The following is a 288358-nucleotide window of genomic DNA, read 5'->3' on the forward strand; positions in this document are numbered from 1 at the left end:
CAGGCCAGGGTGCCCCGGTGCATCAGGTCTGGCCACTGACCCCAAAAACCAAATGGAAAAAGAATTAAGGAAAACCAGAAAAGGAATGTATTCAATATAGCTGTATTAGAAAGACAAGGGGCATCAAGAATCTCAGTCATGTTCTTTGAGAGATTGGCATGAACTTCAAGTTTAAATATGGAAGAAACAAAAGTGAGAGGCAAGAAGAGTGCCTGGTCAAGCAGTGGCAGTTAAACTGGGGTCTGGTTGATCATTGTCTCATAATTGGTCAAGCAGGGCCTTGTCCATGGTAGAAAAGATGCTTTCTGTTACCTAGGGGATATTTGTCACAAGATGTTTATCCCCCAGACCTATTGTTCCTGAAATCCAAATTGACTGCAGGAGAAAATGACTCTGACCAAAGAAAACAGATGCAAAATGAAGGCAGAGATGCCAGCGTTTTCCTGCTTTTAGTTACTCATTGGGTACCAGCAGGTCCAAGTGAAGAGTCAGTACTTCTAGCAAAAGCACCCTCTAAGTCCTTGTCATGCAACCTCAGAAAGACAAAGGGTCTCTGAAGCTGTGCATGGCCAGCTAGGTTTGACTTTTTCTTTTCTTTGGGAGTGCTACTTCATCTCATGGGCTTAAGGGTAGGGGAAACAGTGAATCTATGACTAAGGAAGACATCAAGTAGAATAAAAAACACATTTAAACTTAATGCTACTTAAATAAAACAAAGTTGATGAACAAAATGGGGGGAAGGGTAATGATTTTTTAACCTTATCATGTAGAGGGTAGAAGGATTAATAGCTTGCTTTTATAAAGTGTTTTAAAGATAAATTTTGCTGTTAACTTGCCAAAATGCATTCTTATTATGATTATTTGCTGTGTCCTGCATAAATATTTAATGGTTACCCTGGGAAAGTAGCTCTTTTTTAATCTGTCATCCTTTTCTTATTAGTAGATAATATGAAACAGCCTAATTTTTTCCCAGAACATATTATTAAAAAAAAAACACCTCCAAGACTGTTTCCTATCAACCAAGCAGTAATGTACAAATAAATCATGATAGTTGTGGTCTTTCTGATTAATGAGAACCCCATGATATAGTATAAACTGTGTTAGAGTTCCTTTAAGGTAAAAAGGAGTTAATTTTTCTCTGTGCCCCTATGGAGGCAACAAAACGTGTCATTTCCAAAGTAAGCTTTTTACTAAAGAAGAAACAATACAGTTCTGACTTATTCAGCTCTTTCTCAGCATTACTAACCACAAAACATGCCTTATTTATAGAAACACGGGTTTCGCAAATTAAGAGAAAGTACTCCTGGTGTCACCCAAAGTGGTGATTTTTAGCCAGCATGCTTCATATCCCACTAATTAATCTATTTGCAAAAAGGAAGAAAATGAATATCAATGCCTCTTTTATCTGGACTTTTAACCCTTAAGTGAAATCAACACAGGCCCTGGGAACTGGCCAGGGTGCCCAGCCCTGCTGCATAGAGGATCCCTGGCTGACTTTTTTCTTCTTAATCTGCACATCCTGGACCTTTGCCTGTAACCCTGGAAAATGAGCATCTTGGCCTCCCACGGCAGCAAGCATGGTCCCACATGCATACACAACACCTGGCATGGAGGGCAAAAGGGCAGAAAGCCAGTGGACAGTTCCTGGCAAGTAAGATTGTCACAAAAAATAATCAGGAAATGAGCAATAGGATAATCATGAGGAGAAATAGCATGTACATGGTTACCCTTCACAGACCATAGGATTACAGTGTGTTTGTCACACTCACAGGTGAATACAGGTTCAGAGAAGAAGCAAAGTCTGAATATGTTTTCAATTGTTGCCAGGAGAACCCTTTGTCCCCAGTACACTAATTCTAGGTCCAATTAGTTCTGAACCATTGACCCACAGAACATGCTATTAATTCTAAAACACTGGCTAATTTCTTTCCCAGCTGAAGCCTTAATGAATTGGCTAGCTCTGCCTCCATCAATGGGAAGCCCTTATCTGGAAGATCAGTCCCCAAGAGATGACTTTTTTTTCCCCTACCACGTTTGATATTGCTCTACCTTCCCGTGCTGTGCCTTTCTGCAAACCTGTGACCTTAGATTTGAGCTCATCCATAGACAAGCAGACTTCTTTGGGTAGAGGAAAGATCCAAGTATGAGTCATTGAGTCAAATTCCCTCAAAAGAATGAGGTTAAGCCCTGTACCTCACCGAACAAGGGGAATTTGAATCTTCGCCCTTCCACTTAAGAGCTGTGTGACCTTCAGCAGGTGAGCATTTCTGAGGCTCAGTTTGCTCATTTGCAAAATGAGGAAATGGCATTATAAGGATTAAATGCCAGCTATTACCATATTCTTCATCTAAAAATGCATTCAATCGTATTTCAATGTAGAAACAGTGAATTTAGTGTGAATGAAAAAAAATTGCTAACCTTTAAGAGTAATAATTATTCACAAATTTATACTTCACTCTATCCTTCAGTTGTATGACCAAAATGTAAATGAAATAGTTTTTAATTGAGAATCTAAAGAGTTTTTCACTCATTTGTGTCCATTGTCAGTTATGCATTTATCTTTTTCAAAACCAGCACTCATGATTCTGATTTTGTAGATGATTTTATGTTTGATATTCCTTAGTATTTGGGACTGCTACATATGGTTGTACAGGTTATGTACTCACAGCCTTAAAAAAAAAAAAGTCATTTTCATAGACCATAAGGACGTATCTAAAAATGCCAGATTTCTTTAAATGAATGAGTTATGCTAGAAACAAACCTCCTCTTCATGAAAGCTCCCAGAACCTAGTGTAAGGCAACATTCAACACCTGCAGGGTCAACATCTGTAATCACGTGCAATTTGGTTATATTAACTCTCTTTGCTTTAAAGTTTTGATTTATAATATGTGGCTTTTTAAAAACAAAGGATATAATGCTTTCTGATATTTTAATGAAACAATTATTTATAACCAAAAATAAAATAATTTTATACAAGAGACAAAAAAGAAGAATCATGAACTTGACTATGATTTTCAAGAAACATTTTGCTCTGTCAAACGTTCTATTGTTGACTAAACAACAAATAGTCAAAGCAACTTTTAATTCCTATCTTTGCTTTCTAAATTATACATATCATTTTCAAAGTTCATTCAGCCTGGAAGAATTATTTTCTACAAAGTCATATTAGATCACTGTACTTAGAAAACTATTTTTAAATGTACCCCTTTAAGCAATCATAAAATATTACATACCCAACACGAAGAATTTTGAAGTAAAAAGTAATGTTTTAGTTAGTTTTTTGTTGCTGTGACCAAAACACCTAAAAAGAACAACTTAGAGGAGAAAAGGTTTATTTAGGGTTCGCAGTCTCAGATGTCTCAGTCCGGAGAAAGTCAACTCCATTGCTCTGGGCAGCATGTCCTGGGGGGGAAGATTCAGCAGAGAAAGTTGTTCAGTTGATAGCAGGGATCAGAAAGCAGAGAGACAAAGTGGGTAGGGAGCTGCCAGGAAGATACACCCTTCTAGGGCATGTCCCCCAGTGACCCACCTCCCCCAGCCACCACTGCCAACAGTTACCACCCAGTCGGTCTGCTCAAAGTAGGATGGACTGATGAGATTACAGCTCTCACAATCCAATCATTTTAACTCTGAACACTCTTGCATTAACACAGGAATTCTGGCAGGGAGACCTCATATCCAAACCATAGCAAGTAAGCATAGAAAAAAAAAAAAGACTATGAAAATTGCCCATACTATTAACACCCCCAGAGATGACCTCTTTAAATATTTTGCTGTATGTATTCCCAGCTTTTCTTAAATTATATACATGTACATACGTAATTTTTTCTACAAATTCAAAATTATCCAATTATTTACACATAGTAGTCTTCAGTGTCCATGGAGGATTGGTTCCAGGACTAATGCAACTTAATCCTGTGTAAATAGTTGCATTATTTACAAAATAGTGACAAGAAATTCACACAAGTTCAGTTAGAGGCACAGTTTTGGCTTATATTTTTGATCTGCAGTTAGTTGAATCCACATATGTGAAATCCACGGATATGGAAAGCCAACTGTTTTTTTTTTTATTTTAACAATATCATCAACATTCTTTGAAATACCTTCAAAAATATTATTTTAATGACCCCATATTAGTACATTATTGAATATTTGATTGCTATTAATTTTTAACATTATACATTTTGTGAAAAATGTCTTTTGCTTGAGTTTTTGATCAAGTATCCAATGACTTTGTAGAGGAGATCCCTAGAACTTTCAAAGCGCATGTTAAGGACTTTCTCACATATTGTCAGTGTCCCTCCATAAAATACGTTTCACTAGAATAGTGAGAAAAAAAAAAAAGGAGAGGGGGTATTTTTCTCATATTCTTATCAAGGCTAGATTTTTTTTTAGACAGCCATAATTCTTCTGATATTTACCATATGCCTAAAATGATCAGGTCCTGGGGTATGGCAACAATAAATGCAGCCTAGCAGAAGACACAAAATTATAAATGAGTGAAAGGATTCATGAGTATGTTAGAGTCTGTGAACAAATCTGGATGGCGCCTGGCATGTTGCCAGAGGGAGTGGTTTGAGAAGTAACGCCAGCGAGCCATTCAGTGTGGAGATTCCTTATTGGTTGACTGCTGTATCTAGTTTATGTTAATTAGATAAGCTGTGTGGAATGTATAAATACCCCTCCTGTCCTATAATAAGCGGCTCCCACTCCTGCTGTATCAATGTACACAAGTTGCTCGTCACCCCCCAGTTATTTCACTGCAGCCGGACTGCCGCATAAGTAAAGGAATAAACGCAATTTATGCTGTCAAAGATGGAAAGAGCTCTGCTTAACAAAAGGTGAGACAACTTCCAGAGTAAGAAAAAATATGAGCAAGTAGTTCCATAGACTGGCTGGGAAGATCTTCTTCTTTAAAAATACCTTCTAGATTTTAAAATGCTTTTCTGCTAGACAGTATTTTAAATGTCATCTCACAGATGAAGAGCAGGCATACCACTTCCAAAAGTTGGCCAACCACTGAGAGGAAGCCAAAGAGAAGTTGAATCAACACTTTGGGGCCGCCAAGGAGATGCAAACCCTGTGATGAGTGTGGGATGGCAAGTTCAAATATGACCCCAGTGAAGCTCTTTTTTGCAGAGACAGCCTTTAAAAAAAATTTAGCAGTGCAGAGTGTTACTGTTTTTGTAGGCCTTCTAAAATCAGGGAACACTTATTTAATGTAGAAATAATGCAGACATATTAATTCTTAAAATTCTAATACAGCATAGAAATTTAACAACAAAATTTTGGTGCTAGTCAAGAAAAGGCATGAAGCTAAAATCAGCAAGCTTCTCAAGTCTAGAGCAGTGAATGTGGCCAAAAACATTCAAATAAAACACAGAGCAAAACTGAATTGAGTAGAAAGGAATATAAAACACTGCCAACATGCAAAATTAAGCTCTCTTGTTCTCTAATTTTGCAGTTAATTTGCCCCATTATAACCCTTTGATCTGTTACTTGCCATCAGTTTTACCACCAGGATTTTAGTTGTTCTTTTAATATACTCTTGGTATGCACGTATGCATCTGCATGCATGTATGTATGAACTTCAGAGCACAAATGACACCTTGAGGGGACAGAAAAGAGCAAGGAAAGAAAAGAAATATTAAACCCAAAGTAATACAGGCCTGGCATACTCTGCAATTTCTTCTAATACCCAGAAATATTTCTTTATGAATAATCCTGCCTTGGGCTATTATTCAAGTATCAAAAGGCAAAATCTAGATGTTAAGGCATATTTAATGAGACTCTAAGAATAATTCTGTTTTAAGTTACAACACAACTAGCTGTACTAAGAAAGCAATAGAATGTATTTAAGGGCATAGAGATCTGTATTCAAATTCTGACTTGATTAAAATTTGTGTGACAAATCTTTTGCAAATCACTTAATTTTATAAGCCTTTAAAATGTGTATTTTTTAAATAATACTTAACATCTAGAGTTGTGAAAATTAAATGAGACAATGCAAGTAAAATATCTTAGCATGTAGTACAATGTTATTAGGAGTAGTAGAAATTGTTTTTATAATTAAGGACTATACTTACAAAAAAATTTCTTTTCTTCTTGCATTTCACAATTTCCTGTTGAAATACAGGGAATCATAGTCACTCAGATCCTCCTTCGCCCAAATCCAAAATCTGAAAAATATAGTTATCTCTTCTGATACAGTTGATGTCTATTATTCATGATATCCAAATTCTACCTAATATTTCTCATTCCTATTCTTCAGTGTATTAACTTCAATAAGCTTCATGTAATGCGAGTGAGAATATAGATTCATAGCCTATCAAATTTATTACTCAGGGTAAATAATTTGCTCTAATGATTTAAAAGGAGGAGGAGGAAGAAATGCAGGAGGAGGAGGAGGAGGACGAGGACGAGAGAATGCTCCAAAAAAATGTAGAAAGTGGGACTGGAAGTGTAGCTCAGTGGTAGATTATTTGTCTAGCATGCAAGAGGCCCTGGGTTCAATCCAAACACTGAAAAAATATATTTAAAACACACACACACACACACACACACACACACACACACACACCAGACTATCTCTGAGAGGCTGTTTGCTCAGATTCATATTGGCACAGTCCTTTCTCCAAAACAGTTTAATCTGGAAGGATGAGGACCTTTGGCTACAGATCCTGTCTCAGGTGAAGGCTTTCAGAGGTACCCTGTATTGATAACTGGGGGAGTGACAGAATACTCTCATTTTAATTGTAAGGATAATGTGACACCCTGCCTGGCTCTTTTCTCGAGATTTCTACTGTGTGAAGGCAGCAAAACATCCAAGGTCCTGAATCACTAAAATAAATGAGAAAATGAGGGACCTTTGGATGTAGCACCAAATGGTTTGTTGAATCATAGTATATAGAGGACCTTGTCAGAACCTGACATGTAAGGAGACATGAGTTTCTCATCCACCATGACAAGAAGAATAATTCCAGAGGAAATCAGATAGCAAAATTTGTCTCCATTCTGTTTTGAGGAAGTCTCCCAAAATGTATATTAGGGGAATAAAATTTCTAGGCAGGCTGAGGCTCTTCGCATTTCATTCTTTAGTCTGTTTTGCCATCTAGATTCTCATCCCAGAGAGATGGGGAGACCAGAAAAGTTTCACTCTCTTTCACAGAGAGTGAAACTTGGTTTAATTGCAGGATCCGCGGCTCACAGGAAGTTTGAAAGCCTGAGTCCTTATTGGAAGTACAATCTGAATCTCCTTTACAACAGTTCCCACTTCAGACAGTTTTATTTCTACCTTGGCGAATGAAATTAATCCAGAAAAATGCATTTGCTTACTATTCTCTTGGACAGACAGATTGTCGGTGTGCCTTGGCATTTTGGAATAGTAACCCTCATTATTTTCTCTGTTGTTATCTGAAAACTTTGACTTCTTCCTGTCAGTAGCATTATCCATGTAATTCATCAAAACTTCAGCTCCAACATAAACTCCTCGAACACACCTCGCTTGTGAAGTCTCCTCACTGGCTTTCTTCTGTTATATCCCTTCGAGTTAACTTCCAGCTGACAGACCAAGTTTTTTTTTTTTTTTTTCCTTTTCTGGAATCATTAATCTTCACTGAAAAGCTATTCAAGTGCCTTCCAACAGCTTCAGGGGCAGAACATCCTGCTGGCACTCGTAACTCTCATAAATATTATTGGAATTGTGCATGTACATCAGGGAGAGATTTTTAACCTCAGAGAACATGAAAGGAACCCCAGCAGTCTCATTCTGAATGAGTATAAGTTGTGCAACTTAACGCAGGAGAGAGTGCATGCGGGTAATTAGGTAGCGATTGAAAGAGCAAACAGGTGTTCCATGCAATGTCTGCTTCTAAGGAGAAATAAGAATGTCATATGTCATTGTGTATTATTGTTACTTCTCATTACTTTTTATTTCCTCTAGTAAATTACAAACTCCCTGTGAGCAGAATCTTTGTATTATTCACAATGTATTTGGTGACAGGCCTTCAAAAGATGTTTGTTCAACAAGTGAGCAAATGCCGAAATAAATGAATAGATGGGTGGAAAGTGAAAATCTTGTGAAATAAAGCTTATCTTATTAATAAGTCAAAAACAGTCGCTAGTAAGAACATACTCTCCAATATTAACATGAGCAAGATTTTCCAGGTCTTTTTTTTTAAATGACAACAAATAGATTTTCTATTTTTTTTAAATATTTATTCTTTAGTTTTCTGCAAACACAACATCTTTGTTTGTATGTGGGTGCTGAGGATCGAACCCGGGCCGCACGCATGCCAGGCAAGCACGATACCGCTTAAGCCACCTCCCCAGCCCAGATTTTCTATTTTTTAATACTGTTTTTTTTAGTTGTAGATGAACACAATACCTTTATTTTATTTATTTGTTTATTTATTTTTACATGGTGCTAAGGATCGAACCCTGTGCCTCACATGTGCTAGGCAAGTGCTCTACCACTGAGCCACAACCCCAGCCCCCACAGGTCTTTTTGAAAAGAACTATCATCAGTTAAATTGCAGTAGTACATGCCTGTAATCCCAGCTACTCAAGAGACTGAATTAGGAGGATCACTTGAGCCCAGGAGTTCAAAGACAGCCTGGGCAAAATAGCAATGGGCAACCATAGCAAAACCCTCCCAAAGGAAGAAGGAAAGGAAAAAGGCGGCAAAACAACTGTCAACGTGTGAATGTGCATGCTCACAAATACTTATCCTGAAAAGCCACCCACATAATTTTTAAGGCTTGACTACTTCAGAGATTTAAAACATCAGTGTATTTTTTTTAAATACATCTTAATGCTAATTGTCTGGGCATGCATTGGAGCCTTAGATGTATTTTCTAAATAAATACTGCCTACAGAAATGAGCAAGGTAAAGTTATGACAGGGAAAAAGAAACATTTTAATAAATGGAGTCAGAAAAAAAAGCTATGGTACACTTTTGTAAAAGTATACTTACATTAAGGCTCAGTATATTTATATAAAAGCTGGACGAGAGATAAAGCTCTTGTGATAGATTATGAATTTAGAGATGAAATTAGGCTTATCACATTTGAATATTATAATGAGAATCATTTTCTAACAGAGAGACTGTCAAAGTAATTCTTCCATTTAATTATTTCAGTTTTACTCCTGGAAAGCTGGCCAAGTCAGCTTGCTGGTCTGTGATGGTTCTCAATAAGCCTCCACAGTGATAAGCTGCACAGAGCACTTAAAACCCTATGAAAATCCCGGATTTTTCCCAACATTGAAATTATTTGACAGAGAATTTAAAACAACTTTGATTAATACGTTTAATGTTTTAATTAAAAGATAGAACACATCCAAGATCAGAGATATAATTTCATTAGAGAGATTATATAAATAACAGTAATCAAGATAAAGAACGCCTTCTATCTGGGAGGCTAAAGCAGAAGGATTGCAAGTTCAAGGCCAGCTTTGGCAACTTAGACTCTCTCAAAAAATAGAAGGGACAGAGATGTTGCTCAGTGATAGAATGCCCCTGGATTCCATCCCAGTACCAATCATCATCATCATAATCATCATCATCATCAAGGATGCCATCAACAGCTCATCAGTAGTATAGACACAGCTCAAGAAAGAATAAATAGACTTGAAAAAAAGTCAACAGCTATGACTCAAACTGAAATCCAACAAGACAAAAAGAATAAAAAGTTTTTTAAAGAACAGAACATCCAAAGGCTGGGATACAGTATTCTAGAGGATAAGGAAGGGGGACAGAGGCAGAAAAATATGTTTAAATAAATAATGACCAAAAGTTTTCCAAAATAAATGACAGCATGCATCATCACATCCATGCTAAGAAAACACCAAAGATAATAAATAAATTTTTAAAAACAAGAAATACTCAGCCAAAAACTTGCCCCCAAGTGTCCATTCTGAGAAGGGGGCAACTCTCAATCATGCATTTCTGAGAGGCATAGCTTCTGGTCCTCCCTATCCCAAGCAACACCTTCACCTCACCTTGGAGTCCAACCTGAAGACTTGCCTAGCAACATATCACGATGAGCAGAACTTTCTATCCAGGGAATATACCTTGTGACCAGTCTGACCTGAAACCACCATACTATCCAAGTAGCAACTCTCCCTAATAGCATAGACCAACCACTGTCTCCTAAGACAGCAGAATACAGATGGTAGCCCAACCCAATATCAGAGCAAAGGCAGTGACTCAATTAGAGAACTCACAACAAGCTCTGACTGCCTGGATTACTCACCAACTGACTCTTCCAGAATCACCTACTAGACTAAATACTAAAAGTCTAACCTAGAACTCCCCCCCCCACCAAAAAAAGTTATTAAAGCCAAAAGAGGGGGCTATCTTCTCAGATAATAACTCAAGACACAAGAATTATAAAAAATCATGAAATCTTTAAAAGAAACTAATAACATTTCAATAATAGACTCTAAAAAATGAAGATCTATAAATTGACTGATAATGAATTCAGAATAGTCCTCTTGAAGAAGATCAGTGAACTACAAGAATATACAGATAGAAAATTAAGTAAAATTTGGAAAACAATACACAAACGGAGCTAGCAGTTTGACAAAAAAGTAGAAACAATGAAAAACAAACTAACAGATATCCTTAAGATAAAGAATATATATAAAGCCTGAACTGAAAAATAATTTGGTAGAAAGCTTGAATAGAAGACTTGATCTAGTAGAAGAAACAGTATGAAAGCTATAAGGTAGAACATTTGAAATTATCCAAAGGAGAAAACAAAAGAAGAAGAAAGAAAGACTATGGAACTCCACTCAGAGACCAAACTTGTGCATAATAGGAATTTCAGGAGAAAAATAAAGACAAAAGGACCAGAAAGCATATTTAAAGAAATAGTGTCTGAAAACTTCTGTAATCTGGAGATCAATGCCAATATTTAGAAAGTACAGAGGTCCACAATAAAATTCATCCCAAAGAAGAGTTCACCAAGACATATAATAATCAAATTATCAAATATCAAAGACAAAAGACAAACGATTCTGAGAGCAACAAGAGATAAGAAACACATCACATACAAAGGAGTGTTAATACAACTATCAACATATTTCTCCGCAGAAACCCTGCAGATGGATAAAGAGGAGAATGGTATAATCAAAATACTGAAAGAAAAATACTTTCAAGAACACTTTACACAACAGAGCTCTGTAATGACTTACCTTTGCCATTTTATTAATTGTTTTTGGGGGGTGTTTTATACATTTTTTGTTCCTTTCTTCTTCTCTTGCTGTCTTCCGTCATAGTTTGATGGGTCTATAGTGTTGTTCTTTGAACCCTTTCTATTTTTTGCTTTGAGCTTCTAATAAATACTTTTTTTGCTTTGTGGTTATCAAGAGGCTTGCATAAGCTAGGCGTGGTGTCACATGCCTGTAAGCCCAACGACAGGGGAGGCTGAGGCAGGAGGATCACAAGTTCAAAGGCAGCCTCAGCAAAAGTGAGATGCTAAGCAACTCAGTAAGACCCTGTCTCTAAATAAAATACAAAATAGGGCTGGGGATATGTCTCAGTGGTCGAGTGAGTACCCCTGAGTTCAATCCCCAGTACTCAAAAAAAAGAGGCTTGCATAGAACTTTGTATGCTTTGAACAGTCAATTTCAAGATGGTAAAAACTTTGTGTATAATGCTATGCTTTTATTACCACCACGTTTTACATTTTTGATGTGAGAATTCATATAATTTTATAATGTGTATTTCATTACAACTTATTTTAGTTGCAATTGCTATGAATAGTTTTGTCTTTTAACCTGCACACCAAGACTAAATTTCTTTGTACACATCATTACAAATCCTAAGCTATTATGAATATGACTGTTGTATTGTTACCATTGTTTTTTGTGCTTTCATGTGTTTCGTTTTATTAATTAATGACCTTTTGCCTCAGCTTAAAAAACTCCCTTTAGCAATTCCTGTAGGGTAGGATTAGTGATGGAAAATTCTCTTAGCTTTTGTTTGCCTTGGAAATTTTTATCTCTTTCTCATTTCTGAGAGGCAGCTTTGCAGTGAATTGTGATAGAGAATAACAAATGGATTTTTAAAAAAGAAACTCAACTATAGGCTATATACAAGAGACTTCACTTTCAAGGACACACATAGGCTGAAAATGAAGGGATGGGAAAAGATATTACATGCAAATTAAAACCAAAAGAAAGTAGGTGTAGCTATATTTATATCAAAGAAAATAGATTTTAGTGCAGAAACTATAAAAAAGAGATTTAAAAAGAGACTCTGTCATTATATAATGATAAAGGGATTAATTCATTAGGAGAATGTAACAATTGTAAATATATATGCATTAGACATTGGAACAACTAAAATACATAAAACAAATATTCAATGATATGAAGCAAGACATAGTTTGTATAATAGTATAATAGTAGAGGGCTTTAATATCCCACTTACAACTTAAGGCTCTTTATCACAACCATTTCTCAGGTTTGTGTTTGCAGCAAGCATCCTTGATGGATAAGGTAATGTCTACACCCAGACAAAAAGTGGATTCTCTTACTGCTTAGTATGAAACATTAAATTCTTCTCCTGTAACACAGCTCACTGCAGGTGCAGATTCTATGGAGGCCCATCTGTGTCACCCCACAGGACTGGAGGGCATGGAGGAATGGAAGCAACAGGATGCTCATGCTGTTGCTATGCTGCTGTGTCTCTGATCTAGAAATTTCATGTCACCTGCCAAGATCTAGAAAGCAGTAACAAGCTAGTTTGTTACCTCATGAGTAGAGTAAAATCTCAGAACCTTCTTAATTCATGATAAAATCTTAATTTTCTCATTTACCATAGAAAAGTAGAACCTGTCCTATTTTCCTCATAGAATTACTGGAATAACTGAGTAAAATAATAATTGTGCAGATACCACTGTCAATTTGTATTTAAGAAGAGATGTTATTTTAACCCAAATGACTATAGACCATAAGTAGAGCCCTGTGTCATAGCAATGAGACTTTCAAAATAGAATAACACTCTATTGTTGATTACAAGTCAGCAAGTCTACATTTTTAGGCTCTATCTTAAAAACCTTTCATGTGGTTTTGGCATCAAGACACAGAGAATAATGGTATGTGAGTGATACACTCCTGTGTATGCATGCAAATGAACCTTCTGGCAACTCAGGAAGTGAAGCAAAGACAAAAATCTCCAAAACATTAAATTTTTTTCTGCTGTGATTACATCATCCCTTTTTATTGTAGCCTGGATGTAATCACTTACATATTCATTTTCCACTTACTTAAAGCAGCTTTATACTGAGGAAATTCTACACTGTCTTCCAAAAAGACTTGTCTTTTCATTTGGACTAAAGACCAGAAAGATTCACATGGAAAGACAGATTTCTGCTCCTCCTAACTCAAATGCATCAAGGCTAAAGGAAGCGGGGGAGGGATCTGCTCTGAGACTTAAGGCCAACTACATAGAATCAATGAAAAACCAGGGCCTTTGAGTGATGTGAATGCTAGTTGCACTTTGAAGCTATCAAGTAATTACTAGATATGCAATAGCCCATATGCTGAAATCTTCAAATAGCCAGATGGGTTCTGCCCAGAATCAGAAAACCACTGAGGGTCATTCAAAATCACTACAACTAGTACTCTTGACATTTATCAAACCTGACCTACATGAAAAGTGATTAAGTGAAAAGTCATTAAAATAGTTTTAATATTTCCATAAAAAGCCTTTGATTTAAGGGTGGTCCTTTTTTTCCCAGTGGGTAAACCAAAATCATCAGGAATCCATATCACATGAGCATGATGAATGTTTTATTAATAACAAATGGACTCTAAACATGGATCCAAACATGTCTATCTGCAAATATCTGGTGAAAGAGCAGGAGGCCAAAAGGAAGCAATTTGCATGAATCAATTTTCAAATGAAGTTTTTTTGGTTTTGACTGATGAAGGAAGGAGCAGTTTTTGTATGGCACCTTTAAAAAGAACATAATGCATGCCCCTTCCCCTTGCCACTGGATTCAGGAGTACAGGCAGAAGCTGCCTATGAGGCTATGAGAAATATCAGAGCAGAACTACTTTAGTTTTGATTCTAAGTGACAGAATGAAGCTTCCAAACATAGTCTCCCTGGCAAGAAGAAATGCCATTCAAGAGCTTTCACTGCTGTTACACCAACACTTTAAGAATGTGCCTGAATGCCAATGGGTCTATTCATTTACACTCTAGTTCAGTGATTCTAGACAATAGATTTTAATGTGACACACAGGTAAACTGCTCAGCATTACTAACTGAACATTACTATCACTTCTCCATCGATGGAGAGGATCGTTTGTGATCTGTATGTTCTCATAATAAAGCCAATCAAGAAAATAAATTTAGAAAATATGAATTTACTAAAAGTTTCTAAGACACATATCACATTTCAATTTAAGGGGAAAGCAGGAAAAGAGAATAGAGAAAATGAAGGAAGAAAGGAGACAACAATGAAGAAGTTTAATTTTTAATGTACTATTTTTTAGGGAGTCTCTGTGAAAGCCTTATTTTTTTAAATTTCTGCTATTTAGCTTTAATTTTTAAAACACTGATTCTGTCCTACAAAATTTTCTCTTTACTAGGCCAATGTTTTCATAACTCTAACAGACATGGGGCACTTCTAGTATGACTTAGTATTTCTCAGATAAAACTGTCCCTTCCTTATCCTGAATTTTATAAGCCTCTGGCACTGGATCTGGGACCCTCTCCTGTTCACGAGATTCTTAGAATAGATAAACACAGGAACCAACAACTCTTCTTTTTGGGACAAAGAATCAGGTGACAAAGGCACCATAGGAAGCTGAATGTGGTGATCTTGCACTCCTTGCTTCCAAGTAGTTAGATAATTCCTGTCTAACACAGGAATCAAGAACTTCTGAAGGTAATTCCTGATTTACAGGAGGCAAGTTTGGAGTTTTAAAAAAGGTCAAAGACTTATAGCAACAAACTACAGAGAAGAGGGAGATGATTTGACATCATTAAGGCAGATACTGTTCCCCATCAGAGCTTTGAGTACAGTGCAAGTATATTACATTTATGTCTGTCACAAACCCTGCAGTATGGCTGCATTATTGAAGGAGCAGAATTCTGTAGTTACAAACTTGTTGCTTTAATTATATTTTGTCATTTTTTTAATCACTGGTATATTATGTGTCAACATATCTCCAAGTTGTGTTGTAAACCTTTATTCCCAGATCACATCAACCCAGACATTCAAATTAGAATATTCAATAAGATCTGATAATAAATACAGTCTGAGTTCCTACCAGTCAGTGCTCCATTTGGTTCCACTGTGTGACAACCAGTGACTTCATTTTTTGGAGCTCACCATTTCTGGGACCCATAATGCCTGTATTTATTGTCAGTGAAACCACTGTTTCTCCCTCATAGCAAAGGGCAGGAGGCTGTCAAGTGGTTTGAACTGATAAAGATTGTAATGTCTTAGTTCATCTCTCCACTGCTTTCTGTTATTATGTTTGGAATTTTATTGTTCCTTATTTGTACATTCATCCTCCACAAAGAAGATCCAATTCCTAATGGTTTGGGTGTTTTCCAGCTTTCTATACCTATACCGTTAGAATAAACCTCTTTTCCATCATTTATACTGGAATGGAACACCATTGCTGGACTTTGACAAACTTCCTCTGTGGGTTCTTATTCTCATCTCAGTGGGATGTATATTTTCTGTGCTTTCATCACTTTGTTCTTTGTCTTGGGATGAAGAGAAAAATCAAACAATAAATGCAGTCTAGTTCTTCTGAAAGCCCCTTAATGGGGAAAAAAAAGAATATCTTGAAAAAAGATCATGAAGAAACAAAGCTGTTTCTCACTATTCTGAATAGGAATCCTGCTTCTGAGGTAGAGTCTGCCACTGTGCCTCTCTGGGCTGTGGTGAAGGACAGAATAGTCTTACTCAAACTCAGAGACCTGTTGGAAACTCCAGAGGATGAAAGGCTCTCCCCTGCCTTGGACCAGAGGAGAGAGATCAACAGAGACAGCAACATGAAGAATGCAGCGCAACTACTATCTAATGGGTACCCTGTTCAGTTCAATCAAGCCATCAGCAACTAAGTAAACTCCCGTGGCCACCATAAGCATCACACCATGCATAAAGATCCTGGTTTGTACAAATACCTGCTCCATAAATTACACCTGCATAAGGTAGGAGACTGCATGAGAGATTCTGCTGGCAATCCCTTGAGGGGCAAAAATAACTATAATTTCTACATCATAGAAATTTGTGACTTGCACCTAGATTCATTCTGTGCCAAAGAAAATTAACATAAGGGTGAAGAAATGGAGGAGCTGGCATGGCCTGATGCAGACACCAAGGAGTAAAGTTGAATTCAATGTCATGTCTGACCATCACTTTGCATCTGAGATGAATATGAGTGTCAGGGCAGAGATGGGTATAGATGGCAGAAAAGGAAGTAGTAGCTCTCTGTAAGAATGGTAGGATCAGAAAAAAAATCTGAAGTTTGTCTCCTCTTTAGGTCCCTGCAGACCCTTACAGCCTGCTTCAGGTCATTCACCTACAGAGCCATTGATGTTAGAATGACATTTGTCCTCTAATTGTTTTGTATCTGGTTTATGATCAGGAGATATTTCTTTATAAGTGGTGACACTGATATAGCTTCTACTCTATGATCTTGATGGGATCTGTATTGGTCTGTGGGTTTAGGGAAAAAGAGTTACCCAGATCATGGAGAAGGATTTGACACTAATTGCATCCTCTAGTGGCTTCAGTATTGAACCGGCATCTATTCTCAGTGTGGAAATTGCATTAAATATTGGCCACTCCATCAATACAGCACATTGTAAAGTGGGTTCTTATGTACCCGCTCACTGGCTCCAATCAAGATGGCTATTGACTGGCCACTCTCTCTCAACATATTTATGGCCTGGTTCATCACAGTCCTCATTTCTGACATTACTAGTGTTGCTACCATGGCACTCTTCAAATGTGTCATCCTCAGAGTGTGAAGCTGGTTGAGATTAAAATTCATGTCAATGTTTGGGACCACCTTACACATTCCTGCTGTCTTGGAGAATGATTACAGTGTTACTGAAGACTGACAAGAGTCTTTTTAAAGTTTGGGAGCTGTGGGAGGGAAGTGTTACTTATGCTATAATTGCTTTTGTGCTAAATATGACTTGTCTCAAAATTAGCTATGTAAAATAACCAGGTTTCCACTGGTTCCTACTGAGGTCTCCTTTCCTTCTGGGCTGTGAATTCCTATGCATATTTTTCTACTTTTTGTGTCAGACTTCAATTCCACAGTGTGTTAATGTTGCCTCTGAAGGTGTGTGTGTGTGTGTGTGTGTTAACCATGCAGAGTCATTTGGCAGAGCACAATCTGCTTTGTTGGTTCCAACAGTTTCTGTCCTAACATCCACCAGGACTTAACAACAAAAAATGTAACTGTTGTCCCTTATAGTCATTGGGAATCTTCCCTCCCATCAGTTGTGGCAGATCCTATTGACAAATATGGAAATTTCTTAGGGGATGAAGTTCTTTAGACACAGTGAAAATTTCAGTAATAACTTCTTTGCAAGTAATCATCGCTATTATTGCTAAGCAGAAGTAGGAAGAAAGAGTGTTTTGGCAATCTTGGTTATTTCTTTAAGATTCTGGCAGTGTGGCAAGGATGAGAATGAAGTGGAATATGAACTTTAGACAAGTTGCAACAGACAGTCTTCCATGCTCATCTATCTCTTCACAAAATAAAACGGTCTACAATTTTCAGGGGGAAAAGAAGATAAAGAAGCAACATCTACAGAGTTTCAAAGAAAGAGTATTGTGATCCAGCATTAATTTGTGTGAAAGGAAAAAAATAAAGCATTAAAGAAATGCTGGTGAACCACATATCAAGAAGGAGGGGGCTGGGGATGTGGCTCAAGCGGTAGCGCGATCGCCTGGCATGCTTGCGGCCCGGGTTCGATCCTCAGCACCACATACAAACAATGATGTTGTGTCTGCCGAAAACTAAAAAATAAATATTAAAATTCTCTCTCTCTCTTTCTCTCTCTCTCTCTCTTAAAAAAAAAGGAGGAGGAAGAAGAGGAGGGCTGGGGTTGTGGCTCAGCTGTAGAGCGCTCGCCTAGCATGTGCAAGGCCCTGGGTTCGATTCAGAGCATCATGTGAAAATAAATAAAATAAAGGTATTGTGTCCAACTACAACTAAAAATAAATAAATAAATATTTTTTAAAAGAGAAGGAGGAAGAGGAGCATGGGGAAGGAAGAGAGAAAAAGGAAGTGGAGAAAAAGAAAAAAGAAGGGAAGAAGGAAAAGAAACATACTAGTTTGAATATATTCAATGAAACAAGGCATATATCAAAAATAATCCCTGAAAAAGGCAATCTGACACAAAATATTAAGTAGTAATAATCTGGAACTAAAATACTAAATCATGTTTTAATATCTTAAGATGAACTATTGAGGTGAGAGAAAATAAAAATACACTAAATTTCTCAGCTTTTGCCCTCTACCATAAATGATATGTTTTACATTTTCAAAAATCAAGGACTTTCATACTACTAAATACTATATAGTCATTTTAAAACATGTACTTCTTGAGCTGGGGATGTGACTCAAGTGGTAGTGTGCTCACCTGGCATGCACAGGGCGCTGGGTTCGATCCTCAGCACCACATAAAAATAAAATAAAGATGTTGTGTCCACTGAAAACTAAAAATAAATATTAACTCTCTCTCTCTCTCTCTCAAAAATAAATAAATAAAATATGTACTTCCAGTTATATATAAAAAAAACAATCTATTTCTCCTGAGGTCACATTGACCAGACTTGGTTCTCATGTCCACATTTAGAAAAACCAATCCCCAGTCATCCTGGGCTGGGAGTGAAGCCAACCGTCCTAAAGACCGACCAAGAGGGTGTAGCCACAGAATTATGGTTGTTTGCAGGAAAGACAGGTTGGGAGGACTGGCTGTTGAGAAACCAGTGAATAAAGTCAATATCCTCCTGCCAAAGACCACCAGGAAAAACCTACAGATGAGCCAGGTGTGTTCAGTGCTTACGGCAGTGAGGAGAATACATGCCATGGGAAACCATGGACATCTCAGTAAGAAAGAGTAAGAAAAGATCAATTATAGGGTTTGAACATGGGCTAGCGAAGGGTTAAAGGAAGTGGGACTTTTCTATGGATGGAGGCTTTCAGGAAATGGGGGCAATTCTAGACTGGTTATCTCTCTACCTCTTAACTGTAAGTCAAGAGGAATGGATGGAGGCCAAAGCTGTGATAGCCACTTATATTAGCCAAGCAGGGAGATGTTTGTTATCTTTATGGTTTATTTTTGTGTGTGCTTAGAGGAAATTATTAAGTCATCTCACTTGTTTTTTTCTCTCCCTTCACCACCATCACAGAGTGGCCTTGTCCTGTCAATGTTCTGTGAGATCATTCGTGTCCAACAGAACACCATGAACACGTTGCGAATGTCAGGCCAAATCCCTCATGTCAAGAGCTGCTTTTCTCTTTTTCAGTGGTTATATCCACCTAGTGAGATTGAGGTGAGAACTCATCCTAATAGTAATTACTTGTGCTGAAAATTTTTGAGGCTTGTTAGACCTAGTAAGAGGGACAGGCTTAGCAAGATTTCAGTAGCAACAATTTTAAAAAAAAAAATATGTTTATATCTAAACAATAAAACAGTTAATTTTCTCTAAGCAGGAAATGATGACCTCTTTCACTCTTCTTCCCCTAGAGAATCTCAAGGGCATTTCTGTTTGCAATAAATATGTAGGGCTTTGTTTATTTACTTGGTCTTTCCTAATACTCACAAACATTGATTTATACCAGTGGGTTATTTAAGTAGCAAACAAAAAAAAAGCTTCCCCAAATGAGCATTTCTAAGCCAACTTTCTCGCCTGAGGGAATTTGTTTCCCTTTCAGTTATAATTCTCTCCAAACAAGGTTCTATCAGGGGAAGGCTAAGAAACAGCATGTGTAGCTCAGATCAGTGTGGTTTTATTTCAAGTTTCAGCTCCAACCAGGACTGAACCACACAACGCAGAAACCAATAGAAACAGAAGATTTTAGTCCCACCAGAAATAGTAGCTTCCAGGTCTCTGTAGGCAACAAAAAGAAGATAGTACGTCTCAGAAACAGAAGATAAGACTTTTTGTAGCCCAGTTCGCCTTTAGAGTGCCGCCATCTGCACTTTCATAACATTTTAGCTCCCTGAGTGCAAGGAATCCACAATAAGAAGAAAAAGTCCAAAGTCGCCTGTTTGGTAACTAATCCTCTACAATATCATGACTGAATTACAGACAGAAGACAAGAGGGGACACAGACAGGATTCTGTGCCTCTGAGGAACTGAAGCAGAGCAGGGTGTTGGCTGTGTTGGCCAATGGGCAACACCTGCCTGTATGAGGACCTGTCCCTGGAGCATGAGTGTGGAATTAGCTGAGAACTCATTCTGCAGCTTTCCACTGTTTTCCCATCCCCTACTGCCTGGACCATCATAGGCATATTTTCCAATCCATGATCAGTTTTTCAGAACAGGCCTTCTTCTGGTTTCTAAACCATGATGCCATGACAGACTTCCAAGAGTAACACAAGCAGGAAGCTCCTGCCTGGTTTCCTTGATCTTCCCCAGATCCTCACAGCTGGAATAATTGATGACACGGTTACAGCCCCAGGCTCATTGTGGCAGAGGCAGAAAGCATAGCAGCAGCTTCAGATTCCAAGAGGCTGAACCTCAACCTGATCTCAAGGACTCTGGGTTTGCACTGGACCAACTGGTAAACCCACAGTTCCAGCTCTCCTTTCTACCCTCACCCATCCCCACCCTGAGTGTTGATCCAGACTCTGGGACACGACTTCTGCCTTGGTTTTCCTGCCTTACAACCCCCATTGGGAACTCCTTGAGCCTATGGATACCTAATTATGGTGCAGAGATTATGCCATCCTCTTCTGGGAATCTGAGTCCTCTTTCCTCTCCCAGCCCTTGGTTGGGGACCTCGTTTAAATTGAACTTTCTCTATCCTCTCCAAAGTCAGACTTTTCCCATTTCTTCTGATCTGAACTAGAGGTCTCCAACCCTCTATTCTTCTTCAGAATATTCCATACTGATTGGGAAACAAAGTCAAATCCACAGCCTCCACCTACAAACCATAAATGAATAATATGATGAAAGTATGTTGCCATTAAAGAAGGGTACAGAGGATATGAAATAAAGGGATTGGCTCTGACTGGCAATATAAGACCAATTTCCACTCAACACTGGTCCTATAGATGGCCCTCAATCAGCAGGCAGTGAAATCAAATGCCTGTCTGAAAAAAAAATCAATTATGTGATTAATCAACTCTCTACAAGGGTCAGATGATAAATATCATTACCTATATTAAAGGTCCCTTCTACTCTGGAGACTCTTCCATCCTCCACTTAGAGCTAAATCACCATTCCAAGGAGCTTGTACTTCTCCTTCCATTCTCTGTTCCTGGCATCATTTTGAGGGTTATGAATTTGCCCTTCAGCAATGATGAATGGAGTGTTGTGCTAATGCCGGGCTGCCCCGTTATTCATGTCCCCATCCTCTGTCCAGGACTTTAATTGCAGCATCCTGGAAGTAGAAGCAAAAACTGTATTCCAGAGGAAACTTTCATCTTCCTGATGATAATACCTGACAAAGGCAGGCTTTTCTATTAATCTCAGGTACCTTCCACTGGGAGGGCATCCATTCACTCCTCATATATGCACAGGGACCACATCCAGGCAGCATCACACAGAAACAGAATATGTGGCTCATGGGATCTATAACTTCAGCCTGAAGAAGCCGAGCTGATAATCATATCACTCCACTGCCACATCCTTAATCGGCCTATTACGGGCATAAATTAAGAGTTTTACTGAAGAAAATCCATGTCCCAGAATTCTTGACTGCCAGGACCTAGATGAGCTCTGCTGAATATAAAGTATCTCGCCATATCCTAGCACTCTCACCGCAGTCCATTATAATCCAATTCATGCTTATTCAGAAATGCCCTGGATTTGTCAGTCATCTCTTTCCTTCCTTTTTAGTTCTTAAAGTGATACTCAGAACAGTGTATTCAGTCATACAAATTATATCCAAAGGATATTGACCAAAGATTTATTGTTCAGAATGTATAATTATAGTGATTTTTGTCACAATTAACAAAGAGGCAGAACAAGTGACAAGCCCATTCACAGCACAATAAAAGCATCAATTTGGGTTACAAGACAGTCCATTACTGTAGTTGATCATGGCTTCTATTAAGTCTTGGAGCTACAAAGGTTGTAACTTTGCCATCTGCTACTTCATCAAATGGTTTATAGGAGAGCTTCTGGCCTGGAGAAAAACTGTACTGCAGCTGCAGGCTTTTTGCTTCTATCTTTTAAAATTAAAACTTTTCAAGAAAGTCTAGGGTCTAATCCAAACTACAGGAGAAAGGTAAATTATTTTTTGTAGTATAATGCCCATAAATCCTAGAATTTACAGCTGAAAAAGTTCAAACACAATTTACCTAGAATTTATTGCATACTGGGCATTGTTCTAGCCACCCAATAAAGGAAATACAATGGTACCTGGCCCATGAACCAATTGAGAAGTGTTTATGGTTGCCCCTTTTCAGATGGACAGAAAGCCTCCTTTTCGGTTGCCCACCATGGAGGCCGCTATCCAATCTTTTTATATCTATAGAGACCTTTTTGGAGAAATGTGAATGCAGGATCTTTTCTCCCCCATTTGCTCTGGCTTTCCTTGGACCCTCCTTTTCTGGGTCCATAACAGAGACCCCTTTAATCTAAGCCTGAGTCCTAAGCACAATCAGATAGAAGAAAGTCAGGATCTGTCCCTATTCTATGAGGACAATTTTCCCTCGACGGGCAACTTCAAGGCTTCTTGAAGTGGCTTAAGGTTTTTTTGAAGAGTCATTGTAGCTCTCAAACAGAAGAGAAAGGGCAATGAACCACAGCTTCAATTGATCCATTTATAAAAGAAACCCAGGGCCATAGATTAAAGGGGGAATTATGTAACAATAGCACCAAGAACTGACTGCTTTCTGACAATAGGTTCCCTTTTCTTTCGAGCTGAAGATGATTGTGTCCCTTTGACATCTAGGGCAAAATTGGCAACACCACTTTGTGGTGGGAGACAGATGTGGCAGCCAGAAAGAGAGCCTATTGGTGAAAGAGGCCCATATACTTTGAATGGTGGTTTTCTTTTCTATTCTGTGTGCTCCTTTATGAAAGAGATGTGTATGTGCATGTACGTAGAGACAGACGGGCAGGGGAGGAAATAAACAGCCTTTTAGAGAGTCTCCATCCCCCCAAGAATCTCATGGCCTTATCAGGAAGATAGACCAGTAAATTAAAATAATTTTTAAAAACAGCACATTACAGTTCACAACAGAAATAGCAAGTAAGAGTGGTTGACCTAGGAGTAGTAAACTGTCGACTGAAGACAGACACGTCTTTATGGGGAAGAGGTGATGATTGAATTGATGCTCTAAGGATAAGTAGGAAATTCCAGATGGATTAGAGGTTAAGGACATTCCAGACAGCATACACTGCACTTGCTTTGCTTAAGTGAGTGGCCCTCAAATTTTAGGTTGCCTCAGAGTCACCTAGAGATTTGTTAAAGCACAGATTACTGGACCACATCCCCAGAGTTTCTGACTGAATAGATCTGAAGTAGGCCACAAATTTGTATTTCTAACAAGTTCCCAGGAGGGGCTGATGCTGAGAACTGCTGCCTGAGATGCAGTGTGAGAAGCAGAAGTAGAGAAAGATGTGCTGGAAAATATGCAGGGCCTGAACCAAGGGGCTCTGGATCCATGTAGAGACCACTCACCATCTGGACAGTGAGACCCATTGACAGACGTCAAGCTGTGGAGTGCAGCAATCACATCTGTGTTTTAGGAAAGCAACTCTGATGGAAGGGGAGAGGGGAAGGGCAGTTACAACACAGTTCCAGTCAGCCACTGGGGAAATAACGAAGTCAGAACAAAGGCCCAGGGGAGCACAGGAATGTAGAGCATGAATCTGAGGTTACTTACTTGAAAACAAAAGCCTGGCCTCTTGAGCTATGCTCTCAAAGGGGGAAAATAAATCATCTGTTTCCTTTGCCTCTGGAAGCTGTTGTTTGTTCTCTTCCCTTATTAAAATATGCATGTTATATCTTCTGGGAAAGGGCACATAGATTTTAGTAACATTTACTTAACAGTAGTAATTTGTTAATTCTTTTTTCCAAGAAAAAGGGAAACATCCTTATCTGGTAAAGTCAGAGTATCCCCTGGGTTACCCACATGCCTGTCTGTTACCCACAAAGTCCTAGGTTAAGGTGCTAGATTAAGAGGGGGCTGGGGATGAGGTATCTGTGTCTGGGCAGAGGCAGAGCAGATGAGGCAGGAGTAGCAGAGCAGTGATAGGGCAAGAGGAGGGGTGGAAATAACAAAAGCTCAGACACCTGCAGAGAACAGAATGAGGACTTCCAGAAAGCCCCAGAAATATCTGGTAGGTAACTAAATTTTCTGCAAAAATATTCTAGATAGGAGAAATTTTAAATATTGCCAGTAATGTTAGTTAGTAAAAGCTAAAAATTATTGATGCTTCCTATTTTCACTTAAACTCCCTCAGAAACAGCATCTGAAACAGAGGCTCACAGCTGGTAGCTTATTTGGTAATGGGACCTAAGAGCAGGAAAAATGGTGGGTCAGGGAATGGCTCTAGGAAGCAGGGAAAGCCAATACTAGGCAGTCAGAAAGCACTGGCCACTGCTATGGGTCACTGCTCACTTGATACCTGAGACACTTTATGAAATGCTTCTCAGAACTATCCAGGGAAGAAAGCAGGCAGGATTCATCCACTGGCTGCCTTCCCCCACTGGTCAAGAACTGTCCCAAAGGGTATTAATCTCTCACACTCCTGAGTTACATATATGGAAGTGCCCATTGCAAGTATCAGAGAAGCCCTGAAGAAAGTGAGAATGGTAAGGAGCTGTCAGGTTGCTCCTGAAACAAGTGGGTCAGGCCTTTGTGGAACTGGTCACCCCATATTGGCATAAGAGGTGAGGCTGCCTCTCAGATGAGCACTTGCTGTGAGACAAGTTATGGGCTAAGGGCTGTCCATGCATTCTTCTCTTTAATCCATACCCTACTCCAGTAAGGCAGAAGTTATTATCCCCACCCTACAGATGAGGATTAAAGACCCAAGATAAGACAGGTAGGTAGTGGTAGGGTTAGAACTCAAATTCACTTCTTTCTGGTATCAAAGCCCATGCTTAACCACAATATTGAACTGTACCTAACACAGTAAACTGTATGGTCATTCAAGAAGTTCTGTTAAGGAGCCATATCAACAGGCTTTAAAATACTTAATAATTTTATTTCTGTCCTAGAAATCTAAGTTAAGGAAATGATCATAAATGTGAACAAACATTGATATTTATCCTAGTCTTATTTATGCTGGATTATATAGGTAAGTAGACAATTAGATAGATAGAGTCCGTCGTGTAATATACATGCAATTATTTTAAATGACAGTTTAAAACATAATAACAGAGAAATACTTTTCTTAACTTGATGTTAAGAAAAATATAACCTACATAATTTACAGTATGATTTTAACATAAAAATATAAATACATAGGGGAAGCGACTGAAAGAAAAAGTTGACAATGTCAAAGTAGATGGCAAGATAGTAGAAATGTCAAAGTAGATGGTAAGATAGTAGAAATTTTTTTCTCCATCCTTCCCAAAATGTTTAAATTTTTTTCACAAAATCATATATGACTCTTATGATCAGTGACATTTTTTATTTTGAGTTAGTTGACAGTGGGGTGAAGTGTTTGATATCAACCAGGGGATCCTCACTGATGCCCTGGGGCACCTTCCAGCACCAACTGGGTTGTGGGGGGAGTCTGTCCTACTCTGCACCTATCATGCTGACACGGAGGTAAGGTCCTCTAGGGCTAGGAGAAGGTCTTGTGGTCCTTCACAAAAACGAATCTTTTGAAGCATTTTGCTTGGAACCTGGAGCTTTGTTTCTACTTCTGGCCCCCAAAGACATCTCTGCCATTCCAACCAGGGATCACCCTACCCTGGTCACTACTCTCTGTTCCCACTAGAGGGTAATTGTTCTAGAATGCTTGTGCTTGAGAAGATCTTAAGTGGGAGACAGCCCTGCTGCAGATCTGGCTTATCCGGATGAGCTGTCTCTGGCAAGCAAAATTATTTCTTCTGCATTCCTTGAAGTCTCAGGAGTCTGCCAGGTTCCCAGAGAAGATGACAAGGTGGGAGAGAGCAAAGTGCATGGGACCTACAGCCTCTCGATGTTCTTTAATAGCTCTAGATGCAATTCTACTTTCACACCATTCCCTGCCCAATTTCCTTCATTCCCAGAGGAGAGATTCTCATATCAAAATGATTTTCCACCTCTGATTCTACTGACTTATTCCCTCCATCTTTTAATGTTTTTCTGTTTTATTGTTTTGTTTTTTCTCTCTCTCTTTTTAAAATCTTTTAAAAGAAAAAGCCATATCACTTGATACAATTCTCTTATAATTGTCTCTCATAATTGCTGTCTGACCATTTCCACCATCGGTTTCTCTTTGGAATCTATTCTCTCTACTTCCCTTCTGGGATTAATTCCTGGGAACCCAATACCAGAAGACTGCTATGCTCAGTCAGAATGGTCATGGACCAGTACCTCAGTGATGTTTCAAAAGGCTACATGGTTCCCTTTTGTCCTTTACTAAACAATCTGAGTTATTTCATTGAAAACTGAACTACTTGGAAGGATGCCCAATGGAGGGGAGACAGGGCTGTAATTCTGACAATAACCTGAAGCATATTTGCAATTTATCACTGTGCATTAGTGGACATTAAATGATGTTTTGACAAGGGACCAGGGTAGAAGAAATGTTGCAATAAATGACTTTCCTACATTAGTGATACACAGCATATTTTAAACATCATTCCTGTGCTTAGAGTATTTCCCACATTTTAAGGTCACCTTCCCCAAAGAGATGTGAGGCCAAACTATCCAGCATCCTTTGCAGTGACATCTGGTAAATGGTTCACAGTTGGTTTTCCAGGGAGGAAGATATTGGGGGGAATCCCTGATTTGGAAATTGCATTTACCTATTTCTATTGTGTAAATATTCCTCATGTGGCCTATTTCAAGTTAACAGTTTTAAAACTGGTTTTAAATAGCCTTGAAACTACAACTATTTCTCCTGAGCAGTTTGAGCCAACTTCCACATTCCACTGAAAGATTCCACAATCAGGGGGCTGGGGTTGTGATTCAGTGGTAGAGCACTCACCTAGCATGTACAAGGTGCTAGGTTCAATACTCAGCGCCACATAAAAATAAATAAATAAATGTATTGTGTCCAACTGGAATATAAAAAAAAAAATGGTTCCAGATACACCTACATTAAACTTAAGTTTTGTAGACAGAAGAAAGAATTACAAGGCAGCAGGCTCCCCCATGGACTCTACATTCTTGCAATGTGGCAGAGGAAGCATCCTGTTGGGGAGTTTGTTTAGTCTCAGGACCAAGAGTGTCCAGCTGCCATGTCTGTTCCACAGCAGTGCAGTGGCTCTCCCTGAAGCCTGGTGTGTCTGAGCATTGTACCTGACCTCTGAGTCCTCTGGCTTTCCTGGAGGTCCTGTAAACATCTTTATTTTCTCTAATAAATCTCTTTTGTGCTTTGACAGAATAGCGTGAATTCTCTCAATTGTGATTAAGAACCCAAGCTTATTGTAGTGAGGATCCTTGTTTCAGGCAGAAATAGATGCTCACAAGCAAAATTAAATATGCTCTTCATTAAATCTGCCTTTAGAGTTTAAGCTTTTCCCCGTGTGAATAAATTTGGGTTTCATTTAATACCATGTGCTTCTCACCTATAGTGGTAGTGGGCAGAAACAACCTCATACTCATATTATTCTGCAGCCTATGATGTAGGAATGCTACAGCTTTGTATGTGCATTGAAGCATATAAATAAGAGTCCCAAGAAGCCACAGGGAGATTGAGAAACAATTCCCTCCTCCTCAGCAGGGCCTGCTCTCACCTCCCCAAAGAGACTGCACAAAAGTTCTCTGAAGAGCAACACAAGAACAATGCAAGACATTCCTTGAGGACCTATTTTTTACTTCCCCCAAATAATCAGTTCCATGAACTTGACCTTGGATTTATTCTAGCATTTTCTGGACCACCTCCCTCCAAAATCCCTGAAATTCTTCTTAAAAATTATTTCTGCATGCTAGACCTCCTGAATCAGAATCTCTGGGGTAAGGATCAGGAATATAAATACTTTTCAACTTGTGCTTAAATTTTAAGAACCAAATTCTTTTTATCAATATCACACAAACGGACTGTCCACCTCTTCAATATATACATAACAATTTAACAGACACTCCTAGATAAATAACACAAATTACATGTATAGACATTGCAGACATAACATTGTCATGAGATATTTAATAAAAAAAAATAACCTACAGTTTTGAGTCAATAAAATCTTCAAAATGCCTATGAAATGTGAAGAAGAATTGAGAGAAATCTATTTCACACTGCTGGAACTCACCATACCCCCTCTTCTTTCCATCCATGGTCAGAAATCTGCTGTCCCTGTAGATATACCCAGGTAGAATAAGGCACATTCCACCCAAAAAGGTAGTTTCAAAATGCTGTTGCTTCTTTTCTTTCTTGGGAGATATAATGGAGTTAAACATAATGATAGATAATTTTTAAGGAATTCTATTGAGTGGGGGGAGTACTGGGGATTGAACTTAGGGGCACTCAACCACTGAGCCACATCCCCAGCCCTATTCAGGGTCTCTCTGAGTTGCTTAGCACCTCACCATTGCTGAGGCTGGCTTTAAATTCGTGATCCTCCTGCTTCAGCCTCTTGAGCCAGTGGGATTACAGGCGTGCACCACTGCACCCCGCTAAGAAATTCTATTTTTAAGACACCTGTTATAGTAATCTGGAATGTTCCACTAAGGCTCCTATGTTCAAGGTTTTTTCCCTAATGGTGATGCTATTGGGAGGTGGTAGAAGCTCTTGGAGTTGGGGTTAGTTGGAGGAACTAAATCACTAGGAGCATGTCCCTAAAGGGTATGTTTTGTCCCAGCCCCTTCTTCTCTCTCACTCTTTGCTTCCTGGCTGCCATGAGGTGAGCAGCCTCCTCTGCCACACACTCCTGCAGCCATCATAGTCTGCTTCCTCTCGGGCCCAAAGCAATGGAGCCCATCAACCTTGGACTGAAACTTCTGAAGCCATGAGCCAAAATAAACCTTTCTTCGAGTTGATTTTCTCAGGTATTTGATCACAATAATGGAAAGCTAATTAGCAACACCATACGAAGTATTTTGAATGGACTGTTTCATCTGGAAGCTTGAAGATTTAGAAACAAACATTTTTTTCTACAATTTTGAAAGTAGACTTAAGCAAATTATCCAAGTTCTTTGTGAGTTAGTGATAAACAAGATCCAGACAGTATAAGCCTGACTCCTGTCTATACTCTGAAGCTCTTCAGCACACTGATGGCGCCTGGCAGTGGTCAGATCAAAGACAACGGATGGAGATGAAGGGTGCTTCAAGGAAGCTGCCTGACTGATGCATAGAAACCCCGAGGCCTACAGAAAATCTAGGAGGGTCTTACAGAAGGCTAAGTTTTCTTACTAGCTGGTGGAAACTAGTCTATGACACAAGCGTGGTAGCAGTGGGAATGACACAGTCTGTGGCCTGAAGAGCCACAAACCATGAATTTATAGAGAAGTGGCTACAGTTCTTATTACAGAGGCTGGATTCTGTCATTGCTATTTGATCCCATTAATGATAACTTCCCCATTTCTTTTTTCTTTTTTTCTTTTTTAAAAATTATTTATTCTAATTTGTTATACATGACAGCAGAATGCACTTCAACTCACAATATGCAGAACACAATTTTTCATGTCTTCGGTTGTACACAAAGTAGAGTCACACCATTGTGTCTCTATACGTGTACCTAGGATAATGATGTCTTCCCCCATTTCTGTACGTTGTTAGGCACCCTGTTTTTCAGGACATGAGCACGGAACCCAAGGGCCTGACCTATAAATGACCTTGAGAACCAACCAGAACCAGAAGAAGAATGGGGCCTTGAAGATCTAGATTAGAAGCAAGGGGTGCTGTCAACAGTTGTAGGATGGGCCAGAATAACAGAGAGACTGGAAACTCCCCCATCAACCACCAGGCGGATGCAATCTCCCTTTACCCCAGGCTCCTTCACCACCAGTCAATTGGGGAGACAGACTTGAGTGTGCCTCCTGCCTCTGCGTGAGCTGACCCTAAAGGAAGGTCTTTGTTTTACAAAATCCAACGCCATGGTGTTTGTTTTACAAAAACCGACACTTCTACGTGAGTCAGGTACAGAGCCCTTGCTAGGTATCACTGTTGTCTTCATTAAAATCAGTAAAAGAACACCTAATAGGGCTTTTGCTGAACAAAGTGAACTCTGGATACTTATCAAAGCAGCCCCTGACTGAACTCCATCTCCTCCACTGTCTTGCTTTTTGTAGGTTTCACAGGACAAAAGCCTTTCCCTGGAAGCAGTGCCTCTTGGTCCTGGGTTCAAGTCCTAACTACCACACAAACTCCACAACCACAAGTTGGCCAACTCTGAAACTCAGTTTTTCATCAGTAAAAGGAGGGTGGACATTCCTAACTCACAGGAATCATGATATGTGAATTAAGTAAAAACCACATTTAGCAAAGTTTCTGGAAAAAAGCAAACGCTCAGGAACTCTTTGGATTGTTATGAAAGCTCTCATCTCTTCTTCAACCATTCTTTCCTTAATTCATGGATGCCTACATCCCTTTGACAAACGTTTCTGGGTGTTGTGTTTTTGTCCTGTGCACCCAAATCCTCACAGGGACTCTGTTGTTAGGGGTTTGGTGTGTGTTGTCAGGCCTGTGCTCTCCTCCCTTGCAAGAACAGTAACTGGAAGATGCAGCACGCTACCTGGGGGTAGTTGGCTGTACCCAGAGCCAGCCAAGGTGTAGTGAGCCTCCAGGTCTGAGGAGTCAAACTATCTCTTCCTCCATGCTCTTTACCTTCTCTCTTTAACCAGCAAGAGGTGATTTCTTTTCATGGGGGACTAAAGAGGAGCAGAAACTTTCTCCTTTATCTCTTGTCTCTCCAAATGTGTTATCTTGAGACTCTACCCATCCCAGAGAAAGGCAAATCAAGTCCACATCCCAAAGTCACATTGAAGCATGAAACAAACTCTTCTGATGCCTGTTCTGATGAATGAGGAATGTCAGCCCCATAAGCTTGGGGCAGATTGAGGGATACCTTTCTAGAGGGATGTCATATGGGTTTCATTTCCTAGCTTGCCCCTAGTGCCTATCAGCCTAGATTTTATCATGTATTTTTTACATTTATTCATTTGAATAAATGGATTGTTTTACTTTTCTCAGATTTCCCTCTTGGTGGCTACCCAAGAAAAGAAAAATTTAAATGTGTCATTTTAAGCCCTCAAACCACTGCTTCCAACTGCAAAAACTGATAAGAAACAGACTTTTTATTCTGCTCTTTAACTGATGTGTTTACCATTTATTGTACCTTAAGTATGTAGCTACAAGCTTCCTGCCCTCAAATCTCATGGACTAGAGCAGTTTCTCAATCTCAGAACTACCGACATCTTTGTTGTGGAGAGCCATCCCGCACATGGTGGGGAGTTTAGAACATATATAGCCTCTACGCCCAAGTGCCAGCATCACATCACACTAAGCACCCCAGCCAAAATTGCCAAATGTCCACGCGTATAAAACTGCCCCTGGCTGAGAGCCACTGGACAAGATAGACATGCAATGAATATTTAAAATGCAATAAGAAACCTATTGAGTGCAATGCAAGGACACACCTGTTCCACCAAGGAAGATGAGAAGACTGTCACCGAGGAGATGACAACTGAGCTAAATCTAGAGCTGTTGTGGTCGACAATAACTCCTTATTGGACTCAAACTAGCCTTACACAGCAACGGTCCATTGGTATAAACTTTCTCATTTGATCCTTTGAAGTTAATAAATGCAAAACCCAGTGCTCCATACAAGTATTTCCCAATTCATATGGTAACATTTGAATTCACTGCTGTGGACCCTGTTCTTGCAAGAGAGAATCAAGGGAAAGAATCCTGTCAATGAAGGGGAAATCCAAAAATGGAAGCATGAGTGTTATCTCCTATCTCTAAGCATAAGCCCCCAAGTTTGCATTAAAAACAAGAATCTAGAGAAGCATTTTAACAGTCTGATATATTTTTCTACTGTGAAATGAAACAAAAATGAGCCACAGCAACTGTTGTTTAAAAAAAAAATTCATGAGTTTAAGATAGTGCATTCACCATTACCCAGAAAACTCTATGCATATAACCGCTGCTGTTGACTAGTGGTATTTGCTTTGTTCTTTAGGCTTTTAACTGTTTGTTCCTCTCCAGGTTAAGAAAGTTTCCTGCTAGAACATCAAGCACCAGATACTTAGTGTGCAAACATTCATGTTGGGCAGCCAGAGTAGTGTTACTATCTAGTGCCTATGGAGAAGTGTGGGCATACAGGAGCCCATTTATTTTTCACTGACTTTTTTTTTTATTGCACACAGGAAAAATGAAGGGACTGGAGAGAAGTACCTCCAGAGTAGTAGACTAAAAATCTCCAAAACCCCATTCCTCCATAAGAGCAATGAGGACACTGGCAAAAGATGAAAGTTGAAATTAACTTTTCCAGAACTCCACAAAAAAACTAAAGGCTTGCTTAAATACAAGAAGTATTTATCCAAGAGAAACGGCTGAATCTCAGGTAACATGAGTGAGCTTTGTGGTGTTAAAAATTTGTCCTCTCCATCCCAGTCTCCCTGTTTCTTTGGTAGCCTTGAAAATGGACAGCCTCAATAACTATGAGGAATGTCAGCCCCATAAGCTTGGGGAAGACTGAGGGATACCTTTCTAGAGGGATGTCATATGAGTTTCATTTCCTAGCTTGCCCCTAGTGCCTATCAGCCTAGATTTTATCATGTATTTTTTACACTTATTCATTTGAATAAATGGATTGTTTTATCTTTCTCAGATTTCCTTCTCGGTGGCCACTGCAGCTTTGCAGCCAGTGGAGACAGCAGAAAGCCTTGGCTGGAGTTTCCTAAAAGGCCACAAAGAGTTGCCACTACGTGACCAGCCCAGAAGCTCTCTGGAAAAGCCCTCGTCCCTAGAGCTTCTCTTTATTTGACCTGAAGCAGAGCTCACCAGTGAGGAAAAACCCTATACCCATGGCATTTATCAAAACCAGTCAGTAGCAATTGTTTAACATCATAACTGCCAGAAGCTGTGAAACCAACTGAATCAAAGAAGAAAATGGCCGAAAACTTTAAAACAAAAGTCTAAAAATAAAATACCTATAAGAAGCTTTCAAAAGCTACAAGATAATCCTGGGTCAAGAAGGTCACATACATATGCAAGGCCGTGTGCATGCCCAGAAAATACCTAATACCTCAGTCTCCCACTTCTGGCTTACACTGTGAGGCTCTGAGCAAGCATTCAGTGAAAGCTAAGACAGAGCTATAGACAGCACCATTGGGAAAAGACCGGAAGGTGAGGTTTAGGCATCCAACAGGTCCCAACACATACACAGAACACCCTGGCAAAGGGCAGACGATCTATTGGTCAAGGAATTTAAGGAAATCACTGTCCAATCATACAACTGTCCACTAAGCTAACCAAGTACAAACTTCAGTATCAACTAAAATAAAGTATGTAGAATATATATAATTAATCCATGAACGTTTTCTTAAAATAATGTTTTCAATGAATATTACAGGGACAACTAAAAGGCCATGTGGAAAAGAGTGAAGTTGGGCCCTACTTCACTTTATGTTCAAAACTTTAATCTATGATCTAAGCATAAGAGCAAAAACTATGAAACTCTTAGAAGGTTGTGATGATTACTTTTATATCAATTTGGCTAGATTAAGGAATACCTAGATAGCTGATAGAATATCATTTTTTGATGTGTCTGTGAGGATGTTTCCAAAGGAGATTGGCCTCTGAGCAGGCAGACTGAGCAGAGACCTACCTTCAATTGACTGGGGCCCCGGAATAGAACAAACAAGCAGAGGGAAGGTAAAATCTCAATCTCTCTCTCTCTCTCTCTCTCTCTCTCTCTCTCTCTCTCTCTATCTATCTATCTATCTATCTCTATCTCTCTCTCTCTCCTCCCCCCCATCTTTCTCTCTCCCTCCCCCCATCCCTCTCTTCTGTCACCCTAGATCTGGGAGGCTCTGCTTCTCCTACCCTAGAACATTGGAACTCCAGGCTCTTCAGCCTTTAGACTCTGTAACTTGCACCAGCAGCTTTCTGAGTTTTCAGATCTGTGGCTTCAGACTGAGAGTTACACATTCTACATCCCTGATTCTGAGATCTTAGGAATTGGACTGGGCTAGGTACTGGCATCCCAAGTTCTCCAGCCTGCAGACAGGCCAAGTAAAAGGAACCAAAGAAGAGCAAATTCTGGATGACCCCAATCGTATAAACCTCTAGAACATGCAAACTAGTCTACAGGAAACAGTTTAGATGTTTCTTTAAAAGGTAAAACATGCCCCTACCTTATCACCTGTCACTCCTCTCCTAAAATATAAACATATACAAAGGCTTGTATGTAATTATTTGTAGAAGCTTTATCTATAATGGCCAAAAAAAAAAAAAAGCCCAAATGCCTTACCAATAGGTGAACAGATGAACCAGTGGGGTCTATCCATGCAATGCAAAATGACTAGGCAATAAAAAGGGGCGAACAATTGATACTCAGAGCAATATGGATAAATGTCACAATAATAATGCTAGTGAAATAATAATAATAGTGAAAGGAGCCAGACAAAAAGGAGTGCTTACTGTATGATTCCATTTTATATTAAATTCTAGGAAAAATACAAACTAATCTATAGTGACAGTAAATTAGTATTTACATCAGTTGCAATCATTCCTCATGAACTACTTAACCTGCAGATCCATGAACAAAATAACTGTTGTCACTGTTGAAGCCAATAAATGTGGGGATCATTTTTACTCAGCTATATAAACTGGAACCACTCCTTTCCTTTCTCTGCACCAAAGTGGGGCCTAGAAATGAACTGCTGTGGTAAAGTTAATCCTCCACAAAACTATGACAACTAAGACCTTAATCCCCTATATACCATCACAGGACTCCCACACTACCTAGGACCTCCCTTGGTGCTGCCCATCCAGGATGCCCGGGCCTCACATTCCAGTCTATTCTCAATCTGTTTCCCCACCACAATTACTGGATCGTGTCACGTTGCCTCTGCGTTCTTTCTAAGAAATTGGCCTTGGCCCATCCTTATCCAAAAATAGAGGCCCAGACTTTGGGTGGTTCATAGTTTGAAGTATTAGTTTACTTCCACTGAAGAATTTGGCTACCTTTCAATGAGGCCTTTTGGAGACACATATCTTGCTCCAGAATTGAATTAAAGCTGAGAAATTCCAGGTAAGAAGGAGACAGATTGGCCCTTTCCCCTTGTCTTTGATTGGACCACCCTGGCCTGTCTCCACAGCAATAACCAGACAGTGCACAACTAATTTCATACTGTATATCTCATTCCCCTAGCTGTTTTGAATCAGAAAGTTTGCACCAATATTTGTTGAATGATAAGATGCAGGTTGGTCTGGTTGAATAAGCACCCTCAGGTTTATAATACAACTGAACACAACCACCAATTTCACCAACCACACACTCAGCTCTAGAAGCTAACATTGTTTGGCAAATAAGTGAAGGGACACAGTGATTTTTCTCATGTTCTAATGGCATGCATGTAGATCCCAAAAGATGACTGTTACAGGGGGAGAATCTGGCTTAAGATACACAGCATACATGGAGTTCTTTGTAGACTTCTAATACACTATCATTATTACGACCTCCACTTTAAAATGCATCCCTGAAAACAAAAAAATAAAATGCATCCTTGGTCTTTCAACAGACCTTACCACTAACTTTAGGACTCTAAAATAAAGGTTTCAGTGAAAACAACAAATACTCCTCCACCAGCATGAAAAAGGAAAAGTTAAATTGCTTATAACTGTTGGTGAGTGTTTTAGGACTTTTTTTTTTACAATTCATTTTGCCAAGAGTTTAAGCCACTTTCTCATCTCTCCAACTGCATTGGTTACCATGGTTTTCCAGCTTGCGCTACTTCTGGAAATAAACAAGCCCTTTAGATTTATGTCATTGTTAATTCATCTCTTTGCACAACACAGATAGGTGATTTGTAACCTGAAAACTCAGCACTAGCTATCCTAAGCTTCCCACAATGAAAAGTTAGCACTAGAATGTTTTTGCAGTATATATAATAGGAATTCTATTAAGAGACCTCAACATGAAAAGGTAAGTATTATTTCTAATTATAATGCCAGTTTTATATGCTTCTAGATAATGAAAAATATAAATCATCTTAAACTGTTCCCCCCAAAAAACACAAATTCTAAAGTGATAGATTCAAAATTACTGAGTTCTTTTTTTTAATTCACTTAAAAATGGCACTCTAAAATTGTCTGGCTGCTCTTTTGGGAGGTGTTTGATTGGACCACCATGGCCTGATGTCCAAAAGCAACACCCAGACAGGAAGAGAGACAACGAAGTTCATTCTCTATAGTCAGTTCCTACAGCTCTTTTGAATCAAATAGTTTGCACCATTCTGTGTTGAACAAATGGATGCAGGCTGCTCTGGTTGGTGATATGAGAGGATAGGATTCTTTCAAAATCAAGAGAACTGGGCTTGGGCTGTAGCTCAGTGGCAAAGCGCTTGCCTAGCATGAGTGAGGCACTGGGTTCGATCCTCAGCACCACATAAAAATTAACAAATAAAATAAAGGCATTCTATCCATCTACAACTATAAAAAATTTATTAAAAAATAAAGAGAACTAGTCTAAAATCTGGGTGGTATAAATCTTCCTCACCCCTTCCCATTGAACTTTTATAACATTACCTCCATTCAGTATAAAATTCAAAGAGAACCCAGTCTGAAAGAATACAAATAGCTTCATAACCACCAGTAAGGAAAGAAGTACAGAAACAGTCCATAACCCTCCCCCCACCCCCCCACCCCCCGCACAAAGGGCCAGATCCTATTTTCTGACTAAATTAACTTAGAAGCTCCTGAATCAAGACCATACTCCCTCCCTATTGGTGTCATGGAGAACTGCTGCCCAAAATCTTCATGCTGGGACCTTCTCATCCACCCCCACCCCCACCACCATTTCTTACTTGAACCCCTCGCATATAATATTTGCCAGTAACTTGAGGGTAGATGTTCTGCTTAATTGTCTTCTGTACTATTATGTCACCACCTGCTATAAGGTAGGAAGATAAGTATTCTTTCTATATATTACACATCTGGGGCATATGAAGTTTTCAAATGTGTTGAAATAAATTGAACTAAAATGTTTGTTTAATAAATAATGATGATATCATCCTTATTTTACCTGTGTCTAGTAATCAGAAAGAGAAGTTCTAAAGGTCTGAAAAAGCAAGGCACAAGATATTTTAAATTTTTTTAGCTCGATTCAATTTTAAATGAGGAAGAATATGTGGAGGGATTTGTTAATAGCCATCTTCCAAATTATACTTATAAGATACTTAGATACATTCTCACATCTTTCCAAATATGAATACACAGTAAACAGAAATTATCAAGTGTTGTTCGGGCTGGTCCTCTGCTTAGAACACTAGTGTCTTCCACCCCTTTCTCCTTGTTACCTCCACTCATCTTCATCTTGATTTAGAAGTCAATTACCCTGTAATGTCTTCTTCATTCTTCTCAAGGACCCCAGCTACCCATTTCAAGGCACACAAGACTTCCTTTATCAGAGTGCTTACTACACTGTTTCTTTTTTATTGGGGGGGGGGTGCTACAGATTAAACTCAAAGACTTGCACTCTACTTACTGAACTATATCTCCAGCCCCATTCTTCACTGAATCTTAAATGTTTGCTTACTTTTCTGTCCATGTAATTATATTAAATACCATGAAGGCGGAGTTGCACTTGGCTGAGTTGCCTGAATCTCTGCTCCAGGTTTGGTGTACAGCAGGTACTCCATGAGTGTTTTATAGGGACTTCTCAATCTTTGCAGAGCACATTTAAAGAGCCTCAGCAAAAGTGAAGATGCAATAATATTTAGTAGCCAAACTACTCATCAGTCTAATTAGACATGAAAATGGATTAATGCAAATTTTTTGCACCAAATGTATAACTCAAGGCAGCAGGCCCTGTCCCTTATGTATGAAAGAGGTTCATTGTTATTTAGCAATCAATCATAGAGAAAACAAGAGTAGAAAAATAATTTCAAGCACAAAATTATCCAACATTTTTATTCCTATCATTAATTACCCATCCCCACAATGGCTTTTAATAGTCACTAATAAAGAAAAAAGGAAAACATGTCCCACAATTTTCTCTCCTCCCTCTTCTGCCTTTTGCCTTCTAGAACCCTCAAGAGGAACTGACAATAGTCAGAAGAAGAATGAGGAATAAACAGCATGAATAATCCCTGCCCTTCAGCTTTCAGTTCAGTTTCTGACAAAGGATCAGAGTGATGCCCAAGGCTTAAACAACTGGAGAGCCAACATTCAGGCTCGGGAATATTCATAGTTCTGTATCCACAGTCCTGGCCCCCCTGCTTGGAAGCTTCCTCTCAGAACCTACCTGAGACATTAGGTTCAACATCCATCAACATCGCTGGGTGTCTACACACCTGGACAGCTGCTGAGCATGACTCTGAGTCGCCACATTACCACTGGGATGGAGGACAACCAGCGCTACCCTTTTCGATGGAAATGCTCCCATATGATCTTTATCAGTAAAGATTGCTTTTCTACAAGCTTGTCACTGCATGTGATGCCTCTATTACATACAGGGCCTCTGGCAACACGGACAAGGCTGAATCCCTTCCCAAAATCAAAACGTGCCAAAACAGATCAAAGTAGGAAGCAGTGCTTCAGTTGATGTGGAGAGCAATTTGCAGACCAAATTTCTAACTCTAAACTCTTTCTTTCCTTCTATCACTAATTTCCAGATGGACTGTGGAAACCTAAGTGGATACCACATCACCTCTTTTTGAAATCTCACCCTGATCCTCAAAAACATTATAACCACCAAAACCACCCAGTTCCCACTGTGTCATACAATACTAATCATTGGATGCTGGCTGGCAGGCAATGGAAACTTGACATGATATCTTCCATTTCCAAATAGAACCCAGGCAAAGCATTGCTCCATTGACAAATGCTTGCTTTCGGCACTCTCAGCTACCCCCAGGTGGTTCATACGCATGCCCAGTTGGAGAGTGACACTTTCCAGTCTAGAGCAGCTGCTCCACTGATCCGCCCTCAGAAGGTTGCCTCAGCTAAAAGCCAGATTTTTATGGTGATACCCACAGATTAATAAAACATGTGCAAAGAGATAGCCCTCCAAATAATTAGGCTTCCAATTGCAGATCTTGGAAAACCATGAGGGTTCCTAGCCTGCCTACAATTCTGGCTCCTTTAAACAGTGTAGTTGTGAGAAAATAAAATCTTTGTTGTTATAAACTTCAGGTGCTTTTCTTAAAGCACAGGTGAAACACTTAGGATAGAGTAATTCTGACTTTCACCCAAAATGCAAGTGTGCTTCTCTCTCTGGGCAGAAAGGCACCAGTGGGGTAGTTATCCAAGCTCTCAACTGGAATAAATCTACATTGGGACAAGATGAGAACAAGAACTGATGTTGGATGATGTTCAATGTATACCTGGGGAGGTGTGAAAAAGACTGATAATGCATCAGTACTATGTAAAGAATAATGTGTTTCTTATTATGAAATAATTCATGTTTATTGTAGAAATATAGACAAAAATAAGAATAAAAAATAGAATAGCAATAATCCACTCTTCAAAAGTAATCATTGTTAAGGATTCCTCCTTTGTGTGTGTGTGTGTGTGTGTGTGTGTGTGTGTGTCCACTCATGTGTGGTAAGCTATAAATACTGTTTTGGTTTTAAATAATGTTTTTACTTAATAAAACTTCTTTGTTAATATCTTGTGCATTTTTTAAAAGACTACATGTATGGACCCTACAAATAGCATTTATTGAGCAGGAACCTTACTATATTATCTCCCTTGATGTTCACAAGGACTAAGTTAGATGCTATTAGATCTAACCATTTTATAAATGAAGGACCAGAGATGTACAGATGGGCCAAATGATGCCCTTCTTCTGCTTCTCGTTTCCTTCCCCCTTCTGCCCTATACCATGCTCCTACCAAACAGATAGAACACAGCTTTAGTAGCCCTCTCAGATCACCACAAATTAGCCTCGACGAGGCCCCATGAAAGCAATTCCCAGGCAGCAATCCCAGGACCATCTCTGCTAGGGCAGAGCAGATGTGCCTGTCCACAGCCTTCAGGTTCCAGTGACAGCCTCCTGATGTTTGCTGCCCTGCCTGCACCAGTGTTGGGACTGGGCCAGTTTTATTTGAATGTAGGAGAGACAGCATCATTCTCTGTGGAGTGTTTTCTGTGCTTTATTTTAAATAAGAAGTCAAGGCCTGTACCTCAGTTTTGCTAGACCAGAGTTCCATTAACTACATTTTCTCTTTACTTAGAGGTATTTAATCTTATTCTTTCCTGCCTTTTGTGTCTTGTTTTGAACTATTTTTCCCATTTCTTTCCCCCCCCCCCACTCCATTTTTCATTTCTGCTCATCTCTGTGGATACCACTTCTTCTTTCTTTCTTTCTTGGTTCCCTTTGTTCATTCCACTTCCTTTCACCTGAAAATGATTTCTCAGCTTCATTTTTGGAAAATATCATTTGGTCCTCTTCTTTTTCGCTTGGTTTAACATGCTCATTAAAAGTTGTTCCTATATCTAGCAGAGCCAATGACTCAAATGGAGAACTCCTCATTTCAATTAATGAAGGGATGTTACAAAATCATTCCATCCAGAAGAATCTGCTAGCTGCTGCCACACACAAGCACACATTCATCCAACCATTTAAAGCCACCTTCCTGACTTCCAATCTGCATTCTTCCTCCCTGACTCCCAGCTCCCATTTATTCCCAAAGCAACTGAAACCAATGTGTCGTTGTTGTGTTAAAAGGTCTTTCCTATGCTTCACCAAGTGGATTATACCTCACAAATGCAAATACAAGTAATGTGTGCAAGAAGATTTCAGGTGCCATCTGGAGTTCACTCTCCTTAACTTCCTGACAAGGTGAAGGTATTCCTGAGATACTTCACTGCAGTCCAACCTGCTATATAGAAACCAGGCTGCCTCATTTTACCTGTTACCAATAACTGAAGCTTAAGAGTCAGGATATTGAAAGTAGTTTAGAAAGAAAGTGAAATGCAGTTCTTTTTGTTTTATGGGCTGACTTCCCAGCAAGGCTTTAGGGAGGACTTGATTTTGCTTTTTTAGCTTGATAGTATCCCCCAATATCTCCATCTCTGTCTCATCTCTGTGTCCCCTGCTCTCCACCGACTTTTATGTACACACATATACACATAATATTCGTGTGTGTGTGTGTGTGTGTGTGTGTGTGTGTCTCCAAGATTCCGGGCATTGTATAACTCCATGATTCCAAGAATTTTCAAGATGTACTCACAAATTGTGAGACCTAATTTTAGGAGTCAACTTGACTAGGTTAAAGAATACCTAAAAACTCAGAAAAGCATTATTTTGGGAGGGTCTGTGAGGGATGTCCAGAGAACGGGAGCTTGTGAGTCTAAGACGATGAGGTGGAAAAGAACCCTTCTCAATGTAGGCAGGCAGCATCCAATATGTTGGGCCAGAGAAGACGAATACAGAAAATCAACTGGTATCTCCCCACTCCTGTGAGCTGGGACATGTCCATCCCCTGCCTTGGACATCAGAACTGGAGACTTGTTAGCCTTTGGACTCCAGGATTTATATTGGTGGCCCCGATATATTTATATGGGTGGCCCCGAGTATTCAGGCTTTCAGCCTTGAACTCAGTTACATCAACAGTTTCCCTGGTTCTAAAGCCTTTGGAGTTGGACTGAGCCATGCTACTGCTTCCCCGGGTCTCCAGCCTGGAGATGACCCACTGTAAGACTTCTCAGCTGCCATAATTATGTGAACCGTTTCCTGTAATAAATCACCTCGCCTATATCTATATGCATATATCCTAGCGGCTCTTTCTGGAGAAGCTAATATGCTAATAAAAACAAAGCACTGTTTATAGTGAGCCTTTTATTATTATTATTCTCTGAAAATAAGTGAGCCCAAGACTTCATGTGTGACTACCCACAGGGTTTGCTCTGTAGAAGTATATCAGATCCTGAACTGTCCTCTGAAGGCAACTCTGGGGAGCAATTTCACAGGCAAAAGTCTTACTGTGGAGAGCACAAGTCCCATTTGAATAATGTATGATCAAAATTGTGTTGTTGCTTTGCCTTCACACACAGTATCTCACTCAAGGCTAAATGATAGTGGCACAAAACTGGCTTTACACTCAGCTAGGAAAGAATTTTCCTTGATATTCTCAAGAATGACAGAAACATGTAAACTTTATCAGATATACAAATATCTCACTTAAGACCAAGTGCATAGGGTAAAGACAAAGTCTATGGAGAGGTCAGAAGAATAATTGATTAGGGAAGATCTCAAGCAGGTAAGAATGAGAGGCAAGGTTTTAAATAGCTACTTTCAGCTATAAAAATAGGTGAACTATAAATTCTTCTGAATGTAGGTTTCCTAAAAACAGCAGAGAAATATTCCTAAAATCTTCATACATGAGAAGTCACTCAAATAACCTGAGGGAATTGATGCATTGAGAGGAAGCATTTGCAGACTAAAAGCTACATAATACACAGGGGTTGCTTCCTGACAGGATACTCGTTGAAAGAAACCATTTGCAGCTCTAATATTCAGGGTCAGTAATTTCTCAGAAAAAGGTTAATGGAAACAAAACAGAATTCAGGACACATTCTCTCAACCAGTGTGCCAGAAATATAGGCAAAAATATACTCTTACTTACCCTCAGGCTATAGAATACAAAATCATTGCAATATTCTTTTTGATAGAGTTTGCAATCAATACTGTAGTAAAGACATGTAGGTAAATTGGAGTGTTGGGTCTTCATTGGTGTAATTGGGAAGTGAGTTTGATGGCCTCTGATCACTTCCTGGGTTGCAGTGACTCCAAGTTTGAAGGCAGAGAGTATGGAAATGAACAGATGAAGTGATGGCTAGATGAAGTTGAGAAAACTTTCTTAAATCAGCTTCCAGTCCCAGAAGCTGCTCTGAAAAATGTATGTGTCACAGAAATTGGGGAACATTGATCAAGAATGAAGCCAAAGGGCTGGAGTTGTAGCTCAGGGGTAGAGTGGTTGCCTTGCATGGGTGAGACACTGGGTTCGATTCTCAGTGCCACATATAAATAAATAAAATGAAGGTCCATTAAGCACTACAAAAAAAATTTAAAGAATGAAGCCATAAAACATGATATTTGTGGTCTGATCTTACTTTCTGGAGAGGAAGGGAAACCTGATTTGGTCCTCAGTATTCTAGAAAGGTCAGAACAGTGGGAACTTGGCTTAGGTTTCAGGGTCCAGAGCAGTCATGTTCTCTGTAACATCAGACATAAAGAAGGTCCCAACAAGCAAATAAAGGAGCAAGCAAGAAAAGATCTCAAGAGAAACTCTAAAAGCACCACAGGGACATAGAAACTTCGGAGGTTTGAAGCAGGATGAAGGCATGAACGTGAGGCTGAAGGGAATCCTTCCAGGAGGTGGCAGGGGATCTCCAAGTTCAAATGATTAGAAAAACACACCACGGCACCTAACAGGCCACACACAGCTGTCCACATGGGTCATCCACCCCAGGTATGACTGTCATTTAAGGTGGTGCCTAGTAAGAGATGACTCTTATTGAGGCCTCACTACCTGCCAGGCTCAGGGCTAATTGTTCGGCATGTAATGTGTTAATCTTCATAGCAACCTTCCTTATTTATTAATCACTCTGATAAAGAAATAATGCTCATGGAAAAATGATGGATTATAAATTTTTCTTTCAATTAAACTGGAGAATCAGAAATCTACACTCCAGGAAAGTGTTTGCGATGCATGACCTTCACCCTGCACCCTCCACCTTGATCTCCTTTGATGAAATAATACTCTAGTGTAACCACCCACTGACACTGTAAGAAGCAGCCATGTGAAAAGCACCATGGTACTTAATACAAAGATATTACTTATTACATTATACAGTCTCCTCAAAGGAAATAATTCCTGTTTCTTTGTATTATAAATCGCTGCATGCCTCCTAGCCCAACTTGTTTTTGTGTTGTGGACACTGGATCATGCAGCTGATCCTGTTTCCCAATTTCCATTGATTGCTAGGAAACTCCAGGCCAGCTTTGTAGCCCAACTTCATTTCATTCTTCCTTACTCTACTTTGTTTATGTCCTTATGCTTTATCACTCTTATCCTACAAAATTTTGTTCATTATTTAAAGCCCTTTTTGTACAAGGCCAAGTATAAGTACATACTTACATACGTATCTGAAAGTACTATGGCCAAATTTCAAAAACAGTACAAGCAATAAGGGTTTGATGTTCACTTAATTGAAATTAGTAAAATTCTTGTCTCCTATTAACATTATTTCTTTTTAAAATTCATAAGTAACCCAATTTTCCTGCTTCTCATTTTTATTAAGGAAATCCATCTTGAACTTACCAGAAACCTGAATTTCTTTATTCCTCATAAGAGGAACCAAGCCTTCTGATTTATATGGAACAACTTCTCCATCTATTGGCACAATTTAATATTGCAAATAATATCTTGAATCAAATATTCCCTGATTACTCTATGGAGATGTTTTCCCAATATATCTCTTTTAAAAATTCCACTCTTGGGCTGGGGTTGTAGTGCAGTGGTGGAGTGCTTGGAACTGGGTTCAATTCTCAGCACTACATAAATATAAATAAATAACAGGTCCATTGACAACTAAGAAAATATTTTTTTAAAAAAATCCTACTCTTAAGATTTACATATATCTCCCTTGCCTTAAGCTTTTTGCCTTCAGGAGTTTATAAACTTACAGATATTAAGTACATGATTATCATAAAACTGAGTCCTGGATCACCATCTCTCCTTCAAAAGAAGCCAAGCCAAATTTTCAAAAATAAGATAAAAACACATGAAGCGAGGAAAAGAAGAACTTAAATTATCACTATTTGCGATCGACATGATTTTATACCTACAAGACCCAAAAGGGTCTACAAAGAAACTACTAGAACTAATAAATGAATTCAGCAATGTGGCAGGATATAAAATCAACACGCATAAATCAAAGGCATTTCTGTATATCAGAGACAAAACTTCTGAAACGGAAATGAGGAAAAACACTCCATTCACAATATCCTTAAAAAAGAAATAAAATACTTGGGAATCAACCTAACAAAAGAGGTGAAAGATTTATACAATGAAAACTACAGAACCCTAAAGAGAGAAGTAGAAGAAGACCTTAGAAGATGGAAAAATATACCCTGTTCATGGATAGGCAGAACTAACATTATCAAAATGGCTATATTACCAAAAGTTCTCTATAGGTTTAATGCAATGCCAATCAAAATCCCAACGGCATTTCTTGTAGAAATAGAGAAAGCAATCATGAAATTCATATGGAAAAATAAAAGACCCAGAATAGCAAAAGCAATTCTAAGCAGGAAGTGTGAATCAGGCGGTATAGCAATACCAGATTTCAAACTGTATTACAGAGCAATAGTGACAAAAACAGCATGGTACTGGTACCAAAAGAGGCAGGTGGACCAATGGTATAGAATAGAGGACACAGACACTAATCCACAAAGTTACAACTATCTTATATTTGATAAAGGGGCTAAAAGCATGCAATGGAGGAAGGATAGCATCTTCAACAAATGGTGCTGGGAAAACTGGAAATCCATATGCAACAAAATGAAACTGAATCCCTTTCTCTCGCCATGCACAAAAGTTAACTCAAAATGGATCAAGGAGCTTGATATCAAATCAGAGACTCTGTGTCTGATAGAAGAAAAAGTTGGCTCCGATCTACATATTGTGGGGTCGGGCTCCAAATTCCTCAATAGGAAACCCATAGCACAAGAGTTAATAACTAGAATCAACAAATGGGACTTACTTAAACTGAAAAGTTTTTTCTCAGCAAGAGAAACAATAAGAGAGGTAAATAGGGAGCCTACATCCTGGGAACAAATTTTTACTCTCCTCACACTTCAGATAGAGCCCTAATATCCAGAGTATACAAATAACTCAAAAAATTAGACAATAAGATAACAAATAACCCAATCAACAAATGGGCCAAGGACCTGAACAGACACTTCTCAGAGGAGGATATACAATCAATCAACAAGTACATGAAAAAATGCTCACCAACGCTAGCAGTCAGAGAAATGCAAATCAGAACCACCCTAAGATACCATCTCACTCCAGTAAGATTGGCAGCCACTATGAAGTCAAACAACAACAAGTGCTGGCGAGGATGTGGAGAAAAGGGTACACTTGTACATTGCTGGTGGGACTGCAAATTGGTTCGGCCAATTTGGAAAGCAGTATGGAGATTCCTAGGAAAGCTGGGAATGGAACCACCATTTGATCCTGCTATTGCCCTTCTTGGACTATTCCCTGAAGACCTTAAAAGAGCATGCTACAGTGATACTGCCACATCGATGTTCATAGCAGCACAATTCACAATAGCTAGACTGTGGATCCAACCCAGATGCCCTTCAATAGATGAATGGATAAAAAAAATGTGGCATTTATACACCATGGAATATTACGCAGCACTAAAAAATGACAAAATCATGGAATTTGCAGGGAAATGGATGGCACTAGAGCAGATTATGCTTAGTGAAGCTAGCCAATCCCTAAAAAACAAATACCAAATGTCTTCTTTGATATAATGACAGCAACTATGAACAGAGCAGGGAGGAAGAGCTGGAGGAAAAGATTAACATTAAACAGAGACATGAGATGGGAGGGAAAGGGAGAGAAAAGGGAAATTGCATGGAAATGAAGGGAGACCCTCATTGCTATACAAAAATTACATATAAGAGGTTGTGAGGGGAATGGGAAAATAAACAAGGAGAGAAATGAATTACAGTAGATGGGGTAGAGAGAGAAGATGTGAGGGAAGGGGAGGGGGGATAGTAGGGGATAGGAAAGGTAGCAGAATACAACAGTTACTAATAGGGCATTATGTAAAAATGTGGATGTGTAACCGACGTGATTCTGCAATCTGCATTTGGGGTAAAATTGGGAGTTCATAACCCACGTCAATCTAATGTATGAAATATGATATGTCAAGAGCTTTGTAATGTTGTGAACAACCAATAAAAAAAATTTAAAAAAAGAAAAGTAAAAAAAAAACACATGAAGCGGTATTGTGAACAGATTTAATCAGAAACAACTTAAGATGTGGTTGTCATTTTAAACCATATTTAAGGGCTGAGTAAAATATTGGAAATGCAACATGTTAATCCTTAGTTGAAATAGCTTATGAATAAAAATATGAATATCTAAAAGGACCAATCCATTTCATAATATATCCTAGACAAACACCAAATATTGGACCTCTAGCAGTCTCACCAATTCTCACCCAACAACAAATCTCTACTTTTGAGGAATTCATTCCCTTCCTTTGACTAGGTAATCCTAAGTTCTCTTAAACAAAATACATCACCCTTAAAATTTTTTGAACAGTAAAATGTTCTCCAACTCCTTGTGATGTTCCAATCTCTGTGACTCTGTATGTCTATGTGTAAAATGTCCTGTATTTTTCCCTGAAGACCAAAGACAAAAATCCAACTCTTCACTTGTACAAAGTGTGACATGATGAGCAAGTCAATTTTCTCTTTATGAGTTTCTTTCTTCATGTGTAAATGAAAATAGTAGGAATTACTTTGCAGAGGTTTTTTTTTTGATTGGTGCATTATAATTATGCATAATAATGGGGTTCATTATGCCATATCTATGTGCCCATAGCATAATTTGATCAATCTCATTCCCTAGTATGGTCTCTTTCCTTTCCCTCCTCCCTTCCTCTGATTTGATTGCTACATTGTACTGATATCCCTTCTATTTATTATTATTATTAGTAGTAGTAGTAGTAGTAGTAGAAGTAAGAGTAGTATAGTAGTATTGTAACTCATGCATTATAATTATGTATAAATGGAATTCATTGTGGTATATTCATACACGCACATGGACATAAGATAATTTGGTAGATTTCATTCCCCAGTTCTTACTTCCAGGTTCCCTTCCTTTCTCCTTTCCTCTGAATCTCCTTCCTCTGCTCTATCAGAGTCCCTTCTATTTTTTGTGAATCCTTCCCCTTTTCAAAAAAAAATTCTCTGTCTTACTTTCTCTTTCTCTCTCCAGTTTTTACATATGAGAGAAAACATTTGACCCTTGACTTCTGAGTCTGGTTTATTTCACTTAACATCATGTTATCCAGTTTCATCCATTTACCAGCAAATGACATAATTTCACTCTTCTTTTCAGCTAGTAGAAATCAATTGTTTATATACACCATATTTTATTTACCCATTCAGCTGTTAACGAGCATGTAGGCTGGTTCCATAACTTGGCCATCATGAATTGCACTGCTATGAACATTGGTATACATGTACCACTACAGTAAGCTGATCTTAGTTCTTTTGGATGAATACCAAGGTGTGGCATAGGGTTTTATGAGGGTTTCATTCCTTTTTTTTTTTTTGGTACCAAAGATTGAACCCAGGACACTTAACCACTGAGCCACATCACCAGCCTATTTTATTTTTTAATTTTTCATCTTGTGACAGGACCTTACTAAGTTGCCGAGGCTGACTTTGAACTTGTGATCCTTCTGTCTCAGCCTCCTGAGCCACTGGGATTACAGGCATGTGCCACCATGCCCAGCCCCATTCCTAGTCTTTTTGAGAAAACTCCATACTGCTTTCTGAAGTGGTTGTTCTAATTTTTATTCCCACCAAAAATGTATAAATATACCATTTCCTCCACATCCTTGCCTGCATTTATCATTCTTTATATTCTTGATGATTGCCATTCTACCCAGAGTGAGATGAAATCTCCATGTAGTTTGAATCGTACTTCCCTAACTACTAAGGATGTTTAACATTTTTTCATATGTTTGTTGGTCATTTGTATATCTTCTTTTTTTGAGAAATATCTTTTTAGATCATTTGCCCATTTGTTGATTGGGTTATTTGGTTTTTTTGGTTTGTTGGTTGGTTGGTTGATGTTGTTTTTTCTTCTTTTTTTGAGTTCTTTATATATTCTAGATATTAATCCCCTACTGAAGAGTAGCTGAGATTTCTCCCATTCTGCAGGCTCTCTCTTCTTACTTCCAGGTAAGAATTGTTTCCTTTGCTGTGCAGAAGCTTTTTAATTCAATACTTTCCCATTTATTGATTCTTGGCTCTATTTCTGGAGTTGTAGGAGTCTTATACTTGGAAGGATTTTGTGAGTATTAAATAAGATAATATTTTCAAAAATACTTAGCACCTAGTAAACAGTCAATAAATGGTAGATTTTAGTAGTATTGTAGTTGTTATAAGAAGAAAAGGGGTTTTTCACATTTCCCTATAATTCCCTTGACCTCTATATCCTTCTTTTATTGAATCTCTGACCCAAAAATACAACCTGAAAGCAGGCTGATTTACAACCAGCAAAAATGCCAAGAATCTGTTAACAACAATGAAGTTTAGGGCAGCAATAAGAACAGATGGAATTTCCCAAATATGAAGAATAAATTGGAAAATCAAATACAAGAGGCTTACAGGACACCAAATGTAAAAATTTCAACTGATCTATACCCAGGCACATTATAATGAAAAGGCCTAGTATACAGAATAAGGATAGAACTTTAAAGGCCACAAGAGGGAAGAATCAGATCACATATAGAGGGAGATCAATTCATATCTCAGCATATTTTTCAACCCAGACCCTCAAAGTCAGGAGGTCCTGGAACAACTATACCAAGCTCTGAAAGAAAATGGATGCCAATCAAGAATTTTATATCCAGCAAAATTAAGTTTCAGATTTGATGATGAAATAAAAGCCTTTCCTGATAAACAAAAGTTAAAAGAATTTACAGTGAGAAAGCCCACACTATAGAGCATCCTCAGCAAAATATTCTAGGAGGAAGAAATGAAAAACAACAATGAAAATCAGCAAATGGAGGAACTTCACTAAAGGAAAGGTCAATCAAAAGAGAAACCAAGTTAAGTTAAAAATCAAAAATAAACCAAAATGTTCAGAAATATAAATCATATTTCAATAATAACCCTGAATGTGAATGGCCTATACTCATCAACTAAAAGATATAGACTGACAGATTGGATTTTAAAAAAAAGACCAAATAGTGTTGCTTTTAAGAGACTCATGTCACAGGAAAAGACATCCACAGACGGAAGGTGAAAGAGTGAGGAAAAACGTACCACTCACATGGACCACGTAAACAAGCAGGGGTTTCCATCCTTATATCAGATAAAGTGGACTTCAAACCAAAGCTAGTGAAAAGGGATAAATAAAAACATTACGTACTGCTTAAGGGATTTATACATTAACAAGACATAACAATCATAAATATCTATGCCCCAAACAATGGGGCATCTATGTATATCAAACAAACTCTTCTCAACTACAAGAACCAAATAGACCACAACACAATAATACTAGGTGAATTTAATATACCTCTCTCACCACTGAATAGATCTTCCAAACAAAAACTAAAAGAAACTATAGAACTCAATAATACAATCAATAATTTGGACTAACAGACATATATAGAATATGCCATCCATCACCTAATGAATACACTTTTTTCTCAGTAGCCCATGGATCCTTCTCCAAAATAGAGCATATGTTATGCCACAAATCAAGTCTTAGCAAATACAAAAAAATAGAGATACTACACTGCATTCTATCTGACCATAATGGAATGAAATTAGAAATCAATGATAAACTTAAAAAGAGAAGATACTCCAACACCTAGAAACTAAACAATACACTATTGAATGACATGTGGATAACAGAAGACTCCAGGGAGAAGATTAAAAAAATCTTAGAGGTAAATGAGAACTCTGATACAACTTATCAAAATCTCTGGGACACTATGAAAGCAGTGCTAAAATGAAAGTTCATTACATGGAGTTAATTCATTAAATGAAGAAAAAGGTCAACAAATAAATGACATTACAACTCAAAGTCCTAGAAAAAGAAGAACAAACCAACACCAAAAGTAGTAGAATACAGGAAATAATTAAAATTGGGCCAGAAGTCAATTAAATTGAAACTAAAGAAACGATACAAAACATTGACAAAACAAAAAGCTGGTTCTTTGAAAAAAAAAACAAATAAAATTGACAAATCCTTAGCCACTCTAACGAAAAGAAGGAGGGAGACAACCCAAATTACTAAAATTTGTGAAGAAAAAGGAAAAATCATGACAGACACTATTGAAATACAGATGACAATTTGAAACTATCTTGAAAATTTATACTTTAGTAAAATATAAAACCTTGAAGACACTGAAAAATTTCTAGAGGCATATGATCAACCCAAACTGAGTCAAGAGGACACATAACAGATCAATTTCAAGCAAGGAAATAGAAGATGCCATCAAAAGTCTAACAACCAAGAAAAGCACAGGACCAGATGGATTCACAGCTGAGTTCTACAAAACCCACAAAGAAGAATTAATACTAATACACCTCAAATTATTCCATGAAATAGAAAAGGAAGGAATCCTTTCAAACTCATTCTACAAAGTTAGTATCATCCTAATGCCAAAACCAGGCAGAGACACCATCAAGGAAAGAAAATTTCAGACCAATATCCCTGATCAACGTGGATGTAAAAATTCTCAATAAAATTCTGGCAAATGGCATACAAAAACAAATTTTAAAATAGTGCACCATGATCAAGTGAGGTTAATTCCAGGGATGCAAAGTCATTCAACATACAGAAATCAATAAATACATTTCATCACAGCAATAATTTAAAGAATCACATGATTGTATCAATTGATGGAGAGAAAGCATTTGACAAAATATAGCACCCTTTCATGTTCAAAACACTAGAAAAACTAGGGATAGCAGGAACATACTTCAACATTGTAAAAGTTATCTAGGCTAAACCCAAGGCCAACATCATTCTAAATGGAAAAAAATTGGAAGCATTCCCTCTAAAAATTGGAACAAGACACGGATGCCTTCTTTCACCACTTGTATTCAACACAGTCCTTGAAATTCTAGCCAGAGCAATTAGACAGAAAGAAATTAAAGGGATACAAATAGGAATAGAAGAACTCAAATTATTATTAATTGCTGATGACATGATTTTATACTTAGAGGATCCAAAAACTCCAACAGAAAACTTCTAGAATTAATTAATTAATTTAGCAATGTAGCAGGATATAAAAGCAATACCCATAAATCAAATAAATTTCTATACATCAGTAATGAATCCTCTGAAAGAGAAATTAGGAAAACTACCCCATTCATTATAGCCTCAAAAAAATAAATAAATAAATACTTGGGAATCAACAAAATAGGTGAAAGACTCTATAATGAAAACTACAGAACACTAAAAAAAGAAATTGAAGAAGACTTTAGAAGATAGAAAGATCTCCCATGCTCTTGGATAGGCAAAATTAATATTGTCAAAATGGCCACACTACCCAAAGCACTATGCAGATTCAATGTGATTCCAATTAAAATCCCAACATCATTCCTTATAGAAATAGAAAAATCAATCATGAAATTCATTTGTAAAAATAAGAGACCCAGAGTAGATAAAGTCATCCTTAGCAAGAAGAGTGAAACAGGAGGCATCATAATACCAGACCTTAAACTATACTACAAAGCTATAGTATCAAAATGGCATGACATTGGCACCAAAATAGACACATAGACCAATGATTCAGAATAGAAGAGACAGACACAAACCCACATAAATACAGTTATCTCTTACTAGACAAATGTGCCATAAATGTACAGTGGAGAAAAGATAGCCTCCTCAACAAATGGTGCTGGGAAAACTGGAAATCCATATGCAGCAAAATGAAAATAAACCCCTATCTCTCATCATGCACAGAACTCAACTCAAAGTGGATCAAGGACCTAAGAATTAGTCCAGAGATCCTGCACCTAATAGAGGAAAAAGTAGGCCCAAAGCTTCATCATGTCGATATAGGCCCTGACTTCCTTAACAAGACTTCTAGAGCACAATAAATAAAATCAAGAATTTAGAAATGGAATGGACTCAAACTAAAAAGCTTCTTATCAGCAAAAGAAATAATCAATGGGGTGAAGAGAGAGCCTACATTTTGGGACCAAATTTTTGCCACACACACATCAGATAGAACATTAATCTCCAGGACATATAGAAAACTCAAAAAAACTTAATACCAAAAAAACAACCCAATCAATAAATGGACTAAGGAGCTGAACAGACACTTCTCAGAAGATACACACTCAATCAACAAATATATGAAAAAATGTCAACATCAAAACTATTCTAAGATTTCATCACATGCCAGTCAGAATGGCAGTTATCAAGAATACCGACAACAATAAGTGTTGGCAAGGATGTGGGGAAAAAGACACACTCATACATTGCTGGTGGGACTGCAAATTGGTGCAACCAATCTGGAAAGCAGTGTGGAGATTCCTTAGAAAACTTGGAATGGAACCACCACTTGACCCAGCTATCCTACTCCTCAGTCTGTACCCAAAGGACTTAAAATCAGCATACCACAATGACACAGCCACATCAATGTTCATAGCAGCTCAATTCACAATAGCTAAACTGTGGAAACAACCTAGATAAACTTCAATAGATGAATAGATAAAGAAACTGTGGTGTATGTACACAATGGAATAATACTCAGCATTAAAAGAGAATCAAATTATGACATTTGCAGGTAAATGAATGGAGTTGGACAATATCATGCTAAGTGAAGTAAGCCAATCCCAAAAAATCAAAGGCTGAATGTTCTCTCTGATAAGTGCATGTTGATTCATAATGGGGAATGGGGAGACATGGGGAAAATGGAGGAACTTTGATTGGGCAAAGGAGAGAGAGGGTAGGGAGGGTGCATGGGGGCAGGAAAGATCGAGAAATGAGATGAACATCACTACCCTAGGTATATGTATGACTGTACAGATGGTGTGATGCTACATGATGTACATCAGAGAAATTCAAAGTTGTGCTGCAATTGTGTACAATGAATCAAAATTCCTTCTGCTGTCATATATACCTAATTAAAATTAATTAATTATTAATAATTTAAAAAGAAACAGATGGAATAGTGAATACTTTCAACTTCCTCAGTTTCCTCAGCCTTACAGTCTCCCTCTAGAGGGCTCCCCCATCAATGAAGCCTCACAAAGCAGCCAGCAAAGCAGAAATGGGGAGTGTGGGGTTCTGGCTACAGTAAAGCCAAGGTAGAAGGGCTGTCCCAGCGCTGAGAACAGCATTTCACTGAAAATAAGGACCAATAAAAGATAACTGAAGTTCTGGTTTCTGGTCATGCAAGTAAGGAGCTCAGAAGTCACCATTGTGCTAACAAGTGAAAAAGGTGAACATACCAAAAATGAAAATCCATAACTGTTCTTGGATCCATTGGAGAAATGAGATCTCAGGGCAAACCATTGTCCCTACACTTGTAGAGGCAGACAGGCAGATCCAGAAAATCACAACTGACTGCAGAAGAAACCAGTAAACTGAAACCTCTATAGGAAGCAGAGCCAGAGTAGGAAGTCTGAGCTGGAACGAACGAATTGGCAGAGGCTCAGTGTGGACAGTCTGAGAGTTAAAATCCACTGGGGAGCTAGCCACAGGGGATCCCACAGATCCTCGAAGAATGTGTCTTCATGGTAGGCGTGCCTTCCTGAAGCCCCAGGGATTGAGCTATGCTCACCTGTTCCTTTGTGACATTACCCCTTTGCCCTGTTTGGGATAGAATGTTCCATGGCAACACCCTTTGTCTGTCCCCTTCTCTTACTCTGCCTTTGGGAATGGCCTTTCTAGATATGGATAAGTCAACCTGCTGACAGAAGACATTAGGAAGCTAGACTCAACCCCCTGAAACCTGACCCCTTGCCTCATTTCAATGGCTTTACCTCAATAAAAGGGTTCAGCACCTGCTCTCTCTCTCTCTCTCTCTCTCTCTCTCTCTCTCTCTCTCTCTCTCTCTCTCTCTTTCTGCAGATCCTTAAAGTCAGAGGAGCCATCACAGGACCCCCAAAGAAAAAGGTATCTTTGTCTCTTGTGTGATTATTTCGTGCAGCCCGGGGAATGACCCCTAAGTGTTTTTGTTGCCAGGAATGCAACATGCCAGAATTCTGAAATATACCAGAATATTCTGTTTTTAACAAGGTCTGCCCTCAGAAATCATTTCTGCAGAGCTGTGAGTTTATTAGGGCCTTACCTTCCTAAGGGAAGAGCAATGACCAAGAACTGCTCCAGTCAGCCTTTTAGTCCCACCAAAACTGAGAAGCACTGATCAGGTCCACAGTCCAGGGCTCAGGCTCACCAAAGGACTGAAGAGTCATTGTGGGAATGCATATGGTTCCCTCACCCAACTTAACAGTCATGGTCTATTTACTGCAAGTTTTTTATCCAGGACATTACATCCACCACTCAACTAAAAATTGCAAAGCATGCTAAGTGGTGAAAAACAAACAAACAACAACAACAAACACAGTTTGAAGATACTGAACAAGCAACAGAAACAGGGTCATATATGACAGGAATGTCAGAATTAACTGACCAGGAATTTTTAAAAAACTATGATTAACATAATAAGGGTTCCACAGGAAAAGCAAATAATATGTAAAAAGAGATAGGTCATGTAATATACCTAACAGAAAATAGTTTGTTTAAACTAACAAAAGCAATAATGTATTTAATTACACTTATGTGGATATACACATGCATATATATATATATATATATATATATATATATATATATATATATAAAATTAATGACAGCAGCAATTCAAGGGAAGAAAGGGAGAAGTTAAGAATATGTTGCTCCTATAAAGTACTTGGACCACCCATGCTACTTGAAAAGTGAATCTGGATTAGTTGTAGAGGTATATTCCAAACTCTAGGGCAACAACTTTAAAAGTGGTAGGTGGCGATCTTAATTGATATGCTAAGAAAGCAAAGAAAATGGAATCACATAAAATGATCAATTAAAATCACAAGGAAACGAAGAACAAAAAAAATAAAAAAAAAACAATAACAAATATGGTAAATATTAATGCAGCTATATCAATAATCATCTTAAATGTCAATAGTTTAAATGTACCAATAAAAAATTGAAATTGGTAGAGTGGGTCAAAAAATAAAATGCAACAACTGCATTTAGTACAGACACTATGGAAATCAGTATGGAGATTCATCAAAAGACTGCAAATGGAGCCACCACATGACCCAGCTGTCCACTTCTTGGTATTTATCCAAAAGAACTGGAATCAGCATACTATAGCAATACATACATTCAATGTTTATAGCAGTACAATTTACAACAGCCAAATTATGGAAACAGCCTAGGTGCCCATCAATAGACAAGTGGATAAAGAAAATGTGAGATAGATACGTGCATACACTTTCTCTCTCTCTCTCTCTCTCTCTCTCTCTCTCTCTCTCTCTCTCTCACACACACACACACACACACACACACACACACACAAAATGGAGTTCTACTCAGCCATAAAAAAGAATGCATTTATGTCATTTGCTCAAAAATGGATGGAACTAAAGAATATCATGCTAGGTGAAGTAAGCCAGACTCAGAAAGTCCAGTGTCAAAGGTTTTCTCTCACATGCTATTTGCACATATGAATATATCACAATGAATTCCACATTTATGTATAATTATAATGCACCAGTGAAATATATATGGAAGATTAAAAGAGTAGAGCAAGTGGACCAGGAGGAAGGAAGAAGAGAGGGAAAAGGGAAATACTGGTAAATTAATTGAAGGAAATTATTTTATGTTTCATACATGATTATGTCACAATGAATCCCACTATTATATATATATAATTATAATGTACTAATTAAAACATTTGTAAAAGGAGAAAAGATCCAACAGCCAGTTCTGAGCAGCTACAATTGCCAAGGCTCTCAGCAGCAGGCAGGCAGCTGGCCCACCTACACTTGGCCACAGGAATCAGCCAGGCAGTCCACTCTAACCTCTTATTCAATGTTGATTGGGATATAAAATGGTACAGTCACTTTGGAAGACAATTTTGCAGTTTCTTAGCAAACTAAACATACTCTTAACATAAAATTCAGCAATCACATTCCTAGGTATTTACCCAAATGGATGAAAAAGTTTATGTTCATACAAAACCTGCACAAAGATGTTTACAACAGCTTTATCCATGATCTCCAAACCTGGGAAGCATCCAAAGTCAATCTTCTTCTAGTAAATAAATGGAAAAAATGACTGTGATTACCTATAGACAATGGAATATTATTCAGTGCTGAAAAGAAACTGGCAAGCCATGAGAAGACATGGAATAAACATAAACATGTATTGCTAAGTGAAAGAAGCCAATCTGAAAAGACTACATACTTTTTGCACTTGTCTTATATTCTAGAAAAAGCAAACCTAAGAATCAGAGATTGTCAGGAGTTGGTGTGGAGGAAAGAATAAATAGGCAGAGTACAGAGTATTTTTAAGGCAGTGAAACTACCAGCATGATACACAATACTAGACACATGTCAATATGCATTTGTCCAAATCCATAGAATGTCCAATACCAATACCCTAATGTAAACCGAAGAACTTAGGTAATAATGATGTGTCGATTATTTTACAACAAAATCTCCACTGTGTACAAGGATGTCAGTAGTGGAGGATAGAGTGGGAATGATGTATTAGAGTTCTCAAGATTTTCCAATTTTCTGTGAACCTAAAACTGCTCTAAAAATAGTTTATTTTTTTAAAGTCCCTCTTAGTTATTCCAAAAGGCAATAATCAATAAAATACAAAAGATATATCATACAGTACCTAGAATGTGCTGTTAAGGAGATTACAAAGAGGTTATATAACAGAATATATTATGGACGCTGTCAGTTGCAGTGTACCTTAGATGTGATATGAGGAAGAAGTGACATCTGATTTGAGATCAGAAAGATCAGAGGAGCCTATCATGTAAGAAAGAGCAGCAGCCTAGAGGTGGGCTTAAACCTGGAAAGTGTGAGGATAAGCAAGACCAGCAAAGTCAGAGCACAATGAGCCAGGAGAGGTCATGTCATGGGATGAAGCAGAGGCAAAACTCAAAGTATCCTAAGGGATTGTTGATGAAGGTGAGGCATTTGGATTTTGTTCAAAATGCTATTGGAAGCCATTTGAGAGATTTGACAATAGTCAAAAGCAATCTGATTTATAGTTTTTGCCTCATTTTTAGTGCTATTGTTAGTGAATTATCATTACACATAATAAGGAAATCTCAAAGTTTTGTGGATTATCGTGGGATGTGACTAGAAGCAGGTTGCTCAAGGGAATGCTACTGAGAGGGGTAGAAGGGAGATGTTGGTGGGCTGGGGTAAGGAGATGATCTTGAAGATGGAGAGGAATAAACAGATGGGGAGATATTTTAGAGGGGAAACTTGACTGTACTTAGATGGGAGGTGGGATGTGAGGAACAGAGATGAATTAAGATTGACTCTTATTAAGAAATAAGGTGAATTATTATGCTGTTTCCTGAGATTAAAACAAACAAACAAAAAAGTTTGGGAAAGGAAGAGGGGATTTCTGAAGGAAGTAGGAGTCAGGTTCTATTTTGGACAATTAAGTTTGGATGCAGTTAAAGTATGAGATGAAGATCTCAAGTAGGGAGTGTGTTACATGAGTTCAGAACTTAGGAGAGAATTACAATTGGAGATCTAATTTTGGAAGTGATTAACAAATATTGTAGATGAGATCATCAGAAAAAAAGTAAATGGAAAAGAGAAGGCCCACAGCAAAATCCTGATGCTCTCCAACATTTAAAATAATTAAAAGAGAAAGGTTCCCCAAAGACAATTACTTTATTTGGAAATGAGTGTTGTAATGGAAATGCATGTGGGCATGTCTAAGGAGGTAAAGGAACACAAGGGTTTGTAAAGGTAAAATGAAAAGGGATTTATATATGTTGTTTTGAAACAATTATCCTTGTATATAAAAATCAATAACAAAAGTAACATCAGTCCATGACTAAAAAGGAAGTTCTGAGCAGAAGTGTGTGTGTGTGTGTGTGTGTGTGTGTGTGTGTGTAATATTGTCCTGGATTTTGTGCCAGGTCATGGTCCTGACAGATTCATTTGTGATGTTTCTTTTTGTCAGGTATGAGATCCTCTCCTTCATAACCTCCCATCTTTTATTTATTTATTTATTTACTTTTTTGAGGGCTTGGAACAAGTGACTCCATTTTAATTGACAACTTTGACAGGAACTCATGCGTGAAACAATGCAAGAATGTTCAGAGGTGAAATGATTAGGTAATGAGAACTGTAACCTAATTTGTGCATTAATCCACTTGGATGAATTAACTGGGGGCTAACTGGGGCTGGTAGGATATGTCTTGAGGAAGTAAATCACTGGGGGTGTTCCTTTGGGGTTTATATCTTGACCCTGGTTGTTGAGAGCCAGAGCGGAAGGGGCCCAGCAAACTTCCAGCTGCCAGCTGATTGGCTCCTCTTTGGTGATGCTCATTGGGCTCCCCACCACCACCACCCTTTCAGACCACAGAGCTGCTCATTTGGGGACTCTTTTGGCTCCACCCACGAGACCCAGCCAATCAGCCTCAAGAGCAGGAGGAGTGGGGGGTTGAGAGGCTCGTGGGAAGCTGGTGGTGGCAGTTGGGCTCTGAGGGAATTCCTGAAGAGCTTGTGTGGTGCAGCATGTGTGTTCTAAAAGTAAAGTTCATTTCTGCTTGATAAGTGGCTTGTGAATTGTGCCCAGCCAGACTGCATGCGGCACCTGGTGAGTGGAGTGCACTCACAGGCTTTCTTCTCCTCCTCCTCCTCCCTTCCCCCCTCCTCCTCCTTCTTTTCTCCTTCTCCCTCTCTCTCCCTCCCTCTCTTCTCCCCTCCCCACTTCCTGACTGCCATGTCCTGAACTGCTTTCTTCTTTCCTCTGCCTCCCACTTCCATCGTGATGTTCTGCCTCAACATCAGACCAGAGCTATGGAGTTGGCCAACCATGGACTGATCCTCTGAAACTGTCAGCCAAATTAAACATTTCCTCCTCTAAGTTGTTCTTGTCAGGTGTTTTAGTCACAAAGTTGACTAAAACAAGACTGTAGAAGGATAGAGCAAAAGAAACTGACAAAGTGTAGCCAATGGAGTAAATGGCATGTCAGGAGGGTCTGAAGAAAGAAAGTGTAATTAGAAGGCAAATAAGACCACTGCCATCACGAGGCTAAGAAAGGCGACTGTTGGCTTGGCAATGTGGAAGTCATTCACAAGCCTGACAACAGTAATTTCCACCGAGTGGTAATGAGGGAAGCAAACTGGGATGATTTGTGTGATTAAAAAAGACCTTCTGCCTAGATGGCAAAGTAAGAAGTCTGAAGTTCTCCCACATAAATCTCTATGTACTGGAAAAAATATATATATTTTTAAACTTGAATCCATGGAAGAATTAGTAAAAGAGAAAGAGAAATCCCCAGGGAGGGAAAAGTGAAGAGGGAGTTGAGAGCCAGGATATGCTAGGCATCCAAACCAAATTAATAGCAACCTCATAAGAAAAGTGAAGCTCTTTGGGTGGTTTGTACTCCAGATGTAGTATGCTCCAGTATGCTGTTGGTATAGGAAATATCGATCTGAGAAATTATCACATAAAGTGTAATGATTCCAGTGATAATCCTGGGGCATCTATCAAATGCAAATACAAATCTGCCCTGCAGGAACATTTTAATAAATCAAGTCACTTGGAAGTCACATAGATGGTAGGTATGCTTAACGTACATAATAAATAAAAAAAAGAAAAGAAAAAGAAAACAATGAAGAAAAAATAATCTACCACCCAAGATAGAAATGTAACCTAATAAAAAATATAAATAAGTTTAAATTTATTAGAGATTATAATAAAGCAATAAACTCTATGTATTTGTTATTACTAATATTAATATCAACATTGTGAATTTTTTTGATACCTAGGATTGACCCTGGGGTATTTAACCACTGAACCATTTCCCCGGCCATTTTTTATTTTTTATTTTGAGACAAGGTGTCACTAAGTTGCTTAGGACCTTGCTAAATTGCTGAGGCTGGCTTTGACCTTGTGAACCTCCTGCCTCAGCCTACTGAGCTGCTGGTATAACAGGTGTGCACTTCATGCCTGGCACATTGTGACTATTAATAGTCTTTTGTCAGGTAATTTCTTTTTCTTCTTCTAAAGATGTCTAAACATTACTGAGTTGTTCTACATTGGTGCACCTAGGCAATACAAGCCTCCAGAAAAAGCCTCTCTAAGCACCTTGCTCAGTATTTATGAGTTAGTCTGGGAAGAAGCTGGAACACTTAATTTAACCAAGTAACAAGAAATATATTTCTGCATTTAACACTGCCATCATTAATCACCTTTGTTGGTATTAGCAGTGCAAGTCTTCAGTAATGTGAGTTCCTGCCCCTGGTCATCCTTACTCAGAAAGAAGCTGCATTTGAGTGTTTTCCATGTTGCAACAACCTAATTATCTACCTGTTCCCTTACTCTTTCAGTCTTGCAGAATTTTAAAAGTTTTAAGATATGTTAGGGTCTAAGTTTAAGATATGTCTAGGGTTGTGGCTCAGGGGATGGGGTTGTGGCTCAGTGGTAGAGTGCTTGCCTAGCTTGTGCAAAGCCCTGGGTTCAATCCTCAACACCACATAAATAAATAAATAAATAAATTGATTAAAAGTATTTTTTAAAAATATGTTAACATTAATAAGTAAATGGATACATTTAGAATGTATAACTTCTGACCCAAAAAAGGAGAAAAAGGAAACTACAGAAAAAAATCTTAAGAAAATAATAGGAAAGAGATGGCAAATGCAAATTTCAAAATCACCTTTAAAAACTCACTTTTTTGGCCAGGCATGGTGGCACACACCTCTAATCCAGTGACTCAGGAGGCTGACGCAAGAGAATTGCAAGTTCAAACCAGCCTTAGCAACTTAGCAAGGCCTTGAGCAACTCAAAAAGGTAGGAGGTGCTGGGGATGTGGCTTGGTGGTTAAGCACCCCTGGGTTCAATCCCTGGTATGTATGTATGTATGTATGTATGAATAAATAAATAAACAAATAGTTCCACTTTTCATAGACAAGGGAAAAAATTGACAAAATCCAGCTACCATAGTTCCCTCCATCTTATCCACAGCTACACTTTCCACAATTCTGTGACCCTTGATCAATTGCTTTCTTCACTCATAATAATTGTTTTGAAATTCTTCCTTGTTGTTTCATGTATCAATCATTTGTTCCTTGTCATAGTCAAGAAGTATTACATTATGTGGCCATACTGCCACAACACAAAAGTTGTGTTTTAAATTAACTTTCAAAAAGCTGAGAAAAGGTTTGGTGTTAGGTTTGAGGAAAATGCAATGTAAAACTACCTACTCTTTGTTCCTCACTTATTGAGATAGATGATAGAACTAAACTTATTAACTGATAGGTAATCCATAGATGGTAGTTTCAAAGAGGGGTGTGTGTGTGTTTTCAAGGTTTTTTGAAGTGAACATGTCTTACTTTTATAATGATAATGAAAATGATATATAGAATTGTTGTTCATTTCCCTTTTGTTTAAAACAACTTTTATATTTCACCACACAACAATATATTCTTCAAAAGTTACCCCAAAAAATAAGATAATGAGCAATTTATTTACAGAAATAAAGTATTGGCTATACTTAGGTAACTAGCTCACAGAGTTTTTCCCTGTGGCAAAACAGAAATGTCACACACAGAGGTATCATCATGTTTATGCTAAGGCTGGCATTTTACACAATTTTGCTCATTATTATTCTTATTAATTCTGTGATTGTTAATAGCACTGATATTTATATGATGACTTAGCCTTTACAGATTTCAAAGATTTCGAAACGCAGTGGAAAATGTGTTTGGAATGTAAGGAGATATATCTCCTAGTAATTTTCCCTAGCAGGAAGTATAGCTAGATATTCAGCATGGACTCAAATTAGCTTATGCTCCCCAGACTTTCTGGCAGGGAGCCATATAAATTGGGGCCATTCTGATAAGGGGGGTTCTGAACTGGAAATACGTGATGTGGTCCTATAGGCCTCTCCCTGCTCAGTTTGGGGATTGAAACAAGCCCTGAAGGGCCATAGGCCTCCTCCTAGATGGTGTTACTAGGAGGGGATAATGAGCTAATATTTAACTTAGGGCAAAGTTGGGAAGAATGTTTTGGTTTCTTCATCTAAAAATGAGAAAAGCAATGTAGTCTAAAAAGAATATCATATTGAGGAGACTATAGATAAATCAAGAAAAACAATTATTTAATCAGTAAAGTATTAAAAAAATTGGCAGTACTGAAGATTGAACCCAGGGCTGCTCTACTACTGACTTACAACCAGGGACTTTTTAATTTTTTTTAATTTTGAGAGATGGTCTATCTAGGTTATGCATGCTGGCCTCAAACTTGCAATCCTCCTGCCTCAACCTCCCCAGTTGAGCTACTGGATGGAATTATAGGTGTGAATCACCATGGCTGTTTTAAAGGTAAAAAAAAATATTAAGTGAAAAATTTGCTTTCATAAAAATATGCATGAATGTCAAAAATACATATGAAATGAAAACAACCTATGGAGAATTTTCTAGATGTTCCCTTTTATATCTATTATCTCAAAATAAGCAAATAAGAACTTTTAACAGTGAAGTTTAATTTATAGAAAAAGCTGTTCTGGACTCAAATCTGAGCATAATAAACTGTAAAATTTGAAAAGATTAAAAAAAAAAAACAAGATTTCTCTAAGTGTTGAGAAAGCATATTGCTTTTGCCAACAAATAGTTTAGGGCATTTTGCACAGTTACTTTATCCTTGGACACAGAATTTTTTTATTTATCTGTGTCAGTCTTGTTTCTGTGCAGTTTCAAAGTATTGCATGAGCATTATTAATACCATTATACAAGTGTGAAAAAGGGAAAACTATCATAACTTCAATATTTTTCTATATTATGAAACAGTGTATAAAACATAATAATTATCTATTACTTAGTGAAGCCATCTAATGACAAAAATTCTAAATGTTTAACAAAGCATTCTGTTGGAAAGTCCTATACACTGGTGTGGGAATTTTAATTGTTTTGGTTTGGTTTAAAGTGTTAGGGATCAAATTCAGGGCCTCAAACATGCTAGGCAAGCTACATCCCCAGCCCCTGTTGATGGAAATGTAAATCATATAGTAATAATGGAAATAATATGGAGATTTTTCAAAAATTAAAAATAGAACTACCTTATAATCTCTGGGACACTCTGAAGGCAGTAGTAGGAGGGAAGTTCATTGCATGGAGTTCATCCCTAAAAGAATAAGAAATCAACAAATAAATGACCTAACTTTACCTCTCAAAGCCCTAAAAAAGAAGAAGAAGAAATCAGCACCAAAAGCAGTAGAAGACAGGGAATAATTAAAATCAGAACTGACATCAATGAAATTAAAACAAAAGAAACAATTGAAAAAAATTGACAAAACAAAAAGTTGGTTCTTTAAAAAATAAATATAGTTGATAAACTCTTAGCCACCCTAACAAGAGAAGGAGAGACAAAGCTCAAATTAAATAAAACTCATGATGAAAAAGTAAATATCACAGCAGACACTATTGAAATACAGAAGATAATTAGAAATTATTTTGGAAGTTTATACTCCAATAAAATAGAAAATCTTGAAGACATCAACAAATTTCTAGAGTCATATGATCTACCCAAACTAAATCAGGAGTATAAACACAATTTAAGTAGAGTAATTTCAAGCAATGAAAAAGAAGATACCATCAAAAGCCTACCACCAAGAAAAGTCTAGGATTCACAATAAGTTCTACAAGACCTTCAAAGAACTAATACCGACTTGGAAGATGGCGGCGAAGGGAGTGCATCACCCCAGTGTGCCGAGTCACTGTGCAGGAGAAAGACCAGGTGAAACAGCTGAAGGATGTCTTGTTGGGAATTTCCAGTGAAATTGAGGTGCTCCAGAATCTAGTGGACGGATTTCCATCGCGCGAGGTTTGGCTGCGGGGGCTCGGTCGCGGGCGATTTATCCGCATGGAGGGTCGCATTGCCTGATCGGCGGACCGCCCCGCACCTGGAGTCTGCGGCGCGCGCTGGGAAGAGGCGAGGTGCCGGAGCGGGGTTGCAGCGATGTGGATTCTGGGGGCTCCTGCCAGTGGTGCAATGGCCGTACTTAGGGCTGAGTTCCGGCTTTGAGACAGAGGAGAGAAGCGGTCCAGTTCGATTCTCGACACTGGTCTGACCACGGAGGAGGACAGCAGCCGCCATCTTGGAGACCTGATGTAATCATCCCTGTTTTCTACTAATCTCAGCTCATTCAGCTACGGAACAGGTGATTTCAGGCTGGTATTTGCCTGCGTCTCACAGACAGATTGCTCAGGCTCGGTGCTGGAGAACCTGTGGAGAATACTCCTGGGGGCTTGCTCCTGGCAAGGCGTACGCCGGGCTCTGAGCGGCCGGATTCTGGTTCCCGGGGCTGCTTTGGCCCAGGGCTGGGGAACCTGCAGAGACTGCGTGTTGAGGCCAGCTCCAAGTGGAGTGTGCGCTGAGCTCGGGGTGGCTGGGTTCTGGCTCCCAGAACAGTTTTGGCCTGGGGCTGGGGAGCCCGCGGGGTCTGTGTCTTTGAGCCCGCTCCCAGCAGAGCGTGCACCGAGCTCTGAGAGCTTGGAGCGGCCGGGCTCTGGCTCCCAGAGCTGCTTTGGCCTGGGGCTGGGGAACCCGCGGGGGTCGCTCCTTGGAGCCTGCACCTAGCGGAGCGTGCGCCGGGATGGGAGAGGCCGGGTTCTGGCTCCCGAAGCTGCTTTGGCCAAGGGCTGGGGAACCTGCGGTGACTGCTTCTCAGTCCGGGTCCTGCTGGGTGCTGTGGGGGCCAGGGGGGCAGAGTGGAGCTGCCACCTGCGCCCAGAGCAGGCCAAGTGACCCGCCGGCGTGGTATCACGACACCCCAACTGCAGCTGGGGCCGAAGAGAGTAGCCGCCCACGCTTGGAACAGGACCAGCAACCCGACGGCGCGGCAGCCAAGTCACTCCATTTGGAGTAGGGGCTGTGCAGAGCCACCGTCTGAGCCTGCAAGGTAGGCAGACCTGCGACCCACTGGCAGGACAGGCCCGGTAGCCTGCCAGCGTGGTGGACACGTAGCACCGAGGCAGTCACGTCACACTGGTTGGAGTGGGGGTGGAGCAGAGGCACCGCCTGTGTCCGGAAAAGGCTCAGCGACCCGTTGGAGAGGCAGTCAGGTACCCCCATTGGGAGTGGGGGCTGAGCAGAACTGCCGCCAGAGCCCGCAAGGTAGGCAGACCTGCGACCCACCAGCGGACCAGGCCTAGAGGCCTGCCAGCGTGGTAGACACGTCACACCAATTGGAGTAGGGGCCGAGCAGAGCCACCGCCCACATCTGGATCAGAACCAACGACCAGAGGACATGTTAGTTACGTCACCACAATTGGAGTGGGTGCAGAGCAGAGCCGCCACCCGCGCCCGCAGGATGGGCAGACCTGCGACCGACCAGCGTGGTAGACAGATCACCCTAATAAGAGGAGGAGCACAGCCACTACCCGCCCTGCAAGGGAGACTTCCCAACTATACAAGAGCAATATAAATAAATTGGGAGAAAATTTCAAAAAAAAAACAGTTTCACCAAGGAGAAAGAAACGCGAGCAGTATGAAAAGACAAGGAAAGAAAGGACCACAAGCAATGCAGGTCAACTCAACTTTAGAAGAGGTAATAGCTGCAACAGATGGAATGTCAGATAGAGAGGTCAGGATATACATGCTTCAGATGATCTGGAGTCTCAAGGAAGACATGAGACAGCAAAATCAGACAATGAAAGATCACTTTGACAAGGAATTACATAAACAAATCCAGGAAGTAAAAGATAAATTTCACAGGGAGTTAGAGGTAATAAAAAACAAACAAATAGAAATCCTAGAAATGCAGGAAGCAATAAACCAACTTAAAAACTCAATTGAGAATACTACCAGCAGAGTAGATCACTTAGAAGAGAGAACATCAGACAATGAAGACAAAGTATTTCAACTTGAAAAGATCATAGACAGCTCAGCAAGTCTGCTAAGAAACCATGAGCAGAACTTCCAAGAATTATGGAATAATATTAAAAGACCAAACTTAAGAGTCATTGGGATACAGGAAGGCACAGAGCTCCAAACCAAAGGAATAAACAATCTATTCAATGAAATCATACGAGAAAACTTCCCAGACTTGAAGAATGAGACAGAATCCCAAATCCTAGAAGCCTACAGGACACCGAACGTGCAAAACCATAAGAGATCCACACCTAGACACATTATAATGAAGATGCCCAACATACAGAATAAGGAGAGAATTTTAAAAGCTACAAGAGAAAGGAAGCAGATTACATTTAGGGGTAAACCAATCAGGATAACAGCTGATCTTTCAACACAGACTCTGAAAGCTAGAAGATCCTGGAATAACATATTTCAAACACTGAAAGAAAATGGGTTCCAACCAAGAATCGTGTATCCAGCGAAATTAAGCTTCAGGATGGAAGATGAAATTAAAACCTTCCACGATAAACAAAAGTTGAAGAATTTGCAGCTAGAAAACCATCTCTTCAAAAAATCCTTGGCAAAACATTACAGGAAGAGGAAATGGAAAATAACAATGAAAACCAACAGTGGGAGGTAGGACAGTAAAGGGGGGAAAATAATCAAAGAGGAAAACAAATCAGGTTTAGTAACATTAATAAACAAATATGGCTGGAAGAAGAAACCATATCTCAATAATAACCCTAAATGTTAATGGCTTAAACTCACCAATTAAGAGACACAGTTTAGTTGAATGGATCACAAAACAAGACCCAACAATATGCTGCCTACAGGAGACGCATTTGATAGGAAAAGATATACATAGACTGAAGGTGAAAGGTTGGGAAAAATCATATCATTCATATGGACTGCGGAAACAATCAGGAGTGTCCATACTCATATCAAATAAAATAGATTTCAAGCCAAAGTTAATCAAAAGGGATAAAGAGGGACACTACATACTGCTCAAGGGAACCATACACCAACAAGACATAACAATCATAAATATATATGCCCCAAACAATGGTGCAGCTATGTTCATCAAGCAAACTCTTCTCAAGTTCAAGAGTCTAATAGACCACCATACAATAATCATGGGAGACTTCAACACAGCTCTCTCACTACTGGACAAATCTTCCAAACAAAAGTTGAATGAGGAAACTATAGAACTCAATAACACAATTAACAACCTAGACTTAATTGACATATATAGAATATACCACCCAACATCAAGCAGTTACATTTTTTCTCAGCAGCACATGGATCCTTCTCAAAAATAGATCATATATTATGTCACAGGGCAACTCTTAGACAATATAAAGGAGTAGAGATAATACCATGCATCTTGTCTGATCATAATGGAATGAAACTGAAAATCAACGATAAAAGAAGGAAGGAAAAATCATGCATCACTTGGAGAATGAACAATAGGTTACTGAATGATCAATGAGTTTTAGAAGATATCAAGGAGGAAATTAAAAAATTCTTTGAGTTAAATGAAAACACAGACACAACATATCGGAATCTATGGGACACATTGAAAGCAGTTCTAAGAGGAAAATTCATTGCTAGGAGTTCATTCCTTAAAAAAAGAAAAAACCAACAAATAAATGATCTCATACTTCATCTCAAAATTCTAGAAAAAGAAGAGCAAAACAACAGCAAAAGAAGTAGAAGGCAAGAAATAATTAAAATCAGAGCTGAAATTAATGAAATCGAAACAAAAGAAACAATTGAAAAAATTGACAAAACTAAAAGTTGGTTCTTTGAAAAAATAAATAAAATCGACAGACCCTTAGCCATGCTAATGAAGAGAAGAGAGAGAACCCAAATTACTAGCATATGGGATGAAAAAGGCAATATCACAACAGACACTTCAGAAATACAGAAGATAATCAGAAATTATTTTGAATCCTTATACTCCAATAAAATAGAAGATAGTGAAGGCATAGATAAATTTCTTAAGTCATATGATCTGCCCAGATTGAGTCAGGAGGATATAGACAACCTCAACAGACCAATAACAATAGAGGAAATAGAAGAAACCATCAAAAGACTACCAACTAAGAAAAGCCCTGGACCGGATGGGTATACAGCAGAGTTTTACAAAACCTTTAAAGAGGAACTAACACCAATACTTTTCAAGCTATTTCAGGAAATAGAAAAAGAGGGAGAACTTCCAAATACATTCTACGAGGCCAACATCACCCTGATGCCTAAACCAGACAAAGACACTTCAAAGAAAGAAAACTACAGACCAATATCTCTAATGAACCTAGATGCAAAAATCCTCAATAAAATTCTGGCGAATCGGATTCAAAAACATCAAAAAAATTATACACCATGATCAAGTAGGATTCATCCCTGGGATGCAAGGCTGGTTCAATGTACGGAAATCAATAAATGTTATTCACCACATCAATAGACTTAAAAATAAGAACCATATGATCATCTCGATAGATGCAGAAAAAGCATTTGACAAAGTACAGCATCCTTTATGTTCAAAACTCTAGAAAAATTAGGGATAACAGGATCATACCTCAACATTGTAAAATCAATCTATGATAAGCCACAGGCCAGCATCACTCTGAATGGAGAAAAATTGGAGGCATTCCCTCTAAGATCTGGTACAAGACAGGGATGACCTCTCTCACCACTTCTGTTCAACATAGTCCTCGAAACACTGGCCAGAGCAATTAGACAGACGAAAGAAATTAAAGGCATAAAAATAGGAAAAGAAGAACTTAAATTATCACTATTTGCAGATGACATGATTCTATACCTAGAAGACCCAAAAGGGTCTACAAAGAAACTACTAGAACTAATAAATGAATTCAGCAAAGTGGCAGGATATAAAATCAACACGCATAAATCAAAGGCATCTCTGTATATCAGCGACAAAACTTCTGAAACGGAAATGAGGAAAAACAGTCCATTCACAATATCCTCAAAAAAAAATTAAATACTTGGGAATCAACCTAAAAAAGAGGTGAAAGACTAATACAATGAAAACTACAGAACCCTAAAGAGAGATATAGAAGAAGACCTTAGAAGATGGAAAAATATACCCTGTTCATGGATAGGCAGAACTAACATCATCAAAATTGCGATATTACCAAAAGTTCTCTATAAGTTCAATGCAATGCCAATCAAAATCCCAACAGCTTTTCTTGTAGAAATAGATAAAACAATCATGAAATTCATTATGGTATAATAAAAGACCCAGAATAGCAAAAACAATACTAAGCAGGAAGTGTGAATCATGTGGTATAGCGATACCAGACTTCAAACTATACTACAGAGCAATAGTAACAAAAACAGCATGGTACTGGTACCAAAACAGGCGGGTGGACCAATGGTACAGAATAGAGGACACAGTAACCAATCCACAAAACTACAACTATCTTATATTTGATAAAGGGGCTAAAAGCATGCAATGGAGGAAGGATAGCATCTTCAACAAATGGTGCTGGGAAAACTGGAAATCCATTTGCATCAAAATGAAACTGAATCCCTTTCTCTCACCATGCACAAAAGTTAACTCAAAATGGATCAAGGAGCTTGATATTAAATCAGAGACATGGCGTCTGATAGAAGAAAAAGTTGGCTATGATCTACATACTGTGGGGTAGGGCTCCAAATTCCTCAATAGGACACCCATAGTGCAAGAGTTAACAACTAGAATCAACAAAAGGGACTTACTCAAACTAAAAAGTTTTTTCTCAGCAAAAGAAACAATAAGAGAGATAAACAGGGAGCCTACATCCTGGGAACAAATCTTTACTCCATACACTTCAGATAGAGCCCTAATATCCAGAGTATACAAAGAACTCAAAAAATTAGACAATAAGATAACAAATAACCCAATCAACAAATGGGCCAAGGACCTGAACAGACACTTCTCAGAGGAGGACATACAATCAATCAATAAGTACATGAAAAAATGCTCACCATCGCTAGCAGTCAGAGAAATGCAAATCAAAACCACCCTAAGATACCATCTCACTCCAGTAAGATTGGCAGCCACTATGAAGTCAAACAACAACAAGTGCTGGAGAGGATGCAGGGAAAAGGGTACACTTGTTCATTGTTGGTGGGACTGCAAATTGGTGCAGCCAATTTGGAAAGCAGTATGGAGATTTCTTGGAAAGCTGGGAATGGAACCACCATTTGACCCAGCTATTCCCCTTCTCGGTCTATTCCCTAAAGACCTAATAAGAGCATGCTACAGGGACACTGCTACATCGATGTTCATAGCAGCACAATTCACAATAGCTAGACTGTGGAACCAACCCAGATGCCCTTCAATAGATGAATGGATTAAAAATGTGGCATTTATACACAATGGAGTATTACTCTGCATTAAAAAATGACAAAATCATAGAATTTGGAGGGAAATGGATGGCATTAGAGCAGATTATTCTAAGTGAAGCTAGCCAATCCTTAAAAAACAAATGCCAAATGACTCCTTTGATATAAGGGGAGTAACCAAGGACAGGGTAGGGACGAAGAGCTTGAGAAGAAGATTAACATTAAAGAGGGATGAGAGGTGGGAGGGAAAGGGAGTGAGAAGGGAAATTGCATGGAAATGGAAGGTGATCCTCAGGGTTATACAAAATTACATATAAAAGGAAAGGAGGGGTAAGAGAAGAATAATACAAGTGGAAGAAATGATTTACAGTAGAGGGGGTAGAGAGAGAAAAGGGGAGGGGAGGGGAGGGGAGGGGAGATAGTAGAGAATAGGATAGACAGCAGAATACATCAGACACTAGAATGGCAATATGTAAATCAATGGAAGTGTAACTGATGTGATACAGTAATCTGTATATGGGGTAAAATTGGGAGTTCATAACCCACTTGAATCAAACTGTGAAATATGATATATTAAGAACTATGTAATGTTTTGAACGACCAACAATAAAAAAAGAACTAATACCAATACTCTTCAAATTATTCCATGAAATGTAAAAGAGGGAACCCTTCCAAACTCATTCTGTGAGGCCAATATCACCCTGATACCAAAATCAGACAAAGATACATCAAAAAAAAAAAGTTCAGGCCAATATCTCTAATGAACATAGATGCAAAAATTCTCAATAAAATTCTGTCAAACTAAATACAAAAACATTAAAAAGATGCACCACAATCAAGTGGGGTTCATCCCAGGGATGCAAGGTTGGTTTAACATATGGAAATCAATAAATGTAATTCATCACATCAATAGACTTAAAGATAAGAATCACATGATCATCTCAATAGATGCAGAAAAAGCTTTTGACAAAATACAGCACCGCTTCATGTTCATAACACTAAAAAAAAAACTAGGGATAACAGGAACATATCTCAACATTGTAAAAGCTATCTATGCTGCCCAAGGCCAACATCATTTTAAATGGAGAAAAATTGAAAGGGTTCCTCCTAAAAACTGGAACAAGACAGGGATGCCCTCTTTCACCACTTCTATTCAACGTAGTCCTGGAAACTCTAGCCAGAGTAATTGGACAGATGAAAGAAATTAAAAGGATATAAATAGGAAAAGAAGAACTCAAACTATCATTATTTGCTGACCAGTAACTTTTTGGTAATTTGTTATACCTATAATGGGAAACTACTATACAAAAAGGGAGTTTTATAAAATTTGCAGAGACTCAGTGTGTCTCCTTCCTTGGCCTACAGGGGCCATGTAGGGAAACTCAGCAAACAGTGTACCCTACCAGTTGACCATTGTTTTCATATCACAAAGATTCAATAAGTCCAATGAATACCAAGCAGAAAAAAATAATAAAATTTGTTTATGAAAAATTCAAACTAGTGAAAACCAAAGACTACAGAAGATTATAAAGGTAGCCAGAGAAGAAGACCTCTTACCTTCAGAGAAGTAGGTTTTAGGTGGGCAGTGTACTTCTCCATGAAAACGTATGGAAGCCAGCAGATGTGAATATTTTTTTTAAAAAAACTAAAAGAAAATCACTGCCAGCCTAGAATTTAATATCCAGAAAAAAATACCCTTCAGGAACAATAGTAAAAGAAACCTGAAAAAAACTGCCCTCAACAAACTCACACTTCTGAAAAATATTAAGAGAATTAGTAATTAAATAGGAGAAAATAATTCCAGAAGGAAAGCCAGAGAGTAAGGAATGAAGAAAAACAAAAATGGCAAGTGTGTGCTTAAATCTTGATAAATAAATATTAACTACATAAAACAATAGTAATGTCTTGAAGAGTTAGTACCTATGTGTATGAAATAAAAGATTAAAATGGCATAAAAATTTAAAGAAGGGTCAAAATTGAATGTTATAAGAATCTGGCATTATTCAGGAAAAAATAAAGAACATTAGATTTTGATATGCCAAGGATGAATGCTTTACTGTGTGCACACCTGTAATCCCAGAGGCTTGGAAGGCTGATGCAGGAGAATTGTGAGTTCAAAATCAGCCTCAGCGACTCAGGTCCTAAGCAACTCAGTGAGACCCTGTCTCTAAATAATATACAAAAAAGTTTGGGGATGTGGCTTAGTGATTGAGTTCCCCTGAGTTCAATCCCAAGTACCCCGCACCAGAAAAGCTGTAATGTCTTGGATAAATATTAAAACAATATTGAAGGAGTTCCTGGAAAATAATAACAATAAATCCTCAGGGTCCTCAGAGAAGGAATTGATTTAATCATGTTTGATTTTGCACCCTTCACACCAAGCAAAGCCAGTTTGTTGACCGAATAAGTTTCTTCTCTTTAATTTCTAGGGTGTGCAGCAACTATGAAATTAAGACACAGGTAAATTTCTTAGTCCATTAGTGTTTTCTTAGCATTCACTCTCTTAACCCTAACCATCCTCTCTGCTCTTTGAAATTGGCAATGTGTTTACTGCAAATTCACACTGTATCAACAGAGGGCAGTAGCTGACCATCATCTTCTTTATTTAGTCTTTCAGATACTTTGAAGGCTTAACAGGGAATAGACATATGTACCTTGATGTTTTTTGTTGTTTCCTACCACCAAAAATGGAGGAAAATGGTGCAAAAGCTAGGATTTTCCATTTTAAAAATGATTTAAACTGATATATGAAAGAAAGCTCTTCAAAAACTGGCAAAAGAAATGAGCCAAATTATGGACGAATTAGCAAAATTTCCCCCCATTCTCATATGTCAAAGTTATCAATCATTTTATTGAAATAAAATAAGAAAATCAGTATCAGCAACCTCATAAAATTACATTTTCTGTACCTAAAAAAATTAATAGATCAATCCTGCAGATTCCCCCTCTCTACTCTGGAAAAAAAATAATATATATGCATGCACACACGCGCGCGCGCACACACACACACACACACACACACACACACACACACATATATATTATAAATAACACATTCAAAACTTATACAGCAAAATAACATGTGAAAGATGGTGCTAGATATCTAATTTTATGTGCAAATCCTGAAATTCATACTTTAGTTGTCTCCTGATTTCCAACACCTTCATCCCCAGATTTTTTTACCTGGGTGCTCCCAAATTATAAGGCTGCTACAGGGATGTCCTTACTATCACCAGGGAAAATAGGCCCTGAAAATAAGTGAGGAATTCTAGTCTAGACTATATGGTGATTGGTGTTCTCTCCTAGTACATTTAAGTCTTCTTTTCTACAAATTATATATATATATATATATATATATATATATATATATATATATTCTAACTTCCAGCTCTTTTGTTGCTTAAAAGTCAAAAGTATAGGGTGAGAGGAGTCTAAAAGTTAAAAAGTATAGGGTTAGGGTGAAATCAGCCTCCATTCAGACCCCAGGATTATCATTCAGGAATTTCGACCTGAAGCAAATGATGTAACTACTGTGAACCTCAATTTTATTATCTATGTATGAACAGTAATGTTCCCAACCTCAAATGGTTGGTGTGAAGATTTAGTGGGACATTTAATAAGGTTTGGGTTTTATTATTGGCTATTTGGAGAGAAATGGTGCTTAACTAGAAGCAGCTGGCCAGAAGACTCTGGAAAACCACCCAGGGATATTTTAATGCTTAAACATTAAGAAAGAGAAGGGAAATTAAGTATGTGGAAATGTGGCTGAGTTGGGGCCAAGAGGAGACTGAGACTTGCCTTTTTTTATATAAATATAGCTTTCTGGTTTTAGAGGAACAGAAAGTATTCATTTCAAACTTTCTCTGGTATGAAAAAGATATACAATAATAATACTAGCATTATTATTTTTCAGGTTTTATGGTAAACCTCTAGCATATGGTGAACATTTAAGGAAAATTTGTTCAATGAATATGAAAGGATGGGATTTGGGAAATGGGTGAAAGAAACTGTCTTCTCCTATTGGAAATACAGTAACACCACCCCCATCCTTTCAAAATTGAATATCACCAGGTAGGTGTGCCCTACAATGTAGCTTGTTTGGGGAGATGCTGCTGTGGAAGTCAGAGGACTGAATCCAGCTGTGCCACATTTCACAGCTCTGAAGTCTTCACTTCCTAGCTGGTTGGAAGCATGAAATGAGTTGAATAGACATTAGTGAAGATCCAGCCACAGGGCTTTGGGCCAAGTGGAGGCAGTAAATGATTGCTGATAGTGGTTGGCATTATTAATAGTATTAACTATTAGCTGTTCATTCAGATAGAAAACTACAATGATTTTCCCAAATAATTTGGGCAAGAAAACATCACCACCTTTCACCTACAAAGATTTAATCGCTTTTCTGACTCACAGTTACCTACAGGGCACAACTCCAACCAGTACCTAAAGCATGTCTGGAGAAGGCCCAAGCCATTTCCTACAGATCTGAGAACACCATGAATTACGGAGTGAAGTGTGGTCACAAGTTGAAAAGAATATATTCATACTAGAAATGTTGCATTCCTAAACCAGAGTCCCACTTGGCATACTTTGAGCAAAGAATCAAGGCGGGGGTAGGGATGGGAGGTGAAGGATGAGATGGGGGAAGGGCAAAGAGATAAGAAGAGCAAGATAATCCGATGCAGGAGCAGCCAGATAGTGAAGCCTCTACAGTTAAGGCAAAATATTTTATTATCATTTTTTTAAGCTGCATTTCTTTGCCAGGCGTGACGCCCAAAACCTGTAATCCCAGCGGCTCCGGAGGCTGAGGCAGGAGGAACGCAAACTCAAAGCAGCCTCAGCAATTTAGCGAGGCCCTAAGCAACCTAGCGAGACTCTATTTTAAAAATAAAAACATAAAAAGGGCAGAAGATGTGGCTCAGTGATTAAGCACCCCTGAGTTCAATCTCCAGTACACAAAAAAAAAAAACTGCATTTCTTTTCGGCCCTAGCGCGAGCTGAGCGGTCACACCCTAGGCCCCAACGAGAGCGACCGTCACCCTAGCCCCGGGACCAGGGCCGGCACGAGCGAGCCCTGTGGAAAGACGCGTCTCCCCACTTTCGGCGGCCAATCTCTAGCAACCAGAGTCCCGCCCGGGGCGAAGTTCCCGGGCCGCTGGGGGGCGGGGCGGGGCCCTGTGGAAGCCCCGCCCCGTCCGCGGCCGGGCTGGTTCCGGCCGGCGTCCGCCCCGCCCCTGCTCCTCCCGGCGGCCAGCGGCCGGGGGCGGCGGGGGAGGATCGCGGAGGCGGTGGCAGGGACCGCTTGCGAGTGCGCCCGCTGCTCTGTCCCGGCTCGCTAGTCGCCGGAGCCCCGCCGTGCTGTCCCTGGTGAGTACCAATTCGTCCCGATTGACGTCCCCCGGCGGGGACGCTGGCCACAGGGTCCTCCCGGGAGTTGGTGAGGGCCTTTTCCCGGCGCGCGAGGCAGAGCGGCCCGGGGGAGTCGGGCAGAGCTCGGGGGAGGCCGAGGGGACGTGTTCCTGGGGACCTGGTCTCTCCGCCATCCCTCAGTTTCTGTCGCGACGGAGACTGGAGTGCCTCTCCTTGCGGTCCTTAGCTTTGGCAGCGCGTGCTGCCCGGGAGCCCTCGGCGAGGCTGTGCGGGCCGCGCGGAGTCCTGACCCCAGGGTGTTTGGGCCTCACCCGGGAGTCCGTCCCGAGCCTGGACGGCGGGTCATTGTCCCTGAGCTTGTGTGGCAGGTCTGGGAATCCCCATCAAGAGGAAATGGGGTGAGGGAGGAAGACCTCTGGAAGGGGTGGGACACAAAGCCCACCCTAATGGACCCCAAATTCTAAGGAGACCGGCTGCCTTCCCTACTTGATCAGCATACCGGAATGGCACGTCTTCCTACGTGCAGAACACACAACTCTTCTTGCAGGGGACAATCTCTAGGACAGAAGTTTCCAAACTTTTTTTGGACTCGATATCCTTTACCCTCTTAAAAATTAGTATCATAAGGAACCTTTGTTTATGTGGGTTTTATAGGTTGATATTTGCCATATATAATTAAAACCGAGAACCTTTTACAGTATTTAATAACATTTTAAAATAATAGACCAGTTATATCTTAACATTTTTTTATGAAAAAAAAACCCTGTATTTTCCAGAACAGAAACTTATCAAGAATAATGGCATTGTTTTACGTTTCTGCAAATCTCTTTTAATGTCTGGCTCAATAAAAGAAAACTGGATTCTTGTATCTGCTTTCTTCAGTCTCTTGCACTATCACATGTCATGTAACTTCTGGAGACCTCCACAGTGGACTCCTGAGAATGTGAAAATGATAAAAGCAAATAACATCTTAGTGTTATTATGAAAGTGGTTTTGAACTTGCAGACCTTGCAACATTTTTAGAACCAGGGTGGAGGAAATGCTTTAAAGACTTAATTCATTGGGCCTGCTTCTTGTCTGGGGGTTCTTCTTAAATTTGAGCACAACCCACCACATGCCATGGATAGGGTTAACCTCTGATTTGTGGGATCAAGCTTGACTTCTCTTTGAAACCAAGTACTAGGTCCTCTCATTTTATGATGTATCTTGGAGGCCTCCTGAAAAACTCAGCAAGATTCACAGGTGCCTTTGGTTGCTTCTATGCCTGCAGACCTGACCTGTGTGTGCATCAGGATTACAGCTGTGTTGTGGCAAACAGGATCAGTGAGTTCAGAGAAGTGCCAATGAGGTGACCATGCCAAGTGTGTAGAGGTTACAGTGAGAATTACCAAGTAGTTGAGAAGTTATTTCCAAAGTAATAGAGACATGCTCTTGCCTCCTTTCCTTGTGTTCATTTCTATTTGCACTTGGGTAGTTATTAACCTTGAGTTTGTTGGAATATGCTTACCAATCTTGGTGTTCTTTCACTTTTCACTTTTAAAGGTGAGTCACTGTGTATGGTCCTTCCTTGGCCTCTACTGGAAAGCAATTGTCCAGCATTTTGGTGTGTGGTAGGTGGGATCCTTCACTGAATTCTTTCCTTGATTTCATCCTCTGACAACACATATTTAAAATAGAAAATATATACTATATATAGTATACAGATATACTATATACATATATACTATATACATATATGACTATATAGTGTATAATCAAAGGAAAAAATTCTCTAACTCAGGTATCTTTTACCCAAAGAGCTTGTACTGCTTCAATGGACACTGCAGTTTGGACACTGCAGCCAGTACTTTAGAAATGCACAGTCCTCAGGTGGGAGAAAAGAATGTGATCTAAACTTGGAGCACATGTTGGGTTCTTTGAATAAGACTCCACTTTGATTGTGGAGTATCTGTCCTTCATCCTTTCAGTAGATACTTGTTGACCACCTATTTACCACATTTCCAGTTCTGTGCCAGCTAGAAAAGTAATGAGTGCAAAAGATGCAGTCTCTATCTTTCTAATAGCTTAGGAAGCTGCTGGTTAATTGGGATTATCATTTGTCAGACTATTAATAAAACATGGCCCTATGTGAAGAGCAATATTCCTATCAGAAGTGTGCTTCAAAAACATGACCTAAAGCAACCAGAGTCCCACACTGTGAAGGTGATGATAAAAACCAACGTTTATGAACTTGTGCCTGGCAACAACTTCTTTGCCTTTTCCCCTTTTATTGAAGAGGTAACTCCCTTTGAGGTAGCCAGACTCTATATTATAGAGAAATTACTTCCAACTTAATGCTACTCACTGAGCCAGATTTGTGGAAGATACTTCTCTGGGCCTTAGTGCCTTTGACTTTAAAGTAAGGAATTGGACCATTGATAGCAGGTGTCCCAGATAACCAGTGGTTTACTGCAGCTAGTTATTTGTGCATATTCTTCATTTTATGATGTATCTTGCTGGCCTCCTGAAAAATTCAGTGAGACTCACAGGTTGGCTTTGGTTGCTTCTAATGTTTAGGGGGTTTTTTGTTTGTTTGTTTTGTTTTGTTTTGTTTTTAGTTTTTTTAGCTTAAAATAAGCCACAATAGTAACACTTACATCATGGAAATAGGCCAGTGCTGCAAATCTGGGCTCTTTTCCCCTGGAGAGCAGATTGTTCAAAGTTTACCTGCACACCACTACTACTGTCAAAGCCAAGTTGCTTTTGATTTGTTTTTAATAGAAAACAGACTCTTTAGCCTGGACCAACACACTGGTTATGGGGTGGGTGATTCAAGTCCTTAGCAATCTTTGATAGAGAAAACACAGTGTGTTTTGAACTTATCTTGGAATATGGATCAGCAAACTTTTTGTGCAAAGGGGCAGATAGTAAAACTTTTAGGCTTTGTGGGATATACAGTCTCTATTGCAATTACTCAGCTCTACTGCTGTTCTATGAAAGCAGCCATAGACAGTATGGAAACAAAGGAGCATGACTGTGTTCCAGTAAAACTTTGTTTGGGAAAATAGGCATTAGGCTGTAGTTTGTAGATTTTTTTCCTAGAATATGAGAACAGGAGTCATGTTTCAAGGAGGTATTTTCATAGAACAAGAATTTTTCAGGACTTTATGCATGAATACCAGGGACCTGAGTCTCCAAGATGGATTCAGCTGGCAGTCAGAACTGGAAAGTATTTGGAGTCAATCATAGAAGAATCCATAGTAGATTGTTTAAAGAAAGCCCAGGTATTTTCAAGTTTTGAGGACACAGCCATGGATAGTGAGGAAATCTTTACTCCTAACTCCTTTTCTGGAGCCATCTCCCATATATTATGCTCGAGTGGGTGGACCTATAGTCTGATCTAGTGTGTCACGCAAAAAACAGTAGCATCTCGTAACAGCTGTCTTTATTTCAGGGGCAGGGAAAAAGGAAATATTCAAAAAGAAAGAAAAATCTTCCTGATATTTGTGTATCTTGTACATTGTGTGTGGTGTGTGTATACTGTGTTTACATGTATATACATGCACAGTTGTATATCTTTATATGTACATAAATTGAATATACATGTGATTATACATTTTATGTATTTTAAAGTAGCCTCATAATTGTTTGATAAACAGATGTACAACTGCTAACAACAGCCAGTTCTGAGAAGTGGAATGGAATGGAAGGAAGGCAGGAAAATTTTAAGTGTTATTTTTTGTAATACTGGATGTCTGGAACAAAATTCATACATAGTTTTTACAACTTAAAGACAAAACAAAAAACTAAAATCTCAACACCTATATTTTTAAAAGGAAGATGGTATTATTTCTCTGGTAAGAATACTGCCACCACCCTTCTCCCCCAGTACGACAAACTACTTCCATTGTCACATCACATTTCCTAACTAGAGTATATAATAGTAGTATATATCGACTCAAATAGCATTGAGACTGAGCTGTCTCAAGTCAAAACAATATTAATGTTTGGCTTAAACTCCTGTGCAAAGTTGGAAGCACTAGATCAAAGCGTCTTTTAATGGGCCGTTATAACCCTTATACTGGTGTTATAAAATTGCTATTATACAGTTTTTAAACTAATAAGCAGATTACATGGGACTATTTCCCAGCAATCCTCTGTTTCTGAGGAGAGAAAGCATGTACATAAATATATGAGCGGGCATCTGTCTGGACATAGGCATTGGATTTGCCAAAATGTTGAGTGGTTTTCTCTTGGTGGTGGGATACAGTTGACTTTTAGATTTTCTTACAAGTTTTCCAACATGAACAAATACTAGATTTTATATGTCTAAAATCAACCCCTGTGGATATTTTTACACAAGATACATTGAGGTCACATTGTCTCCACTTTTCTTAGACTGACACCAACGTGCCTGGTAGTAGAATTCTGCTGCTTTCTCCCAAAAGGAAGTGGAAGAACAGGTGAAGAGAGTAAGGCATTGGGAACCCAGAACAGGCACACTTGTAACTGTAATCACATTGTGCTGTGTGGACTTCTCTGTGGAGTCTATTCCAATCCTTCCCCTACAGTTGACCAGGAGGTTAGAAAGCTCTTTAGCACCATCACTTCAGAAGCCATCAGCTGACCAGCTCCCTAGATTGACTGGTCTTCATTTTTTTTTTTAACTTTTTTGGGGTTAAGGGTGCTGGGGTTTGAACTGTGTGGAGCTTTACCGCTGAGCTACATTCACAGCCCTTTTTCTTTTTTTTTTTTATTATTGGTTGTTCAAAACATTACAAAGCTCTTGACATATCATATTTCATACATTAGATTCAAGTGGGTTATGAACTCCCATTTATACCCCAATTACAGATTGCAGAATCACGTCTCATTCAGTTGCTGAGGTTGGCCTTGAACTTGCCATCCTCCTGTCTCAGCCTGCTCAGGTCACTGGGATTGCAAGTGTGAGTCACTGCGCCTGGCATTTAAACAAATTTTTAATGGGGGATTTCAAATATACAAGTAGGTGGAGAAGAGAGCATAAGCCCTCAGCCTTACAAGGATGACCATTAATAATTGGCCCATCTTGTTTTCACCTGTACCTTTCCTTGACCTCACTTCTTTTCCTCCTGCCAGGAGTTGGCATCTTCATTTTCAACTATTTAACAAAAAAAACTATTCTTTGCTGCATCTCTTTGGTAGTGTAAATGTACCAGCACCGTAGAAGTCTTTCTAATGTCAGCCAAATTGAAATTCTGAATGGTCCTTGAGTACTTGCTGCATTTTCACCCCCTTGCATGGATTTTTAAACATGTTTAAAAATGATGAAAAACATCTTTAATGAATCTACTTTTGCATTTGCTTTTCCCTCTGCCTGTGAATCTAAACCCATCTTTTCTTTTTCCCAGTTCTCTGTAAAGTCTTTCATGAATCTCAGTTGTAGTTCTCTTTCCTTTGACCTTTCTTCTGACCCTTATCTTATTGTAATTAATTGTATGCTTATCTTAGTCTTCTTGTTAAATTGTAATCTTTGTATAAAAGGAGTGTTTTCCTTATCTTCCTTTCTCCTGTGGTATTTAGCAATGCTTAATTCAAAGAAGATACTCAAGAAATACATGCTAAATTAATTTGAATTGTTCAAGGTCAATGGAGTAAAATTTTGAAAATAAAATAAATTCATCACATTAAAAGAAAAATTCTCAGGCATTACCTAGGACCAAGAACATTTTCTCCTACTTTCATGGATTTTTAAACATTTTAAATAATGATGAAAAACATCTTTAATTTGAACCAGCATTTAAAAAAAAGGCTTCTTTTTTAAAAAAAATGTTTTCCCAAATATATATATATATATATCTGGAGCCTTTAGGTGTTTTCTGATCTTTATATGCTTTGCCCCTTAGGAATAATACCTCGGGAGAGGTGCTAAATAGTATTGGATCATTTTTATTGGATACGAGTGATTCTTGACTATATTTTAAATATTTATTGTTTTAAGTGATTTTAAATCTTCAGCAAAGAAATAGGCTACATTTAGAGCTCACTGAGTCCCATGAAGTAAGTCAATAGCAATCTCATAAATTACGATAGCTCACAGAGATGGAGTTCCTGGTGTACACCATGCTTCGTGTATTTGCCTCATTTAATTATCCCAGCAGCCCTTGTCATCTGTGCAGAGCAAGTGAAGATGGGCATTGTTATCTTAGAACTACAAAGAAGTAAACTGAGGTTTAACAGGCAAGAGGGAATTTTGTCCACAGCAGTTAAGTGACAGAGTCTGATATTAAGTGCAGATTCGAAACAAGATTTAAGAATTAGATGTTGCAATTATGCAAAGACATGAAACCATCTTGCTAAACAGTGTGACTTTGAGACTCAGAACAGATTCTTGTGTCCCTTAATTCCTTAGAACTACTAAAATGATATCACACTCTCTGTAGCCATTTCTTTCTCAGATTCCTGAGGTTCTGCTTTTTGTCTTTGTTGTCAAGAGTTAATCCACTTTCAATGAATTAGCCTCTCTGTACCTGAGTGTGGATGTGGTTCTATCCATTCTCTCTTGTCCTAAGGAGAACTCCAGGCCAGCCCATCTTTGGATAATGTGACTTGCCTTGGGCCATTGCTCCAACAGACAGATATGGACCACTTAATTATTCATTATTTTCATAATCCTTTCTGTGAATGTTATTGTAGAATTACAAAGAAGGTACAAGTTGTGGCATGGCTCATGAAGAAGGTGCATCACTGTAAGATAAAGTGTCCTCCTACATGATTCACCAGTTTTGAATTTTTATTGAGAAGGGGAATGGTGAATTGCCAAGAATTTGTTATGCATTGAGAACTATGCTAGGGCAGATGTATGAAAGGTGCAACTGTGTGATAAGGTGGGACCAAGTCTAGGCTGGGTAGAAGGATATCATGTTTCACTAGACCCTTATTTACTTAGGTAAGGAATCAGTCACTGTCTAAGAGCCCATGATGCCTTTATTATTTATATAAATCCATCCTTTCAAAATTATTTATCGTACAAATTTTGCCAAAATTAAGGACATTTTAGGGAGCTTGATGTTGACTATTTAGTCCTTACTAGGTACTTTAGAGTTTGAAGATTATTTTAAAGTAAGTTTTAATTGTTTAATTCACTTAATTTAGATCTTCCTATGTGCATTGACCTTAAAAAGATAATTTGTGCTGCTGGTTGGGAGGCTCTGGCATCAGGACACCTGATCATTTAACAGGCACAAGATCTTGACAAGTAACCTAATCCCTCTGATGCCATCTTCACCCCCATAAGACAGGGTGTGATGCCTTTGTCATAGAGTTGCTGTGTTAGACCTGGTGGGTGAGGGAGCTTGCACCCCAGAGGCTCTCAGTTTGTCTCCAGGCTACTGTGCTTCTGGAACCACATAGCACCTTCTGCATAATGCAGCATGTTGCTGCCATTCTTCCCTACCTCTGTTTTATCCTACCTCTTGAGCTCCAGCTGTCTGCTGGCCTCTTTGCCTCAAATTCTCTGTCTAAAACCAACATCCTGGTTCCCATTTGGGTCACTGGCTCTGACAGTTTGCTCAAATGAAACAGGAGCAATCCTAGACCTCTTTCTGCCTCACCTGCCCTCAGTCCATTCTGCTGTCATAACTGTCCCTGGGATCTTTGCCTTCTGCCTCTCCTCATTGCTGCTTCTTCCCCAGGCCCTTTCTGATTGGATGACTGCAATAGTACTGTAACCTGCTTTTCTGACACTAGTCTAGCCGCCTCATAGTAAGTCAGTCCATACCACTGCCAGAGTGACCTGAAAAATCAAATCAGGTCTTACCGATTATAACCTGGAATCCTTGTTTGGGGCCTCTTTATCTTCATTGTAAATCCAGATCTCTCAGTGAACATCTGATGATCTGGACCCTGCCCGCCCCTGTTCTCTTAGCCCTCCCCTGTGTGCACCCTGTACTTCATCCACATGGAACAACTTCATGATTCTCACAGTATCACTCAATGGTGCTTGACACATATCATTTTCTCTGCCAGACTATTCTTTCATCAGACTCCCACTTCATTGTTATTCTGGAAGATGTGTGGTGTTTCCTGAGCCTAGAGACCTTTCTGACTCCCTCCCTCTCTGGACTAGGTGCTCATTCTGGCTGCTTCCTTACTGCCCTTGGTCCACCACTGCTGCAGCATGGACTGTCCAATGCTGTGATTATCTCACCAGCTTCCCTTCTCAGGCTATGAGTGAAGGAGGAGGGCACTTTGGTCCCTTCATCTTAGTGGTCCACAGATACCAAATGCATTAATGAATTCCCATCAGTTCCTTTTCTTAGAGTCCAGAGAAGCCCAGGTATCAGATAACTTAGATTTTCAGTGCCTAACTATGTTGTTATCCTGCTGTGGATAAACAATGCTTGTCAAAAACAAACAGCCCAGGAGCATGAGGTCCTCCTGGTTGCTGTCCTTCTTAACAGAAAATCAGTAAGATTAGGATTTATATATTAAGCTTCTGGGAACTTCATTAGCATGAGTCATCATGCCTTAATCCAAACATGTACGAGACTGTGATGAGACCATAAAGACCTCAGAAACTTGATGAGTTCACAGAGATGAAGGTAGCTCTGGGAGACATTTGGCAGCTGGACATGTAGACTTTTGAATCCCTTTCTTTCTCATTCCTGAATTTTAAGTTAAAAGATTATCACAGTTTAGAAAATGAATTCAGGAAATTAAGGAAATCATGCAGTGTTCTTAAAGAATGAGTCTCATCTAGGCCTTCTCTGGAGTGCTTTTAAAATCTGCCTTCCTTTCCTCCAAAAGATAGATACAGTAGAACATCGTTGTGTTCTTTGCAGGTGTCATTTACTAAGCTCCACTGGTGATATGGGAGGTGCAAGGTAAAGACTTGCCTTCTAGGAAGGAGCTGAGGGTGACCTCTCCAAGGAGAAAATGAGATCAGGCTGGGTCTGGACCCATCTGAAGAGTGCTGCCCCCACTTCTTCCTCTGTTTTCAGGACAAATGTTTCATGACTACATGGCCTGGTTTTCTCAGCCTGTCTCTGGAATGTATAAAAGGCAAAAGTTCACCAAGATTTTTGTGATATTCTGCTTTTATTAGCCCACAGTGAAACTAAAAAAGTAAAAAGGAAGTCTCTTGAGTTGTTACAACTAATTTGAAGTGAGCTTAGAGGATATGTTGGATTAGATCTTTCTCTTTGGGAGCTATGTATGACATTGCTTCCACTTGGAAAGTGAGCTCAGATTTGGGGATATTTAAGAGACAGAGGAGCTCAATCAGGCATTGCTGTGGCAGGGCCCTAGTCCCCTGATTCCCAACCATTATTTTTGGTGGTGGCTAGGCGTATCTGTCAGTGACTCACGATCATTTCTGTGGCACATCCTGAGAATTTCCAGTGTTACTTAATAATGAAGTTCAGAGAAGCAAAAGGTTAGGTCAGATTTCAGGAAATAGTCACTTCTTATGGTTACTATGAGTTCATTTCTTATCAAACATTAACAAATTTTGATGTTGGGAATCTACTGTTAAATTAGGTGTGGAGCCTGGAGTGTGTAGTTTATCTTTATCAGATTCCTTATAGTGGACGACAAAGCCCTGTGAAGTCTGGCCTCTGCTGTCTCCCCAGTTTTTCTGTCTTTTGCACTCACTCTGGCCTCTATGCCTTTCCTTGGACCCCCTGCCCCAGCATGCCCCTGCCTCAAGGCCTTTGCATGAGATCTTATCTTCACCCAAACTGCACATAGTTTATCCCCTCACTTCCTTCAGGGCTCTGCTCAGGTGAAACTGACCCCGGACTTCACACTCCCTACGGCCTTCACCCTGCCTTACCCACAGAATGGGTCACCTTCTGACATTGTTTGTGTATTTATTTATTTGTTTGTTTAGTCTGTTTCCTTCCACAAAAATGGAAGTATGATAAGAGAAGAGAAATTGTCTCTTTGCTCACTCATATATCCCCAGGACCTAAAACAGACCCTGCACATATTGAACAATTAATATAAACATAGATTAAATGAGTGAATCATGAACTTTTTTCCTTAGAAAGGATTTTTTTAGATCATTAGCCAACTTTATTTTAGATCACTGACCAACTTGATTTTAGACATTGGGAAACTGAAGCACTGAAAAGTTACAGCTGACTAAAAATGAAAATTATTTAATCACCATTATAGCTTTTTAAAAAAATCTAGAAATATATGTGGAATATTCTGGTCAGTTATCCAGATGGGACAGAAAACAGAAAAAATAGGCTGATAATCTACAAAGTTAGCAAGAAAAGACAAATTACTGTGTGATGGCTGAGCTCTCTAACATAGAAGGCAGTGTGTTCATCTCTGTAGCACATTGTGTGCCTTGCATATAATTAGTGCTCAAGAAAGAAATATGCTTCTGGATTTGATTATTTTGTGATAGAACCATTCATTTCTGTAGGATGCTTCTTCTGCACCAGTGTTTTTTTGTATTCTCTTTCAAATGATCCTTCCAGCTTCTTCTCCTTGGAAGTTCTTTTAGTTACAAGTATAGAGATAGCTTGTGTTAGTTACAAATTAGGAGGTTTTTGTTTTATTGAAATAACTTTCATTGAATAGCTGAAAGGATCAGAGAGGTGACCTGTTGTCTGGTATAGTTCGGAGATATTTAGTGGATACAATTTCTCTCGTGCATCCCCATCAATTAAAGGAAAGAATAAACGTTTCTAGCTCTCTGCTTGGGAAAGAATCAAGTTGACAAGCCATGGTGATGTTGCTGGCTTGGGAAGTGCTGACCTCAGACCTCAGTATTGCTTTCGCTTATATAGACATCCTTGGAATCTTTCATTTGACAAAAAAAAAAAAAAATTGTTTATAAGTAGCACAAAGTTCAGATACACAATATTCAGTTTGGGAGCAGGACCAATTAATTTCTTTTAAAGAGAAAAAAAGAACATAGCTAATCTTTCTCGTGAACTGAAGTAAACCCTAAAAAATACAGTAACGTTACTTAAGAGTTGGAAGTTGTGAAAATACAGGATGAGTACATTTAGGAAAACAGAGGAAGAGCGAAAGGAGGTGGGCACATCACATGAAATATAAAAGAGATCTTACTGTTGTTTACATGCATTTTGAAAACCTCCTCTTGCATATCTTTAGATATCCTAAATAAACAATGCAGAGGATATGTGTTCTATATACACCATAGAAAACAGATGATCCCCAACTGATTACCTTAAGGGTTTTTAAACTACACAAGTCCCTTGGAAACTAACATTTATCCTCAAAACAAAAACCCCTCTGTCCTCCCCCTACTACTTATAGGAGCTCTGCTGCACAGGGTCACTCCTCACCTCTGCTCCTTCCTACTGTTATGTGTTTGGTTGTAGGGCCCATTAATATCCTTTCCTCTTTTTCATAAGGCAGCCTAAGAGGATTCACCTCTGACAGCAGAGGCAGTTAAATCATAGATTTATGTACTCCATAGACTGGATAGAGACCCCCAGAGGATCTAATTTTTTTTTCCTGATATTTGGTACTTACCTAATGTAAGTCACCTATTTCAAACAACTCTAAAAATCCAGCTGTGACAGATAAACATCATAGCATGACACGTCTTTTGAATGCTGATGCTAATGTTGAACTGTTCGCTGTTGGCTGATGTGGTCCAATGTGATTTTCTTTTCCAACATGATTTTCTTAATGAGTGATAGCATAGCATTCATCCATATGTTGTACTCAAAAAAACCCATTTGCTAGATTGCTTACCCGGCTTGGAAGTTTAGTCTGGGGTCACACATAGCAAAACTCACTGACCTAAATGGGGATTTTTGCCTGTTATTTTAACTAATCACCTTTGTATCTTGCTGTAACTAGTGAGTCTCGCATGTACACAAGCATAAAGTCAAGTTGTACAAATATTTTAGGGCTGCTGTTCATGTAAGGGGAAGTCTTGTAGATTGTAAGTCTCGAGTCTAGGTAGAGGCCAAGGATAGTGTCAAGCTCTCCAGGTTACAGAACTGAGTCTCATTCAGGTTAGTATGTCAGTAAAATCTCTTAGAGATGAGAACAATTGGTCACTAGAGGCCATGATAGTGCCTCTCAGTTTGATCAGTCTTGACAGACAGTTGATATATAAATGAAGAAATTCAGATGTCTAACATAGGTGGGAAATCATTTAATTTAACTAGCTATTAAAGAAATTAATTAGCCTTTTAATCACTTGTTTGGGCAGACGATAAAAATGAATTGTGTTGCCTGGTTTGGGCACCTGCATTCACTATTTCAGAAAAGGGTCATTAAATTAAGAGAGCCTTTCCTGGGTATTTTGGTGCTTTGTAACAAGATGAAGAAATGTAAATCCTTTAACCCTGCTGCCCTACTTCTAGAAACTAAAAGCTAGGAATTTATTTAACTTAATGGATTAAGGACATTCCAACGTTTGTATGCAAGAGTTGCAGCATTGTTTGAATGGTAATACTTGAAAATAACCTAAGTATTTTAATGAAAAGGATTGAAGCAAATTATTATCTTATTAAGATTTTTATGGTGTAGTTAAAAAAAGATGTGAAATATCATGACTGCCATATTAAGATATTTGTTGTCTACTAATAAGTGGAAAAAAAACCAATTTTCTAAACAATTGTAAGGTCTGAAATTTTTTTTAAGAAAACTCAAATACATTAAAAGGTCATTGTAAGGGAGTTTAAGGGGGTCATTTTAAGGTTATGAAGGGCGTTTCTCAGGGGATTACTAACCCATAGAGACCTCCAGATTTGCCACAAGGGTGATAGTATAGGTGGAACCTTAGAGCAGTTCTGAATTCCTGTGTCCTGCCAACTTCTGTGGAGGGGCTTTTCCCCAGCTTCCAAGCAAAGCCTTTTTTTTTTTTTTTTTTTTTTTTTTGCTGCCTTAATATAGCTGTTACTGTTTCCTATTGACCTATGGCTCAGTAAAAAGTGGGAGGGACAAGTGACAATTCCTGGTCTGACTAGGTGCCAGGGGACCAGTGGAGAGAAGTAAAGACAGCACCAGCTTTCAAACCTGAATCTCTAGAGGATTTCTTGTGGCTATCTTCAGCTCTAGGGGCCTGGTAGTGACCTTCAGAGCAGGAGCTGCTGCATCTATCGAGGTATAGTGGGGCAATAGAAAGAGCCAGGGTTCAAAATCTAGCTCTTCCTCTTACTAGATATATTCCCATGGGCAAGTTTTTCCATCCCTTTGAGCTGCAGTTTCCACAGTTATAAAATGGGAATAATGATATGTTCTCATTTATGAACCTGTTGCCAGGATTAGAGAAGACAGTTTAAAGAATTTGGCACATGCTCCTATTTAGCAAGTGGTAATTGCTTCCTCTTTCCCCTAACCTCTACAAGTCAAATTTTCTTCATGACTAATGAATGTAGACAGCTAGTTTTGAAAGGAAACAGGAGGCAGACAGTAGAGCTCTTCACACAAACCGCTTTCTGTAAGAGTCAAAATTGGTCTTGTATCCATCTGAAATATGGGCTTTGTAGGATGGTGGGAATATCAGGAATCATGTGAGTCTTCCAGTGTTAATAATGTCAAGGCTGTTTGTAAGCTACAGAGAAAGTAAATAGACACATCTGGTCCCCAGTGTATGGCGGCAAATATGGGTATAGCTTAGCAACTGGTTTAGCCGTAGAATCGTAGCAGACTTTGGGCCCTTGACCCTTTAGAATCTAACACAGAGATTGCACGTTTCAGAACCCTAAGTTCTGGACAGAGGAATGACCTATCTTGATCTGTTCTCCAAGGGTTTCCCACCACTTTGTCTAGCTTCAGAAACATTAAAAAGCCCCACAGCCTTTGTAGAGATGTTCTTCTATTGATCCTTTTCTCCAGTCAGGTAAAAACTAGTTTTACTATTGAAGTTACTGCTATTTGGAGTAAGAAAGTTAAGTTGGGGTTGTGGCATGGATAACAGAGAGAGTAGCAGTATGGTCTTTTTAAATGTATGCTTTCAGAATTCCAGTCATTGGAATGATTAGTCTCATTTCTGAGCCCACAGATTTGTAAACTTCTGCAGGCAGGTAAGTAGTATGTTTCTTATTAAACAGAGTATTGGGCTGGGGATGTGTCTCAATGGTAGAGTGCTTGCCTAGCATGTATGAGGCACTGGGTTTGATTCTCAGCACTGCATATAAATAAACAAATAAAATAAAGATTCATTAAAAACTAATAAAAAAATTAAAAAAAAAAAACCAGTATGACAGTTTTGGTTTTTTTTCTCCTGGCTAGCTTCTCACTTAGTGGCACTTACTAACAAATCTTTTGCATTTGTGTGGCACTTTATCTTATATGCACTGTTACCTCCAAAACTAAGGCCACCATGCCAGTGCGGCCTGCTTTACTTGTACAGATTCCTTGTCTGTGCCCTGAAGGCATTTTGGTTGTGACTCTAGGAATTCCCGCTCCCTGTGCTACCTACTGCTTCCTGAATTGGGTGTAAAATCTCACCTGGTATCCCACAGCTTCCAGTAGTGATTCTCAAACTGACCACTTGGGAAGCTAAAATGGTGATTCCTGCCCTTTCGTCTGTCTGTTCTGGTCAGTGTGGTACAAGGGGTGGGGAGGGAAGTACTCAGGCATTTTTATTTTTAACCGGAAAGATGCCCAGGTAATTATCATACAGATGGACTAGGATAAGTACTTCTATAAGCATTAGGGATGTTCCATCCTCCCTGGCTGGATTTTTTTTAAATTTAGTCTTCATTTCATAATTCCTGGAGAAGGAAGTTGGCCTAGATGAAGTCAAATACCTTCTCTCACTACTGCCAAGTGGCAGCTGCTGCCAAAATCATGTGAGATGAGGTAAAACAAGGAGTTCCAAGGAAAGGGGCTTTGCAAAGAACCTCCCTTTCTTGAACTCGGCATTGTCTGATACCTGTGCCATGTCCTGTTGCCTGCTGCACTGGTAACTCCAAGAAGACAGAATACATTTCTCAACCAATTGCTTCTTCCCAAAACCACCTAGTACAGGCTGCATACTGTTTATTGAAATGCTTAAGACCAGAAGAGTTTCAAATTTCAGATAATTTTGGATTTTGGAATATTTGCATGTGCATAATGAGATGTCACTGGAACAAGACCCAAGTCTCAAAATTAATTTCACTTAATGCTTCATATGTACCTTATACAGGTAGCCTAAAGGTAATTTTAGACAGTACTTTTAGCGTAACAGTGTTTTCATGTGAGGTCAGGTGTGGAATTTTCCACTTATGGCTCTATGTCAGCACTCAAAAAGTTTGCTTTTTTCTTCATTTTGGATTTCAGATTCTTGGAATAGAGATATTCAATGTGTACTAGGCCTTGTACAGAAGAGAAGTACAAATTTTATTTTAAAATTTTAACTAGGTTTTTACTTTTTGTTGTTATTTGTATTCATAGCTAAAAGAAAAAGGCAAAAACTAAAAACTATGTCTTCATCCCAGTCTTAACTTCCAGGTCTGTGTTCCTCTTAAGGGAATCAGTCCCTGTTATGTCCTTAATGAAGGTAAACTCCTGTCTATAGAGACAAGGCACACTTGTAACATTTTATCCTCACAAACAGTCCTTTATATTACATGGTGCTTTTTCATTTGGTAATAATATATTGATCCCTTCCGTATAGGTCATTCCATAAATATTTTGAATATGTGAGTAATATTTACTCATATAAACTTTGGGAAAGCAGGACAGTGTTAACTATTCTTACCTTAAATGAGACTCAGGCAGGAGGATTGTAAGTTCAAGGCCAGCCTTAAAAACTGATGAGGCCCTAGGCAACTGAGAGAGACCTTATCTCAAAAACAAAAAAAAAAATTGGGAAATGGATTGACTAACAGGTTTTTTGCTCAAGAGGTAAGACCAGAAAAGCAAGTCCTCTGACTCCCACCCCACTTCATTTTGCTCTGAGTTATGTAATTATTTAAACTTGTTCTTTATCTATGTAGTAAGGGTCAGGAACATTGTCTTCTACTGTTCACTGCTTGTAATTTGTAAAGAGATATCTGAGAAGTTCTGGGGTAGAGGGTCCTCTGTAAACATATCTGGGGAGTTTAGACCTTTATGCTATCACAGATACTTTAAAGATGGTCTGATGTTCACGAGGCCTTGAGTTCAATCCTCAGTGCTTAAAACAAAAAGATTGCCGATGTCAACATACTAATGCCACCATATGCCAAAGCAAATCAGGAAGATTTCTAATTATGGTGTTCAGGTTTAATAAAAATGCTGCAAAGACTGGTTGTGTGCCTGTAATCCCAGCAAATGTGGGAGGCTGAGGCATTCAAGGCCAGGCAGCCTCAGGAACTTGGCATGACCCTTTCTCAGAATAAAAAATAAAAAGGGCTATGGATGTAGCTCAGTAGTAAAGCACCCCGGGTTTAAGTCCCAATACCAAAAATAAATTAAGTAAAAATTAAAATGTTGCAAAAATAGTTATAATAGAAAATATAAAAGTACCAAAAATGACTTCTGTCAAGTCTCCATTTATGTTCAGATTTTATATAATTGCGTGTTTATTTTTTTTTAATATTTTAGAAGTTTTTTTTTTTTTTTTTAGAGAGCGGGGGAGAGAGAGAGAGAGAGAATTTTTAATATTTATTTTTTAGTTATCGGCGGACACAACAACTTTGTTTTGTACGTGGTGCTGAGGATCGAACCCAGGCCGCACGCATGCCAGGCGAGCGCGCTACCACTTGAGCCACATCCCCAGCCCTGTAATTGCATGCTTAATTATATAAAATTACAAGTCCATCTCAGAAGTCTGTTCACATTCTCATGGTCTTCTGTGAGACATATCCTTCATTTCCCTTTTGCCCAACTCTTAACAGAGGAAGAATATTGGGAAGTTGTAGAAATAGGACAAAAGAAGTTTATGGTTTTGTGCTATCTAGAGAGATAAATGCTTTCACAGTAGCTATACAGAAGCCCATTACATTTGCTAAGAGTGTCGTTCTTCATTTAATTCCCCTCATCCCTGAATTTTGAGAAAATAACAAGTATAGAATCTGTAAGTGACTGTGTGCTGTAATCGTTGAAAGAAGGCCCAACTTCGAAAGTAACAAGTTCTTTTTCTTAGGGACACGTGACTATCAGTAATCATGAAGAACCCATTTTCACACCTTGCTGAGCCTTTGGATCCTGCACAACCAGGAAAGAAATTCTTCAATTTGAATAAATTGGAGGATTCAAGATATGGTAGGTGCATGGCTCTATAATGTATTTTCTCAGATAGCAATTGGGATTCATTTGCATAATAATTAAGCTATATTATTAATTCACTTTGAGGAGCATTGAAAGAGGGAATAACAGAATGGCTGAATGTTCTTGGATTAAGCGCACACACACACACACACACCTTTCTTACATTGGTTATTTTTAGTTACATGTAACTTTATCACATCATAATGTATAGTGTTTGTAGATAAATAGCCTATGATTTTATGTGAGTAATAACCACATGGGGTCATGTTTATAAAATGCAAAAAGTCCTGAGTGAGCTGAGGCCCAGAGTGAGTCAATGATGTGTGCTCAGATAACAAGTGTGGGCAGCAGAAGAGGACAAGAACACAAGTTATTTTTATTCCAAATCCTGGAATAAAAAGCTTTATTTCAAAGCTTTTTCCTCTCTTTCACTGTCTTTTTCAGATAGTATTGGTAAATAATTTTCATATATCAAGATTTAACTTCTGTTTTGTAAATAAACAAAATATGTTTTCTTATGAATTACCATTGTTTTGTCCTAGAAACTCCAGTTACCAATGATAGTGCTATGTAATGTTTAGGGTTTTATTTCATATCAAAGATTCTATGGACTCAATTATAGTAATTGTAAAAGGATTATTTTTTCTCATTTTTTGAGCATTACTTTTCATAAGAAATGTTTTTCCGTGCAAGTATATGAACATATGTAATACTTGCCAACATAATACAGTGAAAATCTAGACTGATAGTGAGATGTGATGACTCTGTTATTGAATCCAAGGCAAGGCAACCTTTAATAGGAGGGAAAAAATAAACTGTAATATTTGGGTTTTGACTAATCTGAGCATTTTCTACTACTGAATGTCTCTTAAATCCACTCATTATCTTGAACTGTCAGCTAATTTACCCTCTTAACCTGTTGGAAGAATGATCTGATGCCTCATCTCAAGTTTGCATAATGATAGGTTTTAAAGAGCATTCTTATGGTATCTCATGTTTTTTTTGTTGTTGTTGTTGTTTTCTAATGCTTCCTCCTTTATTCCCAGTACGCTTACCATTTTCAATCAGAGTTCTCCTGGAGGCAGCTGTTCGGAACTGTGATGAGTTTTTGGTGAAGAAAAATGACATTGAAAATATCCTAAATTGGAATATCATGCAGCATAAGAACATAGAAGTACCATTTAAGCCTGCCCGTGTCATCCTACAGGACTTTACGTGAGCCTAATGTCACTTCTTTCTTTACTGCTCCTTTGTCAGCCTTTCAAGAAAATTTTTATTATTTTTATTTTTAATCCAACCAAAAAATCTCTGTAGTGATTGTTTAATTTATCACCTAATATCTAGACACTTTCAAAAGAAAAAGGGGGTTCTTGTTCCTGGCAGCAAGAATAAACTGGGATTGTCTCAGGCGATCCCAGATGTGCTGTCTACCCACTTTTCCAGTGGCAGTTGTCATCATCCTTGGTTTTGAAGATCTAGTCCTGAGTATCCCAGGGAAAGGTAAAAGAAAGTGTGTGGAGCAGAGCTGTCCTGGAAACTTTTGCCCAGGGAGCCAGGTTCCTGACAGCTATACTTGAACATTCTGGTTCTGTCTGTGAGGGACAATATGTACTTCACAGGCCTGACTATTAGTCCACATCCTGCTGTTCCTAGGAATCCTTGCTTCCTATCACATTCCCTTTTCTGAGACAGTCTGTCCATTTTTAAATGATACCATTTTTTTCCAAACAGCCTAATTTCATTTTTCTGGAGGAAAATCACCAAATTTTATACTTTTAAGATAATGGAAGGATTCACTTAACATAAATTTGATTCACAGCCTACTTTTCTAAATTACATCCATTCTTTTAAATTTGGCTGAAGTTGAAGGTATAGATGATCTGTCTGTCTTCTCCAGGTCTTTATATACCCACCATGAGAGTGGGAAATGGTCACAGCAGTAAAAGCTCCTGAGTGTATGTGCCAGCTTTCCCAGTTTCTTTGTTTAGACCTAATTGTCATTAAACTTAATATAGTGGTAAAATTGGATGAAGACCCTTAAGTCATAGCTATGTGACTATGTTAGCTATGTGACTTCTATTGGAGGAAATATACTTAGAAACTTTCACTTTTCTAAGTTACCTGTTGTTATCAACTCTGACAAGGTAGTCCCTCATCAGTCTTCAATGGTGGCAAAAATTGCAAAATCTGATTATACCTGTTTAAAGCTATTTTCTGCTTAATTCTCTCTTTCTTAGGGGTGTGCCAGCTGTGGTTGACTTTGCTGCAATGCGTGATGCTGTGAAAAAGTTGGGAGGAGATCCAGAGAAAATAAACCCTGTCTGTCCTGCTGATCTTGTAATTGACCATTCTATCCAGGTTGACTTCAACAGAAGGTAAGGAAGGATTAAGATGAACACCTGGGGCTGGGTGTGGTGGCACACACCTGTAATCCCAGTGGCTCAGGAGGCTGACAGGAGGATGGAAAGTTCAAAGCCAGCCTCAGCAAAAGCAAGGATTTTTTTCATCCATTGGAGTTTTATTCCTTTTTGAGCCCAAGTAAATTTCATACCTGGTTGTCTGTGCCTCTCCATGTGGGTTTTCATAGTGTCTACCCTTTTCCCCCCCGACTTGTTTTTCTTCTGTTTTTTGGGATATCCTCTCGTGTCCTGTCCAAACCCTACATGTCTTTCCTGGCCAGCTTAAATCCTCTTCTTGTTAATCTCATAGACTTAGTTATTTCTTCAGTGGGCCAGGATTAATAGTGCTACATGTTCTTTGCTTAAGTAGTATTTATTTACCTTTAAAGTTTAGTAAGAGGCCAGGCCTAAGTTGCTAGTTCACAAAAGTATACTTGCATATTAAATTTTCTTCTTTGAAAAAAGTGGTTTTTTTAATTTAATTTTTCCCTTTTTATTGTTGATTATTATATATAACAGTGGAATTTGTTGTTACACATGCACACAATATAATAGTATAATTTAGTCAATTTCATTCCCTAGTAAAGGGTTTTTTTACTAGGACCTTTTAATACCAATATCTTTTGATGCCAATGGTGAGAAGACAGATAAAAGAGAATCCCAATGTCTTGGGGAATTTAGTTTCTCCCTTTCTAAAGGAATTATAACTACTTTAACTTAGCCATCAAGATTCTCATTTAATCCAAGGATAACTTCAAGGTCACCTGGCTTAGTATGTTAAGTACCTATTACACTCTCAGCTCTCATATTTGGAGAGCAAACACTTACCAAGGCAACAATCAAGTAGTAATGGTCAATTTTCCTGATTCAATTTATTTTAATGAATTTGTATCCCTCAATCTCATTCTCCCAAAGACTTTTCTTTAAATGGCAGGTGTTCATAGTGAATCTTTGGCTTAAAATAGCATCAGGACATTAAACATCATGCATTCCTAGTTTCCTTTTGTATACACACCAAAAAAATCATTAAAAAATAAATGACACAAACAGCTGGGTGCAGTGGCTCATGCCTATAATCCCAGCAGCTCAGGAGGCTGAGGCAGGAGGATTGAAAGTTCAAAACCAGCCTCAGCATCTTAGTAAGACCCTGTCTCAAAATTAAAAAAAAAAAAAAATTAAAAAGGGATGGGGATGTGGCTCAGTGGTCAAGTGCTCCTGAGTTCAGTGCCCAGTACCAAAAAAAAAAAAGTACCATAGCAAAATCCAAGTGAAGCATTTAGTGATTTTGTAGAATCCAAAAGAGCACTTGATGACATTGATCTGAAGGAAAGAACAATCGCCTTTGCCCTTGGAGTCAAGATAGTATAGACAGGAGTGAGATGAGAGGAAATTCTGCCATTTGTCCTTTGCTCTAAAAGGCAGAGTTTCTACCACCAAACCATGAAATCTCAATATAAAGATATAAAATCAGCTATTGCTGTGTAACAAAGTAGCTCCAGAATCTCAGTGGCAGTCAATAACAAGAATTTATTTCTAACACATTCACAAGTTGGTTGGGAAGTAAGCTGATCAGGTTGAGGTCAACTGGGCAACCCTACTTTCCCACTGCAGTGGCTGGTTTTCCTGCTTATCCTGCTCCACCACTTGCAGGATAGCTGGGACAGCTCTGCTTCTTTGTTTCTTTTGGCACCCAGGCTAAAGGGGAAAACTGTTACCTGGTGATCCCAGAGGCTCAGAAGGGCAATCAGAAAAGCGCAATACCTCTTAAGGACTAGCACAGATCACATCTGTTCCTCATGCCACTGATCAGAGCAAGTTTCATGGGCAAGCCAAGAATTGCAGTATGGAAATATGGTCCATCTTTTGTAGGAATAACTACAGTATTACAGAACTAGGACTTGGATTTCAGGTGCTGTTAAGAGGCTGGTATCTTAATTATGACTATATAAAGTTGTTCAATAGAGAAAGAAAGAATTTCCACATATAATGCTGAGGAAATCAGGCATTTAGTGAAAGCTGTTAATAAGAATGAAAATGTTAATGTTTAAAAAAATAAGAAGGAAATATAATTATACATGTGCCAAATGTCTTTATGAGAAAGGCCTTTCTAAATTTAGAATCAATAAATAAAACAAGGAAAAAGAACTATAGATTTAATGACTTAAAAGTTAAGAGAAAGTAACTTGAAAATATTCACAACAAATATAAAAAAATGGTTAATATCCTTAATTTATTAAGAGTGTGTACAACTCATTTAGAAAAATAGTAAGACTCAGCAGATAAACAGGCAAAGGAAAGTGTATATTCATTCTAAAAGGTATTCCAAGTGGTAAACAGTATTGCAGCCTAAGTCTTATGGGTAATAAAGTATAATATTTGAGATAACATTTTCTTTTATCAATGTAGGTAAGATTAGAAAATAAACATTAATTATAAAAAGTGTCATGAAGGAGGCACTTTTACAATCTAATAGCACTGTAAATTAGAAATGATGAAAGCAGTATATAGTAAGATCTTACAAATTTCCATATCCTTTGTCTTAGAATTTCTGCTTCCAAGCATATCTTTAATAGGTAGCTAAAATTGAAAAAAAAAGCTTACTGGCCAATAAAGTTCATTAAAGAATTATTTATAAATGAAAGCCTAGAAACAATCTAAATATTCAACATAGTGAATGATTTATTAACTTATGGTACATGCCCAAAGTGAATTATTAGTTAACCTCTCAGTTATATTTATAAGGTGCTTAATCATTTGGAACATGTTCCTGTTGTAGTCCAGTGTGCCAGGTACTAAATTTCATATATAGAGTGATCTCAGCTATACTAAAAGTTATGTAGGAATTAAAAGATTGGAAAGAGGTACCAGATAGCAGTTATCTCTAGGATTGTAACTGATTTTTATAGTAAGAAGCTATTACTTTGATAATTTTAAAAAGTTATTTAAGAATATAAAATAAACCAGGCATGGTGGCACAGGCCTATAATCTCAGTGACTTGGGAGGCTAAGGCAGGAAGATCCCACAAGTTCAAGGCCAGCCTCAGCAACTTTGTGAGGCCCTAAGCAACTTAGTGAGGCCCCATCTAAAAATAAAAAATAAATAAGACTGGGGATGTGGCTCAGAGTTATAAAATGACCATTCCCCAGTTAATATTGCAAATATCCAAACAAGATAAATTCAGAAAAATGTGCTTTGTCCCAGAATTGACAGTTCTTGGGACAAAGAGATTGAAGTTGACAAATGTCAACTTTCTCTTTCAACCCTGAAACCATCCGTAAGCAACATCTCTCTTTCTGTCTTTTCTTGCCTTTTAAATTACATGAGCTCAATTCAATATTTTAGTTTCAAAAGGAAGAGTTAAAAATATAGGCATAAAATGTTATTCTATTTGAAAGTAAGGTTGTTTCCTAAAGTCCCGCTTCAAAAGTTATAAAAGTAGACTCACAAATAATAGCCATCTTTCTTAGAGACTCATTGATGTTCCTAGGTTTTCTTTCATTTCACTCGTCTGGAAGGTGAAAGTACCAGTGGAAACAGAATTGTAATTGATTTCATGTCTGAAGTCTGCTGACTCAAAATTTAAAGTATTCATGGTTATTAATGCACTGGGTCATTACCAAGCACCCTCTGATTTTTTTTTTCCTTTTAAATTGAAACTCTGGTTTCAATTTTTTAATAGACTTTTTCATTTATACTGTAGTACTGAAAACCTTATTGTGAAAGCATGGGTGAACTTTGATTCAGATATTCAAATCTAGTGAAAATATGTAATTAGAACATTTTTGTTAGAAACATTTTCATTGGTGGCGTTTTGTTGTTTCTTGAGTTTTGGTTTTGCAGTTCCACTTCCTGGTTTCTTTTCTCATTTTGTCATTTTTTAAAGGAATTAAATGTGATGTGTCTCAACTCTTTTGGAACTGTGTGCTTTGAGCTTATTTTCATCTCTGTTCCAGAAATGAGCTAGAAAAACTGGATAAGGGGTAGTAGGGTGAGACATTTTTTAGTTAAATATTTCTGAAAATAATTTTTGGTCTAGTTTGAATAATACTATTTGGCCTCGCATCATCTGGGAATTGAGGATCTAACTAACACATTATTATACTGTTTTATACAGTTACCTTGGAAATACCCTTTTTAAAAATTCCAGCAAAAATTTCACAATTTCTTACCAGATTTTATGAGTATGAAAACTGTCTTGTCTATAAAATATTACTTGGGAACTGCTAAAGCACCATTCAGTGTAATTCTCAGGAACTATGAACTATGTCCAAATGTGAATTCAAATTATATAACTAAGAAGAAATTTTCCCTTTAGTCTATGAGGTCATTCACATTCAGAGACCTTATTAAAAGATTACTACATTGGGCTAATTTAGGAAAGTTCTGAGTGATTAAAAAAAAACCTGAACTCTGTTTATTCATTCTAGTAACTAGAATTAGGCTAATTGAGCCAACTTTAACATAATAGTTGTTTTGTTTTCATGAGGTTTAGTACCTGGAAATACCATGTTATAGAACAGCCTAAGTGTTTCTGGCCTCTGCTCATCCTGTGAATATGTTGCATCGATCAGATAGATGCACCCAACATTTCCTCAGGTAGATGTTTCCCTTTCAGCCCTGTTTATGCTATGAGAAGCTCTCATATCTTCCTGGTGCTGCAGGGAAGAGGAAAAAGTGATGAGAATCCAGAAGTGCACAAAGTACAGGCACAGGGGAAGGACCATATTTTCTCACCTGTACTAGTAGAAATATGGTTGGAGGTGCTTTCTTAGGGTTTAGGGGGTGGGGGTTGTGGGGTTTTTAAATTAAATCAACTTAATGGACATACTATGAGCACTGTATTTATTCAGAAAACAGGTTAGTTTAAGAAGAAAGAGGATAAGTGAACACACACCTTTAATATAGTAGTCACCAGAGAGAAGGGGCAAATCATCCTGACTGAGGAGTCATTGTTGTCCAAAGGAGTGTCACTTGATCTGGATCCTGAAACATGTAATATCAGTAAACGTTTAATTATGTTAACTTATAAAGTCTGATTTTGGTCTTTGATTACTGTGTTTCTTCAATCTGTGATAATCAAATTATGAGCACTGTCTCTGTGCTAAAATTGGAGTTTTGAAATGACTCAAAACAATGCAGTTTGATTATAAAATTGCCATTTTGTTTATTCATCACTAATAAATTTCATCCATAATACATTAAGCATTGAAGTTTATACATTTAGTTTTTCTTTCTCACAGGGCTGACAGTTTACAGAAGAATCAGGACCTAGAATTTGAAAGAAATAAAGAACGATTTGAATTTTTAAAGGTATGGGCAGAGTTTGGTTTTGTTATTTGGTTTTCTGTTTGTGGGATACAAAAGAGAGGTGTTCAGACTGGGCAGAGTGGAATTATGTTGGTATTCATGATGTTCTTTCTGTTCAATCCCAGTGGGGTTCTCAGGCTTTTTGCAACTTGCGGATTATTCCCCCTGGTTCAGGAATCATCCACCAGGTGAATCTGGAGTACTTGGCAAGAGTGGTGTTTGATCAGGATGGATATTATTACCCAGATAGCCTCGTGGGCACAGATTCACACACTACCATGATTGATGGTTTGGGTGTTCTTGGTTGGGGTAAGTGTACTTCCACGTTCCTTTTCCATATATGCTCTTCTGGAGCATGTACCTTAATTCACTTTGCTGCAATTAAATCTCAGTAGCTGTATTTGCATAATCACATGAATAGGAGAATTGTTTTTGTCTGTTTATTTTTGTATTTCCAGTGCCCAGGAAAGTGCCTTGCATCTAATAGAAACTCAGATTTTGTTTGGAAAAATAAACTGCAATAATAGGTTAGGGACACTTTGCATAAATAAAAATCAACTGAGATGTTTGTTAAAAATGGAGATTCCTGGGGCTGAGGTTGTGGTTCATTGGTAGAGTGCTCATCTAGCACATGTGAGGCACTGGGTTCGATCCTCAGTACCACATAAAAATAAATAAATAAAATAAAATATACATACATGGAGTATAACTTATTTAAAAAAAAAATGGAGACTCCTGCCAGGCACAGTGACACAAACTTGTAATCACAGCATCTTTGGGAGGCTGAAGTAGGAGGATCCAAGCTTGAGACTAGCCTGAACAACATAGTAATACCTTGTCTCAAAATAAAAAATAGAAAAAGGGCTAGAGATGTAGCTCAGTGGTAGAGGGCTTGCCTGGCATTGAAGCCCTGGGTTCAGTCTCTTAGTAACTCCCTCACACACAAAAAAAACACAGACTCCTAAACCCTACCCACCCCACTGGGTGTAGCTTTGGGGGATGTTGATGACAAATACTGGTAGGGACATACTTTAAGAAACACTTGTAAAAGATTGTATAGAGGAAAATAGAATAACTGCTTCTTATAGAACTACAGCTCTACCAGTTAAACATTATAATTGTGTTTATTGAATTGATAGTTGAGGGATACAATGAGAAATAATGAAGCATTATTCTGGCCATCCTGTTTGTTGCAGGTGTGGGTGGTATCGAAGCAGAAGCTGTCATGCTTGGTCAACCGATCAGCATGGTGCTTCCCCAGGTGATTGGCTACAGGTTGATGGGAAAGCCCCAAGCTCTGGTAACATCCACTGACATTGTGCTCACCATTACCAAGGTAATTCAGTGACAAACAGGGAAGAGATAGATAGTTGGGTCTCTGGAAATGCTAGGAAACAATACATTGATAGTTTTAAAAAGAGATGAGATAATGGGAATATTCTGTGGTTTAGATGATTATGTGCATTTTACTCTTCTTTAGCTACCCAGATCTTTTTCTTAATTTTAAAAATTGTGACATAGTTTAAATATGCAGTAATTAAAATGATATTTATATGCCCACTTCTTAGATTTAACAGATGATAATATTTTGTCATATTTGCATCGTGACTGTTTTTAAAGAAGTAAATATATAGTGTTTATGGCTAAACCCTGCTTCCCATTCCTAGAAATAATCACTATCCTGTAGTTGTAAGAATCATTTCCATGCATATCTTAATACTTTGGCTACATTTTTCCACATGTTTTCTCTTTATTTGTAAATAACAAATTAGTTCCCTGTGATGTTTTGAGTTTTTAAATTTACTTATTTGTATTATAAATTACATCATTATAAGAGATGGTTTTCCAGATTGGGAAATATTTCTTAAAATTTTGTAAGAAACCATCTGTTTTTGGTGTGTCTGATTTGCTTCTTTTATATAGGCACCACACTGTAAAAGGCCAAAAAGAAATTTTAAAAGTTTCTCTTTGATTTAATTTTGTGTAATTTGGAATTGGATTTGTTTGAACACCATAGCTTATCACTTATCACAAATATTTATACACTGTTTTTCAAACACGGAATAATATAGAACTTTCCCACAAAATTTTTCAGAATCCACATAATCAAAAGAGCTTTTCTGTGTAATTGTCTGTGTTCTGTGAAACTGGCTTTTTACAAAGTGCCAGCAGTCCCAGAGCCTTGGCAGGCTGATGGCTTGTGTGGAAAGATGGGGTTAGAAAATATTTTTGTTATTGATGTTACATTTGACTTGTTGCATGAATTTTATGCATTATACTTTTGAAAATACATCATTTACTTATTCAACTAGTATGACTGCATAACAATTTAGATTTATTTAGATTGGAAAAATTCAATTTTTTAACACTTGGCACTTCTAGTGATCCAAAGAGTGCTTCTCATTTTGAAAAAAGTTCCTAAATGTTATTGTAATTTTGGCCTTAACTATTTTGATATAATCTTAGATTTACAGGAAAAAAAAATAGAGTCCCTGTTACCTTTATCCCAGCTTCTCCTATTTTTAACAGTTTACATAGCCATGATATATTTTTCAAAGCCAAGAAGTTAACATTGGTATGGCACTTTTAGCCACAGACTTCTCCGGGTTTTTCACTAATGTCCCTTTGCTGTTCTAGGGTCCAGTCCAGGATGTCATGTTGCATTCAGATGGCATTGCTTTTTAAGTTTTGTTTTTTAAAATAATCTAAAATGTGTTGGGCTAATTTATTACTTATGTTTACAAGTAATAAGGGAATGTAAAAAATTATAAGAATTACAAGATGACAGTTCATTTTAAATCTAGGCTGTCAAGTCTCAAATGTTTCTGTTGTTTCTGCTGGTTAGCACCTCCGCCAGGTTGGGGTTGTGGGCAAATTTGTCGAGTTCTTTGGGCCAGGAATAGCCCAATTGTCCATTGCTGATCGAGCTACAATTGCAAACATGTGTCCAGAATATGGAGCAACAGCTGCCTTTTTCCCAGTTGATGAAATTAGTATCAAGTACCTGGTGCAGACAGGTAAGTGAAGGACTGTGAAAGCAGAGAGTTCCTTGTTAAAGTTTCATGGAACACTGAGAATCTGAGCCCTGCCTTCTTTCTCTGTCCCTCACAATGCTCTTAGCATAGAGTTACATGGCTTTTTTTCACTCTGTGAAGTCAAGATGGATTGTTGGGATTTAAGGAGGTATAAGTCAGAGGTAGTACTGCCCATAGGAAGAGCTGTGGTGCTACAGAAGCCTGGATACTTGTACTGGGTTTTCTGCAACTAGTTTCTGACATGAACGAGTTAGGTTAGTAATGTAGCTGTAGTAGACCAGGCACTTGGCATGCATTTGCTGTCTTTCTCTTCACATGTCCACAGGGGAGATGGATTAGTTAGTTAAATAGTAGGAGAGAAAACTGATGATCAGAGAAATGTTACTACCTAAGGCTAATAAGTAACAGTTGGAATCCTAGCCTGCAGCTGTTTGGCTCCAAATAGGGCCCTCACTCTGCAATGCCCATCTCATGTTGTCCAATAACTGAAATGAGAGACTTCATAAGAAGGTATTTTATATCAATGGATCTTTAACTTGGTATAAATTTGCTTAGACATTTGACTTTTTCTTTGAGAAACCCTTTTTAAAAATAAATTCTCAGCAGGCACAATGGCTTACACCTGTAATCCCAGAGGCTTGGGACACTGAAATAGAAGATCACAAGTTCAGTCAAGCCTCAGCAATTTAGCAAGGCCCTAAGCAACTTAGCCAGACCCTGTCTCAAAATTTAAAAATTCAAAACATGACTGGGGATGTAGCTCAGGGGTAAAGTACCCCTGAATTCAATCTTCAGTACAAAAAAAAAAAAATGTTCAATGTTCATTCTGTTACTCATTTTCTACAGTCATTATCAAGCCTAGATCCCAGACAGGAAGCAGTAGACAAGGTAAATAAAGACCCTGCCCTCATACAGCTTATGTTCCTATGAGGGAGGAAGAAGGAATACCAGTGAACAGACACAAAAGTGTGACAATGAAGAAGAAAGCCAGGAAGTGGTCAGAGTGCTTAAGAGTACTTTTTCTATAGAAAAGTCAGCAAGGGGCTGATGGAACTTTAAATTGGACAGATGTCTGAGTGAAGGGAGGGGGCAAGCTATGGGAAGGGATTTGTAGAATCCTAATAAATCCAAGTCTTCTCCCTATGAGGAAATTCTTCTGGAAGCAGTAAAAATTATGATGAATAACATTTATTTTTTAAAAAGTGTTTTACCAAATATAACTGAATTGGAATTAATATGTCCCCACAAGTCCTTTGTTGCCTTCAAAGGATTTGAAGTGAAAAAGATAGTAATAAAGGAACAGAATAAATAATAGAGAGCATTAACCTGAAAAAAGAAAAGGAGAGGGACAATGACTGGGAAAGGGAGAAGAGCTGCAGAGTCTATTCAGAGGTTGGGCTCATTTCTGCAGTACTGGTGACCCAGTGCCAAATTTGTATACTGTTAAATTGAAGTAAGCATACTTCTTCAAAAGAATGAGATCCTTTCTCTTTATAAACGCTAAGAGAAATCTCTCTTGTTCATGTTCATGAAGAAGATGGCATGGGGTGTAATGAACAGTGGGTTTGCCACAGGCCATGATAGATTGTTAATAAAGCTCATGTAGCCATCTTTTATGAGGTCTGTGCTGAAAGCTGATGATCTTTACAATTCAGTTATTACAAACAGACAAATTCCGATCTATGGGTCAGAATTTCAGTCTCATTTAACTATCAGAGAGATGGGTCAATAGTGTGTCTATTGAGCATACTTCATGAATACTATTATCTCCTATACCAAGATCTTGAAAAGAGCAGAAGGTTCAGGGTTGTATTCCTGATGACAGCACTGTAAGTTAAGACTTTGGACTTTGAAAGCAAACTCAGATTCAAATTCTGGTTCTACCATTTATTAGCTGTGTTCTACAGGATGGTTACCTAATCTTGAGCTACTGTTTCCTCATCTTTAAATAAAAGTATTTGTCTCATAAGGTCAGGATAAAGGATTAGAGTATGGAATAATGTAGTTAGCCCATTTAACACACAGTGTTAAGCACACAGAAAGTGCTGAATATCAGAAGGCTTGGTGTTGGGATGGGTTGGGTAATGATTTTAACAAGAGTAATATAGTGTGCCAAGAGTCTTCTTGGCCAATTGAAGATAGATATATATAGGTGCACTTTGACAATTAGCTCAGACTTACAATTCTCTTAATTAAGGGCCAAAAAGAGGAGGAGTATCTATGGGTAGAACCAATACCTTTCCAGAAAGTAGTCACTTTGGTAGGAAACAGAACAGTTAATAATCCCTAATAAAACGCACCATCAGCCAGAGGGTCACAGTGTAAAGCCTGGAAGCTGAAAGATAACAAAGGTATGAGTACATAAAACATTTAATTATGTGACTGCTTCTGGGAATATTATTATTAACATGTTTCTTGGTACTCCTGATGCCATTTAGGTCGGGATGAAAACAAAGTCAAGTACATTAAAAAGTATCTTCAGGCTGTAGGAATGTTTCGAGATTTTAGTGACTGCTCTCAAGACCCAGACTTCACCCAGGTATAAGAGCACCTTCCACCAAACATGTTTCCTCTTTCCTTTATTTGGAATGTGGCAGATTTGCTTCCGTATTTGCTTATTTTTATTGTTGTAAGATTTTAAATTTTCTGTCATGGCTATGTTTCTTCTCTGTGGGTACAGTGTGAATTCTATAATTCCTTTTTGCTTGGGTGAACAGGTTGTGGAATTAGATTTGAAAACAGTTGTACCTTGCTGCAGTGGACCCAAGAGGCCTCAGGACAAAGTCGCTGTGTCTGACATGAAAAAGGACTTTGAGACCTGCCTTGGAGCAAAGGTAGGGGCCTCCCAATTCTGCCTTGTGCCCTGGCTTTCACTCCACTGGATGATGAATCTCCTTCAGCCCAGTGCTGAGGATGTTTCTTCTCTATCCTAAAATCCTTAATGAGTCCCCCATTAGCTGTGGGCCACACAGCTTCCAAAGAGCATGTGCCTATCTGTAAACACAGCACAACTCTCATTTTTAAGCATATTTATTCTTTAAATATATACTGGATTCACCACATTCTTCATTATTCAGCCATGCTTTAGGACTATCTACTTTTGTTCATGCCACTCCCTGCCTACCTGTCTTCATTTCATCACATCCTATTCTGTCAGCTTCATAAGGCTTGGTTCAGGTACCAGCTCCTCTACAGCGTGGCCTCAGCATCTCATGGCTGGGTTGGTCTGAATCATTTTGATGAGACTCTATATTCTTCAACTCACACTGTTGGTGTTTTGTTTGCATGTGTGATTTCTCTTACTAGACTGCCAGTTGTTTTGGTATCCCACAGAATACCAGCAACATCTTGGACACAGATTTTCAATGAACACTTCCAAATGAATAAGATTAGCTTTATATAAGATTTTCAGTTGTTTTATCTGTTATTGATCATAGTGAACTGAACCTGGTCAAAATGACAACTTTCTCTAAATTTCCTTAAGGTTAGAATTAATAGCTTCGGGCTGGGGATGTGGCTCAAGCGTTAGCGCGCTCGCCTGGCATGCGTGCGGCCCGGGTTCGATCCTCAGCACCACATACCAACAAAGATGTTGTGTCCGTCAAGAACTAAAAAATAAATATTAAAAAAAAAAAATTCTCTCTCTCTCTCTCTCTCTCTCTCTCTCTCTCTCTCTCTCTCCTCTCTCTCTCTCTCTTAAAAAAAAAAAAAAGTTAGTAGCTTTAGTCAGTCCATGTCCATTAAACCATACAGTAATGTCTTGGAGTTCTATGTAGATCAACTTTGAACTAAACTTGTAATTTTATCTATCTATCTATCTATCTATCTATCTATCTATCTATCTATCTGCAGTATGGGTATTGAACCCAGGGGTTCTCTACCACTGAGCTACCTCCCCAGCCCTTTTTATTGTTTCATTTGACAGGGGGTCTTTCCAAATTGCTCAGACTGGCCTCAAACTTGTGATCCTCCTGCCTCAGCCTCTCAAGTTGTTGAGATTGCAGGTGGGCCCCACTGCACCTGTCTAGCATTCTCATTTTTTAAGAGAGAAGAGAATAATCATTATTGATTTTAATGCAGAGTAAGATTCAGGAATTATGGCTGCCTTTTGTAAATATTTTAAAAGAATGTAGAGAAACTTTATGTGGTATTTCATAGATTACTGGCAGAGATTTTTTGTTGTTAATAACTGGCCTTTAAAATTGTGGTTACCAATTCCTTCTTCCAAAGTGAGAACTTTTTGACAATATATATATTTTCCTCCTATATTAAAAACCATATCTCTTACATTTTTTTCTTCCTAAATTGTGTTTTTTTCTTTCTATAGCAAGGATTTAAAGGATTCCAAATTGCTGCAGACCATCACAATGACCAGAAGACATTTATCTACAATAATAATGAATTCACCCTTGCTCATGGTTCTGTGGTAATTGCTGCCATTACTAGCTGCACAAATACCAGTAATCCATCTGTGATGTTAGGAGCAGGTAAGTGCATTAGAGTCCATCCCCACTACCATGTGGTCATGCTTGTGGAAATTCCCAAGATATGACCCAGGGTCATAACAGTTGCACACATAGTTCCCTGAACTTTGTCTTTGTAGATAAAGATATTTGTTGGCCCAGAAATATCTATACAACAATAGCATCCAAAGCAAAGTATTTAACAAAGATGCATAATAGTCTGTCTCTTTAGAGAAAATAAGTAGAGGAAACCAAAGAAATCTGAATTTTTTCAAAGCTAGAATCTTTTCAGACTTTAGAAGACAAAAAAAAAAGAACCTATTGTCTTGTCACAGATTTTGTTCTCTGTAAAACTCCTGACCAGTGAAATTTAGTATTGTTTAGGTGCATTGGCAAGTGCATCGGAACTAGGGCACGAGGCACTGGTTGAGAAAACTCAGTGCACCTGTCTTGTTACACAGTTCTGGTTAAATATTTAATTTTAAGTTTAAATGCAGTGTTTCACTAATATAATATTTCTTTAGTTTCCAAATGTTTAATCATCCCCACGAATTTCCTTTGTGTCCACAGACCAATGTCAATGTAGTTTGTTTATGGGTATAAGGAAAACCTTTGTCAGAAAGTTCATCTTTTGGGTTTAAGCTTTCCTTGTCTGGAGCAAACCAGTTTTTCTTAAGACACATCACCAACTTATCTGTAGCTCTTTGTCCCTTTACACCCTCACCCCTATTCCATTCTTTTCTACTTTTGTGATACTTAACTAAGTGAGAGCACCCAGTGTTCCAGTAACAGTTCCTGTATTTGCTCAAAGTCCAAAGGCCTGGGAGCTCTTGAGAAATATCTGTAGTCTAAATTTTTACTTCTAGGCTCACTATATTTCTCACCAACAAGTATACAATTCATAGAAAGAGGCCTTCCAATTATAATTTTCACACAGATCAAACTCAACTTAAAAAATTGCACTTCCTCCAAAAATTAAAAACTCACTTTGTAACATATTTTTAAGTTTTGCATTTATTCTTTAAAAAAGAAAAGTAAACACGTCTCTTTCTTTATTTTCATGACTAGTTCTGACTTTATTACAAATGTGTAAACAACTTTGAGCCAGTGAACTTTGATTTCTGATAGCAGAAATGGCACAGAATGCCAGCACCAAGGAAGCTTTGACAGTGGCAGGGAGTCACCACACACTGTTTGTGCTTACATTTTATAGGATTATTAGCAAAGAAGGCTGTGGATGCTGGCCTGAATGTGAAGCCATACATCAAAACCAGCTTGTCTCCTGGCAGTGGAGTGGTCACTTACTATCTGCGAGAAAGTGGAGTCATGCCTTACCTGTCTCAGCTTGGGTGAGGGAGTATTTTGTTTTACATCATTGCTTTTGTTGTAGCTTTTCCTCATATGTTTTGCTGTGTCACCATGTGGTATCTATGAGTTTATCTGATGCTGTTCAACAGTATAGTCTTTTATCAGTTGGTAGGTAGATTTAAACCCAGACATTTCAACTGAATATGGCCCACCTGTGCTGGTTGTTCATCATATAAGGATGATCCTAAAGACAAAGCAGGGGCTGAAACTGAGACCACCTAATGTGGGGCTGCACCCTCCTGGAGGAAGGGTGCATCTTTTTCTTACTTGCATTGAGGTATGCCATGGGCTAGCAGAGGCTCTGCAACTGAGAGTATGCCTTTGGGCATGAAAGTATTTACTATGGCTAAAAACATTGTAATTTCTTGAGACAAATCAGTTGCCAAATATAGTTTCTCCAGTGTCCATATTATTCCTGGTTTAGATGACATTTTTTCCTGTACACTTCATAAAATTCAAAAATTCTTGAGTTTATACAATAGCAGTAGTAAATGGAAATATTAAATACCATATCTGATTTGAATTTTTTAAAATGGTGAATCATTTATCTCCTTGTTATAAGTTAGAAGGAAAGCTTTAGAAAACAACACTGTCCTGAACTTAACCTCAGGCGCTCTTATTCCTTTGTGATCCATGGTCTCTCAGAAGTACTGCCTGCAAAGGGTTCACGGAAAGTCATTATTTTTCTTGTGCTTCCCTTTGACTCATAGGTTTGATGTGGTGGGCTATGGCTGCATGACCTGCATTGGCAACAGTGGACCCTTACCTGAACCTGTGGTAGAAGCCATCACTCAGGTAATTACAGAGGAACCTGTAGGTATTCAGAGCTTCCCCCCCCCCCCATATAAGATACGACAAAAATGCTGGTAATTTCAAATACACCGTAAAAACAGGGGATGTGGTTAAGAATATGGTCTTTAAAATATCTGGCTCAGTTACCCTGGTTAAGTTAATTAACCTGTTTGTTCCTCCGTTTCCACAACTGTAAATTAGAGATGATGATAGTTTCTATTTTATAGAGTTGTGAGAATTAAAATGACAGTCAACATAAAACATTTAGCCCAGTGCCTGGCACTTAAGTAAGTGCTCAGTACATGCTAGTTCTGGCTACAATTTTGTTGAAAATTGGTTCCAAGTCAAACTGGTCTCCACCTAAATAATCTAAATTGCATTGGCTTTTGTCCCCAGTACTGTTGAGTTTACATAGGTCACCATAGCTCCCTTTAGCTATCAGCTTATGTTCCCCACCTGTTCTTCAGCTCAGGCAGCAGTATCTGGGAGATTGTGCTTTGACCTGCTTGGAGTTTTCTCATGAGAAGAGATCATTGAGCACAACTCTGGTCCCAAAGACCCTTCTCTCTGTAGCCCGGGAGGACCAGGTGAAAATGAAAGGGCCACACCCACATTATGTGAACTGTTGTGAGTGATCTATGATAAGAAGTCTAGGCAGTCTCTTCCTCTTTATGACTTGATTTTTTTCCATCTTGTCCTTATACAGGGAGACCTAGTAGCTGTTGGAGTACTATCTGGGAACAGGAACTTTGAGGGTCGAGTCCACCCTAACACCCGGGCCAACTATTTAGCGTCTCCTCCCTTAGTAATAGCATACGCAATCGCTGGGACCATCAGGATTGACTTTGAGAAAGAACCACTGGGTAAGATTTTGTTTGTGTGTCTATAATTTTTTTCCAGTGAATTAAAAAACAGTATTGGAAGAAAATTGCTATTTTTCTTGATTAAAAATGAAGCACAGAACCTTTAGAGATAAGACAAAGAGGAGAATATTTTCAGCATTCTCCATACACAGGGAAGACACATACTGAACTAAACATGAATGTGGGCAAGAGTAGCAAAGGGAAATAAATGCCAAAAGTAGTAGAGATTTGCTTTCCTGGCTTCTACAGTTCCTCCCTTTCTCACTCTTGCTTTACTCTAATGATTAGGCATTGTTTAAACATGTTTTTTGTTAAACGTGTTAAGATATTTCAACTTCTCAAAATTTAGAACTGATGCTTTGACTCCTTTCCTGTGGGCCTCTTGCTTGCTGTACCCTCTCAGTCCATTCCAAAAAGTTTAGATGATACACAAACATTATCCCTTAGATTTACTTTTAGGAAATTATAACTTCAGAAGTACAGTTGATCCTCATTGTTTGTGGATTCCATATTTGCAATTTTGCCTACCCACTAAAATGTATTTTAACCTTCAGTCAGTATTTTTGATGCTTTAATGCCACTCACATACATGCACAGGAGTGAAAACTTCTCAAGTCACTCAACACACCTTCCATGCTAAGGTCCATGAAGGCTGCACTCTATCTTCTTGTATCAGCTCCCACACTCTGAACAAGTATACTTTCCACAGTCTATTTAGTGCCATTTTTCCTCATTTTTATGCTTTTTTGTGGTGGTTCCGCTTTTAAATTGGTCCTAGAGCATAGTGTGAAGTACTGTGATATTTTGTGCACAAGAAGACCATGGTGGTGTACCTTATGTTGAGGTAGGCTTTATTGAGGCATGAGTTATAGTGCTTTTCAATTATAAGTCCAAGGCTATATATATACCCACCACTCAGTATCCATGAGCATTGGTTTCAAGACCCCTGGGGATACCAAAATCAGGAGGCACTCAAGTGCCTCATATGAATGGATGTAGTATTTGCATATAACCTACACAAATCATATCTAGATTGCTTATTATGCCTAATGCAATGTTAATGCTATATAAAATAGATTTATAAATATTGTACTATTTAGAGAATAATGATAAAAATATCTATACATGCACAGTATGATGCAATTTTTTTTCCTGAGCATTTTCAATCCATTGTTGGTTCAGCAGATGCAGAACCCACAAATACAGAGGCCCAACTGTATAGTAAGTAAGATGTATTTAAACAGGAGGACACCTAAAACAAGTTTATGTATGGATGAAAGTGTAGTCAGAAGCACCTAGGGCCTTATCTTAACCTGTATCTCTCCTAGGAGCAATGGTTCACTGACTGACTCTTCACACATACTTTTCAGAACAAACATAACCATTGAGAGAAAAGAAACCTGACTGTATTAATAATGCAAAGAGGATATTAGAGGAGGCTTTTCTCATTGGTAAACATATTTTCCTCAGGGACAAATGCAAAGGGACAACAAGTATTTCTGAAAGATATCTGGCCCACTCGAGATGAGATCCAGGCGGTGGAGCGACAGTATGTCATCCCTGGGATGTTTAAGGAGGTCTATCAGAAAATAGAGGTGAGGCCCTTTGCAGCCCCTCAGTGATATATGAGAAAGCCTCTCCTCGTGTCATTTCTGCAGACGAAGTTAATGGGAGTATGTATTGAAATTAACCCTTATTGGGAAATTGCATGGAAATGAAGGGAGACCCTCATTGCTATACAAAATTACATATAAGAGGTTGAGAGGGGAATGGAAAAATAAACAAGGAGAGAAATGAATTACAGTAGATGGGGTAGAGAGAGAAGATGGGAGGGGAGGGGGGATAGTAGGGGATAGGAAAGGTAGCAGAATACAACAATTACTAATTGGGCATTATGTAAAATTGTGGATGTGTAACCGACATGATTCTGCAATCTGCATTTGGGGTAAAATTGGGAGTTCATAACCCACTTCAATCTAATGTATGAAATATGATATGTCAAGAGCTTTGTAATGTTGTGAACAACCAATAAAAATTAAAAAAAGAAAAAAAAAAAGAAATTAACCCTTATTTCTTCAGATAACTAAGGAGGTGATTCTCAGGCAGTTTTCTCCCATGATTTCATGTTTCTATGAATCTCACACTCCCCAGTTGTTCTCAGATATGGACAAGTGTGTGAGAGCCTCAAGAAGAAAGGCCTCAGGTTCAGCACCACCCTTTTCTCAGATACCCTGGGATGTGTGTCATCTGTGGTGAGGACCCTGATGGTCACTGTGTTGTGTCACTGAGGTGGAATCAGTGGGTTGAATGTACCCCTTAATGCATTATTTGGGTGTTTAAAAAAAGAAAGAAAACCTCAGTAGGAATTAGCCACAAACTGCTGAAATAAGAAAAGTAAAGTGCATTTTATAAATCTGTATCATTTTTGGAGATTCTTGGTTGTTTTTCCTTTCCTTGGAGGCTTGTGAAGGCTCAAACACCCTGTTATCATTGGATATTGTTCCTTTTGTTGCTTTTTGTGTTAAGCTGGCCAAGGCTTCTGACTGGTTTGAAATGAAAGCAGGACTGTCTGGGGACAGAGTGAAATGGTTAGTTGTATTGAGGCATCCCGTACCCTTCCACAAGCTGCTCACTGGATTTTAGGAGGCTTGGCAGCCATCTGGTTAAACACATTTCTCCAAAGGCCAAGTTAATGGATCTGTGAAGAGAATTCAGTTCATTTTTAAAACATTGCAATGGTTACTTGCTATCCAGTGTCCATGTGACCTGGAAATCTACTTCCTAAAAATATCCAGAGTAGTTTCCCCTTTGGTACAATCGGGATTGTTATTTTAAATATTATCTTTAATTATATGTATTCATTATCTATTGCTATATAACAAATTACCCCAAAACTGAGAAAATCAAAACAAAAAAATATTTATTATCTCAGTTCCTCTGAGTTAGGAATACAGATATAGCGTCACTGGGTGCCAGTACTTTCAGGACTCGAAGCAAAATATCATTGGGGCTGTGGTCTCTGGAGAAGTATCCACTTAGGCTCACTCATGTAATATGAGACTAAGATCCTCAGTTCTCCACTGGTTATCAGCTAGGGATCTCCTAAAGCATCTTATGCATGCGTCTCTTCACAGTTCACAATATGGGAGCTGGCTTCCATCAGAGCCAGTAAATAAGAGAAGCAGAAGGCAAAGTGTCTTTATAACCTAATCTTGGAAATAAGTCATAGGATCAGCCAATGCTGGACGGGAGGGGGGTTACCTAAGGGTATAAATCCTGGGGATAGGACCATTCCTGCCATTTTATAGCCCTCTTATATCAGAGCTTATTTATTTTTAAGTTAGCGTGACATTGTCTTAGTATAAAGGAACTCTTGTATGTGACTATTTACAATAAAAATGGTTGTTATTGTACCTCAGCTTGAATGTTTTGTGTTTGCATATTTAAATTTTCCCTGGAATAGATTATGATTAAATTTTTTTTTTTTTTAAAGACTGTGAATGAAAGCTGGAATGCTTTAGGAGCTCCATCAGATAAGCTGTACTTCTGGAATCCCAAATCTACATATATTAAATCACCACCATTCTTTGAAAATCTGGTATGACTTTTTATTTTTTAACAAAACAAATTCTTTAAGAGGTTTCTATCCTTATAAAATCCACTTTATTATCTCATAAAATCCACTTTATTATTCCATACCTTTGCTTTGACTATCCATTTCATTAAAACCTTTGTACATTCATGCTGTACACAGTGGCAAATGCCTGTAATCCCAGTGGCTTGGGAGGCTGAGACAGGAGGATTGTAAGTTCAAAGCCTCAGCAGTTAACAAAGCCCTAAGCAATTTAGTAAGACCCTGCCTCAAAATAAAAAATGAAAAGGGCCAGGAATATGGCTCAGTTGTTGAGTGACCCTGGGTTCAATCCTTGGCACCAAAAAAAGAAAAAAAAAAAAAAACACCTTTGTATAGTCAAGCAGATAATGCTGAGGAATGTTTTAGGAGTCAGCTACTTAGCTGTAGTGATAGTTTCTCTGTGTGGCTCTGCAGAGGCATCATGATGATAGCTGCCACTAGAATAAGGGCCTGCAAAGTCTGAGGGACTGTTCTGAAAGAACATCCCCAGGACCTACCACGTTTAAAATCTTACCCCCACCCACCCTGCTCCTCGATGGTCACTGTGGAAGGGGAAGGGAGAAATCGGGATTCTAGTTATCCTTGGTAATTGAGTTCTATGGAGAAGAATGAATGTCATTTGCAGCTGCATTCATGTCTCTTTTGGCCAGACATGCCAATACTTGGCCTTCTCTTGAGGTTGAGATATGAATTTTTTAGTAAGTTCACATTACTTTTTCTAAGCACCCTTGCTTAAACCCAGAAAACTAAGCTATTCTATCCATTTATATAGCACTGTCACCTGGTCCAGTTTCATGGACTCCTACTATTGAGTCTCACCTAGTGACTTTTTGAGAAAACCTGGGTAAATATGGACTTGTTCTATTCTTTACTAGACTTTGGATCTTCAGCCCCCTAAATCTATAGTGGATGCCTACGTTCTATTAAATTTGGGAGATTCAGTAACAACTGACCACATCTCTCCAGCTGGAAATATTGCAAGAAATAGCCCTGCTGCTCGTTACTTAACTAATAGAGGGTAAGTATGAGTGAGGTGGAAAAGACTAAAGGCCAAAGTAGAATAAATGAAATGGAGAGGGCCAGTGTTTCTCGTTACATGGTCTCTGTGGAACCAGAGTCTGGAATTCAAAAATCAGTCACTTTTTCTGTTTGTTCATAGCGCAGGAATCCCAGCAATGGGAGGGGAAAACAGTCTTCTTTTTGAGCAAGTGTGTAAGTTAGGCTCATCTGTTATCTAGTGGTGGATGTAGCTTATGCTTCAGGCCCACAGTGATATAACCCAAAATGCTTTTGCTATGTCTTTATAGCTGTGGTTCTTTGTAAACACAGAACTGCTTCAGGAATTTGCAGTTCATTCATCCATTCATCAGTTCTTTAGACATATACTGATATTCACGGGGAGTATATCAGTATTGCCTATTATCTAATATACTGATATTAACTGAAGTCAGTGGTTCCTAAATCTGACTATGAGAGTTATAAGGGGAAATAAGAATTACTGGTTCTTGTCCCTTCTTCCAGAATCAACTCTTTTAGGGATGGGGCCCAGAGCAAATTTGAGTAATAGAATCCACTCACTTTTTCTCTAGTGGTGATTCTTGACCTCGTTTGACATATGGAATCCTTGGTGAGCTGAAAGGAAGCAAGCATTTTGAATAGGATTTCAAGGATTCATAGGCATGTTTGCCTGCTCTTGACACCCAGTCATCAAATGAATCTGTAACCATAAATCAAGTTAATACTCACACCCATCCCCTTGGTTGGTTGGTTTTTGTTTTTGTGTTTTGTTTTGGTACTAGGGATTGAACCCAGGGACACTTAACCACTGAGCCACATCCTTAGCCCTTCTCATTTTTTACTTTGAGACAGGGTCTTGCTAAATTTTTTAGGGCCTTGCTACATTGCTAAGGCTGGCTTTGAACTTGTGACCCTCTTGCCTCAGTCTCCAGAACCACTGGGATTACAGGTTTGCTTCACCATGCCCAGCCACCCCCTTGTATTTTAAAGAACAAGCTGGTGACCTGTTCACTGTATTAATTGTAAGATAATGTTCTTGACATCACAGTTTCCTTTTTTTGGTTCCCACAAATAGGATATTTCTCTGGTTCTGGGACCAGAAATAGATGTTCTGCCTCTTTGGCACTGCTTTGATTTTTATATTATGAAAGTTGTAAATTACGTTGTCAATGTGTGGCTTCTTTTTGCATTGAGTTCCTCATAACGTGGGTATGCATTTGAATTTACTTCTGGTTGGTTTGTGGAATGTGTTTTGTTGTCTCCCATCTTTGACTCCATCAGACTGATCTACGCTGATTATTCTCTTATTTCTATTTTCTTAAATTTAAGTTAGCTGTTTTATGTTATGTGAAACTTCATAAGCTACCCAACTGAGTAATAAATACTCTTTTTAGAATTCCTCCTGATTTTTCTATCCAAATATAAAATGCACCAAGTTGACCCAAGGTGAATATTGATTCCTGCTCTTCTCCACCTGACTTGTCACTCTTTCCCTAGTTGAAGCTATAACAACAGCTCTTCTGCCTTGGAGTACACCTTAGTAGACTTAGAGAAATGGCAGGTTTATGGTATTTTCCTTTTCTGGTGTAAGCTAAGTTTAATCTTGGCTAACTTCACTAAACTAGCTCCTATTCTGCTTGCATTATTAGCCTAACTCCTCGAGACTTCAATTCCTATGGCTCCCGCCGAGGGAATGATGCCATCATGGCACGGGGAACCTTTGCCAACATTCGCTTGTTAAATAAATTTTTGAACAAGCAGGCACCACAGACTATACATCTTCCTTCTGGAGAAACTGTGAGTATCCTCTCTTCTGCTTCCTTCAGAAACCTGTGTTTTTTGGGCTCTTGGAGGCTGGTTATTTACAGTGACTTTTCTTTAGGTTTCATTTTTGTTTTCCAACTCTATTCTATCTCTGGCTTCCTACAGTTCCTCTTTCCATGTGCCCATATGTGTGGAGTTCATCACTGATAGAAATTTTTACCTAAGAGATTCTGCACTGTGGTTTAACCAAGTCTTACTTCCAGGGAGTTGAAAGTTTGAGTGAAATTTCATCCAATTATATATTGGGAAAATTTCAGGTTAGAGAATATTTTTCTCAAGAAGGGTTACAGTATGACTTATTAGCATTTAAGGCACTATTTCTACTAGAACAAGGAATACAGAGACCCTTATAGGCCTGAGTTATCAGGGAAGCCATTTGAAGTTGGTATATTCCAGCTAGGCTTGTGTTACAATGTGGGTTCTGTGAGCAGCTGGGAAACCTGTACCTTGAACCATGTGAAGCTGGGCTTAAGTCCTGCACTACCTCATATGAGATGTGGATCCTTTGGTGGGTGGTTTCCTTCTCTGAGTTTCTCTTTTCTTACCTGTAAAGTAGAAATCATACCTATTTCATACGACTTTGAGGCTTAAAATGAAATGGAATGATGTGTAAAACCTGGCATAGTGTCTGCCACACGATGTAGGTCCTCAGTGTCATTCCCCTTCCTAGGGAATGCTGAGAAACTGCTTGTAAACTGTTTAGCCTGCTTGAGAAATAACCTTGCCAACTTATTTAAAAATAATAGCAGCCAAGATTTCTACAGAACTTGCTATATTATGGGTATTCTTATAAGCCTTTCCATATATGGACTTATTTAGCTCTCACAACCCCTTAAGGCAGATGTAATAATTATCTGTACTTAAGTTGAGAACCTGAGCATAGAGAGGTCAAATAACTCTCTAAGGTTGCAGTGAAAAAAAAAATTAGAGATTAAAACCCAAGGATTGGCTCTAAAGTCAGTGCCCTTGACTTCCCCACATGCTTCTATACTCACAACTGACTATATTTTTGTCAGGCAGGTGCTTTATTTTGAGATAATTGGGTCCTCACCAGGACAAGCCAGCAGATGCTTGTTTAATGAGTGGCAGGGATCGTAAACTATCACATGGAAAAGGTAGATACAAATGATGGAATACCCAAGAGACTAAGGGGAAAGATGGGAGCAGGGACAATAAAATATGTCAGAGTAACTCAGTCATGATGTAGGACTGACTTCTAGTTAGATGCTTAGTGCCTCATTTCAAATAAGGACATATAATCAGGGAAGAGCAGGCATTTGAACCAAGATTTGAACTTGAAAAACCAACCTATACAAAGAAGGGTGCTGTAGGGGGACAGAGACCTTGCAAAAGATAGAAAACTTTTAAGAAAAAGAATCACCTCTTCAGAGAAATGAATTAAAAACAAAACAGTCACTCAAAAAAATCAGAGGAAAAGATAATTAATTTAGAAAGTCTCCTGGAATATAGAACAGAATGACAAAGAGAAAATTAGAAGATGGAAGAAAATTAAGAACTGAACTCTGGAGGCCCAAGATTTGACTAAGTATAGGTACTAAAAAGAAAACAAACAAGATAGAAGGAAATTATCAGAGTAATAACAATAAAGAACTTTCCCCAACTAAAGTATCTGAGGATCCAGATTGAAAAATTCACTGAATACCTAACCAGTGCTTTACAGAGACCCACTCTAATTCACATCATTGTGAAATCAAGAAAACAGAGATAAGGAAAAGTCTAGAAATTTCTGGAAAGGGAAAAACAGCTTACATGCAATGATTGGATCAGAAGTGCTCTAGGCTGCTAAATAGCAATACTGGAAGCTTAGATGGAGGAAAATGATTATTGCCAGCCAAGTGCATTGAAGGCAATAACATTCAGAGATCCAAAAGCTTAAAAGATATCCCTCAGTCCTTCTCTCTGGAAGCTGCCTGGTGAATCGGGGGGATGCAAGATCCAAGAAAAAGGGCTGAAGAGAATCCCCTGGATGGTGGGGAAAGAAGCTTATCTGTCACAGGAATGCACTGAGCATCCAGAGCAGTCAGTCCAGATTAGTACAGACCAAGGGCTCCAGGAGTGGTGCCACTGTGACATTTTAAAATGATAGATTGCCTGATATATTTCAATATATTAAAGATGGTTTGTGCTGTAGGCTGAGTGTTTAAGGATTAGTTAATGGGTAGGAGTATAGACACAGGTTGAGCACACCAAAAAAGGAAAATGACTAATTGCAGTAGAAATGTTGTCAAAATTGCCAAGAAGAAATCATAATACATTACATGGCTCAGCTGCAAACAGAATTTGTATAATCATAATAATGTACACAACAAATATTTGCTTATCAAAATTTATGGCATAACTATAATGAGAGGTTGTGTATTGGCAAGGGCAGTGGTAAAGAGAACTAAATCCTCTTGAGCAAAGTAGGGAACTGATGACAGATGGAGAAACAAGAACTAGCAGTTTAAACAGTAAGCAGAGACAGCACAGTAACAGAAGAAATGGCATATTACTTGTTTAGACGAGAAGGGAGAGTACATGGAAGATGGAGCATCAGGGTACCCAAATTCCAGACCTGCATAATCCCTCTGCTCTTGGGTAACACGAACTGCTTTGCCATGGAATCCTCAGTTTTGCTGTAGGTGTTTTCTGGGGATTTGTTTTTGTTTTTTAAATGTAGTGATAGGTTTGAACCCTAATCCTCATGCATGCTAGGCAAGTGCTATTGTACTGAGCTATCTCCCTGCCCATTTTCTCTAGTTTCAAAGCACTTTTTAAACAGACACTTCTTAAAACACATTCTTAATATGCAAAACTAATATCTCTGAAAATAGTAGGTTGTTTCTTCCTGGTCTCTGAAAGGATCCTGACCAAACAGAAGAAGGCATTTAGTGCTTTTGTAACAGGTTTTATGTTCATGAGTTCTCTTCAGCTGAAGATATATAGGATCTTCCCAGATTTAAAATTAACTCTTATCAGTCCACCAAGTTAATTTGTGGAAAGCATATTCAGAGTTTTAAATGCTTGTCTTGAGCTCCTTTGAAATGATATACATTCCATTTTAAGGGATTTTATTTTCTGACTTACATAGCTAGGAAAAATAATTGTTTCATTACTTGGTTACCAATAGTAATACCAAATGTCTTGGTGAAGTCTCATCTTAGCAGAATATTCAGATTGCTGTGAGAAACAAATCTGTTTAAGATATTTCTCATGTATGAATGTAGCTAATCCTTCCCTGATCTTTATTGATTCATGCTTTCATCCATATTTATGCTATCTCTACCAATGGCCTACAAGTAGAAAATAACAAAAATTGGCATTTTATGTGATTTATAGAGCCTGTTACCTACTGTTTTCTCCCTTTCATAACTAATTAGTTTTGGGTCTGATACTGAGTCAAAACTGAGGCATAGGTGGTATTCTCTGGTTTTTGAGTTTTTAGATAGTTTAGTCAATGGAAAAAGGGGAAGAAAAGCTGATCTAGTTTTCTTCCCCCATGCCCTAAGATTTGAATTTTTTTTTTTTTTAGAAAACTGGATAACATGTAGGCATTTAAGTCAAAAATATAAAATTCAGTTTGATAGAAATAAATAGGTTGAGTTCATTGGGGGCTATAGTCCACACAGCCAGTTGTTTGAGTTCTGCACTGGCTTTATGACCTGGCTCTCACAGACCCCTCTGACCCTGTGACTCCAGGGCTTACTAGGCCTGTAACCATGCTTTTTGCCTCTTTTGCATCTGTAAAACTTTCCTTTTCTCTCTTTCAGCTTGATGTATTTGATGCTGCCGAGCGGTATCAACAAGCAGGCCTTCCCCTAATTGTTCTGGCTGGCAAAGAGTATGGCTCAGGTAGCTCCCGAGACTGGGCTGCCAAGGGCCCTTTCCTGCTGGTGAGTATAAAGCAGAGACATTCAAGGAAGTAGCTGCCTCTCCAAACTGGAAGAGAAGCTGGGAAGGTGCCCAAGCATAAATTCTGTTGCTTTGCTTTCCAAGATGGCATGGAAGAGTAAGCTCTGAAAACATGTAATGATTATTTACCTTCTGCTTTTGGTGTATCTAGATTCATTTTGCTCAGTGAAAAGTAATATTACAAAGTTGAACTGGTTTCCTTAAGTCAGACATTCATTGTCTACAGATCAATGGGAGGAGGTTTGTTAAGTCTCCGACATTATATCCAGATTGTATTTTTTTAGGAAAAAGTTCTATGGTTTTCATAACATTCTCAGAGCTTGGGGACCTAAAATCTATTTAAGGCCACTGTCCCAGATGAATGTAAGGAATAAGCCACAGATATTGTAAGGTTCACAGAAGGGAAATGTTAAGGAACCTGGGCTTTTTCAGAAGTTGGTTTGACAAGAACAGGCTCCAGGTCTCTTGGAAAAACTAGGAGTGTGTACATTTTAGAGTTTTTTTTCACTGCCTATGAAAGTCTGCTTCTCATCTCAGTGAGAGAAGAGCTCTCTAGAGCCTTCTGCAAATTCAGGGTTCACCCTGTTTGAGGTGTCCCCATAGGGTGGGCCAAGCAGAGAGCTTTTCCCTCTTGAGTATTTTCTTGATCTGAAATCAGGGGAAAACCGTGTTGCTGGCTTTAATCCTAAGGATCAAGTAAAAATGTCTTAGCTCACCTTAATATAAATAATTTATAGCTCAAGAAAATCAATGCACTTGGGAAATACTAGTCAATATCCACAGTACAGTAAAAAGCTCTGGCTGCCTAGCAGCCCTCTAGCTAGCCTGGCCTCTGCAAATGTCTTCCAACATCACACCTATTATTTTATTGATCATTTTGCTCTAAGGGGAAAAAAATAATGTTTTCTGATTAGTTGGTAATAGGTCAGAGGCCTGACTTTGCTGGAAACTGCTAAAATGAACCAGATAAATTTTATAAAAAGAAAAAGACTTTAGGGAGGGAGTTGAGAGCTGATGGCAGAAATGAGAACTGGGCAGTGAAGACAAGTGGGGAAGAGGGATAAAAAGAGAATAAAGCATCAAAGGGACACCAAAGTCTCTACTTCTCTGAGTCCTCGCTGTCCGAACTGGGCCACTCAGATGGCTGCCAACTCTGTGCCTGCTGCACGGCCATTTACACAGAGCTAGGGACATGACTCCTTGTATTTAGAAGGCTTTCCTCTTCCCCAGAATAAATACAAATGTACAAAAATCTCTACAAAATCACTACTGCCCCAAAGAATCTTCCCTTCCTCTGTGGTAGTGATTCTCAAATTGGAGACATCTGTAACCTTTTTTTTAAAAAAAAAAAAAAAAAAAACAGGGACTGGGGTTGTGTGTGGCTCAGTAGTAGAGCTCTTGCCTAACGAATGTGTGGGGCCCTGAGTTTAATTCTCAGCACCACATGTAAATAAATAAATAAAATGAAGATCCTTCAACAACTAAAGAAAATATTAAAAAAAGAAAAAGAAAAAAAAAAAAAAACACCTGGTCTTATGTTTCATCCCCAGAAATTCTAGTTTAATTGGTAAGAACAAAGTCCTGGACACTAGATTTTAAAAGTCTTCCCTGGAGATTGATATACAACAGAGTTTGAGAACCACTGTTTTTGGGAAAAAAAAATTAAATGGAGATTTCTGAATCATGCTTCTGACTATATCAGATTATTAAGATCTCCCTGGATTTTTCACGAATGGGGAAGAAATCAAATGGAGAACTACTGTTCTATGGCCATGGTTCTCCAGCACATAAAAGTCACTGGTTCCTCCCACCATACACAAGACATTCTGATTCAGTAGACCTGGTTAAATATTCAAGAATATTTAATTTTTTATAATAAAAATTTTTAATAAACTCCCTAAGTATGATATATTTGATTGAAGCCCTAATCCCCCGTGGTAGTATGGAAATAGCAACTCTTAAGAAAATGTTTAAACTTAATTAATATTAAATTGAAGTCTTAAGGATGAGACTGTTATCCTATACAATTACAACAGAAAGACAATCCTCTCCCTCTCCTTCTTCTGGTGCATATCAAGGAAAATTCACCTGTAAGTCTTGACGTACAAGGTCAAGAAAGTGCTCACCACAAACTGAAGGAGCTAGAACCTTGACTTCCCAGGATTCAGAACTGTAAGAATATCAATTTCTGCTGATTGTCACTCGGTCTGTGGTGTCTCAAAGGTGTGGGCTAAATACCAAGGTACCTTTTAGAGTAGCTCAATATTATAATTAACATCAACTATTAATAATTAATGGAGAATTCTAGGTAGTCAGGTACCCTGTTTTATTGACTATTGCTATATACATACGACCAATTATACTTTATCAAAAAAGTGTCCTTTATAGGAAGCTTAATATCAAGACTGTATTCAATCAGTTTCATCCTTGAAACAGGAAGTATACAAGTAGTAATCATTTATTTCATAATATATTCAGAAAGTTTCTTTTTTGGTTAAACCTTCTGTATTTGCTGATAAACCTATAATAATAGAAAAATTCAGGAAATGAATTTTCTTTATGTTGATTCATGGTATGAGTTCTGGATATAATGGAAGTTTGCTAAGAGATCTTGGATCTCAGAGTGGCTAAGTGCGGAGTCCGACCACATAGGTTCAAATATCAGATCCCAACACTGAATACCTGGTAAAGGGGCAGAATGGTAGCATCTGCTGTGCCCCATTTGGTGGAGGGTGGAATGAGAGAATTCATGTCAGTGCTTACACTATAGGTAATCTGGTAAGACTTGCTACTATATTTCTAATTAATGTTAGGATATTTTAAGTGAAATATTATCAAGTATTTAGAGAGACTTTAGCTGTGAGAACAGTTTGACTTAAGCATTTTGAAAAGTTTCTGTATGCCTAAAAAAAAAAAAATTGGGACTGTGTTATTCTCTTTGTTCATCAGGGAATCAAAGCTGTTTTAGCTGAGAGTTATGAGCGCATTCACCGCAGTAACTTGGTTGGAATGGGAGTGATCCCCCTTGAATATCTCCCTGGTGAGAATGCAGACACCCTGGGACTCACAGGACGGGAACGATACACTATTGTCATTCCAGAGAACCTCAAACCACAAATGAAAGTCCAGGTTAAGGTAAGCCGGACCTTCTCTACACTAGGATGCATTTTGAAGGGCCCTTTTAGACAATTTTCTTTTGCAGGGTTGGGAGGTACCCAGTATTGAACTCAGGCACTCGACCACTAAGCTACATCCTCAGCCCTATTTTATATTTTATTTAGAGACAGGGTCTCACTGAGTTGTTTAGTGCCTTACTTTTGCTGAGGCTGGCTTTGAACTTGCCATCGTCCTGCCTCCACTTCCCAAGCTGATGGGATTACAGGCATGTGCCACCACACCCAGCAAAGGAAATGAATGGGATTTGAGAGGGAAAAATAAAAGTCACTCAGGACTACATTAGACTCAGAGTCCAGCTGACACCTTTCCCACCTGCCTTCACAGCATACCAAGGATAATACCTGTTGATATATTGTTTATTTCTGTTTATAGAATGATTCATCGGTTCCAATCCTACCTCTCTAGATAAGGGTGAATTGCCAGCACTAACATCCCAGGGTGACTTAGCACCCTGGTAGGAGAGAGATAGTAAAGGACAACCTCAGTGAAACCTCTGATGCTGAGACACTTCTGTCCACAAGAAGACCCCAAAGAAGGTTTAGAAAATACCATTCCATTGTCACTAGTGGCTACAGCCCTTAGAAGCTGTTCTAGTTCTCAGTTGCCTCTCACTTCCATCATTTATACTCTTCAGTGCACTAAACTTTGCTTCTCAAAGTTTAGTGGACAGAGCAATCTCTCAGGGTCTTGTCAAAATGCAGATTCTGATCACTGTCCAGGATGGGGGAAGAGACTATCTGTTCCTAAATGCACCGGAAAGTGAACCACACCTTAAGTGGGAGACTGGACAGAATCCCTAAGACAGGTGTCTCACCTTCTTCCTCAGCGATTCTTCTCTGCTTCTTTTTCATTATAGCTGGATACTGGAAAGACCTTCCAGGCTGTCATGAGGTTCGACACTGATGTGGAGCTTACTTATTTCCACAACGGAGGCATCCTCAACTACATGATACGCAAGATGGCCAGGCAGGCCCTTGTTTCTTAGAAGATCCGCACTAGGTGCTGCACCCCATGGGATCCCAGCCAGCTGGGACCCTAGTGGAGAAACTTCCTTGCAGACAGCAAGTAAACACTGCATTTTGGGTGCCATTCCTGGAGGCACAAAGCCAAAAGTTTCTACATTCTCTGTTATTGTTAATCTTTGAATCTTTTTCTAGAATTTGGAAGCTGTAATCATGGGAAGATCAGTAATGCAGAAAGAGAACCAGCCTGTCTTTAAATCAGTGACATTGATTTGTTTTCACTCTTCCCTATTAATTTTCAGCTAAGCACTAGCAAGTCTTCTTGGAAGATGTCTCCTACCCTGTTTTCCCCCCTACCCTTCCCTTGCTCTTCTGTTTTCCTCTGCTCAGTGAAACCCTTCTCTTAAGGGTTCTGTTCCTTTGCAATTTATACCAGTGTTAATTGGCATAGGTAGGTAAGAACTTTTTCACCCTTCAAATCATGGTAGTGATTGCGATCCCCCTTCAGAGTGAGTAATCCAGATGCCTCATGGTCAGGTCAAACGTTGAATTTTTTGATGATGTACCTTTTGATGGATCCACATAACAGTAAAAATTTTTCTTTATTATGTTCAGAAATTTTCCCCAGGAAACATTTTATCTGTCAAGGAGACCTTTGTTTGGAGATGGATTGGGAGACATAGAACATTTCTGATTTGAATAAGATTAAATATATTTTCATGGAAAATTTGTTGACTTTGAAATCCAGTTTTACAATATTTAAAGCACTTTCATCCTGAAGTCTGAATGACTTTCATGTTCTTCTATTTCTAAACATACCTCTGGACTGTGCAGATACAGAAGAAGTGTTGAGGAACTACTACATTGCCTGCCCTGTTTGGGAGCAGCAGATGAAGGAAGAGTAGCCTAGTACCTGGTAGCAGTAGCAAGGATGTTGAGAATAGTGAGCAGATTAGCTTTAGAGTTTATTTGCTCATTTGTATCACTAAATCCATTTCAGGGCATGTCTTAGTCTGCATGGGCAGCCATAACAAAATGCTACAGACTGAGTGACAATCAGCAGAAATTGATATTCTTGCAGTTCTGAAACCTGGGAAATCAAGGTTCTAGCTCCTTCAATTTGTGGTGAGCATTCTCTTGACCTTGTAGGTCAAGACTTATAGGTGACTTTTCCTTGATATGCACCAGAAGAAGGAAAGGGAGAGGATTGTCTTTCTGGTGTTTTAGAAGAACACTAATTATATAAGATAACAGTCCCATCCTTATGACCTCATTTAATATTAATTAAGTTTAAATTATTTTTCTTAAGAGTTGCTATTTCCACACTACCATTGGGGTTAGGGCTTCAACATATGAATTTTGGGAGGGCACAAACATTCAGTTCATGACAAGGTACCTTATAGTTAATCTTGTAATAAGTTCGCATTTTAATATAATGTTAGCAATATAGGAAAAGTATTAGTGGTTCCACTGTAGTTATCACGGAGGCTAAATAATAATTTACAAGTCTAATATATAGAAGTGCCAAGATTTCAAAGCTTATTTTATAAACGGCTGACAGTTAACATCTGGAATGTATGGGACTTCCAAATCTTAGCAATTTGTAGATCAGGTGTAAATTTCTTTAATTCCCTGTCTGTTCTCTTTCTCTCTCCCCCCTCTGGAAGCCAGCCTGCTGCCTCTTACCCTCTCATGTTGTGGGCCTGCTCACCTGTGCCTTTGGGGTTCCCTATCTCGTGAGAACCAGAGAGCTAAAGAGCCGAGCCTTGGCTCCAATACAGTCAGTGCTTCTGTTATTGATTAAAGTGGAATGTGTTTTGAATTTTTTCTTTGTATCTTAAAAAATTTTAATTGACAAGTGAAAATTATGTGTTTACTATATATAAGTTTTAAAAATGCATAAACATTATAGAATGGCTAAATAGAGCTTATTAACCTATGAATTGCCTTGCATATTTTTTGTAGTGAGAATACTTAGTGATTTCCAAGAATATATTAACTATGATCACCATGTTGTACAATGGAGCTTTTGAACTTATTCCTCCCAAATGAAATTTTGTATCCTTTGACATCTGACTACCCTTGTTAATTGCCTTTCTATTCTTTACTTCTTTGAATTTAACATTAGATTCCATACATAAGAAAGATCATGTGGTACTTATCTTGCTGTACTGACTTATTTAACTTAACATAGTGTCCTCCAGGTCCATCCATATTGTTGCAAGTTATAAGATTTTATTTTTTCAAGTTGAATAGCATTCATTATGTATGTATATGAATACATATCACATTTTCTTTCTCCATTCATCCATTGATGGGTACTTTGACTGATTCCATATTGTGGCTAATGTGAATAATGCTGCAGTAAACACAGGAGCATAGATATCTCTTGAACATACTGATTTAATTTTCTTTGGATATATTCCCAGAAATGGGATTGCTGGATCATATAGTGATCATTTTAGCTTTTTGAGGTCTCCATAAAGTTTCCCATAATGGCTATGCTAATTTACATTCCTATCAACAGTGTGCAGTGTTCCCTTTCCTCCACATCCTCACCAACACTTACCTTTCATGATGAAAGGTAAGTGTTGATGACCATTGTAACAGGTCTGGAATGGCTATCTTGTAGTTTTGATTTTAAGTTCCCTGATAATATTGTTAAGCATTTTTTCTTTTCCACAATGGCCATTTATGTGCTGCTTTTGAGAAATGCTTATTCAGGTCCTTTGCTCATTTTTTAATTACTTGGTTTTTTGTTATTGAGTTATAATTCTTTATATATTCTGGTTATTAACCACTTATCAAATGTATGGTTTGCACATATTTCCTCTTGTTCTGTAGGTTGTCTTTTTACTGTTTGCCTGGCTGCAGAAGCTTTTTAATTTTGATGCAGTCCTGTTTGTCTCTCTTAAATTTTGTTGCTTTTGCTTTGGGGTCATATAAAAAAAAATCATTGCCTAGACCAATGTCATGGAGTTTTTCCCTCTGTGTTTTCATCTATTATGATCTACAATGTCAGGTCTTATGTTGAAGTTTTTAATCCATCTCAAGTTGATTTTTATACGTGGTATGAAATAAGGGTTTAATGTCATTCTTTTTCATGTAGCTATCCTGTTTTCCCAACACCATTATTGAAGAAACTGTCTGTTTGCCATTATGTGTTCCTGTCTCCTTTGTCAGGAATCAATTGGCCATACATGAGTGGCTTCATTTCTTGGGTGTCTCTTCTTTTCCAGTGGTCTGTTTTTATGCCAGTACTATGCTATTTTGATTGCTGTAGTTTTGTAGTGTACTTTGAAGGCAGACAAGGTAATTCACTCTGTTCTCTTCTTTTTGTTCAAGGTGAATGACTATATGGAGTTTTTTTTTTTTTGATTCCCTATAAGTTTCAGACTTGTTTTCATTTCTGTGAAAAACATTGGAAATTTGATAGGAATTGCAGTGAATCTGTAGATTGCTTTGGATAGTGTGAAAGTTTTAACATTAATTGTTCCACTGAAAGAACATGGGATCTTTTCATTTTTTGATATCATCTTCAGTTCTTTCATTAGTGTTTGTTTTCAGTGTATAAGTATTTCTAAGCACTATTTTGTACCTGTTACATATAGAATGGTTTACTCCTTTTTATAGATAGTAGTATTTCTATAAATTAAAAATGAACTAATTTTTATGGTGATTTTTTTGTATCAGCTTTACTGAATTTGTTTATTATAAGTTTTTTTTAACATGGAGTTTTTAGCACTTTTCACATATAAAATCATGTTATCTGCAATTTTTTTTCTTTATAATTTAGATGCCTTTTATTTCTCTGACCTAATTGCTCTATGACTTTCAGTGCTGCATTGAATACAAATGATAAGAGTTGACATCTTTTGTCTTCTTCCTGAGAGGAAAAGCTTTCAACTTTTCCCCACTGAGTATGATGTCATCTGTGTGTTTGTCAGATATGGCCTGAATGAGGTAAATTACTTCAATCCTAATTTCTTCAGAATTTTTCTCATGAAAGAATATTGAATTTTGTCACGTTTTTTAAACCTCTAGTGAGGTGATTTTATGGCTTTTGTCCCTTTTGTTAATATAGTATATACACTAGAATATGCTGAACTATTCTGGCAACCAATGGATGTATCCTACCTACTTCAACATGAAGAGTTCTCTGAACATACTATTTGGTTTGTTAAAAATTTTTTGCATATATGCTTATGTGCCTATAATTTTCTTACAGTATCCTTGTCTGCCTTTGGTATTAGGATAATGCTAGCTAGGCTCATAAAATGAGTTTGGAAATACTTCCTTTTCAGTTTTTTGAAATTGTTGAGAAGAACTGATATTCTTTAAATGAACTTCCTTAATTTTTGTCTGAAGGAGAGTTTTGCCAGGTACAATATTCTTGGGGGTTTTTTGGTTTGGTTGATTTTGGTTTTATTTATTTTTTTCCCTTCTTTTTTCTCCCCAGCACTTTCAATTATATGTTGAAAAAAATCTGCTGCTAGCTTTAGCGGAACTCGCTTATATATGCTTTGCTTCCCTTTTACAGGCTCTTCTTTGTCTTTGACTTCTAACAGTTTAATTATAATGCCTTTGTGTTTTCTTGTTTGGACTGACTCTGATTGGAGACCTATATTTTTGTCTCTTTCCCCAGATTTGGAATTTTCTGCATTCTTTTTGAATTCTTATAACTTAAATGTTTCTTTTGATACTGTCACATAAATCCCATAAGTTTTCTTTTTGTTCATTTAATTTTTCTTTCTTCTATATATTTTCAAATAACCCATCTTCAGGTTCACAGGTGTTCCTTCTGCTGGATTGTCCTTGCTATGGACACTATTGTGCTTTTCATTCATCATGTTTTCATCTCTAGTATTTGATTTTCTAAAAAAAAAAAAATGCAACATCTTAAAATTCTCATTTTAGTCATTTATTACAGTCTTCCTGATCCCATTGAATTGTCTGTTTTCTTGAAGTTTGCCAAGCTTCCTTAAAACAGTCATTTTGAATTATTTATCAGACAGATCATAAATCTCCAATCTCGTGATGTCAGTGATTGGCTTTATTTTGTTCTTTGGTGGGGTTCTGTTTCCCTAATTGTTCTTAATCCTTATAGCCATGCCTTGGTATCTGCACATTTCAAAAAGGTCTTATTCTAGTTTTGTGGGCTGGCTTTGAGTGGGAAAGCCCTTCACTGGTTAACCCATTTAGAGATTCTGGGTAGGCTATCTGGAGTGGTCTGTGGGTGGGATTGCTACTGGAGTCCTTGGCTGATTAGCCTGGTATCTAGATCAGCAGATAGATGAGTCAGGTTGGATTCAAAGTGTGGGTCCACTGGAATAGTTCTATTCAGCAGGACTGCAAGAACTGGCCTCTGTCCACAGGAGGTAACCTGGACCTGGGGTGAGCCTTGAGCCTGAATCCTTGAGCCTGAATCACTGTAGTATGCTGACTGGCTGGAGCCCTACATCTACAGGGGTAATCCTAGAATCTGCACCACTTTTCTCAAGTAGGTCTAGATGCTGGCTCCACTGGAGCCTTGAGCCTTGGCTGGTGCCAGGACATGAGTGAGGCCTGGAATTGTGGGTACTGACCTGATGCCTAAAATCACTAGGCAGGGTTGGCATGGAAACTGGGTCCATGAGGACTGTTCTGGAACTGAGTTCACAGGGTCAGTCCTAGAGTGCAGCTTGTCCCCACTAGGGTCTGCTGGAGCCAGCCTCATGTGTAGCACTGCAGGTCAGCAGGGCTAAGACATGCAATTATGATGCTAGTCTGGTGCTAGGGCCAGCCTGACTCTGAGGTGGGCCTGGAACCAGAATGAATGGCATGGGAATTGGCCTAGAAACAGTCTACCAGACAAGCTTTGAGTCTGGGACACAGCCCTGCCCCGCACTGGGTTTTGCTTTGGCAAGCCTAGTGTTGGAGTCCAAGGCAAAGCCAGTGCTCACTTCCCTTCCCTAGCCCAAAGCTTAGGGTACCTCGCACTATGCTGCCTAAGATTGAGGGAGAAGTGGCACAGGTGAGGTAAAGCACTTCTTAACCTTTTTCAGTGCATCTGTACTTCTGTGCCACGTCTAGGTGATGTAAATATCCCACTTGGTAGCCTTAGCTCTTAGGACAGTGTTTTTGTGTGTGGACAGTTGTTCAAATGGATGTTTCTGTGGGAGGACGAGCATGGAAATTCACATTCCACTGTCCTGATCAAGTTTCATTATTTCTTGATATGTGACATTATGGTTTCAGAGTCAGTGTATTTGGGAGACACAGTGTTAGATAGGTCTTAATTATTAAAGAATTGACAGTGACAATGACAGTGTATGTTGTAGGTCACTGAGGGAAAGGGTGGCAACAAATGGTACAGAAACCTACCTGACCGTAGAATACATTCTTCAGAGAATCTCATGGCACTGTGTTCCACAGAATGCACCTGAGGAAATACTGGCTTCTGCTTTGTTATTTGAAATTCAGTTAATATAGAATCTGTTTTAAGTACAGGAATCAGTTTACTGACGTTGTTGCACAATCAGGGCTTTGAAAGATTCCATTTCAGGGTGAAAGCATCATAGTGTCAGCACCAGCTAGAACCATGGAGATAACAAGGTGGTAGAACAGGTTTATCTGAACCACCTGAAGAACTTACAGAAACACACATGGCTAGACACCCTGCTAGGACACTATATTGGGGACTGGGATTATGTCCATGAAAAAGACTCCCAGGTTGGCTCTCAAATGCAGCCTTTGATCAAGAAATCCAATGACAGCAATGACCTATTTCTTCATTCAGTACATATTAACCAAGTGCCTATTCTGTTCTCAGGTCTATGCCTGACAATGGCTTGATTCCATATAAAAGTCAAATGAGGAAATTCTAAGTTTTTGTTTCAGCTTTAGTCTGAAGAGAGGACTCTTTGCCTTCCATCTAAATTAAATGTTAAAAGCGTTTTTCTCTTCTGAATAACATTTCTAGTAGATGTTTAATATATCCTGTTGAAGTTCCTAAATAGTAATAGCGAAGAATAGTAATTACATATAAAGATCCTAATAGTGAAAAATGAAAAAATCAGCTCTCAACAAATTGTTTTAATTTTATTGTATCTAAGAATACTATTATAGTAACCATTGTTAAGCAATTAATTATTTTGTGTGTGTGTGTGTGTGTGTATATATGTGTGGTGTACTTTTCTTATATTTTAATTAAAAGCTGTCCACTAACCCTGACAGTTTGGGGTTATCCTTGCTTTACAAAGAGCCTATGTAACTGGCAAGTTTACTTGACTACTTGCCAGCACTACTGCTGAAATGGAAAGTAAAGCTGCTGTAATGTGTTATCCTATTAATCTCCAGGGTTCATCTGGGTAATTTCCAAATAGCCTTCAGATATAAATATGTCTTACTTGAAAAGGTCATGTCATCACATGTGCTGAACATATTACTAACCTTTTGTGCTCTCTGGAATTTTGTTTAGGTCATTTAATGGTCGTAATGAACAACAACCAACCAATCTGAATCTGTTTTGGGGTGATACTTAAATTACTATAGATCTTACCCAGAACTAAACACAAGACAAAAATAAAATAAACCCAGGCACTGTTACCATGTCTGGAAAACCCCAAACTAAGCTCTTTGAAGCATCAGCAAACCTTGCTAAAAGACACAGAAATGCTATTTGAGTACATATTCTAATTTTTTAAAGTAACAAGAACAGCAAAATTGAAGCATTTCCACAGTAGCAACCAAAGGGCTTAACTGAGGACAGATAAACCAAGTGTTAAGCATCAATCTCTATTAATGAAAAATGGCTTGAGAGATGACTATTCCAAGGGAAGAATGGCATGAGTTAAGAGAACAAATTAAATGAGCAAGTAAACAACTTCTTAGGAAGCATTGTATCCCTGATGTGCCCTCACCACTAAAAAATGGACTACTATAGAATTTTATGATTACCAACCAGGCCACACATTGCTATTAAGAAAACATGAGGATATGTAACTTGTACTTGTGTAGGTATATACTGAACCCTTGGAATCATCTACACTTAAGGTATCAGCAAAGAAGAAGCAATAAAAATGCTTTTATTTTTATAAAAAAAAATAGAAAGGCAGAAGCCAAGGGAAATTTTCAAGAAAAGAATACGATAGCCAAATGCAACAAAGAAGTCAAAAGGACTAAGAAATGGCCGTGTGATTTGGCAACCAGAGTCACTGGCAGCCTTGAAAAGAACAGCAGATTAAGGGGAAAAGCCAGTTTACAGTGGTTAAGGAAATGGGGATAAGGGTATGGAAAACCTTTCCAGCATCCCATTCATTTAGCTCAGTGTATATGGCGTTGGTACATTGTATGCATTGGCAGTGGTTCTGAAAAAGATAGAACTGAATTTGTTTTAGATTTCTTTGTTTTAATTAGTTATACATGACAGTATAATGCATTTATGCACTTTGATATACATAAATGGGATATAATTTCTCATTTTTCTGAGTGTACATATTGTAGAATCATATTGGTCATGCAGTCACATATATACATAAAATAATATCTATTTCGTTCTACTATCTTTGCTATCCCACATCCCCGTCTCTTCCCTCCCTTCCCTTCCCTCTACCTAATCTAAGGTAATGCTATTCTTCTCTAGTGCCCCCCACCTTATTGTGAATTAGCATCTGCATATTTGAGAAAACATTTGACCTTTGGTTTTTCAGGATTGGCTTATGTTGCTTAGCATGATATTCTCCAACTCCATCCATTTACTGTAAATGCCATAATTTCATACTTCTTTAAAGTTGAGTAATAGTCTATTGAATATATATATCACATTTTCTTTATCCATTCATCAATTGAAGGACACCTAGGTTGGTTCCATAGGTTAGCTATTGTGAATTGAGCTGCTATAAACACTGATGTGGCTGCATCACTGTAGTATGCTGATTTTCAGTCCTTTGGGTGTAGACTGAGGAGTGGGATAGCTGGGTCAAATGGTGGTTCTATTCCAAGTTTTCTGAGGAATCTCCATACTGCTTTCCATAGTGGTTGTGCCCATTTGCAGTCCCACCAGCAATGTATGAGAATTCACTCACATGTGTTTTGCATATATGATGTAGTACAAACTGTTCAAAACCAACAGAAGGTGAAGTTAACTGAGAGTGAGCAATACAGTATAAGCCTTGTGTAAAATACCTTCATAGAGGCACAAGCAATAGGTGATTACCCCACAGGGTTAATTTCTTCACTCACCATTACCTGTAGCTAAAGACTCAGGCCCTGAAGTCATTTGGATATTCTGCAGCATCAAACTGTATCTTCTCAAAATGAAAATCTTTCCACTTTGAGTACTGTGTTTGAACTCCAGTTGCAATATCTTCCACTACAAAACTTTCAATTTTTATGACTGGAATCTCAAATTCCTTATACTTCACGTGGATTCCCCAGTCATGTCTGCAGTTCTCTTTGGCACAGAATATCTTTGCTTTCTTCTCAAAACCCCCATAGCTCTTCGGTCTGGGGTGTGGTTCCCTCACAAAGCGTTCCTTAAAATCATCTCCAACCACAGTGTAATGGCATGTCTAAGATGAATAGTTGGAACAATATAGAAAATGTTAGAAACAATCCATAATTGTGATTTAAGATAAAATACTCCACAATAATCTGAGATGAAGAACAGATGGAATCCCACTTATTTCACAGTTTGGAAAAGGAATCACCTGAAGGCCACATTAGGCCTCAAATTAAGTGCTACTGGGTACCTCATGAAAAGGAAGATTAAGAAATTTCCAGGAAACTTACCCCCTAAAAGTTCATATTCTGAGTTCAGAAACAAAAGACATAGTTGTTGAAGATCTGTGGAGTGTTAAATTGGTCCATGAAAGGACAGACACAATCCGAAGGACACATGGAACAACAACAAAGGATCAGTGTGCCCCAGAGAACACCATGGACAGTATGTCCATCGGCCACTCATACAGTCAGCTTTACAATAAACTGCACAGAAACAAATGCAACTCCAACATCTAGCCTTCCAGGAATACAAACTCTAAAATGGCCATTGTCAAGAAAAAAAAAAAATCACACAAAAAAATTGAAGCTAAAAGGACCTTTTACAGCTAAAGAAAGGCAGGGGAACTTAGTATCACTCATAATATGCTTCTCGCCCAAATAGTTGGGCTGATGAGGTTTAGTTTTCTGAAGACCAAAAGGAACTCTCAAGTAATAACTCATCACCTGACTAGCCCAGCCACTCGACCTGCTCTCCATCAACGGCAAGTTACACTCAATGTTTGTCTTTGGAGATTTTTTAAAAAATTACTTTTATATATATTTTTAGTTGTTGATGTACCTTTATTTTATTCACTTATTTATATACTGTGCTGAGATTCGAACCCATGTGCCTCACACATGCTTGGCAAGTGCTCTACCACTGAGTCACAACCCCAGCCCTGTCTTTGGAGATTTTTCTAATCCCTTATTTATAAGGAAAAAAACAACAATAAAAAAACAGAAGGTCGACTTGCAAGTGTCACATTCGAAAAGGAACATTTTGTTTTCATTGGAAAAGTGTTCCATATCCCATAAAGTTTAGAAAATAAAATCGTAGGAATAGTCACGGAACCTCATCATCAGAATATAACATTTTGGCATATTTCTTTTAATATCGTTTACAAAGGTACCCGCCCCCCATGGTATTATTGTTTCATGCAACTATAAGAATAGCATATTGGGCTAGGGTTGTAGCTCAGTGGTACAGCATTTGCCTAGCGTGTGTGAAGTAAAGGGTTCAATTCTCAGCACCACATATAAATAAAGATCCACTGACAACTAAAAACAGATTTTTTTAAATAGCATATTTATAGTTTTGTATCCAGTTTATTTTTTCCACTTTTATTATACTACATTAAGCTTCATAATCATATTTTTAAATAAAATTCTACTTTGGGATAATTTTAGACTTAGAGAAAAGTTGCAAGAAAATTCTTTGTATACCTTTGACCCAGTTTCCCTAAATGCTAACATATTACAAACCATAAAACTAAGAAACTAATATCTGTATATTGCTATTAGCTAAACTACAGATTTTCTACTAAAATTCTTTATTCTAGGATCTACTTGAGACTACACTGCATTTAGCACAACCATTATTCTGAAGAGCTTCATAATATTTAAAAGATAGTAATTTTTACCTTGACACACAACAACTGTATTTATGGGGCACAGTGAGATAATTCAACACATGAGTACAATGTATAATTGTCAAATTAGGGTAATTTGCATTTTCATCTCCTTAAAACATGTATCATTGCTTTGTTGTAAAAAAGATTTATGAAATATTTAATAAATTGTTGTCCACTATAGCCACCCTACTATACTGCAGAACAACAGAATGTATGTATTCTTCCTGACTATACTTTGCACCTGTTATCTAGCCTCTTCTGCTCCTCCTCACTACCCTTCCTAGCCCACAATGACCACTAGTCTCTCTACTATATCAACGGTTATAGCTACCACATGAGCAAGATGTTGTATTTTTTAATACATGAACCATAGCAGAAAAAAATAGTAATCTTAACATAAATATTTCATCAAGTTTTAACTTATGCTAAAAATCAACCAGGTGCTCTTATAAAAGGCTGCTTACCTCTACCACGCGTACATCAGCCGTGTAACATGCCAAGGTTTTGCACTTTCCACAGAGCAGTTTTTTAGTTTTCTTATCAGGGACAGGTTTTGATTTGGGTTGACTATCTCTGATGAATTTATCATGTATCTGTATACTGTGAACCTATGTGCCAAAAAAAGAGCCTCATAAACATAGTCTAAGTATAATGAACATATGTGTAAATAAAAGCACACGTAAGTACATATATAATCATTCATATACACCCATTAATAGACAATATCTACTTATATTGCTTTGTTTATAAATATCACATGGATATGTTTATTGGCTCTCTTGACTGTTAGTCAATGTTTGTGGCCTTCAATTAGTCTTTCAATTTCTTCTTCAAAGTTGCCATAAAAGGACTAAATATATTCATGAAATAGTCATGTGAACCACGTTTCACACTTTAGTGACTGGCAAAATTTTAGAAATCCATTCAGATACATAAATTAAACTATACTAAAAAGCTATAGTAACAAAACAGCATCGTATTGGCACCAAAATAGACAGGTAGACCAATGGTACAGAATAGAAGACACGGAAACAAACTCACATAAATACAATTATACTAGCCAAAAACACACATTGGGGAAAAGATAGCCTCTTAAACAAATGGTGCTGGGAAAACTGGAAATCCATATGCACCAAAATGAAAATAAACCCCTATCTCTCACCATACAAAAAATTCAACTCAAAGTGGATCAAGACCCTAGAAATTAGACCAGAGACCCTGTGCCTAATAGAGGAGAAAGTAGGCCCAAATCTTCATCACATCGATATAGGCCCTGACTTCCTTAACAAGACTTCTAGAGCACAATAAATAAAATCAAGAATTTAGAAATGGGATGGACTCAAATTTAAAAGCTTCTTCTCAGCAAAAGAAACAATGATGTGAAGAGAGAGCCTACATTTTGGGAGCAAATTTTTGCCACTCACAAGTCAGAGCTCTAACCTCCAGGATATATAAAGAACTCAAAAAACTTAACACCAAAAAAACAAACAATCTATATTTCTGGAAAATATATTAATAAATGGGCTAAGGAGCTGGACAGACACTTCTCAGAATATGATATACATTCAATCAACAAATATGTGAAAAATTGTTCAACATCTCTAGTAATTAGAAAAATGCAAATCAAAACTAAGATTTCATCTCACTCTAGTCAGAATGGCAGTTATCAAAAATACAGACAACAATAAGTGTTGATGAGGATGAGAGGGAAAAGGCACACTCATTGCTGGTAGGACTGCAAACTGGTGTAACCAATATGGAAAGCAGAATGGAGGTTCCTTAGAAAACTTGGAATGGAACCACCGTTTAACCCAGCTATCCCACTCCAAAGGACTTAAAATTAGCATAGTATAGTAATGCACCACATCAATGTTTATAGCATCTCAATTCACATAGATACACTGTAGAAGCAACCTAGATGCCCTTCAATAGATGAATAGATAATGAAACTGTGGTATATATACACAATGGAATTAAAAGAGAATAAAAGTATGGCATTTGCAGGTAAATGTATGGAGTTGGAGAGTATCATGCTAAGTGAAGTAAGCCAATCTCAAAAAACCAAAGAATGTTCTCTCTGATTAGTTGATGCTGATCCATAACGGGTGAGGGGGATATGGAAAAAGAAGAGGCAAAGGAGAGGGAGGGTTGGAGAGGGATATAAATATAAACTCTCTTCTTAAGCATTCAATTGTTTTTTAAATTCACTTATAACTGATGACATTTAATCTAAAAACAGAACTTCAGGTATTTTAATCTCATTGACCCTAAAATATAACAGATTTAGCTGGGTATGTAGTTCTGTAGTGGAACACTTTCCCTAGCATGTACAAAACCCCAGGTTCAAATCCCAACACCACAAACAAAACAGAACAAAACAAAACCCAGTAAATTTAATGTTCACTGTGGAACAAAAACAAACTTACTATTCTAACACAAAATTCTGAACAATATGATAAAAGGTACAAACCCTGTTCATGTTTTCTGTTATTTATGGTCAGATGAAAATTTGACTTACTTTTTTTTCAAATTCCGTTTTATCCCATGTTTGAAGTTTTGAAATGGAGTCATTCATCATTTCTTCCTTATACATGTTTATATTTTCTTTTTCAATTACATCAGCATTACTAGTCAGAAGGTAGCATTTGCTACCTCTTGCTCTTCCTCTGCCTATTGGAAAATAAATATTTTATTTGGTGTTTTTGACTTAAAACTCATATATCATGAGAACACAAAAACAAAAGGACAGAGATATTCCTAAAATTTCAACTTTGGTTCACTGAATCCTGCTTTCACCTGCATGTTAAACACATGGATAAACCAGGAGCCTACCTCAGGCTAGCTCTCTTAGGGTCTCCAATGGTACAGTGTGATTGTATAGCCTTATTATCAGAAATGCCACTTTAAAGATAATTCAACATGAACCCTTCGTATGACTCTGAGCATGATTCTAAGATGATAATGAATAGGTCCTTCCTCAAGAGCCTTTTAGGCAATGACATGTTCACAATCACCAGAACGAAGATAGACATAGAGGGCTGTGGGCATTCAAAGATCTTATTCTAGCTGGGGGACTTAGGGACAGGTAAGATGGATGCAGAGGAAGAAGTAAAAATAGTAGCAGTACACTAACGATACTTTCAACAGCAAATGATGAAGTCTGATTGGCTGAAATGGAGAATGAAAGAAGGGGAAGAATGGGAAATAGATTGGAAAGGTGAGTGGGTCCTGGATTTTGAAAACTTGAAGTGAAATGGGGAAACATTAGAATTTCTGTACTGGCAGTGACGCGCTCAGAGCTGTTTTTCAGGAAAATTAATGTGGTAGTCATAGAAATTGGAAAAAAAGGGAAAAGGAACTAGGCTAGTTGGGAGATTCTCTAGTCCGGGTGGGACAGAACTCTGAAGAATCTCCTCTGGAGCACAGGGAGCCACCAGCCCAGTTAGAAAAATCTACACTGGCCAAGTCTCAAGCCAAGTTGGAATTATCCTTTCACAAATATGTCAGTGTTGGGCAAGTAAGCAGTATCATTATGAACAGAATCACTCTAGGGTACAAATTAATGGGTACAACTGTAAACACCCAATCCAGACCAAACAAAGTCACCATTTAGCCACATACCTGAATCCCCTGTACCATCAATTGTATACTCAACCTCATTCAGTAGAGGAAATAGGCCAAAATGACAGACAAACACCAAACAAAAATACAGTGGGAGCCATATAGGAACTGTATCACAGCTTCTCTCACCTCTGGTTTGGATCATTTTGATGACGTTGCCCACGTACTCATACAGGATGACCAGATTGCACTGAGCAATGTCGATGCCTTCATCAGCAACTGAGGTGACAATCAGAATATTATCTTTATCTTCTCTGAATGCATCCAGTGCACACTTCTGTGCTGGGAGGGTCATGCCTGTATCAAGCAAACAGACATTACACAATGCACCAAAGAGGAAACTTTCCACTTGAAAAACTAGCAACTACTTATGGAATACACATTATATTCAAGGTACTATAATAAGTGCTTTATATTCCTGATCTCCCAACAACCATAAGCATTAGGATCTATTCCTATGCCAGTTTTAGAGAGGAAATTTAGAGAGACCTTTAATAGCTGAGACTTTGCAACAACACTAACAGTTCAAATCCCAACTGTGGCATTTACTAGTTGTGTGGCTTCAACAATATCATTCCAAAACAAATACCTTTTTGCAAAAATATCAACAGCTAACAATAACACCTTTACATGCAAACAGGAATTTACAGCTGACAAAACATTTTCATACTTTTGCACTCACTGGAACTTCACAAGGCCCTTTTAGATGAACAAGGAATTGTGACATGATTCCCCTTTATAGATGAGGGCCTTACAGTTCCAGAGGTATGGTAAACTGACAGGTTAGCAAGCAGTAGGTTCATTTCTTTAACTTATGTTTAATGCCCAAATAGTTTGCCTCCTGGAGTGTTCTTCACTCCCTGCCTTCTGTTGTCTGAGAATTATTCCTCTCACGCTCTGAGGAGTGAAACTCTGGGTGGCTGCAGTTATATTATGTTTTTCAATCAAAGGGACAGCACTCGCTGTTCACCAATAGTTGTATTGTTTCTCCAGGAAAGAGAAAACACTATCTGTCTATCTGTTCTTCCTCTTGTTGGACACACAGCTAGACTTCCTAGCTTCCCTTGCATTTGGAGTGCCTATGACTAATTCTCATTAATGACATACAGACAAAAGCAGTGTATTCCTTTTTCCAAAACTGACCCTAAAAATCATCCATACTCTTGCCATTTCTCCTCAATGGACTAAATAAGGTTATGGTAGAGGAAGTAGAGACACCCTGGGATGATGAATAGCAGCTACTGGGTTGAAATAAGCACTTCAATTATGTTGGGCTACATTCTCCCTCTTGGATTCTGAGATTGGGTTTTAGAGACAGGTAGTAAATTGGGAAGGTATGGGGAGTCTTAAATGAAGAAATGGAGAGAGCAACGACTGAGGATCAAGATGATGGGATGATGAGAAGTTGCTTACTACAAACAACACTCAATAAGAAGAGCAGAGTGACAGCCCATCATTGTGGGTCATGAAATAGTCTCTAGAGGGCAGGCAGCACAGCTGTGAAGAGGTCAGAATGAGAGCTGGCCATCTAGGACCTTCTCAGATGGTAACAGAGAAGTCTTTTATCCTTTGACCACCCTAGCTAGACTTCAGGATTGTCAGCTTTGACTGTTTTTATACCATAATATATATAATATACATAAAAGCTATATGTCAACAGTTTAAATAATAATAATAATACAGAATATTTATATTTTTAGTTAATCTTAAATTTGTTGATTGAGAGTTTAAGGAAAGGGATACATTCAACCAGTATTTGGAAAACAACTTTGGCTCTGTTGGTTGGACATATGAGAGGAAGCAACTGTCTACCAGCAAAGAGACTAGTGTTTGTGGTGTTTGAGCAGTGTGATGGCCTTCTAATTCACCAACTGAGTAAAACTGAACTACAGTTCCCAGTTACTCATCTAGGTGCTGCTGAGAAGGGATTTTGCAGATGTGATTAAAATCCACAATCAGTTGAATTTAACTTAAACTAAAAGGGAGTTCATTCTAGGTGGGCCTGACCTATTCAGGTGAACTTTTTAAAGGGAACAGGATGGGAAGCAATGAGCTCGGCCCTCCCTGAGCTCAGGGACTTCAAATATTCTTGCTTGCAGGGTTTCAACCTGATTCTGATCTTCCCTTCCTGTCTACCTGCCCTACAGATCTCAGACTTGCTTGCCAACCCAATTGTATAAGCCAGTTTCTTCTGTGACATTTCTCATGGCTCTAAGTTTTCATTCTATTTTTTATTTTTTATAATCACCTACAGAGACAATGCAAATACTAATTTTTAAAAAGCTACTATGTGACTGTATTTCAAAGTTGTAAAACATTATTAAATCTTAAGAGTAAAGACAAACAACAACAGAAATCTCTAGGTTATGCATAGGTATGTGTACACATAAAAATACACATACACATACCATATATATGTATAATCACCTACTGGTTTTGCTTCTCTGACTGAACCCTGATAGAAGCATTTAAAAAGAATTTATATGTATTATGTATTTTATATAGATAGTATACTAAATCTAATTTACTACATATATAAGTACCTGTATTCTGATTTGTTCTGCCACGACCAGTCAATACACCAGGTTTTAGAAAGTTGAGTGCAGCATTTTCTTTAATCCATTTCTTTAAAGCCTAAAAATGAAAACTCTCTTTATTAATTCAATATTGAAATATATATTTAGATAAATAAAAAGATTTATAGTATACAGATGGATATCAGACTGATAAACCTTGAAATCCATGCAATAATACAGACTAGTGGTATAGATTTTTGTGACCTATCTGGTTTAATTGTCAGGATATCTTAAGCAAAAAAAGTAAAGTTCAAAATAGTGGGTACAGAGAAGTAATAAGTGAGTTCAGCAAAACTGCAGGACACAAAAATCAATATACACAAATCAATTGTGCTTCTACATACTACAAATAATTAGAATTTGAAAAAAAATGTTAAAAGCACCATTCATAATAACGTAACCCAAAGTAATACCTAGGTAAAAGTCTAACAAAATACACACAGGGTCTCTATGTTGAAAATGACAAAACATTAGTAAAACAAATGAAAGAAAACACAGTGGTAGCCTCTAAGGTAGTGCTCAGTGACTTCCATCTCCTAAATTCAAATCCTCAACTTGAGAGTGAATTTCACTTAATAATTTACTTCTAAGAAGTACAGTAGACATGATGAGATACAAATTCAAAAAAGAATTTATAAAATGAATGTGGCTTCCAAATCAGGCCCTCTTTCTCTCAACCTCTCTTGGGTCACTCACTCTAGGGAAAGCCAGCTGCCATGTTGTGAGGCAGCCCGGTGGAGAGACCCACATGAGTAAACTTGGAAGCACATCTTTTAAAGCCTGTCAATAGCCATGATAAGGAAGCTAAGAAGTTGATCTTCCCCTCAAGATGACTGAAATCGGGGGATCCAACATGGCGGCCGGCGAGGAAGCAGCGATTCCAGCGTCTCCACTTTAACGGGATAAGAAAGACCCACCTGAACAGATGCAGCCTACCTACGAAGGAACTTCTAGCATAATTCCCTTAAGAGGAGAGCAGCCGTGAACTGGTAGGTTTATTGGAAGTGACAGTTCGTCCCAGAGAAGTGGATCTTGGACAGCCACTCGGGCACAGAGGTCTAGTCCCGCAGACATCAGCCGCTCGGCAAGTGGCTCCCCCGGGAGGCCTAGAGCTCGCTCTGGGAGCAGCCACTTCACCTGCCCGGTTCCTAACCACTCGGCCACAGCTACCTGGCTCCACGGGTGGCCCCGCGGTGGGTGCAGAAGTCGAGTCCTGAAACCAGCGGCCACTTTTCCAAGCGGCTGACACCCGAGCGGTTTGGCCCGCCCCGCCAGAACCAGCAGTCAGCCTCCGCCATCAGGGCTCCCCTGGGAGGCATAGAGCTCGCTCTGGGAGCAGCAGCCTCACCGGCCCGGTTCCTAACCACGCGGCCGGTTCCTAACCACGCGACCACAGCTACCTGGCTCCACGGGTGGCCCCGCAGCGGGTGCAGAAGTCGAGTCCTGAGGCCAGCGACCACTTTTGCAAGCGGCTGACACCCGAGCGGCCTGACCTGCCCCGCCCGAACCGGCAGTCAGCCTCCGCCATCAGGGCTCCCCTGGGAGTCATAGAGCTCGCTCTGGGAGCAGCCCCCTCACCCACCCGGTACCAAACCACACAGCCGCAGCTACCCGGCTCCATAGGTGGCCCCGCGGCGGGTGCAGAAGTCGAGTCCTGAAACCAGCGGCCACTTTTGCAAGCGGCTGACACCCGAGCGGTTTGGCCCGCCCCGCCAGAACCAGCAGTCAGCCTCCGCCATCAGGGCTCCCCTGGGAGACATAGAGCTCACTCTGGGAGCAGCAGCCTCACCCGCCCGGTTCCTAACCACGCGGCCGGTACCTAACCACGTGGCCACAGCTACCCGGCTCCACAGGTGGCCCCACGGCGGGTGCAGAAGTCGAGTCCTGAAACCAGCGGCCACTTTTGCAAGCAGCTGACACCCGAGCGGCTTGGCCCGCCCCGCCCTAACCGGCAGTCGGCATCTGCCATCAGGGCTCTCCTGGGATCTCAGCTCATTCAGCTACGGAACAGGTGATTTCAGGCTGGTATTTGCCTGCATCTAGCAGTCAGATTTCTTGCTCAGGCTCGGGACTGGGGATCTTGTGGAGAATACTCCTAGAGGCGCGTGCCTGGCAAGGCGTGCGCCGGGCACTGAGCAGCTGGATTCTGGTTCCCGGGGCTAACCTGGCCTAGGTCTGAGGAAACTGCGGAGAGTGTCGGTGGAGGCCAGCTCCAAGTGGAGCGTGCGATGAGCTTGGGGTGACTGGGTTCTGACTCCCGGAACAGTTTTGGCCTGGGGGCAGGGGAACCCGTGGGGGTCGCTCGCTGGAGCCAGCTCCCAGCGGTGAGTGTATCGGGATCTGAGAGGCGGGGTTCTGGCTACCGAAGCTGCTTCGGCCCAAGGATAGGGAACCAGCGGTGTCTGCTTCTCAGTCAGGCTCCTGCTGGGTGCTGTGGGGGCAGAGTGGAGCCTCCTCCTGCACCCAGAGCAGGCCAAGTGACCCGCCGGCGTGGTATCATGACACACCAAACGCAGCTGGGGCTGAAGAGAGTAGCCGCCCACGCCTAGAATAGGACCAGCGACCCCGAGGCGCGGTAGCCAAGTAACCTCATTTGGAGTAGGGGCTGTGCAGAGCTGCCATCTGAGCAAGCAGGGCAGGCAGACCTGCGGCCCACTGGAAAGACAGGCCAGGTAGCTTGCCAGCGTGGTGGACACGCAACACCGAGGCAGTCGCGTCTCACTGGTTGGAGTGGGGGTGGAGCAGGGTCGCCGCCCGGGTCCGGAGGGGGCTCAGCGACCCATTGGAGAGGTAGTCAGGTACCCCCATTGGGAGTGGGGGCTGTGCAGAACTGCTACCCACCGGCCTAGAGGCCTGCCAGCGCGGTAGACATGACACACCAATTGGAGTGGGGACCCAGCAGAACCGCCACCCACATCCAGATCAGGACCAACGACCCCAGGGCGTGGTAGTTACCTTACCACAATTGGAGTGGGGGCAGAGCAGAGCCGCCACCCGTGCCCGCAGGGGGAGCAGACCTGCGACCGATCAGCGGGGTAGACAGATCACCCTAATTAGAGGAGGAGCAGAGCCACTACCCGCCCTGCAAGGGAGACTTCCCAACTATACAAGAGCAATATAAATAAATAGGGGGTAAATTTCAAAAACACAACAGTTGCACCAAGCAGAAAGAAACGCGAGCAGTATGAAAAGACAAGGAAAGAAAGGACCACAAGCAATGCAGGTCAACTCAACTTTAGAAGAGGTAATAGCTGCAACAGATGGAATGTCAGATAAAGAGTTGAGGATATATATGCTTCAGATGATCTGGAGTCTCAAGGAAGACATGAGACAGCAAAATCAGACAATGAAAGATCACATTGACAAACAAATCCAGGAAGTAAAAGATCAATTTCACAGGGAGATAGAGGTAATAAAAAACAAACAAATAGAAATCCTAGAAATGCAGGAAACAGTAAACCAACTTAAAAACTCAGTTGAGAATACTACCAGCAGAGTAGATCACTTAGAAGAGAGAACATGAGACAATGAAGACAAAGTATTTCAACTGGAAAAGAACAGAGATAGCTCAGCAAGACTGCTAAGAAACCATGAGCAGAACATCCAAGAATTATGGGACAATATCAAAAGACCAAATTTAAGAGTCATTGGGATACAGGAAGGCACAGAGCTCCATACCAAAGGAATAAACAGTCTATTCAGTGAAATAATACAAGAAAACTTCCCAGACTTGAAGAATGAGACAGAATCCCAAATCCTAGAAGCCTACAGGACGCCAAATATGCAAAATCATAAGAGATCCACACCTAGACACATTATAATGAAGATGTCCAACATACAAAATAAGGAGAGAATTTTAAAAGCTGCAAGAGAAAGAAAGCAGATTACATTTAGGGGTAAACCAATCAGGATAACAGCTGATCTCTCAACACAGATTCTGAAAGCTAGAAGATCCTGGAATAACATATTTCAAACTCTGAAAGAAAATGGGTTCCAACCAAGAATCGTGTATCCAGCGAAATTAAGCTTCAGGATAGAAGATGAAATTAAAACCTTCCACGATAAACAAAAGTTAAAAGAATTCACAGCTAGAAAACCATCTCTTCAAAATCCTTGGCAAAACATTAGAGGAAGAGGAAATGGAAAATAACATTGAAAACCAACAATGGGAGGTAGGACAGTAAAGGGGGGAAAGTAGTCAAAGTGGATAACAAATCAGGTTTAGTAACATTAATAAACAAATATGGCTGGAAGAACAAACCATATCTCAATAATAACCCTAAATGTTAATGGCTTAAACTCACCAATTAAGAGACACAGGTTAGTTGAATGGATCACAAAACAAGACCCAACAATATGCTGCCTACAGGAGACGCATTTGATAGGAAAAGATATACATAGACTGAAGGTGAAAGGTTGGGAAAAATCATACCACTCATATGGACTGCGGAAACAAGCAGGAGTGGCCATACTCATATCTAATAAAATAGATTTCAAGCCAAAGTTAATCAAAAGGGATAAAGAAGGACACTTCATACTGCTCAAGGGAACCATACACCAGCAAGACATAACAATCATAAATATATATGCCCCAAATAATGGTGCAGCTTTGTTCATCAAGCAAACTCTTCTCAAGTTCAAGAGTCTAATAGACCACCATACAATAATCATGGGAGACTTCAACACACCTCTCTCACCACTGGACAGATCTTCCAAACAAAATTAAATAAGGAAACTATAGAACTCAATAACACAATTAACAACCTAGACTTAATTGACATATATAGACTATACCACCCAACATCAAGTAGTTACACTTTTTTCTCAGCAGCACATGGAACCTTCTCAAAAATAGACCATATATTATATCACAGGGCAAATTTTAGACAATATAAAGGGGTAGAGATAATACCATGCATCTTATCGGACCACAATGGAATGAAACTGAAAATCAATGATAAAAGAAGGAAGGAAAAATCAAGCATCACTAGGAGAATGAACAATAGGTTGCTGAATGATCAATGGGTTTTAGAAGACATCAAGGAGGAAATTAAAAACTTCCTAGAGTTAAATGAAAACACAGACACAACATATCGGAATCTATGGGACACACTGAAAGCAGTTCTAAGAGGAAAATTCACTGCTTGGAGTTCATTCCTCAAAAAAAGAAAAAACCAACAAATAAATGATCTCATACTTCATCTCAAAATCCTAGAAAAAGAAGAGCAAAACAACAGCAAAAGAAGTAGAAGGCAAGAAATAATTAAAATCAGAGCTGAAATTAATGAAATTGAAACAAAAGAAACAATTGAAAAAATTGACAAAACTAAAAGTTGGTTCTTTGAAAAAATAAATAAAATCGACAGACCCTTAGCCATGCTAACGAAGAGAAGAAGAGAGAGAACCCAAATTACTAGCATACGAGATGAAAAAGGCAATATCACAACAGACACTTCAGAAATACAGAAGATAATCAGAAATTATTTTGAATCCTTATATTCCAATAAAATAGAAGATAGTGAAGGCATCGATAAATTTCTTAAGTCATATAATCTGCCCAGATTGAGGCAGGAGGATATAGACAATCTAAACAGACCAATAACAATAGAGGAAATAGAAGAAACCATCAAAAGATTACCAACTAAGAAAAGCCCAGGACCGGATGGGTATACAGCAGAGTTTTACAAAACCTTTAAAGAGGAACTAATACCAATACTTTTCAAGCTATTTCAGGAAATAGAAAAAGATGGAGAACTTCCAAATTCATTCTACGAGGCCAACATCACCCTGATTCCAAAACCAGACAAAGACACTTCAAAGAAAGAAAACTACAGACCAATATCTCTAATGAACCTAGATGCAAAAATCCTCAATAAAATTCTGGCGAATCGGATACAAAAACATATCAAAAAAATTGTGCACCATGATCAAGTAGGATTCATCCCTGGGATGCAAGGCTGGTTCAATATACGGAAATCAATAAATGTTATTCACCACATCAATAGACTTAAAAATAAGAACCATATGATCATCTCCATAGATGCAGAAAAAGCATTTGACAAAGTACAGCATCCCTTTATGTTCAAAACTCTCGAAAAACTAGGGATAACAGGAACATACCTCAACATTGTAAAAGCAATTTATGCTAAGCCCCAGGCTAGCATCATTCTGAATGGAGAAAAATTGAAGGCATTCCCTCTAAGATCTGGAACAAGACAGGGATGCCCTCTTTCACCACTTCTGTTCAACATAGTTCTCGAAACACTGGCCAGAGCAATTAGGCAGACGAAAGAAATTAAAGGCATAAAAATAGGAAAAGAAGAACTTAAATTATCACTATTTGCAGATGATATGATCCTATACCTAGCAGACCCAAAAGGGTCTACAAAGAAGCTATTAGAGCTAATAAATGAATTCAGCAAAGTGGCAGGATATAAGATCAACACGCATAAATCAAAGGCATTCCTGTATATGAGCGACAAATCCTCTGAAACGGAAATGAGGACAACTACTCCATTCACAATATCCCCCCAAAAAATAAAATACTTGGGAATCAACCTAACAAAAGAGGTGAAAGATTTATACAATGAAAATTACAGAACCCTAAAGAAAGATATAGAAGAAGACCTTAGAAGATGGAAAAATATACCCTGCTCATGGATAGGCAAAACTAACATCATCAAAATGGAGATATTACCAAAAGTTCTCTATAAGTTCAATGCAATGCCAATCAAAATCCCAACAGCATATCTTGTAGAAATTGATAAAAGAATCATGAAATTCATATGGAATAATAAAAGACCCAGAATAGCAAAAACAATGCTAAGCAGGAAGTGTGAATCAGGCGGTATAGCGATACCAGACTTCAAACTATACTACAGAGCAATAGTAACAAAAACAGCATGGTACTGGTACCAAAACAGCCGGGTGGACCAATGGTACAGAATAGAGGACACAGTAACCAATCCACAAAACTACAACTATCTTATATTTGATAAAGGGGCTAAAAGCATGCAATGGAGGAAGGATAGCATCTTCAACAAATGGTGCTGGGAAAACTGGAAATCCATCTGCATCAAAATGAATCTGAATCCCTATCTCTCGCCATGCACAAAAGTTAACTCAAAATGGATCAAGGAGCTTGATATTAAATCAGAGACACGGCATCTGATAGAAGAAAAAGTTGGTTATGATCTACATGCTGTGGGATCGGGCTCCAAATTCCTCAATAGGACACCCATAGCTCAAGAGTTAACAACTAGAATCAACAAATGGGACTTACTCAAACTAAAAAGTTTTTTCTCAGTAAAAGAAACAATAAGAGAGATAAACAGGGAGCCTACATCCTGGGAACAAATCTTTACTCCACACACTTCAGATAGAGCCCTAATAACCAGAATATACAAAGAACTCAGAAAATTAGACAATAAGATAACAAATAACCCAATCAATAAATGGGCCAAGGACCTGAACAGACACTTCTCAGAGGAGGACATACAATCAATCAATAAGTACATGAAAAAATGCTCACCATCGCTAGCAGTCAGAGAAATGCAAATCAAAACCACCCTAAGATACCATCTCACTCCAGTAAGATTGGCAGCCATTAGGAAGTCAAACAACAATAAGTGCTGGTGAGGATGTGGGGAAAAGGGCACTCTTGTTCATTGCTGGTGGGACTGCAAACTGGTGCAGCCAATTTGGAAAGCAGTATGGAGATTTCTTGGAAAGCTGGGAATGGAACCACCATTTGACCCAGCTATTCCCCTTCTCGGTCTATTCCCTAAAGACCTAATAAGAGCATGCTACAGGGACACTGCTACATCGATGTTCATAGCAGCTCAATTCACGATAGCAAGACTGTGGAATCAGCCTAGATGCCCTTCAATAGATGAATGGATAAAAAAATGTGGCATTTATACACTATGGAGTATTACTCTGCATTAAAAAATGACAAAATCTTAGAATTTGGAGGGAAATGGATGGCATTAGAGCAGATTATGCTAAGTGAAGCTAGTCAATCTTTAAAAAACAAATACCAAATGACTCCTTTGATATAAGGGGAGTAAACAAGGACAGGGTAGGGACGAAGAGCTTGAGAAGAAGATTTACATTAAACAGGCATGAGAGGTGGGAGGGAAAGGGAGTGAGAAGGGGAATCGCATGGAAATGGAAGGCGATCCTCAGGGTTATACAAAATGACATATAAGAGGAAAGGAGGGGTAAGACAAGATAATACAAATGGAAGAAATGATTTACAGTAGAAGGCGTAGAGAGAGAAAAGGGGAGGGGGGGGAGGGGAGGGGGGATAGTAGAGAATAGGACAGACAGCAGAATACGTCAGACACTAGAAAGGCAATATGTCAATCAATGGAAGGGTAACTGATGTGATTCAGCAATCTGTATACGGGGTAAAAGTGGGAGTTCATAACCCACTTGAATCAAACCGTGTAATATGATGTATTAAGAACTATGTAATATTTTGAAAGACCAATAATAAATAAAAGAAAAAAAAGAAAAAAAAATGACTGAAATCATGACCAACACCTTGACTGCATTATACAAGAGACCTTGAGCCAGAAATGCTGCTTTTTCCAGAATCCTGATCCATGAGTGTTAATATAATAAATGTTTGTTGTTCCCTAGCATTAATTTGGACTAATTTGTTACTTAGTAACATATAAGTAATAAAAGGTCCTATATACATGAAGATATATATTATGGTTCTAAACTAGAAGACTCAATATTGTTAAGATGCCATTTCTTCCCAAATTTTATCTATACAGTCAATGCAATTCCAAGTGAAATTTCAGCAAGCATTTTCATATATGTGGACAATCTAATTCTAAAATGTATACGGAAAGGCAAAAGATTATGGCTGAAACAACTTAGAAAAAAATTGGAAGACTTACACTATTCCATTTCAAGACATCATAAAGCTACCGTAATCAAGTCAGTTGTGGAATGAATGAATGAATGGATGGATGAATGGACAAAGGAACAGAGAAAAGAATCCAGAAATCGATCCAAACAAATACAGATAACTGATTTTTTGGTTAAAAAAAAAAGTTACAAAGGCAATTCAATAGAGAAAGGAGTCTCAACATACATTGCTGAACAATTGGATGTCCATATTCAAAAAGAAAAAGAAAGCATCTCAACCCATGCCTCGAACCACATACAAAAATTCAAAATGGATTATAGACCCAAATATAAAATATAAAACTATAAAACTTCTAAATGATAACAAAGAAAATCTGGGGGACCATATACAAGCAAAGAATTCCTAGATATACCATAGGCAAAATCCAGAAAAGAGAAAATTGATAAACTAATCTTTGGCCTTTTCAATCTGCAAAAGCTATTGTTAAGAAAATTGGGTGACAGGAGGCGGGGTGAGCGGAGGCATAAGCCAGAAGAAAATATTTTCAAATCACATGTCTCACAGAGGACTTTTTGTGAGAACATTAAAAAGAATAATCAAAACCTCAATAAGATGATAAACAATCCAAATTTAAAATAGGCACCAAAAAATAAAAACTGAACAGATACCCCAACAAAGTTAAAAAGCATATAAATGATGTTTAGCCATCTCAATCACTAATGAAATGCAAATCAAAATTCTTGTGAGATACCATTACACATCCATAGAATGGCTAGAATTTAATTTTCTGTGTGGGTAGACGAAGTTCTTAATCCACAGGTATCAGGATTTATAATTTAGGGTGATTAAGATAGTGAGGTATTCATGTAAGAATAAACAAACAGAAAACCAGAATAGAGATCCCAGAAACAGACTCACACACATATGGACACTTGACTGCTGAGCAGTGAGTAAAAGGCAGTCTTTCACATGGTACTAGGCCAATTTGTCATTCACAAGAAAAAGGAAGGCTTACATCCACAAGTGCTCTGGTTTTCACAAAAAGAATGGTTCTGGTCTCTGGATATAAGTGGTACTCTTCTTGTAAGATGAGGCAGAGGTCGTTGAGTTTAGGGTTCTCATTGCTGGGATCTCTGCAAACACTTTCTAGTTCCTCCAGTTTTTCTGCAAATGGAGAACACTTTACAAATGGCTTCAAAATTCTTAAAAGTTATAACACATCGTGACCTAAAAGTTCAGTTAATCTCTCAATCTTAGACCAAAATTTTCTAAGAAACAACTACCAATATAAGTTGGTACATTTTAGGAAGGTCATTTGGCAATATCCATTAAAACATAAAAACTCACACAACTTTTGATACAATAATTCTATATCTAAGAATTTGAAATATCACTATATTTAGAAAATTATGGAAGATATCTCCAAGAATAGTCACAATACTTTCATTTAGAAAACAACCTAAATGCCCAAAAGGTGGGAAACAGTTCAACAGATCATGATGGGCTATACATGTCAGTTGTTAAAATTAATTAGGGATTGGGCTGGGGCTGTAGCTTAGTAGTAGAGAACTTGCCGGGCATATGTGAGGTACTGGGTTCGATCCTCAGCATCACATAAAAATAAATAAATAAATAAATATATTGTGGCCATCTATAATTTAAAAATATTTTTAAAAATTTATAAGGGATTAATACATACATAATGGTTTCAAAGATATTTTAGATTAAAAAATCAAAATACAGCCAGGCACGGTGTTGCACATCTATAATCCCAGTGGCTCGGGAGCCTGAGGCAGGAGGATAGAGAGTTCAAAGCCAGCCTCAGGAAAACAAGGCACTAAGCAACTCAGTGAGGCCCTGTTACTAAATAAAATACAAAACAGGGTTGGGGATGTGGCTCAGTGGTCAGGTGCCCTGAGTTCAATCACTGGTACCAAAAAAACAAAATCAAAATACAAGATAGTATATTCAGTACCATGCCATATGTGTGTGTGTGTGTGTGTGTATGTGTGTGTGTATACACATACATATACATGTATGAATGAAGCCGTGGTGTGCTAGAGCCAGATCATACCAGACTGATAGTCAATTGTTACATTTTTGAGAGTTGCATGAGCTAGCTTTAAATACAATGATTATTAAAATTTATATAATTGATATACATTTGCCACTCAATAACATATTAAAAAATGAAGGTAATAAATAGCCCATACTCACATCTCTTAATTATTTTATTACTTTTTACTATAATATGCTCTTAAATTATTTACATCTATTGTGTCTATATGGTAGGGATACTACAGAATGGTGTGCACTGTTCATTTTTTTGGTCACTCATTTGATGACAACATGTTGGTGGCTTGAACTTGATGACAGTGGGAATACTGATACCAGAAAAGTCAGGAAACAGTGAAAATCAGTGCTTGATCTATATTCTTGACAATCTAGACTTATGAAAGCAATGAGAAAATTATGCAGATCAAACTTAGCTATTAAGAGTACACTGATAATAATAATCATAATAATAAACATAATCTCCCAGGGTTTGAAAAACTATTGTCCAATTCAGAATTTTAAAAAAAACTGCTCAGATCCTTGACAAACAAGTGAAGCTTCAATGTCTCTGTTGTTTCATTTCCATCTTACTCCCAACATTAATGAAAATATATACCAACATCCATGTCAGAAGTATATTTGTCTGTTAGCTACAACCATAAGTTGGTAATGAGTACCAGGATTCTACAAAACCACTAAAAGCCATTTATACAAGTCAACTGGCTATGTAGAATTTACAATCAAGGAGACTGTATTTATTATTTGTAAGTTACATGCTATATAGCTTCTGTATCAATAAAATTTATAACAAACTTATGTATAATATATGCACACATTCTTCCCAGAAAACTGTTAAATGTTTATCAGCACAGCACACCACTAGGTATACATATGTATAGTAAATACTTCAGTATAGGACAAGGTAATTAACAACAATGATTACCTTTGGGAAAAGAAATTTGAAAGAAAGAGGAAGAAAATTTTTCACTTAATATGTTTCCATATTTTTGGTAATAATATGAGGGCAGTAGAATTAAGGGTCATTTTGATTTCCTCTTCATATAGAGGTATATATACATATAGTCTTTAAAGATCATTAGAATACTTATTTGTATTCTTTTAACTTTTATAAAAATCACTGAAAGTTAAAAAAAATGTCATCAACTCTATGAGAATTATACTTTGCAAATTCTACTTTTTTCCTTCTTCCAAATAGGTAATGGTTTCAGCAGCCGAATCTCTCCATAGGTATGAGATCTCACTGAAGCCAGTCCCACTGTTTTGTTTTGGAGTGCTGGGGACTGAACTGTTGCCCTACACATGCTAGGCAAGAACTCTACCACTGAGCTACACCCCAGACCCATAATATCTTCTTAAACCCAGTACAACTGCCTGAGCACCACCAAACTTATGTATATTAAATACAACATCATGTCTGTATGTTGCCACTCAGAATTACCAGACTCTGGTGGCTTCCTTCTCAGAAAACACCCCTTACCTTCAAACCTCCGAGTAAGATCTTGCTCAGTCTCATCAAATCCCGCTGTTCGGACATTGTTGAAGAAGTCTTTCAAGTAATTCAGAGCATCTTTCATTTGTGCATCCTCACTGATAATGAGGGAATCATTATATTTCTGTTTAAAATAAAAACTGATTTTCAATATATTTCCATCGTCTAACACATTTGCCCAGCTTAAATTCAATTAGCTGCCCTTAACAAGGAATTCGTTTTTAAGTCTATTTCAGTTGGGTTTTTTAGATGAATGTTCCCTGATGGTTCTATAATCAAAATTTGAGCCAAATACAGTTTTTAAAAATCTCAGTTAGCTAGAAACATTAAGTAATTAGAAGCACTTTCAATTTTAAAATTCCATCTTGACAAGAGGGGGCAGGTAGAGAAACTCAAGAAAAATGCATATCATAAAAAGTAACAACAAAAGCATATCAACTTCTACACCTACATTATAATTCAAACATTCAACTTAATTTCTGAAGTTGAATTTCTAAATCATAAATACACCTTTCAGAATGACATTACTGACCACCTATACCAATTCAATTAAGATAATTAAAATTCTACAAACACATGCTAATTGAATGCATTTTAAAATATTTTCAGTGACATAATGAGCAAAGGTGATGATTATTTCTGTTGTTCCTGGGTTAACCAAAGACCCTAGATTTCTGAGCACGGGACTTTATCAGAAGCAAGAAATCACAAGTTCAGGCAATGGGACTCACATAGGCTTTAAAGATGGCTACTACTGGTCACATATCAAGAAAATGTCCTCTTATTATCACCCAATTTTTCCCAACCATGTCAAACATGGGACTGCTGAAGTGATGGTCAAGTTTCAGTCCTGTTGCCTTCACTATTATCATTTCAGAAATAATGCCTCACCAGGGATTGAACCCAGAGACACTTAACCACTGAGCACATCCCCTGCCATTTTTATATTTTATTTATAAAAGGGTTTCACTAAGTTACTTAGGGTTTTGCTAAGTTGCTGACGCTAGCCTTGAACTTGCCATCTTCCTGCCTCAGCCTCCCAAGTCGCTGGGATTGCAGGCATGCACCACCATGTCTGGCTCCAAACTTTCCTTTCAAATCAAAGATTCCTAAATGAGCTCTTGGGAAGAGGATGAGATAAATGTTAATAGTCTCTCGGCTACCACAGTGCAGCTCCCAGAGGGTACTATGACTAAAATAGCCTTTCAAAAGAAGTAACATACCCGCAAGTATGACGTATACAGAAATAGTGCTTTGCAAATCCTGCTCTCTTCCTCTTTGTCTGGCAGTCGAAACACCATGCCTGCTTTATGAACTCCAACAATCCGTTGTTCATACTTCTGTGTTCCAAAGTCCCCATTTTGAGTTTGAAATAAGTTTCCTGGGGAGGAGAAAAAAGCTTTTCACTGTGCCATATGGTCAATCACTTAAGGTTCTAGCACGCCCCATGCTCTGATTTCCTTTCTTACTATCTTTAAACAGGGCATGCCTCCCGCAACAGTCTGAGCCTTAAGCAGTGTGTTTCTGTGTACGTATGGTTATTTACTGAGTCCTCAACTATGTACCAAGAATCACAGGGTCTTACTTTCATAATTTCACAAACTCATGAGGTAGAGATTACACTTTCTAGTTGTTTATAGGAAGTCAGGAAAGCTAAGTAATTTACCAAAGTCCCACAGATAGAAAGAGTGGGGAGGGCCAGAATTCAAACCCAGAGTGTCTGATGCCCTAATTCTATTGGCTATGACAACTAAAGGATCACAGAGATACAACAATGGACTTGGGAGGTGGGAGGAGGACTTTGCCTTTAAAAATAAAGAAGCAGTGAGTAAAAATAACAGGTCTCAAGAGCTTCACCGGAGTATGTACAAAAGGACTCAACACAGCCTGCTCTGCTTTGCTGTGAACTTAGGCCATCTGATCTCCAGAGAGCAGTCAAACAGAATAAGAGGGCCAGACATAACAGGAACTCAAGAGATGCATGTTACGGACGCCTCTGTATGTATGCATCCCCTAAGCTAAGCCTCAACTCCTTGGTTCAAAAACAGAGTCTGTTATGGTCCAGGCCCTGTTTAGGGCTAAGGATAAAAAGATGAGGAAGGTAAAGCCTGGGCTGTTTTCAAATGGCTTGGTCTTGCAGATTGAGTTCCCTTTGCCTGAAACATATCAGTTCTCTGGGGCTCCTCCAGATGAGAACAGTACATTAAAATTCCCCTCGTCCATTCATTTTTAGAAAGAGGAACAAAGGAGACTGCTCTAACATGTAACATGCCTCTTTCCTAGCCCCAGTGACAAACAAGATGGCCAACAGAAACTAGATGAACCACCAAGTATTTACTGAATTGGATAGGTGTAAAAACAACTTAAGCAATTTGGAAATGACCAATTGAAAGGATACAATGGAAAGGGTGAAGGCAATGTACCAGGGGTTAGAGGAATAAGAAAGTAGAAAATCATGTGACTCCACCCCATCTCTCCCTTCCTCTGCCACTTCACCATGTCACCTTGCTCCCAGATGACCAATGAACTGCTCTCCCCACCTCTTCCCTTGTTTCCTCAATTCTTTCCCCACCCAGAAGCTAGAGGGTGTTTACAAAATTTCAGGTGAGAAACCATGCTACCCAACTGCATAAACGCCTCCAATGGATTCCTCAAGCCAAACTCCTACCCTGGTGCTATGGTTTAGATATGGCTAAGCGTCTATCAAAAGGCTCATGCATTTAAAGATCAGTCCCAGTGTGGCCATGTTAAGAGATGGGGCCTAGGAGGAGACACTGCCCTTAGAAGGGACTAAAGTAGTTCTTATGAGAGGGTTGTTAAAAAAGAAGCCCCTCCCTGGCTCTACTCTGGCTTCCTGTCTGGAGATGGGATCTCATCCTCTCATATGTACTCCTGCACCAATGCCATCCACCATGAGACCTTCACCAGAGCCTGTGCCATTTTGTTTAGGCTTTTAGCCTCCAAAACAATGAGCTAAATAAGTTTCTTTTCTTTATCAGTTACACAGTCACAGGTATTTCATTATAGTAAAAACAGGCTAGTGCCTCTATTCACAAAGGGTGAACAGGGTTCTCTGGTGTCTGGCCTTGGCCTACTTTTAATTTTCACCTCTAGCCACTCCACTTCCCTTCTTTCACTTTATAGGACTAATGAAATTCCCCATACTTTCTCTAGTCTGCTGACCTTTGCAGATTGAGTTCCCTTTGCCTGAAACATGGCTGATGATCAGCACCCAGCCAATCCAGAAGCTTCACTACTTAATTTTGGCTTTACCCTTAGATTGGAAATTTCATGAGGACAGAAGCTATACCTCAGGATTTCACACTATATTCCCTAGCACGTTGCTTAGCACTGAAAGAATGAATGAACATGTTCAAGCAACTGCTAAATCCAAGTTGGAATTGTAAAGATAAAGGGAAGCAGTCTGCCATGCGCATTAGAGTTCAACAATTATTTCCTAGGCAAAAGGCTATATGAACATAAACTTGGTATGTCAAGAAAACTAACCAATGAATGGAACATGAAATGGAAGAGACAGTGAAGGTGGGACAATTGCCATAAGGCTATTAGAATGGGTCCTAAGTTAAGCTTGGTAAGAAAGAAAGGTAAAAGCAAAAAGCTCCTAGAATTCATTTTGTTCTTTCTTCCTTCCTTGCCTGCTATCCTTCCAACCTCACTCTCTTCTCTCCTTGATATGATGGACTCCTTCAAGAATTTTCTCAGCTTAGGTCCTCAGAAAGCCCTTCCCAGTCCAGGACAAGGTTCCCAGGTGCTCCTGTGCTGCCCAGTGTGAGACTTCTCACCCGGTGGCAACTATTTGCATCAGATTTCCATTATTTGACTCTTGAGTTCCCTGAGGGCAGGGTCTCTCTGTGTGTCTCTCTCTATTTCTCTCTCTTTTGTGGGACTTTATCTTTAATCTCAATATTTCCGTTGCCTAGCCCAGTGCCTAGAACGATAAATATTTCATGAATGGAAGAATGAATAAAAAGTGGAAGGACAGAACTTGGTTACTCCACGAGGGAGTTTCAAATGAAAAAAAATATATAAATATATATATATATATATATATCAAAGATCACCTCTAGTGGCTGGGGTTGTGGCTCAGTGGTAGAACACTTGCCTAGCATATTTGAGGCACTGGGTTTGATTCCCAGCACCACATTTAATAAAGGTTCATTGACAATTAAAAAATAATTTTTTTAAATCACCTCTAGGTTTTAATCACCAGCAGGAGAATGGTGGTTTCATGTTATATAAATAGGAAAGTCAGTACGGAAAGCTAATTTGGAAGGTCAAGAAAGCTGATGAACTGATTTAAATGTATTTTTCAAGATGTGCATGTCCAAACAATTTACATGACATTTAAAAAGAAAAACAGGTAAGAGAAAATAAAGGAGAACTTATTCGGCTCCTGAATAACCTATGATTAAGAAAGTCCATATCTGGGGCTGGGGATGTGGCTCAAGTGGTAGCGTGCTCTCCTGGCATGCGTGAGGCACTGGGTTCGATCCTCAGCACACATTAAAAAAAATAAAATAAAGATATTGTGTCCACCTAAAAATAAATAAATTAATTTAATTAAATTAAAATTTAAAAAAATTTGGTGTTGACATTGTCTAAATGAAAGAGAAAATAGAAAGCCACTAGTGAATGCTCTATGGCTATTCCAATGGAAGGGACACAATATATGAGACTTATCTCACTGAGAGTTAAGAGAACTCACCAAATTCTGTACAGATATTCCTTGCCAGACTCTCTATGTCCCTCATCAGCTGAGATACGATGAATTTAAATTTGTTGGTAGTCCGTGATTCCACTTTCCTGGAAACTAGAACCATCAAAGGCAAGTAAGTATTTTTAGGGAAGAACAAATCATAGTTCAAAGTGGGTATCTTCAAACCTTTTACTTCCTCTGGAAAATTAGAGATCCCAAGTTCACTGGCAGATGGTCTTAATCGTACAACAAATGCTCAAAAAAACTTGGCTCCCTATTGCTCACCACACTGACTCTGACATTTGTTCCCCATGCTTTAGTTTCTCACTCAGCTGCCCTGTTACCTCTGACAAGCCAAAGCCCTCCTGTTCTGCAAGTGGCACACTCGAATCCTGTCTCTGTGTTTTGCTGTTCTCCTTTCCTACCCAGCCCCCAAGAGTGTCCACACATCGTTGTATTCTTTCAGCAGAATCTTATTAATTGCCTATCATGTGCTATGTTCTGGTGATAGAGAGTTGAAAAGAACACACCCATGCTCCATAGAGGGCTGCATTCATAGGAGAGTTCTGTAACCTAAGTAGGGGCAAGGTACCATGGAGTACAGGGGAAGAATATCTAATGTTTTGGGGGGAGGCAGTGTTGTTGAATAACTATGGGAAGAAAGAAAGAAGCAAGAGTAGTCATGGGGAAAGGACAGCATGGGCAAGAGCTCAAAGGGAGAAAGCTCATGGCACGTGTGGGAACCCAGAGGAATGCAACATGGTTGGGTTTATGGGATTTGGGAAGAGAGGAGGCTCAGAAGGCTGGAGGGGCCAGATTACAAAGAAATTTATACGTGATGTTAAAACGCTGGGTACCTTCTCTCCATTCCTTACAGATTGTTCCCCATCAGGAACTTACCCGTGTCCTCCCGATTACATAAGTATTTGTTTTGCCTTAGACTCATACAGTCCTGTGCTGCTCAGAGAGCAAGGGTGTATCTCCTGAATCTCTCTTGCCCTTGCAGGATTAGTATAATAATAAAGTCAATAAACAACAAACATTTGCGAGTCAATCTTATTTTAAAGATAATATTCTGATCTTTTGAGGACAAAGAAGGTGAATTCAGATAATTTCAACTACATTTATCAGATGCATATTTTTTAAATTTTTTTTTTAGTTATAGACGGACATAATACTTTTATTTTTTTATTTATTTTCATGTGATGTTGAGGATCAAACACAGTGCCTCACACATGCTAGGCAAGTGCTCTACCACTGAGCTACAATCCCAGCCCTCAGATACGTATTTAAACAATGATGACCACACAGTACCTGACTCAGGCATGGTGCACAGGGAAGGACTAGGCCAGCCTTTGGCTTTCTACCTGCTTAGATTTTCTCATCATCTCTTTCACATTGCTAGGACCTTTATCTGGGTTTTATGGAGCCAAAGTAGAAATTTTTGCTCCTCATAGGCCATTTCTAATGTTTATCCATTGGGAGGGAAGACAACTCATGAAGAAAGACTGGAAATGTTATGTGACTGTTTCCCAGGTTTGGGGTTAAATATTTTCTCCTAAACAAACAAAGGGCCAAAGTTCAGTGTTCCTGTAAATCACCCTGAACTAGGGGTAGCAGAGAGTGTTAAAAATTCCCAAGAGCTTGTTCTTGGATACCACTTACATTTCTGGGGCTTATAAACAACTTGCTCCAGTTCCTCCAAGTTGTCTCTGACTGTTGCTATCACTGTTGCATCAAGAGAAGCACACAGTTTGCAGATGTAAAGCATGGCTTCATCTGTGGTTTTGGCATCCCCAACACCAACTGAGGCAGTCAGCCCAACAACCTGTAAGACCATTCCAACATTAGCTTTTTTCCCCTAACATTCTCTATGAAATTACAAATAAAAAGGTCCCAATCGGCAAAGCATGAATACAAGAGTCGCAGCTCAGCTAAACACTAAGCAGCCTAGAAACTGAGACAGGGAAAACTTTCAGGGCAAGGATTCTCTTTTCTTTTGCCTTGTGTCCCCTATGATGTGGAGAACATCATACTGAAAAGGAAAAGGACTGAAATTGACACAAATCCATTCCAATCTCAGCCATGTCACAATAACTGTGTGTCCTTGGACAAGCACCTGCAGCTCTCTGTAAAGTTGGGAAATCATAGCTATTTATTTGCAATGGTATCTGTGCAGATTTAGTACGATACCTCCCTCCAACAGCTGTGCAATAATCATTGAATAACCATCTAACCAGCAAGAAATGTAATTAACATCAAAGTTATTCTAGAAGAATAGGCTATAAGAAAGGTGATTTATATGGAAAGGTTCTAGTTTTGGTCTGTGAGCACCATACTAAATTTCTTTTAACCTGCACTCCCCAGATGGATAATTATTAGGGCTGCTGAACTTGACATATGTGCAGACTGGTATACCATAAATTCATAGTTTCCAACCACATTTGAGTCCCCCATACAATCAAGGAATTTTTCAGTGTCTCTTACAGTTCTCCCTCAGATTTCAAATTCTCTCCACTCTCCCCAGCTCCCACTCCCTTTCATATATCGATGATACTCAGCAATGTTCAAAAGAAAAGTTATACACCAGGGATTTCTTTTGCTTCCTAATCCATGTAATAATGACTCTCTGAATCGACATATGACATCAAACATGTCATTCCTCTCCTCCCACACTAATGCATCCACTTGCCCACTAACCCCACACCCTCTGGTGTCTCCAGGCATCTTGCTCTATCAGGCATTGCCCCCTCTCTTTCATTCTTCCTTGCCTACTGCTTTTCCCTACCTCACACTCTATACGCAAGTATCACTGAAGAATCTCAAGATTCTGGAGCACACCAGGCTCTTTCAGAACTCTGCCTCTGGACACAGAGCACCCTCTTAATGAAAACCATCCAGCCATCTACCTGGCAAACTCCTATTAGTTTCTGCCTAGCCCCTCACCCCCTGCCTTTTTTATTTTTTAACTGGGGATTGAACTCAGGAACCCTTTATCACGGAGATACAACTTCAGTCCTTTTTGTTTTTGTATTTTGAGATGATCTTGCTAAGTTGCTGAAATATCCCAGAACTTGCAATTTTCCTGCCTCAGCCTCTAAGTCCTACTTAACCCAACTTCTGTCAGGTCTTGCCTTACATTTTTTAGCACACATAGGAGTATTTTCACTCCTGTTCTGGCTGTAGCTTATACCTATCTCCACAACACACCATTATGATAAATTGTGACATAATTCTTACATATCTGTCTCCCCATGAAAACTCAGGTGTTTGAGGACAAGAATTATTTCTTTACGTATTTGCACCCCCAGTGCTGAGAACAATGTAAGGCACAGAGAGGTGCATGATGCGTATAGTCAGCCTTTCATGTCCAAAGGGACATGGAACAACCTCAAATGTAGCCACAAAAGTAAATAGGCCTGGGTACAGTGGCACATACCTATAATACTAGTGGCACTGAGACTGAGTCAGGAGAATTACTGAGTTCAAAGCCAGCCTCAACAATTTAGCAAGGCCCTGAGCAACTCACTGAGACCCTGTCCCTAAATAAAATACAAAAAAGGACTGGGGCTGTTGCTCAGTGGTTAAGCACTCCTGAATTCAATCTCTGGTACCAAAAGAAAAAAAAAGTAAGTAAAGGAGGATTTAGGAAGATAATAGCTTTTCTGAGGAGTACATCTGACTTTGAAGATACCTGGGGCAGTGGGTCTGAAGATCCTCCAAGTTTCTGATCTAGATAATTGAACATGATCATATTGTATGGGTGGTGTTTATTGGTGTTGTGGCATTCATCAAATATCATCAAAGTAAAGACAGACAGTGATGGAATAGTTCCATTTTTGAGATTGTTCACAATAATCTGGGGTGTTAAAATGATGATGTCATTGTTCTTGATAGTCTGTTCTACTGGGACATTTTCAGTTGTTGCTCCAGAAATGCCTGTAACACTGTACCTGGGAAGAGACAGAAATCCTATGTTACCATCCTCCTGAATGAGGAAACACAAAGATGAAGCACTAGATCAGAAGAGCAACTGATGAAGTTCTCCCTAAGTTCAAAAAGAATATATCCTGACATAGAGCAAGTGATTGACCAATGCAAACTCATTATAACTGATAGAATATATTATTTTTTCAAGTCATTAAAAGAAAAAAAAAAGAGTACTTACAAGGGAACTGTCAAATAAATTATAAAATCATCAAAGAAATCAAATGTGCCATTTAAATGTCAAACTTATCAATTAATCATTTAATCACCCTGTAAGAGCAAATCAGATTAGGATTTCTGGCATATCTAACAAAAGCAATCTGAATTACATCTAGGTTATATAAAAGCTGAATCTCTATTACAATTTTTCTTAATTGTGGCTTTAAAAGAGCAAAACAGAAAACACATTCATTGATTAAAGGTAGAAAAAAGAAGTTGGACTGACTGTTATACCTACCCAAGCCTTTCGAAATAGCTCAAGAACACAAACTTCTGCTGCTCATACACAGGGACATGATTAGCAAAAAAAGCAACTTTCCCTTTTTGTCCTTGTGGAAAATTTTTAAGATGATGTTCACAAATAAGAAGTGAAACTAAGGTTTTCCCACAACCTTTTAATAAACAAGGAAAAAGAAAACATGTAACATGGTATTAGATAGTGCTATAGAAAGGTATTTCTTTTGGCTCTCCTAACACCAGTGGGCAGGTAAGTAAACTGATCATTTAGAGGGATGAACGACTGCAGAATTTAAGCTATAACTAAAAAATAATCAAGCTACTTCCCAATTTACCTGTGCTTGAATAACCAGGATCAAAAGCATACTAAAAGAGGGCATTTTTCTTTCATTGTTCAAATTCATTTTCTTTCATTGTTCAATTTCATTGTTCAAATTCCTTAAAATATGTGAGACTACATTAATAGGATAGTTTTCTCAAAGACAAATGGAACAGGAAAAAAACTGAATCTTCCTTATTGCCAGTATTCAATAAAAGGGGAAAAAAGAAGGGGAGGGTGGAAAGGGGTTATAAGGGCAGGAAAAATGGTGGAATGAGATGGACATCACTACCCTAAGTACATGTATGATTGCACAAATAGTGCATCTCTACACTGGGTACAACCAAAGAATGAAATGTTGCGCTCCATTTGTGTACAATGAATTGAAATGCATTTTGCTATCATGTACAACTAAGTAGAACAAATTAAAAATAAATAAATAAATCTCTTTTTTTTTTTTTAAAGGGGGAAAGGGAGCAGAGAGGTATGAGTAATAGTGACTGGCTTACCAGTAGGAGCACATATTATTGTATTTTTTCCTTCCTTAGCAGGCAAAGCAAGCTCTAGTTGGTAATTTCTTGGTTTCAAGTTAGTTCGAGACATTTCTATGATACAAAAGGAAAAACAATTACCAATGGTTACTGCTCTAAGGAATCATGGCATTAGCTGTAGTCAAATGGACATGAATCTGACTATAGCAAGAAAGGTTTTGGTTGATTATCCTGTCTCAATCTCCTTAGAATCTTGTCTCATTAACCATTCTAGCTTTCTCCAATCATTTGAAGTGCAGAATTTTCTCTCAATGCCAAAGTATCAATGGCAAGAAGGGGGAAAATATTGGAATGAATTCTTTCTTAAACAATACAGAATCCCGATAAAGAGAATGCAAAGCAAGAATGGCCTAATTCAGGGCAAGACAGACGACCACCAGTTAGTTATAGGCAACACTATGTGGAACAAGACAAAAATGCCCTCCAAGATCATTAAAGGAAAACAAACTTAATACAGATTCTCAAAGCAATTTCTTCTTGGAGAATAACCATGCTTTGTAATTTTTCAGGCTCTCAAATTTTTAAAAAATACTCAGAGATTTTATCTCAATACCAGGTAAGAATATGACATGTTAAGAGCTTAAAAAGTCTTTGGTCTAAAGAGTCTAATTTACCCATTTTTTAAAAAGGGAGAATTTCTAAAAGACTAAGAGAATTAACTTCACTTAAATGACACATCAGGATCTTTACATGTCAGAAATATTTAAATCAACTTATCGTTATCCATTTTATATCAGAGTGACAAGAAACTGGTATCATTCAGTCGCAGAAGTAACACACAAATTTTCTTTTCATGTTATCCTAAAATTTGCATTTTTTTCTTCAAACACTACTTATTATTAATCCTAATTTCGTTCCTTATATCCTTTTATAAATATAATTTTATTCTGGCATATTATGTAACCTTCTGGTCTCTTCATAAAATGGTCATGAAAATATATTTCAAGAAACTTAAGGGGGACTGGGGTTGTGGCTTAGTGGTAGAGCACTTGTCTAGCATGTGTGATGCACGGGGTTCGATTCTCAGCATCCCATACAAATAAATAAATACAGGTCCATAGAAAACAACAACAAAAAAAAGTAAGGGTGCCTTACAGGACCATTAATAAGTACTTATACATTGCCTGATGTTTGAGAACAAGGAGCCCTCTGGGAGGACACAATCCCTCCATGCACTGGCAAATACTACAGGCTGGTTCTCAGTCAGGTACATTTGTGCAGTGCACATAGCTGGCATGGCAGCCCTGGGATCTTAGAAGGAAACTGAACAAGTGGCTAACAAACACAAGTATTTTTTCAGAAAGTAAGGCCGCTGTTGGATTTTTCAGACACTGGGGTTCTGAGAGGACTCTGCCTTTTCAATGTAGCCATAATTCAATGTAGCCACAATAATTTCTTGGTGATAAAACAAGAATGAAGAAAAAAAAAGATAAGCTAAAAGCAGAAGAAGCAGTCACAGAAAATCAAATGACAATTCTAACCATAAAGTATCTATTTTAACTTAAATTATCTTTTCTTTATTAACCTTCCTTAAAAGAAATCACAAGGCTGTGACTTCTGGCAGTGCAAAATATATCCCCCCACAAATACCTGAAGAACCCCATTATGAAAAAGAACAAGCAATGCCGGTACCTGAGGGTGCCTGGGAATTCTGACTAAGATTCTGGTGTTCTGGATCTTCCTGGAAGAAAATGTGTATTTCAGAAGTTTCCATTTCATCATCCTCCAGATCTTTATTTTCAATATCTTTTTCACCTGTGTGAATAGACAAAGGAAGAACTTAGAATCTTAATGTAATCTGATTATAGTTTTGATAAAATTTTAAACTTCCATTAATTTCCCACAACCACATCCCTTCACTTCTCAAAACAATTAAGAGAATCATCTTGAGTGTGAAGTCTCCATTTGATATTTGAACTCCAAAGTCATTTAGAACTAATTATGGTAGGGCTGGGGATATAGCTCAGTTGGTAGAATGTTTGACTGACATGCACAAGGGCCTGGGTTCAATCCCCTGTACCACACAAAGAACTTTTTTTTTCAAAGAACTAATTATTCAAGGTATAAAACATGGAACCAGTAACTCTGGAAGCTTGTTAGAAATGCAAATCTTAAGCCCCTACTGGATTAGAATCTGCATTTTAAAAAGGCTTCCAAGGAATTCATATGTACACTAAAGAAGAGAACCTTCTTCTGAGCAGACATTCATGTCTCCCATCTCTGACTAATTCCTGACCCAAGAAAGTAGATGTGTATTTATATAGATTCCCGAACAACTTTTAATCAATAGAAGTCTAGCTGAAACCAAGACTAGACACTCAGATGTTTACCAAACTCAGCCTGTAAGGCAAGGCTCTGCGATGTCAGTCTCAAGGAGCCAAATGATGGCACAGACAATCGCAGCAGATTCTTCTTCATTCACACGTTTTGTTCGCTCCCAGATGGCTGCCAGGTGAGAAAACCAGGCAGTGTCTATCATGATTCTACTCTAAAAAGAGGTAAGTCCTGGAGTTTGAACCTTCAACTCAAGAGTAGACAAGCTATTTCTCTGATAACCTAAACTGGAAGCTCAGAACCTGCCTGCACCAAATTCTTTGGACCTGATGGGCTAATTCTGGATGACAGCAGTTTGTTCTGTTCCATGTTGAGGAGTTACATACAAACAAACCAAATCCATAGGCAAGTAGCTACCTCCCTCCCACAACTCAGCATCATGCTGGCCTCTTAGTAGAGATATAGCCTTAGGTATCTGAAGGGAAAAGTGCCTGTGAGAATAAGTAAAAACAGGTGGGAATAGGGAAGTCCCAAGTTGAGTCGAGAGGGGGCACAGTACGTTTCTGAACCTTCCCTCTTCCCTTTCTGAGTTGTTCTTGGCACGCCCTACCTTTCTCTACCAGCCACATTTCACTGAGGTTGTTCTGTTCCTTCTCCAAAGCAAGTTTCAAAACCTTGGGCCAGTTCTCCTTGTCTGATTTCAGAAGGCATTCGATCAGTTTCTCTGAACCTGCTATCATCCCCTTGTTGTAACAAGTCTAAGCAAGGAAAATACAGTTTATTGATTATTTCAAAAATGTTTTCCATTTATGAGTTTTCAAGTATTATCTGATTTAAAAATCATTGCAAATTGAGGACCTATGGGTGTTCGTTATTGCCATTTTTACCCCATTCAACACTATCACTTAAGATATTCTTTCCTTCATTCTTGTCCTTTAAACATGATATCATTATTTCAAACCAAGATTTCCCACCTCCTCTGAGATAGATTGGCATAAATAGATATTAGGATGATTGTAATATTAACAAGTGGTTTTCTTCAGGGTAGAGGGATTTACATGACTTTATTGTTAATCATAGTAACTAAAATTTATTGCACATATACTATGTGTCAGGCTTCTATCAACACTTTACATATACTATCTCATTTAACCCTTATAAAAATACCATATTATTTAGGTACTATAATTGTTCCCACTTTATGCATGAAGACACAGATGTTTACAGAAGCTAAATAAATTGCCCAGGATCACACTGCTAGTACACAGTTACGCTACAAATTTAATAAAATTTATTTATGTCCAGAGCCTAAATTCTTAACTCCTAGCCTATAGCCTTTTTCATTTGCTGAACAGTTCAGTTTTATTTAAATTTGCATTAAACATTATTCAGAAAAGTAATGAGGTAATTTTAACTGAAAATAGGTCAAACTTTAAAACTTTGACATAAAAATTACTCAATTCACATTAAAAGTACTATTCTAGGAAATAATACCTTAGACACGAGGATTTTCTTTTTAGTTTCAATTATCTTTCTTAGGTTTAAAATAGTATAGAAAACAAAAGATAACTCCCATATTTTATTTCCTCCAAATCTAGTATTTTATGTCAACTTACCTGTCTAATTTCTTCACATTCCTGACTAATTAAACATTCAGCTAGTTCAGGAAGGATTTCTAAAGGAATAATTCTGTTTTTAAATTCTGGTTGCAAACGTCTTAAAAGTGTTCTGTACACTTCTAACTTTTCAATTTTGTTGAAATCCCAATTTTCAATGGCTTCATAAAGTCCAGAATAACCTGAAAAGAAAGAAAATGAGGACTTTTATGAGAGTAACAAGAAATACTTTGATGTTAATATCCTACAATCACGTTTAAATGTAAAGTGACAGAACTCAAAAACATCTATAAATTACCTGTCATTAATGATTTTTCAAAAATAAAATAATATGCATCTTAGCTCCCCAATAAGTTTAGGATTTCCAACAATGTTTATTATTTTTTAGGAGAAAATAGTAAAGTAAGGACAAACATGAAGTCTTATATTTGGCCTTAGTATAAAATCTTCCAAAATGCTCCATGAATTCCACCTACAACTCCTGATTTGCCTTTAAATAAATCAAATTCTCATGTCTGTCTTCTCAGTAGAAAGCAGTAAAGAAGGCAAAAAGAAACATAAATCTTAATTCCTGCATCCCCAGCCCTTTTTGAGACAAACTTGCTTAAGGCTTTGCTGATTTGCTGAGTCTAGCCTTGAACTTGTGATACTCCTGCCTCAGCCTCCCAAGTTGGTGAGGACTACAGGCATGCAACACTGCATCCAGCTCCTTCTTTTTAAGAGTTGAATAATATTCCATGTATAAACATATCATTTTTTGTGTATGGGATCAACTTAGGACCTCAGCACATGTTAAGCAAAGTGCTCTACCACTGAGCTACATCCCTGACCCAATTCCACATTACATTTATCTGTTCATCTGATGATGGAAATTTGGTTTACTTCCATCTCTTACCTACTGTGAAGAATGCTGCTATGAACATGGGTGTGCAACTATCTCTTTAAGATGCTACTTTCAATTTTTTCAGAAATATGCCAAAATTAGTATTGCTGGATCATATGATGATTCTAAGGTTTGAAAGGACTCTCCATACTGTTTTCCATAAATTATACCATTTTACCATCTTACCAATAGTGCACAAGAGTTCATTTCTCCATATCTCACCAATATGGGTTACTTTGAATTTCTGATAGAAGTTATCATAATGAGTGTGAGATGAAAATTCATTACAGTTTTAATTTCATTTATTTAATGATTAGTGATGCTAAGCATCTTTTCATATGTTTGTTGAGCATTTGTATATCACATATGAAGAAACGGGAAGTCCTTGGACTAATTCTTAATCATGTTATTGGATTTTTTGTTGAGTTATAATTCTTTATATAATCTGGATATTAATCCCTTACAGATGTTGACTAGTAAATATTTTCTCCAATTCATGGGTTCACTTTCCATTCTATTGATTGTGTCTTTTGATGCACAAAAGTTTTCAAGATTTGATATAGCCTCATTTATTTTTTTGCTTTGTTACATATGCTTTTCTATCACTTTTTAATATTGCTAATCTATAAAATTAAAAAACTTAAGACACTGCCAGATAATTGTTGGTTCATTCTTAATTTTAAAAAACTATAGATGCAATATTTAATTAAGTAGTCAGAAATTAAAACAATGCAATGCATATAGGTTGAAAATTTTACAATCGTCTTGCACTTGAAACTCTTGCCCTCTCCAACCTCACAGAGATAATCAACATTAACAGTTTAGTTTCCTTTCATATTTTTTCAATGAAGTTCCATGAAAAACCCATATATAATCTGGGTTTGTCCTTTTTTACAAAATGGAATTGCATGATGCACATTATTTCTGCAACTTGATTCCTTTATATAATATTATATCCTAATACAGTATTCCTGAATAGATCTCTTTCATCCTTCTGACTACTATATATTATCCCATAGTAAAGATATAACATGTTAAAGGGATGGGTATTTACTTGTCTATTTTCTCCTTTTCTTATTTATCAAGTTGATGTCATATCCAAGAAATCATTGCCAAAGTCAGTGTCATGATGTTTTCCCCTTGTTTTTTTCTAAGAGTTTTATGCCTTTAACTAAGGTTGAATTAATTTTTGTATACAGTGTGTGATAGTTAATTTTGTATGAACTTGATTGGACTAAGGAATGACCGAATAGCTGGTAAAATATTTCTGGGTATGTCTGTGAAGGTTATTCCAGAATGTGAATCAGTGGACTGAGTAAATGTTGTAAAATGTACACAGGCATCATTCAATCCATTGTTAAGGACACAAATAGAACAAAAAGTCAGAGGAAGGGCACATTCTCTCTTTTCTTGAGCTCAGACATCCATTTTCTCATCCTGAGACAACAGTGTTTCTAGTTCTTTGATCATACAACTTTAGAACTCACACCAGCAGCCCTTTGGTACTTAGGTTTTCAGACTCAGACTGAATTATACTACTGACTTTCCTGGTTCTCCAGCTTGCAGACAGCAGATTACGGGACTTTTCAGTCTCTACAATTGTATGAGCTGATTCCCACTATACTTATACGTAGATACACATGCATATATATATAACACCTGTGTATACAGATACATCCCTTTATACAGACATACACACACACACTATAACCTACTGATTCTGTTTTTCTGGAGAGCACTAACATATGTATAAGTGTCCAACTTCATTCTTTTCCATATGAGTATCAAGTTTTCCAACGCCATATATGAAAGAGACTGTGCTTTCTCCATTGCGTAGTATTGGTACCTTTGTTAAAGAACATTTGACCATTATACTCTGTAGAGTTTATTTCTGGGATATTGGTGTATTTGTCTCCATAACCAGTTCCACACTGTTTTGATTGCTATAGCTTTGTAATATATTTCAAAAATCAGGAAATGTAAGTCTTATGCATTTGTTTTTCTTTTTTCACAATTTTAACTATTTGAAGGTGTCTTGAGATTCCATGAATTTTAGAATAAATTTTCCTATTTCTGCAAAAAACTGCCATTAGAATTCTGAAAGGGTTGCATTGAATCAGTAGATTACTTTGGATAGTAGCAATACCCTAAAATTAAGACCATCTTCTAATTCATGAACATGGGTTGTCTTTCAACTTATTTCTATCTTCTTTCTTTTTTTTTTTCAGCAATATTTTATAGTTTTCAGGGTATGAGTCTTTCACCTACTTGGTTAGGTTTATTCCTAAGCATTTTATTATTTTTGGTACTATTATAAATGGAATTATTTTCTTATAACTTTTTGGGTTGTTATATAATATATGGATAAGCAACTGATTTGGGTTATTGATATTGTACCCTGAAAATTCTCTGAATTTATCAGTTTTAACAGTTCTTTTAAAATTGTTACAGTTTTCTACATAAACCATCTCATCTGCAAACAAAGATATTTTATTTCTTCCTGTTCAAATTTACTTTTGTTTCTTTTCTTGCCTATTTGTTCTTATATTTTTATTGCTAAACCTCATTTTATTTTAAAGTAGAATTTAGAAGTGCCATTTTTACTTATAAATTAATAAGGGGTTTTAGTAACTCATAATAACCTAGATTAGGTATATCCCCCAAATGGAGAAACAGTGGTTTCTCTGAAGAGGGTTGTATAAGAGGTAGTGGGGAAGGTAAACAGAAGGAGGCTCACTTGACCCTTCTGTACCATTTAAATTGTTCGGAATAAATAGGCATATATTACAGTAACAAATTTAGAGAAATTTTAGGGCAAGTTTAGGAAATGAAAGAAAATAAGTCAACAACTTTTAATCCTATAAACAAAAGCAGAAAAGTTTCAGTTCACAATATTGGAACCAATATTTAAACATTTTCACCTAAATTTTTTTGAAAAATAAAACCACATCAATTTTCATAAAAGAACTGCAATTATACTGATTATATATATGTGGGCCTCTTGAGGAATTCTAATACCTAGGGAAGGACAGTGTGTGTTTTGCTTTTAACATTGTGCTAATTTAACATATTGGTGTTACAATATGAGGACACGGGTAATAGAAGACACCTCATCATCAGAATTTGTTTTCCTGTAGTAATGACAAGTTTTCCTTAATTTGCCCAGTTTTAAATCATTCTACTACAATGCAAATAATAATTGTATAACAGCTATATTTTGATTAGTGCCTCTTTGTATGCATTGTGCTAGGTTCTTCATATATGAGTCTCTTACTCATTGTTTACAACACAAAAAGAAAATTATCCTTTGGTTTCTTTGACAAATGAGTAAACTGGAGAATCAGAAAGGCAACTAACTTGGCTAAAATCCCTTAAATAGTTAAGTGGCTGATTTGGTGTTGAAACTCAATGCCTACTCTCACAGTCTAATATCTCAGTGCAACAAATTACCCCAACAGAAAGCCATCAGTAGACCTACATTCTAACTCTAGCAAAAATGCCAATTATCTGTGTGACCCTGAGCAAACCTTCTCTCAAGGCCTTAGTTTCCTCATGTACAGGAGGGAGGTTGGGTCAGATGATTTCCAAGATGTCTTTCATATCTCTGGGTAAGACTGACTTTATAGGTGTGGACAAGAAAGACTGAGAAATATATCATAGCTCTAAAAATAGAAATTTAAAAGATATGCAACAGGGCTGGGGTTGTGGCTCATTGGTAAAGCGCTTGCCCATCATAGGCAAGGCCCTGGGTTTGATCCTCAGTACCACGTAACAATAAATAAAATAAAGGTATTGTGTCCAACTACAATTAAAAAATAAATATTTTTTAAAAAAGCTTTGCAATGGTTGATAACGTAATAGAATATTTGTAACACATAAAAAAACACACCAAAATGTACACATGTGAACCCACTACTTATATTAAGAACAAGAATATCTTAACATTTGTGTATACCTTCTCTTCCCCAGCTTTCTATCCCCTCACCAAAGAAATCACTATTGTGTATTTGATATATCACTCCTGATTTGTTTGTTTGGGAATGGTCACATGACATATGTTTGCTTCCTTAAACAATGTATGTTTAGTTTAATTTGTTTGGGACGTCATAAATATTATATCCTATGACATTTAAGCTTCTCTGACTTTTTAAAAAATTAAATATTGCATTTCTAAGATTTCTCTGAGTTGTCATCTAGAGGTATGTTCACACATTTTTATTGTAGTTTAATGGACTACTGTGTGAACATTATAAAACTTGCTTTTCCATTCTTCTCTATGAGGATATTGGGGTTGCTTCCAGTTTTGTTTGCTTGCTTTTGTTATTACAAACAATTATACTACAAACATTATGGTATGTGTATTCTGAAATGTATATTTTTCTAGGGCATAAACTAAAGAATAAAACTTGGAAAAAGGGAAAAATGACAGTTGAATTCTACCAGACAATGTCAAATTGTTTTTCAAAAGAGTTGTGTCTGTTTATGTATATAGCAATATTTAAGCAATATTTAAGATTTTCCATTATTAAATGTCTTCTTCACACCTTCACACTGTTGGACTTAAGTTTGCTGTTGAGTAGTTAAAAAAATGCTGCTTCAGTGGGTTCCTATTTATAGTTTCCTAATTGCTAAATGGGCTGAGAATCTTTTCATTTATTTATTCACCTTTCATACATCCTGTTCTTTGAAATATCTGTCCACATCTTTTGGTCAGTAAGTGTTTTCTTCCTTTTCTTGATTGATTTTAAAATATTATTTGGTAAGTATATATTTTACAATTATCCTCTCCCACCTTGTGACTTGTTTTTTTTTTTTTTACTTTCTTTAAGTGACTTATGAAAACATTAAATTAAGAACAGTTCATCAAATTTACCAAGCTTTCTTTTATGGCTAATGCTTTAATATCTTGTTTCACAAATCCTGCCATGCCCTCATATAAGAAAACTATTCTGTTATTTTCTAAAATGGCTTAAAAATTGGCTGTTATATTTAAGTCTTTAAATTCTCTTAAATTCATAAGTAAGAAATACAAATTTATTTATATCTATGTGGATCTGAAAGTTAGGGTGTATTTGTTTTTTAACATTATCTCAATTATAATGGTCAACTGCTATTTATTGAATAGTTCCCCATTTCCCAGTGATCCTCTGTTCCCAGTGGTCTTTAAAATATCAGATGTGTGGGTCTCTGTAAGAAACTCTGTAGTTTTGTTGTTGTTTTTGAGATGATGGTCTCACCATGTTGCCTAGGCTGGTCTCAAACTCATGGATTCAAGCAATAATTTTGAATAGCTGAAAATATGGGTGCATGCCACCATGCCCAGCTTTTTAATAAATCTCAACACCCAGAAGGGAAAGGCCAATTTACCTAATTCTTATGCAAAGGTGTCTTGACTATTCTGAGATCATGATTCTTTCATATAGATCTTAAAATCAGTTTGTTAAGCCCATTGGAAAGGCATATAAGATTTTTATTAGAATTGCATTAAATATACAGATAAAAATAAGGTGAACTGACATTATAATGGTATCAAGTCTTACTTTCCATGTGCAGGGATGTACCTCTCTACTTAGGATGTCTATAATGTTTCTCACTAACATTGTATCATTTTCTCCATCCAGATTTTACAAATATTTTGTTAGATTTATTGCCCAATACATCATCTTTTTATTACTATTATAAATGGCATTTCATTTCTGTTTGCTTCCACCAGGTAGAAATGCAACTAGTTTTGTATATTGATCTTACATCCAATGACCTTGCTAACCTCTCACATTAGTTACAATAATCTCTGTAGATTCCTTTGGATGTTTCAGATAGACAAGTATGTTATGAGTCTGAAAATAGTATTTTGAATACCTCAAAATTATTAGCTCTTCACTTTTATAGCATTCTGACAAAACAAAGAAATAAGCTCTGATTTGTAAGAAGAATGAACTCACCTGCTTGGTTTAAGGCATCCAAAAAGCCACGGAACCAGCCTTCCTCCTGGAGTTCCAAAAGGAACTGTAGGAAAAGTGAGGCAGCCTCCATCGGGCCCCTGTTGTTTTTCTCAGCTTGAATACACTGCATCTTATCTACAAACAGAAGCGAGAATACATCAAACTGCAGAACTACTAATTACTGGAAGAAAAGCCAGAAGAGGGCTGCCAGATTTTCCTGAATGGGGCAGGGGCTCGAACAAGTCACATCATAGGCAGGAACTTCAGGAAAGCAGATTCCCTGTCCAGGCTGACTAACCCCATCTGTACCAACTCACTCTTCCCATCTTCTATGGAAACTTCTTGTTTGGTGTGGAAGACTGAAAACATCTGTAGAAAAGGGAGTTTCCTTAAGACGTTTGAAAAACTCCCCCATTACAAAGAAGAAGACATAGCAGTAGGTTAGATGGAAGAACAAAGGCTTTCTTTCTGTTCAAAAAGCTAAGGCAACTGCTGGACTAAAGGAGTTCAAGTATAGCACTGCTCAAGGACTTTAGTAACAGCTATGGTGGTCTCGGAAGCAGTTCAAAATGAACAGGGATACTCTCATGACCCTTCTAGGTTTTTGCTAAGAGGGTTGCAAATACAGCAGAAAAGAGAAAGAAAAGAAACTAAAAAGAAACAGGTCAGCTAGCCACAATCTCCCAGCCTGCTGGTGGTCATTCTAACTTTGCACACTTAACTCCATACCTAGGGATAGGGCCACATCATCACCTTCATATGACCTCACATTCAATAAGTTTCCGTTTTTTCTATAGTTGCTAAAATACAGGTTCCAAGGGACTAAGCTGGTGAACCATCATGTTCTTAGAGATTAGAAGAGGATCTGGCACATTATAGATACTCATTAAAGGCAAACTGAAAGAACAGACGAAAGAATGCCTTAAAAATTATGATATTAAGTGACCTGTCTTGGTAACTCAACAGTAAAATTAACTCTTTAAGTATAAAATTTAATGGTTTTTTTAAAGTTATAAATCTATTACTATTATCTAATTTTAGTACATTTTCATTGCTATAAAAAATCCTTTAACTACTAGCAGTCACTTTGCACTCCTCCTCCTGTTTCAGTCTTAGGCAATCACTAATCAACTGGGTTCTCCATGGATTTGCCTATTCCAGACATTTCATGTTAGTGGAATCATGACATGTGGTCGCTATGGCGTCTTTCACTTAGCATAATGTCTTCAAGGTTCATCCATGTAGGATGTATCATTCACTACTTTATTGCCACGCTTATCCACACATCAGTTAACAGGCATTTGGCTGTAGCCACATTTTGGCCATTATGAATAGAGAGGCTATGAACACTCAGGCACAATTTTTAGTGTAGACATATAAATTTGTTTTTCTTAGGTATACATGGAAGTGTGAGATTCTCAGGTCTTATGCTAACTCTATTTTTAACATTGTAGGGAACTGCAACTGTTTCCCACAAGCAATGTAGGAAGATTCCAATTTCAAAATATCCTTGTCAATGTTTCTTATTGTCTTTTTCATTTAGCCATTTGTATTTATTTTCCTGTGGCTGCATAATAAATTTCCAGAAACCAGGAGCATAAGATGATTGAAATTTATTCTCTCACAGTTCTAAATGTCATCAGTTTAAAATCAAAGTGTCAGTAGGGTTACATTTCCACTAAAGGCTCTAGGGGAGAATGCATTTCTTGCTCCTTCCAGATTCTGGCGGCCCATCACCACCAAAAGGCCCGACTTCTAGTGATCTCACTCCCTCCAATCTCTGCCTCTGTCTTCATATTGCCTTCTCCTCTCCCTGGCTTGTGGCCACATCATGTAGGATGTATCTACCTCTTGTCTGCACATGGCATTTTGTCTCTGTGTCTTCACAGACTGACTTCTTACAGGAACACCAGTCATAGGGGACTAAGGGCCCATCCCTGAATGCAGTACGACCTCATCCTAACTAGTTATAAAGATCTTATCTCTAAATAAGATCACATTCTGAGGTACTGGGAATTAGGACTTCAACATCTTTTTGAGCAACACAGTTCAACTCTTAATGGTGACCCGTCTCTGTCTAGAGGGAAGCTCCACCACCTGCACCCTGAGGAAACACAAGACCAATGGCCAGCCTCTTCGCCACATCCCAGCTCCTGGCGCCTCTCCATCAGAGCATGCGCAGTTCTCCAGCTCTCTGAACCTCAGAGACCCAGGTCAAAAGCTGGTTCCAGAACTGCAGGGCCAAGGCAAAAAGACTGCAGGAGGCAGAACTGGAAAAGCTGAAGATGGCAGCTAAACCTAGGCTGCCCCTCCCGGTTCGGTCTCCCTTTCCCCATCAACTCGCCCCTGCAAGCAGTGTCCCTATCCGGAGCCTCCTACCTTTTCCAAAGACCTTCTCTTCCCCTCCTGCCCATCCGACTCTATGCCACGCCACGCCAGTGGGACACCGCGTAGAATCCAGGATGGATATTCGTTTAAAAGGATTCACCTCTCTCAAAGAAGGCGACCAACCCAGTCCTCCTACAACGAAATTTCAGGCACCGTCCAAAGTGTCTAGGCCCAAGGGCCCCAAGTCCTAGTTCCAATTTCTTCTTTAGATGGGAGGCACCACGTCCTGTTTACTCGGCGTCATATCCTAAATGTCCCCTTCTCCTTTCACGAAAATTGGCTCTGGCAGTTTTAATGTATGAATATATATATATACACACACATATATATGATAAAATATAAGATCTTTATACAGTAAATGTAAAAATTCAAATTATTTTGAAAGGCAAAATTTATGAACATGCAAAATTTATAAACATATGTCACCTTAAAGAGACTGTAAATCCATTTGTTGTGTTTTCTTAAAGCGGGAGACAGGTTATTTGCAAATTGGTGCGAATTTGGTGGTCTTGATAGGCTGAGTTGACTTCTGCTTATGGAAATCAAATACTAGAATTAGGATGCACACAGGAAGTAGATAATGGAAAGCTTCTGGCAAATAAATGAGGTATTATAACACATTTGCATTTCATATGCATAAGAAAAAGCTTGTGAGATGCTACCATATTTGACTCTATTTTCCTCCTTCTCCATATTGTTGGCTTTATCATTTATTTTTCATAAGCTTGAAAAAAAGGTGGTGAGAGTAATCCTGAAACCACCCCAGGGCAAGGTAGAAAACAGAAATAAATACTTCCTAACTTCTCTCAGTGCTGTGCTATTTAACTCCATTTCGGGTCATCAGAGAGCAAAAAATTAAAGAGTACAGAAGGCATTGATGATTACTATGAAATACTAGGTACATCAACTCACACAGTGCAAAGATGATTTTTTTTTTGGGGGGGGGTAAGAAAGTGTAGTAATTTTCTGCTTAAAAAAAACAAATATCTTACCTACATGTGAAATATTCTTGAATAATTAGTAGAACCAGGAAGGAAAAAAAATCATGCTTTCCCTGTGTGTGTACCTATTGTATGTGCTAAACTTATTAGTAAAAGTTTCCACACTTTTTAACATTTTGGGGGCAGAGGGTAAAGCCATCCTTTAACTTCCTAAAAATGATGTTGTCAAACAGGCGGTATAGATATGCAGGTGGTGTTTCACCTTGATGTCCATTTCCCTTCCCCCAGTACACTTTAATCCCTTTGAAAGGGTACATTGTACAATTTTATATATTTTATTGAAGAGTTATTCCTTATCTCTTATTCTGAATTAAATTAAATGTTTGGTTTATTGCAGTAAAATTAAAAAAAAATTGTGACCTATCTCATCACTTATCCCAGCTTCCCTGGGTCTACAACTCCACCCTTCTTTCCAGTCAGTTCATCCTATTCTTAATCTCAGTGCTTACAGCTGTATTCTTGCTCACTGCTGCTCAGTCTTCCCTCAGACACTCCACCAGCCATTACTGATTCACTGGGTATCAGCAGAGGTCCAGATTTATCCTAGGCCCAGCAGAGGCCTTTCCAGGTAAATTGTACTGTTTACTTGTACTTTGCTAAAGACTGTTCCTGCTGCTAACTGGCCCCAATATCTAACAGAATGTAATTCTCACAATTGAAGTTCACCAACAGAATCTAAAGCCTTCAAAAGAGCAGGGGAATAGGGAGGGAATACAGCACAGAATATATTAATGATAAAATAGGACTTAGAAAAAGAGAGGAAAGCAAAAGACTTATGGATAAATATGTGCATAATAAAACACAGAGACATGAATAGAGAAGATATAACCAAAAATTTTTTAAGCCAGGACCTCATAAACATGAGGCACATATTCTATAACTGAGCTACACTTGTAGCCCGGTACACCAACTTTTTAACTACATTAGCTTGTAGGGAGGGCATTGAAAGACCTCAACTATACCTTTTCCATTCAAAAATTTTAAAAAAGTATTTAACATAGTATTCTTCTTTTTTAATTAATTTATTTACTTTAATTAGGTATATATATTACAGTAGAATGCATTTTGATTCATTGTACACAATTGCAGCACAACTTTTCATTTCTATGGTTGTACATGATGTAGCATTGCACCATCTGTGCAGTCACACATGTACCTAGGGTAATGATGACCATCTCATTCCACCATCTTTCCTGCTCCCATGCACCCTCCCCAACCCTCCCTCTCCTTGCCCAATCAAAGTTGCTCCATTTTACCATGCCTCCCCACGCCCCCTTAAGGATCAGCATCCACTTATCAGAGAGAACATTCGGCCTTTGGTGTTTGGGGATTGGCTTCCTTCACTTAGCATGATATTCTCCAACTCCATCCATTTACCTGCAAATGCCATAATTTTATTATCTTTTAATGCTGAGTAATATTCCATTGTGTATATATACCAGTTTCTTTATCCATTCATCTACTGAAGAGCATCTAGGTTGGTTCCACAATGAACAGAGCTGCTATGAACATTGATATGGCTGCATTACTATGCTATGCTGATTTTAAGTCCTTTGGGTATAGACCGAGGAATGGGATAGCTGGCTCAAATGATGGTTCCATTCCAAGTTTTCTAAGGAATCTCCATACTGCTTTACAGATTGGTTGCACCAATCTGCAGTCCCACCAGCAATGTATCAGTGTGGCTTTTCCCCCACACCCTCACTAACACTTATTGTTGTCTGTATTCTTGATAACTGCCATTCTGACTGGCATGAAATGAAATCTTAGAGTAGTTTTGATTTGCATTTCTTTAATTACTAGAGATGTTGAACATTTTTTCATATATTTGTTGATTGAATGTATATCTTCTTCTAAAAAGTGTCTGTTCAGCTCCTTAGCCCATTTATTGATTGGGTTGTTTGTTTTTTTCGTGTTAAGATTTTTGAGTTCCTTATACATCCTGGAGATTAGTGCTCTTATCTGACGTGTGTGTGGCAAAAATTTGCTCCCAAAATGTAGGTTCTCTCTTTACCTCACTGATTGTTTCTTTTGCTGAGAATAAGCTTTTTAGTTTGAGTCCATCCCATTTATTAATTCTTGATTTTATTTCTTGCACTTTAAGAGTATTGTTAAGGAAGTTGGGACCTAATCCAATGTGACAAAAATTGGGCCCAATTTCTCCTGTATTAGGTACAGGGTCTCTGGTCTAATTCCTAGGTCCTTGATCCACTTTGAGTCGAGTTTATGCATGGTGAGAGATAGGGGTTTATTTTCATTTCACTGCATATGGATTTCCACTTGTCCAAGCAACATTTGTTGAAGAGGCTATCTTTTCTCCAATTTTATGTTTTTGGCACCTTTGTCTAGTATGAGACAACTGTATTTATGTGGGTTTGTCTCTGTGTCTTCTATTCTGTACCATTGGTCTACATGTCTACTTTGGTGCCAATACCATGTCATTTTTGTTACTATAGCTTTGTGTGTAGTATAGTTTAAGGTCTGGTATTGTGATGCTTCCTGCTTCACTCTTCTTGCTAAGGATTGCTCTGGCTATTCTGGGTCTCTTATTTTTCCAAATGAATTTCATGATTGCTCTCTCTATTTTTATAATGACATTGGGATTTTAATTGGAATCATATTGAATCTGCATACTGCTTTTGGTAGTATGGCCATTTTGACAATATTAATATTATGCCTATTCAAGAGCATTAATACAGTATTTTTCAATTAGCCTTTTAAACTTACCTTTGAATATTTTTTTGTTATTGCTTTACAACTATACATTAGCACAGGAAGAACAAACATGCTTACAAACCTGCAGTACCCCATGTGGAAGCATGGGCAGCCCCTCCCTCATGCAAATATTCCTTCTCCTTCTCTCCTTCTCTCCTCTCCTTCTCCTTCTCCTTTATGGGTTTTATTTAGTTATACATAACACTGGGGTTCATTCTGACATAACTTTAAAGGCATGAAATATAATTTGCTCTCAATCATATCAGTACTTCCCCTTTCCCTCCCCTCCTCCCTCTTCCTGTTCCCTTACTGTACTTTACTGCTATTTTAGTTTTTTGTTGTCATTGTTGTTTAGTGCTTTGGATATACATGATGGTGAGATTCACTGTGGTACATTCATATATGTACTTAGAAAAGTTACCCTAGATTCATTCCCTGTTGTTGAGAGCCACAGCCAAAGGGGCCCCAGCAAACTTCCAGCTGCCAGCAAACTTCAAGCTGCCGGCTGATGATTGGCTCACAGCGGCCCCAGCAACATCTAGCTGATTGGCTCCTCTGCGGTGATGTTCATTGGGCTGTTTCCCTGCCCTTCAGACTACGGAACTGCTCATTGGGGGACTTCTTTGGCTCCGCCCACGCGACCTAGCCAATCGGCCTCAAGAGCAGGAGGATTGTGGGAGGTGGTGATTGGTGTGGGGGGAGAGGCTTGTGGAAGCCGGTGGTGGCAGTTGGGCTCTGAGGGTTTTTCCTGAGGAGCTGTTTTGCTTGGCGTTGGTAGTTCTAAAAATAAAGTTTGTTTCTTTTGACAAGTGGCTCCTGAATTGTGCCCAGCCAGACTGCGGCATTTGGTGGCCCGTACAGGGAGCGACTGAGGGTAAGTAAACTGCTCGCCCCTGAGGGCAGGGCGAGAGGATGGGTAGCCATTCTAAGTTTCCTCTTTTGTTTTGCTTCATTTTTGTTTTAAGTTGCTTGTCCCTGGAGATGAGTGAGACAGAAGGAAAACCGCTCACATCTGAGGAACAGATAGGGAGAAAGGTCGGATGGACATTTCAGTCCCTGGAGATGAGTGAGACGGAAGAAAAACCGCTCACAACTGAGGAAAAACTATTTGCGTGTGAGGAACAGATAGGGAGAAAGGACGGATGGACATGTCAGGAGGATAGAAAGGCTATAATGATTTTGTGTTGTTCCAACTTTATTTCATTCTGTCTCGGTTTGGTTTGGTGTTATCTTGCTGGGTTGTATTATAGTAGAAATACGGGATCAGCAATTAGTAAAAAACAAACCGAAAGAGTGTTAAGTAAATTGTTAGAGCAAGGAGGCTTCCCAATAAAATCAAGAGCAGTCAGGGCATATGTTGATATAATACAAAAATATAGCCCATGGCTTTTTAAGGAGGAGTTGTTAGATATATCACAATGGAACCATCATGGTGAGGATTTAAAAAGAATAGAAAAGAACAACCCAGGGACTCTGCCAGTTGGCACATTGCCATTGTGGACGAACGTATCTAGTTTGCTTAGTCCAAAGCCTTCAGATCAGACAAAGGTAGAGGAAGGAGAAGACATATTGATTCAAGTAAAAGAGGTCTCTCAAGTTAGTCAAAATGAGGAAAAGATTCAAGAACAAGAGAAGGTCTTTCAAGCTAGTGAGATAGAAGAAGGAAGTTTAAAGCAGAAAAAGCCATCAGGGGAAAAGTTACAACAGGAGACTGCTAATAACACCTTTCTATCAGAGAGCGAAAGTGTCCAACCAACAGCACCACCTCTACAGGAGACTGCTACTAACAGCATTCTATCACCAGAGGGCATAAGTGTCCAATCAACAGCACCACCTCCATATGCTAAGAGACTCCCAACCCCCGCAGTTGATAGTTGGGATCCTGAGACAGGATCTCAAGTATGCCCTGTATTTGAGGTAGGAGGGCAGCGAATTTACCAGGGTTTAAATTTCAAATCAGTGAAGGAGCTAAAAGAGGCTGTAACAACCTATGGTCCTCAAGCACCCTTCACTGTAAGCTTGGTCGAATCCATTACCAACTTAAACATGACACCAGCAGATTGGGCTAATATTTGTAAAGCTGTGTTAACTGGAGGACAATACCTGTTATGGAAGGTTGCCAATGAGGAATTCTGCAAGGAGACGGCTAGGCGAAATGCAGCAGCTGGTTATCCTCAGAGAAATCTAGATATGTTGTTAGGAAAGGGACCTTATGAGGATCGGCAGCAACAACTTGCATATGATCCTGGTGTATACTCACAAATTGCTGTAGATGCACTTAAGGCATGGAAGACTTTACAAGGACATGGAGGTTTACAAGGTCAATTATCTAAGATAATACAAGGAGCTAGTGAACCTTATGCTGAATTTGTAGATAGGCTTATTCAAACAGCTACCAGAGTTTTTGGGAATACAGAACAAGCAATGCCATTAATAAAACAACTGGCTTATGACCAAGCGAATCATTGGTGCAGAGATATCATTAGACCATGGAAACAGGAAGATTTAAACACATATATTAAATTATGTAGAGACATTAATGAACAAGAGCAAGTCATGGCAGCTGCAGTAAAACAGGCTTTAGATGCCAGAGACATTAATGAACAAGGGCAAATTGTGGCAGCTGCAGTAAAACAGGCTTTAGATGCCAGAGACATTAATGAACAAGGGCAAATTGTGGCAGCTGCAGTAAAACAGGCTTTAGATTCCAGGCCAAGAACATGCTACAATTGTGAACAAACAGGACATTTTAAAAGGAATTGCCCCATAGGAGGAGGGTTTAACAAAACTAGGTATCAAAGGAGTAGAATACCGGGTATTTGCCCACGATGCCGTAGAGGGAGACATTGGGCTAATGAATGCCGTTCTCAAACCACCATAGAGGGTACTCCATTATATTGGGCTAATGAATGCCGTTCTCAAACCACCATAGAGGGTACTCCATTATATTGGGCTAATGAATGCCGTTCTCAAACCACCATAGAGGGTACTCCATTATCAAAAAACGAACAAGGACAAGGTGTTTATCCACAATATCGTGGACAAAGGCATTGGGCTCCGTTGCCAAAAAATGGACAGGGGGCCCCAATGCTCCAGGGCCCCAAACCACAAATATACGGAGCACTGGAGGAACCCAGCAACCCCAGCAACCCCATCAGGGTAGTGCCCAGGACATCAGATCCCTCATCAGACAAGCCAGAGGGAGCGCAGGGTTGGACATCTTCGCCTCCGCCAGAGCAGTACTAACTCCAGAGATGGGAGTTCAAATCATTCCCACAGGGGCGAAAGGACCTCTTCCCAAAGGAACAGTAGGCTTATTATTGGGACGCAGCTCTTCTACTCTAAAAGGACTTTTGATAAGTCCTGGGGTAATTGATCCCAATTATGAAGGTGAAATAAAAATTATAGCCAGTTCTCCAAAGGGTATATCAGTAATTTCACCAGGAGATAGAATAGCACAGTTACTAATAATACCAAGCCTACATGATAAATTTTCCAGTCATGCTGTAGAAAGAGGTTCCAAGGGATTAGGCTCCACAGGTGTAGATTGGGCTATGCTTTCTTTAAATCTAGATTCTCGCCCCATGCTAAAACTAAATATTCAAGGACATGAATTTAATGGGCTACTGGATACAGGTGCAGACCTTAGCATTATCTCTCGTCCAAGAATGGCCAAAACATTGGCCATTACAACAAGCCACTCAAACGCTTCGAGGCCTAGGAGTGGCGAATAATCCCGATAAAAGTGCAATGGTATTAGATTGGAAGGATCCTGAAGGATGTGAAGGGACTATACAGCCATATGTATTGGATCATCTTCCTGTAAATTTATGGGGACGAGATGTCTTAGACCAATTAGGTTTGACATTAACAAATAATATCAATCAAAATGCACCCACTATTATGGCTAGACAAGGTTTTAGGAAAGGAAAAAGATTAGAAAAACAAGAACAAGGCATAGCAGCACCAATACAAATAAATCAAGGAACAGACAGACATGGGTTGGATTTTCACAAAGGGCCACTGAGACAATAAAAATTACCTGGAAATCAGAAAGACCAGTATGGGTTCCTCAGTGGCCCTTGACTAAAGAAAAGATACAAGTAGCCCATGATCTGGTCAAACAACAATTAGTGGAAGGACATATACAACCTTCTGTATCTCCCCATAATACTCCCATTTTTGTCATCAAAAAGAAATCTGGTAAATGGAGATTATTGCAAGATTTAAGAGCCATTAATAATGAAATGGTCATTATGGGACCTGCTCAATCGGGGATTCCTCAGTTGTCTGCTTTGCCAAAAACTTGGTATGTTTTAGTTATAGATATTAAAGATTGTTTTTTTTCAATTCCAATTCATCCTGAGGATAGTCCACGTTTTGCATTTACTATCCCTGCACTAAATCATGAAGGTCCTGATCAGAGATATGAATGGAAAGTACTCCCTCAAGGGATGGCTAACAGCCCAACTATGTGTCAAATTTATGTTAACAAAGTAATCCAGCCACTTAGAAATCAAAATCCTGAGCTACAAATATTTCACTATATGGATGACATATTATTAGCACACAAAGCTAAAAACACATTGCTAGAATGTTATGCCACACTTACAAACTTATTAAAAAATTATAATCTAGAGATAGCAATAGATAAAGTACAATTAAATTTTCCAATTAATTATTTGGGAGTTCTATTATCCTCAACCATGGTCCGTCCACCAAAAATTCAAATACGAGTAGATCAACTCAAATCACTTAATGACTTTCAAAAGTTAGTAGGAGACATAAATTGGATAAGGCCTTATCTAGGTATTCCAACAGGAGAATTGGGACCTTTATTTGATATCCTAAAAGGTCCATCAGATCCAAATTCACCCCGAATGTTGACGCCTGAAGCAAGAAAGGCATTAAAAATCATTGAAACATATATGGAAAATATGCATTTGGATAGAATTGATATAAGTTTGCTTTTATTATTTATTGTACTATCAACAAAAAATATTCCTACAGGAGTATTTTGGCAAGAAGGTCCATTATTATGGATACATTTATCTTATTCTCCTAACACTATTCTTACTAGGTATCCTGAGGCTGTAGGACAATTAATACTCAAAGGAATAAAAACAGCAAAGGCAGTGTTTGGAATTTCTCCTAATAAAATTATTACTCCATATACTATGAATCAAATTGATGAATTAGCTAATGAGTTAAATACTTGGGCAATAATCATGTGCAAATCTAATGTTTCATTTGATAACCACTTACCATCTAATCTTTTATTGTCTTTTTGGTCATTGCATCCTGTAATTTTTCCAAAAATGACAAGAAAAACACCTATCATGAATGCTCCAAATATATTCACTGATGGGTCAAATAATGGTACAGCAGCAATAGTTACCCCTGATCAAACTTTTACATTTTTAGTACCCAAACAATCAGCTCAAAAGGTAGAGCTTAATGCAGTATTACAAACTTTTGTGATGTTTAAAGATTCTGTATTTAATTTATTTTCTGATAGTCAGTAGATAGTTAATGCTATAGTATCCCTTGAAGATGCTGGTAGGATTTTGCCTTCTTCTACTGTTTTCTCTTTGTTTTCCACTATACAAAGTTTAATCTGGGACAGAAAAGATCCATTCTTTATAGGACATATCAGGGCACATACAGGATTGCCTGGAGCCCTTAGTTTGGGCAATGATTTAGCAGATAAAACTACACATGACGTACATATTTTCTCTATACTAGAAGAAGCTATAAATTTTCATAAAAGGTTCCATGTCAATGCTAATACTTTACAAAAGCGTTTTAAAATAACTAAGGAACAAGCTAGACAAATAATAAAACAATGTCAAAATTGTGTGACCTTTTTACCACAAGTTAATCTTGGAGTCAATCCTAGAGGATTGATACCTAATCATATTTGGCAGATGGACGTCACACAATTGCCAGAATTTGGAAAATTAAAATATTTGCATGTTACAGTTGATACTTCTTCTGGATTTTTGATGGGCTCCCTTCATACCGGAGAAAAAACTAAAGATGTTATAGCTCATTGCTTACAAAATTTTGCCACTGTGGGCATTCCAAAACAGTTAAAAACAGATAGTGCCCCTGGTTATACGTCTACTTCTTTTAAACAATTTTGCTCATCATTTGGCATTACTCATATAACAGGAATCCCATACAATCCACAGGGACAAGGCATAGTTGAAAGAGCTCATCAAACTATTAAAATGTACTTATTAAAGCAAAAAGACGGAATTGGGAAGGGGTATATATTCCCCAAAGATAAACTTAAAATAACCCTTTTTACTCTAAACTTTTTAAATTTGGATTCATCAGGACTTAGTGCTGCAGAAAGGCATATGTGTCCAAAAAATGTACATAAGCCCAAGGTACTTTGGAAAGATATTCTAACAGGACAATGGAAAGGTCCTGACCCAGTAATTGTCTGGAGTCAGGGGTCTGTTTGTGTGTTTCCACAGGAAGAACAGCAGCCGATTTGGATTCCAGAGAGATTAACCAAGGTCCTGACCCAGTGATTGTCTGGAGTCAGGGGCCTGTTTATATGTTTCCACAGGAAGAACAGCATCCGATTTGGATTCCGGAAAGATTAACTAAAATCCTGACCCAGTGATTGTCTGGAGTCGGGGGTCTGCTTGTGTGTTTCCACAGGGAGAACAGCAGCCAATTTGGATTCCAGAGAGATTAACTAAAGCGAATTCTACAGACCAAAAAGAAGATGATTTGGCTCAAATCAATAACAGCTGATATCCAAAACTCCAATTTGGCTATCCTTACATCTGCGACAGAACCAGGATGCTTTTTTCAATATCTGTTTTATTATTGCCCTTTCCCATATCATGAAGTTCTATTTTGTTTTTTGAGCTCATACAGACCTAGGTTAATGTTTTGCTGATCAGTTCTATTTTTTTTTTTTGACTATAGAGTTTTTAAACATTGCAATGGAGATTTCACCTGTAAAAAGTTATAAGGCCTTTACTATTATGTTATGTGTTGTATGTATTATATTATGTGTGCACACTTGTGTTTTGTGTTATATGTTTGAATGTACATATGTCCATATATCATATATGATGAGCGCTCATAAAAAAAAAATGGATCCAAAATTTTTTTTTTATTCACGTGATTTAAATGGTTTAATTTAAATTGGGTAAATAACTGTTAAGAATTATTTTAATATATAAACAAAAAAGGAGGTTAACAGATCTGTTTGTTTCCTTTACCTATCCTTTTCATTATATTTAATAATTCTTTTCAAGATAATGTAAATTGTTAAGAAAATTGTTTTCTTTTAGTGCCTTCTAGAATGTTACACAATTATTAATATTAACCATTATTGCCAAAATTCCTATCTTCATCCCAGTGCCGGTGAAGATAATGTAAATTGTTAAGAAAATTGTTTTCTTTTAGTACCTTCTAGAATGTTATATAATTTTTTCTTTAGCCATTATTGCCAGAATTCCTATCTTCATCCCTGTGCCGGTGAAGACAAAGATAAAACTAATCTACAGTTTCTGCAATAGCCATCACTGAACCACTTACAGAACTTGCCTAAACTATGTGTCACTTGTATGCATTGTAAACTCACTTGTATGCATTGTGAACTATCTGTTGGTGCAGCGTCTTGTGGTAGTGTTGGAGTATTTTTGCTGATGATGTCATCGGTGGTACAATTTTTCCAACAAGAGCTGTAGATTGGCTTGGTATCTTCCTCCCTTCTGCTTGTCATGATCGTTCAGCTATTTGGGGGCCAACAGAGGTGAGGCAAAGAACCTCACCCCCCCGCTGGTACCTCTCCACAGGTGTGGCTGTATACTGGACCGGTAGTCAATGACGGGTAAGATCCAATTACAATGGTACCAACCTAAGACAGGAGGCTGACGCCCTGAGGTCAGCTCATCCGAAGACGGGTAAGGACCATATGTAGTATTGGACAACCTAAGGCAGGCACGGTCCCTAAGCCACATGCTTGTTGTTTAAACAGAGAGGGGGAGATGTTGAGAGCCACAGCCAAAGGGGCCCCAGCAAAATTCCAGCTGCCAGCAAACTTCAAGCTGCCGGCTGATGATTGGCTCACAGTGGCCCCAGCAACATCTAGCTGATTGGCTCCTCTGCGGTGATGTTCATTGGGCTGTTTCCCTGCCCTTCAGACTACGGAACTGCTCATTGGGGGACTTCTTTGGCTCCGCCCATGCGACCTAGCCAATCGGCCTCAAGAGCAGGAGGATTGTGGGAGGTGGTGATTGGTGTGGGGGGAGAGGCTTGTGGAAGCCGGTAGTGGCAGTTGGGCTCTGAGGGTTTTTCCTGAGGAGCTGTTTTGCTTGGCATTTGTAGTTCTAAAAATAAAGTTTGTTTCTTTTGACAAGTGGCTCCTGAATTGTGCCCAGCCAGACTGCGGCACCCTGTACTTCCCTTATCCTGTCCCTTCTCCCTCCCCCTCAACCCTCTTCATCTAGTCCATTGATCTTTCTTCTATTTTTATGGAATCCCCCCTTTATCTCTCTCTCTTTCTTCCCTTTATTTTGGACTAGCTTCCATATGTCAGAGAAAACATTCAACCTTTGACTTTCTGAGTCTGGCTTAGTTCACTTAGTATGATAGTGTCCAATTCCATCCATTTACCAACAAATGCCATAATCTCATTCTTCTTTATGGCTGAGTAATACTCCATTGTGTATATGTACCACATTTTCTTTAGCCATTCGTCTAATAGGCATCTATAAACATGCTTTCCTTCACTCATTAATAGGTAATAGATGTCATTTCCCATCAAAGGGCACCTAGGTTGGTTCCCTAGTTTGGCTACTGTGAATTGTGCTGCTATAAACATTGATGTAGCTGTGTCACTGTACTATGGTGATTTTAGTCCTTTTGGATAAATACTGAGTAGTAGGATAGCTGGATCTTATGGTAGTTCCACCCCTAGTTTTTTGAGGAATCTCCATACTGCTTTCCTGCTTGTTTGCACTAATTTTCAGTCCCACCAACAATGCATGAGTGTATCTTTTCCCTCACATCCTCAGCAACATTAGTTATTATTTGTATACTTTATAGTTGCCATTCTGACTGGAGCCTCCCTCAAATCTTACTCTCTTCAGACTAGTTTCCTTCATATTACTTTGGCACATTTTGTGCTAAATTCATTTATTTTAAGTTTGGTACTATAAGAAATAAGTTTTTATATCATGTATTTTTTCCAAATAACATTTTTTTTCTTTTTTTTAAACACTAAATGTTTAATCATAAACATTTATAAAGGTAAAGCTAAATGTATATCCATTTCATATACATACAAAAATAATCAATTTTCCTGGATGTATCATGACAGATGGTACTGTTTTGCTTTTATTTTTTAGACTTATAGACTACATAAACTGAATAGTTATCCATTGGCACGCTGCAATTCACTGTTTAATTAAAATAATATTTTTAAGCAAAAGCTTCATCTTCAGTACCAGAAAGACAAATTTACCTGTTGTAAACTGATTTTCAACCAAATATGCTTTTGAGTTCATCAACACTTTATCTAGACAGATAAGCAGTGATTCATAAAATGTACAAGAAGATTCCTATACAGTAAGGTCTGAGGGTATCCTTCTACTTTATGAGTTGCAAAGTCCATGAACTGAATTTCTTTTAGAAATCTGTGTAATAAGCTAGGGTCTAGCAGGTGCACATTATCTGCCAAAACTCTCCAGATAACGTGGAGTCTCATGGTAACTGGAGAATCTTGGAAACAGAAGCAATTCCTCTTTGTGTGTTTGTTTAATGACGCCTATCACTTACTTCCCCTACACTAAATGTCCTTAATATCTGTCAAAGATATTCCTCCTCTCCAACAACACTAACATCTCCTAAATTGGACTTCAAGTTATTACCATATGAATTGTACAGATAAATGGGATTCACTGTGCTAGCTCCATACATGCATGTGTCATGTACTGACCACGTTCAGCCATCATTCTTTCACCCTTCACTCCTCCCCCTGCCCCAGTACATTTCCCAGGCCTAGAAGTCCCTCTTCATTTCTGTCTGTCCGCCCACTTCCCCATCTCTGGAGACCACTATTCCATCCATATTTCTACAAGACTGACTTATTTGTTTCCACAAATGAGGGAGAACATTGCTATCTGTCTTTTAACACAGTGTCAATGTAAACATTTTAAGCACTTTGTGAAAAGCATGAAGAAGTAAAAAAAAAACCCTCTGAAATCACACCACATAGAATCAAACCCATGTAATATTCCAGAAAACACCTTCTTCTAATTATATGTACAAATTATACGTAGTTTAAAATAAATAGGCATCTATAAACGTACTTTCCTTCACTCATTAATAGGTAATAGATGTCATTTCCCATCAATAAATATGGATTTACATCAATTTTTAGTGGCTGTATGGTATTATATCACATAAAAACACTTATTTAATCTATTCTTTGTAATAGGTAAATCTAGTACAGATATCTGACTTTTCTTGCTTTAAAGTTTTCCTTAGAATAAATTCCTAAAAGTATAATTTCAGTTGAACAGTACATACTTCTCAATGTTGTTACCTAGGGGCTAGGGCTGAGGCTCAGCGGTAGCATACTTATCTGGCACTTGTGAGGTACTGGGTTCAATTCTCAGCATCACATATAAATAAATAAATTAAATAAAAAGGTCTATCAACAACTACAAAAAGCAATTTAAAAATTTTTTTAAATGTTGTTACCTATTGCTCAACTCCCTCCACAACCCTGAATTTGCTCAATCTTCATAGTCTTTGCAAAACAGAAACAAAAACAGACCAAACATTTTTTAATGATTTTGTTTGTTATCTTCTTTGATCACTGTATTTTTTAAAAAACAAATTTCCTGTTCATTAAACATCTGTTGCAATGACACTGAATGAACTCTTCCTTAGTTCCAATAATTTGGGGAAATTTTGTCTCTTCTGCTTTCTTTGAGGTTTTCTGGTTATTTAGTTGTTTTATTTATTTATTTATTTATTTATTTATGCTCTTGTTTTGTAGTTACTTGAGTCAAATTCATTAATTCATTTGTGTTATTGTTTTGAAATACCTACAAATCTAACTAGAAGATTAGGTATAGCTCAAAAATATGTATTATATGGGCTGTCTGCTATTCTTGTGAAAGTGGCTGTAACTGGCTTGATTTTCTTTTTGTTAGAAGTTATTTTGAAAATGTATATGGTAATTTTTTGAAAGTTCCATAATAAATTTCTGGAAAATAGAATAATACCTAACAGTTATTTAGTGCCATGTACTTTAATTCTCAAAAACCTCTGAATGTGATTGCTGTTCTTATCTGATAGAGGAAGAAACTGAGTCAGAGAGGAGGAGTTAAGACATTTCCCTATAGTCACAAAGTCTGTAAATTAGAGATTTAATAAAGCTATGCTTTGGGGAATTTATTAAAGATTTATCTATAATGTAGCATCAATTTGACAAAGTTCCTTAAGCATTGGGAGAGTAAGACATAGTCTCTATAGGATATGAAATTGATTATATAGCTATTAAATCAATTTTCTAAAATAGATCATTTAATCTGATTTAGCAAAAATGTCTTATAATTCCCCAATTTCTTGACTTTAAAGATTTTTTTTCTTCTATTTTGGTACACAAAGATTTAGATGTGCCATATCTTCGCTGTGAATTAGGTAACCTTTTTCCCTTTAGTACCTTCTGCCTGTGTGATGATGGTTTTTAGTATTAAAACGGCATCTCCTGATTTCTTTTCATTTTCATTTATTTAAGGTATCTTTTTTAAAAAATATTTTTTTAGTTGTAAGTGGACACAATACCTTTATTTTATTTATTTATATGGTGCTGAGGATCAAACCCAGGGCCTCACACGTGTTAGGAGAGCAACTACTGAGCCACAACCCCTGCCCTACTTAAGGTATCTTTATCTTATTTTTGATGTTTCTTGACTTTAGGAACCGGGTCTCTGGCAGACAACAAAGACCTGAATTCTGCTCATAGACCCATTTCATAGACACATCTGCCCCATCACATAGCCATGGCTGATGTCTTCAGTCGCTGCCTTGTTTTATATTTCCCTTTACTGTTTCCTCGTTAGTTTCAGTTACTAAATGCTTTTTTTCCTTTTTTCTTTTCTAGGATGAAACATATAATCATGTTTAAATTAATGTACCATTATCTTTACCCTTTCAGACATCATTTTTAAAATCATAGAAGAGTACAATGGTATCTTTTCAATCTTCTCCTTTAGAGGCAAGAAATTTCATTCTGATTACTTTCCATAGTTCCTTACTAATGGTAAAGATTTTAATCCAAATAATTATTTTAAAAATCATTATCCTTTTCAATTTGACAAAGTTCCTTAAGCATTGGGAGAGAGTCTCTATAGGATATGAAATTGATTATATAGCTATTAAATCAATTTTCTAAAATAGATCATTTAATCTGATTTAGCAAAAATGTCTTATAATTCCCAAATTTCTTGACTTTAAAGATTTTTTTCTTTTAAACAAAAATCTTTTTTGTTTAAAAAAAAATGTTCTGATGTTGCATTTACTTTTGTAGTCAGATTTACAGTTATTCAACATGAACTCCACCTGCTGGGCTTCATCATTCATCACCAATTCTTGAACTCTAAGATCTCCCTTTATTGAGTTATTACTAATTTTTTCAGTTCTTAATCATTTGCAATGGGTAATTTTCATAAGAAATGTATATGAGATCCCACATATACAACATTTTCTTGCATACACAACCTAAAAACCTGACTGGATACAAAATTTGGGGAGACTTTTATTCTCAAAATTCTGCAGTTTTATTGTATAGTTTCATGAGAGTTATAGAGAAGTAAGAGACTAACTTAAACTGGTTCCCTTGTAAGAGACCCAAGTTACCCTACTGGATTTTTCCCAAATGTTTATATTATTTCTTCGTCTAGAATTATAAAAATCCTACCAGTATTTATTGAGACTTGACTCCTCCTCAATAAACTCATTTACTACACACTGCTTCTTTCTTAGAAAAAAAATTCCTTCAATTTTTTCCATTTATTTTTACCCTTTTTGTTCTCTTTTTATTGGAATCACAATGTATACAAATTGTAGGGTCTGGATCTGTGTGAACATGCTACAAAGCACTGCCTCCATTGTAATTTTTAAGTACAATCATGTTTTCAAAAGAACTGCCTACATTTAATTTCTTCCCTTAGCTATTTATTTCTAGTCTTCTTCTTCTTCTTCTTCTTTTTTTTTTTTTTTTTGTAGCTGTGGATGAAGAGAATTCCTTTATTTTGTTTATTTTTATTGGTGCTAAGGATGGAATCCAGTGCCTCACCCAGACCAGGCAAGCGCTCTGCTACTGAGCTACAGCCCCAGCCCCTCCTTAGTCTACTCTTAACAATTAGTCCACCTTCAACCCATCACCATTCCACAGAAACCATTGCCATGGGAGGCCACAGATGGCTATAATGCCAAAGTCAAAGAAAAGGTCAAGTCTATAACACCTCCATGTCCACATATGTGGATGCTCTTTCCCAGTTCTGTCTTCCTTTGTTTATTCATAAAGGATGGGCTTTCTCAGGATTCTGTCCCAGGTTCTTTTCACTCACTATCCAAAAGGCAATTTCACCTACTCTTCACTGTTTCAGTAAAATCTCTATACAAATGACTCCCCAAGCCTAGATTTTTTTTTTCCTGAACTGCAGACCTATGCTGTTCACCATCTGATGAATCTCTCTTCTTGGATGAACCAGAGCACACAACTTCAGCATGTCCAACTCTGAACCCTTCATCTTCTACTGCAAACCTGTCCCTCCTCCAAAATTACCTATCTCATACACCACCATTCATTCACTCAGAGGTTTAAGCTAGAGACCCGAAGCTGTCCTCCAGCCTGCTGTAGCCCTGACCACCACAAGAGTACTATTGATTATCCTTTCCAAGTGTCTCTTCAATCTATCCACTTCTCACATTCTTTCAGATTTCTGTTCTCTCATCTGGCCTTTCTGCCTCCAGTTTGCCACTCCCTTGCCTTGGATCTCTGCATCTGCTCTTGGCTCTCCTCCTACTTCTCCAATCCATTCCTCAAACTACAGCCAGTTATCTTTCTACACCATAAATTCAATTAAGACTGTTGGCATTCCCCACGTCAGCCTGCATCTCAAGCCTCAATTCTCTCAACCCCTCCCTCCCTTCTCCACAACCTAAATCACGGGAATATTTTCTGGATTCCTAGCACACACTGGTTTATCTCTCACCTTGGACCTTTGCACATAATGAGCTCTACCTGCAATTGCTGGTCTCCTGACTCCAATTTAGACCTCAGTTCAAATGGCACATACCTGGAAAGTTTTGCCTGTCTTCTCCAGACAAGGTATACATCTTGGCTATGTGCTGCCACAGCACCCTATGGTTTTCCATCAAAGAACTTACTGGGCTTTATTTTAATATTTAGTTAGTTATCTGCCTTCACATATACATTCTAATTTGTTAAGGCAGGGACCATTTCTACTATGCTCACCATTGATTGCTCAATATGATGCTTCCTATTAATTAATGTGTTTAGTAAATTACTTCCAACCCTAACATAATACCTGACATAATTCATTTATTCAGCATTCATTGAGTCAATACATGAGCACACAAAAGAATAGGATTCACACCACTTTGTTAGTGTTCCATCCGAGCATTCCTAAAAGAGTTGTATTCCTTGTACTTATATTTTTCAGAGGCCCAAGCTAATCTGGTCACTGGAATACCATTTTATTATTTCTCTTTAGGCACAACCAGTAAGCGAAGGTCCACTTTTGTTGGTAGTATTCCTTCAATTCTTTCTCTACAACTGTGGTTTGGTTTTGTAGAGCAATTAAGGGCTGGAATAACCTGCCTTATTCTAATACAATTTCAAAAACTCCCTCACATTGAGTTGCTTGGAGACTGAAAAGAAACTGCCAGATCTCCTCTCATCTGGACTCCTTCCAATCACCACCTCCCTTTCTCCTCTTGGGGGAAGCCTGAGCTCATTCATCTCCAATGGAAAGCCATTCACTACAACTTAGAAAGTGGCTACCTTCCATGATCAGGTGTCTCACAATCTAGATGGAAGCGCCTGTACTTTAGCCTAAAGTATTCAGTCTTGGTAAAGTCCTGCTCCTCTCAAGCTTCCTATTATTTGGAAGAATTAAGTCTTGGCAGAGTTATCAACTTCCTTTGAACCTGGACAGCATTTTGTATCCTGCTGTTTTAATCATTTGGGTATATCTGTCCTCGTCCTTCCTGCCACCCTTATCTCAAAATCTCAGGTTATAAAATATACTAAAGAGGAGCCTGGATCTTATTTCTCAGTCTCTGATGCTAGTACAACATCGGGCACATAGTGGTCTAAATTATTAGCGGAAATAAATGAGACCGGCCATTTCTTTCCCCAGCTTTGAACCTAAATAGATTTGCACACACACCCCACAATAAGCTATTCCACCTCGCAGCAACTCAAAGTCTTCCCCCCCCCCCGCCACGCCCGGCCCCCGCGCTAGGCTTCCCTCGGCTTTTCAGACCCTGATGTCCAGTATAAAACGCTGTGGGGACTGGCCACTAACCCACTGCTCCGGGAAAGTTGTAAGGCGCTCCGCTGTCACATGTAAAGTTAGAAAGGAAGTTAGCCTATGGACTTCAGGTAAAAGGCGAGGGGGGTTCGTTGGAGACCACTCACCCTCCCTAAACCAGGGGGCCATGTAGCAGAGAATGTGAGTAGGATCCAGAATCTTCCTGACATAGTCTTGGAAGGTGAGCAGATTCCGTCGCTGCTCGGTCGTCACTCGGCTCCCGCGCAGGGTCTGCCAGGCTGGGCGCCGGCTCCCTTTTAAAGCTGCAGGGGAGGAGGCCGCCGCCAGGAGGATAGGGATTTTCCCAGAAATGGATCCTAGCTGAGAGGCGGAGCGGCGGGGGAACTTATTTACAATTGAGAAAACGGAAACCGAAACTGAAACTAGCGGCCGCCGCCGGGGCTGGGGAGGTGCGGGACCTTCCCCCGCTCCGCGCGGCTCAGTTTGGTTTTCTGCGGACCCGGGGGAACCCGCGGACCCAGAGGCCCCCAAGAGCAGCCCTGGGGATTGCTTTTATGTTTATGTATCTTATTTTTGGGTTTCGCTTTTATGATGATAACAGTTTTAGTTTCAGTAAAACGTGCACAACTTAAGTGTGCAATAGGATGATTTTGGAAGACACTTACCGGTTTCACCTCTCCTCCCAGCGGGATCCCGTGGTAAACAGCATTGTTTTAACCTAGGAAAGGGCCACCTGTTTACCAAAGTGACCGTATCAAGTTGCATTCCCACTCGCACAAGAGAGCTGCAGTAGACACATGTCCAGTGCACGCATTGGGTTCTTTGTTAACTTCCTCACTGGTCCATGTGAAATCATCTATTATTGTGGTTATTAATGTAGTTGTGATTTTCCTTATAAGGATGCTGAACACATTTGCTTGTGCTTATTGGTCTTTCATGTAATTTCCTTTGTAAATCATCTGTCCCTATCTTTTGCTTTGTTTTGGAGAGTGTTGTTGTTGTTGTTGTTGTTGTTGTGTTTCAATAGACTGACAGGAGTTACTTATTCTGGGTACAAAGTTGTCAAATAAAATGTATTCGAAATATCTTTTCCCAGTCTGTGGCTTGCCATTTCATTTTCTTAAAGCTGTCTTTTGAAGAGCAAAAGTTTACATTGACAAAATCTAATTTATCAGCATTTTCTTCTGTCTGCTGCTTTTTGTGAGCTTTAATTGCTCCTTAATAAATCTTTGCAAAAATAAATAAATAAATAATCTTTGTCTGCCCGGAGGTCATTAAGATATTTTGTTTTTTTTTTCTTTTAGACTCTTTATATTTTTATCTTTTACTTTTAGGTCTATGATTATCTTGAATTAATTTAGTTGCAGTGTGACATAGAGATCCAAGTTCACTCTTTCCATGCTTCTGATATACATACCAGCACCATTTGTTGACAACTTTTCTTTGTTCTGTTGAACACTTAATTGACTGCATGTGTGTAGATCTAGTTCTGACTCTTTTATTTCCTATTCTAGTTTTCATTTCGGTTTTCTGACTTTTATTTCCTATTCTCATAGGGGAAGCCAGAGAGCTCATTCATCTCCAATGGAAAGCAATACCTACAACTTACAAAATGGCTATCTTCCATGATTAGGTGTCTCAAAATCTAGATGGAAGTGCCTGTACTTTAGCCTAAAGTATTCAGTCTTAGTAAAGTCCCGCTCCTCTCAAACTTCCTATCATTTGGAAGAATTAAGACTTGGCAGAGTTAACAACTTCCTTTGAATTTGAACAGCATTTTGTACCCTGCTGTTTTAATCATTTGGGTACATCTTTCCAATTTTTTAAAAAAGATGTGTATACATACACATGCACACAATGTATAATATGATGTTGCCCAGAAACTAATAAACATTCTTATGAATTTTTCATTACTTACAACTTGCACAAATTGAGTCTATTCTGTTCAGATCTGTGAATAAAACAAAGCTGACAATATATTATGTATATATACACATTTTTCTGTCCTAAGAGAAATCATTAAATATGAGTATATTTAGTATACAATGAACAACAAATTCTGATTCCCTATACCTTGGAGGTAATGCAGAAGGCTGAGACATTCCAAAATTATGTATGACCAAATCTACCCTGCCTCTTTGGCTCACCACAACATACCAAAATTAGAGCAATGATTAATATCCAAGTGTATTTTTTTCACTAAAATTAATCTTCAAGCCAATACCTGAAGAACTTTTCTAATACTTTCAATTAAATATTATTTAATGACTTTTCCATCAAGTGCAATATACACAACAATTATTTCAAGTCAGAAAAAAAGAGGGTGATTTCCCCCTGCCCTTTAAAAAAAAAAAAAAAGTTTTATACCATTTTTAAAAATCCACTTCAAGTAATTCCTTACACAATTTTCCTTATAAAGAGACTCTAGAAAGGTAAAAATCAATATAATATATTTAAAGGGTTGTCATAAAAATAACCAAATGGACTTGAAATTTTCTTTTGTATAATTTAAAATTCTGTACTACCTAGGTTCCAGGCCAAAAAGCACTTATAGATGGAGGAAAGACAATTCTGATAGCCTAGGTTCATATATTTCTATGTATATAACAGCTTCAGTTCTCCAAAATACCAGGTTTGGGTTTTTTGTTTGTTTGTTTTTTGGTTCTATATCTAAAATATTTTTAAATCTCAAAGGAAATTTAAAATTAGGGGATAATTACATTTTTTAAATTTTCATGGATGAAGATCATTAAACCATAGCAGCTCGAAATTCTGCATAAGTGAGAATAAACATCAGAAAGTCCAAAGGGAAGAGCTAATACATGAAGATGTACCATCTGGAACCCTATGACAGGCGGAACGCACTGGGATTCAATTACTTCAATTAACCGCTTCATGGCAGAAGGCAGGTGTTTCATGATGGTTGCAGATTATACCCACGCAAATGAGATATATGCACACCATTATTGCTGCAGTCACACTCTGTGATAATTCAGAAATCCAAATTTAACCCCAGAATATCTAAATCTGGAGTATGAATTTGAAGGTAGTTCAAACAACAGTTGATTGAAACCAACAATCTTTTTTTTTTTTTCCTTTAAGGCTATAGAAAATCTAAACATAAATAAGGCAATTAATTCTCAGGATAAAAATGCACCCTAATAGTCAAGGTGTCCAGTCAGATTCCACAGTGAGTATATGCTGTATCACCTTCTATTCCACAGGTGTACTTTCTTATTAATGTCTGTAGGATTAAGATCGATTCTTTATTAGCTGCTCACACAGACTCCTTTATTAGTAAATATTGTGATATTTCATTAGATTCCCTGAACAGGGAAAGTGGGTCATGCATTAAGTAACCAATTTTGCTCTCATGATCTTATAACATGTAGATCTCTTCTACCTCTTAGTAAAGCCAAGTGTCATTTATTCTGATAAACACCCCATCGAGTCTCAAGAAAAACCACAACAGCAGAAAAAAAGCTAGAAAGCATTACTCTAATTTTTACAGACCTGAAACACCATGATAATGAAGTACATCTTCAAATAGGAGAATTTCTTCAAAGAATTGTCTGTTCTCTGGCTTTCAATTTCTCTGTATCTGTATGATCTGTTGCAAGTATCTTTCTATTAAGAGATTCTCTAAATAGCATTCCTTTATAACCTTTATAATCTGTTGCATTTAAGTAGGACAGACCAGGGAGGACACCGAGGAATAACAGGAAGCAGATTTAAAGGCTGCAGCCAGGTTCAAAAAGGGGGGGCTCTTTGCCTCCATTAATTCACCCCTCTGAACCCTGAGTTCAGAAAGTTTTAGGACTCTCGGGCTGGGGATGTGGCTCAAGTGGTAGCGTGCTTGCCCAGCATGCGTGCAGCCCAGGTTCAATCCTCAGCACCACAAACAAACAAAGATGTTGTGTCCGCCGAAAACTAAAAGATAAATATTAAAATTCTCTCTCTCTTAAAAAAAAAAAAGTTTTAGAACTCTATACCTAGTGTGTAAGGGAAAGGGCTCAGAAGCTCACAATCTGTAGAAGTTCACATAAAAGCAGCTTTTTCACTCTTCTGGGCACCCAATTCAGGCCAAGGACACTCTGAAAGTCAGTGTCTGGGAAAGGGAAAGTGACCCTCTCCTTTCTTCCCACAGTCCTTTGAGATGCAAATGCCTCTATCAAGGTTCCAGACCCAGACTGGAGGCTGGAGTCCCTCACTCGGTCTCTGCAAACACAGTCTCCACCTGAAAACTGTTGTACAAATTCTTGCTGATAACCTAAGAACAATTATCTAAACAGAACTTTTGAGGGTCTCTGGAGAAGCTTAGTTATGGCAGGGTTCTTCTGGGTGGGGGGTCTCTGGCCTGCTTCAGTATAGGTCCAATCATATGGTTTAGTAACTTCTTTGGAGTGTTCACCCTCACTTCTGCTTTCCCGCTACTTTTCTGCACAGGCTACTTCAAGCATTCCTTGGTAGTTGTTTATACATCTGAATGCATCCTTAGCATTGAACTCAATCCCAAAGCCAGAGCCATGCTGGATTTTCTCTCTCTCTCTCCTTCCTGCTCCCTCCCTCGAAGGGGTCTCCCTAAGTTGCTTATGGCCTTGCTAAATTGCTGAAGCTGGCTTTGTACTTGTGGTCCTCCTGCCTCAGCCTCCTGAGCCGCTGTGATTACAGGCCTGCACCACTGCACCTGGCCCATGTTGGATTCTTAAAACCTTGTCTCCTAGCATCATTTTAAATCTCTGCCAACTTCATGAGGTGGGTCTTGGTGGCCCTCAGTTTCCAGAGTCAGAAAGAGAAATCCTGGTGGCTACTCGGCAAGCCATGGACCATTCTGGCAAGGTGAGCCCCTGGGGCTTGGAACACACAGGAGTGTGGCAGAAATCACCATATCTCTGATGCCTGCGGCCCCTCCATTTGTAATAGTTTCTAATATCCCTGTGATTTCTTCTTTCACCTATGGCTTACATAGAAGAGTATTGTTTGTTTTTCAAATACTGGGAATTTTCTAAATGGTTTAGTGCTACTGACTTCTGATTTTAATCTGTGTGGTCAGAGGGCTGATGCTGTAAGATTTCAGTCTTGAAGTTTTCTGATATGAACTACCTTTGATATACATCAGGCACATGTAAGAAGAATGGTGCTCTGCAGTTCATGAGTATAGTGTTCTATAATGTCGGTTATGTCAGATTGATTTATAAAGTGATCCAAGTCTCTTAAATCTGTACTAATTTTCTTTCTGCTTGTTCTATCAAATGCTGAGCAGGGTGTTAAAATCTCCAGCTACGATTATAGATATATCCATTTGTCCCTTTTGTTCTATACTTTTTTGCTTCATTAATCTTGTAGCTGTTATTTGAAGCATTCACATTTAGGATGGTTAGGTCTTTCTGATAAATTTTGGTTTTCTTTGTCATTATGAAAAGTTTCTTTTGGTTTCTGGGAATACTTCTTATATCAGTCTACTTCATGTGATACTCTTATAGCTGCATCACCTTTTTTATACCTACTGTTTGCATGGTATATCCTTTCCCAACCTGTTGCTTTCATCTTGTCTGTTCATATTTAATAAGCATGTCTAGAATACAGTATACGGTTGGATCTTGATTTTTTTAGCCAGTCTAGTAATCACTGCTATTTAATCAGAGGACTAAATCCTATTTACATTTAATTATCAATGTGGTTTAGGCTGGGCACCGTGGCACACACATATAATCCTAGTTGTTCAAGAGGCTGAGGCAGGAGGATTATGAGTTTAAAGCCAGCCTCAGCAACAGTGAGATGCTAAGCAACTCAGTGAGACCCTGTCTCTAATAAAATACAAAATAGGGCTGGGGATATGACTCAGTGGTCAAGTGACCCTGAATTCAATCCCCAGTACCCTCCAAATAAATAAATACACACACACATATACATGTGTATGTGTGTGTGTGTGTGTGTATGTGTGTGTGTGTGTATAATATATATGGTTCAGAACTTCAGTTTTGCTGTTTATTGCATCTGGTTTTGTTTTTTGCTCCTCCGTTCTTTTGATTTGGGTTAGTCAATCATAACTTTGTTATCTTTTAGCCATAACTCTTGGTATTCTTTTAGCCATGTCTCTAGACACACACACTCTGTGTGTGTGTGTGTGTGTGTGTGTGTGTAGTTTAGTGGTTGTTCTATGGATTACAACATAAATCCTTCATTTACCTCAGTCTAGAATTAATATCACACAGGTTAAATATAAGTTCCTTATAACCACATAATTCCATCTGTCCTACCAGATCTTGTGTACTATTGTCAGAAATTTTATTTTTGTATGTTGTAAAACACATACAATGTTGCTGTAAATACAGCTTTGTTGTAAATAGTCTGTGTCTTTTAAATAAGAAAAAAAAATTAGTCTTCTCTATTTTGCAGAGCTATTTGCCACTCTGGTACTATCCATTCCCTCTTGAAGATATGGATTTACATCTGATGACATTTCCCTTCTGGCTTCTCTATTGTTAAGGATTCCAGTGAATATTTCATTTCAAATACTGATTTTTACAGTTAGGATTTCCACTGGTTCTTTTATTGCCCCCCCCACTACCTGTGTCTCAGCTCAGAACCTCCACCTATTCATTTAACCATCTTTTCTCTAAGTTATTGTACATATTTTTAAATGTCTTTAAAGTCCTTGTTTGCTAATTCCATTCTTCTGGGTTATTTTTAAAAATTTTGTTACTCCTTTTTTTCCTTAACTCTGGGTTTCCTCACATGTCTAGTAATTTTTGCACTGAATATTATGGATATGTTATAGAATCTCTAGATTCTATTATTTTATTCTCAAGTGTGTTGCTTTCTGTTCTAGTATGACACTAAATTACTAGCTGGTCACTTTGAATTAAAAGAAGCTTCACTTACTTGTTGTGGGAGGTCTGCTTCAGCTTCACTCCCCTCCCCTATTTTGGGTTTGCCGGGAGTCAAACCCAGGGCTACGCATGTGCCAGACAAGTGCTCTACCACTGAGTCCCCAAATCCTCAGTGTTGGCCTTAATCCAAGTTAAATCTTAGTCCTGGGTCCTGGTCTTCCCTACAAAGGTGTGGCCCTGCAGGGGTTTCAGTGAAAAGCCTCAGCCTCCCTAGGGACTCACCCTTCAAAATCTGTCTTCTATATGATGGCAGCTGAGATTTCTGTTGAGCTTTTCCCTGCCAAATATTTCTTATGTAGATTCCTGGAAATTTCCCCTGCACATAGACATTCTAAGGTCAGATAGAGATTTGAGTGAATCTAATATATCTGATATTTCTCCCTCAAAATCCAGTCACTCCAGCTGTTCCAGGGTTCATCTTCTAAGACATGACTGCAGTTCTCTGCTTGCATTCTAGCCTCCATCTAGATGGGGCGGGGCAGGGGGGTCTTAGATGAAAAGCCAAATAAATTATCCTCATATAATGCAATTCCTATATATCAAGAGCCCAATTCCTTCCAACTTCTGCTTTTTTACTTTTCTTCAGTATCTTAAAGTGGTTGTTGTTTATATTTGTCCACATTTATAACTGTTACCCATACAAGCTATATCTGGGTTTGGATTTTTAACTGGGAAAAAGAAATCAGACCCCAAATCTCTTTTTAAAAAAGACATGTCTCCTTCTATGTTTCCAGTGTGAAATAACATACACTTGAATGACAATGAATTTATTAAACATCACTTATATATCTGAAAGAACTCAAGTCCCCAAAATGGAATCATTAGGCTGATTCATAGGTAAAATTTGACAAAGGCCAGGAAAGAAGGGGGGTGTCACAGAATGGTAAGACTTAGACCCTCTCTTAACATGGGCATTAATTTATTCAATACATTTACAGAAATATCTGACTATGTGTCAGATAACTGTGAAAAGCATGTAACATACAGAGATAAATGGAAAGAGTCTCTTATGAGATTCTAGTCTGATTAAGGGATGAAGACAATAAAGATATTAAAACACATTTACTTAGGTAACTGCCAAATGTGAAGTGATATGGAGAAAACTATTTTGTATAGTGGTAAAGGAGGGACACATTTTAACTGAGCCCTTAAGAATGAGATGGAAGCCAGGAGTGGTGGCGCAAGTCTGTAATCCCATCGGCTCAGGAGGCTGAGGTAGGAGGATCACAAATTCAAAGCCAGCCTCAGCAAAAGCAAAGCACTAAGCAACTCAGTGAGACCCTGTCTCTAAATACAAAATAGGGCTGGGAATGTGGCTCAGTGGTTGAGCGCCCCAGAGTTCAATCCTGGGTACCAACTATCCCTGCCCCTCCAAAAAAGAATGAGATGGAACAGGCTATTCAAAAAACAAAAACAAAACAAAACAGGGCAAGGAGGGTGCCGGGCAGAGAGACAGAGTGCCCAAATGGGTTTTTAAAAAAACGAAGAGAGGGCTGGGGATGTGGCTCAAGCGGTAGTGCGCTCGCCTGGCAGGTGTGCGGCCCGGGTTCGATCCTCAGCACCACATACCAACAAAGATGTTGTGTCCGCCGAAAACTAAAAAATAAATATTAAAAATTCTCTCTCTCTCTCTCTCTCTCTCTCTCTTCTCTCCTCTCACTCTCTCTTTAAAAAAATAAGTAAATAAATAAACGAAGAGGCATCTGTATCTGGAACTTTGAGAACATGGGGTAAATGGTACACAGAGGAAATGAAAAGGTAAGCCAGGCCTTTAAGGGAAAGAATGAAGTCCAATGGGAACACATTGCAGGGTTAAGCAAGACAGAAATCAGACTACATGTTTCAAAAGATTTCTCTGGCTCCTATCCGGAAGGAGTAGATCAGTTGGAAGATGACTCAAAAGTAAAATATGATGAGGACATAGATAAGGACAGTGGCCCGGGGACTATAAACAGTAAATTGTTTGCGATATATTTTAGTGATTAGATAGAAAGTAAAAGGAAAAAATACAGGATACACTCAGGTATCTGGTTTGAGAATGGTACCACCATGACTAACATGGAAGTGGGTATAGAGCTTACTGTGTTCTAGTGTGGGACACAGACAGGTAGGTGTTAGATAGTAATAAGTTCAGTGAGCAGAAATAAAACAGGATAATGGAATTAGTAGTAATGGAGGCTACTTAGATAAGTTGATCAGAGAAGACACAATGAAGAGTCTTTTGGGTAAAGAGCATTCTGCTCACAAGGAACAGAAAAGAACAAAGGCCCAAAGGCAGGAGGAAACTGGGCCTGTTAAAAAAAAAAAAAAAAAAAGAGGAGGTATGTAGGGTTGCTAGAGTGGAATGAATTAGGAGAGAGAGAGAGAAGTGGCTAAGGCTGGTTACAGAGGCCTTACAGACTGTGATGAGGACTTTGGTTTTAATCCTAAATATAATGGGAAATCACTGCAGGATTTTGAGAGGAAGAACAACATGATTCGACTCATATTTTTAAAGGATCACTGTGGTGATTGGAGGAAAACAAACTCGGGTGGACAAGGGTGTAAGAAGACTGGGTAAGCAGCACTTGCACCAAATGAGAGATGGTGGCATTTTGGACAAGGACTGTAGGTAGTAATGGTTATGGTGAATTTGCAAAATATGTAATCCTAAAACCCCATACAATTTATTGATCAGTTAGACAGATGTAGGATAAGAGAGAAGAGTCACAACTCCAGTTTGTTTAGCCTAAGCAGTTGTATGAGTGGTGTGATGTCATTAGCATGGGAAGAGTGGAGAGGCAGCATTGGAGGAAGAAACTGAAAATATGCACACTAGCTTGCTGATAAGAATGGTCTATAGGCAGTGCTTCTCAAGCATTAATGTGCACCATCACCTACACATCTGTTAAAGTGCAGGTGCAGATCCAGTAAGGTCTGAGACTCTATATTTCTAAGCTCCTAGTGATACTGATGCTGCCAGTCAACAGACCTCACTCTGGGAAGAAAGTCATTGAAAAATAAGGTAAAGGTGGGGGCAAAAAGAATAACTTTAAAATTGAAATGCTTACTAAATTGAGGGTAAGTGAAATTCAAATATGAAGGGATTCATTTAGAAGACTTCTCCAGCTATAGCCTATAAGCCATCAGCATCAGAACTCTGGAAACATGTTGGAAAAGTAAATTCTTGGCATCTAATATCTTCTGAACCAAAAACTCCAGGAGTGGAGACCAAAAAATATATTTCAATAAACCCATCAGTTGACTTTGAAGTAAGCTAATGTTTGAGAACCAGAGATAAACAGAAAGAAAATTGAGTGGAGAGAAAAATAGATACTGTGGTCCATCATGAAAGTAATTCTTCAGTTTTCCAATATTTATACCTTTTTATGATGTAATGTTGTAGTTCCTCCTATATGCAATAGAGACTTCCCCCCACCTCTCCTTGAATGTATTCTCTTTTTTAATATTCATTTTAGTTGTAGTTGGACACTACCCTTATTTTACTTATGTTCATGTGGTGCTGAGGATCAAACTCAGGGTCTTGAACATGCAAGGCGAGTGCTCTACCACTACTTCACAACCTCAGACCTTGAATCTATTCTCACCTCAAGTCTTTACTATAGGCAATAGAAGGTAGAAGGGAAGGTGTTTATTCTGAACCTGCTCTCGCTCGAGTGGACTCCTGTGATCACCATGTAAAACAGCTCAGAATAATTTGCTCAAAGACAAGAAAACATGGAGACCAGTACCCCTAATTGAGGCCACCTTAGATCGGAAGGAAGACTCACACTTACCTAAAGACACTTGAGAATGTTAGTCAAGACCAACCAGACAGGTAGGTTTCTAACAAATGTGAAATATTGTTTTGTCGTCCCCCCCCCCCCCCCCGTCCTTTCTTTTTGGTACCAGAGATTGAACCCAGGGGCACTTAACCATTAAGCCACATCCCTAGCCCATTTTAATATTTTATTTAGAGATGGGGCCTCACCAAATTGCTGAGACTGGCTTTGAATTTGGGATCTTCCTGCTTCAGACTCCAGAGCTGCTGGGACTAAAGGCATGCCTGGAGAGGTATTGTTTTTGGCAAACAGGGTTTGTGTTTTAGCCTAGCACTGACCAGAAATGCCCAGCTAATTAGTGAAAGTAGGTGGTAGAAATGGGAAGTTTAATGAGGAAAAGGTGTGAAAGACCCAATATAACAAATGCAATGAGAAACACCACCAGAAAAAAACTTGCCTACTTATGTATCATACTGTAAGAGGACAAATAGATGAGGATGGTCGGAACCTGAAGTGAAGAGAATAATTCTATAAAATGAGCCCAATGTATTGAACCTCCATATGCTTTCTGTGCCAAAAAGCAATCTGCCTGCAGTCCTGCTGGGCCTGAAGGGACAAGAAATGTCACATTCTTCAACAAACTGAGGCAGGGGGCAAAGGTCTGGCAGTCAGTGTAAATAATGAATGATGGGGGTTAAGATGAGGGCCTGGTATCAAAGACAAGACATTAGGGGTGGCTAATAGCTAACTTCAGGGATTGCACTTCCCAGTACAAGGAGTTGCAGCTCCTTCCTGCCCTTAGGCAAGTACACAGAGAAGAGAAGGTAAAAGAGCAAGACACACCCACTCCCATCAGCACCCAGCTCTGGGCCCCCTTGTTAAGGAGAAGTCTGCTACTCTGTCCCTCTCTTAAGTAAAACTTGCTTCCTAAACTTGCCTCAGCATTTCTCAGGTGTTTAATTTTCAACACCACAGGAATGGGGACCTGACCCTTATCTCTAAGACCAATAGCAACAAAAAATTGAGACTGATGGCTGCTTTTATGGCAACACCAATCTACAGTTACTGATTTCCTTCAGGAACACATGGCAGGATCAGAGGCACAATGGGAGAGTTGGGCTCATCCAGAATAAGGCTTGCTACTTCAAGTAGCACAAGGAAACTTCAGCTTGCATGCCAAATCTTGTTTTTGTACAGACCACTTCTTTATTTTTATTTATTTATTTATTGTAATAGGAATTTAACCAGAGGCACACTACCACTAAGCTACATCTCCAACCATTATAATTTTATTTTTAAAAAATTGAAACAGGTCTTGCCCAGGCTGGCCTCAAACTTGGAATCCCTCTACTTCAGACTCCCAAGTAGCTGGGATTAGAGGTATATACCACCACACCTGGTCTTTTGTGGCTATTTAAATTCAAACTAAATAAAATATAAAGTTCAGTTTGTCATTTTTACAAGGTATATTTCAAGTGCTCGATAGTAGTTACTATATTGGACAACACAGCTTGAGGCACCCAAGTCTCAAACTGAATCCATTTCCCTTTCCAATCTATCCCTATTCTGTATTTCCTACCTTGGATATTGATGTCTTCATGTACCAAATTCTCACCATCATTTGGTCATCCTAGACTAACTCTTCCTCACAGCCCATGTCCAACTAAATGTCGCCCAAATCTTGTCTAATCTACCTCAGAAATCTCTTGAATCCATCTTTTTCTCTGGATCTCTATTGTCACAGGCTCTTCTGACTTCTAGTTTTGAGCTACTTCAAAGAGGTTCTTTAGTGTCTTTTAGCAAGACTTTACTGGCTCCAAATTTTCTTCTTCATTAATGCTAGTTGTTTCTTAGGAACAAATCTAATTGTTTCACTCACACCTTTAAAATTCCTTTTGGTGGGCTGGGGCTGTAGCTCAGTGGTAGAGCACTGGCCTGGCATGTGCAAGGCCCTGGGTTTAATTTCTAGTAACATAAAATAAAATTCCCATAGGTTCCATCCTACTCACCCTTTATATCCCTAGGATTTATTATAGTCTTGGATTATAAGTACCCAATGTTTGATGAGCAAATACATTTTACAGGTAGAAAAGCAAAGACCTTCTTTCTAAGAGAGATATTTACCTATTTAAAATGAAGATGGTCATGCAGATAAGCAGCCTCCTCCAGGCAAATAGTATAACATGTCTTGTTTTACTCCCTTGTGTGTATACAGAAATATATCACTCAAGTGTTCTAGAGCAATCATAGATGCAGATTCTACAGGGAGGAATTTAGACAAATCTTAGTCTCACTTGAATTCCATTTACCTGTTTTATTAGTCAGATCCAATGGTATTTACCACCCCCCAATATCCTTGTAGGGAAAGCAGAAAAGAATTTACTAATTTTTGTTACATTATAACACCCAATCTTACCATACTTTAAAAAAAAAAAAAAAAAAAAGCGAGTCTTTTTTTGGTGGTTTTGTACCAGGGATTGAACCCAGAGGCATTTAACCACTAAGCCACATCCCCAGCCCTTTTTATTGTTTATTTTGAGGCAAGGTCTTGCTAGGTTACATAAAGCCTCCCTAAATTGTGAGGATGGCTTTGAACTTGCAATCCTCCTGCCTCACCCCTCCCCTACACCGCACCTGACACTTACTGTACTTTTTAAGATAACCATATCCTGCTTGCTATTTTCCATACCTATGTGGCTCCGGTATTGACTAAAATACCCAGGATGATTAAGTAATTTTTTATTATTACTCAATTTTAATTACTTGTGTGCACTTGCCAACTGCTGTAAAGAAACACATATAAAGAATAGAATTTTTTTTTCTTAAGAGAGAGAGAGAGAGAGAGAGAGAGAGAGAGAGAGAGAGAGAGAGAGAGAGAGAGAGAGAGAGAGAGAATTTTTTTTAATATTTATTTTCTAGTTCTCGGCGGACACAACATCTTTGTTGGTATGTGGTGCTGAGGATCGAACCCGGGCCGCACGCATGCCAGGCGAGCGCGCTACCGCTTGAGCCACATCCCCAGCCCATAAAGAATAGAATTTAATCCATGTGACTCAACTAGGTTTTTTTTTTCCCTCCTCTCTTGCCATCGCTGAGGGTTATTCATTTAGAGGACACTTAACGACCTTGCAGATCATTACCTTCAATTCCAATCACCTTTGCCTCCACCCATTTCATCTCAGCCACACTTCAAACTTGAGCACACTAGAGTTAAGCACGCTGAAACATTTTTTGTCATCTTATTCCTGTCCCTATACCTACTTGAATCTCACTGGAAAACAAATCCCTTGATATTTCTCTGTTCTCCAAGAATGCAGGTCACCTCTTATTTCACCTCCTGCCCTATGCAACCCAACACCAGGATGCATCAGTTCAGCTGCTCTCCACAGTATTTTCCACATCTCTTGCCCATGTGTTTACTGCTCACATCCAGCCGAACTTTACAGATAAACCCATCTCTATATGAATATGGAATGTGGACTACATCTCAAACAATTCCTGCTTCTACTCCCAGCATTGAATATTACACCAAGCCAAGAAAAAAAAAATTACAAATCTCTTTCCCAGATTTAAATATCCCCACCAGAGAAGCCTCAACACTAATCAGCAAGGTTTTCTCCATGCTCTGTAAGGGGTTTTTTATTCGTCTCAAGCCCAATCCTACTCCCCACACATCATTCATTCTTGGATGGCATTCTTCCTAATACAGAGGCTTCATGGCATGTACTACCTACCTTAGTACATCTACCCACAAATATCTGTCCATTTTCACCTCCTTCTGCCATTTGAGAGTATGACTTGCCTCTGCTTCTATCCATTACTTCACTCACCCATGTTTTGGATGTTTTTCCATACAGAGCTTTGATTCATCCCTTTCTGTTCCTTTATTTTCAACATGTCTGGCTCCAGGGGTCTTTTTTTCAAAAAAAAAAAAAAAAAAGACCCACTTTAAATTTAAAACAACACAAACCTTCCTTTGAGCTTATACTCCTCTAGTTTCAACTCTATACTCTTCCTTTCCCTTTCTTAGCTAGGCCTCAACACTCCACTTACTCAGTTTTGCATCCTTCTATAAAATAAATTCACTTTATTCTACTGAAATTGCTCTCATGACTGACTTCCTCAGGCCAGCTGGATGATATAATAATCTGATTTCTTCATACTTCCAACTTCAACTCCCTCATTAATATTTCTGAACATACAAAAGAACTTCATTATACTCCTTTGCCCCAAATTCTTCCCTCTTACAGAATCAAATGAAATCTTTGTAGGTGGTGTTCAATACTTTGTTCAGACTACTACTAACTTTCATATCACATCCTATTCACACTTCATTCCAGCAATTCTTAAATATTGTACTGTTCCAACTACATCACATGGTCACAAATCTGTGGTATTGCAGAACTGTCCCCCAAGCTGGAATGTAAAATTCCTCCTCTGCCCACTGTAGGCCTTGCAATGTTCTTGAATTCAAGATCCAATGCTATTTGCCAATTTAGACTTTGCTGCTGCCTCTGGGCAGACTTAGTTCACTATGTTGAGCTTTAATGCACTTTATAGATAAGGCCACTGATGCATCTAGCAATTCTCTGTACTTGAACTCACCAATGAGGCCAGAGTCCTATCTTACATCACTCCACAATGCCTAGCATCTGTTGTGCAGTGTCTAGTATGTAGTTAAGGTTTTTATGAAATGGTTTAATAATGTAAATATATGGTTATGAAAAAACAAATATTGCAGAGAAGTGTTAATTGATTTTGGAAAAACTTAAGACACAATTTAAGAAACTTTCTTTAAAAGTGCTGGATGGCTAGGGAGACAAAGTAATTTTCGGGTAATTACAAAAGAATGAACAAGGTGTTCAGTGGTGGAAATGAACACAGTGTAATCTAGGGAAAATAGAGGTAAAAGTTAAAAAAAATGATTTAAACAACCTTTAAAAGTCAAGCAGAGATTTGGGCAGTTTTCTCTTCAAGCAAGAAGGTACACTTTAAGGATGACAAGGTTCTTGTTAATCTAGATTGATCACTGATAACAGTATGTAGGAATTATAGTAGAGCTTTTTGAATAAATTTGGGAAACAAGATTGTCCTCAGAGGTGAACTATAAAGTCCACAAGTAATGGATAAAAGCAGAGTGCCCCTCAAGTTCCTTAAAGAAATGCTTGACTTCAGAGAAGGTAAACAATGAGACTGGAATATTCTTGTTACACCAGAAAACTGAATGCTTAAAAAATGATGGAATATATTCAAAGTACACAGAAGCTAGTTTGAAGATGCTCTCGCTGGCTAACTACAGGAAAATTTGAGCACTGACATTAATGAATGCAACCCATTGCATAAAATAAGGATCCATAGGTCCACACTAGATAAACAAAGGGAAAACTACTTACAGAAAAATGCCACCTATAAAACAAAATGTGGAGTTAGAAAAATCACCATTTTTAAAACCATCACAGTAAAAAATTGATTCAGCCAAGAAGCATCGAGAATGGTAAAATTTAGACAAGGGTAAATTCACATAAGCAACAGCATGCTTACATGTTACATACATTTCAAAGAATCTCCCTACAAATTAATTACAAAGGAAAAAAATCTGACAGTGGAGATACTGTACAACATAACCATATGATCAAAATTAATATCACAAGGGACGAACAGGTGCCTCCAGATGATATTGATACAATACCATGTATGTAGTATTCTAGCCCTAAATACACAATCTGAATGTAATTGTAAATAAAATCAGAAACTGAGGGACATTCTATAAAATGTAGTATCAAATGTTATATGAAAGACAAAGGCTAAAAAAGAACTAAATTTCAGATTAAGGAAAACAAAAAATAAAATCCCAGATTGGAGCCTTCCGGGGGAGGGGCACATAAATTTCAATCTCAATGACATCTACATTATTACAGCAATTTGATCAGTTAACATTTCACCTTGATTTAGGTATAACAAACTTAGTTACAAACAGATCTTTCAATGCTCTGAATGATACCACAGAAGAATTCTACTTCCCACTCCTTACTCTGATGGTTAGAGATTGGGCCTAGGGATAATCCAAACTAGATCAAACTTGGGTTCCAACAACCTAAGTGCCTTCTGAAAAACTTATAAAGTCCAGAGATGTGGTACTAAAGGTTTGGTGTTGTCAATGCCCAAAATGACAGAGGACTGAAATTACTCTTCATAAGGGAAGAATTTCCAACAAGTCCCTGCACCTTTGTACACACTACTCCTACTAGAGAATGGATGGGCTAATGAAGCCCTTGGACTGGCTAACCCAGAGAGCTGAGGAAGTAGAACTTAAAACTAGGTAGTAACAAGTTTTTGTGTTTGTGAACTCATAATTAGTGAGTAAGCACAAAAGGCTTGGTTGCATTTCTCTTAGATCAAAATGAAATCAAGTTACAAAAACTACTGAAAACCTGAGATAAAATACTGGACACCAAATTCAGATGAAAATAATAATATGCTACTAGGTTGAAGTTTATAGATAGTGAAGCATCCTGAAAGTAGACAACAGTCAGCCTATTTAAAAAATCTCTAGCACCTAAATAGGTAAGAGGCACACCTTGGTGTCAGCCAGGAGAGTTAAGTTCCCAGGAGGAGAAACATGCCATATATGAAGGTTCTATATACCAAGGCACAGCACCTCCACAGACCTGAACCAGGCTAGTGTGGCTTGAGGGAGGAAAGGAGGTAAGAGAAACATAATGAAGGATGGATTGGAGCTTGATCAAGCACACAGATTTATAGACCATTACCATGTTGCTGGATTTTTTTTTTGTCTGCTTTTAATATCCTAAGAATAATGGGGAGTTACTAAAGGATTTTAAGTAGGACAATGAAAACAAAACAAAAAAAATTTTTAAAGATCTCTTGAATACTTCAAGAATAGATAGGCATGGGAGGGGCTGGGTTTGTGGCTCAGAGGTAGAGCACTGGCCTAGCAAGTGTGAGACCCTGGGTTCGATCCTCAGTACCACATAAAAATAAATAAAGGTATTGTGTCCAACTACAACTAAAAAATAAATATAATTTAAAAAAAGGATAGGCAGTCTAGGGTTGTGGCTCAGTGGCCTAGCATGTGGAAGGCACTGGGTTGATTCTCAGCATCACACATAAATAAAGGTCCATTAACAACTTAAATATTCATAAACTTTTTACAAAAAAGAATAGATGAGGGAAATAGGTGGGTATGGAGCAACAGTAGATACTAGGGAGACCCACTATGGCAGAAATCTCTGCTGCTGAAACTGGGATGATAGACACACAATAGAAATATTTAGTAAAGAGATTTGGTGATTTGATGAGAAGGCTGAAAAAGGAATCAAAGATGAGCATTTTGAGCTCGAACACCTTAGCTACAAAGTAATTTTATAATTCAAAGTTTATTCCTTGATTAACTATAGTCTTCCCATTATTTATCAATGGCTGAGTTAACTAAAAAACTCCCCTTAGATTTTTCTAATTTTAAACCATTTTTCCATGCCCTTTAGGATAAATGAATTCTTAACATGGTCTACAAAACCTGCTCCCAAACTGTCCTTTGGCTAACCCTGCCTTCTTTTAGTTCTTGGGATATGCTGGGCTCCCCTTCTAACTTCTGATCATTGCACAGGTTTTTCTTTGTTAACAGAAACTACTCAGTGTCTACTTGTTTTCTAGTCTCCAACTATCACTTCCACCTGAGATAAGGTCCCTATTATGTACTTGGAACTTGTTGTAATTTGTAATGTTATATTTACAAATATATTGTCTTAAATCAACAATCTATTATAAGTCCCACAAAGGTAGGAGATATATATGCTTTGCTCTACCATTAAAATCTAATCAGACCCTGCCACACAACAGACATTCCAATTTCCAATGAAGAATGAATGGAGTAGAGTAAGGCAAATTGAAGGCTCAATTTAGATTTAATTCAAGTTCTACTGTTCTCTAGCAATCTTACATTAGGCTAGATGTAGAGCAGTTTTATCTTCTCTAAAACAAGATAAAAAATAACACAAAGTTTGGTTAATAGCTTTTTTTGTTTCTCTAATAAGCCAAATCCTCCAAAACTGCATTCTGCTGAAGACGGAAAGCAAGATACTCAAAATCAGATTAAGTAACTAAAATAATCATTGAAACTGAGACATCTATAAATGCTGATCATCTATTTTCACCAATTTTACTCCAATAATATATATATACACACACATATATTTTACTATTGCATAGGAAAACTCCTGAATTCTTGTTTTAAATGTTACTATTTTATTTTCTTTTGTTGAATACACGTTTTACTGGCAGTCCAGATAAACAAGTATATAAAGGATACTAAATTTTCCTTTTGGCAGAAGTCAAGATAAACTGTAGATTAAAATGCTTCAATTCAGCCTGAAGAAATGTTTTGAATCATACAAATTTTAAGAGGAAAAATAAAGACTGTCCAAAGGGACTCTCCTAGCTTATAACACATTTCCAGAATAACTTTCAAAAAAAAAAAAATTCAAAAATACTCATTGACTACCTTAAAAATATGTCAATACCATATGGCTTTATGAAATAATTTCTAAAATTTACACTTTTTATTTAAAAAGGATCCAAAGTTTTAAATAAACCACTAGCAATATCATTTTCTTTACTTAAAAGTGCTTATCTCTGAGGGTGGGACATACATACTTTTTGAACAAATAATGATTTTTACAAATTAACACACAAAAAAAAAAATCACTTAAAATATTTTAAAGGGGAAGAGTTTTCACCAAAAGTCATCTTTAAATAGACTGTAATAGATAACAACGTTCCTTTCTATACCATCAAAATCCTCAATGAGATGCTTTGGCAGTTTTAAGACATCAATCTCTATGGAGAGACAATGACATTAATGATGTCCGTGGAGATGGCAATTGCCTTGATGGCTCAGTTTGAATAGATACAACACTACTGGGCTGGTTTTCCAAATCAGAGGCAAAGGTGCTCTCTTCTCTTACATCAAGAGTTTGTTCAACTGAAGTTGGCTGGGGCGGAATATTATCCACAGTCTTATTGGCATTATTCAAGTTGTTGGTAAGTGTGGTGATATCACACTCCTTGTCCAGGACACCAAATTCATCTTCTATTGTGACTACATCTTTAGTTTCAAATGGTTCCAAGGAAGGAGCCAAAAACTCATTTTGTAAAGGGTCTTGAGGACAATTATTGTCACATTCTTCCATATCTGCCTTCACTTCAGAATCTTTATCACTATCACTGTCAATAGTAATAACAACTGGGGAACGTGAAATATTATCTCCATGATGTTTCCTATGCTTCTTCTTATGTTTCTTCTTTTTCTTTTTATGATGTTTAGTTGTATCAGTAGCTTTCCCTTCATAGACTATCTCTACACTTAAGCTCCGGGTTCTTCTTTTTCTTTTCTTGGGTTTTGTTTCTCTCTCTGATGATCGGCTGTCTGAAAAGCTGTCACTCTCATTTTTGTAATTTCCATCCAATTTTGATGAAGATTTTTGGTAATGACTATCCTTTACTTTAGAAGCAAAGTCACGAGATGGTTGAGCAACTTCATTAGTACCCTCCAAATGCCGTGTTTTATATTTTCGTTTCCCTCCAGGCTTTTCGTTTCTCACCCGGTCAGGCCCTGTAGATGCAGTCCTTGACCTATTACTAGAAAGGCTCCTCGATCTGTGCCTTTCATAATAATAATACTTCCTTTCACTGTGATTATTCTTTTTCCTAGCATTTGTTCTTTCAGAAAAGGACTGAATTCTAAATTCTGGACTTGAAGATTGTCTAGAATAATGGGCTCTGGACAGAGTCCTCCTTCTGTAAGACGATTCATAACCGTCCCTGTCCTTGTTTCTACTGTAATATGTATACTCCCACTTATATCTACTTCCATAATTATTTCTTAAATAATAGCGATCTCTATTTCTGCTCCGTGATCTTCTTTTGCCATGATCACTGCTACGAGATCTTGATCTGCTTGTGCTTTCACTACTTAGAGAAAGAGTTTGGCTTCTTCTTGACCAACTGCTATCTCTAGTTCTTGATCTCTTTTTGTCTCTTCTTCCTCTAGGTCTGCTACTCTCCCTGCTTCTGGATCGTTTGCTCTTCATTCTTTTCTTCCCGTGATGCCTTCTATGATTCCTCTGATCGTGCCCACTTCTACTCTGGGAACGAGAATCCGAACTTCTGGATCTTCCCCTCTTTCTGTGTCTATGGTTATACGGGGAATATACTCTGTCTCCTCTCATAGATGAGCTCAGGTCTCTAGGAGATGACAATGATGTAGATCGTTTCTCTTCCTTCCTTGATTTGATTCTTGTACCAGAATCACAATGACCTTTATTCATTTGCTCATCTTTTCCAAGAACAGAGTGTGGAGATGAACATCTACTAACATCACTATCACCAGTACTGTAAGAGTGCTCTTGTTCTTGTGTCTTCCCTGTTTCTATTTTCTCATAAGAGCCTAACTCCTCGGAATCTGAGGACAGTTCAACAAGTTCCGGCGTCCTCTCAGCTAGTGGTTTAACAAACCCAACAATGACACAATTATCTGAAGAAGAATCACTGTCATTATTTAGGTCTTCATTGGTTTGTACTCCTTGTATCTGAGACGTGGCTCCTTCTGTGACAAGTTCTTCATCTGAACTGTCAGAAGTATTTAAAAGGGAAGACATGGCAACATGTACCTGCTCTGAGCTTGAGTAAGATGGTCCTGGAGTTTCATCATCCCAAGGTGCCTGACTAACAGTGGCTACATTAATATCCAGCTCTTGGGTCTCAGTCTCATCTGGAGATATTGTTATGACTGAAGAATCAGAATGGCTACCTTCTTCATATGATGGAGCAGGGCAATCATAATTAGCATGTTGGTCAAAAGCTGCCATGTTAAAAGGAGATCGAGCAAAACTGATAAACTCATGTATAAAATGCTCAGTTCGGTTAAGTAAAAATGGTCTTAAATCAGACACAAATGCCTGACTCTCCAAGTCATAGCGAGTAACATTACTCATGATGATGTGCTGGACAATATTGACTAAAGATCCATGAGCTCCAAAAAGAACTGTAAGTTCACGTTTTAACCAAGGGACTAACCTGTGAAGACAAGCTGGATTCCTACGGAAAAATTCAGCTGAAATATCCCTATAGCGACCACCATCTTCTATATTTCTAACTCGAGCACCAGCACGATAGAGAGTTCGTCTAAAATTAATAATATCTTGTTCTTGAATTTTCCGCAAAGGCCTTTCATCTGCAGTAGATTGCCTCAATGAAATCTGTCTCATAAGTTGAGGAATTTCAACACCTCTAGGTCTTGATGAAATGCCTAACCCTTCAAACAGCACTCCACTATCTGGTGGAGTAGTTGTTCTTCTATTCATGGTACTACTAGGTGAATAAACAGAAGCATTTCTTTCCCTTGTCATTGTTGTACGGTAGCGAAATCGTCGAACTTCAGGGGTGGCAAAAGAACCATTATATGAAGGTCTTAGGACATACTCCTTGAAGTCATCTTCTGCCCTCACAGAATGAAAAATAGAATCAAAGGGCTGTTTACATAGTGGACATTCAGCTTTGTTTTTTGACCACTCCTGAACACAGCGAAAACAGAACTTGTGTAAGCAGCGATCTAAGTAAGACACATTATCAAATCTATCCAAGCATATAGGACACTTAGAATCAGGAGATGCATCAGCTGGTACTGTCTGTTGCAATTTGCTAGTGCCAGCTTTAGGTGAAAAGTTGTCCATTTTAAATTCTTTAGCAGCTGATGCCATTATCTGTAAAAGGGAAAGAAATATATCAGTAACCAGATAAAGAGTAATGACTACAAAATCTGAACAAAAACAAAAATAAAAACCTTGGAACACACTTCATGAAAACACTCGAGCGGCTTATTTTTATTTTACTATAAGGAGGCATTGTAGCATAATAATATAGTGCTTAAAGCACAAGCCCTGAAAAGTCAGATTTCCAAGATTGAATCCTGTGGCATACTATCAAGTGTTACTATCTCTATGCTTTAATATCATCTGTAGGTCAGTGACAACAGAATTCGCCTCATGGGTTTGTAAAGATGTAAAAGGCCATCAGAAAGGGGGCCTGGTACATAATAAGTGCTCAAAAATACTATGTAACATTTTATTATTCTTTTAAAAAATAAATTGAGAAACAGTTGACATGCACTAAAAGTACAAGAGAAAATATAACAAGTGCTCATGTATCTATTATTCAGATTTAACAACTAACATGTTTTAAAACATCCCTTCCCCTCTTATCCTTCTCTCTGGAAAATAAAAGCAAAGCCACCACAGCCTTAAACTTATTTCATTTTTATGCACAGTTTTATGGCTTTCATATACACATGCCCCTAATATTATATACTACCCTTTTATTTTACTTGTGGTAATACTGTATATGTACTTTTTAAAGACAGCTTTAGTGAGCTAATTTAAATAAAATTTATCTATTTAAACTAATTCTATGATTTTCAGTGAAAGATTCACTGAAACAATCTTTTAGTAAGGATTAAGTGAAATAAATATTAAAAACACTCAAGGGCAGTACCTGGCTCATAGTAACTGCTAAGTAAACATCAGCTGCAGTTATTATACTATCATTACTATTTTGACACTTTTGTTACTACACTATTATGTTCAGTTAATCACTGATTCCTTTCTAAGAACCCTTCCTTAGCCTTTTTTTAACCCAAAAGTCAAACCACCACAAAGTATCTTGAAATCATGTTTTCAGTCCCCTTTCCTATTATCTTTGCCCACAGGGATCATAAGGATCTTAAAGATTTGTTTTCTTTAAATTCATCAGTTTATATCAGTAAGTTACAAAATAAATCTGCCAGTCTGAAATCTAACATGCATTAATTCTGAACTTGCTATCTATAAATCTTATTTTGCTAAATTCTGCACTTATTATTTTGCATATATTAAATATTAATTTCTTCATGTTTCCCTAGGCCTATTATTCATATTCTTCTGCTCCTCTATCATAGCAAGTTCCATCACTAGCCAAATGCTAAGTTAGTTAAATAACAGAACTGCAATTTTCTAAATAATAAAAACTCATTGCCCCTAACAACTATAAAAAAGAAAAACCTTACAACACTTGTATTAGTGAAAAATTCCACCATGTATTTCAAATTAAATTTGCTCATTTAGGGCATCTTTGTTTTCCCAGAATCATAACTTAAAAGGTAATCAATTAATAATGAATAAATGTTCCTTCAAGGGTTCAAATACATCTAATCTTCTATTTTCTGGATTGGAAATACAAAAATCCCTGTTTTTCATTATTTACCAGGTCTGGAAAAACAATTATACATACGTAATACTAACTGTGTTTGTCCATTTGTTTTTTTATTTGTGGTACTGGGAACCCAGGGTCTCACTATACTAGTTAAGTGCTCAACTACTAAGCTATATTCCCAACCCTTTTCAGTATTATTTGTATTCTAAACTTTTTACTGCATACATTTCTCAGCATCTCCTTCTACTTATAATGCTTTTTTAATCCACCTATTGTAGGGAGGGGGCATAAAAACATGCAGGATCCAGGGATAGTGTGTATGGCTTAGAGGGAAGGAATAGGCAAAAATAGGAAGGGAACTGAAGGGGTTATCAGATGACCTGGACTAAAGACCAGGTTTCACCTAAAACTAGTTCTGTAAAACAAAGAAATTCACATTAACTCTATATTTTAATTTTACCCTCTGGGTAAGGGGATTATTATATTTGAAAAAAAAAGGCTGGTGAATTTCTAATAAATACATTTTATCTTAATTTGTTTCTTTGGAGGGTAGAATTTTAGTATTTACTGAACATTTCTTGTTCACATAAAAACTGCTACCCTGGCTGGGAGGGTGGTGCAAGACTTTAATCCCAGTGGCTCGGGAGCTGAGGCAGCAGGATCAAGGAGGACCCCGAATTCAAAGCCAGCCAACAAAAGCAAGGTGCTAAAACAACTCAATGAGACCCTGCCTCTAAATAAAATACAAAAAAGAGCTGGAGAAATTAGCTCAGTGGTTGAGTGCCATTGAGTTCAATCCCTTGTTACCACCCTCCAAAAAATATGGTACCCAGAATAAATTAAAGGACATTATTTTTTATTAATTTTTAGTTGTAGATGGACACAATACCTTTATTTTAGTTATTTATTTTCTTTATGTGATGCTGAGGATCGAACCCAGTGCCTGGCATCTACTAGGCAAGTACTCTACCACTGAGTCACAACCCCAGCCTGGACATTAATATTAAACTTGAAATTCAAATAGAACAAAATCTTTAAAAGTTTGATTTTTTAAAAAATAAAATCTTAAGTCATTTCTTCTCTAGTTTTTATAGCCTATCAACCACTTTGACAGCATATGACTAAAGACAGACCAACAACATCCTCCACCATAAGTAAAAAGAGTAACTTAGAGTTCTCGTATTTCTACACAGGAATATCTTTAGCTACAAGGAATGGTATTTGTCAGAAATTATGATAAATGAAGCAGATCAAATATGTCATATTTAAATCATTTCAAATCTGCTGATAATTACCTCTTCCAAATTATCACTGAAGTTAAAATGTTTGTTAAAACAAATCATATATGACCCAAGAATTCCACATCTAGATATTTACCCAAGATAAATAACACATGTCCAAATATTTGCATGTGAATATTCACAGCAGCCTTAGTCATAATAGTTCACAGGTGGAAAGTAAAATGTCCATCAACAGGATTAAATTAATAAAATGTGGTTTATATATAAAATGGATTATTTGGCAATAAAAAGAAATACTGATACACGTTACAAAATGGATGAACCTTTTTTTTAATGTCAAATGAAAAAAATAATCAGCCACAAAAAACCCACATAAGGTATGATATCATTTATATGAAATGTCCAGAATAGGGAAATCTAAAGTGAATGAATGCTGGTAATGAGGTTTCTTTCTGGCATAGTGAAAACTTTCTACAATTAAATTATGATGATAGTTGCACAACTCTAAATAAACTAAAAACTACTGAATTACATGAATAGGCAAAGCTTATGATGGAATATAAGTTATAGCTCAACAAAGGTGTTTAAAAAACAAAATTAAGGCATAAAATTGGTATGGCTAGGACACTGGGAAGTTTGCAGGAGAGATTCTAGATTTAGGTTGTAAAGATGGACCTAATGGTAAACACACTTAGGGCTATAGGTTGAAAAAACACCTGTGTAAAGGTTTCTCTAGCACTTTATGAATTAGGAATGCAAATTAATTTCCCCATAGAGGAGATTAATCAGTTCTTCTGACCCCACTTCTTCAAAAGCCTCCCAAATCCAAAATAAAGTTCTCATCTTGAGGATGAACTGATTAAGCCAAACCTTTCCTTTATCAAATCTTTAAATCTGTTTGCTGGTTCTAACAAGGATAAGAACTCTTCATGTTATAATTAGGGGGAATTAAAGGTAAATCAACAGGCATGAGGTATCTAAGGAAAACAGATGGAGGAAATAAAGAATTGAGAGGCTAGAATCTAAAGAAGGTCATAGATGTGCTATGAAAATGAAATAAAACTGCTCTGCAAAATTATATTTTATAAAGCCAGACTTTCTATAAAGTCATCTTCTATAGCATTCCTTAAATTATCACTGGATATAAAACTTACTAATCTGATTACATTTGAATAATTAATGTTAATCCTAAAGCACTTGTCAATGTTGAAAATCAAACCACTTCTTACTTGTATGACATGGAGGAAGTTATTTCTCAAACCCTAAATTATAAACCTAATTTCTCAATTCTAAAATGGCAAAGTAACAGCAACCTTTTCAAACTCACTTGAAAAGGTGGTTGTGTGAAGAGATATATTTCCTGTAACACTCAGCACAACTCTTGATACACAGAAAGAACCCAACACTGTTCCCCTATGTGAAAATAAAAGTTAATTTTGGTAACTGATAAGTGCTCAGAGGACAGTCTATAATAATTAAATAACCATAATATACCTTAATAAGATTCACAGGTAGATGAACTAGAAAGACATCCAAAATATTAAAAACAATCTCAGTCCTACTCGTTACTTAAAAAAAAAAAAAAATCTCTGCACCTTTCTGAACTGCATTGTAATCACCAATTTCAAAAGGGTATACAAAATTATACAATTTACTGATCACATCTTACCAAATTTCATTTCAATTCCAGCAATAAAAAAGAAATGCTTGAGAAACCTTTCCCCTCTAATGCCACTCATTCCAGATAAGCATGGTTGTCTGTGGCCAACAGCAGAGGTTTGGATTTCATGTAATAAAAACAAAGGCCCTCCAAAACAAAAAAGCCTCACCATTATTAGCTTAAGTCCTGGGGAGCTGCTTCTAATTTGTCTTAAATAACTAGGTATATTACCTACTATAAATTCTATTCATTTTTCCTCTGAAATCATTGTGCACCTCATCTCAGCACTGTTCTCTTCTAGTCTGCGAATGAGGAAAGCTGCAACTAACTGGATTGTTGATGAAATCACAGGCAGACAAGCCCAGCCCAGAATGTGTACCACTGCACAGACAACTCCAATAGTCACCCTGATAGTGGCTTCCTTAGGTTAAGAACTGCCGCTGGTGAGGATGCATCATGTGTTATTACATAACCACCACGAACTAAAACAGTTATTCCCATTATACAGACGGGTTCTGCGGTTTGGGGACTTGGCCAAGGTCACACTCCCTATCAGCGGCAAAGCCACGATTCAGACTCAGCGGTTGTTTGTTTTTTCCCAGAGTCCAAGCTCTTTCCAGTACACCGCTAAGCACGCGCCCCTCGGGAGCGCTAGTTGGAAACGCAACCCTCACCCGCCCACCCGCACCAATCCACAGGTGCGCAGCAGGAGCCGCCTGCTAGGACCCTTTACCCTGCTGAGGCCCAGATGGCGTAAGGGGCCCGAGGCCGCAAACCCTCGTGCAAGGGCCTCGCTCCAGAGGGGAGCGCCAGCTCGCCCAGCACTTCCGACCCCCGCGCCTCATTGTTCCCGATCTGGCTCACCTCGGAAGATGCCGGCGCAGGCCCGGCTGCGGCGCTGGAGGCAAGCTCCCCACGGCCGAGGAGGCTAGGTCGGTGACGGCAAGATCCACGAAGGCGTACCCGGCGACTTCTCCGCCTACCCTCCGGTGCGGGAGTAGGCGGGGGCGCTTCACCCTCCTCGCGAGACAGCGGAGACCCTGGCGGCTGCTGCGACCCCTGTGACGTAAAATGCTCATCACCAAAAGCAGCTTGGGGGCGGGGCAGAAAGCGAGACCCACTCCCCCAACCCCCGGCGCGTCAAAACACAGCAGCAGCTTTCGTAACGCATGCGCAGTAGACAAGCGCCGGCACTGAGGGCGGGGTTTAACGCATTAGACCCAAGACACCGCCCTTCCCCCCTGGCTCAGTTCCCCTGGGTTGAGCAACAAGACCCTGTGAGGCACAGATCTGTGTCACACGATTGATAAATCACTCGAGGTTACTGGGTCACACAATAAATGTTCGCTCCCAGCTTACCCAAAACGCACAATAACTAAATAACATTCAAACTCCACCAAACTCTGGGAGAAGTTACTAAATGATCTCTACCATGTATAAAGGAACTAGTGTTCCACCTCAGATAGCTCAGATAGGAAGTTAACACCGGAATTCGAGTGAGATCCACAACCACAGCCCAACCAGCATTCTTAAAAGTCTTCAGAGGGCTCGATCTGTGGTTTGAGGAAAAATACTTACCCAAACTCTTCCCCAAACAACGTTTTTCTTTCTAAGAACCGATTTTCCCTTTCCCACTCCCCAAAATCTGGCTTAAAGTCCTGTTAAAATGGTATCTAAGCTATACCGTGAAAGAACGTCTGAGCTAAGGCGGCCCACTGCCAAATTCTACCACTGGGGCCTCAAACGTCACCGTCCCCAACATTCTAGAACTGAACTTAAGACTCGGTCTCGCGAGCCAAACTGCCGTACTTCGGGCCTAATAGCTCACACAAGATGTGGTTCTAAGCTCATAACAAACGTTCAACAAACACTTGTTGATTGGTTTGTACATTATGCCTGGTAACACCACATATTTCTTAGAAATACAATTTACATCAACAAGCTTGTGCATTCTCAATAACTATCTCAGAGGGTTCAGTTAACAAAGAGGCCAGCAATTCATCTGTTAAATAAAATGGTGGTATTTCTGCTTGTGTCAAAGAACAACACACGACCTTCTATATTATGTGGTAACAAAGGGGAAACGTTAATTCTTCCAGCGTAGACACCGGGGTAACATGAAAACATGGATTACTTCTCAAACTTTTAAACGCGCACAATGGCACATTTTTCTGAGTCACTACTGCACTACATCTGTAAAGGAAATCAGTTGCGGCATGCCTATCTCTGGCAGCAGAAAAGCAATTTTAAACAGATTTTTCTCCTTTATTTCACCCCCCTCGCTGAAAGGCGGGCTAACACCGGTCACGTGACCGCGCCCAACTCCGGGCGGAAGTGGGCCGCTGGGCCCTTAGGAAGCGCTCCAAGATGCGCGTGGGCGGGCGCTCGCGCCCGGTTGTAAGATGGCTGCTGCCGCCCAGCAGCCACCGCCCCGGAGGTTTCTTTAGAGCCTGAGGCTTCCGCGCATTCCCGTTTACGACCGCCGCCTCCTTACCATGAAGCCAGTGAGTCGCCGCACCCTGGACTGGATTTATTCAGTGGTAGGTCCAGTGTCTGGCGGGGCCCTACAATGTCGACTTCCTGGGCCCGCGGGAGGAAGGCCCCCTAATTCTTCAGCGCTCAGAAACTCTAAAACCCATTCCTGAATTAAGCGTCTCACTCCCTCAACTCGACTCCGCCTCTTCCTGGAGGACACGATCTTCCGCTTCTTACGTAAGAGCTGCTGGGTGTACTCGCCTAGAACTCCCATTTATTAGATTGTTACTATAATTCCCGTTTTCACCTGGTACGTGGTAACTTGACGGGAGCAGGAGTACCACGCTCATTTATATAAATATTTTGCTTCTTTTACTTCCTCTTGGTTTTTTTGTTTTTTGTTTTAGTTGCTGCTTGCTGTCGTTTTACTCTCCTGGGGATATGTCATCTATGCCTCAACAGTAGCTGCTCAAAGACAGCTAAGGAAAGAATACCCAGACAAAATCTTCGGGATGAATGAAAACTTGTAGTTCTTTTGGATTTAATTATCTGCAATACAATTCTTTTCTTCATGCTTATCTGACACCTATGTAGATTTAAAAGTAAAATCCACACTTCCCAGATTTATTTTTGTATAGTTGTTTATAATAAGCACAAACAGGATAATTTTTCAAATAGATCTTATAGCTTTTGAGTGTCAGACCAGAGATTGTCAGGATGGGCAAGGGTGCGACATCTGCATTCGATGGGGGGAAATAAAGAATGTCCATGCACTTCTGCCTTTTTCAATGCTTTATTCACTCAAATCATTCAATTTCACTCTATAGATTCTTAATCAAGAAAATGACAGTCTTTAATGCTGGGTACTGCAATAGACATATAATCAAAGCAAACAATTCTAAGTTAATTCTAAGCACTGCAAACGTATGTAATCGTGACAGACTTATTAAAGACATTCCCCCTGCATGCTAAGCTTAAAGTCTCAAGCCTTAGGGCGTAAGTCCAGCAGATGCACTCACTCAGACTGCAGTGATCAGGTCAGGAACCTCTAAAGTCTTCTCCTGGGGTGAAGCTGACAGCTGGTTGAGAGGGTCTTAAGGAGAAGTCAACATTCTCACCAGGGTCAAGATGTGGCTGTAGAATTTGAGAGCACTGAGGACTATGCAGAAGATAAGGCAGATAAGGGTTGGGATGTCTGAGTCCTCATCAGGTTCTCTGGCATGTGGGCATCAGTGTCGCCTGGCTGAATGTCTGTACATTTGCTCCATCATTTATACTAAATTTTGGGGCTTTTGCTCGTCTTTTGAGTCCCAATCGGCTGATACCAGGTTTCTTAGTGACTTTTTCATTCCAGTGTCAGGACATACAATTTGGTGGTTCCCATCCAATATCAGGGTGAAGACAAATGATAGTGACTTAACTTTGAGTTTTATCAGGGTTGTGGAAAGTGACTTGTCTTTATCAGGCTATGCCTGATGACAATATTGGAGGGCTCTATAAGCTGGTGCCTGGTGGGACTGTAGGTTTTTTTAAAATGGAATTGCTTAGGCTAAGGCCATCCTTACTGAGATAGAATGAAAAGTTTTTCAATCTAGTTTCTAAAATACTTAATTAAAAATACTCTAGGGACTGGATTTGTAGCTCAGTAGCAGAGCACTTGCTTTTAGCACATGTGAGGCACTGGGTTCCATCCTTAGCACCACATAAAAATAAAACGGCATGCTGTCCATCTACAACTACAAAAATTTTTTAATATGAAAAACAAAAGTGTGGAATTTGTCTTTATATTTTCTTATTGCAATATTTTACTCTGTTGCATACCCTCAACAAAACTGGAGTAAAGACTATGTAAGGGGGGAAAATCAGTGACTAATTACTTTTCTACATCCTGTTTCTCAAGTCAAAATGGCCAGAACAAGTAGGTGGAGGCCCGGATTACTTTTTGGCATTTCTGGGTTTTACTTATTGTTAAAATTATTCAAAGAATCGCAAGTTGTACAATGTTTTATAAGAAATATGACAATACTTTTCTGAGAATAAACTTTATTAAGTTACTTTTCCAGGAAGTATATTCAGTAAATATAACAATAGGAACAAACTTGGGCTCATAAACCTTTGAAAGTTTTAAGTAGTCATCAGTGATGTTGATCAGGATATTCTTTCATTGGTGGAATTACTTCTCCAGTCTCCAGAATTGTATCACCCTGGGAAAACGAAGAAGTATTTATTAGAAAAATCTAAAGTCTGCAGAAGTGGTAGTTTTATTCTAGTCTATGTTCAGACCTTGCATGGAACAATTAGCATTCACATTATCTGGTCAAAGAGCACGGGCTTTGAAGTGAGAACCAAGTATGAAGAATCTTGGACCCTCTGTTAACAAGCTGTATAATTTTCAGCAAATTACTTAGCTTCAATTTCAGGCATATGTTTTAGAAAACAGATTCTCTGTCAGTTTGACAGTTCCCAAGTGACTGAGTAGAGTAGAACTGTCCCATTCCTCACTCCCACCCTGCCATTTCCTGAACCGGTGCTGCTCAGAACTGTCATCTGATGAAGAAACAATCTAGTTTTATATTTAAGCCACATATGTTTTGATTACAATTTGTTACCACAGTAGCGCAAAAAATTGGGGCCTTGAGTCATTTAATGCTGCTATAATGAAAGTCAAGCCACAGTGCCCTGGTTTGGCCATTTGGTGCCAAAGGCACAGGCACTCAAAGCTAAAAAGATGGAAACAAAAGGCAAGGGCAAATTACTTAGCAAAACATCTCCTATAATAACTTGGAAGCAAAGTGCCTAATGAACTTGAGGTTCTAGGAGAACTTCTTTTCAGAAAAAAAGAGTATATATATGTATTTGGATACTACTGGCTGCCTTGGGCATGTACTTCAAGAAACACGGGCTTGGGAAAGAAGTGGATGATTTGAGAGGAGAAATAAAAGGAGAGAATCTAAAAATTCAGGATCTTGTAGTACTAGAAAATCAAATTGCTTTGGAATTCCTAAATAGTAATGGTTAACAGATTTTGAGCAACAGATGTCATTAAAACTTAGGAAGAAGAGAGATTCAGTCCCATGGCAAAGACCAGAGTGAAGTGAAAATAGCCTTTGAACCATTCTATTTCAGATGACCTCCATATAGAAGCAAACAGATGAGATCTACCAGGTATTTTTCTATGCTTGCTGAATGTTAAGGGAAATGGATGGCCAAAGATGCCAAACATACAGACTACAGAAGCCTATGAATGTTTGAAAATAAAACCACCTCTGGCATTCAACCTGTGAGCAGGAGGCATATTTTAAAGGCTCTACAACTGCTAAGGAGAGTGTGCTTCCCAATATCCATTTACAGATGGTCTAGGTTGATAATAAAGAACCCCATGGTTAAAGCTAGGGACCAGGAAAAACAAGGAACAAAGGTGTTCCATCTAGAAGACAAAATCAGTACCTATTCAAGTAACTTTGCACACAGAGGAGCATTTGACTACTAAGATTTCGGAACCGCCACACCCAGTGACTGCTGTGCTACCCACAGTCTACCACTGAACAATGGGTGTGGTTAGGGCAAATACTTGCCTTTTGGGTTCACTGATCCTCAAATCAAGAAAAATCACATCTGAACCTGACAGATACTTCTGAGAATTATCTGAAGATCATGAATTTGTGCTGGCTACCATGATGGAATAGGACTTTGGGATTTCTCCCTAGGAACTGAGTATGCTGTATATATATGTGGAGAAGAAAGTAAAAAACTATCTGATGACTGCAAGTACAGACTGTGGCAAAGATTCCACCATGTATGAGAGTCAGGGAAATGGCAAAAAAGAAAAAAAATTAAAAACCACATAGACACTCGGGACAATGGGAATTCTTTCTGGCCAGTAGGATTTGAGAAGTAATGTAAGCTACTTCCAAACTTTTACTTTAAAAATCATCCCCTTAGACATCCAGTGCTCTCTTCCCCTACCACAATCTTGGATATCTCTTTTCCAGAGGCAGAGCTATAAGACTCTGAGGTGGATTGCCTGATCCACACTCATTTGTGATGACAAGAAATAAACTTGTTTTGTTAAGCCAAAGATTTACAAGATTGCTACTGCCTATCCTATTCTAAAACATGTACAAATAAGCAGTCTTCAAGTTCTCAAAAAGGGAGATTCTTAGGGAGTCAACAGTACAGACACAGTAAAAAACCACAGCAAAGGGAAGAAAAAAAAAAATCCCCAAAATAAAGAAATGCTATAGAATCACTGATGTGGTCTTCTGAACACAGCTCACCTTTTGAATAGAAATGGCAAAATAAAAAATGAGCAAACATATGAATATAAGAATAAATATAATTTACCCAACTGATGAAAGCAGCAAGATATTTTACTATTTTGAAACAACATAGGCCCTAACACACATCAAATATGCATAAGAAAGTAAAAGAAGAAATCCTCTTCTTTTCTAAAGCAGAGTTACAACTAGGACAGTTAGCCAATTGTGGTGGTTTTCCCTTAAATTCCCTTGATGTAATAGATAATGATTTATTATGAAATACGTCAATGAATTTTGAGTTTCATGATTAGATTTTACAGTTAATGATAGTTTATTCATTATCTGTTGACTAGAAATGGACATGAACATAACATGTATTATTTTCCTATACTAAACAATAACCTCACCAACAGCTAATAAAAATACCAGCTGATCAGTGAGTAGTCTTTTATGTTGAATTAACTCATTTTAGAAAATTCTTCCCTTAATAGCATAAATTTAAAAAGCACATTAATGTATTTTAAATTCACAGAGAGCTTCAGGTCAAACTTTGAAAATGAGGCCAAAAAAAAAAAAAAAAAACACACAAGAAAATTAAGAGTTTGAAAAAAATAGAAATGCAGTTACTGTCACTGTGCTCAGATGCCTGCTCAGCCTTGTGCCCTAAGTCCCTCATCCAACATGAAACAGTACCAGTGAAAATCTGTTGATACCTTCAACTCACTTTAGGAAAATGAGGTCATAAAACGAATGTTGAAAATTAGTGTGTCCGCTCCCCATTTTCAATTGTAGTTGCTACCTCATACTAATTTAAAACACACACACACAGAGAGAGAGAGAGAGAGAGAGAGAGAGAGAGAGAGAGAGAGAGAGAGAGAAAACACACACTTAAAACTGACAGAGGAAAAGAACATTTTAGTCTAATGATCACTGGAAGTGGGGCACAAATAATGACTAAAAGAAAATTCAGAGTTTAAGAGTTTAGAGACTTACTGGGAAGATTCTGGGCTTCCTTTCAACAATGGCATATGGTTTTTTCTGTAATGAAAGTAACTGTTAATTATGGTGTTGAGTTTGTTTGAAAAATAAAATAAATCATATCCAAAGCTTTAACTTAAGCCCCAAACTTTCATAGAACTCTAGACTCATACATACATCCAACTTTTTATTCAATATCTCTATTTGGCTATCAATAGGCATCTCAAATTCAACCAGTCCCAACCATTAACTTCCCCATCTCCAGAATGTCCCACCCCATGTTCCCTATCTTAGTAAATGACACTTCTCATTCCAAAGACCAACAGACTTGACCCCTCAGCAAATCCTGTTGGTTTACCTTGATAATGTACCTTATATCCAATTGCTTCTCATCATTTCTAGTAATACCACCCTGATCAAACTTCTATTATTTTTTTCACCTGGACTATTTCAATAGCACCTATTAACCTTTCTGCTTCCACTATGTATCCTCTACAATGCAGGCAGAGTGACACTTTTAAGATGTACCATATCTCTGCTCAAAGTTTCATAATTCTTAAGAGAAAAATTCAGTCATTTCTGTGATCTCTGAGACTCGACATGACCCAGCCCTTGGCTACCTGTCTGATCTCTTATCACTCATCTCCCTCCCTCACTGTACTGTAGCCTCAGTGGCTCCCTAGCTATTAGTCCAATCAGTCAAACCTGCTTATGCCTCAGAGCCTTATACTTATTGCTTATTCTACCTGAAATGTTCTCCTACATATCTGCTTGGCCCATGACCTTATTTCATTTATTTCTTTTCAAATATCACTTTCTCAAATTAAAACACTGGCCCTGTTTTTTTTGTTGTTGTTGTTTGTACTAGGGATTGAACCCAGGCCTCATGCATGCTAGGAAAGCACTCTACCAATGAGTTATATTCCCCCTCCTCCTTCTCTCCCCCATCATTCTCTAATCTTTTACCCTGCTTAATATTTATTATAGAGATTTGATCACCTTCTGTAGCTTTCATTACATGCCTCTTTGTTCATGTATTTACTGCCAGTCTCCAAAATGGGAATAAGCATTTAGTGGGGGCAGGTATGTTCACTGCTGTATCCCTGTGTTTAAAACAGTGCCTTGCTGGGCACAGTGGCACAGGCCTCTAATCCCAAGGCTTAGGAGGCCGAGGCAGGAGGATCTCAAGTTCAAAGCTGGCCTCAGCAACTTAGGGAGGCCCTGTCTCTAAATAAATATAAAAAAAGGGCTGGGAATGTGGCTCGGTGGTTGAGCACCTCTGTATTCAATCCCTAGTACCAAAATAATAAATAAATTTGTTAATTAATAATAAATACAACAGTGCCTTGCACACAAGAGGTGCTAAGTAACTGTTGAATAAATGTACTTACAAATCATGTACATCTGTACAAGATACACCACCAGACTATTTAAAGGTCATTGGCATACATAGGCCATGGATATTAAGACATGAGGAACTAGAGTATGAGAGAATACATGTGAAGACTAAAATCTTTTAATAACTGTGGCCAAAGTCAAGAAGACATTGAAATTTCCTCAGAGAGATGTAGAATTCAGGTAGGCAGCAAAAAAATTAGCTGAAGAAAACTGGTTACAATCTTATTGAAGACACAGACCTGTGCTTACCCAAATCAAGAGAAAGAATAAGGTGAATGGCCTTGGGACCTCTATTGGCACAAAACGATTAATTAAATGTCTAACACTGGCTAAGGAAAAATCACCTGAAAGTGTTAATCCCTCAGATAAGCAAGCATATTAATGTACTGTATTATCAACCTAGTAACTGCAGCTTGTTAAATTTGTTTCTCCTAGAGGATAAGATCTTTTAAATCCTAAATTTAGTTATAGATATATAAAGTAAATTAACCCAAAGTATAAATAGATAAATGTCAACTTTTAAAAGTTCTGAAAACATGGGACAATCCATATAATATCCTTTTGATTAGTGAGTGTGCTGTGTAAGATAATGTGGCTATTAAAAGATTTAACAGATTAGGTTTAGGATTCTAATTAAAATGTATAATTGATTTAGACTTGTGATCATAAATTTTAAAAAATTTACCCTATAAATACTTAAAAATAAAATTGAATATATAAAATCTATAAAAGCATTTAAAGCCTATAAGAGAATTTGATGTTTACTTGTAAGTGGAATTGTTTTAGGAGAGTTCAACACCAATTAATCCAAAGATGGTGAGAACAAAGAAAGCAGACTGTTCTTATTTTATTAGCTGTATAATTTAACAGAATTTTAAAAATGGATTTTACAAGAATTAAGAAAAAATAGATTTTTAAAATTTAAAACTAACTAATATTAGATTATATTCCTAGTAACTGTAACCAGTTCTTTCTGTATATAAAATCCACTTTTGGATATTAGAAAAACATCATAAAGGGGCTAGGGTTGTAGCTCAGCAGTAGAGTGCTCGCCTCACATGTGCGAGGCCCTGGGTTCAATCCTCAGCACAGCATAAAAATAAATAAATAAGATAAACATATTGTGTTCAACTACAATTAAAAAACAAATATTTAAAAAATCATAAAGAAATATCTTTTTCTTCTAGGGTCTTACATGCTAAAGTAGTAAAAAAGTAAATAAAATAGAAATATAATGATATGAAATGGTCTATAGATTTATAGGTAAACATAAAAACATTTTAAAACCCTTCAACAATAGAAATATAAACTATTATCTGACCTGTGAAGATATAAATTGTTATCTCCCTTTATTGGTTGCATAAAGATTTTATGTTGGTTTTACCAGACCCAAATAATCTCACATTTTAACACATAAAACAGACCATGTCCACTTGGATATCTCCAAAAATTGCTATGGCAGAACACGATCCTAAACAAATTAACTTTCTTCCTATCACCAGAAAGCACTCTCTTCTAGATTCTCCACTTAAACTCCAAGGCTAGAAATTTTACAGTCATAAAGGACATAACTTTGCCTTTATACTTAACCCAATCAGCTGGTAAACTTCAGATGTTTTTTTCTTCAAAAATGTCTCCTGGCTTCACTTTTCTTTTTTCATTCCTGCTGTCTTCACACTAACCAGATTCCTATCACTTTACCATCTACTAAACTGCAACAGCCTCCACCTGATGTACCTGATGTCAGACTTTCCTCCCTTCAATTCACCCTAGATATCAATGTTTTTTCTTACGTTCATCAAGTCACTCTCCCATTTAAAAATGGAGAGCTTCCCAAAGCCTAACACATACAAATCAACTTCTTCTGCCAAGGTTTTTAAGACCTCCCATGAATTGATCACAGCCTACCAAATCAACAGAAACCTTCCATTCTAGTCATCTTTTCAGTCTTGGGAACATTTTCATGCTCATTACTGACTCCATATCTTTCCTTCTACCTGGAATAACTTTTCTCCTCCATACTCTTACCTAAATCATATGTATTGTCTAACATCATACACATTTAAAGTCAGGAATTTACTCTTGAATTTTTTTTCTTCAGCAATAAAGAAAGAGGACGTACTAAGCACTCTATATTATTTATCAAGGAACATAACTTCCTTAGTGAAAAGAACAAAGATGACATCATCAATCAAAGAGTCTACAAAATCAACAGAAAACAAATCATGTTAAGAGATGATTTTTGGAGAACTCAAACAGATTTCCTTATTTATTTCACACCTCTTTCAACAGGCTAAGAGAAAGCAAATCTCAACAAGATTATATATAACTTGTTAGGCAGACCCTAACTTTTGTTTTGATTTTATTCTGAAATAACTTTAAACTTATGAAAAGTTGCAAGATTGACAAAAATAAATTTTTTCTTGAATCATTTTTTTTGGGGGGGTACAAGGGATTGAACTCAGGGGCACTCAACCATTGAGCCACATCCCCAACCATTTTTGTATTTTTTATTTATAGACATAGTCTTACTGAGTTGCTTAGTGCCTCGCTGTTGCTGAGGCTGGCTTTAAACTTGAGATACTCCCAAGCAGCTGGAATTACAGGCATGAGCCACTGCAATGGGCTTCTTGAATCACTTTATAGTAAATTGCCTGACTGGTCAGTAACTCTATTATACATTTCCCACAGGCAATATTCTTAAAATAATTACAATACAGCCATCAAATCAGGAAACTAACATGAATACATCACTTCATCTATTTGATTTAAAGAACCCACCCAATTTCAATTATTGTTTAATAATTATTTGGACTTCTCAGAAAACCCCTTACATGACTTGTTCTCCACTGATTGTGTAGACTCTTTAAAATTCTGACTGCCAATGTCACCTTTGTTCTTTTGACTAAGGAGATTATGCCCATTAATCAAGAATTCCATTTAGTTGGCAGTCTCTCTTTAGTCTTCTTCAGTCTGGAACAATTTTTTAAGATATTCATGAGACCAGATATTCAAAGTCTCATGACCTAGACACTTTTGAAGGAAACAAGCAATAAATATGCAGAAGAGTCCCTCAATATGGGTTTTTTATTTCCTCCTGAGTGAATTCAGATTATGCACTTCTGGTAGAAATATCCCAAATTCATGCTGTTTTCTTCTATCACATCCTTTCAAGAATTACATAATTTCAGTTTGTCCCATTACTGACAACATTAAGGTACTGCCTGCCAGATTTCATCACTACAAAGTTATTCTTTTTTCCTTTATAACAAGTAAGTATTTTGAGGATTAAGGTTAATTTTAACATAGTAATTAAATATTACTATGATTATTCTCAAATGGTGACTTTTCTATCATTTCTCATCCATTTATTATTTAGCAATCTATTGCAAAAAGTTTTTCTTTTCTACCATTAAGTAATTTATTTATATGAGTATGAACTCACAGATTTTCATTTTATTTATTCAGATGATTCCATTATTATTTATTTTTTGATGTTCAAAAATCCAGAGTCCTTTCAACCTGACTCGGTGTCTTTTTCATATATCCCTATTATTCTTTGAGCACTTCTTTACTTTCTGACCCATTTTGTACTCTCTGCTCTGGCCCTGGAATCAGCCATTTCTCCAAGAAGCTCTACAGCTTTTCAACTGGGAAATGCATTTAGAAAATATGACCTGGTTGGTAGGCATCCTAATAACTAAGGGGCCTTAGTTAGGCCTTCTCAGTAGACAGAGCTAGGAAATGAAAACACACAGGCATACATACCTTTATATCCAATATTTATTTCTATATCTATTTAAGGATACATAGTAAAAGTGGTAAGTTTATACCAATATTTCCAATTCTCTCTTTTCATATATGTAAATTCTTTTTCCAACAAACAGTGAGAATCCTGAGTTCTAGTATCATCAATATGTTTACTTATTTGATCAATCATCCTAGGGGTAACAAATCTACTGTTACCACTACCATATCCCCAATATTATAACCTCAAATCATTGGGTTCCTCATCTTACTCTGGGTTGCCACTTCCATCACTGCCTCGTACCACCTTTCCTCCAGATGTCCTCCTTCCTCTACTAAGTTCCACTTCCTACAACAGATTGTTCCCACTGCTGCTCCCCAAGAGCTGTGCTCAGCCTTCTCCCCTACAATCCACTTAGGATCTAACCCCTCACTCAGTTACAAGAATGCCCTCCCCACTGTTTGTGTTCCAGCATTCCACATACCACAGCCACTGTTGCTCCCCCTTCCATGCCATTCCAGAAATTACATCCCCCCCCTCATCTCGCCTTGATCCAATACCATGCACCTGATTGTGCTATCCCTATCCTTTAAAATATGGCAACTGGCTCCATTCAATCAGTCCATATAAGATCTTTCACTTAACAAGTTCAAGCTTTTGGCTATCCTGGTTTCTAAAGAAAGAGAATTATGAAAAATCAGACAAAAATGAAGGAAATGAAAACGGGATCATGACAAAGATAACCTTTGCCTATTTTGAATTTTACATTAGATCTATGCTCAAAACATTCTATTATTTTATTTCTTCTCCAGCTCAGGATTCTCTGTATACACTAGTATCATTAGGTCAGTCACATTCTAATCATTTAAACACTATTTCTACCAGGAAATGGATTTTTAAGTTGTAGACTACTCTACACATACCCCACACATACCTCATCATACTGGGGATTGAACCCAGAGGATTTCTACCACTAAGCATACACCCAGCCTTTTTATTTTGAGATGAGGTCTTAATAAATTGCCCCAGCTGGCCTTGGACTTGCGATTCTGCTTCAGCCTCCAGAGTTGCTGGGATTATAGGCTTTTATCACTGTGCCCTGCTAAAGACTAATTTTTTTTTTTGAAAAATCATACTTAATTACTTATAATCTTCATTAAACCTTTTAATTAAAAGGATTCAAAGTACCTCAAAATCAGCTATTAAGTGGCAGATTATTTCCACTATATAAATAGGGAGTACAGCATACCCCATAAGAGTCTGTTTTGCATAATATTAAAAATAAATTCTGAAAAGCACATGCTTAAAACATACTTACAGACACATGATACTTGACGTAATAATGAACAATCCAGGTGGGTATAAGTACACAAGTAACAGCAAAGATACTGGTCCTGTATACCTTATAGATCTGAGGAGAAAAAAAAATTTACAAAATAAACACATATCCCATTTTATGTTTGTGGTTAAAAAAATAAAACAAAAATTGCTATAACAATGTCATGACTATTATACAAATCTCTAACTGGAGCATATTTTATTATAGTCTGCAGCTAATCTTACTCAAATATTTTTACTAAATGTAGGCCTGCTATAGGATTATGAACAGAGTCCAGAGCAAATAAGGCTTAAGACAAATAGCATTTTACAAGACTATAATAGGACATTTATAGATTTGTTTTTTAAAGATTTCTAAAAACATTATAAGCTTGTTAAAGATAAATCAGGGCGTAAATAATGAAAGAATAAGTTTAATGGATTTAGCCCGAGTTATCAACCTACAGAATTTTTCAAGTAAAGTCATCTCTCTAATCTATCAATTTTAGTACTGACAATCAATATTACTTGCATTATTCTAGGAGAAAGGCAAAACAGTACAACAGTGCTGGAAAAAGAACATTTTACATACTGAGATAGGGGTATTCCAAACTCACTGTGAGATGCCTTCTGACATACCATTGTAAAACAAAGACAAAAGAGAACTGAACTCAGTTATTTGATGGCAGCCAGTTTGACTGAAACACACCTATCCTTTCAAGGAAAGGACAATCTAGAGTCTAAGTATTATAACACTTATAACTATAGAAGAAATGATCCACTCAAAGTAAGCAGAGATGGAATTCAACAAATGATTATTTACTTTCTTAAATCACTGGCTGATGGGTGAGATATCACCTTTCAACTAGTGACTGCTAAAATCAATATGGAATACTTCGAAGGTATTAATTAAACAGTTTAATTTTACCACTATAAATATATCACTTTCTCAGAAAAATTTACACCAATTCTGTTGCACTAAACTTTGTAGTACAGTAAGATGGTAGATACATGTAGATTTCAACAACTCCTTCAATTAGCTCTGTGACCACAGGCAAACCATTGAATTTTTGTAGGCCTCAGTTTCCTCATATTAAAAAGAGGATTAGGAACAGTTTCTATCCGATAGGAGTAAAGAAAAAAAGGGAACATATGTAAAAACATTCAAAAGCAAAAAACCCTCAGCAGACTGCTAGGCACACACATAGCAAGCACCCAATGTTGCTTACAAGCATTATTACTATTATTTAGCCAGTGCTGCACCTAACTGAAAGCAATTCCGACAAAATATTTTAAAGACTTCTAAAAATATCACATTGATATGGCTTAACAAATACAAGACTTCGAGAAAATACCCAAGCATCCTGAAAATAAAGACCATTCTTTAAATGAGTAATTTTCTGCCTAGCGAAGTCCAGGAATATAATAACAATAAACGGTGTGTTAGAAGTACATAAGTGTGGTTTAGAAAGGGGGCTTGCAAATATGACTCACTAAGCGTACCAACAAGACCTTGCCTTTGTACAATCATATATGGCTGTACTACTAGCCCGGGGGTCATTGTGCCTTCTGGTAGTTGGGTACAGTGTTTGTCTCTATAACCTCAACTTTAAAAGGCAGACAAGTACGCTCAAATACTAAAATCGCAGAACCTTCATGTCCGTGAATCCTTGGCTGTCATTCCGAGAGATTTCTACCGTCCAAAGAACCACACGTGCAGCCTCCTATAAAAAGCTGATTCGCCGCCTCCTCACTACACTTGACAGCCGAAGGGCGCGATTCTCCCTGCCCAAACCTCTGGAGAAGCGCCCAGGCTAAACCTGAGACTTCACACCCGGTTCTCCTTTGGGGAACTACCGGGACTCGCTGGCTCAGAACAGTGTCAGTCCTCCGTGTGGCCGCTGCGGGCTATGCTTAGAGGGACGGGGAGATCCGTAACTCACCACATTCTTCCAAGGGGCCCTATCCTGCAAAAACTTATTCCAGAATGCCTCCATAGGCCACATTCTCTGGGCAGGTAGGACAGGCTCCCGGGGGCTCAGCTCCTGGTCCTTCAGCCATCGCCTCCTCAGCTCTCGCAACTGCTGGAGCCGCAGTTTTTCATCCGGCGTGTACCCCGTCATGTTGCCACGGGTAGTAAAGCAAAGGGACGCAGCGCGCCCACGAAACAGGGTCTTGTCCCGCGCGCTCCCGCTCCTCAGGGCGACCTTGCGAGGACGCCGGGGAAGGGCGCGCGGTTTTGACGTCACAACCTGGTCCCGCCTCTGCAGTAGCGGCAAATTCCTCTGAAGGAAAGCAGCGTGTGCGCATGCGCGCGAGGGGCTGGTCCCTAAATTTTGGATTAGAGTGGAGGGGCCCAGCAGAGACGATGAGAGGTCAGAGGAAGAACAACTAGTGTCCCGCGAGCTGGAAAGATGAGCTTTATGTGTTTCACTGAATGTCTGTCCAGATGCAAAATTCTGGGCTTTTCTCTCCTACCTTAGAACTCCTTTCTCCATGACCTAGGGAATCATCAGATAGTTAGACCAAGTTCAACTCCCAGCCATAAAAGTAACTGGTAAAGGGACTTGGACTGCTGTCTGACTGTTCCTCCATCTGCACAGCGGGAAGCAAAAAGAGTAACTTAATATCTGGCAGGATTTTATAGGTGCCTCTGATCCAGCAATCCCATTGTAAGACTGTCTCAAAGATGTGGTAAAAATATGAAAAGATGAGCATGAGCACTTACTGTAGCACGATTTATGATAGTACGATACAAGAAGTTATTCCCCAGATTCCTTGATAGCGGACTGTTTGAATAAAATTGTGCCACGAGGTTATAAAGTGCTGCTACTGTCAGTGGTCAAAATATTAAAGAAGGACTCAATATACCGCTGTGGAATGACCTCCAGATATATTATTAAGTGAAAAAAGCAAAATGGAGAGAAGTGCATATTGTATTAATACACACACTACATACACGCATACGTAATACATATTGCTTAAATTTTAAAAATAATGGAAATGAAAACAACTGATATTTTAAACAATGTTGCCTATAGGGAGAGGAAAGGAACAGAATAAATCGGGAATGGAAACTACACTTTTCTGAATGTATCTTATTTCATAAATTTGATCTTAAAGCCAAGAAACTATTTCACATCATTATAACACAAAATTAAATTTACAAAAGGCAGACCCTTAAAATCAAATGTAAAATAAAACACATTAGTCTAACTGATCTAAATGTGACAATCTTTTTTCTAAATTTTTGTTTTTTAGTTGCAGTTGGACACAATACCTTTATTTTATTTATTTTTATGTGGTGCTGAGGATCCAACCCAGGGCCTCGAACATGCTAGGTGAGTGCTCTACTGCTGAGCCACAACACCAGCCCTAAATGTGACACAATCTTAAAAGACACAATTCCAAAAGAATTTAAACTATCAATTTCTGTACATCCATAAAGGGATAAAACTCAACAACAAAAGAACTGTAATATCTATATCTATATAGATATCGATATTTTACACTGTTTTAAGCAATACACTGTTGGAAGTGGTCTTGGTATTGTTAACATGACACTGAAAATAAATTTAGTTAGTATTGTAAAGAACAGTTATTTTTCGTATAGGAGAAAGGATATGAATACATACATTGTATGCTATGTAAAAACCCCATAGTACTGGATTCTGAATAGGCAGAAACAGTATGAATTTATGAAGTATTATCTTTCAAAATAGACAACATTTTATCTTAGGTCTGCCTGTTGATAATGACTTTAAATTAATGGCTAACCCCATGTTATGGTTTGGATGTGAGATGTCCCCCAAAAGCTCACATGTGAAACAATGCAAGAAGATTTAGAGGAGAAATGAGTGGGTTGTGAGAGTCTTAACCCAGTCAGTGAATTAATCCCCAGATAGTGATTAATTTGAGTGGCTACTAAAGTGGTAATGTGTGGCTGCAGGAGGTGGGGCATTAGGGGCATGGCTTTGAGGTATACATTTGTGTCTGACAAGTGGAGACCTCTCTCTGCTTACTGATCATCATGTGAGCTATTTCCCTCTGCCACACTCTTCCGGCCATGATGTCCTGCCTCACCTCCAGCTCCAAGGAATAGAGCCTGCTGTCTGTGGATTGAGACCTTTGAAACCATGAGCCCCTAAATAAACGCTTCCTCCTCTACAGTTGCTCTGGTCCAGTCTTTCAGTTGCACCAGCGAAAAAACTGACTAAAACACCCAATAACCACAAGCATCCCTAGCGCCTAGATCAGGCCTTGGGTGTGCTAGGCAAGCACTGTATCACAGAGCTACACCTCCAGTGCTCGCATTTACCATCAAAAAGAAAAGACTCTTGGAAGCAGCAGTTCACAAATGTGTTGCTCCAGACATTTCTTTTTATATATTTCTATATTTTTTAATTGTTGATGGACCTTTACTTTATTCATTTGCTGTGCTGAGGATCGAACCCAGGCAAAAGTTCTACCACTGAGCCACAACCCCAGTCCCAGACACTTCTTTAAACTCTTAAACATTGTTGAAAACTCCAAAGAGCTTTATCTATGTGGACATCTATTGATGTATACTGCATTTGAAATTAAACCATTTAAAATAACAATAAGTTATTAATAACATTAAAAGTTATTTAGTGGGGCTGGGGTTGTGGCTCAGAGGTAGAGTGCTCACCTACCATGCGTGAGGCACTGGGTTTGATCCTCAGCACCACATAAAAATAAAATAAAGATATTGTGTCCACCTATAACTAAAAAATAAATATTTAAAAAAAGTTATTTAGTAAGAGGAATTCTATTGTTTTATATTTTTGTAAATGCTTTTAATATCTGTCAATAAATTACAGCATAATTTCTATAATTACAGTTGTATTCAGTCATAATATCACATACTATGTACCCTCTGGGATATTCCCTAAAAAACTGTAAGAGAAGGAGAGTTTAAAAGGGAAAGTAGCATCTTTGTATTATCATGAAAATAATTTTGACCTCACAGGCTCCATAAAAGGATCACAGGTGCTCCCATGACTCCTCATAACATATTTTGAGAACCATGGCCTTGGAAAAATAGGGGATTCCGGGTTTGGGTTAGGAAACATAAAATAAGTTAGAAACTTGTTGCCATTCCAGAAAGGAGGGAAGTTTTTAAAGACTAGTAGGTTCATGTCAAAAGGATTCCAGAGCCAACTTGAATAGATTCCCATAGGTCAAAGATGGAAATTTTTGAGCATCACTAAATATGGCTTCAGTGAATTTTAAAATATCAAATATGTACACATACAAGAATTCAAAATGGTTTTTAAAATTTTAATTTGTTATTTTTGGATGACATTAGGAAACCAACTCATTATTTTGAAATCAGAAAAATGTCAAGAGTATTTTTTCTATTCATTCTATACAAATTGTATCTTAAAGTAACAAATGGTTGAAGAGAGAAAATTTCTTCAGAGAATCATTAAAGAACTAACAAAAGAAGAAGGTGTGGCAGAATTAGAATTATTACCTTTTATAATCCTTAGTTCATTAGTGAATCAATCAGTGCAGTGATCATTCAATAGTTATACAGGTCTCAAAAAGAAAGTAATTGCGCCCCCTCGTGGAAATCGGCCTCACTGCCTGTGAAGTAGCCTTGCCAAACAAATTGAACCCGAGTCTGATTGTGTTTCTAGATCATAATGGACAGGCGCTTCTTATAGACCACCAACATGTTACATGTAGATAAATCCTGATTGTAGGGACTACATGCCACTGACTTCGTTTATTAAACAAAAATATATTGAGGGGAAAAACAGACACAGGGAGAATCCAGAAAATAAAAGAGGCAGAGGGAATTTTGAATACTACCTCACTATTTTATGATATTAAAGGATTATTGTTATTTTTTGTATGTGATGTTATTGTAGTTATATCTTAAAAGGGAGCTCTGATATTTTAAATATACATTCTATAATAATTATAGATGAAAGGATATATAATTTATTTCTAAATAATTGTGAAGGGATGAAGGAGGAATGGAGGAAATAAGATTAGTAATGAGTTGGCAATTGTTGAAGCTATTTGATAGGCAAATGGGTGCTCATTATATTCTTCTTTCATGTACTGTTTTGTATATATTTGAAATTCTATCATATATAAAAAATTATAACTATGGCTTGAAGTATTGAGTAAGCTATATCTTTAAGCAACTATTAATCTGAATTCTGTTCCATGACAGCTACAGTTTGTTCTAAAATGTTTGCAGTCCATTGAGGCTAGAGCCCTCCACTCTGTTATGATGAGACCCAAACTACTGATATTCCAGTGAAAGTAAATCCCTGAGTGCTTTCCTATCCTAAGAAGGACTATATTTAGTTCTCCAAGGAGGCATTTGATAACCCAAATAAATGTTTCCTTTGTGAGTGGAATTAAGCACATCTAATTATTTCTTGAATTTGGGATCAGCATTCTGGCTTACTCTGGGAAATTACTACACTCTCCCTCTCCCTACCCCTACCACATTTGAAAAAAAGAGAAAGAAATGAAATCATGATTGTTTAGAAAGATATATTCTTATACCATGGACTCCTGCCACCCTTTCCCATTTACCTAAGGCTGTGAAACGCACAAAGCTGAGTTGAATAAAAATAAATCAGTGAAAGAACATTCATCTTAGCAAGACTGGGAAGTATGGACTCACAGATCCAGATGGGCTGTAGTACCCGGAAGACTACTAGACATCACCACAAGAGGACACTCTCGTTTGCTGAAAAATTATAAATACAATAAAACTGGTTTTACATAAGGACTCAATAACCAGTCCACAAAACTGGAAAGGATCTAAAGCTTAGTGGGCTGGGAAAGACAGGGCCAGGAGATACATTGGGGAAATATTTTTTGTCAGTAAAACTTACCTTTATAACTTTGGATCTGTCTAGTAAAAGTCTATCCTTCCAGCTATGTTTATAAAACCAGTAGGGGGCTTGGTTTGGCTCCTGGCAGTGTGCTATTTGGGACCAACAAGAGACTGAGACCATGGATTTCATGTGGTTTGAACAGAAAGCTGATCTGAGCACAGAACCTGACCACCAGACTGAGTCTGTCACCAGGAATTGAGACAGGAGTTCCACATCAAAGTTCCCTTTTTCTCTTTTAAGAGCTTTATGATGTCTTCTCTTTAAACACTGCTTAAGCCAAATAATTGAAAAAATATATTTTTTAATTTCTCTGGAAATTCCTTTATCTCCCTAGTAGATTATTTTATCTTATTCTTTTCTTAATAATATTTTTTAGTTGTAGATGGATACACTATCTTTATTTATTTATTTTTATGTAGTACTGAGGATAGAACCCAGTGCTTTACAGTTCAAGGCAAGTGCTCAACCACTGAGCTACAGCCCTAGCCCTCTTTTATCTTATTCTTTAGCTTCAAAAACTTTTGTATTACCCTACCAAACAAGCCATCATTATTTGCAAGATGACAAAGAGGAAATGTGCCCATGTTGATCTGAAAACAAATCTGTGAAGTTGTGCAAGACAGGGCATTCTCCTTCAAATCCCTATTTTGAAAGAGTCTCGGAGACATAACCAGTATAACCAACAACTTCATGGGGAAGTTCAGTATTGATAGAGGCAGAAGTGAAATTCTGAGCTGTACCCTTAGTTGAATTTTAGTTTCCATCTAGGGAGCACAGTTGTCATGACTACCACTGTTTTAGTATCATTGCAAGATTAGAACAGAATAACTCATCTGATGTCTTCAGCCTTTAGTAGTCCAAGGTAGTGTTCATTTACTCAAGTTTTTACTTCAAATTGGATCCCTGCACTTTCAGTGGTAAGTGATATTAATCAGTCCTCTAGAAAGAGTAACTAGTTAGGCTGGGTGCAGTGGTGCATGCCTATAATCTCAGCAGCTTGGGAGGCTGACGCAGGAGGATCACAAGTTCAGAGCAGGCCTCAGCAACTTATTGGTAAAGTACCCCAGCGTTAGATCCCCAGTACCAAAACCAAAAGAATGATTAAAATCACTAACACAGAAGGAACTTTCATATTTTGTTTTAATTTCAATAATAAAGTTTAACATTTAGTGTGATATTATCCAGATTACTTATAGCCGGATCCCCAAATATGCATGTTTGTTTATAATCCCAAGGGATCCAGTTGGAGGCAGTGTGAAGTTCTGGCACATTTTTTGAATAAATGTTTTGCAATCATTCAAATGTTAGGAATAGTGGATTCCAACTTTGTGTACACCCACTAACAACAGTTCAAAAAGTAGGTGAGGTGATGAATAGGGAAAATAGAAACTTTTTCTTTATGCTTTTTTATTGTTAAATATGAGTTGCTACAGCCAAGGGTGGTGGCACATACCCATAATTTCAGTTAATGGGGAGGCTGTGGCACAAAGATTGAAATGTTCAAGACCAGCCTTAGCAAATTAGTGAGACCACCCCCAAAACTTAGTGATACTGTGTTTCAAAAATAAAAATAAATGAGGATATAGTTCAGTGGTAAAGCACCTCTGGGTTCAGTCCACAGTACCACTACCACATTTGAGGAAAAAAAATAAAAATAAAAAGAGAAAGAAATGAAATGAAATCATGATTGTTTAGAAAGATATATTCTTATACCATGGGCTACTGCCACCCTTTCCAATTTACCTAAGGCTGTGAAACGCACAAAGCTGAGTTGAATAAAAATAAATCTGGGAAAGAATATTCAGCTTACCAAGACTGGGAAGTGTGGATCTACATGGGCTGTAATACCTGGAAGACTACTAGACATCGCCACAAGAGGACACTCTTGTTTGCTGAAAAAATATAGAATTAATAGAATTATTACCTCCAAATTATATATGCCCCCCAAAATTATATATGCACATGGGTGTACATGCTCAATGATTCAATTGATGTTATAGCATGTTAAAACTCAAGGCAATGGGCTGTGGTTGCTGCTCAGTGGTAGAGCACTCGTCTAGCACATGGGAGGTCCTGGGTTCGATCCTCAGTACCACATAAAGAAATAAATAAAGGTATAAGTTTTTTTTTAAAACTCTTAAGGCAATACACAATAAAACAAAATACCTAAAGGCTTCTCTCCATTGCTTTTGTTTTATTAAAACATGTCCATTACTTTTGTTTTATGCTTTTATTTTCAATTGATTTGTAACTTAATTTCAGTTTCATAAATGAAACAAACTCTTCAAAGCAAGTTTATATGTAACTTGATATGTGTGAATATATAAGCAAAGATATAATTAAAATAATTTATCATGGTGGATATACAAGAATTTGTTTTCCCTCCTTTAAAAGGGCTTATCACATTACTTAAGCATTTGAAAAATGCTGTCATAACATTATACAGGATTGTTTCTTTAGAGTTACTGATAACCAGAAGGGAATAAGGTAAGGAAATGTAGAGTAGGAATATTATTATAAATACTGCATTGCCTTTTTGGGCCAGAGAGACACCTTTGTAAGATCTAGTATTTTATTTTTTTAAATTATTAATATATTTTTAGTTGACAGATAATAATTTTATGTATTAAGGAGTTCAACATGATATTTTGAATACAATATGGAATGATCAAATCAAGCTAACATTCATCACCTAACTTATTTTTTGGTAAGAAACTAGAAATGTACTCTTAGCAGTTTTCAAATATAGAATCTATTGTTATTGACTGTAATCACCATTAGGTATGATAGAACTCTTGAATTTATTCCTGTTGTCTAACTGAAATGTATCCTTTGTTGAGTCCAACAATTCCCCAATCCCTTGAAATCCTCTCCCCTATACCCCTAGTAACCAGAATTCTTTTCTCTGAGTTCAACTTTTTAAGATTTTACATGTGAGATTGTACAGTATTTGTCTTTCTGTGTCTCCTTATTTCACTTAGCATTATGTCCTCCAGGGTCATTTATGTTGCCCCAGATAAGACTTCCTTCTTTTTTAAGGCTGTATGGTATTCCATTGTGTATACAAACCATTGAATTTTCCTTGTCCATTCATTCATTGATGGACACTTAGGGTGACTGTATATCTTGGTAATTGTGAATAATGTTTCAATGAACATGAAGAGTGCAATTAGTTTGTTGACATACTAATTTCATTTCCTTTGGATATGAATTCAGAAGTGGGATTGCTGCATCATATGACAATTCTATTTTTATTTTGTTACCTTTATTTCTAGTATTTTGAGAAACAATCTAGTATTCCTAAATGTCAGAGGCTGCCAACTGTAGTGGTTCACACCTGTAATCCCAGATCCTTGGGAGGCTGAGGTAGGAGGACTTTCGAGTTTGAGATCTGCCTGGATAACTTAGTGAGACCCCGTCTTAAAATAAAAATTTTTTAAAGGGCTGGGGATATAGGTCAGTCATGGAGCATTTGCCTACCATATGTGAGGCCCAGGGTTCAGTCTCCAGTAACACACACACACACACACACACACACACACACACACACACACACACACGAGATCATTCTTCAATTTCAACCTGGTATATTACATTTCATAGGACGTATACCTCACAAGATATTAAGGATAAAGTGTTTAAACCCCAAAATTTCTTAAATCTTTCAGAAGGATAATTTTTTTCTTTCTTTCCTTTCTTTCTTCACACCACCCCATTTAGCAACTAATTCTGTCTCTTTCCTCCTTAGCTTTAGTTGACTTTCTTGGGTGAACAATGGTTTTTGGAGGGAGAAGGAGCAGGATCTGAATCATCTCCACTGGTTTTGATGCAAATTTACATGATAACTGATTAAATTTGCCTTCATTTTTTTATTTAGATGTGATGTAGGTGTCTTAAAGTCCTTACTGTTAGTAAGAAGGAAATGAATTGCTTAAAAAATTTAATTAACATTACAACTCTTCATTGTATAAATGTAGCTGTCTTTTGTTTGTGCTTCTGAAATAATGTTATATTTCTTTACTGCTCATAATTTATCTTCGATCTTCACATATCTGCTTTGAAGGACGCATGGGTTTTTATAATGACATGAGTAATGAGAATATTTGGAAGGTTTCTTTGTTCTCTTATCTGTACTCAGGCATTTCATTAGCATGATGAAGCAGTGGTCATAAACTGAAAGAGTTCTTCTCCCAGCTTCTTTGCTCATCTCCCCCCCCCCCTCTCTCTCACTGGCATGAATAAACTATACCTACATCAGGTAACACCATGGCCACTATCATCATGGAAAATGTGAAGCACTGTCTAGACTGAAACAAAGAAAATGGAGAGTTGAGTCACAAATCTAGATAAAATTCTTTCCTTAATATTTATTTTAGTCAAAATTATACCAATACTTATTAACAAGGCTCAGTTTATTGAATATTTCTTGAATGTTCTATCTGTATCTGGGGGGAAGGAATATTTCCCACACTGATTATGCAGATATTTATTCAGGAAAAACAATGAGCAGACATTTTGTGGGTAAACCTTGATTATGGTATCTATGATTGACATGGAACTTTCCGGTTTATACAGTACTTTCATGAAGATATTTTGTTGGTGCTCATTATAACCTTTTGAGCCTGCATTTTTGTTGACTCTTAAGTTTTTTAGAGAAGTCAGGGTAAGAAGAAGTAGTCTTTTTCCCTTCCTCCCAAGGCACTCATGAGCAAATGGGAAATGCTCTTAATACTAGGACTTATAAAGCGGGTAGAGGAAAGAAGCCTGTGTATTTATTTACTTTCTTAGAGGATCAAGAATGAAAAGAAACCATATATCCAGACACTTTCTATTGGTCTTGGATGTGGATGGATATAAATGCAAGGTCAGTGACTTCACTTACTGGAAGATGGTAATCCAAGTCACATTGGATCTCAAAGTATCTTATGATCTAATGGAATGTAGCCCACAATAGTCCTTGCCACAGGAGGCCTCAGCATGGCTACTCCTGTCTATCAGAAGGAAGTGGGCTCCTCCCTGGTCCAAGTATCCCCCAAGTGTATCATATCAGAAACAGTGGCTCATTTTTATTGGCCTATTAATTCACAAGTGTACTCAGAGAAGGAAGAGACTAATTATAATGGGCTCAATTTGATTTATCTTATTCAGGAAGGAAAGGTTTCAATATCAAACTCCTAACATTCCTGTGGCCAGTGCAAAGTTCCCCATAACTTGTTGATCTCAAATGGTATATCATAATCATCATCCAAATCCTACCAGACTTCTAATTCTAAGTTTGCCTCTTACCATGTGTGGATACGTAAGCCCTTTTCTAGCAACAATCTAGTCACATTAATAGAGGTTTTCATTTATTGCTTTCCTTCCAAGATCACATATCATCAAATCAAATCCTGGTATTTGCGAGTGCTTATAGCAGGAACCATTTGGCTTCATGTTTTATGTATGCTAAACACTGAACTATGCTGAGAATAAATTTATGAATAAGACTCAAGGGATCTTATTTAATAAAGGAAGACATATAGATAAGTAATGAATATAACAATTCTGGTGATGTGAATGGAACTCTAACCTTTCTAATTTTAAGAGGAAAATGAATTATATACTTTTCATTTATTCACTCATTCATGCATTCATCATATTCTATTCTGCTACTTACCAGACAGCAGGACTTGTCCTCAGTGTTCACATATGGCATTAAAAAGTCCCCACCTCAATGAATATACAGGATAATGTGGGACCCAGATAAGTAATAAATACTTTCAATAAGCAGGAGATACAGAGGCATATATCTAGTACTCTGGCTGCTTGGAGAGAGAGTTATCAACCACCTAGGTGAGGCTTCAGGACAGAGAAGACAGCATAGAACTAAGATGCAGAAAGAGGAGACATTGTTATCAGACAGAGGAGGAGCAAGGATATGCAAGGAGGAAGCATTGACAAGTGATCTTCATTCTCTCTGACTGTTCAGAGTTAGGATCAAGGTAGGCAAACCTTCTCTCACCTTGAAAGGACCATGAGTATGCCATTGGGGAAAACTAAATGACAGGGCTGGGGCTGTAGCTCTGCGGCAGAACAGTTGCCTGGCACATGTGAGGCACTGGGTTTGATTCCTAGCACCACATAAAAATAAACAAATAAATTTAAGGCATGCTGTCCATCTACAATTACCAAAAAAAAAAAAAAAAAAACTAAACTAATTGACAGCAGCTACCAGGGCAAATGATTAGCTAAGTCCAGGTGGTCTATTGATTTGATTGATCTGAGAGCTTTGGCTTGTGGTTCTGAATCCAAATTTTAGTGATGCTTTTCAAAGCTCTCATTGTTCTGCCTTATATACTGTTCAATTTTCCCCTCTTCTTCTACCCCAGTCTTACACTACAAGACTAACAGTCTCTTGATCCAATAATGTCACCTCAATCTCTTGTCTCTTTGCCTTCTGCTCCCAGTCATGCTTGCTTTCTTCCTCTCTGCCAATATGGTTTTACCTGTGGCACAGTTATTTCTGTTTTTTTCTGTCCATCTAAAATCCTCCTTATGTATTAAACCTGTGCCAAGTCTGGCTTCTGCAAGTGGTTATAGTGTAAATATCCTACTTTGAAAACCTGAATATACCTGAACATCAGTTAAATGGAAACAGGCACGTATCATTTCTTGCAGAGCATCTGGGAGTTGTTTATTTAAACGTTTAATCAACATGCAAGAAGATATAACACCAGTAAACGTCTGGTGGCTCAGCTGACAGGGGCCTGATCCCAAATTGCCCATCCTGTAGACATTCTCACACTGCACTCATCATGGCTAGAGCTGTGGGAAGTGTCTCCATCTAAGCGTCATCCTCTCCATTCATAGCCTGCCTTCCTGACTCCACAAGCTTGAACTCTGTCAGAAAGCACTTTGTGGTTCTATTCTGCTGTTCTGCTGGAGGTCCTCAATATTTGTCCTTCATGTGCACACTCTGAAATGTGCAGGAAAGAGTCAGCATGCTCACACAGCTCTCTGAAAGTCTCTTCTTCTTATCATCCTCTTTCCTTTCTTGCAGTTTCTTCTCTCCTGTATTCATCAGGGTAATTAACAACTCCAAAATCTCATTGGCTTAAAAGGATGAAGTATATTTCACATCCACAACATACTTCATTTTAGGTTGATGGAACACATCAAACCCAGGCCACCAGAGGCTCCCATGGCCTGCCCAGGAAATGATATACACCACATGGGGGTCGGGAGGGAGCAAAGAAATCCTGATGATGCAGGATATTTCAGGAGCCAGGACTGCAAGGAGTATGTAACTCCTCTACCAATATTCCATTTGCCAGAACCCCATCACAGGGCCCCGCCTAACTGCAAGGGATGCTGGGAAATGGAATTTAGCTGTTTCCAGTAAGGTAATAAAATGAATTTGGTGGTCAGTGTCTCACTTCTTTACATAGATTTACATATACTCCTTCTCAAAGGTCTGTTCTCTCCAACCAGTCTATGGAAACACACTTTGACACCTCACATGATGCCAACCATGCCTTTGATGGGTCATATATAACCCAGTTACTTCTGTAACATATGGATTCTTTATCATATATGATTTTTTTTTTTTGGTACTAGCGATTAAACCCAGGGTGTTTAACCACTGAACCAGATGGCCAGCTGTTTTTAATTTTGAGACAGAGTTTCACTTAGTTGCTTAGGGCCTCACTTAGTTGCTGAGGCTGGCCTTGAACTTATGATCCTCCTGCCTCAGCTTCACTGGGATTATGGGCATGTGCCACCATGCCTGGCTATCATACACCAGTCAATATAACTCTGATATTGTCTTATATAGACATTCCTTAATACAGCGATGATATTTCATAGTTGAAGGGGTGATAGTATCAGAGACAGGCTAGAAAGACTATTTTCCATAGGAGGGGGAAAAGTAAACAACTTAGAACTTTTGGAAACTTAATTGAATGTGAATCCACAGAACGTGGTATTACCCCATTAGTCAGTGAAGTGGAAATATATTTATTTATGAGAAGGCTTATTTGTATCAGGGACAGTTAACTTGGGTTTAGAGGGATTAAAATGCTATTTTAAAAACTCAAAAGTAGGTCTTAGAAGGTGAGCTCATGGTTTCACAGTTAGGGGATTCCACTAGATGGCCCTGTTTTAAAACATTACAAAGCTAGAGATAAGCTGCTTTCTGATTACTGAAACTCAGAGTTTTTCAAGTATTTAGGGCACTTCATTATCAATTGTAGCTGTGTTTCCTAAAATACTATTGATGTGGCAAATTTCATCTTTTAATATGACATGGAAAATGTTTTGGTAAAATAATTTAGCCCAAAGTTTTATTAACAGAGAGTATTTCGATTTGAACAAATCATTTAAAATGAAAGACCTGCACCAAAATGACAGCCTGTTCCCCAAAATGCAGCATCAGCAGTAGTGTTCCAAGAGTTCAGAAAGCAGCCCAAGCTGTAATTTTCCCTTGCTCCAAGTGGATTTTTAAAGCCAACACAGATTCTACCTCTGTTTTTCCCAGCTCTATTTTGAGACACACATTTTAAAATCCCTAAGGTTATTCTGCTATGTTATGTGAATTCTGACAACTCCAAATAAGTCCAAACCACCCAATTAAAATATTCTCTGAAATGGAAATGAGATGATTATAATAAAAAGCTTCAAACCCAATATTTAGTACCCAGATAAGGCATTTACAGAATTGCTGATGAGACAAAACAGAGGACGCTACTGTCTCTTTCCCCTATCCATGCATCCATTAATACTGCCATTTTTTTTTGTATCAGGTTGTTGACCCTCATAGCATAAAGTGAGTTCATCTGATTACAGGTAAAGATAGTCAAGGAAATGGACTGTGGATCCTACTTTTTATTTCTTCCTTTTCCCAACCCTTGTTCCTACTCAAAGGAGATCAATGGTGAGACCACCAACAACTTCTGCTTTCATCCTCCCTCCAGCAAGTTGATAGAATAATATTTGTTTATTCCCAGAAACAAAGGAAGCCAACACAAGAATCTTAGGTTGTGGTTCAAAGGAAGCCAACACAAGAATCTGGGGCTTAGGTTGTGGTTCAGTGGTAGGACACTTGCCTAGCACATGTGAGGTACTGGGTTTGATTCTTAACACCACATAAAAACAAAATAAATAAGATAAAGGTATTGTGTCTATCTACAAGTAAATATTAAAAAACAAAAGGTGATTGACCATTTAAAAAAAAAAAGAAGAAAGAACCTCTATTCCTACTATCCCTCAGGATTCTTCTTGTATTTTATTTATTTATTTATTTATTTATTTATTTAGTTGTAGTTAGACACAATACCTTTATTTTATTTATTTATTTTTTGTTGTGTTGAGGATCGAATCCAGCACCTTACACGTGCTAGGCCAGCACTCTATTGCTGAGTCACAACCCCAGCCCCTCTTCTTGTATTTTAAATGGAGCTCTCATCCTACACTCAACATTACTGAATAGTTCTAATCACACAAACTCTTCCAAATGTATGGCAGCCATATACTTCCTTATCCACTAAAACATAAATCAAAGAAATATTGCACAATTCTGTGTGCTTTTGTCTGTGTGGGGAGTAAAAGTAAGGAGCCCAAAGTCAAAGGATTAGGGTTGGCTGGGGTATTGTGTTTGTAACTCCATCACTGGCCAGGATGAAATGTCAGGGATAGTGTTACCGATGTTGGCCGGTGACGAGTCCTTGCTTCCCCGATGTTGAAGAATAACACCAAAGAAGCACGCCGAGGCAAGGTCAGAGTAGAAATTAGAAGTTTATTAAAGGACAGCAGAAAAGACTTCTCCCGGAGGAAGAAGGGGACCCAAGAGGTGGAATCCGTGGAAGGGCTGTTGTCTCCGCTTTTTATAGTTTTGGTGATGGAATGTAGTTTGGAAGGCCCGAGGGGTGGGACACAGGTGGGCCAAAGAAGTAATCTGGGCAGGAAGGACTTCATTATCACTTCTTTGGGATGGGCTATCTCCAAATCTGTTGGGGCTGTTGGTTAACACTTCTTTGGGGTGGACTTTGGCCTAGGGCCTTTTCGGGACTTCATTAACATTCCATGAATTGTCCTGTGTTTTCCCTGAGTCTTTCCCAGCATGGCTTCCATTTTAGATTTCACTCGATATTAGACCTGATTTACGTAACTACACTGACTACCTAACTTTAAATCTGGCTTCAATAGGATTTACCTTTCCTTCTGAAACAACTAGAAAATCAGACAAAATATACGAAGCAATGGTTTTAAGATACTGGAAGACAGGCAATGTGGGACTGTGGTCTCTGATAGAAAGTGAAAAAGTGAGATAAGCTCCACAGTTGTCCCAGTCCTCTGCTAGAGGAAATTTCTAGGTTGCAGTACCTGAAAAGAAATCCTAAGCAGAGCAAGGAAATCTCACTAAGTTGAGGGGAGATAGATTGAAGTTTGAGGAGGCCAAAGCAGTGAGAATCTCTGAGAGAGGAGGGCAATACATAGAGAGAGCTCTGAAGTCTTCAGCTAAGTAATGATCTGAGCATGTATAAGAGAAAAATTCTTGAGGTTGGAGAAAAAAGGACTAAGAAATCAGTACACCAGCCAAGGCTAGGCATGCAGAAGACTAGTGGAAAAGGCCAATCTATAAAGATAAAGAAAAATGACAAATAATGGAATTAGTGGACAAGTATAGTTTAAAAAGCTATTATAAACATGCCCCATGTAGTCAAGAGGTTAGAGGAAAACATAATCATGATCAGGAGAGAGATGAATGACAAAAAAGAGGTACATGGAACTTCTGTAAAATAAGAATATGATCTCTGAAATCAATAATACAATTAATTGATATTAGTTACAGCCCCAAGTTTAAGAATATCAAAATAATATAAATACATTGTTTAACCACAATAAAGTTAAACTGATTAACAACAGAAGAGAGAGATTGGATATTAAGCAGCACACATCAAAATTTCTCATGGGTCAAAAAAGAAACCATAAGAAAAATTAGAAAATATTCTTAGCTGATAGTAAATAAAAACAAAACACATTGAACCTTGTGGGTTAAGTAAAAGCAGGGCTCAAAGGGAAAGTGATAGCATTAAATAATACTGTTGAAAAAAGAAGAAGGTAGAGGAGGACCTCAAATCAATGATTTAAACTTCCACTTTAAGAAACTAAAAAGGCAACAGCAAATGAAATGTAAATAAGGGAAGGAAAAGTGAGGAGCAGAAATCAATCCGATTGGTTCTCTGAAAAGATAAAAAAGTACATTGTAAATGTATAGCCAGATTATTTCAAGAGCAATGGGAAACCATTAGTATGTTAAAGCAGGGGGCAACATAACTGTATCATATATGTCAAAAAGACCATTCTGCTCTGGAGGGCACAATTTGGAAGGAGCTAGAAATGGAAGCACAAGGATCAGTTATTGGCAGAAGTTAAATGGTAGCTTTGACTAAAGTGGTGGCAGTGAAAATGGAGAGACAAGAACACAGTCAAGAACTATTTTGAAGGCACATAGTCCAGGCAGTGAGAATAGTCAGCTGTGGGAGGTGAGCGAGAGGTGGATATAGGACAACTCCTAAGTCACTATTTTGTTATTCCCTGTTTCTCTTAATGTTATCACCAACCACCTGGTCATTCAGGCTACAATCCAACATTATTGCTTTGACTACGTGTGATTTAGCATCCAAGAACTATGGAGGCAAAATACACCTCATAAGACCAGAGTATGACCTTCTTATAGTATAATTTTAACTCAGGCTCAACTGTGTCTAATGATCTACCTGTGTGATTTTTTTTTTTTTTGACTCACACTTTGTGAACAATTAATACAACACCTCTCCACACCCTGCTTTTGTTTTGAGTTATGGTTCTCTCACTTACTTGACATTGTCTTTTGGCTGTTCCGAGTTCCTTTAAATTACATAGGTCAAATACTACTATTCAAGACCTCTGCCAAACTGGGCTTCTGGTGTTTCCCATCCCAGTGATTGGCACCACCACTGCTCCAATTGTGCTAGTCAGAAACTTCAGGGAGGTGACCTCTTGTATTAGATGTGTGTGTGTTTACTATTTTCCTTCCTTTTCCCCACCTTCCCTCCCTTCTTTGTCAGATTCCCCCATTTTTGTTATCTTTTGTGTGCTTTAAAATGTCTGCCTTTTGCCTTCCAACTTGACTATTAACAGGGTTTGTATAATATCACTGGGTCCCACTTCCTCTTCCATAGAGATTTGTAGATACTGCTCATCCATCTTCTGTAGAAGGCAGTATAACCGTGGTCCACTTCAAGTTTTGAATATAGAGTGCTACTTATTTTTAAAATGGACATGCTTCTTTCTCCTCTTCTCTCCCCCTCCTTCATAATCTCTCCCTTTCCCTAATCTCAAGGGAAACAGGATTACCTTTCTTCCCCATCCTAGGAAGAGTTATCTGTCCCTGAGTACACACCCACCATAGGAACAAAGTAATCCAGATTTGGGGGATAGCACCAGAAGACCTCAGAAATGACTCTCTCCCAAATTAATGAGTGGATTACAACTCCAAGAAAAAACACGTGGAATGTAGCCTCTGAATCATCTCTTTAAAAACCCCCTGTGTCTACTGATGGGCAGAATCACAGCCTTTGGGACAGGAGCCCTCTTTGTTTCTCCTTTGCTAGCAAAACAATAAACTTTCTTCTTCCTTTTTCTCAAAACTGTGTCCTTGTTATTGGATTGGCATGAGGACAAGGACTAAGCTTTCAGCAACAAAAGGATGCCAGCCTCATCTTTGCCCCTTGTAGGTGGCTAGCTTTGTCTGCTTGGATGATTCAGAAAAACTTTCTTTATCCCTAAAGTTAAATACATTAATCAATGTCTATTATTTTATATCAAACATGTTCTAGGAATACAGTATATTTTTTTCAGTGACAGATTTTGTTTTTCACTTCGGGGAAATTTTCCTTCATTACATTTCTGAATATTTATTATTCTTCTGTTGTTGAGTATGCTAGTTCAGGGGTAATAATTGTATTTTGTATCATCTGGATCTGAACACTTTATTTGGTCTCTTATTGTTTTAATTTCTTTGTAATTTTCTGCTTTGCTCATAGTGATGTTTTTAAGCCTTTCTTCAATGCCAGTAAGTCTTTATCTGTATCTAGGCTGTTCTTTTGCTTCTAATTTATTTGCTGATATGTAAGAATTTGATTTTGGTTCTGATTGGTTTCCTCGCACTGGCAATTTTTCTTTCTTCACTTTCTGTTGTTTTGGCATTTTTTTCTTTGAGCTTTAATTTTATTGATAACATATCTTTATTAATTTTTCATATCACACAAGGCAATCTGGGGGAGTTGTGTTCTGTCTTTTGGATTTTGTTTTCTTTTTATTTAATTACTTTTATTGTTTACTTACTTTTTGTTTTCTTGATATACAGCTGTTTTTTCCTCTTGATTATAAGCTCTTTTTTTATCAGTACATAACAATACTGAATAGCAGCTTTCATTGTAGCACATTTGTACATGCATAAAGCATAACTAATCAATTTCACATCTCCCATAACTCCCTTACCCTTCCTCCTCCCTCCCCCAACTTCCTTCCTCTACTTAGTGGTCTCACTTCTGCTCAGATTATTTTCTGGCTGTCTGCTGTCCTCTCTCTCCTCTCCTCCTCCTCCTCCTCCTCCTCCTCCTCCTCCTCCTCCTCCTTCTTCTTCTTCTTCTTTCTCTCTCTCTCTCTCTCTCTCTCTCTCTCTCTCTCTCTCTCTCTCTTTCTTCCATCCCCTTCTCCCCTCCATGGCACATTTACAAGGTTAACATAATATTTATTTTCATTTTTCTTAAGCTAAACTTGGACAGTTCTTTATAACTCTTCAGTTTCCCTATTTTCCTATAGTTCTTTTTGATCCTCTTCTCTATAAGCTATTTATTGCCCCTGTGGAAAATAATATGAGGGCTGAGAATTATTTTCATTTACTTCTCTGTAGCCTAAGGACTTGAGCGAGGGAAGAAGGAGAGCTCTTCTGGAGCTACCTTCAGTTCTTGCTGGGATCCTGACTATATGCTTTCTTCTGAGCAATATCCTTTATAGGGACCAGACTTCCCAGTGTGGGGCAGGTATGTCCTTTAGATGGTTTCCCTAGCTGAGAATTCATATCAAGGTGAATTGAAGGAAAGTATCAGTATTTTGTTGACAGCTTTCTTCAGTTCTCTTTCTGGAAAGCAGGAGTGGTAAGCAAGGTTAGGAGCTGCCTTTCAAACTTTCTTACCTGAAGTTTTCTCTTTTTATTTTCATCTGCTGCTGATGAATTTTTGGCCTTCTAAAACACAATATATTTGGTCTATTTCATTAGATAGTGAAGGAGGAATGCTCTCTGATCTGATTTTCTTTACCTCAAACTTTCAGAACAATGTTTATTGAACACTGCTGGTGACTCCAGGCAGGTGGTTCCTGGGACACACTTAGGAAAAACAGAACATGAAATTCAGTGTCAGGGTAAAATAAAAATTAATGATGGATTGAAAAAATGGAGAGCCTTCTAATTGACTGAAAGATTAAGATGGTTTCTAATTTTGTATTTACTTTAATCATATATTTGTTTCCAAGAGCTTTTTTAAAAGGGTCCAAACTGAAGTTTTTACCTTTCCCAACATTAAAAAGCACCAACAATAGAGAGTTGCAGGGTGAAAATCTCATATATCAGACTTTAGAAAGAAGAACTACCAAATCATCCTCATAATCACACAAGATATCAGAGTGGCATTAAAATGTTTTCCAAGTACACAATATCCTCTCCCCAAGATGTCTCCTAAAAGCAGCTGAGCTGAACATCTCTGACATTACCGTACTTCACATTTATTTATCTTACAAAGTGAAAATAATTCTTTCATTACTTTTAGAGATTAATTCTGTGTGCTGACTTCAACAAAACTTGATGTTTTCCACTAGTGCTTAGCCATATTTTAAACAACACCCTAGGAGATAGTCAGTACTGTGAACGGGGATTTAACCGTACAGTTCACATTGAGATCAGCAAAAGGCTGGATAAATCCCTAGGTGCAGGTTTAATTTTGTTGCCAGAAAAAGAAAAACCCAGCCAGGGTTCAGAGTCCATCAGGCTCAGCTTCTCTGATCTGTCTCTGCAAAGAGCAATGGGCAGGAAATCGCACATCTTGGAGCCTGAGACCCCCTTAACCTCAGCTGCTTGCCAAAGTTCAGGAGACTTGGTCCTTGGAGTCCAGTGATCACACTGTGCTGTATTGCTGGGTCACGGGTTCTTGAGGGCTGCTTATCTTCTTTTCAGCACTTGGCAGGTGTGCTTCACATTATCTTGATTCTGCCTGTGTTCCTTGGATGATTCACAATGATTGCTCCACATGTCACCTTAACCCAGAGAGCAAATTACAAAGAGTTGTGGATTCATTTTAAAGCACAGTACTCTCTCCTAGTTACAATGGCTGAAGAGGCTGCATGGTTAATAGCCATTACTTCTGATTCTTTGGTAGTTGAGTAGGGCACTGTGTTTAAGCTCCCATACTCTGGGCTCAGGATTTTAAATCCAGGCTCTGCTACTATCTGCATGACAGGGCAAGGTATTTAACCTCATGAAACCACAAGTTCCTTATTTTTAAAATGGAGATAATACTGGAATCCATTGGGAGGATTTAAAAATTTAATACATGGAGAATTCTTAGCCCCATGTGCAAATGTTCTCAATGAAGAAGCTGCTGAAGACAATTAGCTTCTTATTATTTTATTTAAAAAGGCTGATACTGAAGGTTCACTTTTATATACTTTATATGCTTTAAATTTTTATTGAGTTGCTTTATCAATAGATATTAATATAATGAAGTACTTCTGCAACCATGTTTTTTTTATTTGCAAGTTTAAAAAATATTTTGTTTACTTGCAAAATCACTTCATTTTATGACTGAGGAACAGAGAAATAGATAAGAGAGTCGTCCAAAGTCACAAAGCTGAAGAGAGGTAAAATTAATACTAAAACTTCCGTGTCTTTATTTGAGTCCAGGGCTCTTTCTATTTCCTTGCCCTGCCTTTCCTGATATGATCAGATTCAATACTGGAGACTCACATTGTAGTCATCTTCTTACAGAGCCATTCTAGACGTTAGTAATTTTGCATTTTGGCTGTTACAACAGAACACCTCAAAACAACTCTGCGTTAAACAAGGTATTTATTTCTCATGTTAAAGTCCAGGTTACAAATCTAGGGCTGATATTGAGGCCCTGCAATCACCAAAGGCCCAGGCCTCCTCTCTCTTGATGCTCTGCGTATCTCAACACTTGGCATCTATCTTTGGTCTAAAGATGGTTACTTTGGCTTTTACCATCATTTCTACTTTTCTACTTTACAGTAGGTAAAGGTGTAGAGAGAAGTAAAAGTCTGGTTCATGTATTCTTCTTTAAAGCACACAACGCTTTTGCTCACATCCCATTCATTTGAACAGTCATCTAGCTGCAAAGGTTTCTGGGAAATATTCTCATTGGATGTGCCCACCTAAAATTTCTATTTATATATAAGAAGAGGAGACTGGATATTGGAGTAGAATTAATATTTTCTGACACACACACTAAGCTTCAAGTAGAGTGATATTGTTACAAAAGTAGTAAAGAGTTTTAGATTTTAATACAGTAGCCGAAAGGTATATGCACCTTCTAAGCTTGGATAAAGGATAACTAATCTGCTTCTTGATATGTGGTTTAGGATATGTATATAAGGATTTACAAAGGCAGTGTGGAGTTCTACATAGTCTTTACAATATTTAAAAACCAGTGGATAAAAGATGATAACAAGTGTTGGCCAAGATGTGGAAACTAATTCTTGTACTCTGCTAGTGAGAACAAAAAATGATGCAGCCACTTAGTGAAATATTTGGCTTCTTAAATAATTAGTTACCATAGAGCCAACCAATTCCACTCCTACTTATCTACCCAAGAGCAATGAAAGCTTATATTCACACTTTTATATAAATGTGCATAGAAACATTATCCATAATATCCCCAAAGTGGAAATAAGTCAAATGTTCATTAACTGGTGAATGGATAAACAAAAATATGGTATACTCATACAATGGAGTATTTTTCCAGCAATAATATGTGTTTCAGTATGATTGCCTTTCAAAAATATTGTTGAGTGAAGAAGATAGACACAAAAGGCCATATACCGTACAATTCCATGTATATGAGAAATCCATCATAGGAAACTCATCATAGATGGCTATATCTAGAAGAAGCTTTTGAACATCTGGTGACACCCATCCCATTAACTTTGTAGACAGAAGTAACAGCTGAGCTGATAGCACAAGCTGAGCAAGAGACAGAAAATAGGTTAGTGGTTGCTCAGGGATGGAGCTGGGAAGGGGAATGAGACTGCAAAAATGAGCATAAAGTTTCCTTTTGGGGTGATGGAAATGTTTGAAAATTGATTGTGGTAATGGTTACAAAAATCTGTAAACTTACTAAGAATTATTGAATTTACACATTAAAGGATCAATGGAAGCAGCACAAATATCCTAAGTTTGCAGGGATGGGGACAGAATAGGTACTGGAGGTACCAGAGATGAATGTGTTTGTTTATCTGCTTGCAAAGAGCTCACATCTTGGAGATCACCAAGGAAAATTTCTCTGAAGGATTTTTTGCATCCAGATAGTGAACTATAAAAATTAAATAGAACATTTAAGTTCTCAAGACTTCAAATGTTCAACATACATCCCACTGTTATTTATTCTACTTCATTTTTTACTTCTCGTTTATCCATTCCCATAGTTTGACTGGTTTTTCATCTGATAATTTTTCCTCAAAGAGTGTCTTCTGTTTTCTGATAACCACATCCAGGTCTCTTGAACATACATTTAGATGAATCTTGCTCCTGCCATCAGCTCCGTAGTTCCTTCAACCTACAAAATGAATGGGATGGGTATCACCAGATGTTCCAAAGCTTCTTCTAGACATAACCTTTTATGAGTCTAAGTTTGTTTTTCCTTTGCCTTGTACACTGAGAACATCTAAAATTTGAGGACACATAGTGATTAGTTGATGTGGAAATAAACTAGTTTTAAAAAGTATTGCCTGGATAATGTTCATACTTCCAGAACCTTGTGCATGCAAGGCAAGCACTCTACCAATTGAGCTATACCCCCAGCCTTGAGTACAATGCTCATATGGGAAAAGTTGAATGAAGAGAGTGACAGAAAGCAAGGGAAAGAGAAAAACCGACAGGAGAGTCAATCAGCCTGGAGCCTTGCATTGAGAGTCAACAAGTGATGACTTAAGAGGTGTGGAGGGGGGTGAGACAAGCACATAACAAGGCAATGCCAACAATGAGTTCCCAAGGTCCCCTCCTACAGTTTCCATGAGACCAAACCCCAACATGAGAACTGATACTCCTAATTCATTCATTTATTCTTCACATCACCAACAAATATTTTTTGAACATTCCTATTGCCAGGATTAAGGATGCGCCAATGAGCCATACTTGGCATCTTGCTCTATCTTAACTGCTTGTTTAAACCCTGGTCTCATCTCAGTATTTTATAAGTGTCTGCTTTCTTTTTTTTTTATTTCAAAGAACCTATTTTTTTAGTTTTATGAAAATAATTAAGATTAGGTCTAAAATTTTCTTCTTGTGACTACCACAAATCTTTCCAGAAGTATTACTTTCTTTTTTGTTTGATTATGTTTTTCTTCCTTAACAAAGGCCTTTACCAAGGTCATACACATAGCCACAACATACAATTTTAGATTTAATGTGGAAAAACATCCCATTGTGGTTAAACCCTATCAACTATTTAAAAAAAAAAGATTGTCCTCTTTTCCAAACTGTTTCAAAGTTAAAGATGAGAAACTTAGTTAATTATAAAAAACAAACCAGAAACTTAAGATAACCTCATCATCAAAAGTTAAAAACAACATTAAACATCAAACCAGTCTTATGTATCAATATAGATGCAAAGATCTTAGGTGATATACTTAAAAATTAAATTAAAGAACATATTTAGGGCTTTACACTACATCCAAGTAGGAGTTCCTTGAGAAATGGGAAGATTTAATATCAACATTGGTGACAGACTAAAAATAGGGACAAATTCTTTGCCACTTCTCCCAATGAGAGTTGGGCCTAATGACCGTTACCTTGAATCGGGATGACCTGTAACTGCTTTGACTAATTTAGGATGGTGGAAGTTACACTATGCCTGCTCTGAGTTTACCCTTTAGGAGGACTGGCAGCTTTTACTTTAGGTTCTTGAAGCCTTGAGCCGCTTCTCAGAAGTTGGACTATGCTGCTAGAGAGAGGCTCTGAGACTACATTGAAAAGGACCAGAACACCTCAGTGCACCCTTCTAGCTATCCCACCCAGATGCCAAGCAGGTGAGTAAGACCATTGTGAACCCCTGGATGATCTCAGGTGCCAACTCCACACCATCCCCAAATGCCATTCAACATCATGTGAAATGAAGAATCACTTGGCTGAGTCCTGTCCTAATTTCTAACCCACAAAACCATATGATATAGTAAAATGGTTGCTGTTTTATTTGTGGTAGTTTGTTATACAGCAATAGAAAACCATAGCTATTGTCAACACCATGTGAACTGACAAGTCACTTTAAAAAGAAAATATCTAAGATATATATATATATATATATATATATATATATATATTACACACATATATATATATATTACACATATATATATATATAATACACACACACACACACACACACACACACATACCTACACATCTTCAGTCTTGCTAGCACAGCAGAAGGAAACTGACATCCTGATATTATTGTTGGTTGCAGAGTTTGTGCAATTTCTCTGGAAGGTAATTTTGGCAATATGCTTAAAATATTAAATTTGCAGACATAATGATTCAGAAATTTCACCTTTAGGCATTCCTCTGAAGGAGATGTTCCACTAAGGTCACATGATCTATGTGTCAAGATATTTTCTGTAGAGTATATTAAAGAGAAAAAAATAGCACTCTAAATGCTCATCAACATAGGAATGATTAAAAACAATACATGCATCCCACCAATGACATTGTGGCTGCAGTGTTTATCTCTGAGGTCTAGAATTATGAGGGACTTTTGCTTTCTGTTTTACATGTTCTTCTTCCTCTTATCATGTCTTGTGAACTTGTTTCTTTGTGTTACCCAGAAAAATTGAACACAATTGGGAGAGAGATTTAGCATGGCCAAGGCATGTTCAGATAAAAAAATCCCTGGGCTTCCAGGACCTCCAATCATGTCAAAGCTCCTTTCCAAATCTTGCTGAAACCCATTCCAGACCATTCTTGCTCAGAAATGAACACGTAGTCATGGTAACAACCGACTGTTGGTGATGATTAGAAGTCTTATTTGAAGAAAAACGCTTTTATTGTCAAGGTAGAGTGTGTGCCTTCTTATTTATTTGAATCAATTATTTACCCCATGATTAAATGGAGCTTCCTCTCAAACTGCATGATACTTGTTTTTATAAGACCTGGAATATTAACAGCGGGAGGGGAAAGCAATGCTCCCAGGTGATGCTGGAAGCTTTGAAAAATAGATGCGTGAGAAGCTGATAACCTTTGATGACATTTTTTTTTTTCTGGAGGAGACTAGTAAGAAAGGGAGTTTACTCAGTATTTTGATCTTAAGAAATGATCAAGAAAGCTCTTTTCTTTATAAAGATAGAAATATCTTAATTTTCCCTGAAAACACATACTTACTGACAAAATTTAAAGAATACAAAGGCATTAACTGCCCCATTCCCCATTCTTGTTTATAATCCCAAACCCCCAGAGATGAGCACTGTTAATAACCAGTTTGTTACTTACAGATAATTTTATGCACACATATGCAGTTTAAGCATGTACATCTTGTGGTATACATATTTAATTCTTAAATTAAATAGAGATTTAAAATATGACCTGAACAGGATCAATGTTTACTTCTCTCTCCCAAAAGAAAAACAAGCGGTTCTTCCATTGCATTCCTAGTAGATTCCTAGTAGGCTGAAGACAAGAAATAAGACATACCCCACTGGTGCCCCCCCCACCCCTCTTTTGATGTTTTGGTAACATGGATTGAACCCAGGAGCGCTCAACCACTGAGACACATCCCCAGACCTTTTTATATTTTTTATTTAGAGACAGGGTCTCACTAGGTTGCTTAGGGCCTCTCTAAGTTACTGAGGCTGGCTTTAAACTTGGGATCCTTCTGCCTCAGACTCCTAAGTCTGGGATTACAGGCGTGTGCCACTGCACCCTGCTTCCCCTTTCCTTTTTAAGGCAACTTCTGATTATACCCAATTAATCAGCATTTACACATTGCTTTCCCCACCAACACAACTCGACTGCACTCCCATTTTTTTTGCCCTCCTCCCTCTCTGAGCCACAGGGCCTGGGCTGAGCCAAGGGTGAATAGGAGCCCATCAGTAAGGACACTTTAACACAGGGGTTTGTTGCATATGTTCATATTTATTCTATATTGTGTTTTCTTAATATTAGTATGTTGGGTTTTTAAAAAATAATAATAAAATTAGAAAAAACAGAAGGAACATTGGACATGAACCATAAGCTATGGTCGAAACCACTTTGTTCATAATAAAAAAGAAAAATAAAGGATGCCTATTAAAGAGCTACCACTGAGGGCATCAGGGTTGCCCCAAGATAGCAATGAAGACACTGACAAAAAGACTTTAGGGGTCTTAATTGGAGGATCTCAAGCTTCTTAAATGGTAACTGATATAGAAAGGACATCATTGGACTTTTCAAAATAAAATAATGGGAACATTTATTGATTCAAATACCATCATCCAAAGATTAGCCATGTCCCAAACGTGCCAGTTACAATCTCCACTTCCTACTGGATATCAAGAAATAGGGAAATCAGAAGTCTTAACATGATTCCTAGGCTTGTCCAAAAGGCACAGAGAACTGGAAATAGGATTTCTAGAAGGTGTCAGACTGGACTCTAGCTATCAAAAGTCCCTATACACAGCCACTTCAGAGTGACACCAACAGGCTGGCCACTCTGTCTTTGTTGTCAGCAGTCTGTAGAAATTGTATGTATGAGCAATAAGAATGTATGAGAAATACTTCATACTGGAACGACTCAGGAAGAAGTCAGACAGGAGATGTGGCTTGGCAACTCATAGGCATGTGTTGAAAATTAGGATCTATAGGTCAGCAACTTAGGGTTCTGGGCCTTTTTCTTCTTGTACTTGTAGAAACAAGGTTCCTGGTTTTTCCTGATTTCCTTCTTTCTTAGTCTATTGTGCTTAACAATCATATTCAGAATCGCTTCTCCTTTTCCTTATGTCCTTAGGACTCTTATAATATGTGTTAAAACAAAAAGATATAGAGATCAGTCTTAAAATCATGTTTTCAATAGTTAAGCATGGGAATGCTCTTTAGGCAAAGGAGTTATCCAGTTTTTTGTTGTTTTAAGTGTGAGTATATACATATACCATGCAAGTGGGAATTCATAGAGAATTCTTCCTGAAATAATTCTGTTATTCCAAGCATTCTTATTTCTCACAATTTTTCTTTACAGCACAATTCTATTTTTAACTATAAATATTGCCAATTAGAGTATTATTGTTTTATAAACATAATTTATATTAATTCATAAATATGATTATTAAATTATATATATTTACAAATATGATTTATTCTCTAGATCTCTCATGATTTATAAATATTTATATGTAGATTGAGTATACATTTATAAGACATATTTCATTTCTATGTCTGGAGAATAATTGATTTTTAAAATTATCTCATTCAACTCAACTCAAAACTACATGAAAAACTACACTAGTGTCTTAATCATTGAGTTGGAGAACTTCCAGATTATTCAGGAGAGTTATCTTCTGAAGCACATATCTGCATTATTGGTGATAATTTGTATCCCAGGAGAAAATATTTTGGGACAGCTAATTGATGTATGTATAATGCAAGCAATTTCTATTTTAAATTGAAGAGCAAGAACTAGAATTTTATGCTTCATCAGTATCTGTCACTTTGTTCATATATAAGAAGCATTTATTATTAATAACAGCAATGGCAATAAGTTAAAAAGAAAATGAATCATATTGAGATTTAAAACTCAGTAAAAGCTTGCCTTAGCTGTTGGACACGGCATATGCAGAAGATAAAGCCAAGGTGTATTATTAGAGAGGCATACTGCTTTGTTTTAAAGACATTCTTTAAAAAACACAATAAAAATTATCAATAGCAACTGACTGTAGGCTGCTAAAGAGTTTTTAGAATTAATGCATTTTTCATCATTTATAATATTAAATTTCTTCTGGATGTGCATAATGCTGGGTGGATAGAGAACTAATTACTGAATGACAAATAACTGAAAGTATCACTTTAAAAAGAATAGAAAAGACAAAAACTCAGAGAAAGTTTGAACTTCTAAAATAGTTTAAAAGATCAAATATGAAGTACTCAAAAGAAGTGGTCTCCATGTTTGAGGAATGGAGATGGATCATCCTTAAGGCAGGCAGATCAGCCCATCAGGTAGAAATTTCTTTTTTCACTTAAATAAAAAGCAACACATTTCCAAATAAAATTTTAACGAATGATTCTTTCAACAATAAGATGCTCACTTCTCTATTTGGTTGCATGCAGCCCATTTCCCTTCTCTATGCTGATATTTTCACAGAGTACTGAGACTTCCATAGGATAACATGCAAGTATTGAGAATTTGATTCTTTGAGTGCTTGTGTTCATTTCTAGGTTATCCAAAAAGTCTAACTGCCCTTGTGTATGCCTTTCATTGTTTAAATGCTGTGTAAAATCTCTGTTATACACTAGTTTCAGATCAAGAAATATAACCAGAAAGAGTGTCACGTTGCTTTATTTTTCAAATCAAGATAAATTGAGCTCACGAGCCTCATTCTCCACCGCTGGGGAGAAGTCATTATTAGTCACTTAGGGATGATAGAGGAGCCTCTGGCTTACAAGATCCAATATAAAGGAAGAGTTCGCTGCTTCTCAGTGAGAGAAGGCCAGGATATTCTCAGTCCTTTCTCCTTGCCCACAGAAAGAGATCTGTTATCTAATGAATAAAAATTACCTAAGGTCAGGTTTTTGGGTGTTGTCTCCTAAAGATAACTCTTGAGTAATAGCAAATGGTATTGAAAGGCTGAAAATGTGTAGCTTCACTGGTTGCATATTCCTGATTTAGAGATCCTCAGAAAATCCACTTCTTCACTGACCCCTGCAGCAGACAGAAGTGGCCAGACATACCTGAATCCCAGCAATGAACATCACTTAGGTTCTATCTAAACCATTCCCTTCACTCCCTTCTCTTCCACAGTGTCCTGCACAAACATGGTCATTAGGGTTGTAATATATCAGTGCAAAATAGAAAGTTTGGGGGAGAGTTTTATAAAGGGGATATATCAATTTTTGTTTTTCATAATGTTACACATATCTACTATTTTTTCAAGTGAAAAAATAAATATAAAACATTGTCTTAAATGATTTAAATTCACCCCTTGGCATTAATAAAATTAAACATGATTCAATTGCCCATGTAAAGTTTCCAAACATTATTAGATGATTTATTTGTGTTTATTCCCACCAATAACTGATAATACATGCAATATCCAAAACTAAGCAAACAAACAAAACCCAAATCAACAAAACATCAGAAGAAAGCACAGAAAGAGGTTGGGGGAGGGGAAAGAAGGGAAGGAGGGAGAAAAGAAACAAGGTATTATTATTAGGTAATAATACACTAGCAGAAAAAAAACTTAATTTAACTGTATGGGTTTAACATCCTGAATATAGTTATTGTTTAATGAAAACTTGAAGTAGCAAAAAACCAAGCCGAACAATACACTCTTTCCCATGAAGGAAGAAGCAAATATGGAAAAACTGTTCCCTTTGGGAAAAACACTGAGCCAGCTAGTAGTCACATTGAGGAGAAAGGGGACAGGGCAGGTGACCTGGAACCCAAACATGCCTGAAACCCTTCTGGAATTCTTATATGTCAGTCTGCACTACTCATGAAAATGAACCAAATCCTCTAGGTATTCTGGGACAGAAAAGACAGTTGCCAGTTTCCTAGAGTATTCAAACATAATTACATCTATTTTCTTATTTTAAAAAAATGGAAAAGAAAAAATAAATTTACTAAGAAGCAAAGAATATGAAGACCAATATATATCTTTGAAAATTTAACAATTAAATTTTGTCCTCAGATATACATCCCCTTAGCCTAAATAATGTGGCCCAGAACCTAGGACATAGAAGCATTTAAGAAATATTTATTGAATATACAAATGAATAAAAACATAGCCAATAGTCTTAAATTGAAGACTTCAGATTATTATTTCTCTTCTAGGGATTAAAACATGACTCCTTTTACAGCATTTTTGGTTTGCTCCTGCTCCACACACAGGAACTAAATTTAACAGCTTAAAAAGAAACCAAATTGGTACCCAAAGCAAATGGGTATTGGGCAGCTACACTATATAAAGCCCCATGCTTGCAGATAATGGGGCACCATGAGAAGCACAAGACAAGGTCCTGCCCCCGGTTACAAGTCTATCCCTCCCTCCTGCTCTGGGTCAAACAGAACACTGGACAAATCAGTGAGACATCTGAGCTTCACAGCAAATGCTGCTCTGTGAAAACATCCTTGGTTATCACAGGGAACCTGACTGAAACCACAGGAGACAGCAGAAATGACTGAAAAGAGCACCAAGTCAGATGAGGAACCAAGTGAGCCAAGTGAATGGGAGAATGTAAAGTGATGGGGCTGCCTGCCCTGCTCTCCGCAGCGAGTGTTCTGTCAGCAATTCACAGAGCCAACTAAAATGTCAGAGCAGCTCTGAAAGGGTCAATGTGAGCTCTTTAAAAATTGATTCTTCCCAGCAAATATCATTGAGTATATTCCATTATGCATTTATAAGTTTGTTTATCCATTTACCAGTTGAAAAACATTTCCTGATGAACGACCAATAAAAAAAAAAAAAAAAGAAAAGAAAAACATTTCCTGTTTTTTTTTTCTTTTTTTTGCTAGTGTGAATAAAACTACTATAACCATCTGTGGACAAGTATTTGATTGGACCTACATCTTCATTTCTGCTGTGGTCTGCATGTTTTTGTCCCTCAAGGGTTCATGTGTTGGAAGTGTGGTCCTCAGAGAGTTGATGTTGAGAGATAGTGGAACCTTTAAAAGGTGGGTCCTAGTGAAGGGTGATGAAGTCATCAGAGACACTGCTGGATATTCCTGTGGAACTTCAGTTTGTTCCTGAAAGAAAGGTTATGATAAAAGAGTAAGCATGGATCCTCTCTGTTCTCTGGTTTCTTGTCTCACCATCCAATCTTTTCCTCTTACATGTGTTCTCAGCGTGATGCCCCCACCATGATGCTATTTGCCAAGAGGCCATGTAAACAGGCAGGGTCTCACTAGAGCCAGCACCAGCACCATTCCAGCCTCCAAATTGTGAGCTGAATAAAACTCTTTCTTTGTAGCAACAGAAAACACTAATAAAGTTTCTCTTGAGTAAACATCTAGAAGTGGGATTTCTGGTCATATGATAAGTGTATGTCACATGATAACTGTATGTTTAACTTTTTAATAGCCACTTTCTAAAGTGGCTGTATTATTTTGCTTTCCCACCAGCAATGGATGTGAGGTACAATAGCTTTGCATCTTTACCAGTATTTGGAATAGTCAGGTTTTTAAAAATTGATGAGTAATTTTATAAACTTGTGGTTTTAACTGACATTTCCCTGGTGACTAATGACATTGAGCATTTTCTTACTTGTCAATTGTAACTCACTTTTGCTGAAGAGCTTATTCAGATTTTTTTTTGCCCATTTTCTGACGTGATCTGTTTGTTTTCTTGAATTATGAGAATGCTTAAAGAATTTTATGTTTTGGAAGTATTTTCTACTAGTTTGTGAATTTCTTCTTCATTTTGTTAACAATGTCTTTCAAAGAATAGAAGCTTTTAAGAACTTCAAATTTATCATTTTTTTCTTTTGTGTTTCATGCTTTTTATATCTGAAGAAACTTTGCCTTGTCCAAAGTCAAAAAGATTTTCTTTAGTTTTTAATCTAGAAATTTTATTCTTTTAGATTTTAAGTTTAGGTATGTCTCCAGACAGGTACAGAGTGAAATTTCATTTATATATGCTCAATTATTTCAGTACCATTTATTGGAAAGGCTATTACTTGTTTCATAAAATTGCCTTGGCACCTTTTTTTTTTTTCTTGAAAACCAATTGACCAAATAAGTCTGGGTCTATTTCTGGGTTGTTTCTGTTCTGTCTAACCTTCCATTAATACCACATTTTCTTAATTTTTGTAGCTTTCATATAGTTTTAAAAAATCACCATACATAGTTATTTGTATGACATGCGTTAAAATTAAAACATTAAAAATGTTCTGTTTTCAGAAAGAACCAAAACATGCAAAAATAAAATATGTGATCATAACTGATAATGTTCTCTGTTTTTGAAAAAGTTTCTTTTTCTAGATTCTGGATTTGATAAGGAGAATATTAGGAAATATTTTAGTGGTTTCTATTTTCTTTAGATTTTTTTGGCCTTTATCTGTTCGAGGAAAGAAGCCTTTACCAGTAACTATCTTGCTGACCCAGGTTCTCTGGCTTCACTGGATTTGTTCTCTTCTTGGCTCTGCAATCCCTGGAAAGATCAGTGCTCATGGTGGCAAATTCTCCAGGGGGGTCTATTATTTCTCAGAAGGTAGGCAATGATGTCAGATACCATCAGTCAGACATTTTCACATCAGTTCTGTTTTGTAACACTTCTCCATTTCATCACTTCCTTATTCACTCACCATACATTTGCTTTGGTTTCATTTTTTCCACACACCAGGAACAAGACTGAAATTGCTGAGATGAAAAAGGCCAGGTCTCTGCCTTCAAGGTGCTCAGAGGTGAAATAATTGCTCAGCAGGGTATTGTGGTGCCCAAGTGGGTACCTGTTGGAGGCAAAGTGTTGGCCTCACAGAGAAACTGGCCTGTTCTTCTCACTTCATCTTCATCCATGACTAGTCAGTGACTTCTCCGCTTTCTTAAAATCTCAGAGCATCCTCCTTCAGGTTCATTTCAACTTTCAGAAGATGACCTGCGTGATGGAAATGGGGGTCATCAGAAGGGAAGTGCCTCCCAGAGCACACTTCTTCTGAGAGGAGTGTTCTCTTCTGGGCACAGACTCATCCCTCCTCTGGGGACAAATCCACTGTTTCAGCCTCCCCAGGAGCTGGTTCTGTGGGCTACCTTCCTTTTTCTCCCAGAACTCTTGCTTCTTGCTCTCTCCACTGGTTTAAATCTGCAATTCCATCCTACGCCTGTTAAAGAACAAACTTCCCCTTGATTATGCATCCCCTTCTTGCTACCATCTGATTCCCTGGTCCTCCTTTATTCACATATTCTGAAAAACTGACTGCACAATGTCCACTTTCCCATAATACTTCCATTCCTTAGTCTGACTCCCATGAGGCCGATTTGCTCTTGCTAAGTCACTTATGGCTGCCAACACTGGTCAATGCCAGAATGCTATACAGTTCTCATCTTTATTGCTTGTGGCTGACATTCAACATTCCTGCCTTCTACTCTTCCTGGATTTTGTTGACTCCATGCTCCTGGGTTTTTTGTTTAGTCTCCTTCTCTGGGCACTTCTTCTCAATCTACCTAGCTACCTCTTCTCCCCTTACTTGAACCCTGAATATCAAACCTTTTTCAGGATTAGCCTTAGGTATCTTTTTCTCTAGCCTAGAGATTTCTCTTCTCAGATACTATTTCAACCAAACCAATGACTTTAAAGTGCCATCTGAGACATCTTTTCACAGTTCTACATGTTTCATTACTGCCTACTTGACATCTCTGCTCAGTTGTCCCATAGGATCCTCAAATTTAACATTTTAAAAGCTAAATATTTGCTCTTAACCACCCCCATTCCATGCATTCTTTCAGGGGTCCTCATTTCAGAAAAGTGTACAAAACCTCTGTCCATATGCTCATGTTAGAAACACAGTGAATATCCTTAACACCTCATCCCCAGATTCACTTTTACTATAAGCATTGCCTGAAAATTGAATGTTGAATCCACTAAATCTCTCCCTCTCCACACATTATTCCGTGCATAGCCTTCTATGGGGCTACTCTTTACTGTAGCTGCCTGCTTCTAATCTAATTCCTACCAAGAAGTCATAGTCATCTTTTAAAATGTAACTGTGATATATCACTTGCTTATTTTACATATTCTTCCCATTCACTTAAGATAAAGTTCATATTCTAATGTATTTGGCAAGGCCTGACATGATTGGTACCCTGCCCATCTCCAGCCTCTTCTCACACCATCCAAATACTGTCCTTTGTCAGGGCCTTGGCACATGCTCCTTCGGATACCTATTCCCCACTCTTCACATAACTAAGCCCTATTTATTTCTCAGGTTCCAACTGAAATGTAATTTGCTCAAGCAGACTTTTCTTGTCCCCATCAATCTAAAGTAATTGCTATCAACGTAAATATATTGTTATAATGAATATATATGAATGTGTGTGTGTGTGTGTGTATATATATATATATATATATATATATATATATATATATATATAGTTTGGTTGTTTAGACTTTAAAAGATTGTGTCTGTCGTATTTGCCTGCTTCTGATGCCTAGCTTTATGTTTGACAAATAGTTACATGAGCATATTAGTTTTCTATTACTGCTGTAAAAAATTAGTGTTAGCCTCATAGAATGAGTTTGGAAGAGCTCCTTCTTTTTCTATTTCTTGAAATAGCTTGAAAAGTATTGGTATTAATTCTTCTTTGAAGGTTTTGTAAAACTCCGCTATATACCCATCCGTTCCTGGGCTTTTCTTGGTTGGTAGTCTTTTGATGGCTTCTTCTATTTCTTCCTTTGTTATTGGTCTGTTTAAATTGTGTGTGTCTTCCTGACTCAATCTGGGAAGATCGTATGACTTAAGAAATTTATTGATATCTTCACTGTCTTCTGTTTTATTAGAATGCAGGGTTTCAAAATACTTTCTAATTATCTTCTGTATTTCTGTGGCGTCTGTTGTGATATTGCCTTTTTCATCCTGTATGTTAGTAATTTGAGTTTTCTCTCTTCTTCTCTTCGTTAGCATGGCTAAGGGTCTGTCGATCTTATTTATTTTTTCAAAGAACCAACTTTTAGTTTTATCAATTTTTTCAATGGTTTTTTTTTGTTTCAATTTCGTTGATTTCCACTTTGATTTTAATTATTCTTGTCTTCTGTTATATTTGATGTTGTTTTGCTCTTCCTTTTCTAGATTTTTGAGGCGTAGTGTGAGTTCATTTATTTGTTGTTTTTTTTCTTTTTTTGAGGAATGAACTCCAGGAAATGAATTTCCCTCTTAAAACTTCTTTCATTGTGTCCCATAGATTCTGGTATGTTGTGTCTGTATTGTCGTTTATCTCTAAGAATTTTTTTATTTCCTCCTTTATGTCTTCTGTAACCCATTGATCATTCAGTAACATATTGTTTATTTTCCATGTGATGCAGGATTTTTCCTTCCTTCTTTTATCATTGATTTCCAGTTTCATTCCATTATGATCAGATATGGTGCATGGTATTATCTCCACACCTTTATATTTACTAAGAGTTGCCCTATGGCATAATATATGATCTATCTTTGAGTAAGATCCATGTGCTACTGAGAAGAACTTGTATCCACTTGATGATGGTTGATATATTCTATATATGTCGGTTAAGTCTAGGTTATTGATTGTGTTATTGAGTTCTATCGTTTCTTTATTCAGCTTTTGTCTGGAGGATCTGTATAATGGCGAGAGTGGTGTGTTGAAGTCACCCATAATTATTGTGTTGTGGTCTATTTGACTCTTGAACTTGAGGAGAGTTGGTTTTATGAACGTTGCCGCACCATTTTTTGGTGCATTCAAATTGATAATTGTTATGTCTTGTTGGTGGATGGTTCCTTTTAACAGTATATAGTGTCCTTCTTTATCCCTTTTGATTAACTTAGGTTTGAAGTTCATTTTATTCGATATGAGTATGGCCACTCCAACTCATTCTATGAGGCCAGACAAAGACACTGCAAAGAAAGAAAACTACAGACTAATATCTAATGAACACAGATGCAAAAATTCTCAATAAAATTCTGGCAAATCAGATAAAAAAAATGTCAAAAAAATTGTGCACCATGATCAAGTAGGATTCATCCCTGGGATGCAAGGCTGGTTCAATATACAGAAATCAATAAATGTTATTCACCACTCAATAGACTTAAAGATAAGAACCATATGATCGTCTCGATAGATGCAGAAAAAGCATTCGACAAAGTACAGCATCCCTTTATGTTCAAAACACTAGAAAAACTATGGATAACAGGAACTTACCTCAACATTGTAAAAGCTATATATGCTAAGCCTCAGGCTAGCATCATTCTAAATGGAGAAAAACTGAAGGCATTCCCTCTAAAATCTGGAACAAGACAGGGATGCCCTCTCTCACCACTTCTATTCAATTTAGTCCTTGAAATACTAGCCAGAGCAATTAGACAGACAAAAGAAATTAAAGGCATAAAAATAGGAACAGAAGAACTTAAAATATCACTATTTGCGGACGACATGATCCTATACTTAGAAGACCCAAGAGGGTCTACAAAGAAACTGCTAGAACTAATAAATGAATTCAGCAAAGTGGCAGGATATAAAATCAACACGCATAAATCAAAGGCATTCCTGTATATCAGCAACAAAACTTCTGAAATGGAAATGAGGAAAACCACCCCATTCACAATATCCTCAAAAAAAAAATTAAATACTTGGGAATTAACCTAACAAAAGAGGTGAAAGATTTATACAATGAAAACTACAGAACCCTAAAGAGAGAGATAGAAGAAGATCTTAGAAGATGGAAAAATGTACCCTGTTCATGGATAGGCAGAACCAACATCATCAAAATGGCGATATTACCCAAAGTTCTCTACAGGTTCAATGCAATGCCAATCAAAATCCCAACGGCATTTCCTGTAGAAATAGATAAAGCTATCATGAAATTCATATGGAAAAACAAAAGACCCAGAATAGCAAAAAACAATTCTAAGCAGGAAGTGTGAATCTGGAGGTATAGTGATACCAGAGTTCAAACTGTACTACAAAGCAATAGTAACAAAAACAGCATGGTACTGGTTCCAAAACAGGCGGGTGGACCAATGGTACAGAATAGAGGACACAGAAACCAATCCACAAAACTACAACTATCTTATATTTGATAAAGGGGCTAAAAGCATGGAATGGAGGAAGGATAGCATCTTCAACAAATGGTGCTGGGAAAACTGGAAATCCATATGCAACAAAATGAAGCTGAACCCCTTTCTCTCACCATGCACAAAAGTTAACTCAAAATGGATCAAAGAGCTTGATATCAAATCAGAGACTCTGCGCCTGATAGAAGAAAAAGTTGCCTCCGATCTACATATGGTGGGGTCGGGCTCCAAATTCCTTAATAGGACATCCATAGCACAAGAGTTAATAACTAGAATAAACAAATGGGACTTACTTAAACTAAAAAGTTTTTTCTCAGCAAGAGAAACTATAAGAGAGGTAAATAGGGAACCTACATCCTGGGAACAAATTTTTACTCCTCACATTTCAGATAGAGCCCTAATATCCAGAATATACAAAGAACTCAAAAAATTAAACAATAAGATAACAAATAACCCAATCAACAAATGGGCCAAGGACCTGAACAGACACTTCTCAGAGGAGGACATACAATCAATCAACAAGTACATGAAAAAATGCTCACCATCTCTAGCAGTCAGAGAAATGCAAATCAAAACCACCCTAAGATACCATCTCACTCCAGTAAGATTGGCAGCCATTAGGAAGTCAAACAACAAGTGCTGGCGAGGATGTGGGGAAAAGGGTACATTTGTACATTGCTGGTGGGACTGCAAATTGGTGCGGCCAATATGGAAAGCAGTATGGAGATTCCTGGGAAAGCTGGGAATGGAACCACCAATTGACCCAGCTATCGCCCTTCTCGGACTATTCCCTGAAGACCTTAAAAGAGCGTACTATAGGGATACTGCCACATCAATGATCATAGCAGCACAATTCACAATAGCTAGACTCTTGAATCAACCTAGATGCCCTTCAATAGATGAATGGATAAAAAAAATGTGGCATTTATACACAATGGAGTATTAGGCAGCACTAAAAAACGACAAAATCATGGAATTTGCAGGGAAATGGATGGCATTAGAGCAGATTATGCTAAGTGAAGCTAGACAATCCTTAAAAAACAAATGCCAAATGTCTTCTTTGATATAAGGAGAGCAACTAAGAACAGAGCAGGGAGGAAGAGCATGAGGAAAAGACTAACATTAAACAGAGATGAGTGGTGGGAGGGAAAGGGAGAGAGAAGGGAAACTGTATGGAAATGGAAGGAGACCCTCATTGTTACACAAAATTACATATAAGAGATGGTGAGGGGAAAGGGGGGAAAAAACAAGGGAGAGAATTGAATAACAGCAGATGGGGTAGAGAGGGAAGACAGGAGGGAAGGGGAAGGGGGATAGTAGGGGATAGGAAAGATAGCAGAATACAACAGACACTAATATGGCATTATGTAAAAATGTGGATATGTAACCGATGTGATTCCGCAATTTGTATTTGGGGTAAAAATGGGAGTTCATAACCCACTTGAATCAAATGTATGAAAGATGACATGTCATGAGCTATGTAATGTTTTGAACAACCAATAAAATAAAAAATAAAAAAATTAGTGTTAACTTAGTGAAGTTAGCTAATCCCAAAAAAACAAATTCTGAATGTTCTCTCTGATATGAAGAGGCTGCTTCATAGTGGTGTTGGGAGGGGGAACAAGGGAGGAATAGAGGAACTCTAGATAGGGCAGAGGGGTGGGAGGGGAAGGGAGTGGACATAGGGTTAGAAGTGATGGTGGAATGAGATGGACATCATTATTCAAAGTACATTAAAAAGACATGAATTGGTGTGAATATACTTTGTATACAACCAGAGATATGAACAACTGTGCTCTATATGTGTAATATGAATTGTAATGCATTCCGCTGTCATATGTAAATAAAAATTTTTTAAAAAACACTAGTGTAAACTTAGTACCTTAAAACAATGTAGATTTATTCACTTTCAGTTCTGGATGTTGTAAGTTCTAAATGAATCATACAGGGCAAAAATCAGCATCATAAGGATTGATCCTTCTGGCATCTCCAGGAGAAGATCCATTCCTTACCTCTTCGAGCTATCGGAGCTGCATCCTGCATTCTCAGGCAATGGCCTCTTCCTCCATGTTCAAGGCCATCGGTGGTGCATCTTCAGGCCTCTACTGCAGTCTCTATGTTGCTTTCTCTCTCACTCTGACTCTTTCTCCTCACCTCAAGGTCCTTAACTAAGTCACATTTTGAAGTCTTTTTTTTTGTCCATATGAGATAATTAATTCACAACTTTTGGAGATAAGAAAGAGAGATTTTGTGGGACCATTATTCAACCTACTACCACAGTGAGTAACTGTTGAGTGAATTAATGAGCGAAGGGAGAGGACCACGGATGTTTCACAGAAGAAGAAACACTGTGTTTTGACAGATTAATAGATGATTGCCCCACAGACAAATGGGGGATGTGTGTTCCAGGAACAGGGAAGCACATGGATAAAGGCCAAGAACTCAGAGAAAGCATATTTTGTTTGGAGAAGCAAGTAATAGTGTATTCTTATAAAAGTTAGAGAAAGAGTTTGAAATGGGCTGGATTTTACAGGGCTGGAGGACATCATGTAACACATGTTAAAGACTGGACCTTAGTCACTGTTCACTTATTCCAATTCATTCATTCAAGATTTAACAAGCAATCATTAAGCAGGGGTTGTGTGTGTGTGTGTGTGTGTGTGTGTGTGTGTGTGTGTAAAACGCACACATGCACCAAGAGATGGCTAGGTACTGATTAAACAGACAGCACTAAACCTAAAGAGACCAGTAATAATAAAATATCACTACAGTTTAGGGGTGTCTTATAGACCATCAAAGGTAACATATGAAAAGACATTATAGAAGTTCTGGGTCTTTAAAGCATTCTTCTATGTTTTAAGATGTTTGTAAAATTTGTAATACAAACTAGAAAATATAAGCCTGCAAAACAAAGAAAATAAAAACCACCCTCCATCCGGAGAAAATAAATAATGCTACCATCCAGAGATAAATGCAATGAATATTTTGGAATATATGCTTCTAGAATTTATTTAATAGTATATATCATGAAATTTATTGTGAAATACTTTATTATGAAATATTAAGGCATGCCAAAAGATATAGAGAAAAATAAAATGAACATTCATTTTAAGAATTAAAACATTACTCCCCAGCATCACAAATAAAGAATTAAAACATCACCAGACCAGTTAATTCTCCCTATTCACCATTCTCTGAATTTGATATATCATTCCTATGATCTCTTTATACATGTAAATACATATTTACGCTTCTCTAAATAACCTGTAGTATTCTCATGCCTTGAAAGTTTGTATAAAAGGCATCATATTGTGTTTCCTGGGTGAATAGCATGTTTGTGATAATCAGCCATGTTTACCCATCCAACTTTAATTCATTCATTTTTTAATGGCTCTGTAATGTTCTATAGTATGGTTTATTTCATAATCTATTTTCCTATCAATGTTCATTTAAATTATTTCAAATTTGTTCCTACTATATGAAAATGATTCCATTATTCCATGTGCATATATAGGACACTAAGGTATGCACTTAGAAATGTTTTACTAAACTTTACAATATGTGCTTTTTCACTGTTCTGAAATTGTTCTCCAAAGCAGTTTACATACCCAGCAGCAGGGAGAAATAGTTCACATTTCTGTGCATCCCTTCTAACACTTGGCATTATCAGAGGTCTTAATTTTTCCTAATCTAATGACTGTATAATGATATAGTGAGTTTAAGTTGTATTTCTCTGGTTCCTATTGAAGGGTAGCTCTGATGTTTATTGTCTAATTGTTTTTATTTTTCTTACAATTAACTGTATTCACCTAAAAATTTTAAAGTATTATTTTGGTTATAGTTTTTGTAACGTGTAGAGCTCTTCATATATCATAAATTCTCTTGCAAATAATTTTTCACAATCTGTGTCATGTCTTTTCATCTATTTTAATTGTGTCTTTGATTAATATAGAATATAAAATTTAGTCTGGTCAAATTTATCAAATTTTCCTTTATGCTTTTTTCTCAATCTAAAAAGTGTTTTTCTTTCTTTTTTTTAAGAGAGAGAGAGAGAATTTTTTTTTAATATTTTTTTTTTAGTTTTCGGGGACACAACATCTTTGTTTGTATGTGGTGCTGAGGATCGAACCCGGGCTGCTCGCCTGCCAGGCGAGCACGCTACCGCTTGAGCCACATCCCCAGCCCAAAGTGTTTTCCTTAAAAGTTTCAAAGTTTGCTTCTTATTTAGCTTTTAAATAATCTATAATGTATTGTTTTTGATAAAGTCCAAATCTAGTTTCTATCTCTCTCTTACTCTCATTATCAATTGTTTTGACACAATAGATGGCTTTTTCATCAAATAGATTACCATAGAAGAATGGGTCCTTTTGAATTTCTGTTCTGTTTCACTGGTCTATTTGTATCCTGGTGACTCTCCACACTTAATTTCTACATTTATAATATACTTAGACATCTGATTAACATAGGCTGTGCTCCCAACCTTGATTTTTTTTTTTAACAACCATCCTGGATAGTTTTGGTATCTTTGCTTTTCCATACAAATTTTAGAATTACCTTGTTAATTTCCACTTTTTAAAAATCCTTGGGTTTATATATTGGAATTGAATTCCATTTGTAGATTAGTTTGGGGAGATCTGAATTTCTGTTACATGAATCTTTCTAGTCACAAACGTGATGAACATGGTAACTGTCTCCATTTAAGCTTCCTTTAATATTTGTCAATAAAATTTAATGCTTTTTGCTCTTGGCAAATTAAAAAAATAGATAAAACCCTGCATCCTATCAGATCATAATGGAATTAAATTAGAAATCAATGATAAAATAAAAAATAGAAGGTACTCTAACCCTTGGAGACCAAATAATATGCTATTGGATGACAAATAGATAACAGAAAAAAATCAGGGATGAATAAAAAAAACTTAGCTGTGAATGAGAACAATGATACAGCGTATCACAATTTCTGAGACATCATGAAGGCAGTGCTAAAAAAAAAAGTTCATTGCTTTGAGCTCACTCATTAAAATAATAAAAGTCAATGAATAACACCTAACATTACATCTCAAAGCCCTAGAAAAAGAAGAGCAAATCAACACCAAAAGCAGTAGAAGACAGGAAAATAATTAAAATCAGAGCTGAAATCAATGAACTTGAAACAAAAGAAACAATTCAAAAATTGACAAAACAAAAAGTTGGTTCTTCGAAAAAATAAATAAAATTGATAAACCCTTAGCAATGCTAATGAAAAGAAAGAGAGAAAATTCAAATTACTAAATTTTTTTTTTCAAATTACTAAAATTTATGATGAACAATATCACAACGGCCACTACTGAAATACAGAAATTAGAAACTATTTGGAAAATTTATACTCCAGTGAATTAGAAAATCTTGAAGACATCAACAAATTTATAGAGACATGACCTACCCAAACTGAACCTGGAGGACATGCACAATTTGAATAGATCAACCTCAATCATTAAATAGAAGATGCCATCAAAAACCTACCAACTGGGGCTGGGGTTGTGGCTCAGCGGTAGAGTGCTCTCCTAGCACATCTGAGGCCCTAGGTTCGATCCTCAGCACCACATAAAAATAAATAAAATAAAATAAAGGTATTGTGTTCAACTCTAACTAAAAAATAAAACATTAAAAAGAAAAACCTACCAACTAAGAAAAGTCCAGGACCAGATGGATTTTCAGCCAAGTTCCACAAGACCTTCAAAGAAGAATTAACACAAATACTTCTCAAATTATACCATGACATAGAAAAGAAGGGAACCCTTCCAAACTCATTCTATAAAGCTAGTATCACTCTGATACCAAAATCAAACAAAGACACATCAAGGAAAGAAAACTTCAGACCAACATCCCTGATGAACACAGATGGAAAAATTCTCAATAAAATTTTGGCAAATTGAATACAAAAACAAATTAAAAAGATAGTGCACCACAATCAAGTGGGGTTTAACCCAGGGATACAAGGTTGGTTCAACATAGGAAACTCAATAAATATAATTCATCATATCAACAGACTTAAAGAAAAGAAACATATGATCATCTCAATAGATGCAGAGAAAACATTTGACAGAATACAGCACCCCTTCATGTTCAAAACACTAGAAAAACTGAGGATAGTAGGAACATACTTCAACATTGGAAAAGCTGTCTATGCTAAACCCAAGGCCAACATCATTCTAAGTGAAGAAAAATTGAAAGCATTCCCTCTAAGAACTTTAACAAGAGAAGGATGCCCTCTGTCACCACTTTTATTCAACATTGCCCTTGAAACTCTAGCCAAAGCAATTAGCAGAAAGAAATTAAAGGGATACAAATAGGAAAAGAAAAATTCAAACTATCACTATTTACTGATGCCATGATTCTACATTTAGAAGACCCAAAAAATTCCATCAGAAAACTTCTAAAACTAATAAATGAATTCAGCAAAGTAGCAGGATATAAAATTAACAGCCATGTACTGAATGCATTTCTATACATCAGTGACGAAAGCATTTTTTTTTATACATCAGTGATGGTGGAGATTTGGGCCTACTTTTTCTTCTATTAGGCACAGGGTCTCTGTTCCAGAGCCTAAGCCTTTGATCCACTTTGAGTTGAGTTTTGTGCAGGGTGGGAAATAGGGGTTTCATTTCATTTTGCCACATATGAATTTCTAGTTTTCCTAGTACCATTTGTTGAAGATGCTATCTGAAAGAGAAAGTAGGAAAACTACCCCATTCACAATAGCCTCAAAAAATAAAATATTTGGGAATCAATCTAACAAAAGAAATGAAAGACCTCTATAATGACAACTATAGAACAATAAAGAAAGAAATTGAAGAAGACCTTAGCAGATGGAAAGATCTCCCATGCTCTTGAATAGGTAGAATTAGCACTGTCAAAATGGTCATACTACCAAAAACATTATACAGATTGAATGCAATTCCTATTAAAATCCCAATGGCATTCCTCATAGAACTAGAAAAAGCAATCATGAAATTCATTTGGAAAAATAAGAGACCCAGAATAGCCAAAGCAATTCTTAGCAAGAAAAGTAAAGCAGGAGGCATCACAATAGCAGACATTAAATTATGCTACAGAGCCATAGTAACAAAAACAGCTTAGTATTGGCACCAAAACAGATACACACACCAATGGTACAGAATAGAAGACACAGAGACAAACCCACATCAATACAGTTTTCTCATACTAGACAATGGTGCCAAAAACATACACTAGAGAAAAGATAGCCTCTTCAACAAATGGTATTAGGGAAACAGGAAATTCATATGTGGCAAAATGAAATAAAGCCCTTATTTCCCACCCTGCACAAAACTCAACTCAAAGTGGATCAAAGACCACTGGAACAGAGACCCTGCACCTAATAGAAGAAAAAGTAGGTCCAAATATCCACCATTTTGGCTTAGGAACTGACTTCCTTAACAAGACTCCTAAAGCACAAGAAGTAAAAATGAAGAATCAATAAATGGGACAGGTCAAACTAAAAAGCTTCTTCACAGCAAAGGAAACAATCCATAAAGTGAAGAGATAGCCCAAATATTAGGAAAAAAATCTTTACCACACATACCTCAGATAGAGTATTAATCTCCCAGATATATAAAGAACTCAAAGAATAAACAAAATAACCCAATCAATAAATGGACTAAGTAACTGAACAGACACTTCACAGAAGAAGTACAATCGATCAACAAATATATGAAAAAATGTTCAAACTCTCTAGCAATTAGAGAAATGCAAAACTACATGAGATTCCATCTCACTCCAGTCAGCATGGCAATCATCAAGAATACAAGCAACAATAAATGTTGGCAAGAATGTGGGGGAAAAGGCACACTCATACATTGCTGGTTGGACTATAAATTGGAAAACAGTATGGAGATTCCTAAGAAAACTTGGAATGGAACCACCATTTGACCCAGTCATCCCACTCCTAGGTTTATACCCAAAGGACTTAAAACAGCATACTGCAGTGAGGCAGCCACATCAATGTTTATAGCCACTCAATTCACAATAGCTAAACTATGGAACCAACCTAAGTGCCCTTCAACAGATGAATGGATAAAGAAACTGTGATATATATATATATATATATATATATATATATATATATATACACACACACATACACACACAATGGAATATTACTTATCCTTAAAGAAGAATGAAATTATGGCCTTTGTCAGTAAATAGATGGAACTGGAGAATATTATGCTAAGCAAAATAAGCCAATCCCAAAAAACTGAAAGCTGAATGTTTTCTTTGATATGTGGATGCTAATTCACAATAAGGTGTGGGGGGGCAGAATAGAGGTATTTTGGACTAGAAAGAGGGGAGTGAAGGAAGGCATGGGGGTAGGAATAATAGTAGAATGAATTGGACATTATTACCCTATGTGTATATATGATTACATGACCTCTGTGGCTCTACATCATGTACCACCAGAAGAATGAGAAGTTATACTCCATTTATGTACGATGTGTCAAAATGCATTCTACTGTCATGCATAACTAATTAGAACAAATAAAAAAATTAATGCTTTTCTCATAAATATCCTATATATCTTTTGTTGATTTATTCCTGGGTTCTTTGTATTTCTGGGGATGTTGTAAATATTATTTCAAGATGTGCATGTATACACACTTAACTTCACGTTAATATAGGAATTAATTGTTTTTGTTACATTCATCTTACATTCTATTGTATATGGAAAACGACAAACCCCCAAAATAGTGAGGCCTGGGAAAAGGGGAGTGAGAGGAAAGCCATACATTGAGAGCATTGATCCTTCCCAATACATTCTTTCCCAGTGATAAAACAAACCCTGGGGAAGAGGTGTTCATCAAACCTAGAAAGGCAGTCTCCGGGAAGAGGCCAAAGCATTAATCTTTCTGCAAACAAATCCTTTGCAGATACCAACCACTGACACCAGGCCCTCCATCGGGTCCAGTAAGATAAATCCCAGAAATTGATTGTTGACCCTAGACTCCCTCCCATTTTGCTCAGTAAAATAGACCCCAAATTCCTGAATGATCAAGCTGACACCTT

At 37.9% G+C, this 288358-nt stretch overlaps 5 protein-coding genes and 2 pseudogenes across 7 annotated transcripts; 3 read left to right on the top strand and 4 right to left on the bottom strand.

Moving 5' to 3' along the window:
* The first annotated feature begins 15794 nt into the window (after positions 1 to 15794).
* LOC113182137 (sodium-dependent phosphate transporter 1 pseudogene) lies at positions 15795 to 17006 on the top strand (annotated as a pseudogene).
* A 59945-nt stretch (positions 17007 to 76951) lies between these two features.
* Positions 76952 to 127691, top strand: Aco1 (aconitase 1). The gene is made up of 21 exons (XM_026387858.2): positions 76952 to 77075; positions 94099 to 94217; positions 95270 to 95438; positions 96461 to 96598; positions 101864 to 101933; positions 102056 to 102239; positions 103127 to 103266; positions 104776 to 104947; positions 107404 to 107504; positions 107683 to 107799; positions 109293 to 109452; positions 110642 to 110777; positions 111507 to 111591; positions 112295 to 112451; positions 113922 to 114046; positions 115945 to 116049; positions 116961 to 117103; positions 118752 to 118899; positions 122697 to 122819; positions 125788 to 125973; positions 126872 to 127691. The coding sequence occupies exons 2-21, from the start codon at positions 94121 to 94123 to the stop codon at positions 126998 to 127000; spliced, it is 2685 nt and encodes an 894-aa protein (XP_026243643.1). The 5' UTR covers positions 76952 to 77075; positions 94099 to 94120; the 3' UTR covers positions 127001 to 127691.
* Positions 127692 to 135231: 7540 nt separating this feature from the next.
* Rigi (RNA sensor RIG-I) lies at positions 135232 to 199440 on the bottom strand. The gene is made up of 18 exons (XM_077797892.1): positions 199341 to 199440; positions 177522 to 177656; positions 170697 to 170878; positions 169691 to 169838; positions 168439 to 168561; positions 166765 to 166860; positions 165938 to 166091; positions 165188 to 165446; positions 163159 to 163321; positions 161503 to 161607; positions 158000 to 158157; positions 156765 to 156900; positions 154227 to 154375; positions 144295 to 144385; positions 141881 to 142048; positions 140649 to 140800; positions 138595 to 138738; positions 135232 to 136528 (listed from the first exon to the last, which is right to left on the bottom strand). The coding sequence occupies exons 1-18, from the start codon at positions 199360 to 199362 to the stop codon at positions 136220 to 136222; spliced, it is 2694 nt and encodes an 897-aa protein (XP_077654018.1). The 5' UTR covers positions 199363 to 199440; the 3' UTR covers positions 135232 to 136219.
* Positions 199441 to 200581: 1141 nt separating this feature from the next.
* LOC113182135 (TIP41-like protein) lies at positions 200582 to 203890 on the bottom strand (annotated as a pseudogene).
* Positions 203891 to 217842: 13952 nt separating this feature from the next.
* Positions 217843 to 228718, bottom strand: Topors (TOP1 binding arginine/serine rich protein, E3 ubiquitin ligase). 3 transcript variants are annotated; one of them, XM_026387886.2, is made up of 3 exons: positions 228507 to 228718; positions 226877 to 227071; positions 217843 to 221628 (listed from the first exon to the last, which is right to left on the bottom strand). In XM_026387886.2, exons 1-3 carry the CDS (start codon positions 228507 to 228509, stop codon positions 218698 to 218700), a joined length of 3129 nt encoding a protein of 1042 aa, XP_026243671.1. In that variant the 5' UTR covers positions 228510 to 228718; the 3' UTR covers positions 217843 to 218697. The 3 variants fall into 3 exon arrangements, with proteins under 3 accessions (XP_026243671.1, XP_026243672.1, XP_077653177.1); XM_026387887.2 differs by lacking the exon at positions 226877 to 227071 and having other exon boundaries at positions 228507 to 228551; XM_077797051.1 differs by lacking the exons at positions 226877 to 227071; positions 228507 to 228718 and adding an exon at positions 225680 to 225722.
* On the top strand, positions 228398 to 230380 carry Tzmp1 (transition zone microprotein 1). Its single transcript, XM_026387888.2, has 2 exons — positions 228398 to 228552; positions 228895 to 230380. The coding sequence occupies exons 1-2, from the start codon at positions 228508 to 228510 to the stop codon at positions 229015 to 229017; spliced, it is 168 nt and encodes a 55-aa protein (XP_026243673.1). The 5' UTR covers positions 228398 to 228507; the 3' UTR covers positions 229018 to 230380.
* Positions 230381 to 230513: 133 nt separating this feature from the next.
* Positions 230514 to 242436, bottom strand: Ndufb6 (NADH:ubiquinone oxidoreductase subunit B6). Its single transcript, XM_026387901.2, has 4 exons — positions 242131 to 242436; positions 240189 to 240281; positions 233740 to 233784; positions 230514 to 230691 (listed from the first exon to the last, which is right to left on the bottom strand). The coding sequence occupies exons 1-4, from the start codon at positions 242308 to 242310 to the stop codon at positions 230623 to 230625; spliced, it is 387 nt and encodes a 128-aa protein (XP_026243686.1). The 5' UTR covers positions 242311 to 242436; the 3' UTR covers positions 230514 to 230622.
* Between the last annotated feature and the right edge of the window lie 45922 nt (positions 242437 to 288358).

The sequence above is a fragment of the Urocitellus parryii genome, chromosome 4 (genome assembly GCF_045843805.1).
Source record: "Urocitellus parryii isolate mUroPar1 chromosome 4, mUroPar1.hap1, whole genome shotgun sequence".
In the NCBI taxonomy this organism is placed as follows: Eukaryota; Metazoa; Chordata; class Mammalia; order Rodentia; family Sciuridae; genus Urocitellus; species Urocitellus parryii.

Bases quoted from the DNA above. Each gene is read 5' to 3' on its own strand.
- Aco1 (XM_026387858.2), top strand. From the start codon at position 94,121: ATGAAGAACCCATTTTCACACCTTGCTGAGCCTTTGGATCCTGCACAA. The intron at 95,439-96,460 runs GTGAGCCTAATG...TCTCTTTCTTAG, and splicing joins GTCATCCTACAGGACTTTAC to GGGTGTGCCAGCTGTGGTTG. The intron at 110,778-111,506 runs GTGAGGGAGTAT...TTTGACTCATAG, and splicing joins CCTTACCTGTCTCAGCTTGG to GTTTGATGTGGTGGGCTATG.
- Rigi (XM_077797892.1), bottom strand. From the start codon at position 199,362: ATGGCCCCCTGGTTTAGGGAGG. The intron at 166,092-166,764 runs GTAAGCCAGTCA...GTTTATTAAAAG, and splicing joins AATAATATGTGCTCCTACTG to GTTGTGGGAAAACCTTAGTT. The intron at 154,376-156,764 runs GTAAGGGGTGTT...CTCCATTTGCAG, and splicing joins TCTTACTCGGAGGTTTGAAG to AAAAACTGGAGGAACTAGAA.
- Tzmp1 (XM_026387888.2), top strand. From the start codon at position 228,508: ATGAAGCCAGTGAGTCGCCGCACCCTGGACTGGATTTATTCAGTG. The intron at 228,553-228,894 runs GTAGGTCCAGTG...TTTTTGTTTTAG, and splicing joins TGGACTGGATTTATTCAGTG to TTGCTGCTTGCTGTCGTTTT.
- Topors (XM_026387886.2), bottom strand. The intron at 221,629-226,876 runs GTGAGCCAGATC...TCCCTTTTACAG, and splicing joins CTGCGCCGGCATCTTCCGAG to ATAATGGCATCAGCTGCTAA.
- Ndufb6 (XM_026387901.2), bottom strand. From the start codon at position 242,310: ATGACGGGGTACACGCCGGATGAAAAACTGCGGCTCCAGCAGTTGCGA. The intron at 233,785-240,188 runs GTAAGTATGTTT...CTTTCATTACAG, and splicing joins ACGTCAAGTATCATGTGTCT to AAAAAACCATATGCCATTGT. The intron at 230,692-233,739 runs GTAAGTCTCTAA...TCGTTTTCCCAG, and splicing joins GGAAGCCCAGAATCTTCCCA to GGTGATACAATTCTGGAGAC.